Here is a 216,769-nt window from a genome sequence, read left to right as displayed (position 1 = left end):
CTTTCCTTTAGGAGTTCTGGGTGCCCGGGTGGCTCAGTGGGTTAAGCATCTGCCCTCGGCTCAGGTCGTGATCTCAGGGTCCTGGGATCGAGCCCTGCATTGGGCTCCCTGGGCTCCTGGCTCAGCAAAGAGTCTGCTTCTCCTTCTGCCCCTCCCCCAGGGTGTGCTCTCTTTCTTTCTCTTTCTCTCAAATAAATAAAATCTTTACTAGTCTTTCTCCTCCTTTTCCTTTTAGAAATAAAACCCCTCCCCTGGAGTTTTAGTGGAACACACGTCCATCTAGCTCAAGAGAACATGTTCCCGCCCTCCTTGAAGCTAGGTACTAGCTACGTGGTAAGTGCTCACAAATAACTGGGAGCACAAGTGATGAGGGGAAGTTTCCTTAGAAGGAAATCGCTTGCTCCCAATTTCCTCTTTCCCAGGCTGCAAAGTGGATATGATTCTTTGAGCCAATTTTGACCATGGAAGGAACATCATCCTTGATAATAAAAGAGCAACAAGGGTCCCTCCAACACCGTATGAAACAGAGCTCCCCGACTGCCCTGGGCTTCTCTGCTCCCTACGGGGGGGGCTCTGTGAGGAAGGACGCATTCTTACATATTTTGGGGCCTCTCTTAAAGCAGCTTCGACTGTTTCCTCACTTATACAAAAAAGTGGATTAAAGTATTAAGAAGTTAAGCTTCTTTACCTTCGTATGATCTTAAAAACAGCCTCTCCTTGCCCCTCTGGATTTTAACTTTAGCAACAAGTACAAAGAGCCTCACATTTAATGGGCTATAAGCATGGAAGACCTTGAAGCTCCATGTGACCTCATGATTTCAGTATGTTTCTCCTTTTTTCCAAAAATCAACCTACAGAATACAGTCCTCTGTACACTTTGGCTCTAAACAGAGGCCTTAAGTAATAGAAATGTAGGAGTGTCAAGCTGATAAATGAAAACTCAGATCAAAATATATCCGTTTACTGGGACGCCTGGCGGGCTCAGCGGTTGAGCGTCTGCCTTCCACTCAGGGTGTGATCCCAGGGTCCTGGGATCAAGTCTTGCACTGGGCTCCAGGCATGGAGCCTGCTTCTTCCTCTGCCTGCATCTCTACCTCTCTCTGTGTGTCTCTCATGAATAAATAAAATCTTTAAAAAAGACCAAAAAAGTGTATATATATATATATATATATATATATATATATCCATTTCCCTTTTCCCCAACCTATCACATGTATCTCTGTACTATTTTTATCTCTTCTCTGTAATTAATTAATCAGAGGTTATTGGATTAAGATAAAATGGCTAGAGTCGACTTCCTCTCCCACTATGTGACGCAAAGACGATGATGTTCTCGGGTTCCCATTCTCCAGTGACTGTGGCTTCCGAATGGCTCACGGTGTTGCTAAGACAACAGGGATGCTGCAACAGAAAGCTGGTGCTGAAGTCAAGGCACTGGAGCTGCCTGAAAGGATGTCATCGACAGTGTGTTCAAGGCCTTGTTCACAGTGAGACTTGTAACACTGAATTAGGAAAAAAAAAAAAAAAAAGGATTGTACTCCTCCAACATCCTTCCATAGGTGACTATGGCTCTCTCAATGGCTTGTCCTCTGAAATTTAGAAAGCAGTGGTATGTGAACCAAGAGTCAGGGGGTGATCATCCCACTAATACATCTCCTTCTTAGGACCCTGACCAAGTACTGTCTTTAAGTTCCAATTTGCCTTTATTCTAAGAAGCGTGTTTGAAGGACCATAGAAGAAAACAAAAAGAAGTTATACTGTCAGCTGCTCCTTCACTAAAAATGTACGTCTCACCTAAACAAAGGTTTGATTCTATCTGCTGAATACCTGGGTAGGTGTGATTTTTGAGTTTATCAACAGATGCAAGGGAGCATGGTCTCCTCAAGAAACAGGAAGCTCGGTGGCGGCAGTGATGTGCACTGGGCTGTATCCCCAGGTTTGTCTGAGCAAACCCAGCCACTGCAGCCATGTTCTTGTTTCCACACTGACAGCATCAAGGCAAGAACAAAGAAAATAAAAACAAACTACTTGAACTGATTTTGAATATTTTCTTCTGACCTAGAATAAAAAAGGAACACAAATGGCATTTAACTAAGCTGCAAGGCATCCTTCGTATCGTGTATATCCTACTGCGCAGAGATCAAATCCCTCAAACAGCACGGACGCGGGAGCAAAGGAGCAGAGTGCTCCCAGAGCGAGGACACACCTTGTTCAGAATCAGCTCCCTCTCTTAAGAAATAATCTGGTGAAAAGTAATGGGGAGGAAAAGGAAAGTGTTGGAGGATGTGTTTTCCCCAATCTTCAAGGATCCCTTCACAAAGAGAGAAACGACTAAAGGTTGAGTTAACAGGGCAGTTTGCATTTTTCAAGCAGGAGGTAAAAAGTGTTCTTTAATAATAGAGAGTAAGGATCCTATTGTGAGGTGAAGACCTGTGCAGGGGTCCTTAGCTCTAAGTGCAAGTTTAATCTAGCAGATTCAAATGAAACCCACCAGACCCCCTTTTCTAAATCTCTGGTGTTCTAAGCACAAAAAAAAAAGGAAATAGGAAAAAAAAAAAAACCACGGACCACTCTATTTTAATATTTTTAAGTAGCATAAATCATAATGGTTCGTATACTACACTGTACAATTATATACTGTTACTTTCCAAAGAAAATTAACGTCTTATAGGATTTTCTGAAATGGTTACTCCATTGGGTTAAGAGCTTGACCCTTTAGCCATCGCTACGACACATGGCACACAATCTAGGAGGATCCAAGCCTTCCAGTTGTGCCTGTTTCTGCTGCCATCGAGGCAGGAGCCTCTCGGAGACCTCTCACGGCCCCTTCCATCTCCTGTGCCAGGAAACAGGCTCTGTAGGTAGATGTGTGCCGATGAGCGCAGCTTCTGTGCTTTGCTTTCCACAAAACCACTCCCCTCTAAGAGAACTTGCGCTTCTTCATGGCTTCTGCTTTGACTGCCAGGCTCTTGGCGCAGATGGTCAGGAGCACAATGAGAACGCCCACCACAAATGTCACCAGGGGCCAGAGGAAGCAATGCAGGAGGACAATCTCATCATGCGTGCGGTGCAGGAGCACATCGTCTGGTCTGCAAGACAGTAGAGAACAGGAGAGAAAGAGTGGTCAGCTGCCTTGGCATCGCATAACTCTGCAACCTGCAGCCCGACTTGCTTTCTAGCCCAAAGGGAATAATCATTATGGAGAGTGAAAACCTCGCTCTGGCTATACATACTGTATTTTGAGGTTCAAATCCATTACAGAAAGTTCTGAGGTCTTGAATCAAGTAATGGTACAAACTGCATACTATTGATAACATAATTTACACGTTGTGAAATGTCAAAAGCGTAGCAATCATTTACGTTATTTTCTTCCATTTCAAGCTGTTTAGCATATTCCATTTTCTCACTCACCCTTTAATGTCTGCTGGTCAAAGTGGCATGTGGGTTGACATTCTCAAACCCAAACTAGACCTCGGCACTTAGGCAGGACACAAATGATCTCAATTTCACAAAAACAGTCAGCTAATGTCACTGTGTGAATTTAATCAGAGAGGTCTATGGCGTAGCCTTCAAGTTGACTCAGCTCCATTATGTGAAGGTTTTTATTAATGAACAGACAAGAGAATGGTTAGATTTCATTAACGAACAGACAAATGAATGGTTAGATTTCATGCATTTTTCCATGCTTCTTGTTGGGGGAAGAGGATAGAGATTAGCCCTCATGTTAAACCACTGACTGCTTTCTTGATAAATTTTGCAAAGTCTTAGCAATATATTTCTATCTTATCAATGCAGGGCTCTATTTTCAACTACAGCACTGGTCTCATCCTCAGGAAGTGAAGATGAGACGCGTTCCACAAGCCACGATCTCTCACCTCGGGCCATTAGGGAGAGAGCCTGGGAATTCAGCTTTCATACAAGAGGTTTACATTTTGCAAGATATTTCCACTTCACCCGCAGGAGGGTTTGTTCTGTTATACTAGAGCAGCAGCGCTTCCTCCAGGCAAGGAAGAAGATGATGTAGAATAATTAGTCTGATTGCCCTTGAGACCATCAGAGGCTGTAGAGTACAAGGGCCGGGCACTTAACAAAGAAATGCATTCTTGAGGAGCTCTCGCTAATCATCACTCTCATAATTCAAGACCCGTTCTTCCAGAAGACTGACAAAGAATGTTGGGTATTTCTCTTCTACCTGTAATGCAGTCATCATGCGGCACTAACAAAAACAGTTTTGAAGATTAGGTTTGAAATGACAAAATCCTTGCCTTTTTTTTGTGCAACACTCTAGATTTGGCACATAGAGATATTTATTGATCTTTTATTTCATCTTATTTCAGTTAAAATTCGTACTAAATTTTTAAGTAAAAAGTATTCAAGCTTGTAGACGTTACTCTTTTTCCTGAATTCCTGTAGCAACACATGGTCTTCAAGACTCGTGCTATCGTTCATTTGTGATATATATTAACGCACACATTGTTTTCTCCTGTAAGGCCCTTGACTTTGTCATTATTCTACACATAGATGTTGCTACACATGGATGTTGCTAAATAACCACTTGCTCTAGATGGCTGGAAATTTCTGCAGCGTGTTAACCCTGCAAAATTTCAAGGAACTTCAAGCCTTGAGTGTAAGAAAGTAGAGGCCTAGGTCCAAATATAGTCAGGACACAATACAGATGAAGTCATTTTCTTCAGTCTTTGAAATCCCAACCCCCAGCACTGCCTCAATTCTTTTCCCAGCTGTCAGCTGTCTCTACCCAAATGTGCAAAGTAAAAGCTGTCTTGGTTTCAGATCGCACATTTAGGTCTTTAATCCATTTGGAGTTTATTTTTGTGTATGGTGTAAGAAACTGGTCTGGTTTCATTCTTTTGCATATAGCTGTCCATGTTTCCCATTTATTGAAGAGACTGTGTTTTTCTCATTGTATGTTCCTGCCTCCTTTGTCAGACTAATTGACCATACGATTGCGGGCTTATCCCTAGACTCTCTATTCTCTTCCATTGACCTACATGTCTATTTTTATGCCAGTACCATGCTGTTTTGATTGAAATAGCTTTGGAATATAGTACATCTTGAAATCCGGAATTGTGATACTTCTAGCTTTATTCTGGATTTCTCAGGATTGCTACAACTACATCAAAATAAAAAGCTTTTGCAAAGTGAAGGAAGCCATCAACAAAACAACAAAAAAAGTACAAAATACTGAATAGGAGAATCTATTTGCAAATTATATTCAACAGAAGATTAACATCAAAAATATATAAAGAACTGATAGGGCCGCCTGGGTGACTCAGCAGTTGAGCATCTGCCTTCAGCACAGGGCATGATCCTGGAGTTCTGGGATCGAGTTCCGCATCGGATTCCCTGCATGGAGTCTGCTTCTCCTCCCTCTGCCTGTGTCTCTGCCTCTCTCTGAGTCTCTCATGAATAAATAAATAAAATCATAAAAAAAAATACCTTCTACAACTCAACACTTAAATAAATAAATAAGTAAATAACCTGATTAAACATCAGCATAAGTAAATAACCTGATTAAACATCACCTGAACAGACATTTTTCCAAAATAAGAAATACGCATGGCCAACAGACACCTGAAAAGATGCTCAACATCGCTCATCATCAGGGAAATGCAAATCAAAACCATGATGACACACCACTTTACACCTGTCACAATGGCTAAAATCAAAAAGACAACAATAACAAGTGTTGGCAAGGACGCGGAGGAGAAGGATCGCTCCCGCACTGCCGGTGGGAATGTAGACTGGTGCAGCCGCTGGAAAACGGTTATGGAGGTTCCTCAAAGAATTAAGAATAGGAATATCATATGATCCAATATGTGCATTTGCCCAACGAAAAAGAAAACACTTATTCAGAAAGATACGTAGACACTCTATTTACTGCAGCACTGTTTTCAGGAGCTAGGATATGGAAGCTGCCTACGTGCCCATCCACAGACAACTGGATACGGAAGATGCGGTACCCCCATATATACAACGTTATATGGCCATAGAAAAGGATGAGATCTCACCACCTGCAACGACATGGATGGACCCAGAGGGTGTAATGCCAAGTGAAATAAGTGAGACAAAGACAAATACTATCTGATTTCACTTACGTGTGGCATTTATACAACGAAACAAAAGCATGAACAGAAAGCAGAATCAGGCCTATAAGACTTTGTTGCTTGCCAGAGAGGAGGCGGGGGGAGATGAGCAAAATGGGTGATGGGGGGGGTGAGTGACACAGGCTTCCAGTTAGGGGGTGCACAGGCATGGGGAAAGCAGGCACGGCCTGGGGATCGCAGTCAGCAGCACTGCACGGGGGCTGTGTGGGGCAGACAAGAGCTACACTCGGGGTGGGCACAGCATCACGCGTAGAGTTTGAATCACTATGCCGTGCACGTCAACTCATGTAACAGTGTGTGCCAACTGTACTCAGAAAAAAAACAAACTATAGCGTAATTGATTTTTTTTTTAAGCAGTCTTGGGAAAGTCTTCCTCCGTCCCTTCCTTTCCCCTCTGCCCTCCTCCCCTTCTTTCTGAGACTGTTCTGCTTCCCCGGAATCTATCGGACGAAGATGTACTGGGCTCTTCCTGGAAAGGGCGAGGGTGCACGATAATGTGAATGTACGTAAAGCCCAGAACCGTACACACTTCCAAATGGTTAAGATGGTAAAAAAAAAAAAAAAAAAAAAAAAGAGTGGGGAGTGAAGAGGACTTGCATTTTGAACACTATTTTAATTAATTTGCATGTAATTTCCATAAGTGTCTTGCAGTTAATTTCCCAGTACAATGCTTCAGTGGGTGTCCTCTTTTGCGTTCCTTCCCCAGTCACTAGTGTTGGCACTGAATCCTTTCCCACGATGTCGTACAAGTGAGTCAGGAAAACAGCCATAGAGGATGGGGTTGGACCACTCTTACGCATTCTCTGAAACACGTCATTAAAAAGGAATTCAAGTAAAAAGGAGAGTGAAAATAACTGAAAAACCTGGACCCAGGTATGTGTGTTATTTAGAAACTTCTTGACATTCCACCTGCCGTAAGAGCCCTTGAGGCAAAATTTTCATATTTCAAACAATGAAACCTCATTCACCTGAGATAGCTTTGTTGACTTTGCAATAGCTTCGGAAGCATTCTTTGAGGGGGAGATACTATATAAAAATCTTCACATCTCTTTCAAAATAATTAGTGCCTGCTTCCAATTCACGCAGCTTTAAAATGCCCCCCCGTATCCTGCAATGGAAAGGAGGGGCGGTGGAGGAGGCTCCCTGGGCTCAAGGATGGTTTGGAGCTGAAGGCAACTGAGAGGAAACAGGTAATAGGAAAAGCTCTTTGGGGCCGGCCCAGCTCCGACAGGTAAGTGTCCGGTTCTTGCTCTCTGCTCACTCATCATCGCAGGTCCTGGGATCGAGCCCCAGTTGGGGCTCTGTATCAGCAGGGAGTCAGTCCGCTTGCCTCCCTCCTTCTCTGTGCCCTTGCCCTGCTCAATCTCTCTCTCTCTGTAGAATAAATAAATCAGAAAGAAAGAAAGAAAGAAAGAAAGAAAGAAAGAAAGAAAGAAAGAGAAGAAAGAAAGAAGAAAGAAAGAAAGAAAGAAAGAAAGAAAGAAAGAAAAAAACAAAGAAAAGAAAGAAAGAAAAAAGAAGAAAGAAAGAAAGAAAGAAAGAAAGAAAGAAAGAAAGAAAGAAAGAAAAGAAAAGAGAAAGGAGGGAAGAAGAAAGAAAGAAAGAAAGAAAGAAAAGAAAGAAAGAAAGAAAGAAAGAAAGAAAGAAAGAAAGAAAGAAAGAAAGAAAGAAAGAAAGAAAAGCTCTCTGCCCTCCTCCTATTCCCCTAAAAGCAGGACTAAACTTTTGAAAGGGGTCCCTCTTTGTCTCTCTTCCAGGAAGAACAAGTTAATCACTGGAGACCATTCTAGACCTTTATGGGCCCAGAGATGGCACCACGGTAAACTATCTAACAAACTGTCCTATCTAGTCCCCCCACTTCCGCTGGGCTCCCCCATACATTCACCTTCCTACAGCTTGCTGCCCTACAAACGCAAAGTCCTCTTCCTTTGCCTTGTCGCTCCTCTAGAAACAGATCTTAATGATCTTAATGATCTGAGATCTTAAAGATGTCTAGAAACATCTTTCTCTTAAAGATGCCAGCAAAGCCCGAGCTCTAACAGCCTCTTGGAGCGGCCTCCTGAGCATTCCCACGGGCACGCCAGGTGCCAGGTGCCAAGTGCCAGGTGCGCCGGTTAAGGAACATCTCCTGTTAATCTGGTTTCTGTCATCCTAATTTACAGAGCCCTGCCTGGGAATCTAAGAAGGGTAGAGGGAGTTTTTTCCTTCCCTGTAGGGAAAACGGATTGCTCTGCACTCTGCACAGTAATGCTGAAGTTCATTCAGTTAATAGGATTGACTGAGATTATCTCTAAATTGATCCTTGTGACACAGTTAAAGTCTGGTTCATTGGGGTCCCTGGGCGGCTCAGCTCGTTAAGCGTATGCCTTGGGCCCAGGTCATGACCCCCGGGGTCCTGGGAAGGAGCCTGTGTCTGACGCCCTGCTCAGCGGGGAGCCTGCTTCTCCCTCTCCCTCTGCGCCTCCCCCTGCTTGTGCATGCGCTCTCTCTCTCTGTCAAATAAATAAAATCCTTAAAAATACACAAAGTCTGGTTCATTCAAATCGGAACTTCAGTGTCTTAATTTAAAGCACTCTCCTACCCCAGTTTCCTCCAATTTTATCAGGCAGCTCTGGGTTTAGAATTCAGTTTTCCATAATTCTATAATGGTAGGACTGAAGGAGAACTTTAAGAAAAATTACTATTTTCAAAAAAAAATTACTATTTTCAGGGGGCTGGGTGTCTCAGTTGGTTAAGCATCCGACTCTTGATTTTCTGCTCAGGTCTTGATCTCAGGGTCCTGGGACTGAGCCCTGCATCGGGCTCCACATTAAGCATGGAGCCTGCTTAAGATTCTCTCTCCCTCTGCCCCTCTCACACCCCCTACAAAATTACTATTTTCAGTACTTGGCAAACTGGATAAATGGCCTGATGAGATCTGAATATGATGTGGTGTAATCAGGATAGTGATGAGAATGTAGGCAAGATTCAAAAAAGAGGGTGATTACTCTGTATCTGAGGACTTCAAAAAAGTAAGCAAGGGATTTATTTGGGGATGTGGAGAAATACTAATGGAAAACACTTTTAAATCCTGAGGGGGAGTGGTACAAGTATCATAAAACAAGGGAAAGCGCTTCAAGTACCCTTAGAAATACTTTCCTAAGGGCTGGACCTACCCTGAGTAGAGCCTTAGAAGTATATTGTAGGTATATTATTAAATAGTTAGCATTGATTACCTCCTTACTACCCTCCAGGTGCTCTAGTAGGGTGTTTGCTCTCGCTTGATGCTTAAAATAACCCCGTGATGGAAAAATGTCATTTTGCAAGCAAAGAAACTGAGGCAAGAAAAGATTCGTTTGCTCAAGATCACACAACATAAAATAATAACACGGTGACTCAAAACCCTGTCTGTATGACTTTTAAACCTGTACTATTTACCCATCAGCTGGCTTTTCTCAAATGTGAACCGCCTCTGGTGGTTTGTTGAAATGCAACTTCCCGAATTTCAGGTCCTGGTTGGCTGCCTCAGAATATAAGCTGTGGGATCCAGACATCTGCATTTTTGAGAAGCTCCTGGGTGATTCTAATACATAATCAAGTCTAGGAAGCACTGTGTAAAGCTCTAATAGTTGAAAAAAATTTGGAGTGAAACAAAGTGACTTAGCTGGCTATTTCTGAAACTGCCTCATTAAGTCTCACGTCCAGGTTACTTTCTTGGCCTCCACGTACTTTGGGTCAGAATGTACAGTAATGAAGGGTGTTCTGGGGTAAGATAGGAGGAGAGAAGGGGTGGCTGTGGGGAGCGATGGAGGTAGGGTAGGGGTAGGGGGTAGAAATGTTGCCCTGAGGCTAGATTTGGTCAGAGGGGGCCTTTAGTCTAATTGGCTAAAAGGCACCCCACACACAGGTCAGCAGTAGACCTCATTGTACCAGATTAAAAAAGATGAAGATTTGGTGTATATTATCCTAAATATAAAGAATACATTCCCTCTAAAAAAAGAATACATTCCCTTTGACTTTTTCTCACCAAATGAGATTCCTTCCATCTCTCAATAACTTGTTCTGTTGGTTGACGGGGAGGGAAAATGGTGGACTTCTCTTTTTAATGGGCTGGAAAATTTTCTTAACCGATTGAGCCACCCTGGCACCCCTTCGGCTGGAAAATTTTCTTAAACTTATCTCAACCACTTCATATAAAAATCTGAACTGAATGGTAAGTTACTGGTATCCCACAATGGTAACGGTACCAATGGAGAGATGATCTACTTCCAAATCCTTTCTCCAGGAGATCCTACAGGAAGTAGAAACAACCACCACCTCCACCTCCACTTCCACCTCCCCCTCTCCTTCTTTTTTTAAAGATTTATTGATTTTAGAGAGAAAGAAAACAAGTCGGGGAGGAGCAGAGGGAAAGGGACAAGCAGACTCCCCACTGTGTCGGGGGGCAGGACCTGGGGCTGGATCCCAGGACGCTGAGATCATGACCTGAGCCAAAATGAAGAGTTGGCTACTTAACCAAATGAGCCACCCAGACGCCCCCAGGCTGAGGTTTTAAACAGCTTTCCAGGCCATACCAATAATTACTCACATCTGGGAATTACTGACTTAAAGCTTTTAAATATCAAATGTATCAGTTTGGTTTTTTATAATAACTGAAAAGCCAATCATTCGAGACTGAACTCAATGACAAGCATTCTATGCTACTCGCTGAGTCTATTGTCACATTAGATTCCTGACACAGAAGTGACAAAATGATATTTTGTAATGAAAACCGAAGACCCAACATGTATGCATTCCCAGGTAATTTTGTCTACTTGGGGCTAGGTTTCAGACAGCCTTGGAAAGTTTTCTCTGAGGTCTCAAATAAATGGATCAACAGGTACTGAGTAGAAACGCCATGAGTTCAGAGGCGACTGTCATAGAGGGTTTTCAGGCAGGAATCACAGACCGCTGACTTCTAAACTAGAAAACCTTGATGTGGGTATCATTAACTATTTTTTTTTTAGCAAGAACTCTGTGCTCTGGGCTTTCTAGAAGGGGACTGAATTATGACTTGAACTGTTGATTGCTGATTTTTAAGAGATTTCAAAATGATTCTTTCCTACCAAGAGACGTTGAAGGTTGGCTGATAAAAAAACACTGGATTTGGTTTTGGCATAAAGCTGTCCTTATTGAGAGTAATTAGCCAATGTGTGTAGTTGCTGTTTGGAGTAATTTTTAAACCTTGGCAAGAGAAAAGTGTGCTTGTCTTTTTATATGACCACAGGAAGGCACTTGAACAGCTAGTCTGAAAGCTCTACCAAGTTATGTTATAAATTACAGTGGGAATACAGAAACCAGAACGTAGAGACCCTTTGCAGTCTTCTTTGTAATGATTTGTTCTATCACGAGCCCATTTTTGCCCACTCGGTTTCAGCAATGACGTTGGGATAAGGGCTTTTAAAAGCTTGAGAAGTACTATGTCGACATCATAGCTTTGCTCCACACATGGTTCCTATCTATGGATGAAAGACTGCGTAGAGATCTATAAATGTTATAAATATCCTTACACTTCCTCAACTACTTTCTCCAATAGGTGAACTCAAGAGTTGTGATATTTAATAATACAGAGTTAATCCTCAGGCTTGCCTGTTCTTCATGGAGGAAATTAAATCAGGCCGCAGACCTGCGGTTTCTAGGGAGAAAAATTTGCATTTGGCTTTGGCAAGAAATACAGCAAACCGGCAGGTGTGTTATTTTGGAGCAAAGGGTTGAATTAGTTATAAATTTATACGAGGTCCACCCTGATGGTGAGTCCTAAGTAGCTTTGCAAGTGGAGGGTGGGGTATCAGAACATGAACCTGGGTTTAAATGTGGGATTTGCAACTTGCTAACTGCATGATTTTAAGAAAAATACTTTATCCAGGCGCCCCTGGGTGTCTCAGTCATTTAAGTGTCTGCCTTCAGCCCAGGGCATGATCCTGGAGACCCAGGATTGAGTCCCATGTCGGGCTCCCTGAGAGGAGCCTGCTTCTCCCTCTGCCTGCGTCTCTGCCTCTCTGTGACTCTCGTGAATAAATACATAAAACCTTAAAAAAAAAAAAGTAAATAAAACCTTCAAAAAAGAAAAGAATACTTAATCCAAAGGAAAAAAAATAAGAAAAATATTTAATCCCTCCATGTCTTAATTTCTTCATCTGTAAAGCAGGAATAATAATATCTGCCTTACAGGGTAGTCTTGAGGAGTAAATGAGATCATGTATACGAGCGGTATGGGCAGCTGACTGCCTAATGGCAAGCATTTAATATTCAGTAAGAGGTGGTAATGATTATTACAAAATTGATTTACAAATCAGAAGAGGATTTTTAAAATGTTGGCAGTGACATATTTTTTGCAAATATCCTCTGCAAAGACTGGCTGAAGTCACAGGAAATTCCTTTGATCAAGTTATAATTTCTTTTTTCTTTTTTTTTAGATTCTATTTATTTTTTTTAGATTCTATTTATTTATTTGAGAGACAGGGAGCTCACATGAGGGAGAGAGAGCACAAGTGAGGAGGAGAGGCAGAGGGAGAGGGAGAAGCAGGCTCCCCTCTGAGCAGGGAGCCCGATGCGGGGCTCGATCCCAGGGCCCTAAGACCATGACCTGAGCGAGACGCAGACGCTGAGCTCACTGAGTCACCCAGGTAGGTGTCCCAAGAATGATCATTTCTTTGGGTACAGATGTCTTCATTCCCCCGGGGCCCTCTGTGCCCTCCGTCGTCAGCCTCCCAGTCCTCTCTAAAGGTCGGCCTAGGGTGGCAATGTTAAGAAACAACAGGTTTAACGAACAAATGATTCCTTTCGATTCTAATAGTGTATGGAGGGGGAAAAAATCAGTAATACTAATGTCTAGGAACACAAAGGGACGTTTCCCCCTCAGTTTAGCCCCCAAGCCATCATTTAACAACAGGAAATCACCCTGGTGGCCCACGCATGTTTTCTGAGAGGTTAATGCGGGGGTCTTGAAGGCAGAGGCCAGGGGAGACCCCTGTGTCCCTGAGCTCCTGGGACAACAGCTTCCTTTAAGGTGCCAGTCACACTGGGTGGTGATCATTTCCTATATATGACATTTTCCCAACCTGACTCAGAGAAGCCTGCAGTCAGGATCGCATTAGGGACAATCCCGGCCTGTGAGGCTCTCTCTGGGGTTCTCCGAAAGAGAGAGGGGGCCGTCGTCAAGACCCACGATCTAAGAAAATGCTTATGACTTTTTATCTTTAAAAAAAGAACCAAAAGCAAACCAATGAATCTTAGTATATGTGCTGCCGAAGTGAGCACGCAAAGCCATGGACCCATCTGAACCTGAGGCACCTGGTATCAAAAAGGTTTTATTAATTATAAATCCATGGCTGTTCTCCCACTGGGAAAAAATGGAAAGAGAATTTTTAAGCTGTCTAAGTATTCTTTGAGATTAGATCTAAGAAACAGCATTAGATTTTTAGATTTATATAAAATCCCTTTGCTCCTCCAGCAGCCTCTGCGAGCTGCTCCGGAGCCACCTGCGTGGAGGCCCAGGGGGCTGGAGAGCCCCACTCAGGCTGGCTGAGGTCACCGCAGAAGTGACAGGTTCTGTAAACTAGATGACAGTTTGGGTCTGGCAATTCCTGTGAGCTTTTCTTAAGAACAGTATTGCTGGGACACCTAGGTGGCTCAGGGCGTGACCCCGGGGTCCTGGGATCGAGTCCTGAATTGGACTCCCTACATGGAACCTGCTTCTCCCTCTGCCTGTGTCTCTGCCTCTCTCTCTCTCTGTGTCTCTCATGAATAAATAAATATAATCTTAAAAAAAAAAAAAAGTATTGCTGTTCTTCAGCGTAGTTTGGTCTGCGGTGTCTCTGAGTGACCAGAGAGGTCATTGATTCCACATGGGGCTACAAGTGGTTTCTGGCCAAGCTGCTGAAATCTGGGCTTTCAGGAAAAATACACTGCAGAAAAGAAGACATCTACATTCCTGTATTTGAGACAAAGATAATTCTCATACCAGCTCTCACCTTGTGGACCTACTTTGCAGTTTCAGTTTTATTTATTTATTTTTAAAGATTTTATTTACTTATTTGAGAGACAGAGAGAGCATGAGCAGGGAGGGGAGGGAGAAGCAGGCTCCCTACCGAGCAGGGAGCCCGATGTGGGGCTCAATCCCAGGACCCTGAGACCCTGACCTGAGCCAGAGGCAGTCGCCTGGCCATCTGAGCCACCCAGGTGGCCCTGTAGTTTCGATTTTAAAGTGAAAATTCAATACCATTTAATTAATTTATGTATTTATTTTACTAATACCTTTTTAAATCTGTGTGGGAAAGACAGGTTATTCAATAAATTGTGTTGGGACAATACTGATCATTTGGAGAAAAAAGAAACATTTGCTCCCCATCTTATTTGGCCCATAAAAAAAAAAAAAGAAATTTTAAAAAGAAACAGAAAATCCAGATACATCAAAAACTTAATTGTAAAAAAAACAAAGCATGACTGCGTAGAACACTAGAATTTTGAGAAATAACTTTGGAATAAGAAAATAAAAGTCTTTCTGATGGTTTTGTGAGGTTTGCTGTTTTGTTTTTTTGTATAAGTATGTCCAAATATTCTACTACTGGACTTACTTATACTAAGAAATTATTCAGTTTATCAGAAATTAAACTTTAACTGGTGTCTTATAGTTTCATTTGCTAAATTTGGCAAATTTCTGATTACCCTGATTTGTTTTTTTTTTTTTTTTTGAAGATTTATTTGTTTATTTTAGAGAGAAAGAGAGAGTGTCTGTGCGTGTGTGCTCAAGTAGGGGGACTGGCAGAGGGAGAGGAAGAGGTGACCCCAAGCAGACTCCCCACCGAGGGGGAAGCCCACTGCCGGGCTCCGTCCCACGACCCTGAGATCATGACCTGAGCCGAAATCAAGATTCAATCACTTAACAGGCTGAGCCATCCAGGCACTCCTGATTACCCTAATTTCCGAGTAAGACATAAAATGCAGAAATTATAAGGAAAAATGGGTGATCCAACTAGAGAAATGTAAACATTTCTGTAAGCCAAAAAAAAAAACCTCCACAAAGACCCATAGCTAATATTCATATGTAAAGATGCCTGATTTCATTCAGTAATGAAGAAAAGCAAATTAAAAAATGATACCATGTTTTACCTATCAAATTAGCAAAAATTAAAAGCTGATAATATTCATTTCTGGGGTGTGTGTGGAAACAAGAACTATAAAAGTTATGTTACCAAGTGTAACCTGGTATAACTTCTTGAATGGTTATTTATTAGTGTCTATTAAAATTTTGGATGTGTGTAACTCTTGACTAGGCAATTAAACATCTGTGAATGTACTCTTCAGATATATTCCCATTAAAAAAAAAAAAAGCAAATGGAATAGGCAGTTCTTTTCCCTGCAGGGTTAAAAAAATTTTTAAATAGGGAGCATAATTTAGGATATTTTCTTTCAGAATTTAAGAGTTTCCATTCACTATAGCAGTCATTTGTTCTACTCAAATATTCCACCTCTACCTCTTGTTTTCATTTTTCAGTTATCCTGCCAATTTATGTGGATGGATTACCATGAGAGCTGCTGGGAATATATTTATATGAAAACATTCTTCATCTGATAAATAACAGAAATCTGTTGCTCTCTAGTCTTTGAGTATAAGCCCCTATTGTGTTCTGACATTTTATTTTTTATTTATTTTTTTAAAGATATTTATTATTCATGAGAGACACACAGAGAGAGGCAGAGACACAGGCAGAGGGAGAAGCAGGCTCCTTGTGGAGAACCTGATGCGGGACTCAATCGCAGGACTCTGGGATCACGTGCTGAGCCAAAGGCAGATGCTCAACTACTGAGCCACCCAGGTGCCACTAGGTCTGACGTTGTATGCAAGTGTTGTCTTTATAATAGGAGTCTTCCAAGAAACCTTCACCAAACAACTGCAATGACCTCAAGGAGAGAGAAGAGCCACCTAAAGAACAGCACAAGGCTGGACTAAGAGTCCCTCAAGGAGGTATGTAAAAGGGTGGAAGGGAGGGCCCAAAACCATGGACAAGTAAACAACAGTGACATGAAGCCACAAGCACAAGGCCAGCAAGGCAAAATCAGAACAAGAGGAGGCTGGGGAAAAATGCTGCAGACAACGAAAACAGTGATAAAAGCTGCGTTTAAATGAAGAATCAGAACAAGAAAAAAAAAGACAGGCTCCATTCTTAGGATGAATGACATGGGTGTTAACAGAGAGAACCTAGAACTAATCAAATCTCACTTTTCTCATCTCCTCCATGAAGCAAAAATACTCATATATTTAAAATATTAATTAAAAGTTATTTTATAATATATAATAAATTTATTGTTATTAAAATAAATTATGAACCAAACCAGGACAGCTGAAAGCCAGAACAGCAAGGAGACCGTAAGAGATGACATTTCTGGGGCGCCTGGGTGACTCAGTTGGTGTAAGCCTCTGGCTGTTTTGGCTCCGATCATGACCTCAGGGTCGGGAGATGGAGCCCCACGTCGGGCTCCCCAATCAGGGAGAAGTCTGCTTGAGTCTCTCTCCTTCTCCCTCTGCCCCTCCTCCTGCTCACTCATGCTCGCTTTCTCTATCTCTATCTAAAAATTAATAAATAAATCTTTTTTAAAAAGAGAGAGATGGTGCTTCTAAGAGACTTCCTCTGCTGGCTACAGGAAAACCCCAGGCAAGAGTGTTCCTCCTTCCAAAACAGGAATGACTTTCCACCTTTCCTTTTCTTATTAAAGTGGAAAGAATATGGCTCTGTGAAATTTTCATCGCATCATCATTGCTTTCTCAGGACAATGAAGTCCCCAGAGGGAGACTCACGGGTCCAACACAGAGCTCTGGGTCCCCAGAGAGAACACTGGCTCTGGATTTCCATAAGACGGGGTGGGAGTTGTGACTCGCCAATGACTTTGGGCCTGTGACTTATCTCACCAAGCCTCAGCTTCCTCATTTGTAAAATGGGAAAGAAAACCCTTATTAGAAAGATCAAAGGGGAGTTTTTATGTAGAAAGCATTTTCCTATAAAACCATACACAACATGGATGGCCTCTGCGAGACAGTAAGGCACATCCATATTGGTCTCTGGCCCTGGTTTCTGACATAGGGCTCCTAAAACCCTTGAAAATCCCTAAGAGTTAAGAGCACTAGGAGCATCCTTAGTTCTAATGAGGAAACTCTAGGAAGGCACCTGGAGGGCCCCTGGATGGGGGTGGTCACCAGAAAGACCAAGCCATGATTGGAAGCTTGGATCTTAGCCCCACCACCCTCCTTCCACCTCCCACTTCTCTAGAGAGAGGCTGAAAACTGAATTAATAATCGGTCACGCCTATGTAAGAAAGCCTCCGTAAACATCCCAGGATCGCCGGGTTCAGTGAGCTAGTTTGGTGAACACATGCACACGAGGAGGGGGATGCACCCCAACTCCACAAGGACAGACGCTTCTGAGCTCAGGACCCTCCCACACCTCACCCTGTCTCTTTATCTGGCTGCTCCTTTATCATATCTTTAGGCAAACTAGTTGGTGTGTGTGTTTTTCTGGAGTTCTATGAGCCACTCTAGAAAATTAATCCAACCTGAGGAGAAAGTCATGGGGACTTCCAATCTGTAGCCTGGGGACCTGCTACTCGTACCTGGCATCTGATGTGGGGGCAGTCTTACGGGACTGAGCCCTTAACCTGTGGGATCTGACACTATCTACCCGTAGATGGTGTCTGAATTGAATTCCATTGCAGGACAGCAGGCTGGTATTGTGGAGAATCGTTTGGTGTAGGGGGAAAACCCCACGCATGCGGGGACGGGAAGGGTCCAAAGTTAAAGTGTTCTATGTGAGGGGTAAAGATGACCCTACATAGAGACCCAGTTGAGTTCTCTCACTACAGCTTCATTTCAGGTCCATATCCAAGCTTCCTAACCTTGGAAACCAGAATGTATTTGTCAACCCGCAAACATAACAACACACATAACAACACAGGACCAGATTTTTTGAAAACTTGTAGCATTTTTCAAAGTTCAGAGTTGAAGGAAAGCTCACAGCCTTACACGTAATAGTTACACTTAGACCCATCTATAAATCACTACAGGTGCGTTTTCCCTGCTGTGGTAACACATTTAGTGGCTTAAATCAATGCAAATTTCTTCCCTTACAGTCCTGGAGGTCGGAAGTCTGATTCACTGGGCTACAGTGAAGGTGCTTGGCAGGGCTGTTCCTTCTGAATGCTCTAGGAGAGAATCTGTTTCCTTGCCTCTTCCAGCTTCTAAATGTTTCCTACAGTCCTTGGTTCATGGCCCCTTCTTGACATCACTCCAACCTCTCACTTCCTTGGACACATCCATACTCCTCTGACCTCCTCCCTCTTCTAAAGAATCCTGTGGGGGCATCTGGTGACTCAGCGGTTGAGCATCTGCCTTTGTTTACTTACTCATGAGAGAGACACACACACAGAGGCAGAGACACAGGCAAAGGGAGAAGCAGGCATCATGCAGGGAGCCCGACGTGGGACTCGATCCCAGGTCTCCAGGATCAGGCCCTGGGCTAAGGCGGCGCTAAACCACTGAGCATCTGCCTTTGGCTCAGAGCGTAACCCCAGGTCCCAGGATCAAGCCCCACATCGGGCTCCCCGAAGGGAAACTGCTTCTCCCTCTGCCTGTGTCTCTGCCCCTCTCTCTGTGTCTGTCACGAATAAATAAATAAAATCATTTAAAAAAAAAAAAGAATCCTGCAATTACATTCAGGGTGTAATTTTCCATATCAAATTCCTTTACTTAATCACACCTGCAGAAGTCCTTTTTACCACATGTGGTACCATAAGGTGACACAAATCCGTGGGGATTAGGATGCACATATATCTGGAAGCTAGTATTTAGACAACTGCACTACTGTCAACTGCTAGCCTATATTATAAATAGTTCTTCACTAATGCATGTGTTCTACTCCTTGCCCTAATTAGTCCTTCAGAATTAAAGCATCAACCGAAGCATCCAAAACAAAGCATTAGATGATGATGTCTATTACCCTAACCTGAATTACAAGAAATCCGAAGAGGTACGAATTTGCGATTATTAAATAAATAAATAAATAAATAAATAAATAAATAAATAAATAAATAAATAAACAAACAAACAAATAAGCCAGCCAGCCAGCCAGCCACCGAGATCAAAAGCACAGCACAAGAAATATATAGTCAAGAGTATTCTAATAGCTCTGCATGGCAACAAAAGGCAACCGTGCTGACTGTGGTGAGCATTTCATGATGCATATAGTTGTCGAATCACTACATGGGACGCCTGTAACTAATATAATGGTACATGCCAACTACACTTCAATTAAAAACAATAAATATATGCTAAAAGATATTTACTTTTTTCATTATTTTCTCAATCTTTGCCCTTTTATTATGATAAAGGCATTTACAGACAAGACACACCTGCCTAAAGATATTAACACTTCTCTTCATCTACACCATTTTCCTTCCATTGTGCCTTTGCCTACTTAGAGCCCCACCACTTCCCTCACTACGGGCTTGTCCTAACCACGTCATCATGGAACTTCCCAATTTTAATACAATATTTCATGGAAATCCTCCCTAAGAAACTGACACCTTATTTTCTATCAGATTTCCTTTCTGTCTTAGTAGTACATCTTTGCTACATCCTTTTCAGTTTTATTCATTAGCAAGTGTCCAAAGATTCTCAGTTCTTCTTTACTTAGATCTTTCAGGAAACAATGTCACTAGCAATTCTCCATCTTGATTTTTTTTTTTTCTCCATCTTGATTTTAAAGACAATCCTATGCTACGTCGTAAGTGTGACCTTCCTAGACTTTTTCTCCATCAACTATCTTCAGATCTTTTGTTTAATTCTGAATTTTAAAACCGAGGTAGAATTTCCACATGTAGAAATAGAGATAACAAGCATATAGGTTGAAGAGATCTGTGTGTCATTTTAATACCATTGATTTCTGATCCTTTTACTTCTATTTAATAAAGTTTCACAGTTTCTATTCAATCCATTTTACTATTTAAAAACTCATGCTGTTTCATAACTTGTTTTTCTCACATTTGAAGATCAATAATGTATTATTAAATTAGATTTTAGCAAGAAGTGGGAAAATTTAAGTACGGGTAGGTCACTGTGTTCCCAAAGGAAGTCTTTCAGAGCCCATTTTGCATCTCAGCAACACCTATTCCGGGAGAAACATTCTCAGAAAATGGAAATGTTGATTTATGATATTAATGCTCAAAATACTCTTCAGTTTTTCAACTCCTTATTTAGAGGAACTGATTCTTAAACATCACTAATACACATTGTAACCTAGCATGTCTGAGAATACTGTGACACAGAAGGGACTTCCTAAACAAGCCAGGGCTGGAAGAGACTAGAAACAACAGCACTGATTGAACCAGGACATCCCATATTCCCCATCACTGCTCAAAACAAAACAACAGGGCCTCTTCTTCACTTTGGGACGCCAATACCCAAAGTAGAGAAGCTCTTCTTACAGAAAGCACACACTGAAAGGATAATCAGTGAGCAAAGTAATTATGTGCTTTTTTTCCCTCAAAATCCTCAAAAACAGGGTAGAGGCTCCCCTTTGAAATTAAATAAGATGATACCCAAGGGCTTAAAAAATTGAGCCAGTGTCTTCTATGTCCATCTAATATCATGATCCTGAGATCCTACTGCTCAAACTTACTCCACTGTCTGGGAGGAAGGAAGCCATGGGTTGCACTCAGCATTGCCACTGCACATGGGGAAAGACTTCGGAAAGATCAATCCAACAACCACATTTTCTATCATTTCCCTAAGCTAACTCATGTTCTCAGCCCTTGCTCCATGCACAGAGGACACTGAAAACTAGCAGAGGATATAATCACAGATCACACACTTGCAACGTGGGTGTGAGAAACCGTTTCCAGGGAGAAATGACAAACACACTGATGCACCCAAAATATGCATATGAGCAGGGATTCCATTGGGTGTTTGTAAGGTTGGCAAGAGCTTCACAATTTGGTTCTCAAGGAAATAAGGCGGGTAAGGAATCCCCCCTCCCCAAATGTCAACGTTGTCTTCTTACCATCTGAACAATACTGGACACAGTGTGTGCAGTTGAAATCTGGCATTTAAAAGGAGGTTGGGAAACATCTTCCCCATGATTTTTGACATAAAATCAAGATGGCAGGGGTTCCTTAACTGGTAAAACATCAGTAGGGACAGAGCAATGAGGGCTCATTCACCCACCCTTGACTCAATGCAAATACCCTCACAAAGAATGGTGGTCTCAGTGGGTCGGCCCAACTCCAGGAAGCCCGGATTTTTCTGCCAATGGTTCTCACACCTAGAAGAGCTGTGCTAAACTCAAAGAGCTCAGCAAATGTTAGTGTGATGAGAAGGGAATGAAAATCCAATGCCACAGACTTTCAGTTAAGCGACTCTGGGGGAAGTAGGGCGGGGGCTGGGCGGGTAGGAAGCAAGATCTTAGACTTCATAGGAATTCTTTCAAAGGCCCACATGTATTTGTTTGAAATCATAAATGCCATAGATGTATTTGCATAAAGTCATGTGTATCTGCTTGTATTTTCACAGATTGTGCCAACTATTTCCAGAAAATTTCTGAGAGAAAGTGATCATGTTTACTACTCTTTTTGTCATCACAAAATGTCTTCTCTCCCTCTGCTTAGTTATTTTAAAATCTCTCTCCAGTCCGTCCAAACCAGCCCTGGGCACATAACTACGGTCACTGGTGGGTTTTGCTCCTTCAGCTCACCTGCCCCCCCCACCCCGGCGGTTTATCCTGCTTGAGGAGACTTCTCTCCCACATGAAGGCCTGTCCCAGACCCAGCACCCGAGCAGAGGCCCCCGGCATCTGGTGAAGCCAAAACCAAGTAGTCTGAGCAGGGGCAGAGACATTGCATCTTCCCCAAACCTCGGAAAAGGATCCTGTGTCCCATTCCACAACTTACTCCCAGGAAATCATCTGTAATGTCTGATTCTGTGAAGTCCAATTCCCTGTAACTAGATCCTCAGTGAAGAAAAATTCGCCAGTCCCCGCAGCTGATTCCCTTTTCTACCTCTGGCATTGCATGGCTCCGTAATTTTGGCAGCTCTGAAGGAGGATCCAGAAAATGTATCCTGGGTGGTGGGGAAGGGGGGTCCCATGTCTCCTTAACTATTATACAAGTTCAAAGGAGACAGGGCTGCCTCCTGCTACAACATTTCATCCTAGAAGTTTCCCAATTGTTAGGAACTCATTTTATTAAAATGTGTTATATACCAAATCATTGTCTGGTTTTTTTTTTTTAGACAATTGGCAGAGTATATATACCTTGTTGCTGCAAGCAGGGAGATGGGACTAGGTCAGCACTTCTCCCAAGGCTGGCAATGGAGCCTTCGTCCGAACCCCTAACATGACTAGGAAGGAGTACACAAATCAGAACTTTACATTCATTTTTGTTATAATCTGTTAGGCAGTTCTCTCTCTTGGAAAAAGTGCACCGCACGTACACTGAACTACTTCCACAGAGTATATTAGTTACATTAATTGCAAAGCCCTCTTCCTGACAAACTGCTATTTGGAAAACAGAGGCTATATAGAGAAATACGTGTGAAAAAGCGGTGGCTTACGGTACCACAGAATTTTTATGACTTGAGCAATTAGGAAGATCCTAGGAGCCGACTGTAAAGTATCTCCCGGATGCATCAGTGACTTGATTTTACCCTGGTAACGGGTGATACTCAAAACTCAAGAAAAAATATGTAAACAGCCATCGGACTGTTGGACCAAATGTGAGAAACGGTTTGAAAACCACTAAAAATTATAGGCATGGGTATTCCCGGGGCAACCTGTTTTCTCTTCCTCCACGAGACTGTTGGGGGCCACTCCTTCAGCTGGGGTCTGGAAGTCATAATGGCTCAGAGCAAAGCTGAGTATGACCAAGACAGACAGGGACTGTAAGCAGGAAACAAATCCTCATTGTTAGGGCTACGGACCTCCAGGTTGTTGGCACAGCTTAGCCCAAGCTGACCTGAAAGCACAGATAAAGGCTGGCCACCCCCCCGCCTGGCTGGGTAGACGGTCACGATGTGCAAAATTAGTCCCCTCCTCATTGAAAGCACAAAGACACCCTACGAATGCCACTGAGCATCCTGAAAGACTTCCTCGGTGCCTAATGCTCTTCCCAGTGGTCATTCCACATTGCAGAACACCTACCCGTCCGTGGGCTCTCGGGCCAGCAGCAGCTCGAGGCAGGGACGGCCCACGGGACGCACTATGCACCCCACATGCTCTCTCAACACGTGGCCTTTGCTCATTGTCGAAATGCATTTCCAAATGCAGTGAACAAGGGCGCCAAGGGGGCTCCGCTGGTGGGGCATCTGCCTTTGGCTCGGTCATGGTCCCAGGGTCCTGGGATGAAGCCCAGCTTCGGGCTCCCTGCTCCACGGGGGGTCTGCTTCTCCCTCTCCCTCTGCCTGCCCCTCCCCTCATTGTGTCCTCTCTCTGTCAAATAAATAAGGAAAATCTTGGGATGCCTGGGGGGCTCAGCGGTTGAGCATCTGCCTTCAGCCCAGGGCGTGATCCCGGGGTCCCCAGATCGAGTCCCGCGTCGGGCTCCCCGTAGGGAGCCTGCTTCTCCCCCTGCCTGTGTCTCTGCCTCTCTCTGTGCCTCTTATGAATAAATAAAATCGTTAAAATCTTTTAAAAATGCAACGCACATCTGTACCAAGTAGAGGTAATGAAAGAGGAGTACTGAAGGGTGCCCGGGGAAGCAAGGAAGAGATGCCTTTTGAGCAGACATGAAAGTAGAACGCGAGTTTGGAATCCAAGCTTCTTGGGAAAGGACACAGCACGTAGGACACACGTCCTCTGGCCCCGCACCTCCTGTTACTGTGTCCCTGGCGGTACGTTTAGAGACTGTGCAGGAGCAGCGTCCCGGGTGGGGCTCAGTGCGGCCCCAGGGGCCGCCCGCCCCGACCTGGGCTGGGATCGCGGGGCGCTTGGGTCTGAGTCCTGTGCCTGCCACCCGGCAGCTGGGGGACCCCTGTGCCGCAGTCCCTCGGGGACAGAGGGAAGAGTAGACAAGCATCCCCGGAGGGCGCTGGGCGGGCTCAGGGGGGCCGGGGGCACAAGCGGCCGCGCAGCCAGGAGCAGCGAGCTGGGCCCGCAGGTGCAGCCCTCTGGGTCGGCCGGGCTGGGGTGCCTCCCGCTGGGCCGCCAGGCGTCGGTCTGGGCCCAGGCCCCCCGGGCTGTTATCAGTGAGCCAAGTGGGGCCGGCCAGCCGGGGGGGCCACAACCCCACTAGCACCTGCTGAGAAGAAGTGGCAGATGTGATGGGGGACGGGGGCAAGGTTCAGAATAGCCCGGGGAGAGTGGAAGCAGCAGGAAAAGCAGCCGTGGGCACCGAACAGGGAGGACCTGAGCCTCCTGCCCTTGACCAGGCCGCCGGCCTCCCCTCTGCTGAGTGCACGTGGGACCCACCAGCCCACTGGGCCCAATGAGAAGCCCATGGAGCTGGGGCCGCCGCCACCAGGCGCCCAGCGTGGGGTCTCGGGGGAGCGGCGGTGGCAGGAGCCCCTGCCCGCCTGATGCGACAGCCTGGGGCAGGGCTCCTGGGACACACGCGTGCCTGGCGCTCCTGACACTCCTGCGGTCACGCACCAGCACCGGGGCTTGTTCCCAGCCCTTTTCCGTTGCCCCCAAAGGAAGCCACTCCGTGTCCCCCTGCCCGGCCCCACCTGCCGTCCCTGCAGAGGCGCCCCTCTCCCACGTAGGTCACTGGCAGCTGGCAGCATTGGGCCAGGGTGGGCTGCCGCAGGGACAGGCGCCCCGGGTCACCGCATCGTTCCCGAGAACGCGGGAAGCTTCGCTCTGGGCGGGAGGGAACGGTTCGCTGTCTCCAGTCTGGGACACCCGGGGCCACGGCCCGAGATCACACAGCCGGTCCCCCAGACGGCTCTGGTTAGCACAGTGTTCCACTCTGTGCCTACAGTCACCGATGTGTCCTGTGTGATCACCGACTTCTGCACTGTTACCTACGTGTCCTGCGCTGTCACCTACATGTCCTACGTGGTCACCTAGTGTCCTGCATTGTCACCTACATGTCCTGCAAGGTCACCTATGTGTCCTGCACAGTCACCGACTTGTCCTGTGCTGTCACTTACATGTCCTGCACGGTCACTGACATGTCCTACAGTCACTGACTTGTCCTGAGCAGTCACTGACTTGTCCTGCGCTGTCACCTACATGTCCTGCGAGGTCACCTACGTGTCCTGCGCAGTCACCGACTTGTCCTGCACGGCTACCGACTTGTCCTGCAGTCACTGACTTGTCCTGTGTGGTCACCTACATGTCCTATGTGGTCACTTACTTGTCCTGCACAGTCACCTACTTGTCTCTCCCAATCCACCCCAACCAAAGCTTTGTTTGGTGGCTGCAGCCACGATCTTAAAGGAAAAGCAACCTAATAGCACCCAATTCTTAGCTTTTATTGCCACATGATAAAAGCTGTTACAAGACTAATCTGAATAACCAGAAGGAAGCAAGCCCTCAGGTTTATATCAGAAGCTAATGTGCAGCTGTTCGGAGGTCAGATCTTGAAAAACCACCACAGGGAACTCCACACATACTCCGTGGCACACGTGGAGAAGCCGCAGCGGTCACTACTCTTTTTTTTTTTTTTTTTTTTTTTAAATAAAAGTACACATTTTGAGACTACAGAGAGCTAGCAGTTCTGATGTAATCTCCCCTAATATGTAACCAGACACAAATGTGTATGTCAATTTGGGTAAGATTTGGGTAAGATTCCAGATTCACGGTTTTATTCTTTAAGACTCAAGATATATCACTGGATTCAACGTCTTAACAGAAGGTCAGTATGTTCTTTTAAAATTTTACTACAGAACCAGTCTTTTCTTTAGTGACACCTTATAAGAAATATTTTTCAGTCAATAGAAACCAAAAGTAAAAAGCTCTATTAGAAACTGCATTTCCTATCAAGCCTAATATCAACACTCAATAAAATTTTCCTATGGGGTTTGTTCAATACACCCATTCCTATCTTTATATACACATTTTTCCCCAAGAGGAAAATGTATCCCAAGGGGTCTGCTGGCAAAGACGAGGCTTTTTCTTTAGTCATTTGTCCTATAAAAAACCAGAGGAAAACTTAGAAACCAACAAAACAACTAAATTCATCATATGAATATATCAAAAGAAATCTGGTTTTAGGCCTTCGTGAGTCAAAATCAAATGCAAAGATACAGTGAAAGTCAACTACACCGACCGGTTGTTCTCTGCTGTATCAGTTGTAAATGTGCCGCAAAGGTAAGCACGTAAGCAGGTAAGTGGTGTCGATCTCACATAATGAGAAACCCAGGGCTCCGCAGGCCGGGGAGAGGGCAGCTGGTCAACGATGGTGCTGGGCGGCTGGCTCTTTCCATCTTTGTGCTCTACTCTTTTCAACGTAGGGATGGCCTTCCTCATGCGTGTCGCCTCAAAGCTGCCCAGTGGTTTCTGCGTTCCTGGCATTAAGCCACACCTCTCTGTGTTTCTCCCAGAACAGCGGGGTGGGAACAGGAGGCAGGGTGGTACTTGCACCAGGAAAGCAGCAGCTTTCCCAGAGGCCCCCTCACCCCTATTGATGTTGTCTCCAATACACTCACCCAGGACAGAAAGCTGCAATCATCCAGTTCTATCCTCTTCTTACCCTGCCCCGTCATGCATTATGCACGTCTATGAGTTGGTGGATTCCACTTCCTTACGTCTCATGTCCACTCCCTCCCTTCCTTCCTCCACTAATTCTGCCTCTGTCCAAGCTCCTTTCATCCCTTGTCTGGTCTGGTGCAAAAGTCTGTCCTCTGCACAGCCACCAGACTGGTCTTTCTAAAACACTGATGTGACTGTCAATCTTCCACCACACATAAAGTCTAAGACACTCAGCACGGCATAGGAGCACAAGTACTATATTATCTGGTTCAACCTCTTCAGGTTCATCGACACTTTCCCCTAAATGCACTTTCCAAGCCTATTAAGCTCCTTACATTCGCTCCTGTTGCCTGTGACACTACACATCTTAATGCTTTTGGACATGGTATCATTTCCCCTGAAATCCCTTTCTCTGGCCTTCATTTGTCTGGAAAAGTCCTACTCACTCTAAAATTCAACCCAAACGCTTCCTCTACATCTAAATCTTTATCTATCACTATCGTTATAGAACCTACCATAATGCAGTCAAATTATTTATTTATATAAATGTCTTTCACGCTAGTTAAAGAGTTCCTTGCACACAGAGACAAAGTCTTATCATCTTATGATCTTTGACCACCGCTCTCTGGTACGTCACAAGGGATTACCAAATGACTGTGAAATAACTGAAAGACTAAGTTACTGAAATGGTGGTAATTTCAGGGATGAAGTCTAGGACATAGAAAAAGGTAAAACCAAGACAGAAGAGTGATGAGCTATTCTGTAGCAGGAAGGCCTTTGTAGCCCCTAAAATGACAGAAGAGTGATGAGCTATTCTGTAGCAGGAAGGCCTTTGTAGCCCCTAAAATGACACCGTTTCTTTCTAGAAGAGAAAGTAAATATTCACATAAGTGAATTTTCCAAACAACTGAAGTTTAGCCTTTTAAGTTGAATAAAAAAATAACAAAAGTGCTAAAATGTTATTGGTAAGAAAATCCTTCCAAAAACGCATTACACATTCCCTTACCTTTTAAGGAGAGCACATTCAACCAAATTTAACCTTTTTGGATGACTCAGTGTCATCATTATGAAACTCAATTATTGTTGAGGTAAGAAGACTGTCTGCTCCCCCATTAAATGGCTCTAGACTGTTAACCACTTAGTTCTTTGTTAATTTTCTTTCTCTTTCACCATTTGGGTTTTATCTAGCATCCTACGCTGCTGTAATTGTACAAGTCTTCACAATCAGAGGATCACAAAACCATAAAATTCAAGGGCTTAAGGGAATCTTAGAAATCATTTAATCTATCAGTCTATCAAATTTTAGAGATAAGAATATTAAGCCCCAAGTGAGTGAGTGCTCCTTTTCTAATTGGTTGCTTTCAATCTTCTATTTTAATGGCTTTCAAACTGTGTTCTACAAAGCACTCTACTCAATTTCAGGTCAGGCCATAATGTTCATCTTCCTCTAAAATGCTAAGGGTAAATTAAATTTTAAAAGATTTACTATAGGACAAACATACTTTGAATGAACTTAAACATCAGGATGTGTCCAGAGAATCATTCTATTTAACAGTAGAATCTCTTCCCCTTAGCTATTCTGTGTTTGTGTTCTATTTTGCTTTACTCATTAATAAAACACTTATTGCTTATGTATATTCAACACCTCACTCAGCCTCATCAAGTGAAAAACCAGACTATTCACTCAATAGTTGTTTCCATCATCGTTAGAAATTCGCAGGACAAGGAAAGAAATATACACTTACTAAGTACTCACTGTTGTGCAGATAGGACCCATACCCCACCCCCACACAAAATAAAATGAATACTGCTATCCTCACTTCATAGAGGAGGAAACCAAGATCAAAAAGTTGCACAATTCCGGGTGCCTGGGTATTTCAGTCGGCTAAGTGTCTGCCTTCAGGTCAGGTCATGATCTCAGGGTCCTGGGATCAAGCCCTGCATCCTGCATCACATGACATCGGGCTCCCTGCTGAGCAGGGAGCCTGCTTCTTCCTCTCCCTCTGCCCCTCCCCACTGTTCTCATGTACTCTCCCTCAAATAAATAGAATCTTAAAAACAATTTTTTTTTAAAGTTGCCCATTTCACCCAAGGTCACGCAGTTAACAACTGGTAGAAGAGAAATAGACACTCAGGTGCCTGATGTTAGATGCTTCATCGCTGCCCTAATGGAATTAATAATCTATAAAGGGAGAAGGGTATATTTTCAACTGACTCTATAATTGTGTGAGAAAAGCCACCATAGCAGCGTGGAAACACACAGAAGGGGAAGTAATTATGTGCAAAAAGTTAAGAGAAGGTCACACGGTGACATTTGAGGAAAACCTAATTTATAGCAGTAAAAATAATGAACCAGACATTTTTAACAGGAAATACTATGGGGTAGGCCCATGGCATCTGCTCGGTAACCTCACAAGAACCTTGTTACTTCCCCCTTCTGCAAAGGAAACTGAGGCACAGGTGGGGTCAAAGTGACACACGCTAGAAAGGCGCTATTTCCAGGGCTCGTCCCATAAGCAGGGCCCCATAGAAGTGGAGAGAAGTGAAGGTGTCCCCAGATGAGAGAAGAGGACAGGGACCGAGGCACAGGCCGCAGGGTGCATGGGATACCAGGAGTTGTCGGGGGTCACCGGAACAGTCCAACAGCCCTGCAAAGAGACCTTCCCAGCAGGCCGTGTCACCACTGCAAAACCGACACAGCCATCCCCGGCGGAGGAGCCTAAGAGACACCTGCACAGGTGGCTGTCCGCTTTCCCCCGTGTCACCCTGGCCTCGGAGGCCTCACGCACAGCTCCCCTCCCCCGCCTTTGCGCTCCGACCCCCCCTCGCTTCAGAACCTGTACACCTGCTCTGTCTCGTTCTGAAGGTCGACGGCGCTAAGCCTTGGCCACCGCGTGGTCTCCGCCGGAGCGCCGGAGCTCCCAGGCCTGCGAGGCCACCTTCGGGCAGGGCCGCCACGGGGCCTTCTCCGCGGGGAGCCAGCCACCTCCCGGGGCGGCCTTCTGGATCCTTAGCCCCGCCGATGCCTGCAGCGTGGCGCCCCCTCGCCGCCGCCGCCAGTGTGCTTCCCCGTGACCTGCGCAAGGTCCGGGCTGGAGCCAGAGCCGGGGTGGAGCTGGACCTGGAGACGGAGCCGGGGCTGGGGCCGGGGCCGGGGCCGGGGCCGGAGCCGGAGCCAGAGCTGGAACCGGGTGTGGAGCTGGAGCTGGAGTCGGGGCCAGGGCTGGGGCTGGAGCTGGAGCTGGAGCCGAGGCTGGGGCTGGAGCCGCGGCTGGGGCTGGAACCACAGCTGGAGCCGGGGCTGGAGCCGGAGCCGGAGCCGGGGCTGGACGGCCTGGTCTTCACCCCCATGCACAACTAGAAGGCGGAAGAATGCACCCGCGGGCAGGAGCAAGGGCCCGGGCTGAAAGAGCAGCTAAGCTCCCTTCCACGACCCGATGGGAAACCGCGAGGGCCGGGGCCGGAGGAGGGGCCTCGTCGGCGGGGCGGGTGCGCACGCGCGCCTGCTTGGAGGCCCAGGTACCAGGAAGCGGTTAGGCACCGCACTCGGCTCTCCGTAGAAGGAAAAGTTCGAGAAGTAGACGCCGTCGCCCGTCCCAGCCCTCGGGTGCAGATGCAAGGGAGCAGCGAGCGGGCGGCTTCCGAGGACGCGCGTGCTCCCCGCGCGGGGAAGCCAGCCCCGTGGCGTCGGGCCCGGGCCTGCAGACACGTCTCCGGGCGCGCTCGGTGCGAGGCCGTGAGCAGGGCTGCGCAGGGGCAGGCCCGGGAAAGGCCGAGAGAAAACGTGTGCCGGCGGGGTGAAGGCGGTAAAACCGGGGTGCGGCGCAGATGCACACGCTGCAGGGAGACTGGGAGCCCCAACGCGCGGGGAGCGGGGAGCGGGGCGCTGAGAGGTTAGCGGGAAGGCGACGGACGCAAGCGGCCGCGCGGGTCCCTGGGCGCCTCGGCGGGAGCTCCCTCCCTGCGCGCGGGAAGCGGGGCGCGCCTGCGCACATGCTGCTCCTCGCCGGAGCCCCGCGGGGGAAGCGGGGCGCGCCTGCGCACACGGTGCTCCTCGCTGCAGCCCCCGGGGCGCGCCTGCGCACACAGGCTCTTTGCTGCAGCCCCGCGCGGCGCCGGGAGCCTCGGCCTCCGGTCCCTAAAACACGCCCGCCGCCTCTCCTGGCAAGTGCGGGCCTCCTGGTAAGCGTCGTCCCGATTTTCGGCGGCGGAGTGAAACCTGAAGGTCACTTTACGACGGAGTCAGGTACGGAGCGCGACTCCCGGCGCCCTAACTTCTGACCCGCCGGCGTCGTGCACCTCCCGGCCTGAGTGCTCTGCGCGGTGACAGGCCTGCGGGGGGCGGGGGACGCCTGGGGCAGGGGCGCCCTCCCCGCCGACCGACCGGGAGCACGGCCGCGCTTCCAGATGCTTCTAGACGCTTCTCGGCGCCCGGAGCGGGTCCTTCCGGAGGGGACTCGACGACCTTCAAGTTCATGCCCGCGGGAGGCGACTGTGTTAGGGGAGCCAGGGGAAGTGGGGGCGATGGCCACCCGTGGGGGGCGCCCCGGCCCACCCCCTGCCTGCCCCCAGTCTGCCCCCTAGTCTACCTCCGGGCTGCCCCCGGCCTGCCCCTTGCCTGCCCCGGGTCAGCCCCCCCTGCCTGCCCCCGGCCTGCCCCTTGCCTGCCACCTGCCTGCCCCCGGCCTGCCCCTTGCCTGCCCCCAGTCTGTCCCCCCTGCCTGCCCCTTGCCTGCCCCCAGTCTGTCCCCCCTGCCTGCCCCCCTGCCTGCCCCCGGCTGCAGGGCCCGCTCGCCCTCGTCCCAAACAAGGCCCCAGGGGTGGCTCAGCCGGTTCAGTGGCGGGCTCGAGTCAAACCGCCCTGATCTCGGGCCTGTTCCCTGCCACCAGGCTCCGCCCCCCCAGAAACAAGACCACGACTCCTCTATTTCCTCGCGGCCCATTTTCTTCAGGGTGCGTCCACGTGGCCTCGTTTCTTACCTGTGGGCGGCCAGGGAGCTGCTCCCTCCTTCGCCAGAGCTCATGTCCCCTGCGTCCGTCCATTCCCGCCTCCCTGGAGTCACCCTCACCCCACCAGACTCCTTTTCCAGACACAGTAAACCTGTTGAAACAGTCGCCTGCCCTTATTGAAGCTTTTACATCCGCCCGTGAGGCAACCAGAAAGTGCTTCCTAACCGGGTTGCTCTAAGTGCAGCGCCTACACTGCACAAAGTCGGCTGCTGACTTCCGATTGCCAAAACCAGTGACTCCTCAGTGGTCCCTGTCTGATTAGCCCTTTCTCCCCAAAGCACCGCCCTGCCAAGACACTGCTCCTTTGACCCCTTCGTCCAGCGTCCCCCTGCCTGCACCCTGGGTGTGGATGATCCCAAGACTCTGCCAACGTTGCCCCTCTGAGTCCCTGGTCTGTGCTCCCGCTCTGGCTCCCCTGGAGCCTGTGTCCAAGGGACTCCCACGCCGGCCTAGCACTGGCGCTGACCTCCCGCACTTGAACTGGAAGCCTGCATTTCTAGGGGCACCTGGGTGGCTCAGTTCGTTGGGCGCCTGACTCTTGATTTTGGCTCAGGTAGTGATTTCAGGGCCATGACACTGAGAGCCCGCATCAAGCTATATGCTCAGCAGGGAGTCTGCTTGGGATTCTTTCTCTGCCCCTCCTCCTACTTCTCCCTCTCTAAATAAGTAAAAAAAACAAAACAACAACAACAAAAAAAACTGCATTTCTAACACTTTTTAAGCATTTTCAGGGTATCTTGTGAGTCCCTCAAATTCAGCACGGTCACAACTGGGCTGTCCTTTCTCAACCCGGGCGAATGTGACCCTTTTCTGCTCCTTGGCACTTATATTGTCATTAAGTTCTGTTGATCGTAACTCTCACACATCTACTCCTCAGTGACCACTTCTACTTCTCCTGATCATCTGGGTCCCCCAAAAGCTTCATGAGGACCAGCAGACAATAGAAGGAGCTTCAGAAATCAGACTAACTGGATTCCAGGGGTTTTTTTTGTTTTTGCTGAATAGCTGTGTACATTATTTAACTTCTTTGAGATTCAGTTTCTTCCTATGTTAAATGGAGCTGGTACTTAAAACTACTCTAAGAAATTTGGTGACAAATATAAAAAAAGAAATTTGGTGAGCGAAACACAATGTTACTCACATAACACAATGTTACAACGGTTGGCAAATGGAAGCCACTCAAAATGTTTTTTTTTTTTTTCCACTCAGTACTCTCCTCACTTTCCCTCCCATCACTTAGCTAAAGCACTCTGCATTGTTCTCCTCCAAAACACATTCAGCACTCAAACTGGTTACTTTCTTTTTTTTTTTTTTTTAGATTTATTTAACTATTTGGGGGGGGGTAGGGGCAGATGGAGAGGGAGAAAGAATCCCAAGTAGGCTCCATGCTCAGTGCAGACCCCAATGTGGGACTGATCCTACCACCTTAAGATCATGACCCCAGCTGAAATCTAGAGCTGGATGCTCAACCAACTGAGCCACCCAGGTGCCCTAAACTGGTTACTTTCTAAATCAGAGATCCACTCAAATCAGTCTTTGGTTAAAAACAAAACTTGTCACATCACAAATTGACATTGCCTGTATGGCAGGCAATCTCCTTAATATGGCATTTGTTATCCTTTAGAAATCGAACCTCAAACAATCTCTCCATCTTACAAATTCACCACTCCTTATTTATATAACCCATACACCTGATGTACCTTACACTGCCAAGCCTCGGTTTCTTTATTGCAGCCATCTCGTCTTCAAGGTCTTCCCCCCTTTTACCTCTAGCTGATGAAGCTATATTTCTATTTGCACAAGCACCTGTTTCTCCCAATAAATTTTAATTTCTTGGAAGCAAAGAACTCTCCTTATTAATCCAGCACGTCATCCATTCATTCATTCACCAAACTTTTACTGACTAAGAAGCAGGCATTGTGCTAAGTCCCAGGGATACAAAGCCAAAGAAGAGAGGTCCCACACCATTAACTCCTACACAGTCTTTTGAGGATGGTGGGTGTACAAATTATTCCAGCACAGAGTGATAAGTGAGAGCATAAAGCGAAACAGTGGTTCTCAATCTAGTAGTATATTAGAACTTCTAAAGTCATTTTTAAAAAATGTTAATGCCTAGGTTCAACCATCAGATTCTAATTTAATTGGTCTGTGGTGCATTTATTTTTTAAAGCTCTTCTGGCACAGTTATGTGAAGTGAGGGTTGCAAACCTCTGGGATAGAGCTGTACAAAGAACATGGAAGATGTACTTTTGACTGTTCCGCAACATCTCGGCCCCTTCATTCCCATATACTCAGGCATGTACCCTTTCTCCATCCAACTTAGAAGATATTGCCTTATCCCCAACTCAGAGGTAAATTCTGATTATTCTTTCTCGTGACTGGTTTAGGTGTAGGCAAAAGAACTCATTCAAATCAGGGGAATCTAAGGGGAGGTCAGTTATGGGAAGTTGAGAAAAGGTTTCCTAGTTCCAAGAAAACCATACCAAGAAAGATAGTTTTTTCTTTTTAAAGAGATTTTATTTATTTATTTATCTATTTATTTACTTATTTGAGCGTGAGAGAGAAAGCACGAACGGGGGGTAGGGGACAAGGGAGAGGCAGCCTCCCTGCTGAGCAGGGAGCCTGACACAGGGCTCCATCCCAGGACCCTGAGATCATGGCCTGAGCTGAAGGCAGACGCTTAACCGACTTGAGCCATGTGTGTGGCTGTGACATCTGGAACTGCAGCAACTGTATTGTAACCCTGAGCAGATCGGAAGCAGAACTGAGCTCCAGAAAGGACCTGGCTTCTGGATGACACTGTTAGGTTACTGCATCAAACAACCCTAATGTTGGTTTACTTGTGCATTTCTTTATGTAATAATGAATTTCCTGACTCCTTATGATACTTTGAGTCAGTTTTCTGTTTACATGCAACAGGTGGCATCCTGATACACAACTAACCCAAACTTGGAAATCAAGGAAAACAGCCCAGAAAAGGGGAAATCTGTGAAGAGCCTTCATCAGGGCAGGCAGTCCAGAAGCAGGAGAAGCAAGTAAGCATGGATATAAACATAAAAGATCTTAATGGAACTACACATGGTTCAAAGTGGCTACTGCAAAGAGTATGAGCATAAAGAGGAGGCTGGAAAGGTGTCAGTCTGGGGCAAGAACTCGAGCCTTGTATGCTGCGGTAGGTTAAATATGGCCACAGAACCTGTGCAGCTTCTTCTAATAAGCAGAGTCGATTTTCACACCCTGTGAATCTGGCTGGTTTTCTGACTTGCTTTGACCAACAGAATGTATCAAAAATGATGTAAGTTCCAGAGCCAGGGCCTGGCTCTCTTGAAGTGCCACCCTGAGGCTACCATATTCTCAGGAAGGCAGTGCAGCCTACTGAAGGACGAGAGGCTGGTGGACAAGCATGTAGGCACTTTGGCCACACCAGTACTAGGTGCTGAGCATGAGAGGCCATCTTGGCCCACACAGCTATTCCAGCCATCATCTGACTGCATGTAGACTTCCCAGCCAACCCACAGAATTATAAATCATAAATCATTATTGTAGTAAGCCACCAGATTTGGGGTGGTTTTTTTTTTTTAATTTTTTAAATTTTTATTTATTTATGATAGTCACACAGAGAGAAAGAGAGAGAGGCAGAGACACAGGCAGAGGGAGAAGCAGGCTCCATGCACCGGGAGCCCGATGTGGGATTTGATCCCGGGTCTCCAGGATCACGCCCTGGGCCAAAGGCAGGCGCCAAACCGCTGCGCCACCCAGGGATCCCTGGGGTGGTTTGTTACGCAATAATAGGCACCTGATGGATAGGCCATGCCAAGGTGTTCAGATTTTACTCTGAAAACCATGAGGAGTAACCTGACTGAATTCATGTTTTAGAAAGATCGCCTTGGCAGCAGCTTGAACGATGGGCTTGGTGTGGGGGCAGGTTGGACGTAGGAGGACTGGTTGGAAGACTGTTGTGTTAATAGAGCTGAAAAATCACATCGATCTGAATTAAGACAAGGGAGAGAGGAGTAATCATGGAGGTAACATCAGCATGACGGCAAATATAAGTTACAGTGCATAAAGGAGAAATGTGAATTAGGAATTACAGTTCTTTGGGGGCGCCTGGGTGGCTCAGTGGTTGGGCATCTGCCTTTGGCCCAGGGCATAATCCCAGGGTCCTGGGATTGAGTCCTGCATTGGGCTCCCTGCGTGGAGCCTACCTCTCCCTCTGCCTGTGTCTCTGCCCCTCTCTCTGTGTCTCTCATGAATAAATAAATCTTTAAAAAATTTTTTAAAAAAGGAATTACAGTTCTTTGGATAAGGGAAGTGAGTAGATGGTCACTATGAGGGACTAGGGGAGGAAAAGAAGATTTAATGTAACTGGAACATCTAAGTGGAGAGTAGGGCAAGGGGCTGTGAACAGTCAATAGATGTTTAATGGATAAATGAGGATGATTAGTCAGGGCAGGTACTGCAGTTCTAGTCCGACAAGCCATGGATACGTGGCTTAACTGGAGTTCTTTCTACATCAAGGAAGTTTTAATGGTGGGAACTTGTGTTCTTGATACTTTGTCGGAACAGAGAGGAAAAGGAAAGGAAAGAATCGATGCAGTCTGAGATGCTCACAAAGCCACATGTTGTTCAGTTTACGCGCATTGATCCGTAACTGCCAGGGAACACATTAGCATCTAATGTTCCTAATGAAACATCTAACGAAAGTACTTTTTCGTCACGTATCCAGAGGGAAGAGCCACCATACAGTTCTCTGTTTTGGTCCTGCACGTTCTTCACTTGCCTCCCACCCTGTAGGGTAAGTGGCAGCCCTAACTCCACGCAAAGACAGTTGAGACTATGCTCATGTCAGATATTTTGTCAAGTGAGCACAATCTATGACTTATTTTGTAATAAACCTCCAAGGCTACAAACAACTTTCATATGCACATGTGAATACTGGCTTACCTTTGAAATTGATTAAAATAGCAAGTAAATGGCTGGGAACCAATCTCATCTTTCCAGTACTGTTGCCAATTCATGACATTTTCCAAGTTCTTCTGATTTTCTCTCTTACAGGGAGGAATATAGGAGCACTAGCAAAACAGAACACAGAAAATAAACCTATTATTCTACAGAATATTGAAATATAGTCTTTTTTTTCTTTTTTTTTTTTAGAGAGATGGCAGTGTGCACATAGTAAATCTAATTCTGACCTACTTAATCTTTTAAGTACATACAACCAAATTGAAATTTGGTTTATATTTCAATATATTTCAAATTTCCAATTTGGGAAAATTACAGATAACAGTCCAATAAAAATGCAGCAAAAAAATAACCTTTAGTTATTACAGTATGAGGATAGATTATAAGCAATTAGTTACAATCTAATAGCAAATTAAAAGCATAATATACTCTTTTTGTGGGCCTGCCAGTCAACAGAGGGAAGAGGAAGGAAGAAAGGAAGGAAGGAGAGAGAGGAAAGGAAAGGAAAGGAAAGGAAAAAGGAAAGGAAAAAGGAAAGGAAAAAGGAAAGGAAAAAGGAAAGGAAAAAGGAAAGGAAAAAGGAAAGGAAAGGAAAGGAAAGGAAAGGAAGAAAAGAGAAGAGCAAGCTAATTTTTATTCCCAGTTGCTATCTCCAGATCTCGATATTTTCCTCTTCTACCTTTACCAAATTAAGTACTCAACTCTCCTCAGATCCTGCTCTCAACCGCTGAAACCCAAGTTTTCTTTTCTTACATCCTCTTGGATACTAAAATCAGCAGAAAAGTTCCTCACGAGTACATAATCAATGTATTTTGCTAACCGATGCCTTTTCCTAGCTCTGCCTCTAACAAAGTAGTTCTCTCTGAAGGGACCCAATTACTCTGAGCAATACAGAATCAGCAGATTTGGGAAAATTATTCTTAACTCTGGATGTTAAAATTAAGTCTTAGCATTCTAATCCATTTTCTCTGATTCAGGTTTGGTTTTTTGATGTTTTTCTTTTTTTAAGATTTTATTTATTTATTTATTTATTTATTTATTTATTTATTTATTTATTTATTTTAAGATTTTATTTATTATTTATTTTTTTTTTTTTTTTAAGTAATCTCCTTACCCAACATGAGGCTCGAACTCATGACCCTAAGGTCAAGAGTCAGATGCCCCTCCAACTCAGGTTTTTATTACTGATGATGATCACAATAAATATGGTGCCGGTTTACTGTTACTGGATGTTTACAAGATGCCAGACATGGCAATAAAGGCTTAATGGGCTCTAACCATGTGCTTCTTACAACGACCCTAAAATGATCTCCCTTTTTTAGATGGGGAAACTGAGATTTCCATCAGCCCTATGACTGGGTGCTGGAGATTTTATCACATTTGACTCCCAGCTGTTGTACTAAAGTTTCCGATGGTAAGGAGTGTATATGTGGCGGGGGTGGGGTGGTGGTGGTAACCATTAGCTTCATTGTATAATTGGGTCTGTATTATTTTAGAGCAAGGTAAGTTGGCAACACCGTCCCACTGTTTTCCAGTCAAACACAAATGTTTTAGTGTGACATACAATCCTCTTCAGGCTCTGCCCTCTGCCTGGGACACAGTCGGTTGGAAGCACAAGGTCCCCAGATCTGTCTCATGCGATCACACCTCCTGGCTGGTCCCTGCTGCTCTCTGCTCTTTCACTGGCCTTTTTTCAAGACGTGGCTCTGTCTGGGGGTCTCCTCCTTCCTACTCCACAGTTGAGTCCGCCTTCCTTGGTCCTGCCACAGGCATCACACCACAAGCAGCCACAGCTGTAATCCCAGGGTCACCCCGGCTAGTCTGTTGTACGGCGGTCTCCTCAATTCACTGGCAAGCTGGAACAGGGCTCTTTTCTGTTTTATTTTTTTCTGCATCTTCACACTTAGGACACGATGCTTGGCAGTAGGGAAATTTCAAAAATGTTCGTAGAGTTAATAATAACAAACTTCTATACATTTTTTATTCAAGAGGGATGAAGCTATTGTCACAGTGGTTGGTATTTTTCTTAACACAAATATTTTAAATGTTAGTAAATTCGGTTATTCTCTATCATGTAACAAATTCACAACATCCAATGCGTATCTTATTTTAATGATGGGATCAGTGGATATTTACTCTTTGCACATATAGTTAATGTTCTATTAAGAACAGTATATATAAAGCCAAAAATTTCTGGGAAATCCTGAATTCTAAGATCTTCCAAAGCAACAGTTGGGTTTAGAAGCTATAGAGGCTGTGAGATATGGCTCCGGCCCTACTACTTGTTGGGTGTTTGGGGCTGGAGTAAATTACTTCCTTTTTCTGGATTTCATTTTTTCTAATCTGTAAACTCTCCAGAATAATTTCTAGCTCTACATTTCTATGATTCTCTTCTTGGAGGTACACCAAGAAGGGACCCAGCAGAAGGCAGGACTACAAACACTGCAGTATTTTTCCCAGAAGAGATGCTGCCCACTGGGGAAGTGGCTAGGCAGCCTGACTAACCCCCATTCCAGCCCCCAAAAGGCACAAGGGCCGTAGGTCCGTTCTTGGGGATCTGTAATTTGCATTAGCTTAGTGTTCATAGAGGACCCCTGACTTCTTTATTGTTTATGCCCTATAATGTGCTGGATGTTTCCTTCTATTAAAACATTTTTCTTTATTTACTGCTGTCAGTTTGTAAAATGAGAGGAGGGTACCACCTGATTGTGTTCTTTGAATGCTTCAAAATCCATCAGAGCCTTTTTTGCAATGGCTACACTCCACACACTCGACACAAGACATACACTACACATTTTAGGGAATAACAACAAGCAACCAAGTGGAATTGCAGCAGATTTTAAAATTTTGCAATTTAACTCAGTTTGAATTCTTTGCTATTTAGTGTTTTCCCCCCCACAGGGGGAAATGGGTTTAAAAGAAAGATCTCCCAACAAATGACAACTCCGGGATTTCGCTAGAAGAGGCACACCCACGTGTTTCTGAAAAGGTCAGATAAAAACTTTCACTGAGCAAATGGAGTTTGTATTAACATCTGTTGTGGTTTCACGTGGGAAAAAAGGAAATGTTCCTCACCTTTAGGATACTTCTGATGGGGAACAGAGGGCCGGCTGAGGACAAAGCACAGGGGATATCCCACAAAACACCCCCGCCCCGGGTGGGATCTGTGTGGCATTCCCCAGCAGGTTCCCAAGGTCTTGCTGCAGGGAAAACAACCTTTAACTTGATGATGGCCTCAGTGTCTCCTAGGTCCTCCTCCACATGTGAAAACCCGCTGAAACCTCCCTTCCCTTCCCTCCCCCAAGTCTGCAGGTGTGTACTCAGCCACCCTCCCAGGCCCCCGCTCTTCCTGCCCACGGGTCCTGCCCCTGTGCTTTCAGAAAAACCACCATCTTGCACCAAAGACGTCTCAAGAATTCCTTCTTGGTCATCAGCTCCGGACTCACCCCACCAAACCTCACCCATTGTCCAAAACTTCATCACTTTGAGGTAGTGTGGATGGATTTTTAGACGCAAAGTCTTTTTTTTAATATTAGGGAAACTAATTAAGGGAATATTTTTATATTATTTATATTAGGGAAAATAGCCTGTGATCAATATTCAGGTATTTTTTTTCCCAGGCCACATTCTTTCCAAGAGTATCCTGGATTACATAATGAGCTTGTGCTACTCTAGGAACTTTCATTTCACCGCTCCCATGCCTAGGAAGGAAATTCTTCTAAAGGCTAAATCTTGCTTTCTTAAAAAATCATTATTGTTCTTTTTCTTATATCTCGATTCTCCAATTAGTTCATCTCCAAAAGTTCTGAGAAGCCTAACTCGGATTCTCTCTAGAGTCCTTCTCAGTTCTGGCAGACCAGGGTGGACTGGTAAGCATTTTGAAATACTAGTTCACAGCAGTGTTCTGAAAAAAAAATTTTGGAAATTCAGACACAACTTTCCTCTTGAGGCTGTTCAAACCTGATGGGTTTCCAGGTACTATGACAGCTCCACCAGGATGGGGGCTCCACCAGGACCGGGGCTCCACCAGGATCGGGGCTCCACCAGGACCGGGGCTCCACCAGAATAGGGGCTCCCCCAGGATGGAAGCTCCTCCAGGATGGGGGTTCCACCAGGATCGTGTGCCCCGGGGTGGCAAGCACGACGACGTGGGCACCGTATGGGCAACACTACTGTCGTCATGGCTGACAGTTGTTGATTTCACATGAAGCGTCTCATTAATCCAAATCCCACTTAATCCCAGTAAGTAACTGGTATGGTCACCCATGTTTGACAGATGAGACCAAGCGGCAGAGATTTAAGAAGACTTTCCCTCCGTTACACATAGCAAGTGGAGAAGTTGGGGCTCCGACTGCAGCATGTTCTTATCCGTGGCCCCATGTCTCTATCTTTAGGGCTTCCCACTCTACCCTCTTGGGAGCTCCCGCTGGGGCGTGAGGGCAGTGCCCTGACTTTTGCCTCCCTCACTTCCAGGACCCAGGACCCGTGTGAGGATTCCTTGGGAATGGGATTGGAGCAGGCCTCTGGCCTGAGGGCTGAGGCGGCTGCTGGCGCTTCAGTTCCCCGCACACTCTCCCAAAAATGCACTGTAAGTCTGTCCCCTCCTGTCTTACTTTGGCTCCGGGGTTGAGTTTTGGTGCCATGGATGTAATTGCACTTAGGGGAATTATTAGACACGACGTCTTTGGTCAGAGGACAGTGAGTGCTCCCCTTGGAGAAACTTCATACAGTTCTGACCTTTTTTGGTCTTTCTTTGGCAAAAGCAGCATTTCCCAATTTCTAATATCATTATCACCCAAATAACCTTCGCTGTTGTCTGTAGCACTTGCTGCCTAAACTTGCACGAAATCACTTTCTGTAAAAAGCCAAGAGTAAGAGGACTGTGATAAAAATATATTTAATGCTTAATGCTTTTTTTTCTACACTTAGTAAAAAAAGATTTTTCTTGACTTTTGCATTCACGGACCACGTTGACAGAATTGAGTGGGCTAAGACTTCAGTGAGTTTTTTAAGGGAAGACATTATCATTTGATGTGGGATATTTGGTTATGTACTTATTATGACCTATTTTTCCATTAACTTATTTTAGGGTTTATCAAGATTTATAATAGCTTCTTTTCAGCCTATCACAGTGGATTTATATTTTAATAGTACCCTCTTGAGTGTGTTCTTTTGTGTCTTGAGGATTGCATTTCAATCATGTGGGCAGACTCCTTTACTGAGTCATTAAAAAAACAATTGCACAAAACACGTGGTCCATTGAAACATCAGGGAAGTGAGTTCTATGTTAGGCATTATCTAAGAAACAAGTGGAAAAACTGTTTTTTTTCCGCTAGTTTATGGACTTCACTTGGTTAAGGAGGATGGTATTGAAAGACATAATACTAGAATAGGTTTAGCTGATTAAATACTTTCCAAAGTAAACTTGGTTAGGAAATGAATTCTTGGGGTGCCTGGCCAGTTCAGTCCATAGAGCAAGAGACTCTCGATCTTGGGGTGGTAAGTTTGAGCCCCACACTGAGTGGAGAGATTACTTTAAAATAAAATAAAAAAAACCCAACAAAATGAATTATTAAAACATTATCAGTTGGAACATAGGTCTGTTTTTTTATACTATGATCCCTCATTTTCTGAAATCCTGTTATTTGTGTCAGCTATGATTCATAACTTTCATGACATTTTTGACAATATAAACGTATAATTATGAAATAAAAACCAACTGACCCATTTATAAACACCATAATGTTTTATATGCCTGAACTCCATTTTTTTTAAGGATTTTATATATGTATTCATGAGACACACAGAGGCAGACACACAGGCAGAGGGAGAAGCAGGCTTCCCATAGGGAGCCCAATGTGGGACTCGATCTCAGGACCCCAGGATCACGACCTGAGCCGAGGGCAGAGGCTCAACCACTGAACCACCCAGGCATCCCATGCCTCAACTCCATTAATGGTGTACACACCTTGTGAATGTAGGTTAACTTAACAAACACATATGAAATTATATGTCAGCTAAAAAATAAAAAATTCCAGGACAGGTGGTTCCAGAATGTGTACCCGCATCTGAAAGCCAAATGAAAATAATCTTGTGGAACAACTTGAAGTTCAAACAAATGGCTTGGAAAACATAAAAAGCAAGGCTAACTAAGAACAGGAGAAGCTAAAATAAGCTCTTCGGAGAGAACAGGCTGGGCAGCTACCGTGTGGTGCCCAGCCTAGACCTGTGTTCATCAAAGTCTGTTCCATGGACTTGGATGGATCACGCATCAAAAAGATCCACCCTCCTGAGAGTCTGATTCGGTAAGACCCAGAATCTGTTTTTAACAGCTCTCCCTTCCCTTGGAACGACAACTTTTTTCCAACTGACCAACTATGCAACAAACCATTCTTGACTGCTGAGTACTGGACAGAGTCCGAGGACAAAATATTACCCACCCTTTACTCGTATCTCCCCTCCCTTCCCAGGAGCATGCAGTGTGGTAGTAGTAGCTTATCGACAAAGTGCTTTGCAATTACAGAAGAGGAAGTGAGGATTTTGGCTTTGGGGGGGTAGGGGAGAGGCTTCACATCCGAGATGATTTTGATGTGCACCTTTTAGTTTGAACGGGAGTTTACTTCTCAGAGAATGGCTTGGGAAGGTGACATTCCAAGAAGAAGAAATGTGCAATGACTTTGTGTATAAATGTTCCATAAAGACTGAGTCATCTAATGTGCTTGGAGGATAGGGGGCAGGAGGGAGGGTGTGAAAAATGCCCAATTATCTGAACTACTACTTACTGAAGAACTGTTCCTCTCTCCTCAAATGCTTCAATGAGAAATTGCTCGCTACCTTCTGCAGAGTATTTCCACCCACCCACCAATGCTCTTTTAGTTAGAATTTATTGTCATGTGTTGACACTATTGGCATTCTCTAATTTAGTAATACTCATGTAGCTTCTGCATTCAAGCAGAAGCAGGTTGGTGATTCTATTAAAACTAAGAAAAGTTTCAAACAAACGACGTTCCACTTTCAAGACAAAACAGTTGACTTGGCTTTAAAGCCGGAAGATAAAAATACAGCATCTTTACTGAAAAGAGAGATCGAATCTAAATAGAAAAAGTCAAACCAAAGCAAGAAGTTTTAATCTGGAACAAAGCTCGATGGATATTTATGACAGTACATGGAAAAGCTGGTCCCATGGCATATCATGGTTCAATGTCTTTGAGGAGTTAGCCAGTTCTCATGACCACACAGAACACTAAAATCACTAAAATGAAAGTTTCTCAAGTGTTCGTGCATGCATTCAGAGGTGCCTCATCGATGGCACTATCTGTGTCCTGTATCGTATACCGTAAAGTACACAAATCTCAATGTGTGTGTGTATATTTAATATTACGACCATCATTTCTGCATGAAGGAGGCCAACAAGCTGTGTCCATGCTAAGTCCCCCAGGATCAGGATTGAGAGATGGTGGTGACAAATGCTGGATGTTCCCTAACTTGAGGCAGAATTTTCCCAAAGATGGCTGCACCAATACATTTAGAGTAGTAATGGGCACTGGTCCTGTCCTCCCCGGGGACGCTAAGTACGACTGTGCTCACAACGGTGGGGAGAGGGGGGCTCATGGCAGCAGGAGAAAATGGAGTTTGGGCCCAAGTTGGGATCACGATGGGCCCAGAGTCCCTGTGCCTGTTCCTACAGATCCTGAAGATCACATGCAATCCCCATACCTAACATTAGTGCCCAGGTCCTCCTTGGACCCCCCTACTCAGAGACAGGAGCTATTTGGGTGGGCGACTATTTGGGTGGGCGACCCACCCACTCTTTCCCCAAAGAGTAAGCCAATGGGCGAGCGCTGCTGCCCTAGGAAGCCCCAGGGATTACAGGAGTGGGGATTCCTGGTCTGTGCTCCTTTAGCTGCCTGTGTGGCTCCAGAAGGGGACAGGCAAGTCCTGGAGAAAAGCTGTACTGCTCAAGGAGTCTGGGCGGCCGATTCAGGGGGGGTCTATTGATGGAAGCCAAGAAGTTACCCCTGGGACCTATTCTAAGGTGACTCACCTGACAAATGCTATTCTCTCTGTCCTTGTGGATAAGGAGCATGAGAGCCAGCTGCCTTCACCTGGCTGGGGGGGGGGGGGGGGGGGGGATGTCCAGGGCTGTCTTACTCAGCACGACCTCTGCTCTGGCTGCTGTGCTCGACTCCGCAGGGACCTTGGCGACAGGCTGATTATTGCACCTGGACGCGCGGAGTACACAGTGCCCTAGATTCACTGGCAGAGCTCAGGTGAGCCAGTGAGTGGGAAACTCGGGGACGGCCACCTCGGGGGTGCTCCTGGGAGTCTAGTGGTCCACGGGATTTCTGAATAGCCCTTCCACAGTGAGAGGCAGACAGTGGGGCACCCGGGTGGCTCAGCGGTTGAGCGTCTGCCTTTGGCTCAGGTTGTGACCCCGGGGTCCCGGGATCGAGTCCCACATCAGCTCCTCACAGGGAGCCTGCTTCTCCCTCTGCCTGTGTCTCTGCCTCTGTGTGTGTCTCATGAATAAGTAAATAAAATCTTTTTAAAAAAGTCTAAACATGGAACATCAAGTTACCATGCTACCCACTGTACACTGGGCTTTTCAACCCCCTAACACAGAAGGGTGTCGTTTACAGGCCTGAAGCAGCTCATGCTGGGAAAGAAGTTTCTATTCTTTTTTTTTTTTTTAAGTTATTTATTTGAGAGACAGAGAAAGAGGACATCAGTGGGGAAGGGGCAGACGGAGAGAGCAAAACAGACTCCCGCTGAGGAGCGAGCCCATTGTGGGGCTCAGATCATGACCTGAGCTGAAGGCAGATGCCCAACCGACGGAGTCCCCCAGGTGCCCCATGAAGTGAGTTTTATAAGCAAATGACTCACACTCCCAGTGCACCTTCCTATACTATCACCTTTTCCAGCCTGTCTTATAAATGGTTGTTAATCCAGGCCTGTTTTTCTACTACTAGGATATACACACCCCCAGGAGTACTCTGCAGTGCGCTAGTGGGTGCTCAAAGCCCCTGACCAGTTTGGGTGGACTAAAAAAAAAAAAATCTGATCTCTGTGAGCGTAACTTTGAACAGAACTTCCGATTGTTGTCTCTCTTGCAAGGAGGGATGTTGAAGGTACAGACCTACAAGGACTTAAGGACACTGCCCAGCAAAATCACATTTTGATTGAAGGGATGAGACTGTGCTAGTTTCTCAGAAACAGAACTCTGACTAAAAGATAAAATGTCAAAGTTGTATTTCCCATGTGTCCTTTCTCAGGAAGCTACTTGAGGATGCGCTCCACCGAAACAGAGGTATAAACCAAGAAATAGGAAGGCACTGGGTCCAGGAAACAGAGTGCTCAACATGGAAGGGACACAGCAGAGCTAGGTGTAACCGTTCAGTTCGGAGCAGCAGCAGGCTGAAGGAATCCGGAAAGGCCATCCCAGGAGATTTCTTTAAATAGAGAAAAGTGGAGCTAACTGTGACCTGTTATGATTACCTATTTGAAAAACAGTGTACAAAGTGGCTTTATGCTTTGGTGGGGAAATTTTGGAAAAGAGAAAGGTGCAGAGGAAAGAAACTAGAACAGGGGATGACTATCAGCTCAAGGAAAATAAACAGCTACAGAAATGAGCAATAATTTATATAGTTAATGTTCAATGTTAGTTTAGCCAAAAATTATGATAGGACCATATTTAAAGGATGAAGGGCAGGAAAATGGGGTAGAATGGGATGGTGTAAGAAAGGTAAATCCTGGGGTGCCTGGGTGGCTCAGTCAGTTAAGTGTCTGCCTTGGGCTCAGGTTGTGATCCCAGGGTCCTGGGATCGAGCCCTGCACTGGGCTCTCTGCTCAGGGCGGGGAGTCTGCTTCTCCCTCCCCTCGGCACCTCCCCTCCGCTTGTATGCACCTCCTCTCTCTCTAATAAATAAAATTTTTAAAAAAATGTATTAAACCAAGCATAATAGATACACAAGGTAAAACCCCCAGGCAAACATGCTTAACAGTTGTACATTTTTCCAGATATTTTTTACATGTTATTTTGACATGAATGTGAGTACACGCTTCTCTGTCTTGCTCTTTTTCTTTCACTTTAACAATATATCTTGGTTCTCTCATACCTGCAAAGAGGGATCTCATTCTTTTTTCTTTTTTTTTAAATTATGTATTCATGAGAGACACAGAGAGGCAGAGACACAGGCAGAGGGAGAAGCAGGCTCCATGCAGGGAGCCCGAAGTGGGACTTGATCCTTGGGACTCCAGGATCACGCCCTGGGTGAAGGCAGGTGCCAAACCGCTGAGCCACCCAGGGATCCCACCATTCTTTTTTCAATTCTGCTATATGGACGTGTAAGAATTATTGACTTGTCCTCTACTGAAAAGCATTAAAGGGGTTTGCAGTGTTTTATGGTTCCAAAGGAGCAACAGACTTTCTTTTACAAGCATCTCTACATACATATTTGAGAACAGGAAAAATAAAAGTATGTATACATTCAAAAGTTATGACTTTTATGTTCCAAAGAGATTGTATTATCAACTGCACTTTTGCTAGTTTACAAGAGTCCCTACCCTCATATCATTAAAAGAAATTTTAAAAATAAATCTGGTATAATTAAATTTCATGACCGGTGAAATATGAGACTTCTTGTTTTAATTTTCATTTTTGAAGATTTTTATTTGAGAGAGACCACATGCACAAGAGAGCACAAGGTCAGGGAGGGGCAGAGTGCAACGCCCTTCCAACTGGATCCCGGGACCCCGGGATCAGGACCTGAGCCAAAGGCAGGTGCTTAGCTGACTCAGTCACCAGGTGCCCCCAATTTGCATTCTTAATTAGAGGTAATTTTTTTTCTATATTTAAAAAACTATATGTATTTCTTTTCTGCACCTGACTATCCATGACATCTCCCCATTTTGGTCATTTTCTTGCTGATGTTTAAGTCTTTAACATAGCAAAAAAAAAAAAAATTGTTTTCATAGAATCAACCTGGAAACATTATCAGTTGGAGTTTCTTGGAATACTAGTGAGACCACACATATCTTCCGTGTCTGCCTAGCTGTGATTCTTCACTGAGCTGCCTGCCTGTTCATGCCCTGGCCTTATGTATTTATCGAGAGTTCTCCAGAAAAACAGAACCAAGAGTATACAGGTGGACACGTAAGAGATTTATTATGAGGAACTGGCTCGCCCAAGGTTAACTGAGAAGTCCCACAACCTGCTGCTCACAAGACTGAGACCCAGGGAAGCGGGTGGTGTAATTCAGTTCAGGTTTGAGGGCCTTTGGTCACAGGAGCACCAATGTCACGTCCCAGCTCAAGCAGAGAGCAAGTCCGCCCTTTCCTTTTTTGTTCTACTTAAGACAGATCTAATCAACAGATTGGATCGGATGACGTCCACCTGCATTGGTGAGGATGGATCTTCTTTACTGAGACTAACGATTCAAATACCTTTTCCAGAAACACCCTGACCGGTGCACCTAGAAATTATATTTTACTGATCCTCTGGGCATTTGTTAGCCCAGTTAAGTTGGCACATAAAACTAATCATCAAGCCTAGTGTTCTACTGAAAAGATGGCCATTTATTGCTATATTGAGTTTTGAATCATTTCTTTACATATTTTTGCTCTTTACATATTGAGTTTTGAATCATTTCTCTACCATTGTGTAAATATTATTCCAAAGTTAACATTTTTCTTTAAATTTTAATGCTTTATGTCATTAAACAAATCAGTGCATTCCTTTATGGTTTCTACCCTTGGTGTCATGTTTAGAAAATTAAAACTAAAATTTTATTTTCCAAATAGAATTTGGGAATAAATTTAGTATTAAATTTAGTATTTTTAAATGTGTATTTTTCCAAATAATAGGGAAGTTTTAACATCATTACTGAGTAAGATATCTCTTTATGAGATATTCGAAATGTCAAAATTTGCAAAGCAAATCTTTCAACTTTTTTTTTCTGATAAAAGCTTTATTGAAACATAAATCACATACCATTTCATTCACTCACTTAAAATGTACACTTCAGGGGCGCCTGGTGGCTCAGTCGGTTAAGAATCTGCCTTCAGCTCAGGTCATGATCCCAGGGTCCTGGGATAGGGCCCCATGTCAGGCTTCCTGCTCAGTGAGGAGTCTGCTTCTCCCTCTCCCACTGCCCCTCTACCCTACTCATACTCTTTCTTGCTCACTCTCAAATAAATAAAATTTAAAAAAATAATAAAATGTGCAATTGAAAAAATGTAAAAAAATACAATGTACAATTCAATGTTTTCTTTGTAGATTCACAGAAGCATGCAATCACTGCCATAAAAGTTTTAGAGTATTTTTTATCACCCCAAGAAGACACCCTGTACATATATGAACACATTTTTATGTGCTTATTGTCTATTTGTCTACCTTCTTTGGAAAAATATCTATTCACATCTTTTGCCTATCTTTAAGTTGGCTTATCTTAAGCCTTTTTAATTGTGTTGAGTTGTAGAAGTTCTCCATTTATTCTGGAATTCAATCTTAATCAGATACATGATTTGCAAATATCTTTCCTCACTCCCTGGTTGTCTTTTCACTTTTTTGATGGTGTCCTCTGAAACGCAAGTTTTTCATTGTGTTTAAGGATAATCATCAATTTTTCCTTTGGTTGCTTGTGCTTTTCAAGTCAAGAAACTGTGCCTAATTCAAAGGCATTCACACTTATGTTTTTCTCTGAGAGCTTGATAGTTTAAGTTCTTACATTTAGGTTTCTGCTCCATTTTACATTAATTTTGGCATATGGTATGAGGTGGGAGTCCAACTTCGTGCTTTTGCAACAAACTGTTTCAGGACCATTGGTTAAAAAGACGGTTCTTTACCTGTTGAATGCTCTTGACAGAACTGCCAAAAACCAATCGCCCATAAATGAACTCATTTATTCTGGACTCTCAATTCTATTCCATAGATTGGTATGTGTATCTTTATGCCAGTACCACAGAGTTTTTATTATTGTAGCTTTCCAGTAAGTTTTAAAATTCTAAAGTGTGAGTCTTCCACCACAGTCCTCTTTTTTCAAGATCATTTGGCTATCCTTAATGTTTCTTAAATTTCCATATGAATTTTAGGATCATTTTCTGCAAACAAAAATCCAGCTGCGTTTTTGATGCAGACTATAATGGATCTGTAGACCAATTTGGGAAGTGTGCCATCTTTACGATATTAAGTTTCCCAATCCACAAACAACAGGCCTTCTTTAATTTCTCTTGAGAGTGTTTTGTAGTTTTCAGGGTACAAGTCTTTTAACTCTTTTGTTAAAAATACTCCTATGAAATATATTCCTAAGTGTTTTGTTATTTTGATAATGTTGTAAATAGAATTGTGTTTTTAATTTCATTTTTAGATTGTTCATTGTTAGTATATAAAAATATAATTGATTTTTGTATATTGACCTTGGATTCTGTAATCTTGCTTAATTTATTATGTCTAATAGATGGGTTTTTTGTTTGTTTTGCTTTTGGTAGATCTTTTAGGAGTTTCTTTATGCAAGATCATGGGACTTACATAGTTTTATCTCTTCTTTTCCAATTCAGCTGTCTTTTTATTTCTTGCCTAATTGTCCTGAGTAGAACTTCCACCATCAAACAGGAGTTGCAAGAGCAGACATCCTCATCTTATTTCTGATCTTAAGGGGGAAAGCTTTCAGCCTTTCACCATTAAATATATTAGCTACTCATAGTTGCTCTCTACCAGGTTGAGGAAGTTCTCTGTTATTCCTAGTTTATTGATTTTAAGACTAAGAGGATTTTGTGAAATGTTTTTTCTGCATAGATTGAGATAATGTGATTATCCTATATTTTATTAATATGGTGTATTACACTGATTGATTTTAGAACATTGAACCAACCTTGCATTCCTGGAATGAATCCTGCTTGATCGTGGTGTATAATCAAACTCTTCCAAACAATAGAAGAGGGGACCCTTCCCAAATAATTCTATCACCACAATACCAAAATCAGACAAGGACATAGGAAAACTACAGACCAATATATCTGAAAGTATAGATGCAAAAATCCTCAACAAAATGCTAGCAAACTAAATCTACATTAAAAAAATGATTATATACCATGACCAAGTTAAGAGAATGGGGAATGAGTATTAATGTGCATCAGATTCCTTTGGGAACTGATGACAAAATTCTGAAATTAGTAGCAATGCACAATTTTGTGACTATACCAAAAACTACCTATTAAAAGGGCAAATATCATTTTATGTGAATTACATGCCACTTTTTTTAAAGAAAGCTGCCTACCCTATCTTCTCTTTTCTCCTTTCCTACTGCCTGAAAGGCAGATAGCCTCAAGTCAGTAAAAAACATGTTAAGGGATGGTAGAGCATTAAGATGGTAGGAACCTGAGTCTTTGGATAACCTTCCACATCAGACTGGCACAGCCCCAGGGATCGGCTCCTACAGGCCTGACATTTACAGAGAAAAAAAAACAAACAAACTAGTACCTGCTTTGTTTAGGTCACTGTGATTAGGTTCCTGTTAAAGTATCCCATCTAGTATCTTAATTAATTCAACTAGGTTGTTTCTACTTTTCACTACTATACACAATTCTGCAATGAAATTCCTCATATATATATTTCCCTGGATGTGTGTCAGAAGGGTTTTTTTTTTTGTTTTTGTTTTTGTTTTTTTTTTTTACAGTAAATACCTTGAAGTTAAATTGTTGGGTTGTCAGGTATGCAAAGCTTTGGTTACACTTAATATGTTTTATTATTTTCCTAAGTAGTTGAACCAATTTTCTAGCAATGGGTAAGACTTACCATTTTCTTGAATTCACACAATACTTCATCATGTTAAGTCCTGCCAAACTGATGGGTGTGAAATGGTATTCCATTATTGGTGTCATTTGAATTTCCCTGAGATTAGTGGAATTGAGCATTTTTTCACATTTACTGATCATCAGAGTTTCCTTCATGAATTGCTTATACATATCCTTAGATCGTTTTCCCATTATGCCATCTACCACTCTCTTAATGATATAGACATTTTCATTTTTACTTATTGCTTATTACTTGTTTTGCCATTATTTTCTACTAGTATTTGGCTTATACTTCTATTTTGTTTACCATAATTTTAGTCATACAGAAATTGTTATTTTAATGTGCTCAAAAGTATCAATCTTTTCCTCTTATGATGTCCTTTCAGCCTCATTTCAGAAAATATTTCTTAAGTGTGTATGTCATAAAGTTATTTTCCCATGCTACTTCCTGAAAGTTTTATAGTTTTCATATTTAGTTTTTCTTTCATTTAGAACTGGTTTTTTATGAGTGTGAACTATGTGTCAAATTTTCTTTTTTTTAATGTAGAGCTTAATTTTTCATTCATATCCTGGCGAACTTCTGACATCTATGCCTTTCAGTAAAATTTCACAATTGCCAGTTAATTTCACCTGAGGATATAATCTCATATCCTCTTATAAAGAGGATATAATCTTTATTATTTTACTTCTTTAAAATTTGTTGAGGCTTACTTTTTTGACCTAGAGTATGATGTTTTTGTAAATGTTACATGAGCACTTAAAATAATGTGCACCTTGCTATAACTGGACCCACTATTCTAAATGTCAGTTGTGTCTGTTGTAAAACATGTTATTTAAATCTATTATATATGTATTGATATTACTTTCATCAGATTGTTTATTAGTCATAAACAGAGGTGTGTTAAAATCTCTATCATGGGGCAGCCCAGGTGGCTAAGCGGTTTAGCGCTGTCTTCAACCTAGGGCCTGATCCTGGAGATCCAGAATCAAGTCCCATGTCAGGCTCCCTGCATGGAGCCTGCTTCTTTCTCCCTCTGCCTGTGTCTCTGCCTCTCTCTTTCTCTCAGGAATAAATAAATAAAATCTTTAAAAAATATCTCTATCATGATAGGCTTATTGGCTTGTTTTATTTTTTTTTTTTAAGGATTTTGAGTCTATATTTTTAGGTATATCCTAATATTTAATAATTGAATTTTTTACAATTACAAAATGTCCCTTTTTATTTAGTAACAAATTTCTGCCTGAGAATCTATTGGATACAATGCAAATACTCCAGCTTTTCTTTTCTTTCTTTTTGGTTGATATTTATATGTATAGTCTCCCATCTTTTAACTTTTAACTGTTCTATGTCCTTATATTTTATGTCTAACTGTGAAAAGCATCATATATTTGAGTTTGTTTTTTTTCCCCAGTCTATAATCTGTCTTTTAAATAGAAGTTAGTCCACTTATATTTAATATAATTATTTATAAATTGGGGTTTAAATGTACTATCTTATTTTTTCCTTACCTTCTTTTGGATTATTTGCTTTATATCATTTCATTTTCCCCACCTATTTATATAATTTTTTACTGTATGAATTCTTGAGCTTCAGCATAGAACTACTAAGCCAGAAACTGGAGTGGAATTTCTGATTCAGTGAGTAATAATGACTTGGTATTTAAAGCTGTGGTCAGAACATTAAAAATCTACCTATATTACAGCTCTTTAGAAACAATTTAATCTGCAAACTACTTAACTCTTCCTGAGATTACTTATCATGAGCCATCTCTGAAATCAATTTGTTTATGAAGATTTCACTTATTTCTAGAATCCCCCAAAATTATGTATCGAAAACAGTAGTCAGAAACTTTTCACTTTTACCAAAAAGATTTATTATGTTACAGTATATTTTGGTTACATTTTGGGAACCCAGGACCTAGGATGAGAGTTGAGAATCTGAATTTCTAGCAAATTCACAGATGATACTGCTGCTATTGGTCCAGTGACAACACTTTGAGAAACCCCTGGTTTGCAGGAAAAAATGTACTAGATATAAGGAGATCAGCAAAAAGATATTGAAATAATGAAAGCAAATGATAATGCTCCTGACTAGGACACTGGCAGTGAAAATTTTTATAAGCATTAATAGCAGAGAATAATGATACCATTGAAAACAAGAGTCCAGAATAGAAGCAGGTTTTAAAGAGATAAAGATGAATTTTGTTGGTATTTTTACCCTTGAAATAGAGAAAACAGAAAGCTATTATAATCAAAATTGAGAACTTAGCTTTTACTAAGCAGTATTATTTTCCGGTTTTCTGTTCTTCAGAACCATTTTAAAATAAAGTTCTCCTGATAAAAACCATTAAGTACATGTATTTATTACAAAGGAAAAATTGGGTTAAACTTGTAAGATTTAAGTTTCTAGGATTTAATTTTCTCTAAATGAGATACAATATATGCTACTGTTATATAGTTAGGTTACAACTAGTAACTGGACACTGGATAAGGTTTCGGAGTCCATTTAGTCTGCTGTACCAATCAGATGAGTGATACAGGAGAATGAGATGAATGGATATTCCTTCACATATGCTTCAGTATATAGACAGGCACCTTCTAGTGACCCAATCTGCTAGATTCTGCTACAAAACAAAGCAAATGCATGAAATAACCGTATTTAAATTAGTTTATAAAAGTCACTAATTTATATGACACTGATTATTTTAAAATAAAAGGATATTACTACAACTCAAAAGTACAAATTTTTACACATTTTTGTGACCTAGAGTATATCTAAGTCACAGCATAAGGAAGAGTTAGAAACATATATAATATTAAAAACCATTCTGTTCAGCATTTTACTTGAATAATTATGGTAATTTTAATATAAATGTATATACTACTTATCTAGGAACTCAACTGAATATGAAACTCTGCTGGAGACTAAAAAAAATAAATAATTGAACCCAGGGTAAATAAAATACATCTTCATTCATTGATGAGTGCCAAAAAAAATTTAAATAAACAAAATGTGTCAACAACTTGTAGAAAGCTTTATAACTGAGGTAAGTTTGTGATAAAATAAATGCATTTTTCCCAAAATGTAACCAAAATATACTGTAACATAATAAATCTCTTTTGTAAAAGTGAAAAGTTTCTGACTAGTGTTTTAGATATATAATTTTGGGGGGTTCTAGAAATAACCGAAATCTTCATACACAATAAATTGATTTCAGAGATGGATCATGATAAGTAATCTCGGACAGGAGTCTAGTAGTCTGCAGATTAGACTGTTTGTAAAGAGCTGTAATATAGGTAGATTTTTAATGTTCTGGCCACAGCTTCAAATACCAAATCATTATTACTCACCTACTCAAAAACCTTCCTTGGCTCCCGTATCAGATTCCCTTTGTTGCTCTAACACAAACTTAATGGCTTCAACAACACAAATGTATTATCGTAAATTCTAACGGTCAGAATTCTCAAACGGGTTTCCCTGAACTAAAATCAAGACACCGGCGGGGACTGAACTCTCTTCTGGATTCTCTAAGGGAGAATCTATTTTCTTGTCTTTTCCCGCTTCCATGGAAAAGGAGGCTGCCTGCATTCCCTGGCTCATGGCCCCCTTCTGTATATACCGCTAGCAATGGCTGGTTGAGTCTGTCCCATGTGCATCACTCTGATCACCTCCTTCCACACTAAAGGATCCTTGTGATTACCCTTGGCCCGCGCCAGGATAATCTAACAGTTTTAATGTCAACTTATGAGCAACCTTAACTCCATCTGTAACTTTAATTCCCTGTTGCCATGGAACAAGTATTATACCATGCCATGTATTATACCAATTATGCCATGCCAAGTATTATACTTATATCTACGTATATAAGATATTCATAGGTTCTAGGGATTAGGATGTGAATATCTTGGTGGAGGGGGTGCATTATTCTTCCTATCAGGGTTTCCCAATATCACCAAACCCATGCAGGCTGTCAAGGACTTCAACATTATTGATCGCAATTTACTCTCCTGCCTTAGCCACGGGCTCCATTCTCCACATCGGATGTTCCAACCACATGGTCCATCTGATGATTCCACAGCCTGTACCTCATGCAGCTCTACAGCTTTGCTCCTGTCATCTTCTCTTCCTTGATGTTCTTTTCAGTCCTGTCTACTTTTCCTCCCAAGATGAAAATCCTATTCATTCTCAAAATTTCATGGCAAATGTTTCATTCTCCCATGAAGCTCTTCTCCTAATCTTCCCTCCCTAGATGTTCATATCATGGCCTTTGGACTTCCTTATAGGATTTATAGGCTTTTTGATAGTTATTTGTGTTCTTTGCTAGAGAATGATCTCATTGAGGGCAGAAACACATGGATTCATCCTCCCTTGTGTGTCTGCTAGACGGATCTAAGACTAAACCCTAGCTTTTCAATCACACCCCTCCAAAACTACTCTCCTCTAGTTTTCCCATCCAGGAAAAAAATCACCTCCCTTCACCTGGTTGTGCTCAACACAGACTGTGGGGACATCTTTGACCAGTCCATCGGTGACCTTCACCAGTGCTCCCTCCTGATCTAAGCTACCATCATGATTCCCCTTCCCCATGGGACACCTTGTTTTTTATCTTGCCCCCATATCTCTCCCCTTGCACGAGTGAGCATGGGCATACACCTGGACACACACAAACACATACAAGTTCTATTCCCAACTCAGCCGCCAGAGGGATTCATTTGCATTTTTTAGAAGTTTAAGTCTGATTATAATCCAGTCCTACTTAATGTCGGACAGCTTATCACCACCCGTAGAATGGAATCCAAAGCCCTCCTCCTGTTCTGTAAGGCCTAACCTCACCTCCCACTGTTTTCCACCTTGCTTGCTATCGTCCTGCCTTATTGTCATCCTCCCGTTAGCCTAGCAGCCACTTGCCCCAGGACCTGTGCACTCGCTGCTCCCTCAGCCTCCGAAACCCACATGATTGACTCTTTTATGTCCTTGATGCCTCTGCTTTAGGTCTCTGTACAGATGTCACTTGATCGACCAGCCTATGCAGAAGGGTAGCCCTTCATTTCTTTCCCCACGGTCTGCACTCTTAATGCTGCTTGACTTTTCTTTACACACCTATCACTACACGACATGACTTTATAAATCTACATCTTGTCTGTCGCCATCTACCAAAACATAAACCTCACGAGGGCAGAGACTTTATTTCGATCTCTATTCTAGCCTCGGAACCTGCAAGCACTCCTAGCACAAAGTAGGCATTTAACAAATATTCGTTAAATTATCTTGGCTGTCGTTCTGTTTCTCACCCTGTTCTTTGATCATAAGATTCGAAGATGTGCTCCCGTTTCTGGCTCTGTTCTTTGAACCCAGGTGCTAAGCAAGTATTGGCAGACTTGAGTTTTACCTACGTACCAAAACTTATTTCATAGTCACCAGAGGAAAAACCACAGCAAGCCAGGTTTATCTTTGAGAAACAAAGATAGTAGAGAAATCCTCACGAGCCAGCTTAGCCTTTTATTACTCAGTCTTCATTTGATGGGCCTCCCGAGAGCACAAAGTATATCACACTGAACATTTATTTCAGGGATGGAGTTCAGAAATTGACCCCAGCAGACCTCACTGCCTCTGCAGGAAGTGTGGCCGAAGGGGGGGGGGGGGGGGCGGGGCACGGGGGCTTAGGGCACCCTGGCTCCTAAGGATGGGGAGGTCCCAAGAAGGTGACGGGAAGCTACAAGGGCGCAGTTAGGGACATCCAGTTTGGGAGAAAACACTCAAAGTCTAAAGTCTTCCTTCTCTTCAATGAATTTCTCTCCCTTTCACAATACTGGTTTCTTAGAAACAGATTTTTTTCCCCTTTGTGTCTAGGTTTTTCAGACCAGAGAAAGAAATTTAAAAAAAAACCCTCGAAGCAAAAATAAAACATATAGCCTCTAATCACCCACTCTCTCTTGTTGCACATACAAGAGGTAGTTTTAAAAATTCATCTTTTCTTGGCCACCCAATGTATATATTGATGCAAAAAGCAAACGAACTGTGTAAGTTCATTCCGTTTATACTAAACCAATTTTAGATGATCGTTTCTACACGAACGTTAAATGATTCTCTTCCTTCAGAATTTCCTTGAGACCCTCCTTTTACACCAGCTCCCTGTACTCAGTAGCATCAGTAACATCTTTGAACCTGAGAACACAGGTATTAATCACAATGAATCCTTTTGGTTCTTATTTCACTTTTCTTGCACAGTAGGTTTTCTAAGCCAGTGGTTTTGGACTCCGTCTACACATTGGGGTCACTTGCAGAACTTTTTTAAAAAACCAACCACCTTCAGGACTCTCCCAAGACCAAGTCCAAATCTCTGAGGGTGGGACCCAAGCACCAGAATTTCTTTTCAAAGTTCCCCCAGTGAGTCTAATGGGCAGCCAGGGTTAAGAACCAAAGCTCTCAGCCCACACAACTAACTGCAGGCCCCTCAGGAATAATGCAGTGATGGGAAGAGCAGCCACAGGAGCTGGTCCCACATTGAGATTTCACTGTGGTTAAATCCCAGAGCAGGTCCCGTTTAACCAACTGACTTGAATACTACGTCATGGGACTGGATAGATACACCGATTACCCCTGACAATATGGACGGGATCCAAAACATAAAATACGCGGAACACTTAAAGGTATTTTAAAGAGAATATTAGTCAAAGGTCACATTGATTCACATCATTCTCTTTGGTAGTCTGTGGCTTAAGAAGTCTACATTTGCAATATTCTTTTCCCTTCCCCTCCCTTTTACTAAATCGAGGCAGCAAACTCAAGGGAGGGGTAGGAGCGGGGGGCGGGAGCCCCTGTTCTTTTCTCCCTAAGAAGTGAAATCCTAAGTGGGCTCTTACGGTAGTTGGCTGCAAAGAAGAAAAAGGCGGAAGGTGATTAGGATCTGCAGCATGGAAGGGAATCGGGGGACATTGGAATGGGCAGGGAACCTAGGCCTTCGATACGTGGGTAACGTGAGGCACAGAAAAGATGAAGGCAGCCAGGAGGCACGGGAAGGGGCGACGGGTGTTGCCTAAGACGAGAGGACGGTGCACACGGTCTGCTTCTGTCCTGGACTCTGGCACCGAGCTTCGGCTGTTGAATTTTTCCATCACTGATGGCTTACAAGAATTTCCAAATGGAGCATTTAATTGTCCAAAAGCAGAAAGGTGACTGCAAAAGAACAAACCTCTGTTCTCTAAAGGCTTTAATGTAATCACAATTTGCACTGACTGGCCGGCCTAAGGAAACCTTGACTAAATGGACCGGCATGGGGTTCATCACGGTTTTTTTTTTTTTTGGTAGCATAGTTATCTTTCTCCAATTCTGTCATTTCTTGAATACTTCCTAAAATGTCATTCTGTCTGGATACTTCTTCAAAACAATTGTTGCCAGGATCTGGACTGGCACTTGAAGAAAACAGACTATTTGCAACAAAAAGAGAAAGACAAAACTGTAGCATTACATAAAGCATCATGACTGCTTCCAAGGGAGGTAAAAATCTATATCCTAATGATCCCAATTTATGTTTTTTTGCCAGGTCCTTCAAAATTGCCTGGAAATTACAAAGCAGGCTTTTTGCAGTAAATCCTAACTTCTCTATGTCTTGATTAGATATTAGCCATTTACTGGTATTTGTGTACATAATTTATTATTAGGGCCTGAATCACTATCTTTTTTTTTTCTTTTAAAAGATTTTATTTATTTACGAGAGACACAGAGAGAGGCAGAGACAGAGGCAGGGGGAGAAGCAGGCTCCTCATGGGGAGCCCGACGCAGGACTTGATCCCGGGACCAGGATCACACCCTGGGCCCAGGCAGGTGCCCAACTGCTGATCCACCAGGCGGTCCCCGAATCACTATCCTATTAGCAGTGTTTCACCAGTTACAACGATGCGTCCTAAATGACGAAGTATCAGATGATTGCTGCATCTCTATTCCTGCTTGGCACTGTGCTTTATATTAATGGTTTAACCCTGAATCAAAGTGATGTCTCTAAGATTTCTTTAGAGATTCCTGGGTTTTATCACATTGACCTATGTTTGTTTTTGAGACAGGGCTTCTTCAAGACATTGAACGTCATGCCTTGACATTGAACATCATGCCTTATCTAAATCTGTATCTCTAGGTCTACTTCTTCGATATGATCTTCGTTTCTAAGTGAAATGAATCTACATTCACTGGCAGGAGCATTTTTTAAAGATTTTATTTATTTATTCATGAGAGACACACAGAGAGAGAGGCAGAGACACAGGCAGAGGGAGAAGCAGGCTCCCTGCAGGGAGCCGGACATGGGACTCGATCCAGGGTCTCCAGGATCACGCCCCGGGCTGCAGGCGGCATTAAACCGCTGCGCCACCAGGGCTGCCCCAAAAGCATCTTTTTAAAAGAGGAGTCTTTTTTTTTTTTTTTTTTTAAGGAATTCCTTGTTTTTTTAAATTTCCCAAATCCAAGAATTTACTGTTTGTTGAGGAAACGAGACCTGGAGTCTTCCTGCAGAGAAATGACGGGTCTGTTTTAAGTTCTCCTAAAATGCTAATAGAGAAATGTTTTCTTTTGTCCATTTAACAAAGTGTTGCTGTGCACACGAGACCCATTGCCTTTTGGATGGTTTTTCTGCTTGGTCGGCAGCGGGGCGCAAAGGGCGGGAACTTTAAAGGGGAAACACACCTTGACTCAATGGTTCAGCAACTACAACACAGCAAGAGAAGGGAAAGGGAGAAAGGAAGAAGGAAGAAGGAAGGAAAGGGAAAAGGAAAGGGAAAGGGAAGAAAGAAAAGAAAGAAAAAAGAGAGAGAGGGAGAGAGGAGCGAGGCCTTCCTGCAGAAGCAGCTCTACTAACGCAGCTCAAGTAGTTCACAGGCCGAGGACGCGGCTTTTTTTAAGTGTTTTTCTCCCCCGGGACCAGTTTCCTGCGTCTCCGTCCTCGGCTCTGCATCCCTGGAGTCCTAACCAGGTTTTTCCTTTTTTCTTTCCCTTTTTTTTTTTTTTCTTTTGAGAACGATAAAAAGTTGCCAGGGAAGGAATGTTCGGTACATCGCACGGAGGCTTTTCTATTTTCAGTAAGTTTCGCTGCTCTGCGCGCAGATGGCTCCCCGGTCCCCGGCACGCGCGGCGCCGCCCGGCCCCCCGCGCCCCCCGCGCCCGCTCGCAGCTCCCCGGCCGGCACCGCCCCCCGGACCCCGGCGCCCCGCGGAGTGTTCACGTGGGTCCCCCGGGTGGGGGCGCCGGGGGTCGGGGGGGCCGCGCGGGGCCACAACCGGCCCAGCTCCGGGTGCCACCCCGCCCCCCCCCCGGGACGTCCTGGGCCAGCTCCGGGTGAGCACAGTCCCCCTGCCCCAGCCGGGCTCCGGGTGGGCACAATCCCCCATGCCCCTGCCCCGGGTCAGCACAGCCCCCTCCCACCTGCCCCCTGCCCCTGCCCCGGCTCCGAGTGGGCACAGCCCCCCCAACCCCCATGCCCCTGCCCTGGGTGAGCACAGCCGCCCCACCTGTCCCCTGCCCCGGCACCGGGTGAGCACAGTCCCCCCAACCCCCATGCCCTGCCCCGGCTCCGGGTGGGCACGGCCCCCTCCCACCTCCCCCCTGCCCTGGCTCCCGGTGAGCACAGCCCCCCCACCTGCCCCCTGCCCCGGCTCCGAGTGGGCACAGCCCCCCCAACCCCCAGGCCCTGCCCCGGCTCCGGATGAGCACGGCCCCCTCCCACCTCCCCGCTGCCCCGGCTCCAGGTGGGCACAGCCCCCCTCCCCCCCGCCCCCCCCCCCCCCCCGGCCCGCGCTCCCCGGCGGGGCGCCCTACCTTGGGGTTGGCGAGCAGCTGGTGCTCGTCGCTGTGCAGCAGCGCCCTGGAGTGGGACTCGGAGTTGTTCACGTAGACCTGCACGCAGGGGTAGAGCGCGGTGCCCCTGCAGTCGGCGCCACAGGTGAAGGTGCACTCGAAGAGCTCGCCGAGCTGCTGCACCGACAGCACCGTGCAGTTGGCCGCCGTGGCCTGCAGGTCCTGCAGCGCGGGGCTGAGCCAGCAGAAGCCGAAGATGAAGAGCGACACGACGCCCGAGATGATGAGAAACAGGCCGAGCCGGATGCTCTTGTCCTCGGCTTCCGTGTACTCGTACGCCACCCGCAGCTTCGCCATCGCCCCCCGCGCCCCCGCCCCCCGCGCCCCGCGCCGAGCGCCGCCGCCCGCGCGGGAGGAGCCGCCGCCGCCGCCGCCGCCGCCGCCGCCGCCGCCGCGACAGCAGGCCCGTGGGCGGCGAGGGCGAGCCGAGAACAAAGGGGCCGCGGCCCGCGACGCCCCCGGCGCCAGCGCCCCCCGCCCCGCCCCCGCCCCCCGCCCGCCGGCCCCGCGCCGAGCGGCCGCCGCGTCAGCGCCGCCTGCGCCCTCGGGGAGCGCCGCCCGGGCGCCTCCCGCCTCCAGCGCCCCCTGCCAGCCGCCCCCGCGCGCTCCCCGCCCCCCCCGCCCCGCGCCGCCCGCTCCCCATCGCCCGCGCGCCGCGATCCGGGCAGCCGCCCCGAGGGCAGGCGCGCCGCTCGCCCGAGCCCGGGGCTCCCCGGCCCGCAGGCGGCTCCGCCCGCCCCCCGCTCCCCGCCCCGCGCCCCGCCCCGGTGCCCCGCCCGCCCCGTCCCGCCTCGCCGCGCCCCGGGTGGCCCCGCCCCGGTGCCCCGCCCCGCCCCGCCCCGCCCGGGGGCGTCTCCCGCACGAGGGGGGAGCGCGGAGGGCGGCGGCCGCGCCGCAGGTGCCCCAGAAGCCCGCGCGTCCCTGGAGGACGGAAAGTTGAAACCGAAAACCGGGCGGACGGCGTCGCGCCCCGGAGCGGCGGGAAGCTGGGACTCCCGGCGGGGACTGGCCGGGCGGGGGGGCACCTGGGGGGCGACGGGGGGCCGGCGGGGCCGGCGGGGTCGGCGAGGGGCACGCCCCCACGCCCCTCCGCGCCCTGCGAGCGCGGCCACGGTCGGCACGGGGTCCCGGCGCCCCCCCCCGGCCGCCCCCCCCCGGCGACCCCCCTCCCTCCCCCCCGCCGCGATGGGACGGACGCGGGCGGAGCGCAGCCCAGTGGGCGCTGCACGCGGCGCGGGGCGGGGCCGAGCGAGGGCGGCGGGAGCGGGCGGGAGCGGGCGGGAGCGGGTGGGAACTCCGGCTCGGCTGGCCCAGGGCCCGGACCGAAGGGAACCTGCGGAGAGCTCGCAGCCCCGCAGGGCCCCGCCCCGGCCCCCGACGGCAGCTGCCCCCCCCCGCGCCCCGCTCGCCCCGCTCCCCCACCCCGAGCCTCGTTCCCCTTCCCCACGGCCCATTCCCCCGCGCCCCGTTCCCCCATCCCCCGACGGCAGCACCCCGCCCCCCCGACGGCAGACCCCGCCCCTCCCCCGCGCCCCGTTCCCCCATCCCCCGACGGCAGCACCCCGCCCCCCCGACGGCAGACCCCGCCCCTCCCCCGCGCCCCGTTCCCCCATCCCCCGACTGCAGCACCCCGCCCCCCCCGACGGCAGACCCCGCCCCCCCCGCGCCCCGCTCCCTGACGGCGGCACCTCGCCCGCCTCGCGCCCTGTTACCCTCCCCGCGCCCCGCTCTCCCCGCGCCCCCCCCCCGCCCCCGCGCCCCCCCCCCGCACCTGCGGCGGGGCGACAGATGCGAGCTGCCCCGGGCCTCGACGGCAGCACCCGGCGCCCCGCGCGGCCTCCCCCTGCAGCCTGCTCCCCCCCTCCGCGCCCCCCCTCCCGCACCTGGGGCGGGGCGGCAGCGGCGAGCAGGCCCCGGGGGTGCGCCGGCCTCGCCCACCCCTTCCAGGCGCTCCCCCGACCCCCTCTGTGCTCACCTCCGGCCTCCCTGCTCTCCGTGACCTTTTTTTTTGTTGTTTTCCGAATTCTCTCTCTGCAAACCGCGCTCCCGCCGTGACCTCCAGGTGGAGCGCTCTGCGCTGTGGAGTCAGGATGCTCGCCCCGCGGAGGCAGACGGTGACCCGCTCTCGCCCCGGGCGTCCCAGCGGACGTGCCCTGAGGACCGTGCAGCCCGGATTTCCGAGGTTGCTTGACTGCCCGTGAGTACCTGCCGGCCGCAGCTCTGGTACCTTCCCGTGAGGCAGCCCCTTCCTTTATGGGGTAGTGGCAGTGTTTCCAAGCAAGAAGCAAAGCAACTTTAATTACACGAAGACCCGGTTTTTTCTTGGGGGGAAAAAAACAAAAACAAAATTAAGTTACAGGGCTTAGAAAACTTCCAAATCACGAAGGCGCTTTATATCTTAATATATAAATATTAAATGTTTAATATATTTTATTTTATTTTTTTTTTAAATTTTTATTTATTCATGATAGTCACAGAGAGAGCAAGAGAGAGGCAGAGACACAGGCAGAGGGAGAAGCAGGCTCCATGCACCGGGAGCCCGACGTGGGATTCGATCCCCGGTCTCCAGGATCGCGCCCCGGGCCAAAGGCAGGCGCTAAACCGCTGCGCCACCCAGGGATCCCTGTTTAATATATTTTAATTTTCAAGCTTTGAGACAGTCGATTTCCTTCCCTAAGCATTCTTTTTGCCCCCCCTTTCTGTTGGCATAAGGACGATTGTTCGTGATTACATTCCCTGAAAGGAAAAGGTAGTTTAATAGTTGAGGCGGCCTGATGCGGAATCAGGGATCCTTGGCCAGATTCTGTGTCCCGCTGGGGGTTGTGACCACCGCTCCGGCCCGTCTGAGCCCTGGGGCGGTGTGGGCAGGTAAGGAGATGCAGTTTTGCTCCCCTGGGCCCCCCCCCCCCCCCCCCCCCCCGCCCCGAGCAACTTAACCTGGAGGCAGGCCTCTGGGAGTGCTCAGGAACCAGGGGTGCGGCACCTAAAGATAATTTAATAAAGGTAATTAATTTTTCCACGGTTCCAGAGCTCCCAAGAGTTCGGTGAGTGCACCCTCTGCCTCAAAACTGCAGCAAGATGGTCTTCAAGTATCAGAAAATTCTGTATTAATTTATCCTCAGTTCTTAAGGGCTTTTAAATCCCATTTCCCCCCTGGGGCCCTGCATTTAGTAACTCTCCTTTCTTATAATTAAAGTAGTTGAAGACACTGTTGCCATCTAGCCTTCTTCTTTAAACATGTGCTTTTCGCCCTTATTTCCTATTTTGAAATTAGCTCTGCTTCTCTTCTGAACCCTTTCATGATCTCCATGTCTTTTTTTGATTGAGAGTCAAACCTATCCAAAGAATTCCCACATTAAATAAATTTCCGTTTTATCCCTAATGGAACACAGTGTTTGTTATTATAAATTTCATTTGCTCGAGGTGGAACTGCCGTGTCCCATTCCTAAGATTTAAGAAGCCCCTCAGTTTTCTGGAAAGAGTCACCGTGGACTCTTAGGTTAGTGATAGGAACTCCTGGAATCTCAGAGATGCTAACTAAGCTCCGAAGTCACTTAGCATCCTGTTTCCTGTGGAGGGCAGAGGCAGCACAGAAATAAAAGCTAGTTCTTTCTATGCATGCTTGCCACCAATTAAATTCAGATTTAAAAAATGGTTCTGATACGCAGAACCAGACCAACTTACTTGGTGTCCATCATCATCTGCAGCAACGTTTTCAGGAGAAACATCCTAGCCAAGCCTTGATGTTCTTTCTCTGAGAAAAATAAGACCTATCTGAGCAAGAATATTTAAAACCATTGTTATTTAGAATTCGGTCTCATGATCAGTATTCTTCAGGAAGCCCTGTGACCAGTGTTGAAGTTGCAATGTACAATTTCAAATGTATATATACTTTTATTAAAAGAATTATCCAAAAAGAGTTATCATAAGGAGAGCCTTGGTATCCTAGGAATAGAGAGGAATTTAGAACATGTTGGGAAAATGTTTATACGCTGTTTTAAAAATTGGTGTATTGTCAAGTTTTTCAACAACAAACTGCTACTGTACATTTGAATTAAGTCCATAGGAGAGAAAATTAATATTATATCATCACCTTTCCTCATTAAATTTCACCTTCCGGGCAGCCCGGGTGGCTCAGCGGTTTAGCGCCGCCTTCATGATCCTGGAGACTCGGGATCGAGTCCCACGTCGGGCTCCTGCTTCTCCCTCTGTCTGTGTCTCTGCCTCTCTCTGTCTCTCTCATGAATAAATAAATAAATCTTTAAAAATAAAATTCACTTTCTGACTAGGTTTTAGATGTTTGTAAACCAGAATAATTAGATAAGAATAAACATGAATGAAAGCATGAGTGACACAACAAAGAAAATATAGGAAATGTTATATTTTCATTCAGTTTACACCATTGACAGTTTTATTGTCATAGAAAACTGTTTCCACGTTTAGTCTTGACTTAAAATGTTTACAGTCGAACCAAATCATTTCCGGCTTGCTGATATCAGAAAACTTTCTTGCCATGCTTCATGGTGAATGTTACATAGTTGTCTCAGAATTTTAAATCCAAAAATATTTCCTGGGTAGCCACTTTGTTTTTCCATTTGTTTTCCCTGTCCATAAATTTTACCCAGTGTAGTGAGCATATAATTCTTACGGAGAACACTATTTCTATACTTGGATTAAAACACGAAGGGATCTTAAATATCACCTAATTCAACATTAAGCAGGAAAGGAAGCTCTCAAAGACTGCATTTTGTTTGGACTTGTAAAGAATGATTACTAAAGATATATTTTTAGGTTCAGATTTGTTTGCATGTAGCCTTTATATGTGCAGCTGAGAAAGGGAAGCAAAAACCACAATCACTTCATATTAGTAAATTCATAATATGGTAGTGGAAGTGTGGCTAGAGCTCCTAACTTCTTACCACCTGTTATCTTTCGTGTTAATAGAAGTGAACTTCTATGGGAGATCATATATACACATAGGCAGTTAAAAGGGAAATCAGCTTTGGTTTGGAAAGCAAGAAGGTGAAAGGTTTGGGTCCCCAAATTTAATACTAGATTATTTGACATAAATAATTGATGTTCTTACATTGCTTCCTCCTCCTCACGTGAAAGGGTTGGATTGGTTGGATTAGATTTTTTTTTTTTCCTTAAGATTCATTTATTTTAGAGAGAACTGGTGGGCGGGGAGGCAATGATGGAAGGGTCAGAGGGAGACAGTCCCAAGCCAACTGCACACTGAACATGGAGCCTGATGCGGGGCTCGATTTCACAACGCTGGGATCATGACCTAAGCAAAACCAAGAGTTGGATGCTTAACCGATTGTGCCACCCAGGCACCCCTGGACTAGAAGATTCTTGATTCTATGATTTTTATTCCAAATTGACTTGCTCCAAAATATGGAGAGTACTTCCAACCCCAGTGGCTGAGACAGTATTTGTCTTTAGAAAGATTGGCTGACATACTGAGCACCTGATGTGAACAAATGCCCTAATTTAATCTTCATCATGAAGATGAAGAGGGAACAAGAGATTAAGCAAAGCTACACACATATTGACGGTGCCAGATTTAAAGGCCCATTTTCTGCTATACGGTATCATCTCTAAGAAATGTCTGTATTTAGTAAAAAAAAAAAAAAAAAGAAGTGTAGGTCATACAACTGGATTTAAGATGTGCACACTTAACATTCAAGTAGAGTTAGGCTTGGTCAAAACCTCTACAGTTAAACCTGTGAAGGGGGACGTGGGTGTAGTGACTTAACCAGTTCCTCCAGTTTTATTCTGAATCAGTTGTGTGGAAAATAACTCTTTTTTAGATGCATAGCAAATGTAAGTAGTACGGTTTTAAATGGAAAAGATTAAGTGTAATATTTAAGTTTCAGATAAGCTTGTTAGAAATTCAGGCTTGAACAAAGTAGTTGTAAACACAGTGAACTGTTTTTTTGTTTTTTTAAAGATTTTACTTGTTTATTCAGGAGAGACACAGAGACACAGGCAGAGGGAGAAGCAGGCTCCCTGCGAGGAGCCTGATGTGGGAGCCGGTCCCAGGATCCCGGGGTCACCACCTGAGCCAAAGGCAGGTGCTCTACTGCTGAGCCCCCCAGGCGCCCCACAACTGGATGTTAAAACAAGTAATAGTTACCTTGTAGAAGAGCCTATCCTCCTCTTACTGCAGGAAATTGCCTAACATTTCTACTAGTTTTCTTGCCTTTGTTTGGACATTTCCAGCGATGAAGAAGTCATTCACTCCTAAGGCTGGCCAATTGGAATTTGGAGCTTTAAAACAATGCGGATAATGCTTTCTTGTAAATTGAACTCTGCCTTGCCATCCTGTCCATGTAAAGGTTTTTAATTTGCCCTGTGGTGTTACGTAGGATAAGGATAATCTGCTTTACAAAAAATTCCACTTCAGGGGCACCTGGCTGGCTCCTTCCGCCGAGCAGACAACTCTTGAGCTCAGTCCTGAATTCAGGCCCCACGTGGGGTAGAGCTTACTTAAAAGAACGAGGACAAAACAAGTGATTCCTCTTCAGCTGTGGAAGAGGACTCTCCTGTACCTTCATATGCTAATCTTCAATTTCTTCAGTATTCCCCTTTTGATAATGGCTTAGAAAGCTAAGGTCATATTCTTACCCCAAAATGTTAAAAAAAAAAAAAAATAATTCAAAGTTGGAAAGGATACCCAGTTTCAATATTTTCTAAAACAAGAGGCTACACCTTTTCCACGCTATCCAACCGACAAACACTTCTAGGATGATGGATCGTTATTCATTAATTAACAATGTCATTGCCAATGCCAGAGAGAAGCCAGAAAAATGATTTTGGCTCAACTAGAATTTGGATTCCAAATAGTGATGTGCAAGTCAACTAATACTCAAATATTAAATCATTTGGAGTGAAATGAAAAAAAAATTATATGGGACTTTAGATTAAAAAAGGAAATCTAGAAATAACTTTTTGAGCATAGTAACATATGGCTTGCATTTTAAAAACAGGTGTATTTTCATTCAACTTGTTTTATATTTGAAAGATATTAACCATTTGAATAAATTAAAACATTTAAAATAAAAAAATATGTCTGACTCTCTTAAGAGAGGAAATATTTAACAGCTCACATTTTAAGGCAGCCCAGTTTTGGGGTGCCTGACTGGCTCCGTCAGTAGAGCATGTAGCCCTTGATCTTGGGGTTGTGAGTTTGAGTCCCACATTGGGTGTAGGGATTACTTAAAAATAAAATTTTTAAAAATGAGACAGCCCAGTTTTCATGCAACTGCTACATATGATAATTAAAACTACATCTTAAAATAAATGTTCAGTATGTAACAGATTTAAAGGTAGCTTCCAAACATTCTGGCTGCCCCAAATCTTTATTTTTATACAAAAGATGAAACTATTTATGGCATTCCCACATGTAATTTCTTCTCATTGAGCTGTATCTTTTTGAAGAATAATCAGTGTTTACTCTTTAAAATATTTTTTTCCCATTATAAATGAGTATCAATAGGCCTGGCCCCAAGAAGAATCAAGCAGAATCAGCCATTTGCTGACATCATAGCACCCTTGAAATTTCGTACATTTCTTCCAAAATGTTTGGAGGAACCTCATGTATCACAACTAAAATTACTTTCAGTATATACTGGAAAATAGATTTGGCTTGGAAGAAAAACATCACTTCTTCAAAGTTTCAAAAATTATGTGGCCAAAATATTACTTAGGCAAATACAAACACAAATAACTGGAATATTACTTTTCAGGACAGGCTGATGAAAATTAGAGCTAATTCAGTGAAAAATTCTGGCTTCCTTACCGGATATTCTCTACTGTTGTTTGAAGGAACTACCACTTCTGGCATAAATAGGGCCGGTTTTATTTCACCTTCTCTAACAAAATGTCCTAACATATTTATAGTGTAGTAGATGCCTTGGAAATGAAAACTTCAATCACATGATGAATGAAAAATTAGTTTTGCTATATAGAAGTAGTCTTAGGGGCACCTCTCTGACTCGGTCTGTAGAGCATGTGATTCTTGGTCTTGGAGTTGTGAGTTCAAGCCCCATGTTGGGGGTAAAGATTATTTATACACAAATTTTTTTTTAAAGGTGGTCTTATTAGCTAAACTCTTTTAGCACATGTCATTTGGCGAGCATAAGATATGAGACTATGCAATTTGGGTCTTCAGCAGCAATAGGAAATTATTACAATGAAGAAGACTGAATTTTATGACCTTTTCAAGTCATTTAAGTGACTGGGGGAAAACTGTACGGCAAACACCTGGAAATGACAAGGTTTTAAACTGGATACTGAATTCTTACAATAAAGAAATAGATGATCAAATTTTTGTCAGGTCCTAGTATTTATACAACAGGATGACTGGACTAAAGAAAAAACTTTCAGTTGATGGACATAGAATTGATAATGCACAAAGCTGCCCTTGGCAGTTTTTATGCGCACAAACTGAAGTGGAAACCTAAGGTCTGGCAAAATGTCCCCAGGAAATAGCAGAGGCTTAAAACTTGCTTTTTTCATACTCAGGAAATGGATTTACTTTCCTTGTATTCTGCTTAAGTACTAACTGTAGTACTGTGGTCTCTGCACCGGGACATTGGACGATACGGGAAAAGGTAAATGAGTGCCCCCTGACACACAGGAGTGCATTATCCCAGTGTTAACTTAGTTGGATTTCACCTGAACTTTAAGATTTTATTCTAGTTAGTACTTGCACAGTAGGCAAAGTATAGGTTAAGTGTAAATTGTAGTTCACTAACTTCAGAAATGACCTGTATTTACTAGAGTACAATGTATTCCTGGCCTCTCTCTAGACAGGTCAGAAAATATGAGGCCTAAAATTGTTATTTTTTAACATGGTCCTCAGGTGATTCTTATGCACATTAAGAATTACCTAACTATAGGATTACCTTGGACTCTGGTGAGCTCCTGCAGCTGTCTCCATCCAAACTGAGATTTTTATACATCAAATTTAATGATGTTACACAAGGAATTCAATTACTCCTTAATCTATTTTTTGTGAGGACTACTGTAGCAGAAAACAGGAGATTGAACACTAATGCAATGTATAATTTCAGGCTAAACATTTACCTTGAAACTTAATAAAAACTGGTCTCTTCCCTCCTTTTAATGTCGCACTAGAATACATAAATCTGAATATACACAATTTACTATTTGTTGTGCTTTACTAAGTTTCATATTCTTACTCCTACTAAAGTAAAAAAACAAAGTTGAATAAAGTTGCCTTCTGTCATTCTTATTTAAACCTCTCCAAAGACACAGAGAGTAATTATAAGTAAGCCTTATCCATGACTCACAGAAGACCATATTCTAGGCTAGGTCAGCGCTTCTAAGTATTTAGGATTTAAGTACTCTAAGCATTTAATTTTTCAGCCCTGAGAACATCATCCTATTCCTTAACTTCAAACCAAAAAGGGTATCTACATCTTAAAGAGTTGAAGAGGCCTAGAAGGTATCAAATCCAACTTTCTACTCAAAAAGGCAGTCCTTTCAATAGCAATTGATAGTCATCCAGTTTCTGCTGGAACGTTTTTGTTGATGGAACCCTCACTCATGTAACAGCACTGTGGGACTGACTGCACCTTGATATACAGAACCAAAATGTGTCTCATCCAACTTCCACCTGCTGGCTTGATACTTGCCGGCCTTCCTATATTTGAAGACCGTGGTCATGTCTCCCTTTATTGGTCCATTAATCTTCTCTTCTCCGAGGTCTAGATCTCATCAACTATAAGATGTACATTCTTTCCATGCATGACATCTTTCAAACTGGTATGCATTTTCGTAATTCATGGTTTATCAGTTTAATCGAGCTGTTTTCTTCCTCAGTGGTACATGTAGGTTGTACCTAATGGCTGGCAGTTAGGTTTGCTAAAATACTCATTATCCCACTTGAACATTGTCAATTAACAGGAACATTCGAGGTAATCCAGTTCAACTCCTTACCTTATGCACTGTCCGGGTCCGTCTCTCCTTAGTTATGTTCTGAGGTTGAATCTAATGCATTAGAAAGCAACTCCTTTCAAATCTTAATTACCTCAGTTTTAAAACAGCACTGAAATCTTTTTCTGTTTGGTACTAGTTGTTCTTCAGACCCGCAAATGAATCTTTCACAACTCTCGATTTTGATACCCTAGACAGATACCGTATTTCTAGTTTATTCTCTTTTAATGCTAATCTTTCTGACTTCCGGGTTTGGGACGGCAGGGGTGGGGTGGGGTGGGGTGTGTATTTTAAATGTAATGTAAGATGAGGATACTAAAACCTACCTTATAATGCTATGCTAAAGACAGGACACAATGATGCATGTAAAACACTTGGTATAGCTTGGCAGCTAGCAGGCACGCTAAACCCTTTTCTTCTGCCTTCCCCAGTCAGGGCAGCTCTTGAAATACAGGAGACTTCCTACCTTGTTCTGAGCACTATACTTTTAATGTAGCAGAAAATTTTATCAGTATTTTGGGCAATAGTTACAATTTGCATTGATCTACATTATGAGCCACTCTTAAGACATGTTACATTCCACCATCCTTTATTCTTTTAGTAACCAAAGTGGTAAAGCAATGATCTGGACTCGGTGTATCCTATTTGATGCAACTCAACACACAAAATTACTGGGTTAGATTTACATCCCAATTTTGACGTGCCCCGTTTATTCGCTTCATCTCCTAGATCTGTCATGTATTCACGATATGATCCAATTCACTGCCCATGCTAATGGCAAATAAAGAGCTTTCTGATGTGCCGTTAGGACCTAGCTTTTAAAAAGACATTGAGATAAGAGTCTGGCTTTATCCACAGACTGTCTTAATGGAATCAATTAGCAGGTATTCCTAGGTCTTCTTTTTAGCTACACAAACTATGGTTAAGGGAACATTAAATATGGACATCCCTTTTCTGCCCGGGCACATTTAGGTTTTTAATAATCTGCAAAATTGATGCTCGTAAGCAAATTTGAAGTTAAATGTGCCCTTCTTTGCAGGTGCGCTCAGATGCTCTGTATTTTACAAGCACTGGGTGTAACAGAATGGAAGATCTGTTTTTTGAATGACGGATTCAGAGGAAGGATCAACTAGGGAAAGGGTAGAGTGGGAAAAAATTTGACAGTTTTGAAAGTTAATTGAAAATGCTTTAAAAAGAATTTTGAAAATGAAATTACAGCAAAAAAATTGTAAATTATTTCAAAGCCCAATGCTTTAATTTGTACATTTTATTTTCAAATTGAAATGTCAATTTATACCATTCAGTCAACATGTATTTATTAAGCACCTACGGTGTACCAAGTTCAGTGGCAAAAAGGAAAAGACCAGTTAAGTGGTTGGCTTTATATTATACTGTAAGAATTCAAATAAACTTCTCAGTTCTTAAAATTTTTTATATCTAAGGAAAACTTTGTGCAGTGAAAAAAAATCCCTGAAGATGGAGATTTATCATATAAATTATAGTATCACCACAAGAAGCATAGAATATATATTTGAAACTGGGTGAAAGGACTTTCTTTTGTAACTAAATAACTTTTTACTCCCAGAGCCAATTATAGTATAATCACAAAAATTACTTAACAACGTACACATCTATGTCACTAGTTATATAGGGAAAATTTAACAGAATTAAACTTAAGAGAGAAAATGTGAAATATTAGTTCAGGTCAACTTCTGTACATGTATAACCACAAGTTATAAAACCAAAGAATATAACAGTGTGTTATATTAAAGAGTTTAATATAGTACTTTAAAGATTTCAAATAGACTTTTAAAACTTGGATTTGAAGTCAAGAGCATGGTAATTTCGGATATTAACAAGTTATAAAAAACTGGTTTACATGCAAGAGTTTTCTCATTTTGATGATTCAGGGTAAAAAGAACTTAGAAACTGCAAGAGTGTGCACTTAAAACTTTCTAAGTGGCCATTAAACAAACAACTAGAGTCAAGACAACAAACCACCTCATAGGAACGCTCTTGGGTTTTTTTGAGTCATTCACAAAAGTACCAATCATGATCATGGTGACACTTTATACTGTTATGTTTGTATTCATAAAAATAAAGATCTCTTCCCTTTTCTTTTTAACTGTTTGATGGTTTTGTAGGAAAAGTTACACTTTACAAAGTCAATTATTGTGAAAAACTGTAATGCTTTTTTTTTTTTTTTTTTAAAGAAATCAATGTCTAGGATTTGATTCTGGTTTGTGTCAAATATGTGAGAAGGTTTTGTGCACAACAGTTATTAAAACTACAATTATATAAGTGCCATCTTTCTTATAGAGGAGATGCTTTGGTTTAAATCTGAAAGGTTAAAAAAATCCTGATATTTTTATGTCAGTTTCTCCATTATCTCAAAATACATAGAAAAAGGTAAATCTTAAAGTTATTTCATATTCCTGATACACAAACACAGCAATGTCATACATGTTTCATTTTCAAACATGATTTGGTAAATGTCAACAAACTTTCACTCTCCATAGAAAAATAGGTTAAAAATGAAAATTTAGAAAATCAAAACTCACTGCCTTTTTTACTATCTCTAGTGTTTGTAGCTTCAGTCTTTAGACATTTTTAAATACAGTATTTGCCATTAGATGAAAAAGTATCCATCAACTTGTAAATGTGAAATATCCAGGCCAGCAAACCGGAGGTAAAGTCTACCCTCATCCCTGTTTTTGGCTTACCTTAACTTGCGTATTACTTCTTAAAGATAAATCCCAAAGGTTTATCAAGTTTTGTCTCATAAATTTCTCACAAACGTATTTTGACTGGGTTCCATGAGTGTTCAGGAAGTTTTATTTCTAATGCAGCCATAATTATTAAAAATTAATTTCTCTTTTGACTCAGTTAATAACTAAAAATACATCTCCATTTTTAATCTACAAGTAAAATGATGTATGGTTCCATCAAACTACTTGTCAAAAGCTGAAAAAAAAGACTAAGTTTTAAATTGTATAATCACACCATTTCATTTAGATGCTTTGTAAAACTTGAAGGTCTTAGGGGGTCTATTTTTCATGTTGCAGAAATAATTTCACAATTTCAAATCAAAGTCAACACTGCAGTGAGGAGAGCTTTTCTACTTTATTACAAAGAGAAGAAGCCTTTATGTGGTCAGAAAATACAAGATTGATCTTTTTTTTTTCTCTTCCTATGAAACGCTGCTGTTCAAACAGCCAGAGTGAATTGTCTCAGTTCACTTCTTTAAGTCCCATCACATTCACTTGGGTATGGATGTCCTTGGCTGCTGAAAATCTGGCCCTTTAGTGCACAGGGCGACAAAGTCCCCTGACCAGCAGTTCCAGAATGTCCCATTTTCATATATTGCATCCATGCACACCTCCTAAAAATGAGGTACAGCAGGGCAAACATTTTCCAAAATAGATGTCATATATATAATATATACACATTCGTACATACATACCTTTATTCATGTGATGTCCAAAAATTTAAAAAAAATGTACACATTTATTACAAAATCGTAACAAAGACTGGACAGTGTTTTGCTCATTCTGGAAAGATGAAGCTCAGTAATAACACAACCCTGGAAACCATCCAGAGATTGTGGCAATATCTTTCTTCTAAACAGTCAGATATTCTTGCGTTAAGCTTGGCGAAACTGCCTTTCAAAAACAGAAGGGGAAGTAAAATGAAGGAAGCAGACCTTGCTCATCTTTCCAAATGAAATACGAGAAGGATCTTCACATAAAAATGCACAAACATTTGTTATTTTATTACCAATAGTGCTACAATGAACAATGCAAATTTTGCGGTCTAATTCTGTTGAGTCTTTTGTGGGTTTTCTTTTTTACATTTTAGAAACTAAATGGTAAACTTCTGTCAGTGTACTTGCTTGTCTTTACAGACCCAAGTCTGTCTGCTGGCAAAAAAAAGAAAATAAATGAAAAAAATTCAGACCCTGCTTGAACTAGAGAAAAACAAATTACAAATTTAGTTGTTGGGCAGCACATAATTAGTAAGGCAGGACCTCAAATGGTGACCCTTTGCATAAGCCAATTGCCAGATCCTCAAGGAATTAAAACCAGGGTGCCTGAGCCACATCAGTTCTGCAGTTATGTTGAGTATTGTGCTGAGACAGCCATACCCCAAGAAAAGGGAAGTCTTTTTTTTTTTTTTTTTTTTTTTTAGAAGGCTTGCTGAGCAGGGTTGTAGTTGAAGGTGGATGGCAGGTGAGGCCGTTCTTCTAATTTGTCGTATTCCAGATGAAACTCCTATAAAACCAAATTTAAGAATTTAGATGATTTCCTCTCCCTCTGATCTCAAATTTTTGTCAAAACATATTTTACTAGATGAACAAAATACCTACATGTAGGAGAATGAACACAAACACAGATGCACCAACTTCTTTCCCTCTAACTAAAATACAGCTTGAAGAAAAGTTATGTGCTGTAGCTTCTAGCTAATAAATGCAAAAATACAGATTTTCTGTGTAAAAGACTACTCATGAACATCTACTTTATAACCATTGAAACTAGGCACTTTTTTGCTCAAAAGTTAAAGTCTGAGCAGCAATTACTATATTGTTAATAAAAAGCACTGTAATAAAAATTACAGGATACTTAAAAGCCAACCTTCAATGACATAAAAAAATAAATTCCTTTTCCCCAAAATAGTTTTTCCAATTTGTAATTATTACACCTACTTTTTAAAAATAAAGCAAACATATAAGACTATGCTAACCTTATTAAATCTGGAGAATACAATGAACTCCCATATCTCCAGACTTCCCAATCTACAACACTGAAAAGATATAACTGCCACTCAAAATAGACAGATGTGCTGTTAAGCACATCTGAACACTATACAACTCATTTTAATTAAACTTTCAAAATACATGAACTTCATAAGAGTTTTAAAACTTAAGAACGGTGAAGTAATTTCTTCATGATGAAACTTAAGATCATGAGAGATGCAGAAGATAATTCTGCATTTTAAAGAAACAAAAAACTGGGACGCCTGGGGTGGCTCAGTGGTTGAGCGTCTGCCTTTGGCTCAGGGCATGACTCCGGGGGTCCCGGGATTGAGTCCCACATCAGGCTCCCTGCATGGAGCCTGCTTCTCCCTCTGCCTGGGTCTCTGCCTCTGTGTCTCTCATGCAGAAATAAATAAAATCTTAAAAAAAAAAAAAAAGGAAACAAAGAACATACCTTTGCAAATCCAAAAAGCAAGAGGTTCTAAAATCACTAATTCTATAATTTGAATTCAATTATAGTACAAACTAAATCAATCCCGTTTAAAAATTTATGAACCTCAATATATACTATGTATTTTAAAAAGCCAACCAGTAGTTAGCACTATGGGCTAACATACTTTGCCATGTCTATCTTGTTTCAAATGGATTCTAAAATGGATAGTCGTCACCCCCCACCCCCCAAAAATTAAAATGGATAGTCCCAGTATTAAAGTAAAATGAAAACTTAAGAAAAAAAAAAAAAAAAACTTAGGTCATAATGATTAAATTTTAAGATCTAAAACCAAGTCTTTAAAATTTAAGAATATTACAACTGAAAACCTAGTTAAGAGGTGCCCAAACTAGAGACACAGCTAATTTTATTCTAATCTTTCCGATGACTCTGTAAAATAAGTATCAATATCTTCATTTTGCACCTGAAGAAGTGAGGCTCCTAGGTAACCTGCTCAAATCATTCCGTAAATGGAAGATCAAGGATTAGGATGATCCTGACCTTTGTGGCACCAAAGCCCATGACTTTCTGGTGTTAACACATTATTTTTAATAGTTCTAGTGCAAGATCCAAATAAATTTACTTCATTACATCCCTTATGCAGAAATGTTCAAAAAATTTAGTTCTGACAAATGTTCTTAAATAAGGGACACTATAATGACCTTAATCTAAAAAGGTTTACTTTATAGGACAGAGTTAACTAAGGCACATGGGTTACGTGCTCATCATTAAAACTAACAAACTCTAGAATCACCATCACCCAGCTAATGCACTGTGTAGGCACCACTCTCTCTCTTCCTACCCCTAAGTTTTAAAAACAATTTATTGTCTGGCTTAAGAATATCAAAATGAAAAAAAAAAAAAGTATCAAAATGAGTGAAGAAAATATTGTTATATATTACTCTTTAGAAATTAAAATTGGCAATTTAGAAATCAAATATGTGTAGTTGCAGGGGGGAAATGTCTATTTGTAACTGTAACAAATCATAGGCCCCACTAGGTTACATAAATCCTGTTCAGTTATCCTGTCTGTATTATACATTGGTGAACTACACAGTATTATAGGAATTTAAACTAGAGTAATTTGACCAATGCACATATTTTTCACCCCTAGGAAGGTCAGTTTAAACCTAGGGAGCATAATAAATGTCTTAGTATAATTTAAAAGCTCATATATCACATTCAGAAATTAAGTTAAATTTTGTCTTCCTTTTTTTTTTCATCTTTGTTTTGGTTTTCTATGTGTTTTTATTCTTTTTAAAATATATGAATCTTAACAGTATATACTGGTATCTCTTTGTTCTCTAGCTTTTTGATTATTGGTAACACCTCTTGTACACTTTCGTTATATGTACACACACAACCTCTGTATCATCAGTAGGGACAAAAAGAGGTTTTGTAGACCATTACATACTGCCTAGAATAGTGCCATGCCCCTAGCAAGTGTGTAATTAATGGCTGATGAATTAATAAACACAAGCTTTTATCATTTGTTTTAGGAACAAAATATTACAGTTTAATGATTTAAAAAGGTGAAAAAGAGCTTTAGATACTTCTTTAAAACCACTCTTAAATCTGAGTTTTTCTATTAATCATATTAGGCTACACATTTTCAAAAGGTCACTATACGCAGAACTGAAATACATGTACTGGATTCAGATGATCAAATGAAATTTTTACAAAAACATTAATGTCATCACTGACTGAATGACAGAGAAATATACACTGGAGGAATATTTTCTCAAATTCTCAAAAATGCTGGCTTTCTCTTTAAGATTAATCCTCCAGGGATCCCTGGGTGGCGCAGTGGTTTAGCGCCTGCCTTTGGCCCAGGGCGCGATCCTGGAGACCCGGGATCGAATCCCACGTCAGGCTCCCGGTGCATGGAGCCTGCTTCTCCCTCTGCCTGTGTCTCTGCCTCTCTCTCTCTCTCTCTCTGTGACTATCATAAATAAATAAAAATTAAAAAAAAAAAAAAAGATTAATCCTCCAAATTTTAGGAAGTTGCCAACTATCTTATACTTACTAGAAATAATTTTTACTGCTTTGAAGAAAAGTACATATTATTGATTAAAGTATAAACACTAATGTGTATCTAATGGGGAAAAAAAATCACATTTCCATCCACCTGTGATATTATAAAAAATTCTGCTGAGTGAAGTAAGTCAGTCGGAGAAGGACAAACATTATATGTTCTCATTCATTTGGGGAATATAAATAATATTGAAAGGGAATATAAGGGAAGGGAGAAAAAATGTGTGGGAAATATCAGAAAGGGAGACAGAACGTAAAGACTGCTAACTCTGGGAAACGAACTAGGGGTGGTAGAAGGGGAGGAGGGCGGGGGGTGGGAGTGAATGGGTGACGGGCACTGGGGGTTATTCTGTATGTTAGTAAATTGAACACCAATAAAAAATAAATTAAAAAAAAATTCTAAGCATTAATAGAAATCCTATTCACTGCTGGATCCACAAGGTAAAGTCAGGCTGAAAGAATTCTTCAATTTTTAAGTCTTTAGTATGAGAAAGTTACTGATCATAGAGTAGCTTCCATCACCTGAAGATTCTGTGGATGAAATTATTTTAAAAATTCTACACTTAATTAAGAATACATGTACAACCTGAATGACCACTATTTTTAAATTAATGAGATACTGAGTAATTCTAGTTAAATTACATAGAGTAGACCACATAGCCTGCTGACAAGACTAAAAGGGAAGAATAAACAATGTCAAAACTTTTATGTACACATTACTGACATAAAAAGCACTTTAAATGAGGGCAGCCTGGGTGGCTCAGTGGTTTAGTGTGGCCTTCGGCCCAGAGCCTGCTTCTCCCTCTGCCTGTGTCTCCGCCTCTCTGTCTCTCATGAATAAATAAAATCTTAAAAAAAAAAAAAAAAAAAAACCACTATAAATGAATAATAGGGTAGATCCTAATTTTTAGGGGTAAAAAATACTTCCAATTTAAATCATTGAATTTCTAACAATTCTTAAATTCTCTGAAAATATTAAGTATTTGCAATACAGAAAAAACTCCTATAAGACACTGTGAAATGGAGACCTAATTACATTCTAGATCAGGTCAATACTTTTCAAAGACAAAATGATAACATCAAGCTATTACTTATAATACTAATTCAGACTGCACACTTCTTACAGTAAGTTGAAGTTACTTAATAATTCATGTTCTTTACCTGTGAGTAGTAAACCACACCCACTTTACAGGTAGAAACTCTGAGGTTAACTTGGGATATGGCCTTTTAAGGGATTATCTGTAGTTTGATAAACTCTGTTAATACATTATAAATTGAACTTAACTCCTAAACAATTTCTGAGAAAACACTGAAAACATCTTTAAAACAAACAAAAAAACCAGAAGCCATTGGGAAAAGTTTATTCTGTGAATACAACTTAAAAGTTTTAAGTTCATGAATCTGTATTTTAATATAACAAAGAAGTGAGCTCCGTATAATACTTAAACCAATAATCTTGTATGCTTTCATTGTTAGGAAATTATTTTGATGAAAAGTGTCAGTACCAGTGGCCAGCAATTACTTCAAGAGAGATTTCTTAAAGAAACAGTTTTATGGTATTTCTCAAATTTTATTTTCCAACTTCAGAGCTAAAAATTATAAAGGTAAAAGGTTAAGAAGACAAAAGTTCAACTGTACAGATCATCAGATAAATCTGGGTAAAATTACTTTATATACGCACACTACATATTTACACACATGTGCGCATACACACATGCTTTTCTTTAAAATGACATTTACTTGACTGGGGAATTCTTTTTGATGGAAAAGTAAAACAGGCCTATTAATGTTTAAGTTGCTTCTGAATATTTAATTTTGTGGGAAAACTTTTTTTCACATAGGAAGATCTGTCATATATATTGAACTAAAAGTTAACTAAAGTGATACATCAATCTACTCCAAACATCCATTCATTTTTGCATATAGAAGTATGGAATAACTTAAAGTGATATTGATCAAAAAGCTTCACAGAGAATGGAGAAAACGTCAGTTATTTACTAACGGACTCTTTTCCCCTCCAAAGATACATTTTTCTTTCCTGTATACTCAAATGACTGAGAAGTTCTCCAAGTATGGCTCTAAAGACGAGCTAAATCATTGGCATCACTTAGGAACTTGTAAGAAATGGAAATCCTCAGGTCCCATCATAGACTTATTAAATCATAAACAATAGAGGTATGACTCAGCAACCTATTTTTTTAATAAAGCTGACAGGTAATTCTGATGGAAGCTAAAGTTTGAGAACCACTGACCTGACCTAACAACAGTTATAATTTTTCCATCTTTGAAGAGTAATTAGCTGTAATAACAACAATAAAAACAGCAACAAACTACCACAACTACTCCCATGTATAAAATACCCGATATGTACAAAGCACTGTGCTCAGTGTGTGTGCACACGTGCAAATGTGTGTGTGGGTGTATAAAATCTCATTTAATCTTCATGACAATCTAGAAGCAAATATGATTTCAATTGAAAAGAGAAGGAAACAGGCATGGAAAAGAAACTTGCATATGGTCAAAACATAAACAGCCAAAACAGGAGTTAAATTCAAATCTATGATACAAGTTATTGCTTTCTACTACACTATACATCTTAACAGGTAACACACAATGTGTCTTGTGCTATTTGTAATGGAAGTAATTATTTCTACTTAAAAGGTGAGATCGTGGATCTACCTTTTGAAATCAAGATATGTGTATTAATTGTTAAAATAACTTGAATACAGTATTGTGGTATATGGACTTGGTTTCAGATGGACAGACATTTACCATTGACACCCAAAAATAGTAATAAAAAAAGATTTAACCTTTTGTATGTGCCTGGTCTGGTGTTTTTAGTTGGGCTCATGTTTTTCTATCTTTTTTCAAGTTTTCCATGAAATCTTGTGATATAAAACATCTTTGCGATAAAGATCTGGTAACCATTTCAGACTGTCTTGTTAAAAATTTTCCCATATTAATTTATTGAAGTTAATTCAAAAGATAAAAAAAAGAAGCCCAAGCCGACAGCTAAAGAATCATCCAATGAACTACGAAGAAATAGTTTTCTTCTATTTAAATTTATTGAGAACAAATAAAACTACCTCTTTAGTTTTTAATCCTAAGGATCCTCAATGGAAAAGGCATTCAGAGAAATCCTGGAGTAATGAAATGACAACACTTGTTACATTCTCTACTAGGTAGACTAAATGTATACATAAAATACTACATACAAATGTGAAATCTGTTACGACACTGATGAAAATTTCGCAGATGGGTCTTTGTTAGGTGTTTTTGTAAGGAAAAGTTGCAAACCAAAACATAAACAGCAACTTTTCCACAGCCCGCCTCCCTCCAATATTCAGCTTAGTAGTCATAGGAACAATCATGGTTACTACTTAGAATTTTCTTTCTTTATATCACTTGCAAATAAAAAGCATTTTTCTTGCAATGAGGCAAGTATTATAAAAAGCCTATTTATTATGTTTATATACCAGTTTTAGAAAAATCTCCTACTTGCTTAAAATAATATAAGAATACATGACGGGGATGGCAAGAGGGTGATCTTTATTTTACAACTGAACTGACATAAAAATATTTCAAATGTTACCAAAGCTTGTGAAAAATTACAGAATTTCTTACCAAGTTCAATCATTTTCCTAACTATGGGTGAATTGAGTTGTTTCCGTATACTCTCCTAGAGTTTAAATCAAGCCAAGGAAGTGAAGACAAAAAACTTATTAGCAGGTATCTGGCACATTATTGGGATGGATGTATTAGTAAATATAAACAGATAAAAGAGGATACTTCTTTTTAAAATCTAGATTTACACATTTACACATTTGCACATGGAAAAAAATATACCTTAGCTACTTTCCTCCAGTTAAGACAGTCAAAGAAGTAATATGTTCCCCTCTCATACGTATTGGTTTTCATTGTCGGCTCCATGCCTGGTGCCCTGGTAATCCATACTCGTTCTTCTTTGTGGTATCTCCAATCACGGTTAAAACTTCAATTTTTAAGAGAAAAAGACAATTAATTTTTCCTGTGGCTCACACCAAACATTTTCTACATTTTAAAAAAATTTTCTCAGAAAATAATTATACATAAAACATAAATATAGGTGCTTTTTACCCTGACTTTTATTGTTATTAAATACAATTCTAGTGAAATACAGGAAAATACTTTCTTAATTTGTCCAGAAATCACACTTGTTACTTAATACATACATCTTCATTTAACTGAAGAGACTTTTTTATGCAAACATAACGAGATATTAAAAGCTCTATAAGCAATGTGATAAAAACCTAGGCAGACCAAATAAAGATACATTGTGTTCCAGAAATTTCACTCCTTTCTCATTCTTAACATTCAATAGAAATTGAGATAATCTATTAAAACAAACAAAAACACCAACTATTTCTATTATTTTATAAGAACAAAATCAGTCTTTTTATCTATTTAAATTCATATAATTTTGTAACTATGTTGAAAATACAATATCCATTTTAAAAATTCTTAATGAATGTATTACTTTTAAGTTTTATTCAAATCTCATTGATCCTAAATTCTCAAAAGCCAAAGGATATCCATTAGAATTCATGCAAGAATCAACGAGGATTTATATCACTTGTAAATTGGGGAAATAACATCCAAAGGAAGTAAATGCACCAGAAAAAACATCTCTGGGAGCACAAACCTCCATGTAAACAAATACCTTCCTACTAACACAGTGAGGTAATTTTTAGGCATAAATAAGATATGAGACAGAACTGCCGGTATGGGATCGATGAATGACTAAATGAATTTATTTACTTATAAATAAATTAAAAAGAACAGGTAACAATTGCTATGTTACAAAAAAATGTAAGGGAAAACATGGGAGAAAACAAATTCTCAATAGAGAAATAAAAAACAGCTTATCATCAACACAGTGAATTTTACATAAAAGCATCTGATCCAAGTCCATCTATAGAAATGTTATTAGGAATATCATAAAATACTTAAATCTATAAAAAGTAGGTCTCTCATTCATAACATCATAAGTTTTCTTTTTGTAAGCTCTATGTCCACCCTGGGGCTTGCACTCATGACTCCAAGATCAAGAGTCACATGCTCTACCGACTAAGCTAGTCAGGTGCCCCATAACATCATAAATTTTTAAGAACAATTTACTTTACTATAAGCATGATTAATAAAATAGTCTATGGCAACAAAATATATTACCAATGGGACAAATGAGCAATGACAAAAATTTATTCTTAGAGCATCAGGTAAAAGCAGAAATGCTCAGGAATAAAACATATCCAATGGACCAACTTCTTAATGCTAATATTTAAGTTGGCCAAAAGGCTTCTGATAAGGGATGTGGACTTCATCAACACTTAAAAATACATAAGATGTATGCAGTGCCTTGCCCATATAATACTCTAAATAGATGTTCAATAAATGATGAAATTCACCATCATTAACATGTAATTCCACAAGAAGATGAGCCACAGTTATGAACCATATCTTATACTTAACATATTTATAAAAATTAGACTCACCAAATTCATGAGTCAATTCTGTCTTCTTACAAATTTAGGATTATTAAATCTGAAGTAATTCTTTTTATGTATACAGTGACCATTAACCATAATAGTATCAACTTTCAATCTAAATTAACTTTATTTTTCTGTTGTAAAAACAAACAACAAACTATTCCTTGATGGAAATATTTCTGCTTTAAGAATGAAAGATAAAAACTATCACCATCATTTAAAAGAAAAGCTTTCAGAATAAACAAGATCCACTGTAATACAAAAGTGTTTAAAAATACTTTGAACATACAGCTCTACTGCAGCTAAAAGTTGTAATACGTCTCCTCCATTCATGTAATAGAGATAGAAGAGCAGGTCTTCTCCATATCGGCCAAGTTTTATTGCAGCCAGCTGGAAAAGAGAAATCAATTATTCTGAAGTGTAAAATAAGTTTGACAATCCCAACACATTGCTACCACTGAAGTACAAGTAAAAAGATAAACAGAAACTCTTTTCTTTGTAGCAGGTAACTGTCATTACATGATTCTGCAGGTAGTTATGCTTTTAAGGAAGGGTTTTATCATTTAAATAACTGAGGTCATTTAACAATTATTTCTGGTACATCTATTTTATGTACTAATAGGATAAAAAGGTATATAAAAACTTCCAACCAAGACCAAATGTTGGTTTACTCGAGGTCTTACTAACACCCAACATGGTAGTAATAGTGGAACCAGTGCTCAGAGATGCAGGACTTATATTCAAGTTCCGGTTCCATTACTTACAAATATGACCATGTCCAAGTTATTTAAGGTCTCTGAACTTCCATATAAAATGCAGAAATGAGACCTGTAAGGTTGCTAAGAACGTAAATGAAATTGATAACATCTGTAGAGGAATGTACCTTACCTGATACATAGAAAACTTGTAAGAAATGTTATTGAATTTATAGCTGACAGGGATTCACAAACCAGTTGGTTATGTATTTTAGCAAATCAGAGACGGTAAGTACAAAAATCATAAAGAGCTAGCTCTTTATTTTGTTTAAATGGATGACTACAAGATGACTGCCTTACGTCCTTCCAAAAAGCAGAATCATTAACTGCCAACCAAACTACAGCACATTGAGTTTAACAGTCTTGAAGTCTTGTATTAGGATAAACCTTCATTTAAAAGCTCACCAAAATGAAAACACTTTTTTCTCTTTGCCTGATTCTGTATCTAAATGTTTATTTAACCATTTTACAATCTCAGAATATACTTTTTCTCTCCAGTCATATGATCCCCTTTTAAGCAGCAGTTCTGAGGGTGACAAATTCTCCTAAATCGGTTTTTCTTAAATTGCCCTAAGTAAGAAAAGGTTCTGGGACCTTCAGGTAATTGGAGCAAAAAAGCCCTACGGGGGAGATGGCAGAAAAATCACACAGTCCACAAAAGAAAAAATTAGTTCTATCTCATACTTCTTGTCTTCCATCTACTCAAGTATTAAAAGACATTGAGAAATAGCTCTTTACTTGCCTGTCCACAAAATCAACAACCATTTGACCACACAACTGGATGGTACAGACACAGAACACCATCACTTTAATATATATTTTATATGTAAAATACATTTCAGATTTATTCATAAACATATAATACATATTGTTACACATATTAATATACATATGTATAACATGTAATTTTAAATAAATTCTATCCTTCCACAAGGCCAAAATCTAGCGATACAATTTCTAACAGAAATGAACACTGAGTTCTTCCCTATAAACAAAAGTATTTAACATTTTCTTTTATAGAGTAAAAAATTTTTTAAATTGCAATTTGATAATAGTTACTTTAGAACTAGAATTTTAGGTAAGAAGCCAAATGTCATAGTTTTTAAATATATAGATCTCTTGAAAACGCTGTAATATTTGTAAAAAAAATTATTTTATTGATAAGGGTATGAAAGAAAATATCAGAAGGAAATTTACCAAATTTTCCAAAACTGTTTATTCCCATCAACCATGGTTATACCATTATTAATAATAACTCTAAGAAATATTTTACCAGTCCTACCATTGTTTTGTTTTTAAACCGTGTTTTTTAAATATAAACCAGGATCTTATCAAAATATTTAAGATAAACAAAAATAGAAATAAAATTGTTTTATACAATTGAATGGACACATGAAAGCCACCCCTGAGACCACTGCTAATTATTCCAAAAAATTTTATGCCATCTGAACTGAAAAACAGTGCCTGAAAAATAGATACATTCATGCTGACTGAGGAGAATAATAAACTACACTCACCTTATCCCTAATGTGAATGTTCGTTAAGTACTCTGATGGAACATGGAAGTCTGGATAATAAAATGAAAAAAGCCTTATTAACTGATTCTCAGTTAAAAACATATTTTTAAAAGGTCTGAACACAAAGAAATTTTCCTACCTATGTCTTGAGGTCGACAAGGTGAAGATGCCCAGGGTGATGCAAATTTGGGGTAGAGATTTCTGAATAAGAGAGAAAACAAAACAAAACAAAACAAAACAAAACAAAACCAAAACTCAAGTCTGAGTATAGAGAAAAAAAATTCCTATTTTTATTTCAGGAAATCAGGAAAAACAATGACTTTAGAAGTAAAATGAGCATCTTTTTCTAATTTCTTTTCACGTGTCTACTATGACTTACACAGGAAAAATGAAGCAAGGTTAACTAGGTGTATATATACACATATATTGTATATATCCTGTTATAAACTATATATATAAATGTATATATATTTACATATATATTTAACTTCAATGCAGAATGCTTTAAGTTCATTAATAACATGGCCCTAAGTAAAATTACTTTCCCATTTATATGGCCAGGAAAAAAAAGTCAGTAATTATTAAAAGCAAAAGTTCAAATTCACCAAATATTTACTAAGTGCCTATTATATGCCTGACACTGTTCTAGGTGCTTGGGATGCATCAGTGAACAAAACGAAGGTAACTGACAACATGTACCTTATTTTCTGATTGAAGATGATAGGTAAGAGAGAGGTAGATGAAATAATTTGCATAATAAATAACATTCTATGTTGGTGGAGGGGCAGGGACAGGAGATTAGCTGCATTAAATAAGGTAGTCAGGTTAGGTCTCATTTAGAAGATGAGATCTGAACAAAGATTTGAAAGATATGAGGGAGTTAGCCATACTAATTATCTGGCAAAAGACTATTGTAGGCAGGGGCAACTGTTAAGTAAGGCAGAGACAGGACGGACATGTCTGAAGTATAGCAGGAAGGCCAGAAGCTGGAACACAGTGAACTGAACAAAGGGAGAAGCTGTTGAGGTGGGGGTAGGAGATCATGCCTGTAGAGATGAACAGGCCCATAAAGATTTTAGGTTTTTTATCATAATGAAACCACAAACCCTCACTGAGCATTGAGCAGAGGATCAACCTATTCAAAAAGGACTGTCCTGACTCATAAATAAAGAAGAGACTGTGAGGGACACAGAGAGAACCAGGCACATCTGGTGATTGGCTAATGGAGTAACCCAGACAAGAGAGGACAGCAATTCAAACCAGCGTGGCAACCGTTAAAAGCAGTGAGACGTATGGAGCAATGCATTCACTATGTCAACCTGCTGACAGGTCAAGGAGGATAAGTTTCTACAAGTGACTACTGAATTTAATAACATTAAAACAGAGAAATTTTAGTGAAGTGGTGAGGCAAAATCCAACTGAAATGGATTTAACAGAGAATGGGAGAAGACAAATGGGAGATTCAAAGATGGCTTTTTTGTAGAGTTTTGCTCTTCAAGAAATAAGAATAAAGAAATAAGGGCAGTAACTCACAGAAGAAGTTAGATAAAGAGAAGGCATTCTTAACATAAAGGAAGTAATAGCACCATTTGTGTGTTGATGGAAATGATCCAACAAAAATATAAAAAACTGTTTGAGCCGTGCCCTTGAGTTTTCAAGAGACGTTTTATGTAGAAAGCATGGATCAACTATAAAGACAAGCTAAGGTGGGTGCAGATAGTGGTAGACAGATGTGGTGGCAGGACTAAGTTGACATTCTCTTCTGATTATTTTCATCCTTCTTAGTCAAGTAGAAATAAAAATGCAAGGTCTTAATTCTACACCTGAAACTAATATTACACTGTTATCTAACTGGAATTTAAATAAAAACTTTGGGGGTAGGAGGGAAAAAAAAGCAAGGTCTTCATTTGAGAGTAAGGAGGGGTGGTGGTGGAATTAGATGTTTGAAGAGATTCAGTGTGAGAGTTGCATAGGAGAACAAAAGAATGCCAGTACGAGTGGCGGAATTAAGGGCCACTTTTGAGGTTCCTGGCCATGAATGTAAAGTGAGACCAGGCAGTGAAGCTGGGTTTTTTTTTCTGTAGCCATGCTCAGTAGCCGAGGTAAAAAATGGAAGTCAGAGTATAACTTCGGTTGTAGTTTCTGCCATGCAATCATGACAAAGAGCAAGAGAGGGGCAAAGTAGCCAAGGGTATATATAACTAAGCAATTATGAGTGACCACAGAATTTAACTGGGTACAAAGGAAGTGAGTTCTGAGGGAAAGAGAAGGTTGTTGAGGAATAGTGAAAAGGCAGAAGAATCAAGGGACTGAAGATCCCAAGGAGTCAAATGATTATAGGAGCCAGAACAAGAGAAGGATGGAAAACAGGAAGTGGCAAGGGAGCATAGACAAAATTACAGTGAAACTGAAGTTACTGATTATGGCAAAGTCAAATGATGACTAAATCGGTGAGTAGCTAAGATATGGTGGAGGGTAAGATTTTTGGAGGTAAGAAACTCAAGGAGTTATGATTTCAGGATTTTGGAAGGATCATACATATATATGAAACTGCCAAAAAGAAATGATATTGTCAAGTGATAGTGATCCAGAAGCTAACGTGAGAGGGAATGACCGAAAGAGTCAAAATATAACAGCAATAATGAGTGACTGCAGGTGATACAATCTGACCACATGAAATTAAAAACTAGAAATCTGCAAGTAATTATTATATACAAATGTGGAAGAAAAGGGAAAAAGAAACTTACTCAGGAGAGTTCAGATTGAGGCCTAATGTTGTTAAGTCACTTCCTAACGCAAGATGTACCATTCCTGGGTCCGTCTCTGCTGCCCTGATAAACGTTAACAGGCCAATCATTCCAAATTGGTCCGTCACCATCCCTTGAGGAATGTTAGTAACCCGACCTGGATAAAAAGAGCACAGGAATTTTATCTTTAAGGAAAAAGCAAAGAAATGAATTCTATAATATCTTTGACATATTTTATAGAGTCCCACCATCAGGTAACACCTGGATCCCTTTTTTCTGCTGGTTATTATTTTGTGTTGTTGAACTTTTATCTCCAGGAAATTTGGGTCCATCTGTACTTGAAGTTGTCTTGCCAGATGTATTCAAATTCTAATATGAAAAAAATTAAATGTGACATTAAAATTTGTTAAGTGTAAAAAATTTCAAGTTCACATTAGTTACCTTTCTATTCATTCTTTATATTTAAATTGGTAGTAAATTATTACCTGTTTTTCAAGTTCTACATGAAATTTTATGTTTCCACAACTGTCCCATCGTTTATGAATAAATCCTGTATTTAAAATTTTTGAGTATTTAAAGGACAAGAAATATATGGAAAATATTCTTATTTATCTCTGATCTTCAGTCACAGAAAAAAAATCTCAGAACTTTCTGGCTCAAGTTTCACTCTTCAGTACTTTAATTTAGAAGAGAAAATAATATAGCATGTTGCCTATAATATCACCATAAAAACCTCCAGGATAAGTCAGAATATATAAACTTTTTAAATTCATATTTAATTCTTACCCAATAATCTTCTTTATCAATTATTTTAATATATACAAACTCCCATCACACAAAAAAAGCTATTTTCAGTGAAATGTGGAAGAAATAAACACATTTGTTAAGTCAGAAAGAAGAAGCTGAGTTGGCTGAATCAACACAGGAATAAAAATGTGTATAAAGATTCTTCAAGGAGAAAACTTACTCAAGAAAAACACAGCTCCTTAGAAGGCTATAATATCAAACTTCATGGGATCCAGCTGACAGGGACTACAATAAAAGTCTAAATTAACTCTGAGAAGTTCAACAGAAATTTGCAAACCTATATGAAATAGGAAAAAAATAGGCTATCTTCTAAGTTATAAAGGTTTTCCACATTCTTCAGAAGTTAGATTATTACAGATATTCAAGATAAACAATTTTGTAATAGTATTTAGTAAGTCCTTAATATGGTCTATAAAACTGTTAATACAAGAGAAATCTGAAGGGAAAAAAACTACATCACTCACATATGTAATTCTCAGTTACTTACAGATTTACTGTCATCATTACTTGATGTTGGATCTTTATAGCTGGAACCAGGTAATGCTGGAAAATCTTCATTGTGTATTGAGAAGTCCTGGGATTGCTCATTTGCTGGTTTTGTTACCATTCCAACTATGTAATGAAAATAATCCAGAGAATTGCAATTCATATTTATGATATTTTGCTACAAATTATAAAAGCTTAACTTTCCTTATGATAATGTACCAAAAGGATTTTTTTTATATTACACTATAAAAGCACACTTCAAAAAATTAGTATTCAGGACAACAATGAAGAACTAAACTTTTATATACTGATTAATAACTCAATATACAAAATAATACAAGGGAAGTAAGTGGTAATCCTAGAATTCTAAATCTAATGTCATATAGAGATGCTTAAAAACATAATTTGATATTGGTAATAGTTATTAAAATTTTTTTAAAGCTTGATTTAAATATTTGACTAGCTATTATAAACACCAGTTAATTGTCAAATACAAATGAACAAATAAATTTTAAAAGAACATGTCAGTATTCTACTTGAAAGTGACTTACAGAGTGAGCAAATTGCAATCAATTATAAAACAACTCCATATTATTTCAGATTTTCTTGGACTCCATGTAATAGATGTAAAACATGCAAGAACTGGGAAGTAATCCTCCCACTATACTTGGCATTAGTCAGGCCCTTATTGGAGAACAATATCCAGTTTGGGGCTCCACAATTCAAGAACGATATGGAGAAACTAGAGTTGGTCCAAGGAGAGCAACGGGAATGATTAAAGGGATGAAAAAATGGACCTATGAGGAAAGGTTAAAAACATTAGAGTCTGAACTGAGAATCAAGTAGCTAGGTACTCAACTTCCAGGGCAGTTCATTTTTTTGTTATTTTTGGAAGACTAATTTGGAAACCTTAGAATACTAACAATATAAAATTTCCCTTTTTCACATATTATTTGTATTCATATTCTGAAAGGCACAGAAATCCTTCTTGGATGAAAACAGGAAAAACAATACTCTTAGAAAAGTTATGAACTGATCCCTTTAAGTTCATTGTTTCTGCTACTGGTCTCTAGCAGATTCTTCCAAAAGGAAACAACTAAGGATATAAGAATATGGCTGCATTGTTGTTATGTTATTTTCATGTCTAAACCGTTACCACACATATTTCATGCCCCCTCTTTTCACTTAGTCAAATCTCTTATTAGAGACAGTGAGGAAGGGTTTTAATTGTGACCAAGAGTCTATATAAACTATCCATGAACAGCAGCAGTCTTCAACAGAAGGCACTTCCCCCCCATGGGACATTGGTCACTGTGTGGAGACACTTATAGTTGTCACAGTGATGGGGGGGGGGGGGGATATTATCGGTATCAAGTAGGCAGAAGCCAAGGATATTGCTAAACATTCTATAATGCACAGAACAGTCCTTTATTTACAAGGAATTATCTGACCCAAATGTCAGTAGTGTGGAGGTTGAGAAATTGGCTTAAAAAAAACTTCAATGTGTGGTCAGTCAGTATTAATCACTAAGAATGTAGAAGTGTATTATTTAAAACTCTGATGAATTAAGAAAAGGCAGACCACAAATGATCATGAAGGTGTACTAAGGCAGAAATGCCAGAAGAAAATAACCTCTGAATACCAATGAGGATTTCTTTTGGGGTTTCTGTACAAACTGTTTTTCCCATTTAACTTTGCTATCATGGCATTCTGGGAGGAAAACACACATTGCATATATCAGCTTTGACAAAACTATACTACTCTGATTAGAAAACATATATATGTGTGTGTGTTTGTGTGTGTGTGTGTGTGTGTGTGTGTGTGTGCGCGCAATGGAAAGTTTCCATTAGCCATCGTTAAAAAGCTTAATTACCATAAGGAGCTCTTCCAGCCAAGGGGTTTATTAATGGAGTTGGGTTACCACTTCCTTCCCTTCGGTTTCGGTCTGCTAATGCTGGAAAATCTGAAAGGTCCAATCCTGTCACGTTTTCACTTCCATCTAAATAATGAGAAAGAACATTAGTTATTGATTCTACAAATATTTTATTTAAAATAATCTCTATGCCCAATATGGGGCTTGAACTCATGACCCAGAGATTAAGACTATAAATTGATCTCTACTGACTTGAGCCAGCCAGGGACCCAGATTCTACAAACATTAAAGAGATTATTAAAGACCAACCATAATATAATTTGAAATGACAGTACCTTCTTCCTAAATAATGCACAGCACTGTACTAGGTATGTGTAGGTGTACAACGAACACTTGTGGACTAATTTCATGCAAAAGAATTTCATGAATAATGCAGCAAAGTAATATGTAGCTAGCATAATAAAAATCTCAAATCCTAGAGACTTAAGACAGACAAGGAGTAAGGTGGTACATTATTTCTCCTGTGAAGGATGGCACTCTGAAGTTACAGCTTGTTAGCTAACGAGAGAGTGTTGTGGCATAACTGCTCTTTTCATTATATCCAAAAGTAGAGGTAGAATCTGGATGCTTGAAGCTTTAGTTATACACAGGATGGTAACATTTGCCTCCTGCATATGACCAGAAGCATATCTGAAACAGGGCAGTGGAAGCAGAAACTCTAAGAACTTCTAATCTTGTGGCCTGTCTCATACACAAATGTGTGTGTGTGTGTGTGTGTGTGTGTGTGTGTGTGTGTGTCGGTGGTGGTGGTGGTGGTGGTGGTGGTTAGGGAGTATAAGTAGGGTGGTGTAGATAGGGTTCCCATGTCTGGCAAGTTGGGAAGCATGGGAGTATGATGCAAAGCCCAGTTTATGTTACCTATTACATAGTAGGCGCTCAATAAATATACACTGAATGAATAAAGTTAATTACTGTTCATTTATAAATGAGAAAAATCAGCTCGCTTCCATTTAAAAATTAAAATTTAATCCAACAGTTCTACTTTGCCTATTTTATTTTTTTAAAGATTTTATTTTTTATTAATAGCTACACCCAATGTAGGGCTCAAACCCACAACCCTAAGATCGAAGAGTCACATGCTCTACCAACTGAGCCAGCCAGGTGCCCCTCTACTTTGCCTATTTTAATCATCCCCTGGATTTCTTCTCAATTCTTATTATTCTATTATTCTTACAATCTTATATTCTTAATTTTTGAAGAATTTAATTTTCTATCTTAGTTTTGGCCTGCATTATAGCTTTTCTTTAATCTTTGTTTTATATAATGTGTTAATGTTTTACACCATTTCCAATTTATTTGGCCTTTTAGTTAATTTTTTATTTTTCTCCCAGTTCCATAATTCAAAGAATCTCAGAAACTATCTCAAGATTACTTTGGTGATAGTAAAACAATACACTCTTAACATTCAAAGTCAGATTACAATTTAAAATTATGAAGAGTGAAAGATAAAATTATGTCCACCATTTCTAAACCAACTATAATTTATGAATTTTTAATTTAAAGAAGATACTACTAATAAAAAGACAGCAGAAATTTATACGGCGTCTCAAGTTACGAAAGTAATCTTTCCTGAATTATTTACAGTTATAAATAAACTATAAACTCTGAATATATATCAACTTTTAATACACATCTTCAGGTCCTCTAAGATGGGATTTAAAATTGTCTTATCGGAGAATAGTTTTAACCTAAAAATTAGTTAATAACCTCCCAAATTATATTTTTAGGTAAAGACTTGGAAACAATTTTCCTAAAAATAGTTAAAATTTAGTTAAAACTCAATTTTAAAAATAATTTAAACATTTATGGAAGTGTATGAAAGCATAATTCAGAATATAAGATGGCACTGTCAGACACATTGTTACTTAATGGTCCATTTAACCAAAAAAAAAAAAAATTAACTTGCCAATTAAAAACTATGATACATAATTTGATTTCAGAGATAATATGAAAAAAGTGCATTTCAGACAATGGGAATATGGTACTTTATAGCATTTTAACATCTTGAACACAAAACTATAATTTTTAAATGCTAAAATTTGGAATTTTAAAGTCTAATTTGATTAATCTATGCTGCTAAACATGTAACACTTAAAAATTACAAGCTCATAGTCACAAATGACATTTCATTACTAAATCCTGTCTCCTGCTTCCACATATGCTCCATTTCACTGATCATTCTTTCCCTTCCATTTTCTTTAAAAAAAAAAAGTTCTCTCTGAACGATCACATTAATTTTTGCTCCCATGACCATACAACATCCTTTATTTTTTTTCTCTGGAAAGGGTCTGGAGGCAAAAGTGGAAGAGGGTGAAACCTGAAGCTGAAAAGAAACAAAGCTTCTTGTTCTCTTCTCTCTGAAGCAGTTGATAAAAGAAATAAGCCAACAGACTATAGGATTCAAAATCAGAATTTTATGTAATTAAAATTTACACATAAAACTGGATTAAAAAAATCCAAGGGTTAAATGCCACAATTAGTATTATTAAAATTATTAAGAAAAACTGTTAAATGCTCCAATATAATCATAAAAGTTTCTTCAATCTGGGTCTCTATAGCCAGAATGCTGTCCCGCTCAGCCTAATTTAGACTGTAGTAACAGGACTGAGGATAGGAAAAGCTCCTGAAGCAAAAGAGATTCTGAGGCATAAACACAGACTAAGTTAATGTTTAGGCCTTCTCCGGGTGTTAAGGAAACAGTCCTAAAGTTGTAACACTATCCTATTACCATGTCCAGTGAAAAAGTGTATTTAAATCTGTCAACTGTTCACTCACTGATTTAAACCCTATTCCTGTCAAATTCTCACTAAATTAAATTCTACCAGTTTAACAGAAAAATCTTATAATATTTTAAGACCAGTATGTTGAATTGCTTTATATTTCAAAGATCTATCATATTTTTATAGGGTACTACCTCCGAATAAGCTTACCTGTTCCATTAAAAATGTTACTTGATAAGGAGTTATTCATTCCAAATGCCTGATTCCTGTTCATTCCAAATCCAGACATACTGGGTACATAGAAAATAATTTTAGATATACAGTAAGAACACTAACTTTCAGGTGAAGAAAAACAAAAGTGTATACTTTTGATCTCCTCATATAACAACAGTATGTTTAAAAACAAATACTAATTTTATTTTTCTGAGTTTAACCTTTATTTAAAAACTCTCCTGAAGTCCTTCCATGAACTGAGAACCAAAATGTCTTAAACAGATGATTTTAAAAAACAAAAAGCAAAGAATTTACCCACAAGCCTTAAGGAAAACAGAGATTAAGGGTACTATTTTAGGTACTTGGAAAACCAACTTACTGGATACACTGGTGGAAGTAACTAATCTTAAAAACATGCAGTTTATGGCATAAATATTATTCCTGAATACCTGTTTTCCTTCCATTACTGATAAAGTATGCCATTAACACTTTCCATAAAAGATCTTATTTCATACAGTCTTCCTCATCTAGAATCTAAACTCCTCATGGACAGGGTCTGCATCATGGTCATTTCTGTATCCTCTGCCTTTAGTGTTCAGGAGGATACACAACAGGCACTCAATAAATGTTTTGTTTACCTGAATTACGTGGTGAATTTAGTGTTCTAAAAAACACGTCATTCTAATATAGTTTATCTTTCAGCTACTTAAAAGAAAAAGCAAATCTCTCCATAATACCCTCAATTCCAAATTAATGCAGCACAACTGGTACTTGGTAAATAATTACAAATGCCTCCCTTTTCTGCACAAGGCTAAACATGAGAGAACAGAAACAAGTTTGAACTTAAAGCAAGGCCAGAAGTAATTAAGAATGTCAAAAGAGCTGTTAATGCAAATTCTACAATGAAAGTATGCATCTTTAACATCAAATAATCTGATAAAAGACAGTGTATCAGTGTTATGAGTAGGGTTAAACTGTTTGAAGATGATGGGTTTTTTTTTTTTTTCTTTTTTTGGTCTAACTGTAAAATTAACCATGGCCAAACAATACTTTCACAAAATATGGAGCTGGTGAAACAATACTCTAGAGAAGAGTAGGAAAGCCATTAAAAATACTTGTTTAATAGCATGTTAGAATTGTTGGTATAAGTACCTTCATATATTGAAAAAACTGAGGGATGAAAACACTCTAACAAATACAATTTATCAATGGTAATAAACAAGAAAAAAATAGTAATAAACAGGGTTTTAGAGACCCATGTTTCATTGACAATTTACAGGCACTGTATTTTTAAAAAAAAAAACAATTAAAATGTGAAAAAATATGGAAAGGCAAAAATTTAAATATACATCAATGAACAATACTTTAAGAAAAGATGTGATAAAGCCCAAGAAGTACATGATTAGGAAGAGCTATCAAGTACTATGAATTCTGATAACCTTTTACAAATAATATTTATTTTTAAAATTAAGAGCAGTAAAATTATTAAGAGAAATATGCATAAATCTAAATAAAAGAACTAGAGCTTATAGGATGGAGATCAAACAGGAAATGTGCTAATAATCTATTTTTAATCCAGATTTTACAAGTAGTAGATAAAAGAAAGTGAATTAAATGGGTAAGATGATAGCAAATAGATCAAGATCCTTTTTCCTCATACAATTCCCCATTTAAAAAAAAAATTGGCGAACTTTAAACACTGTTTTTGTAAGATACAAAGCCTTTTAGTCACCACTCTCATTAAATTATATGAGCAGCTTAAAAATCCTAATAAAATGGACAAGTGGTCTTCATATTGTCATTATCACTTGCATAGTGAACAAATGGACAGTGCAAAAAGGAATGAAAAAGCACAAGAGCTCATCTTCTGATTTTAAATCCCAGATGTGATACTATTTTCAAGTATTGTAGATGTGGTCTTAAAAATTCTTTGGTCAGTAAGTCTCCAAAGCACAAAACTGAGTTTCAGTTGAAATGGTACTAAACCAAAGAGTGAAGCAAGGCAGTAATAGTCAAACATATTCCAAGTACTGTTCATTAGTCTGGCCAGCCTCTTTTAACAGAGGAAGGACCTTATCAACAAAAATTTGCCTAGTGGCAACTTAAGAACAATTTTCTGACAACAACAAAAACCGTTTATGTGCTTTCCAAAATCAAACTGGTTTTCAAAAGAACATGTCAAAATTTTAAGTTTGGGGAGGTTAAAGTTATAGAATTTAACAGAAAGAGAATCTTTGGTCATAAAAATATGATGAAACAAACTTATGAGACAGAAGACTCAAGAACAGAACGTTGCATATGAAAAGGCACATTTGAAAATACCCAGAAAGACAATTATACACAGTATCAATAAACATCTTACCTGTTCACAGTAAAAGGCTGTCGAGAAGGCTGCTGCTTTGGCATACATATTATGCTTGGCGAGCTTCTGTTGGGGCTACCTAACCCTGAACTGCTCATGCTATTTGTCCTGCTAGGAATTCCAATGCCCTGACCAACCTGGGAGTGGTTCATCATATTCCTAGGATTCATAGGCAAAATACCCCTGAAAAAGAAGTCCATTATACTAAATAAGCTCTCTACAATCACTCATTAAAATTCTCTGTAAATAATCAATTGGCCTAACCCCAGCACCTCAAATATACTTTCAAATTACACTGCTAATTTTCATTAATTTAATTCTTTTGTCTAGTCATTCTAGCTCTTTGAAAAATCAAACAAACCAACAAGAAATTGAGTACATTACAGCAGAACGAAGATAAGGTGGTATTTAAGATGAGAAAACCAATGGTGTGACCAGGATATAAAATAATCAAATGTGTTTCACACATTTATTTAAAGTAAGTTCATTCCAAATGTATGTCATTCTACCTTCTTCATACTAATATGCATCACCTATGTAATTTTGTTTTATTTTACTCACTAGAGCAATGGATGTGTGTTGAGGGAGCAATAATCATAATCACCTGAGGAATGATTTTAAATTGCACAACCTCTTTTGAGGAAGAGCTGGCTTCTGAAAAAGCTCCCCAGGTGGTGATTAATCCCTGATATCCACCCAGCTGACAACCAGTATGCTAGATGCACGATAAAAACATCTTACACTATTCTTATCAGTTTGCAATGAAATAAAATGAGCATAGGGTATTAACTTTCTTTTCCTCAGTGAAAGGCACTGAACCAGAAAAATGAAATAATTAGTTACCTTTTAAAAACTAATACGTTTGCTTACTCTACAAAGATACATTTTGAGAAATATTCTGGTCCATCAATAAATACCTGCTTGGAGATGGAGGCGTGTGAAGTGACATTGTTGGTACCCCTGTTGTTGGCGTGACGTGGCTCGGTAACTGAGCGCCTTGTGATAAGCTGCGATTTAACTGAGGGGTATTGTTGCTCATCCCCCTCATTGGAAGGCCTAGTGCACCTATTAAAAAAATTCAGAAGAAGGAAATTCATTGCCATCAGGAATGAAATTGTTATCCATCTTCTGGAGTGGCAATTTAAAACATTTTAAAATGACCTAACATAATATAATATGCAAATTTTTAATGGATATATTCAATTCACTTCAAATGGACAAATTTAACAAAAATGTTCTAATCTGAAATTTAGTATTATGAATGGATTTTTGCCTTCATATTTCTAACTTCTGTTCATATTTCTATTCTACGATAAACTATGTCTGCCAATGGTTTTAACAAATCAGATGATTTATGTTTCAATGAAAACACTTTATACAAATATGGCTTTAAGAAATTTGCAATCTTGTGTTTTTATGTTTTAAATCATAACTGAGGTACACATTTAACCCCACTTTGAAGTAGCTTTTTTATATGATCCTTTTAAATGCATTTAGAAATCTCTATTTATACACACATACTTCTAAACATTACAATTTTTACAAACCCAACATAAAGTGTAACTGTTAAAAAAAAAACTCAAGCTGATAAAACTGTAAGAGGCAAGAATTTAAAACATTTAAGTTTTCAAAGTACAATGACCTTCTATTTATCTAGTACTCCTAGGGCCAGATGCAAGAGGATGAATGTGTTCCAAAACAGGTATATTTTACAGACTACTGAAGTTTCACCATTCAGAAACAAGACATTTTAAAAAATTGGGATAAACTTATTTCAAAAATGTATGACATATTTCCTAACTTTTATTAATATGAAATATCCCCCTTCCATCCCTCAGAGTAAGGATGTCCAGTTGTCACCAGTTATCGTATCTGCCTATGGATGCCTCCATTTCCTGACCCACACTTTTTGGTGCTGTTTCTAGTCAGCTGTGAAATGGCCTACCAGACAACTAAAGCTATTCTGAACTGGAAGTTAAATAAAAGTGGTAAGACGGAGAGCTAATGAATACATAGATTACTTTAGTGCTAGGGATTTAAAGTGACTCTTTTCTTCCCTTTTTGTTCTAATTTCAGGAGCAAGAATTTCAAGGACCTGAGTATTTTGAAACTATGACCTCCAAAAACCTGGAGTGTATATATGTTCTGAATGTTTTACTTCAAGTACCTTTGGCATAACAATGTAATAACTAACCTAATGATAACAGTGGATCACAAAGATTCCACTGGAATCTGCCAGCCACAGAACTCAGCTATAGCCTAACTTTGCTTCTCAACTGAATGAAGCCAATAAATCCAACTCAATATAGTTACACTATTCTGTGTACTAGGTGTACTCTTTTCAGTCAGATTCCATGAGGACCAGAGGTTACTTCTACATTTCTTTACGTAACATGGAGGGAACTAAAGGGCCTACATTATATGTTGGTTTAGTTCACCATATTTATGTTTGATCCCTCCAAGTTTTATGACCGTATTATCACTGGCAGCAGATATTTTTTCTGAATCGGGACAAAATAAGGAAAAAGATGATTAAAAATTAGCCATATAAAATTTCTTCAGAAGAAATCAGTCTTTTACTTCTCTTAAGCCACTAGTTTTCTTGTAAGATGCTCCCACAGTGAACCATCAAAGTGATACTTTTCATATCTTGCATTCAACAAACATTTATTGAGTGCCTACTATGTGCCAAGTACTGCGCTAGCTGCTGGGGATACAGCAGTGAACAAGGTAGAAAAGGCTCCTACCCTCAGGGAGTTTACATCCTTCTCCCCAAATAATGCTGTCCTAAAGTCAGAGACAGCTGCAAATTAACCACAGGAATGTGTTTCACACAATTATTGACCACCAAGAAATACAGAATTTTAGAGCCAAAAGGGACCCTAAAGATCACCTAGTCCAATGTTCGCATTTTACAGATGAGGAATCTGAACCTCAGATGAGTTAACGGACTTCTCCAAGGTGATACAAAGAACCAAGACTAGAATTTAGATCTCTTAACTCCTAGTATTCTTCATAGCAGCCCTATGGGAGAAGCCCAATATAACACTAAGTGAACACCCCATGTGAGTGTTTACCAATTTGTAACACCTCTTATCTATTTTATGTTTTCTCGTGGTTTCTTTTTAAAAATATTTACTTCTCAAATATTTTCTAAACCTCCCTCTCAGTTTTTTCCCTGCATTTTCTTTTTCCCTCTTTCCTCTATACCTATGCAAGTTTTTTTTTTAATTTTACTTTTTCACTCTCTTATACCTTTATCACTATAAATAAACATACACTTAAAAAAATCTAGTACCTTTTGGCTGTTTTCTAATAATATGCCTTACAAAAGACTGAGATTCGTTTACTTCAATCCTTCATATACATAATATTCTATGCTGTATTATGAAAATTTATAACTTCAGAAATATCTTCAAGATTATCTGAACATTAGCAAAAAACTTGGAGATGGAAACAAGAATGTGTATGGTTTATTTAGACAATTAGGAATTGGCACATGAGTTAATTTGTAGGGCTGAGAATGGAGGAAGACAGTATGAAAAAAACTGAAAGATTAGTGTTTACTTTTATTTTTCCTTCAACACTCTTGATTTCACAAAACAGCTAATTCAAACAGTCTGAGTTGCATTTTGTTGAACTAGGTAGATATGAAAAAAAAGAAGAGAGGAATGTATTAATTGCAAATAGGATCATCAGGTTTTGAATACCTTAATAATCAACCTATTTCAAATTCAATTAAAAATTGAATTCTTTTAAAACATAAAGAATATTAAAAAATTAAAAAATAAAGAATATCACTGAATAGAAACATGAAGATTTTATTTTTAGGAAATAAAATACAATAATCATTAAATTTGAGTTACTTGAGTTAAATAATTGTAACGATATAATCAAAAAGAGAGAGAACTTTACTCTTTTAGTAATATATTTAGAAACAATCACAGAAAATCTTCAAAATACGATACCAAGAAGATGTGCAGGCCAAAAGAAAAAAATTCACTAAAAATTTTGGCATAAAATAACTACAACAGGTAAAAAGTATTATAAATGAGGAATAAATTTTAAAAAGTTAAGAAGCAGCTTAAAAAGTTATAGCTCTGAATCAAATTTTTCTTCCAATTTGACAAACTAGTTATATGAACATACTCCAAGTAGATTCCTACCTGGCAGGGCACCAAACAGAGAATGAACTGACCAATTTTCAGAAATTCAAAGGAATATGATCTAACAAATGTTTCCATGAATTATTCCCACTGCACAAACTGATTAATAGCACCACACCTCCCTTACATATCTTATGGCAAGATATGCCATCCTTTATTCAATCTTTTGCTAAAAACAAAATAACAATACAAATTATAGAGGAAAAAACTCCAATCACAGCAACCAAATCCTTGAATACTCACACTTAAATGAGTCTTTTGAAATCTTTCTTAAGGAAAAGGTGGAAAATCCCTAATTGATGCAAAAGAGCTTCAAGCGTCCTCCCTTCCAAAGCAACTAGCTTCTCCTAGGAACTAACTCACTGTTCTGCCCACACTGATGAAGAATAACCACCTTCGAACCTCCAACTTGTCCTCACATCTTCTTACCTCCAATCTGCCCTGCACTTAGCTGCTCAATCTTTTGTGTAATATTATTTTGTTAAGTATTTTCCTTCCTTAAAAATCAAAGGATCTGGGCAGCCCTGGTGGCTCAGCAGTTTAGCGCCACCTTCGGCCCAGGGCCTGATCCTGGAGACCCGGGATCGAGTCCCACGTAGGGTTCCCTGCATGGAGCCTGCTTCTCCCTCTGCCTGTGTCTCTGTCTCTGCCTCTCTCTCTCCCTCTCTCTCTCTCTCTCATGAATCAATAAATAAAATAAATCAAAGGATTTTAGAGAGAAGAGTCTCCAGAGATCATCCAACTAAGTTACAGATAAAGAACATTAGGAATTAAGTTACTTACCAAAAATCACAATGAAGAATAAAAATAATATAATTTCTTAACTCTTACACTCATCCTTTTTCAACCAATCACTTTCCACTTCTTACAGTAGTTGCAAACTTGTATCACCTATGGAACGTTAATGTCTACATTCCATGCCCAGAAATTGTCACTTGGTCTGAATCGAGGCAACGCATGGCCAGTGGGATTTGAAAGCTCCCTGGCTGTTTTTAGGAGTACAGTCAAGAGTACAGAACCACTGTCCTATGAAATCCAATCACCATTTAGTCTTTTAAAAATCTGTCAGGATTGTGCTTCTAATCTTTGTTTTTTTTAGCCCCCAACTTTATTGAGATAAAACTGACATGTAACTCTTCTATTCTTAATTAATATTCTACTCACTCCATTATAAACTCTTTTTACATACCACATATTTTACTTACAATCTTCCTTCTTTCCCTGGTCCTCTAAATCTGTCCCTGTTCTTTTATTCATATCCCCCTCTCCACCTAGAATACTTTTCCTTTCCTTCATCCTATAGAAATACAGAAGAGCATCTTTTTTTTCTTTTAAAGTCACGATCCAGGTGTTTACATGCAGTACATGTATAGTGTGCTTTGATGTATATGGGAGGGACTGCTAACTCAGACGTGAAAGCAAAATGGATTTGGAATCAGAAAATGTTTCCTGGAGAACAGTACATGAATTAAATAATGAAAGAGACCTAGTTCAGGTATTTGATGGTGGTGATGAGTTAGGAAGGTAAAAATATTCTAACAGTTTACGATGAGAAAACACCAAGATGTATGAAAATGACGACAAGTGATCTGCCTAGAGGAGGAGTGGGTTTGCTTTGGGGTATTAAGGATGTAGACAAGAAAGAAACACGGATGGATGGAGTTATTGGGCTGGAGTTAATGGGCTTCAACATCCTCAACTATGAAAAGCTGCTATTATGTTAGCACCAGCGGAGAGACAATGTTTGGCTGGATCTTTACAGCAACTGGCACTCTACCTATGGAACATCCATGTGAAGCTCCGAAGTGTACTTTGTACTCCTCTTCAACCTAAGTTTCCATTATAGATTCGTGGCACCCATTCCCCAAGTAATGCAGGTCTCAAACCTTAGAAATCCTGGGTCTCTCTCTTTCACATCCTATATCACCAAATCATATTAGTTCTGTCTCCAAAATATCCTAATCTGACCACTTCTAAACACCTCTACTCCTACTCCAAGTCATCCTATTTTTTTTTTTGCCTGGGCTACTGTAGCCATAGCCTTGTCTTTCATATCATTTGTCCCTCCCCACCCAGTCCATTTACTACAGAGCAAAGTGATCTTTTAAAAATAAAACTGTATCTTAAAATCCTTCCAATTAAACTTAGAATAAGTTGAAATTCTTTACCAAATCTTTACAAGACTCCATGATTTGACATCTGGTACTCCATCAACCTTCTACCTTTGTTCATTATACTAGCCCTCTCACTCATCCTTCAACACTAGGTTCTTTCTTACATTCTCATGAGTAAGCACTTGTGCATTTGCTGTTGTCTGTACCTAAAAAGCTCTCCCTCAGATCCTTCCAAAGATCTCCCTTTCTCAACCTCAGGTTTCCATTCAAATAGAACTTCCTCAGAGATAGCCTGTCTATTCCATGTAAAGTAGTAATCCCATCTACTCATTCTTTAATCTGACTTAATTTTTATAGTACTTACTAGAATTATATGATTTACTTAGTTAGCTGCATGATTATTCTTTCTCCTTGAAAATGTAAGCTCCATGAAAACAAGATCTCTGTTATCTGCCATTCTCTTAGCTCTTGGAATAATACTTCATTCATGGTAGAGGTAGCTAACTAAATACTACCAAAATGCTCTGGTCAGTAGACCCTTGAAATCTGTAGCTTTAACATTTGTTGTTTCTACTATGTGCTAATGGTCCTCTAGGGTCATGACATTCAGTAAGTAATAATGTAGCATTCAGGATTCAAAGAAACTTCTGTTCTCAACTCTTGTTATCATAACTACACTTACTAAGTAATGTAATCCTGGCTCTATTACTTAATCCCTTAAAACCTTGGCCATTAAGATAGGCACACTTCTCTCTCTTGGGGTAGATGTGACGATTCAATGAGTTGATTTATATAAAGTACTTAAAATAGCACCTGACACACAGTAAATACATAATAATTATCAGCTTCTCAGGGCTGGGTAGGGTGAATGTGAAACATGCTTATGCAGAAAGGATTAAAAAAAAAAAAAAAAAAGTCCAGATGGTCCTAAAGGTGATGGTGAAGACTATAGTCTAACACAGTAATAGTTTTCACCAGAGAAATCATTGTTTCCTGTGGGAAAACTGTATGCTATAGTTGTTCTTGGCCTTGGAAAGTGCTAAAGATCTTGAGATATATCCCACAGAATTATAAAGACTGTACTTCTTGCATGAAACCAATATAACAGCCTAATAAAAGGTTTCCCTTGCCTTCATAAACTAGACCACTTTCAAATGTACCCTATGCTGATGCTGAGTGCACTGTTCCCACTACTAGAACAACTTTACCCATAGTTTCTTCAAGGCCAATGACAAACATGACTTCATTTCTAAATCCCTTCTTGATCATTCTCCAAGATATGTGCTGATTCCCACCTCTGAAACATCCAGAAAACTCTGTACTTTTTCCTCTGCTCTGCAGTAAAATAACTTGTGTCCTTATCTACTACATTATACCTAAGGACCATATCTTGCACATCATGCATTCAATAAACATTTACTGAGTGCCTATCATGTACAAAATACTGAGGCTACAAAAGCAAATGAGGACATGCAAGAAATAAGCATGGCAAGGTCACAGAAGTATGTACACTGTAAGGTATGGCATAAAAGAGCCTCTTCTAACACACATCTGAGCTATGCAGCATAATGCCATTATGTGGTAGGTACTTAGTAGCTATTAAACTCAATGCCTAAAAAAAAAAAATCAAATAAACAAAACCCCAAAAAACAAAAACAACAAAACAAAACAAAACCTCAATTCCTCTCCTTTTGGAAACTTTTCTTTTCACTGTAGCTTACTGGGCTTTTCTCTCTAAACCCTAAGCTTGTCCATACCACTCAATATGATACCTTTTAATCCATGTATCAGCATTATAGGCTGTTATTTAACATTTTATATATAAATATCTTGACATGTGTTTCTTGAGAGCAAGAACTCCCATAGCATTCAGTATTAATTCAACTGTTAAATGTTCCTATAATTTCTTGAAACTATTAAAATATGTCATTCACCTAACCATAGTGATGCATGTCAGTAGCATCATTTCTGAATCACTCCACCTGTGCTCTGGTTCTCCACAAAACAAGTAGCCTTCACCTCTGTATTCTTAAAACAGGAGGCCAAAGGAATGTTGTTGAAAGCATGAGAAAATGCCACTGCTCTCAAGCCAGGAGTCCAGATCCCAGAAAGACAAGTTTCTTTCCCCAGCTAGATGCCCAGGTCCTCTGAGAATTCAGATACAAGAATGTACCATGGATTCATCCTGATAGCTTGTTAACCTATGTGCCTATAAGACAATAAATAGTAGAAGCACTCAGTAAATAGCAGTTTCCCTTTTCTCCAGTTCTCCAAGGTTCTAAACTGTGTTGGTAAGAAAGAAAAAGTCACTACAACTTTATTGCCACTAATTACAATGTACTGAATATCAAGGAGAGATTAATACCTGGTTCCCTGTTAATTCCAATCTAATAGATAGTTTCAGGGAGTTGAGGGGGTCTTTAAGCCTATAAAGTATACCTAAAATCTTATGCACACTTGCAAAGAAAACAAGTAGAGAACATCAAGCAACCTGAGTACAAGATTCCATTCAATGGCTTCTATAGTTATCATTTGGTACACCGCATTCACATGAATTCTTAGATGCAAAGTTAGATGTATCCTATCATATACTTGGATACATTCAGACTATATAGGAACCTGTGATCATACAAGTCCCCAGTCCAGCATCTTCTAGGTACCCTTATGTACTACACAATTACTTCCACCCAAATCTGGCAAAACATAAGTTTCAGCAGCCCTATATCCATTCAAAGATGAAGGTCCTCCCTTGTTTAATCTCAGTGAGATTACCCTCAGTTTTGGAGAGCACTCTTCCTTCTCAACCTCTAACTTCTGTAATCATCAAGAACATAAAACAGATGGTAGACCTCCATTTTAATGGTGCAAATTCCTGCTGAACTTTGCCAATCTGAATACAGAGATAATGGCACTATTCAATCCACTTGGGAAGCAAAAGAACAGCTGTAACAAGCCTACTGCACAATTACAATTTGTTGCCATAAGAATAACATCAACGAATCTATCCCACCTACCACTCCTATCTCTCCATTCTTTACTAAAATTAGCTCCTCAAATTTTATCATTCTGACTAATTTATACTACTAAAACCTGGACCTTCAAATCCCACAGGGCAGTTGGTGTTCTTTTGTCTGACAAGGTGTGTGTTCAGATTACTTATCACCTAACTGAGCGATCTGACCCTAAGGCTTATCCAACAGACTGGGTGGGAATCCAGCCTCTGTCTTTTTTACTAGCTTTAGCTTTTTAGACTGTACCCTAGAAAGGAATAACAGTACCCTGACTTAAGACATTTCCCAGTTCACACAAGGTTCAATTTTTTTGTAGACTAATACCTACAATGCCAATTAAAAGACTGAACCATGCATTGAAAACGCTGATTGACAATTGCTACAGGAATACAGCCATTTAATATACCAAATTCCAACAAGAAATATCTGTCGCATATGATTTCTTCTTAAACGGAATACCTTAAAATACTTTTTCTAATGAAAATAACTTTGCTCATTTATTAATCTTTGTAAATCCCTAATCATGAGCAAAATCATTTTATACAAATTAAGAAGCTAATAAATATCTGATACCAATAAAGTAAGTATATTTCAAACTTAACCCATTCCATATCTTAGCCCAATTACAATTTCATGTTTGCAGGTTAAAAAGTGACATCAGATTTTAGAAGTCCATAGAGCTGATTATATTGTAAAAACAACTGCCATTCTCCTTCGTAAAGTAACCTTACCTTCTCAAATATAATTTTTTCCTATTCTATATCTACTTTCTGCTGTGACAAGTTATGGGCTTTAAAAAGACAACAAAGTTCTTTGCAGTTACTCTACAGAAATAAGGGGTGGCTTAAAATAACTAGATATTTTCATGATAAGGGTTGCCAGAAAGGTGAAAGTAGTAGGTTTTATACTAAAACACAGGATAAATGAAGCAAACTAGTTAATAATATCCTCTCAACAATTAGAATGAACATTTGTAGATAAATAAGCAACACCTCTTTTATGCAATATAAAGCTTTTTAAAAATGTTTTCCACTTAACTAGAGGAAAACTGCTACTATGTACAAGCAATTAATAGTTTTATTTACTAATTCTATACTAACAAAATTGCATGCCACAGCAAAAATGGAAGGAAGAAAAAAGTATATTGAAACTACGTTTAACAAAATTAAGTTCCTTCCCCCAAAATAAATTTGAATAAAGTGGTCTGACAAACTATTCTGATACCTACCAAAACTCTGCTTTTTTATTATACTAATAGGAAAGGATTCTAAATCAAATAACTGATTTTTATTTGAAGCTGGTTAAGATACTCTATTGTCAGATTGTTTCATCCAGTGACTCTATTTCCTGTAATCTCTGATGGGAATTTATATCCCTTTTAACACCCTCCTCCCATTAACAGAGATGAGAGATCAGCAATCTCTGACATTAACAGAGATAATAAATAATAAAATCTTATTAATATTTAACAGTTTGAAAAAGTAACTGAAAAAATAGGAAGATTTTATAACTTAGTTTTATAAAAATTTTATGTGATAATAGCTGTTTATTGAGCGCTTACTATGTGCCAGGCACTGTGCTAAGCGCTATAAAAGCATTACCGTACTTAAAAGAAATAAAATCTTGTATGTAGAAAAAGCATTGAACTGTGAGTCAGAAACATATATTCTATATCCAGACTGAGCTACAGTAAAAGAAATATTTGCTAAACAAAGAGAACATTTCAGATTTTTAACTAATGGTCTTTCATTATAAAAAAGCTGAAAACCAAACAAAACAAGCCACTCAACTGACCAAACAAAAAAAGTTTTTTTTAACTTCCTCTAATTGAAAACATAGAGGATGTCTATTTTTTTTTAATTTGTTTAGCAAATTCTTCTTCAAAAACACTGTACTGCAAAGGAACATACAAAGGATGTAAAAAAATTTTCAATCTACCCTATATCCAAATAATAGTAAGCTCTGAATTAGAAAAGTTCTGAAACAATGAGGTTTTCCTATGTACGTGAAATAAGGAAAACCGAAAATTAAAAATCTTTCCTTTAATCCTAGAATTGACCCAGGAAGGCAGCAATTGGTTGTTCTTTATTTCAAAGTTATTTTTTTTCTTAAATAAAGGATCCCAGAATAAATACAAAACTCTTACTTTGTTGCCCGTATAAACTTGCCCCAAACTGAGACAGCTGACCTGATGTAGATGGTGATGCCAGCATCTAGAAACAAATTAATTATATTAGAGCATAAAGAAAGTACACAAAGCAATGCATTTACACTTTATGAATCTGTACAATATACAATATGTGACAATCAATCCACATTTCTCATTCTTCAAAAAAAACATAAAGCAAACATTTAATAATAAATTCCATGTTTAAGAAAATATCATAATTGGATAAAATAAAAATGTACAAATAAAACTAATTTCTGATTACAAGTATTTTTTTAAGTTACTCTAAATGAAACATAGCAGCATCACTTCACTTTAAAAGAGCAAATAATCTAGGTTAACAAGAACATGAAGACAGTATCTCAAAAAGTCAGCCTCTATAAATTTATAAGTGAAATTATTTGATTCTTAGATATTATATTAAGCTAAATTCTAAACTCAGTTTATTAAAAGTTGAAAATAAAATTACTGAAATAGAGAAGATTTATATTTTATAAGAATACTTCCTAACATTTATACATGCAAATAGTTTAATGCATAAAACGGGTAGAAAAATCTAACAAATATACAATCATAGAATAAATGGAGAGATGACATAATACCAAAAGACAAGTCAAAATTACTTACAAAATTATACAGACATGGTATATAATGTATACTGTTAGTGATGGGACTTTCATGGCACTTTAACAGTGCCTTTCAATTTATTGTATCAGCATCTTTTTTTCCTATTAGAATATAAATTTTTGAAGGCATGTTACATTCATGGAACATGTTACTTATATTCATTTTTTATTTCCTCATAGAAACTGGCACTGAATACAGAAAGTAGATACTTAAACTGAGTAAATAAAAACGTGTACATGCAAGTGTATGTTCAGGTACTATCTTATATTAAGCAACCACCAAAACAATTTAACTAAATAATATTTGGGCAATGTCAACAAAAGGATTATAATCAAGTAGACGAAGAAAATGAATTATGCACCTAGTTATACCTTAGCGCAAAATGTGATAAATGGTCTGAAGTATCACAAGAGGAAAAAAATTCTGAACAAGGGTAACAGGAATATTTTATAGAGCAATAACATATGATGAGAGATCTTCCAGGCTAAGAATATGCAGCAAGTGTTAAGTGTGACAAAAGTTAGTGACACAATTAGAATACAAACAAAATAAAAAACATTCGTGATTTCATTACAGGTATGAGTGAAAGAAGTTTAAGGCGTACACCCCTATGCACATGTGGACATACACAGAATGAGAAATTTAAGAGTGTGCTGGGGCCATTTGTAAATGGCAAATGACTATCAACTATGGCAATAATGAGAAAAAAAAATATTAAGCAAAAGAAGTGACCTGATCAAACTGTGTTAGGGAGATAATTCCAACAGCAAAAATGGATGGAAATGGTAAGATACTAAACCAGAACAGCAGAGGTGGGACTACAAAAGAGAGACCTTATGGAGGTAGAAGCAACTGTATTTCATGACCTGCTGAAATGGTTGAGGTTTAGAGAAAAGGAGGAAGAGTAAAGAATCACCAGACAGGGAACTATCAGAGGCCACTCTGATAGTGAAGAATGGTGCTGACATTGACTACATTAGGACAACCAGAAGGAGAAATATTTAAACAAGAAAGGTTTTATGATATACATTTCATGCTATATTTTCATGTCGAAATTCTGACTTGTTCTAATTATTCAAACATTCACAAGAATTTTTATACAAGAGTAGTTTTAAACTAATGATATAGATCACTCTTCTGAGGCAGGGCTGAGTAATACACTACTCTAAAACTATTAGTATTCAAATAGTAAAAAAAAAAAAAAAAAACTTTTAAATATCCCTTCTCAAATCCAGAGGGTACACAATCTAAACAATTAAATTGATAGAATACACATTTTATGCCTGATCAAGTTCTTCTGTTAGGTAAAACCATCATTACTATTACCATGTACCCAGAAATATTTTAAGAACTCAAAGGCTCATTTCCAAATTGCAAAGACAAGGTCAAAGAAAATGTGTAATACATTTGGTGACAGAAGGTAAAAGGCTTATAAACTTAAAATCATGATTTTCTGTTATCACTGTAAGTTACAAACGAAAGTAAAAGAGTAGTTTCCAAAAGCTTCAACTGTATGAGATTGGCAAATATGAATGCATGTCTTAGAGTGATCCACAATGTGAACATTTTAGAATGGACCACTTAAAATTTTACCTTTCCCAGAAATTTATGCTTACTGAATATGTAACTCCAAAGAACATTTTTAGTCCACTTTCTCACAAAGGTTGTACATGCACAAGGAGTTACAGTGTGCCAAGATATCAACCCTCTCAGCACTAGGAAGCTAAGAGAAGGAGGCACAACATGCAGCCATCCAGGGCATGGCTCCCTGGGCCAATTACTGGTGATCAAGAGCAGTATGGTGACCCATTTACCAGTGTGATATATTAAACACTCCATTTTCTCTGAATGTGAGAGTACGTGAAGAAGGTTAGTAAACAATACAGGAATATGAAAGTGATTTATTAAACTTGAGTTTATAGCCTTCAAAGCATCCATGTAAAATAAGCATTAATCAGCTATGCAAACAGATGTTAAAACAACTGCCTCAAAACATGTCAAAAATGCAAATATATAATTTTTTTTCAAATACATAATTTCTTATAAAAGCAGTCCTTAATAGTATGTATTTTTAAACTTTGATAGTATGCTTTATGAAATATGTCAGTGCTAAAAATGTTATTTAACACACAATGAAGGAATGTGAATGGGATATAAATGCTATTTATGAAGGCAAAGAAAATGCACAAGAAATGCACCATGGCACAGCAATAACTCCAATTAACCAGACAACAGAAAACTTACATATTTTTTAAATGCTGAAAGTAATAATATAAAGATAAATTTCTTAAAGAAATATAAAGCTTTAGATCAAGAGCGACATTATGGTAGGGCATACAACATAAGCCCAGCTTTGGAGTCAGGAAAAAAAACAACAAAAAAACAAAAAACTCTAGGTTTGAATCCTGGTTCTGCCACTTACCTATGGGGAGGGCCAGGCCTCTGTTTCTTTCCTGTAAGATGGAAATAACACTACCTACCTCACAGAGTTGAAGTGAAGATTAAATAAGATTAAGATATGGCACACAGTATGTGCTCTCTAAATGGTAGCAGCTGCTGCTTAATAATCTAATTTTCCTCCCAATGCAGGACTCCCTTTAACAGCAGTCTCAGAGGGTCCTTCAGTCTTAGGGGAACTTATTGAATAGTGCTCTACATTTATATTAATTTTTGTCTGAGAAGCTAAAGAAAGAGGTTCATCATCACAAACTCCAGGTAAACTAAGTAGAACTTGTGTTTGTAGATGGGGGAAATGGCAAAAAAGAATTAAATGTTACACAAGTGGTAAAACACTGAAACCAACAAGGTTACCATGTTCCCAGTCCCAAACCATCATTTCAATTAAACTCTTCCTCATTTCTCAGTCTAACAAACTGCAGACAAACAACAAAAATCAGGAAGCAACTAGAAGAAATAGTAATAGGATTCAAGTTATTTCAGTGACCCAACAACAAGCCCATTTATCTTTGGTTTATTATATAGAATGTTAAAAAAAAAATCAGTAAGTTAGAAACTGTATTTTTAAAAATTATTTCCACTGTTGCTAGATACAATTCTGAAATTCATAACCAAAAATAAAAAAAAAGTTTAAAAATTTGTTTCAAAAATATATATATTTGGGGCAGCCCCAGTAGCTTAGCAGTTTAGCGCTGCCATCAGCCCGGGTTGTGATCCTGGAGTCCCGGGATCGAGTCCCACATCAGGCTCCCTGCATGGAACCTGCTTCTCCCTCTGCCTGTGTCTCTGCCTCTCTGTGTGTACCTCTCATGAATAAATAAAATCTTAAAAAATATATATATATATTTGAAAACTTAACCAAATTCAGTTCCTGTCCTCAATCCATAACAACACAAAGGTGTTATTCTATGCTTCCTAATAGTGATCATTTCTCAATTATTCCCTCCAATTAATGTACCTTCAATCACAAAACATATTTTGGAAACATTAAAATCAGTTTAGTCAAGAAAATATTTTCTTGGGCAGCCTGGTGGCTCAGCGGTTTAGTGCCGCCTTCAGCCCAGGGCGTGATCCTGGAGACCCAGGATCGATTCCCACGTCAGGCTCCCTGTATGGAGCCTGCTTCTCTCTCTGCCTGTGTGTGTCTCTGTCTCTCTCTCCTCTCTGTGTATTCTCATGAATAAATAAATAAAATATTTTAAAATATATATATTTTCTTAATAACAAAGGACTTCAAAATGCAAGAAAGTTTGGTTAAATACAAATTCCCTGACCACAAAAGCAATTAAAAATTTGAACTAGTTTAAGTATCCTCTAAAAATCACAAGTTATAACTTTGACTATATCATATCTACCAACGGGAGGTGGGGGTAGAAAGCCACCCACAAAGGAAAACAAGTTCTAAACCTAGGACAGAATCTGAAAAACACTTTAAAATTAAACAGTATGGTTTATTTTTTTTAAAGATTTTATTTATTTATTCATTAAAGACACAGAGAGACAGAGACAGAGAAACAGAGAGAGGCAGAGACACAGGCAGAAGGAGAAGCAGGCTCCATGCAGGGAGCCCAACGTGGGACTTGATCCCGGGTCTCCAGGATCACACCCTGGGCTGAAGGTGGCGCTATACCACTGAGCCACTCGGGCTGCCCAACAGTATAGTTTAAAAAATTAAACCATGGAGTCACAATGAAACCTTAACAGACACAAAGAAAGACTACAAGACAATACTTTAAAAAAATCAAAAGAAGAAAGGAGAAAGAAGGGAGGGAACAGTCAGAAAAACAAAACAGTAAGTCATAGGACCTTGTAACTTATGCTTTAAAATGAGCAGTTTTTAAAAAGTTTAATACATGCTGGAATAGCCAAGTAATTAATTCCTTTCGGGCATTTAACATTCGAACTCAAAATGTATCAATGACCATCTTTATATTATACTGTCTAAATCTTAGGTTAGAGACAAATAGGAAGGCATATTACTGATTCAAGAAATGTTCACATTTTTAAATTTATTTAAATTTTATTTTTTTTTATTTTTAAAAAGATTTTATTTATTTATTCATGAGAGACCCAGAGAGAGAAGTAGAGACACAGGCAGAGGGAGAAGCAGGCTCCATGCAGGGAGCCTGACATGGGACTCGATCCTGGGACTCCAGGATCACGCATGCCCTGGGCCGAAGGCAGACGCTCAACCGCTGAGCCACCCAGGTGTCCCTAAAAGCCTTTTAATATTCATTTCTAAACTGTTTTTGAAAGTCTACATTAATTATAGTTCTCCAGCAATTATTTCAATGCTCCCTCAGACAGTGACTATTCTTCCATTTAAAAAGCACCACCTTACTATTACTAGTATGAGAGAAATAAAGTATCATTTTCTAACTATGAATTTTTATTGTCATTATTGAGATTAAACATTTTGTGATTCTTTTTGTACATATCACGATTTATCTTCTAAGTGTATCATTTTAACTCCCCTTTAGAAGTAGGCTTTTATCTTTAAAATACGGAGTTTGAATATTATGTGAATGTCAATGAATTTCAGAGGTCTTAGAACATTTCCTTCAAATGATTTGACATTTAATTCCAGTTTCTTTAGATACAGTCTGATTTACATTTAACTCTATCAGGTTATCACTGCCATAAGAATTTCCACATTTATACACATCCATATTTTCTATTTTTAAAGCTGATTTTTTTAGTTTTTCAGGTAAATAATCATATCATTTGCAAATAATTTTTTTTTTTCAGTATCAACTCCTTTCCCTCCCTTTAACAGACTCCCTGATAGCCTACTATCTTCTGTGATTATATACAGGTTCAAGAACATAGCAGTAAACTAGATTGGCAAAGTCCTTGCCCTTGTTAAGCCTAAATTCTGGTGGAGTAGAGAGAATAATAAACAATTGATGAATATATAACTTTTAGGTAAAGAGGTGCTATGATTGTGAAAATGCAAGAAAGAATTTAAAAGGATACAGTAGTATAGTATATACAAGGCTACTTAGGAAAAGAGAGAAGCCTTCTGGGGGAAGGTATTTTAGCATATACCTGGATAGAGAGAGAGAGAGAGAGAGAGAGAGAGAGAGAGAGGTATGAAGATCTGAAATACAAAACAAACAAACCGTGTCAAGGTCTTCAGGTAGAAAGGAATGTGAATGCAAGGAGCTGGAGACTCCGCCAAGTATGACTCCAAAATGTAGGTAATACTAATCACAACAATGACAACAATAATGGTAATAGAAGGTATCCTTATTTATAACATATTTTCATGAAATACTGGTTATTAATTGGCCTGAAAGAAATCGTAGCAGCCACAATTGTTGTAGGATAACAAAAGTACAGAAACTAGGCAAGAGTTCAGAATGGTTGTTGTCTCTCAAAATAAGGAAGTGGTCTACTCTTAACCAGTTTTAAGAGTTTTTTTAAAAGTAAGGAATAGGAAAAAACAAAAAAAGTAAGGAATAGGTGTCATACTTCATGTTTTTACAGCATATATTAAAACAAGGGGAAAAGATTTCCCACAAGTTTGTGCTTTTAAAATAATTATGCTTAAGAATCATGGAGTAGTGCACAGATATGACTAGAAAAATGTTAGCAATTAAAATACAAATATATTTAAAGACAGCAAAAACTCTAAGCTGAGTAAATTATATAATCCTCAAAGAGCTGTCTATTAATACCTTATATGAATGCTTTTAATTGTCTATAATGTCCCCCCAAAAGAATAATGATAAAAATGAAATCAAATCCACATCTGCCTGATTTAAGCTTATGAAAACACTGAAATAACATCTGTAGAATTTATTAAGCTAGTTTTATACTTCAAAATAGCAAATTCAGCATTTTTTAGGAAAATACATACATATATAGGAATCTCTTGAAATAAAATGCCTTGGAAAATAAGTAGTCCTAAAGAACTACTTAACAATTTAATTAGTACAGTCACATGAAAAACAGCTTCCCAAATACTTCTACAACCATGCATGTGATAGAGTTACATTTTATACTTTATGGATAGGGTAAATCAGGATGTTTTTTAATAAATGGCTTATGATTGACTCAATCACTGGCCAGTTTTTTTTTTTGAAAATTTTTTTTTAATTTTTTTATTTATTTATGATAGTCAGAGAGAGAGAGAGAGAGGCAGAGACACAGGCAAAGGGAGAAGCAAGCTCCATGTACCGGGAGCCCAATGTGGATTTCAATCCCGGGTCTCCAGGATCATGCCCTGGGCCAAAGGCAGGCGCCAAACCGCTGCGCCACCCAGGGATCCCTTACTGGCCAGTTTTTATCATAAATTATAATTTGAAATTATTTTGTTTCCAGAGAAAAAATTTACAAAATTATACCAGCCATTTGTTATGTTTAAAAGCTTTCTTGTCAATAGTTTTTATAATAAAATTGTTATTTGCAGATGATATACATTAACTATTAAAAAAAAACCCAAGACAATCAAATGGAATAATATTACTATTGTTCATATTAGTAGTAAAATTTACTTAATATTTACTTTCTGGTCTTCTAAAAGTTTTGCATACAGTTATTTATTCAATCCTTATACCTACCCATGAGTCATGTACTATTTTTATTTTATAGATGAAAAAGCTGAAACACACAGGGACTTAGTAACTTGCCCAAGGACAACTAGCTAGTAAGTCATGTGAGTGAGATATAAAATCAAATAGCAGAACCTACAGAACCTATGTTCCTGTTCCCAATTCAACAAAAACTAGTAAGTGTTTTCTTAGGTAGTTGGTTATAAAACAAACACAAACTATTCATTACATCAACAAAAAACAATCAGATAAATGTAACAAAAGTGGCAGCCATAAAACTCTACTTATTAAAAAAAGCATAAATAACAAAAGACAGACTTCTGATAATCAGCATAAATGTGCAATAGTCAAAAATATTTTTATAAAGAAGGATGTGAAAGACCTTACCTAAGATGTGAAAATTGTCTATAAAGCTACAGCAATGCAACTATGTTGTAGTTCTGCCATAGAATCAGTGTGAGAAACAGAACAAGAGTTTAGAAACAGGCCCAAGAATACATCAGACATTATATATATATATTAAGAAAAGATTTCAAATAGCCTTAAATGGGGCAGTCTGGGTGGCTCAGCGGTTTAGCGCCACCTTCAGCCCAGGGCGTGATCCTGGAGACCCGGGATCGAGTCCCACGTCGGGCTCCTTGCATGGAGCCTGCTTCTCCCTCTGCCTGCCTGCCTGTCTGTCTCTCATGAATAAATAAATAAAATCTTAAAAAAAAAAAATAGCCTTAAATGAATGGTGCAACTCAAGGGTGAACAAATTCCTCCCTATGTGAGAAATCTAGCACACTACTTGTATTTGTAGGGCACATGAACTAAGAATATTTACTTTAAAAAAAAAGTTTACTTTTTAAATGGTTATATAAATACTTACATAATTATCCTTTATTTAGCCTCTTGGCCCATAAAGCCTAAAATATTTATTACCTGGTCCTTTTTGGAAAAGTTTTCTAACCTGTGATCTAAAATATAACTGTTGTTGGGACAACTGGATATTAGACAACCTCACTAAGAGGGTAGGAGGAGTACAGGGGTAGAGATCCAGGCACTAATATTCACACCTTAGACCAAAATACATTTGGGGGGGGGGGGGGGAGTTTGAGTGAGGCGTGAAGAGAGAGAATCTTAAGCATGCTCCACACTCAACGCACGGCCCCAGGCAGGGCTCAATCTCACCACCCTGAGATCATGACCTAGGCCAAAATCAAGAGTCAGATGCTTAACTAACTGACTCAGCCACCCAAGTGCCTCAACCAAAATACATTTCTAAGGGACCTAAGTTATATCTGAAGAATGAAGCACAAAACGCTAAAAGAAAGTAGTTGGAAAAAGTCTAAAGTATGGTCTCAAAAACGGAAACCACAAAAATAAAAAGACTGATGAGTCAAATTCAATAAGAATGATAAATATTTTTATATTAAAAAAATCACTCATTAAACTGCAAGCAAAAACACTCGAAAAATATTTGTAACAAAGCACAAGAGACTATTTTTTGTTGTTATTGTTGTTGTAGAGTCCCTAGTGTATTATGAAAGGATTCTTCCAGTATTTACACAAGAGACTATTAATTTATGGGAAACGCTGACAAATAAACAAGATTTACCATCTCAATAGAAAAATAGAAAATGGCACCATGTGATCTCAGGACTCTGCATCAGGCTTCCTGCATGGAGCCTGCTTCTTCCTCTGCCTGTGTCTCTACCTCTCTCTCTCTCTGTGTCTCTCATGAATAAATAAGTGAAATGAAAGAAAAGAAAGAAGAAAAGAAAAGAAAGAAGAAAAGAAAAGAAAAGAAAAGAAAAGAAAAGAAAGAAAAGAAAAGAAAAAAGAAAAAAGAAAAAAAAAGAAAAGAGAGAGAAAGAGAGAAAGAGAGAAAAGAGAAGAGAGAAAAAAAGAAAGAAAGAAAGAAAGAAAGAAAGAAAGAAAGAAAGAAAGAAAGAAAGAAAGAAAGAAAGAAGAAAAGGAGTCAATCCCATTTACAATTGCACCCAAAAGCATAAGATACCTAGGAATAAACCTCACCAAAGAGGTAAAGGATCTATACCCTAAAAACTATAGAACAGTTCTGAAAGAAATTGAGGAAGACACAAAGAGATGGAAAAATATTCCATGCTCATGGATTGGCAGAATTAATATTGTGAAAATGTCAATGTTACCCAGGGCAATATACACGTTTAATGCAATCCCTTTCAAAATACCATGGACTTTCTTCAGAGAGTTAGAACAAATTATTTTAAGATTTGTGTGGAATCAGAAAAGACCCCGAATAGCCAGGGGAATTTTAAAAAAGAATACCATATCTGGAGGCATCACAATGCCAGATTTCAGGTTGTACTACAAAGCTGTGGTCATCAAGACAGTGTGGTACTGGCACAAAAACAGACACATAGATCAATGGAAGAGAATAGAGAACCCAGAAGTGGACCCTGAACTTTATGGTCAACTAATATTCGATAAAGGAGGAAAGACTATCCATTGGAAGAAAGTCTCTTCAGTAAATGGTGCTGGGAAAATTGGACAGCCACATGCAGAAGAATGAAACTAGACCACTCTCTTTCACCATACACAAAAATAAACTCAAAATGGATGAAAGATCTAAATGTGAGACAAGATTCCATCAAAATCCTAGAGGAGAACACAGAACACCCTTTTTGAACTTGGCCACAGTAACTTCTCGCAAAATACATCCACGAAGGCAAAAGAAACAAAAGCAAAAATGAACTATTGGGACTTCATCAAGATAAGAAGCTTTTGCACAGCAAAGGATACAGTCAACAAAACTAAAAGACAACCTACAGAATGGGAGAAGATATTTGCAAATGACATATCAGATAAAGGGCTAGTTTCCAAGATCTATAAAGAACTTCTTAAACTCAACACCAAAGAAACAAACAATCCAATCATGAAATGGGCAAAAGACATGAACAGAAATCTCACAGAGGAAGACATAGACATGGCCAACATGCACAACATGCAATTCACTTGCCATCAGGGAAATACAAATCAAAACCACAATGAGATACCACCTCACACCAGTGAGAATGGGGCAAATTAACAAGGCAGAAAACAACAAATGTTGGAGAGGATGCGGAGAAAAGGGAACCCTCTTACACTGTTGGTGGGAATGGGAACTGGTGCAGCCACTCTGGAAAACTGTGTGGAGGTTCCTCAAAGAGTTAAAAATAGACCTGCCCTATGACCCAGCAATTGCACTGTTGGGGATTTACCCCAAAGATACAGATGCAATGAAACGCCGGGACACCTGCACCCCGATGTTTACAGCAGCAATGGCCACAATAGCCAAACTGTGGAAGGAGCCTCGGTGTCCATCGAAAGATGAGTGGATAAAGAAGATGTGGTTTATGTATACAATGGAATATTACTCAGCTATTAGAAATGAGAAATACCCACCATTTGCTTCAACGTGGATGGAACTGGAGGGTATTATGCTGAGTGAAGTAAGTCAGTCGGAGAAGGACAAACATTATATGTTCTCATTCATGTGGGGAATATAAATAATAGTGAAAGGGAATAGAAGGGAAGGGAGAAGAAATGTGTGGGAAATACAGAAAGGGAGACAGAACGAAAAGACTGCTAACTCTGGGAAACGAACTAGGGGTGGTAGAAGGGGAGGAGGGCGGGGGGTGGGAGTGATTGGGTGACAGGCACTGGGGGTTATTCTGTATGTTGGTAAATTGAACACCAATAAAAAAAATATCAAAAAAAAATAAATAAACATTAAAATTATTAAAAAGAAAGAAAAAGAAAAAGAAAAAGAGAAAGAAAGAAAGAAAAGAAAGATAGAAAGAAAGAAAGAAAGAAAGAAAGAAAGAAAGAAAGAAAGAAAGAAAAGAAAAGAAAAGAAAAGAAAGAAAGAAAGAGAGGCACAAAAATAGGTAATCCACAAAAGAAGAAAAACAAATGACCAGCAACTGTATGGAAAAGATATGTAACTACATGACTGCATGTGTGTAAATTTAACAATGTCTTAAAGTATTTTTAAGGGGGGGTGGGGTACAAGGAAAAAGAATCTCAAGCAGGTTCCAGGTCCAGCACAGAGCCCCAAGCAGGGCTAGATCTCATGACCCCCAGATCATGATCTGAGCCAGAATCAAGAGTCGGGCACTTAACTCACTGACCACCCAGGAACCCCTGTTTTAGTGTATTTTAAAACAGTAAGTTTCTTTTGTATACTGCAAAGACTTAAAGGTAACAACTGATGAAAGTAAAAACGGGTATATTTTTACTTTCTAGTAAAAAATATGTCGGGCAGCCCGGATGGCTCAGCAGTTTAGCGCCTGCCTTTGGCCCTAGGAGTGATCTTGGAGACCCAAGATCAAGTCCCGCGTCGGGCTCCCTGCATGGAGCCTGCTTCTCCCTCTGCCTGTGTCTCTGCCCCTCTCTCTCTCTCTCTATCATAAATAAATAAAAATAAACCTTAAAAAAGGGGGGGGGGGGTTGTAAAGCAAATCACTGTTATTTTTGTGACAAAGCTAAACAGGAATGGTAACCAACATATGTAAGTGTATTTAATCATTTTGACTAAGAACCTCTGATATACAGTATTTCTACTCTCTAGAAGACAGACATCTTTGTCATTCTCTATACATACTTTATTCCAGATTTCAGTGTGAAGGCTTATCTTCCTAATCAGAATGAGTGCTTTTCATCAATAAGTAATATTCCATTACTATTTTTTCCACAAAACTTAACTTGCACTATAGAATCACAGTAACATACACATAGATAAGTTTTATAGTTTTTGCAAAAACTATATCCCAAATTCTTTAACTACAAGATCAATACACAAACATAGAAACTTAAGTAAAAACAAATTCAATTATAATCTATATCCAAGAGCATATAGATGGGCAATAAGGTAACAGAAATTAATTAGAGGACATTAGTCACCACATATTTGGAAAACTCCTAAGAACACAACTGATACATTGTTGCCAAAATAACAATTTTTCAATTAAAGGGGAGTAATACCACAATGGGGGGGGATCACCAGATTAAACCAATTTGTGAAATTCTAAGACATAGGAAGTGATTTACTAATGATCAACTTTAAAGAAAAATGAGAGCATTTGTTACATATCTTACAATTTTATAAATGCTTTAAATATCAGTAAGAATCTCATCAGGTTAATAACTAGAATAGATTGTTATAAAGAGGGAAATTTGGAGCAGCATAAAGGGTTGAAAGGAAAAAAATAATGGGTGGGTACAAAGTACAAAAATGCAACTGGTTTGACTACTACAATATATAGTGTATAATTTAAAGAGGCATATTAGAATTTGGAAATAACCATTAATTTATTTTAAAATATTTTATCAATTTACTAATTATGACTTAGCTATGTTAAATCCTTTCAATCCAAATGGGATTACTGAACTAGTCGCCTTCCAAAGCACTTAATTAATCCACATCTCTATATCACCTTCCATGTTTTGACCATAGTTCTTCAAAAATTTTTCTGTAGTAGCAACCCTATAGTTGAACAGAGGAGATGCTCTTACTAACTAAAGTTTAGGATTACAGCCTAAAGATTACACAACAAAGGTAAAATTGCACTGAATCTTCCTATTTTATCTTTAAATCTTGCAAATCTGCTTTCTACTCTATAGGCATATTTTAATATAAAAATACCAAGTTACTAAAAAAAATAATAAAAAAATAAAAAATAAATAAATAAAAATACCAAGTTACTTCACAAGTTAAAAAAAAAACAACTGATGATCGAGAAGTGATACGATGTTTACCTCTTGTCTTTGAGTTGTTCTTACAACAGTATTAACCACATCCCAACTTCAGAGTTATAGGACATTTTATCTCCCACTAATATGTAAGGGCATCATTTCTGTATCCCTAGGACCTAGCACTGCGCCTAAAACACAGTCCCTCAAACAAAGATGGTACTCTGCATTTCACATACTGCTTTTCAGGAGCCAGAAAGAAACAGACATACACTGCTGAGTAAACACAATATAACTGATTAACTTACATCTTTTTCTGACCGATGTGGAAACATAGAAGACTGGCTGTAGTACATGTTTTCGTCATGGTAGTCACTGTCGACCCCCTCTACAAACTTCTTTCTTGAAGCACCAAACATGCTGTTTGTCACCTAAACAAAAAGATTGCTTTTATCAAGAGTTATATTTTGGAAGATCCCAAGTTTTAACAAACTCCTATGTGGAAAACAGAAGATAAAAGAAGCAATGCTAAGATAAAGAAACAGATCAACTAAGGGAGGGATAATGGGGCATGTGAAAAAGTCATAAATCTAACTATAAGAATATAGTATTATATTTTTGTTTCCAGGCTCTAAAAAGCAAGAGGAGAAACTTAATAAAGCCTATTTAATATAATAATTCCACTTACTTTAAAAGAAATATCATTTATTCTTGAAATCTGCAACCTCAAATATAATTTTCCCATACAAAGATCTTTAAAAAATTAACTTCAGGTTTAATTATCCAAAATCTTAACACATATCTTCAGTATTAATATTTTGTCATCACTATGTCTAGTTTGTAAATGATCTGTTTTCCAGAGCATATCATCTTCACTCACAATCTAAGTTTATTGAGATGTATAGCACTTGAGTCAGCGAATAATGGCAAACCACAAACTTTATCTCTAGCCACAAGTACCCACTTCACATAACAGTGACGTTTCATTTACCATCCTGGTTTAACTTTACAGTTTCTGTTACATAACCTGCTTATTACTCTTTTGTTTTTTAAGTCTTTACCACATCCAATATTAGTAATTTTGAACTAACACCAATACAAATAATTACTAAATCTATGCTAATTATCTTTTTTTAAAAGGCAGTGTTAGAAAATGGTCACATTTCTTTATTTTTTTAGGTAATTTCTCCACCCAATGTGAGGCTTGAACTCATGACCCCAAAATCAAGAGTCGCATGCTCTACTGAGCCAGGCAGGCACCCTGTGCTAATTTTTTCTCCTTAGGATGACCTCTTTATAAGGTTTCCAAAACTATCAACTGACTAGGTTATTTCTGGTCAATGTGTCTTCCAACAATGGTACTTTGTAGTCTGAAGTAAACTGAAATGTCACGATGGAAGACATTTGTAAAGACTTGACTACATAGTGACTACATCTTTTCACAAAAATTGTGGGGAAAAACTCACATCATATTTGACATCTGTCTTGTACACTCATAGTGAATAAGGGTATTTTCTTCAATTATAAATAAGAAATGAACAACTTCTTTTACTTCACATTTCAAAATCAAACGTGTAGTTACTACTATTTATGGGTAGACTGTGTGAACCGATAAAGTTGCAGTCTTTAATGACCATATTTGACATACAAGTTTGTTGAAAGCACCAAACTATTTAATAATTGCTTTATATCTTATGATCCCCTGTTAAGTTTTTAAGAAACTCAAATATTTAGCCATGCTTCCTTTTGAGGTCTGAGAAAAAGGTATTTAGTTAAATATGAGCAACAGTCTGATGACAATTTAGTGACTGTTTTGGGGTTATTAATTTCCTTAGGTGTGAAATACAGAAAGTTATTTTTAAAGGGTTTATTATTTTGTTAGAATATACTTAAACTTCTTTAGTAGTAGACTCCCTGGTAAATCTCATAGAAGCTCTTCTGTAATTCTGAATGTAATTTCAGGGAGTAGAATCCCACATGCCTATCCATCAACCCCCTAAGTAGTCTTTAACAGGAAAAAGAAGTGTTTTTTAAGGAGTTTTATTACAGAAAAGTAACAGTGGAAAAAGCACTTTAGTCTGCAATTAAGAATCTTTACAGATGAGATTTTAAAAGTTTATTTTGCGAAAGTTAAGGATATATTTAATTCTCTTTAAAGGATCATTACTATTAAGTTCTAATTCTTAGAAAGGATAAACATGTGGAAATGGCATGATACCTAGAAAATTCAGTAAAATATCAGGAGACTACCAGGGTTACCTCTCATCAAATTATACACATATAAATCAACTCAAAGGATACAAAGTAAACTCTCCTTAACAATTTTTGTATGACATTTATCATCAAAACCATTATAGACTCCTAGAATTCCAAAATTGAAATTAACTGTATAGAATAAAAAACTTCATGTTAATATTGTGTAAAAGGTTTTACTGTTTGAAAGTAAACCATATGAAATCCCTCAAAGGAGAGCAGAAATGTTCCCCGTTCATTAGTATAATTTTCCCACACTCACTGTGTGTGTGTAAGAGAGAGAGAGAAGGGAGGCAAGAGAAAGAGAAAATACCAAAAAGCAGAATTTCATTTTTGTTTTGTGTATTTCAACACAGAAATTACATAATCAGTTCAAATATGAATTATTCTTACAGGACTTCAGCAAAAAAAGAAAGGTAAGAGTGTTAATACTTTGCTTGCTCTCCAAACGCAACACCAGTCCAGGAATAAGTACCAAAATGAAATAAAGAATTATCTGATCCTGGGCAGAGAGAGAGAGAGAAAAGGAAAGAACAGAACTACACAGTAAGTTTTTCATAAAAGCTAGTTTACTTAATTTTTAAGAGTCTGTGCTTTATTCCACACAGAATGAGGCACTGGGGTAGTAAAAGTATTTTAGAATAGCCATGAAAGATGAAACTAGGAATTTAACAACCAAGCAAAGAAGTAAGGGAACCAACTACACAAAGACCTATAGGAAGATTATTCAACAGACACAGAGAACAGCAAGATCCTCAGTGGTGTGACTCAAGCAGTAGGAACTTAGAAGTCAGTTACTGGTGGTCCCAAATCTTGCTGTGCCTTGCAGGCCCTGAGGGACTTTGAATTTTATTCCATGTGAGACAGAAGTCTAAAGGGCTTGGGGATAGTCTGAGTAACAATTTGGCACATGTATTTTTTAACAACTGCAGTTATTCTGTAAGGAATGGACAGAAAAGAAGAAGGGAAGCAGGCGGTGAGAAATAATAGTAAATTAGACCACCGAGGTAGTGGTAGAAATGGAGACACATAGTTAGAAAAAGGATATATTCTGAGAGAGACCAGACACTAATGGATGGATGGATGGATGATACTAAAGGCTAAGGTATTTACATTATTTCCTGGAAGAGAGTAAGTAGTAACCAAAGGAATCTAGAAATCAATTTTTATCCATTTCAAAGAGGATATGACAAGAATATATTGAAATTACTGGTAATTTTAGCCATATATATTAAAGTCAATTTGGTAAATGGAAATTTAAAAAATAAAATCATACTACATTTTACATCATATAAACCATTTGTGAGAATCTTTAGTATATACCAATTTGCCAGCATTTTTTCAAGCAAACATATCAAGGGCTTACATCTACTTTGTTAACCGACTACCTTCTCTCTGGACTTTCATATCAGATGCTATAACAAAGGAGAAGCAAAAAGAGAGATTTTACCAAGAAAGAATTTGATATGACATACGTATGTACCAAAAGCAGTTTCTTAAGCCTTTTTTGAACACAGATCTAAAAGATTTAATAAAGACATTTTATCTTTCCTTTGATTCCACAAACTCTAATCAGAAAGATAAATATATAGGTTAGCTCACACTAATCTTACCATCCTAAGCACCCCCGCCCCGAACCTCCTCCCACCACTCACCCTCCTTGCAAAAGAGTAGGTCTCAAAATGAAGTAGTACAGAGAGGGGAATAAAGTGACAGGCAGAGTGGAAGCACCAAGCTGGCCGGATTTTCCCAGTATACTTCTTCATAATTTAATTTAGCTATGAATTCCTAAGGTATGACACCCTCAACATTTAAATACAGTATTTCAAACATAAATTAAAAAATACAGTATTACAAACTCAAATACAGTAAATCAGAATCACAAAAAAAAAAAAAAGTATTTGTAAAACCGCATACTTAAGATAATCTAAACCAGTAACTTCAAAGACTAGTAAAGTGGCCAAATGTGGAATGGATGACAATTAAAGAACAGAAGAAATAAAAAGCAAGGCCTGGAGCTTTTTAAAAAGTTCAGGGAAACAAAACTAGGACATCTTATAAATGAAAAACTTGAAAATATACATCTGAAAAAACCACATAGGAAAGGGTGAAAAACAGACTCAGATCATACCCAAGGCAGGATGAGATTTAATCTTACACATATTTCCTTCAGCAAGGCCTCTGGAGAGGAACTTACTCTGAAATCATTTATTGTCTATAATGCTGGCAAATGTTGGCCCGGGCATGGAATCCTATTCCCAGGGACAGAAACACATCCATGGCAGAGTGGTCCTTTTCCTGACAGCAAACAAATGTAGGCTGATTTCAAAATCTATCTCCAGGATTAACTCAAGGTTCTAGCAGCAAATTTTAAGGTACCCTAGACATCTCTACCTAAGAAGTACAATAAACTAAATCAGTATTTAAAACTGATTTCCCAAGTTATTTTCTCTTGTTTTGTTCTGTACATCCAAAGTTCTCTTCTTTCTTCAAAGTGGCTTTCACATCTTTTTTTGCCATTCTTCCTATCATCATCTTAGTTTAAGCTCTAGATTAGTTTGGTTTAGCCTCCTGACTAGTCTGCTTTCACATTTCAACGAACATGCTGAAGGGATACTATATGAACTATGCCAAAGACTGTGGTACAGTGAGGCACCTGGCTGGTTCAGTCAGTTAAGTGTCTGCCTTCAGCTCAGGTCGTGGTCCCAGGGTGGAATCCCTCTAACCCCTCGACCTGCACTAGCTTATGCTCTTTCTCTCAAATAAAATCTTAAAAAAAAAAAACAGCTGTGGTAATGAATACAGAAGTAACAGCTCCGAGTCTTTTTTAAAAATTATTTTAAAGATTTTACTTATTTATTCATGAGAGACTCAGAAAGATGCAGAGACATAGACAAAGGGAGAAGCAGGCTCCCTCTGGGGAGCCCAATGTGGGATTTGATCCCAAGACCCCAGGATCACACCCTGAGTGGAAGGCAGTCGCTCAACCACTGGAGTCCTCAGCTCCAAGTACTGAACAAGTTAATAGTCTAGCTGGGAAACATACCTGTGAATAAACAATTACAATATGAAAATCTACACAGGTACTGAGAGCACAAATAAGGGAATATTTGTGTCTGAGGGAAACCGACTATACGATTTTATTATCAAAGAACTTATGTTTGACAAAGACTTAAGAAATTTTAAAAGCTGAAGTGTGGGGGGTGGGAGGTTGAAGCAAACTTTTCCCATAAGAGACAGCATGTACAAGTGCTCAGAAGTGAGAGAAAGCCCAAGAAACAAGACTTTCAATATAGCTAACACAAAAGATGTTTGGAAGGATGGTGATAGGTGGTAAGGAAAAGTAGGCTTGGTCTTCAATGCCAGGTTAAGAGGGCAAGAGTATAGGCAGGAAAACCAGGTACAAAAATCGAGGTGATGAACTAAGCCAGATTTCCCTTGACTAACAGTTTATTACGGCGCTATACTAATAACCACTACACTGACTCACTTTCATGTTCTCATCTCTTGTTAATTTCTCCTACCCAGAGGATACAGACCAAGAATCCTGAGATCCTGACCTTAACATAATTTTGTAGCAGTAATTCTCTCAAGACCCCAAACAAAACTTATGCCTCAGCTTAATTTGTTATTCACAGTTGTTCCTATTCATGTTAATCTCTGACAAAATGCCATCTTTAACTTTTATGATCTTCAACAATTAAAACTCAAGCTGACTAGACTAACTTTAAATATTCACTGAAATTATCCTTATCTTTCCTAGCATAAGCATCTCCAATATTCTCCAAACAGATCTTTATTAGCCCATTCTTATCCCCCTCAAATCTACTCTCCCACATTAACCAAACTGAATTTTTAAAATGAAAATTTAGGGACACCTGTGTGGCTCAGTGGTTGAGCGTCTGCTTTTGACTCAAGGTGTGATCCCAGGGTCCAGGATCGAATCCCACATCAGGCTCCCTGCAGGGAGCCTGCTTCTCCCTCTGCCTAAGCCTCGGCCTCTGTGTCTCTCATGAATGAATCAATGAATAAATGAATGAAATGAAAATTTAATTGTTGTAGCTCTATTGATCAAAATGCCTCAACAGATTCCTAAAACAATAATAAGGCTTATAAGGTCCTCTGTAAACTCTCTGACCTTAACTCTCTCCACAGGTACCCTTCCACAACTAAATTTGCCACACTACACAAGATTTTTTCCACCTCAGGGCCTTTGTATACGCTTATACCTCTATTTAGAATGTTCTTTCTTCCATTTGAAACTTTCACACTAAGTTAGGGCTCCTGATCTACAGTCATTGAAAATACTTTACCATAACTACAATCATACAATAATAAAAAAGAACTTTTATTGATCACTTACTATGTGCCAGGCAATATACTCTAAATGCTTTAAAATGTACTGCCTTATGCAATCCTCAAGTATTTACTTGTGTAGTCCTCATTTTTAGATGAGAAATGGAGAAGCTGGATAACATGCCCAAGGTCATACATCTGATGTGCCCAAGGTTCCATATCTGATAAGTGACAGAAATGGGATATGAATCCAGGCAATCTGCTGGAGTTCCCCTTTTTAACCACTATAATACAATGACTCTCACACATATAACTAATACTTTAAAGTGTGTATTCCCCCAAATTATAAGCTTCATGATGGGAATAGGAGTTAGGGGCAAAAAGAGCAGGGTGCTCATTTTGCAGTGAACATAGTAGCAGAGGATGTTAGAATCAAATATCTGTGCATGTCAAAAAGATCTCTTTAGCTGAAAAATGAGAATAAACTGACTAGAAGAGGTATGTAAAATAAAAGCCACTCACTACCAAACTACCCATTTTAGAGAAAGTTCCATTAATTTTAGAATAAAATTATGCTTACAAGAACATGATTACACCAATTAAAAAGTAATTAAAAAGTAAAAGTGTCCATATTCCAAATGAACTAATATTTTAAGCACTTTCTAAATACAGTGAAAAATAATACAATCCTTCAGGGAATCAGGATTATAAAATCTCTAAATTTCATTATAAACTACTGAAATAGACACTGCAGCACTGAATGTGTAGCATACATCTATTAAATCACTTCAAATAAGAACAAATCCCTAATGGCAACTTCCTGTGGGTTCTCTAATGTAGTCAGAAATTTTACTGTTAACATGCTGATATATGTGTCTCATTATAAAATCAACTATTTCACATTAAAGTATGAAGACTTTTCAATAGCCATTAATTTTTTTTTCATTTCTAGCAACAGAATTTGCTTGAACTTTGTAATATAAAGGAAAAATTTGCCAAATATAAGTCATTCAATGCCTTGGAGGAGAGAGGAAGAGACTGTTCCTTTCTTACAGTTTCCCTAAGGGAGTTTTTATTAATCCACTCTGCTGAATACAGAATTTGACTTCTTCCTTTTGTTTCCCTCCCAATTTCCCATTCACTATCAGTAAACACTTCACAAACATATACACACAAAATTATCTGTTGTCTACAAGGTAAGCAGAAACTGGTAAAAAAAAAAAATCAGTCAATTACCATTAATATTTACCAGCTTTATCAAGATGTAGTGAATCAATATTTGAAACCAATCATGAAAAGCCATAATATCTGAAGATAATCTGGTATTTCTTCACAAACATATACACACAAAATTATCTGTTGTCTACAACATAAGCAGAAACTGGTAAAAAAAAAAAACCAGTCAATTACCATTAATATTTACCAACTTTATCAAGATGTAGTGAATCAACATTTGAAACCAATCATGAAAAGCCATAATATCTGAAGATAATCTGGTATTTTTATTATCTATTACAGAGAAGAGTGACAGACCAAACCTCACTGAGATACTGCCCAAATTTTGTGAAACTAGAACATTCCTAAATCAAATATTATACATGACAACCTAGAAAATAGTGAGAACCCAGGGAATTCTTGTTTTAGGAGTATTTTTCAGTAACAGGATTCTGAGCTACCAATTCTGTTTCACAACTATTATAAATAATCCTTATTTTATTTCATTCCTGAAAAACACTAAAAAAAGAAATGGGCTTAAGTCAAGGACAAAAGGATACATACACTGGAAAAAAATTAAAATCTAGCTTCTCAAAAAACAAAGAACTCAACATCTGAGTATCTTTAAAAAAAAAAAAAAGAAAAGATCTTTCTCTACTCATGTAAGAAACATACCACTCATGAAGTCCTACTCGTTCTAGAATAATGAATAATTTATGAATCTGCTTAGGATAGATCTAAGAAAAAGTGAAAGTTTAAGTAAATTTTAAAGGTAGAATTTCTAAACTCATCAACTTGAGCCAACAGCATAGAAATACATAAAAACAATTCACTTGAGTTTCAGCAAATGTAGAATGCTCAATAAATGAACAGTAAAAACCTTAATGAATACTGAAAAGACAGTTTACAGGTAGATGCACAGGAAACATAGGACTCTAGCTATAGAAACATGATTCAGCAAAAAACTAGGGGGCTATGTGAACATATCCACAGTCATCATTTTGGACAGCAGGTAAATATTCTGGCACAGAGTCCTTTCCTGGGGTTACAGGGATATTTTGTAAAAGGTCTTATCCAAACAAAACAAAACAAAACAAAACAAAACAAAAAAACAAAACAAAACCTAGGTGGCATATATCCAAGAAAAAAACAGAGGGCAAGCAAAGAGTGAGAAAAGAACACATTATTCTTCCTAATCCAAAAACCATCTACTAAATTCTGGTGTCTGAAGCTGCTTTACTCAGATCATATTCCCCAAAACCATGTACACCATGTCTTAAAATACACCCCTAAAATTTACAAATTCTCTAAAGTGTGTTATTGAAAATCTATAAATGCCCCTATCAGTTTGACAAGTGAAAGGACATACAACAGTAGAAAACCTTTACATTTAAGATACAAAACAAATCCTGTAAGCATAAGGGAAACTTCTTAATGAGAAGAACTATCTTAAACCAATCTTAAAAACCTTAAGAGAGAGGATCAGTCTAATAAAGAAGGGAGGAAGGGAAATCCAAAAGAAACTGGATGTATGATCTGCTTTGCCAAGATACTATGCATTTCTACAAGGCTCCTAGTAAATTTAAAACAAAAACAACAAAACAAAACACACAACTCTAGAATTTAAGGGGAGAAAAGGAGGATAAATTGCTGAGGATTCCAGATTTTGAGGACCTAAAGTGCCAGTCAGCATCTCAGTCCCTTTAAGCATGACATACTTTCTCTGAAGAAAGTTTAGCAATCATAGGCCATATTAAGTCTACTTTTCCTGGATATAATTTTGAATGTCTTGTTACGTGCAAAACAATGTAGAAATCGCTTAATTAAGAATTATACAGGATCAATCTGGGAGAATGAAAGAAACAATATTTGAAGGCTTTCTGAAAAGCAAGAGCCTAAAAGAATAGTATTAGTAGTAAGCAAAGTAGTGCAGACCTAGGGTTACATTGCTACGAAATTATTTCCAATAAGTATACATTAAGGGAAAAAATATGTGATGTTAGATCATGATTTTCAGTACAATACAAAGAGAAAATGCCTGGAGTGTTAGAATTTCTCACACACACACACACACACACACACACAGGTGACCTTATTCATTCAAGAAATCTTTGAACTTTTGTAGCAGACATTCATTGCTCCTACACTCATTTTTGTTAATCTCAAACCCTACGATGGTAGAAATGTTCCACTTTTCCGGTCTAGACTTCAGAGAAAAAGATATTTGAAGTTTCTATTCCTGCAGATAATAAAAATGCAGCTACTTGCCTAAAATCTCAAGAAAGAAACAGCATGTATAAAAAGCTAGTGGAAGGGAACTAAAACTTGCCTCATTCTGAGACCAACTTACACGTAGCAAAATTTTAAGTCTATGAATTTCTACCTCCCCACTTTTTTCTTAACTTCCTTTCTGAAAACAAATTTTCTGGTCCTGCCATACACTGTGGAATATACGAAGTTTCTAAAAAAAAAAAAAAAAAATCTAATAACCTTTCTTTGTATTATCACATTAATGGTTTATTCAGTTTAAGTTTTTCTCTGTTTCACATCTAACTAACAAAAAAGTAATTTCTTAAGACACTAGACTCTTTTATTTAACAATTTCTGGTAATTTTATGAGAAAAATAATTTACAAAAGCATTTTATTTTTAAACTAATAAAATGATTCACTGATAAATGGCCCAACACCCACCCTCAAAATACTGATGACAGTACCATTTTTCCCCCAGACTTTCCCACCACATACTTACCTGTGCAACTTCTTTCAACATTTGCTACTCTGGGGATTGGAAAGCTCAGAGCTGGAGGCTGAAGTGAAGAAGGAAAGGTTGGAGGGTGAGCCATGACACCAGCCCCACACTAGGAGCTCCCCTGAGATACTACAGCAGGGTTGACACCATAGCTCTGAAGTTCAAACTCCAGCAAACGATAAGAAAGGAGTCCAACCAGAACATGATAAACGATGGGATTCTTCTGCTCTTTGAAAAATAAGGAAATCATGCTATAAAGATCTGAATGTCCAGTTTCAACATTATGACTCCCTGTTCACATCTTCATTATTCCCAACCCCAGAATCATCTCTCAGACTGACTGAAAGTATGAATCAAAAAAAGGACAGCGGGCAAAAGCTTTCTATAAACTTGAACACTTTTTTTCAGAAAATGAAAGGACAGGGCTTACCTGGCAATCATGAAATCATCTAAGATAGTATGTTAAAATACTTTGCCTATCCACTCCTTGTATACCTTGTCTTGTTCTCCTAAGCATTCAACATTAAATCTTAGACTCTCATGTATATTAACACCATCAACCAGCAGAATGACAGAGACTACATGGATGTATTTAAATTCCTAAAAATGGACCAATGAACTTTTTGAAAACCAGGGATAACTTCTGGTGTAAGTATATTCCTTGGGAGGAAATGATTTAGAACATTCCATCCTAAAACAAAATACACATTCTTTTCAAGTGCACATGGAACATTCTCCAGAATAGATCACACCTATTAGGCCACAAAACAAGTCTAATTAAAAAAAAGGAATTTTAAAAAAAGTGTTCCACTCTGATAAAAACAAATAAGGACCCTTCAATTAAAATAACTTGAAACAAACTAAATGATAAAGAGAAAAATGAAAAGATTTTTAAAGAAATCAATCTAAATATAGAACTTAAATGTGATTTATTTACTTTTATAAAAATGTGAATTTTTGTTTTATAATACTAAGTGAATTATTGATTCAGAGAAAGCTAGATTCCATTATGAATACTAAGGCTAATAAAAATAGATGTTTAAATTATTCAAAGATAACATCTATTCAATAACATATTACTGAAAGTGGCAAATATTTTGAAATTGTATTCTAAATATAGAAGAGTATCAGAAAAATTGTTACATGAAGTAGTTAAAAATGAAAAGTATTCCATCACCAAGGGAACACAGGATCTTTAAAATACTTCTAAACACCTCGCCATATAAATTAATGCAATAAACATTCAGTAGGCATCTACTATGTGCTAGATATCACATTTCAACTCTTACTTTATCCATTTGGTGCTCAGAAATAAAGGAACATTACAAATCAAAGGGAATAGAGGTGAAAACACATTTACAACAGCTTCCAAAGTATTATTTAAGTTACCTTTACTTCTAAATCTCCTACCATTTCCACTTCTCTTATCGTGTTCTTGCCACAGTACCCCCCACCCCCCACTCCAATCTCCAAGGCCTTTACATTTCTATTCTCCAGGAAGGCTTTTCCCCTACATATAGATCTATATGGTTTCTTACCCCACTCAATTTCAGGTACTGAGTCGTCTTCGTGAGGACTTCCTTATCTATTGAAAATTACACTACTTTTTCCCCCAACCCCTTAGGCACTCTCTATCTCCTTTCTTATTTTAATATTTTTTTCTCCACATTATCAACATGTAATTTATATTGTATTTTATTACTTTAATGCCTCCCTATGCTCTAAAATGTCCGAAATTTTTGTCCCGTGAGAACAGAAGTTTTTGTCTTTTTGTTCACTTGTCTTCTTAGGATCTGGAATACTGCCCTACAGAGTAGGCTCATAGCATGAATGTGCCCTCATCTTACTCCATGCATGCCATTACATGAGTGTTATTTGACACCAACTGATCAATGCATTGCTTACAGCACAGGGCAAAAATTTTATGACACACAATTATTTTTAAAGCTAATGGAATTATGTTGAAAATTAATGTTCTTTACATTTCTGAAACATATATGAATAAAACTGTTGTATGCCTTTTCCCACTGAAATTGACAACCACTTCCAAAATACCTAATAGACTGCCAGAAACCTTCAGTGGTTTGAGTGCCATACTATGAGAAGCACCAGAAAAGAACTGGGAGATTAAAAAAATTTCCATTTCCTTAATTTGTTTCTCAAGTTAGATTTCCTTTTTTAAAAAGTTGTTTTTAGAGTATTTCAGATTTATGGTTCAATATTATGAGACATGACTCCTTTGTATCAGAAAATCCCACTAGAAGAATTATACTACTTAGAGCCACTGGGTTGCACTGTAATCCATGGGAATATGCACTCTTTGGAGTTAGCCAAACAGTGCACTGCCTGAACAGTCTCATAAAGTGGGCCTGCTACAAATTAAGCACTAATAATTAAATACTCTTCAAAGTACTATGTGTGTGTATATATGTGTGTATGCATGTTACACAGGCACATATATATGTATGTATCCATATAAAAAGGCACATATATATATATGTATCCATATAAAAACTCAATCATAGCAAAACCTGTATAAGATGATTACTTTTACCTCAAATTGAGCACAGAAGGGTGGAATCTACAGACTCTAGACAGATCAAGGATGTTTCCCTATCACAGCTATCATGGAGAACATCCACACCTTGTGACTCCAGTAAGATCAAAGGTTTGTTCTCCAGAAAAAACCGAAGTATATAGGCTCTAAATCTTGGTACTTAGCCAAAGTGCAGGTGAAGGGTGCAGCATGGACCTGAAACCTGAAGGATGAAGACTTACATTTGTAACTGTAAAATCAATCCTCCTCTTTCTTCCCTTAACTTGCTTACAGAATGCTATGAATGAAAATGTAAGAACCACCTCTGTCATGCCTTTGAAACTATGTATCTTCTATGGAAAATTGAAACTGCTCAAGAGAAATGAATGTCACCCACAATCAAATGAGGTACCTCCCCAACAAAAAGACTAATTTAACTACATAGTAATAAGCTCTTTCTACAAACACTGTCCCCATGTTTTACAAATTTGTTATTTGTAAATAATTTTAGACTTACAGATTACTTGCAAAAATAGTATCAAGTTCCCATATGCCCCACTTCCCCCTAGTGGCAACATCTTAAAAGACCATAGTACAAGTACCAAAACTATAAACAACTTCATACAGATTTCACCAGTTTTTCCACTAATATATTTTTTCTATTCCAGGATCCACATTACATTTAGTTTTATGTTTCTTCAATCTTCTCCAACCTTGGACTTAACCAGTTTTTCCTTGCCTTTCACAAACAACACTGATGTCATTAGGAATACTAGTAAAATTATTACCTCAGTGGAGAAAAATGGCTACTGTTTTTACGGGTCTATTAGATTCTAGGAGATCTTGAGGAAGGGAATTCAAGGGAAATCATGCAACTGTTTAGGTTAAAGAGAATCATGAGTTATGATGACTACATGTATGAACTGTAAAATATTTACTGACCTATACTCTTTTATGTGTCTTTCCAAAATGACCTTAAGTGCTGAGAACAGGTCTAACGATATATTTGTGTATTACACACAACATAGTGTCTTACACAATAGAAAATATTCAAGCCTTAACTGAATATTGACACAGAAGCCTTTTCTCTTTATCAGAAATGGTTTCTCATCTATCTTCTCAACCAAAACATAATTTTTAAAAAATGAAATCTTATGATTTGTACTTCTAACCAAGATGTAGTAGTAAGAACAACCTGCCCTCCTGCCTAACCTGAAACTTTAAAAAAGGACAAAATACATTAAGAAATGGTTTTCAGACATAGGGCATAAGGCAGTTCAAGACAATAACCCCTAAAGAGAAGAAAAGAATTGATGTAAGCCCTACAACTGCCCTTGCTAATACACTAGAGGAGTTGCTGGGCTGCACTGCAGGGGGAGGGAGTCCTGGTGGAACTTAAAAATCTCCATGAATTGAGGAAGTATAGCTCAGAGTCTAGGTAGGCCAAGGGAGCTACAGTAAAAAGTCTAGAGCACCAGACAGAAGACAGCTGCAAAGAAAAAGAGTTATAGATATCTGAACAAGGTTCCTCTTGAGTCTTCAGCTAAGTACTGACCAACATATGCACAAAGCAAACTGCCAGAGGCTGGAAAGAGACAATGGAAACTCCAGGACTTACATGGGGCTGTTTCCACAAGTCAGCGTACTAAAATAAAATTCACATGGCACTGTGTAGAGTACTCAGAAGAGTACAGTCTCAGTAGTTTGGAAAAATTAGCCCTAGGCTAAAGGCTACTAGTGTTCCATGGAAAACAAAAATAAAAGAAAAAAAAGGGCTCAAGCAGCTTCTAAGTAACTAAATTTTGTCCCCAAGGAAGCTCAAGAATATTAACCAAAAAAACAAATATACAGGCCTGAAAAGGTAAAATTTCCCAGGACTGGCATCCAAACAAATGCGAATCAAATTCCCTTGGGAAAAATGTCCTTCCACCTAGTCTTCAACAAATTCCCAGAGTTCTAAGAAACATGAAACAATAACTTAACACACACACACCACAAGGAAACAAAGTACCATAAGGAGAACCAGCAAAAACAAAAGACATTAAAATGATCTGTACTAACTTCCAATTGCTCGATTTACCACACATTAAATTCAGGAATGTATAATCAAATAGAAGAGGATATGACAAAACACAGATCTAAAGAAAGGAATGAATAATGATAATATGTGAATAATAATGGGTAAATATGTGGGTAAAGAAGATAACAGACACAAGATTAACAAAGAGGATCTAGTGAAGAGAAACACAGGCAATACACCCATCAATTGGTCAATATGCATTTTGTTCAAGTTCGTAAACAAGTAAGTGATATCGTTCTAACCACACTCTAGCTACAGTGGAATTATGTGAGAAATCAGTAACAGAAAGATAACTAGAAAAATCTCATAGGTTTGAAAAATTAAAACAAATTTAAGATTAACAGACATTAAAATAAATCCTAGAAGTAAAAAAACAATAAAGATTAATGAATAAATATAAAATGAGTATAAAACATAATAAAGTAAAAATAACAGCTAAAAATTCCTAGTAAAACTACAAATTTCCAGCAAGACTGACAAATAAGGAGAAAAGAGTTATGATCACAACCTTAAAAATGAAAAAAGGTGTTATGTTCCAGAGGGGAAAAAAAATTTATTTATCCTGATAAAGTATATCTATCAAAAATACTACATCAGGGCAGCCCCGGTGGCGCAGCGGTTTAGCGCCGCCTGCAGCCCAGGGCGTGATCTGGAGACCCTGGATCGAGTCCCACATCAGGCTCTCTGCATGGAGCCTGCTTCTCCCTCTGCCTGTGTCTCTGCCTCTCTCTCTCTGCATCTCTATGAATAAATAAATAAAACCTTTAAAAAAAAAATACTGCATCAAATATATTTATGGGTGACAACTTAAATTTTAGGACAAGTGACAAGAGAAAGATTTCTATTATTAACACTTCTAGTCAACAATGTATGAGAAGTATTAATTCAGAAAAGAAACTCAAGTTGTAAAAATTATGAAAATATCAAAACTGTAATTTCCAGATATTTATATGAAAATCCCCAAAGAATCTACAGATAAATTATAATAAAGAGTTTAGCAACATTGAGACAATAATCAATTAAAAAAGTTAACAGTATCTCAACACAATAACACCTATAAAGTATAATTTTAAAAATACCATTTATCAAAAAAGCAACAAAACTGTGTACATAAGTCTAATCAAAGATTTGTGGGTTCAGTATTAAAAATACAACAAAACAAAAACAAAAACAAAAAAATACAACAAAACTTTACTGAAAGAAAATACAGAAGACCTGAATAAGAATTCAGGAGAGGAAGAATATCATAAACATATCAATTCTTCCCCAAGTAAAAATGAAGTCAATGAAATCCCGCTTATAAATTCAATGTTTTATAGGAAGACCAAGGTGAAAAGAAAGACAGACATCAAGATTTAGCACAAAGGTACGGTAATTAAAATTCAGTACTGGTGCAGGTGTAGGCAAACACATCAAAGTAACAGAATAGGAATTTAAAAAACAGGTCCATGAATATAAAAATAACGATTTAAAATAGAGTAGTCCTGTTACTTAGTTGAGGAAGGCAGAAAAATATCACTACTACATGATGCAAATTATCTATATGCCAAGGAAAGGGAATTGGACTCCTTACAGTATAAACAAAAATCAATTTCAGATAGATTGAATGTAAATATGAAAGTCAAAAAAATCTTTAAAAAGATAATAGGAGAATATCTTCATTTACTTGATTTCAATAGGGAAATATTTCACAAACCTCCATAAATTCTTTAAAAAAAATAAAACTTTGGCACCAAACATCAGGTCAATATAAACACTGTTGAGAGGACTCAAAACAAGTAAAAACACTCCTAAAAATATTCCTGAAAGACCTTTTGTGAATTTAATTTTCCTAAATTTTAAAAATATGGCTTGGTTCAAAAAACTGTTCTAACTTCATAAAGCTCCCTCTTGTTATCTTCATGTGATGTTTAAAAATACAATGACTTGTTTTCTAAGATTTTCTGGTTTTTGTTTTCTGAGACCTTATTTTATTTATTCATGAGAGATACAGAGAGAAACAGAGACACAGGCAAAGGAAGAAGCAGGTTCCCTGTGGGGAGCCCAATGTGGGACTGAATCCCAGAACCCTGGGATCACAACCCGAGCTGAAGGCAGATGCTCAAACCACTGAGCCACCCAAGCATCCATCCTCTATCATTTTTATTGGAGGTTCTCTTTCCTCATCTATGTTGTTGTCTCTCTCCTGTTCCATTGTGATTCCATTCCAGAAACTTCTCAGGAGGGTCCTGGAAGGGAGCACTGGTAGGCCAGTCTTGAGAGTTCACAGAGCAAGACTGCTGAAGTTACTTTAGAACACAAGTCCTCTACATGGATCTAATATAATATAGTAGGCAAAATCTCTCCCACTTTCAAATTGGACAATCACACTTAATCATTTTCAAGCTGGTTGTTCACTACTTTTGAGATACCTCTATTCTCAGGCCAGACACCTCAATACTTCTTTCTACTTTCTTATGCACTAAAAGTGATATATGTAGGTTCTTTTGGTTAGTTCTCATCTGTTTATATTTGAGGGTTCGTGGTGATATCTCACAACCAAGTTCTGTTACAAATGTTTTCATGGGTTTGGTTTTACTATCTAGTATATACTAGACAATAAGTAAATAGTAGTAAATTATATTTACTACCTATTTTGATGTGGAAATTCAGAAAGATTTAAAAAACTAAGCGCGGGCAGCCCGGGTAGCTCAGTGGTTTAGCGCCGCCTTCAGCCCAGGGTGTGATCCTGGAGACCTGGGATTGAGTCCCACATCCAGCTCCTTTGATGGAGCGTGCTTCTCCCTCTGCCTGTATCTCTGCCTCCCTCTCCGTCTCTCATGAATAAATAAATAAAATCTTAAAAAAAAAAAAAGATTAAAAAAATAAATAAAATAAATAAAATATAAAATAAAATAATATAAAATAAATAAAATAAAAACTAAGCTGCCACCATAGATGCAATCATTCCAGAATCTAAGAAAGGCCTAAGAATTCATTTTTTAAAAAAATTTTGCCAACTTCTATATTTTTTCTGATTCACAGAAATATCTGCACTAATGTTTTAACTTTCTGTTTAATGATTCTGTATTATGATTAAAGCAAACTACTTAAATGAAAATGAAAATACTTTTCTGAAAGGGAACATAGTACTTCATGTGTAAAACCTAAGGCCTACATTCTCAAAAGGAGTACCACAGTAAATACAGGAATGTTGTCAGGTATTTTAAATCTTGGGGAAACCCAGCAGTATCTGTCAGATTCCATGCTAACTACTACTATAAACGGCTCAGAACTAGTAACTGAACAGAGCTGTTGGTTCCCTCTTTTGGACTAGGGACACTGTGAAAAAGTTACCAAGACACCAGGGGTGCCATAAACCATGTATCTTGATGAGACTTGCTTTGTAGAAAGAAATCACGTCATCTGATGATTTCAGAAGATGAAGAAAAGAAGTACCAGAAAATATAATGCAATTAAAGAAAGGCTAACATTATTACTGTCCTGTAATAATGAGCCAACCAATGAGTACCTTGGGAATTCATTTAACTTTATGTTCTTGGTTGGCCAGAGAAGAAAAAAAAAAGAGAGAGAGAGAGAAGCCAAACATAACAAATAAATGTCAAAATCTATTAAGAAAATATTTAGGTCATGGAGTCTAAAGGACTTCTAATGTTGATAATGTGATCATGACATAAGCAGAAGCATCACATTCAAAAATGTAAGAGCAACCTCTTTGTGTAACTGTAAGTGAACTTAACAGTCATTCATTTTGAGGTTTTTTTTCTATCCCCTTGCTTCATCTCTGGCTACAGACAATAGGTTACAGCCATTTGTTTACAAGCGTTTCAAGAGAGAAAAAAGAATAAGCTGTGAGCCAGTTTATTGGTTTCAGACATGTTTTTCAACTAATTCCTTCCTCAGCTACCTCTTTACCTTAACCCAACAACAAACAGCAACAATGATGACACCTGACAACTCTTCAATAGCTAAGTACCCATTTTTTTAAATTTCTTGTTTATTTTACTAAGTGTTCTTTATATTATGTATCTTTAACATACATTAACCTATTACAAATTCTACAATGCTTTGATGTTGGTGCTGTTTTCAAACATACTAGAAGGTAACCAATAATTAATAGTTATAAGCTACTATGTTACACTATGATTCTTAGATAACACGTTGTAAGATGTATTGACAACAGAAAGACATACATTTTCAATGAAATGTAACTCCGAATAAGAAATATAGGCATTTCATTCCTTATCTACATTTTTATTGAAGTACAAAAGATAAAAATGTAATTTGTAAATAGTTTGTATAACTGCCTTGCAAACCGAATAGGAACCTATCTACTGATGATGCATCTGTATGTGTTAAAATAACTAGGCAACTTGTTTTTAAAATGCTTTATATTATGCAGAAATACTTGGGTGAATAATCAGATAGGTATTGAGTTTTTAGCACTATCTGGGAAATTGTTCTGGGGGGCTAGAAGTTTTGTCCCCCCCTCTTTGAAATAATGAAATATACAGTACCACTTTCCCCAAAATTACCACCTAACACATAAAGAAAGATGTACCTGTATGTATTGAAACACACACACATATAACAAAAGTATAAAAATAAAAAGCAAATACAAAATTCAAACTAGTGATTACTTGTGGGAAGGAGGCAGGGGAAGGGTGGCACATGCAAACTTCCCCATTAAGTACAATATGCAAGCTGCAGAAAAATGCATATTTGTTAAAAACGAAGACAACAAATTACATTTCCACCAAGTCATTAGAAAAGATCTGAAAAGATACAAACACTAAACAATTAAGGTAAACTTTCACATTCTGTTTTACATTTCTTATTTTTCAGAGTTTTTGCAATGCACCTCTATAACTTCCGAGATTTAAAAAAAAATTAATAAAAAGGAAATAAAGTATTTAACGACAGGGGGAGGGAGGAAATGGCAATACAATCACTGCCTTCCTTATGTGACATGTTGTATTTCACAAAGTTAATGTAGCATTTTAGATTGTAAAGTATTTATTTCTTCAGGAACATATGGACTGGGACGCAGTAGATCCAATTTATAGATAACACTGAACTTAAACAACATGATAAATGACCTCATGTAATAAAAGTCCCATTTGGAGTAACACGTAAAAATCTTGGAAATATCAGTAGTATGTTACTCAGCACACACTACAATTTCTTCCTTTCACTTATTTCCTTGTTTTATTGAATTTTACTGAAAAAACATGCATTAAACACCTATTATTTAACCAAAACCATGGTAGGTATTGGTAGTACCAAAACAAAAAAACATGGCTCCAATTTTCAAGAAGCTTGTAACATACCGTAGCACTGTCCAACACAATTTTCTGCAATGACAGAAAAGTTCTACATCTGCACTTATATGGTAGCCATTAATAGAATGTAGCTGTTAGGCATGTGAAATGTAGTTAATGCAACTGAGAAACTAAATTTTTCAATTTTAATTCAAATGATATTAAATTTAAGTAGCCACAATGACTAGTGCATACAATATTAATACAGGTCTACAGGAGGACAAGGACAAATAAACAGATAACTACCATGTATTATGGTCAACACTAAACTAGAAGTATTAAGGCTATGAGAGCAAGGAAAAGAAGCACTGAGCTCATCAGAGAATGGCTTCTAGGAGTACTGATACCTAATTCACATAAACAAAGTGAGGCATTACATGAAGAGGGACTACAAAAAATAAAGGCTTTAAAGTGTAAAAGTATATAGTAAGAAATTAAATAAGTTTTATATACCTAATTGGAAAAAAAATTCATACTAGGGAGTCAGAGGAGAGACACTGGATGGATAAAAGTATGTTGGGGTCAGAATGTGGAAATACAGCATAATGTCAGGAGCTTGGTTTTATTATAAAAGATAGGGAAAGCCACTGATGAGTTAAATTAGTAATTAACCCATGGTTAGATTTGCACATACTTACAGCTGAAGTAAATTAGTGTAAAGTAAAGGAAGAAAATACTAGCAAAAAAATACTAGTTATATTTCCCAGGAAAAAGCCTGACAATCCTTCCAAAAGAGAATGAGCAATGAATCATTTAAATAATTAAATTCTTACCTGACCTAATACAGCGGTCTAAACAAATAAACTCCTCTATTCAAACTCCAAAAACTTAACTGGGCTTAAATTTATAGAAAGAAATGAAATAAAGTAAATACCAGCATAAAAATGAATACTTCAACCAACACCCATTTAAAAGTCACTAGTGGAGATCCCTGGGTGGCTCAGCGGTTTAGCGCCTGCCTTTGGCCCAGGGCACGATCCTGGAGTCCCGGGATCGAGTCCTGTGTCTGGGTCCCAGCATGGAGCCTGCTTCTCCCTCTGCCTGTGTCTCTGCCTCTCTCTCTATGTCTATCATGAATAAATAAAAAATAAAATAAAGTAATATGACGATAAAAAAAATAAAAGTCACTAGTGTTTAGCACAAAGGTGAGGGAATGCATATTCTTAAACTAAGTTCCTATGGCTTTAATCAGGTCTTTTAGGAAATGAGAATTAAACTAGCCTAGTACTATATCAGGATGCTTATATATCACTATAAGACATCAAGTGCCCTTCAAAAACAAAAACCCTCAAAAAAATAAATTGAATGCAGGACACCTGGGTATCTCAGTGTTTGAGCGTCTACCTTCAGCTTGGGTTGTGATCCCAGGGTCCTGGGATCCAGTCCCGCCATCAACCTCCCCACTGGGAGCCTGCTTCTCCCTTGGCCTGTGTCTCTGCCTCTCTCTCTGTGCCTCTCATGAATAAATAAATAAAATCTTTAAAAATAAATAAAATAAGATAAAGTAAAATAGAGTGCAAACATCGGTAGAAAGAATCCTACTTCACCCATGAAAAACAACAAAATGCCTCAAAATGGAATTTTTAAAAATCCAAATCCTGTCATCTCAGCATACACAAACTTTTAGTGCAATCCATAAAAATAAACGTAATGTAATATTCCTTTGAATTTCCCATATGCTTTTAGTATATGTATCAACATCAGATGGGAAAATTTATTTTTATACATGTACTTTTTGGGAAAAGCTTCAAAAATAAATTAATTTTACAATGGAAATTTAAACAACTGTTTCCAAGAATAATTTCAACATGCACTAAGTGTCACTAAGTAAAAACAAAAGAGAAAAAGGGAAAAATATTTTCAGCCAGAAAAATGCTAACCAAGAATTTTTTCAGGTAAGTAAAGAACCCAGATTGTTTGTAAATAATGTAACTGGAACAACAGAGTCTTTTTAGAATACAATGAGTAGAAATTAGGGAATCTCTTCATGTGTATATATAATTTCATTTTATTACTTCCTCTTTTTTTTTCATTTTATTCTTTTCTTAAATTTTGGAATTCTGTATTAAGATGATTCTATGAAGTAAATTAACTATACCGTGTAATCATAAAAAAGTCCTATACTTAAACACTACAAACTTGATTATGAGCACCAAAAAAGCCACATAGTCTAGAATCTCAATATTCTTAAAATAATTTAGCAGAACCTATCAAAAGATACAACAGCCCACGGAGTGTGACCAATTAAAATCCTATGAGTCAAGGTAATTGGAAGTGGTTGTGAGGCAGGAGGAGCTACAGCAAGTAAGAAAATTAGCAAAGGCCATGTTGGGCTAGTCTCTGAGAACTCTGAATAGAAAAGGTAGAGAGAACTGATTTTGCAAAGCCACAGCTGTGGCTTATTAAAATCCTAACACTGGCAAGAAACTTTAGACATGAAGTGAAAGGAAGAATAATTTGACACTATTTTTATTAGGCACAGTGCCCAAACCAGAACTAAATCTTCTAATCAAAGGCTCTTTGCTATTAACACCATCAAGATCCATTCACAACTTTTCCCACTACTTATTTTTCCAATTTGAGGGAAGATAAGATTAACTGGGCTAAAATAAATAATTAGCAGAAAAATGGTTAGTGTCAAAGACTGCCTTCAACAGTCTAGAGGGAAGGAAACTGGTAGGTGAAAGGGTCTGAGAGAAGTTGAGTATGTATCAGTGCAGAAAACCTAAAGCTTATTCCTACTTGAGCTTTGAACCATTCTGTATTCTGAGCCACTGCATAATTTGGTAATAAGTTAATACACCAAATAAAAAAGGGAGATTTTCTTAGAAAAAATCGAATTTAAAAAATGTTTTTTAAATCACTATTTCATATCACTATCTTTAAAATTCACCTTCTTTTAAAACCTAAGATAGAAAGGAATATTATACTTCAATCATCCTTTCAGCATCCTTACATACTACATAGGGAATGGATATTATTAACCAACTAATTGGCAAAACAAGAAATCTAGCATTATAAGGATAGCAAGCTAATGAAAAATTCAATAGAATTTGAGTCTCTGAGCGCCCTGAGATTTGCATTTCTATTTCCTTTATATTTTAATCAATTTTATCTACACTTCTGTGTTGCTCTATTACCCTGAATATAGTCTAAGAGTTCAGGTTTAGTCTTCTAAGGATAATACATGTAAAAGTAATCAGCACTTTGTTTTATGGACTACTAGCTTGGAACCATTGTGTATCAGGTAATCTAAGTTTTGAAATAGACATAAAGCACTAAAAGTTATGTTTTGACATTAGAAGAATATACATTTATCACAAGCATGATTTATTTTGAAAAATGTTCCCAACTATTTCAACTGTCAAAGCCAACACACATATTTTAAACCATAAGCCAAATTTTTCAAACTTAAGTGTATCCAATCTGCTGGTGTCAGTTAAATATAACACATTAAACAGTTCAATGCAGCTATATGAACAATAGAGAAAAAGGAAAAAAAAAAAACTGATCTTACCTGGTAGTTTCTTTTCTCAGATAATGTATGTCCATCAGTCCTCACCATAGAGTCGTGTCCTTTCCTCACAGTACTGGAGGCAATCAAATAGAACTGTCACTCAAGGGTCGTGTCACAGGAAGGACCGCCCACCAGTTCTCCCTCTAGAGTGGAATTATCCAAAAGCCGTCAAAATTACTAACATGTAAATATATGAACAGTAACAAAAAATCCAATATGATACACAGAAAACAAACAAAAAGTACTTTTTTAATATCATAACTGATCCTTTTCTTAACCACCTAGGGAAAGTTTGAGTGGCAGATGCTTTATCTGAGAAACTGTTAAATATAAAAAAGTCTTCCCTCCCACTTCTCTCTCCAATTAAAACTGTCCGCCAGACCTCACACACAAGGAAGACACAGTGAATAAAAAACCTGACAAAAAAGTTCAGCCCTCAACTCACATATTTTTTCTTTTCAATATTCTATTAATCCTAGAAATATCCAATTAATTTAGATCCAGTCATGTAATTTCAAATCATTTTCCTCCAAATGCTCGTTTATACGACTGTTATTCATTCAGTTTATTCCTATGCCACAAGACTGGAATACATCATATATTGTCAGGATGATTAACAGATGTGAACTTAATTCAATTTTCTACTAAAATTTACTCCAAGGAAGAGTAGCAACACATGCCAACTTTCTGGATGCCTCTGTCCTTCAATCTGACAATTTTACACATACTCTAATAGATTTTTTTTTTACATTAAAGCAGAAAAATAATGGAGCTCATTTCTTAACCTGAACACATAAGTAAATCCAAAATGATGAGGCACTGTATATCTCAGGTACGAAAAGCAAAGCAAAACAAAACAAAACACTGAAGCAGAGGTAATAGTCCCTAGAGATGCTAATTCAAAAATATAAATTGAAAATGAAAGAAAAAATTCAAAAGTGCTATCTATAAAGAATTTGTAAATATAATCTTTTCAAGACCAATGTCTTCCATCCAAGTTTTACCCTAAGAAAGTAATAAGTATACCAATTAAATTAATATAATAATAGTTGCTAACCACTAAAAATCATAGAGCAATCATTTAACATCATAGGAAATTTACTTTGGGAGAGGATAATAAAAACCTCTAATTTAAATTCATAATAAGTATGAATCAGTTTTTTTTATTAAAACCAACACACACGCGCGCACACACACACACACACACAGATTACCTCTAAAAAGCAATCTAATAAGGATAGAAAACATTTTCAATGAAAATAAATCATTGAAAATATTACATTTAAGTTTTAAAAAGAATCCACATAATGAAAATCTGTATTTCATCTCTGGTTTTATGTTTGATCACAAAGTGAGTGAGTGCTATACTTTTACTTAATTTTGACCACCTTATGTTGTATGTTTGGCTGAAATACTTTAAGATACCTTGGCTCTAGGCCAAAATGTTAATTGTTCATTACCAATTTATATATACCACTAATATTATGTCTCTCTCAAAAATAATAGAGAAAGGATTTTTAAGCCATAAGTATATTTACTGCCATAAATGTAAGCTTTACCATCTGTCAAGGAAATAGGTTATCCATAAAACAAATTATCAAGTGAACTGATGTCCAAGAATAGGTAAGTGACACACATTCAACTCCAAATGAAATTTTCATGATTGTTACAAAATGATAGTGAAACTAAATTATGCATCCCCTAAAAAAACAATCATCTCACTTTAATGTTAGTGTTTTATAAAATTAGTAATTTAAAACAGCACTTGCCTTAACTATTAATCTACTCACAACAACTCTGAATTTAGTGGATAGTAATGTAAAACTTCAGTTTTTTTCTTACACGGTAAAAATGTTCCCTTATTAAATTAGTTATGTTTAAACTGAAGTGCATACATTACCTTCACATTATGCCAGTTTCATCAAAAGATGTTAGAAATCTAAAATCAGGCAAGGCAATTTTCAATGTAATTTAATGTATCTGAGCACAATCTAACGGTATAGATTATAAAAAACAATTAGGACTTTACATGCTAAAAAAAATAGCTTAATAAAAATAGAGGTTATTATTTAATCTTTAAACTTACCAGCTAAAAGAAAAAGTTTAACTTTGGAATACTATGAATTTTAGTACAATGGGAAAACTTGTTCTTGTTTCTTTTGTTTCTCCTTCTCAGGATAACTTCTAGTATTTCATGGCTCAGGGTTTCAGTCAACAGTCACTATATGCTCTAAGCAATATATGAATCAATATTCTATACTGATCAATAACTCAGACATCATCTCCTTTTGGTAAACAAAGGGAAAAAGGAATAAAGGCATTCAATTTTCTTCTAGGTAATCACAAAGAGCTAACATCTGTCACCATTATCTTGTATTTAATAAAAATATTCAGTAATAGATTGCGTTGATACTCATCGGGAATTAATGCACAACAAATCAAAGAGGATATAGGTATATATGTAAGAGTATGTGAAAAAAGGAACAGATATGGGAAAATATGCCCACTACCTGCCTACATTCATTGAAGCTGTACACATTGGTTTTCCTACAAAGTCCTAAATATTCAAAAGTCAGAAAAGACAAAATATATACAAAACTACAGTGAAATTTTCTATAAGGCAGGATACCTTTCAAGATGGAAAAAGAGAGACTGTATTTATCCTCCTGCCTTAAACAGCTAGAAAATTAGATAAAATATATAAAGCAATGACTTTCAGACAATGGACACATTTCAGAACACATATCATCATAAAAACACCAAATGAAGTAATAAGCCCCACTGTCTGTGGAAGCACGACACCAAAACACAGGGAGGGGAAAGGCAGTAACCAATCAAAGCCTAATGGTTTCGGGGAGTTAAAGGAAAAGAATCCAGAGTTAGGGGAGATAACAAGACAGCTAGAATTTGCAGGGTGAATGAAGAGAAGGAAGCTGTGAGAAAGAGCTTCAAAGATCTGAAGACAGATTGCCTTCAAGGTTTTAGCTGAGTAATTATCTGTATACGTATGTGAAAAAACTACTGAATTAAAAAAAAAAAAACTACTAAATCTAAAAAGCCTCTACAAGAACTCACGTTGCAGTCAACAGGAGTAGGACAGTTTTAACACAAGGAGTATTGAATAGAATTTAGAAGCTAATAAATGCATGAATAATAAAACCAAATAAGCTTTAGACTAAGGATGTTTTGGACTAGCACTAACAAAGTTAAAACCAGCCTCAAAAGATGAAACTACTTCCAACTGCCATAACCGTAACCCAGAACAAACCCCAACAATATTTAAAATAATACAACACACTCCCAGCATTAAGTAATATAAAATTACCAGTCATGCATAGAAGCAGGAAATATATCCCCAAACTAGGTGAAATATAAGTGAAGAGACCAGCAGTGATAACAAGTGATACAATTAGTAGACAAAGAGATTAAACCAGACACTGTAAATACATCCCATACTTCAAGAAGATAAAGAAAACTATGAATACAGTAAGAGAAATACAAGGGCATGGAAAACACAGAAGTTGGCAATGCAAAGGAATTTATGGTGACAGAAAACGTTTACATCTTGCTTGTGGTGGTTATAGGACTCTCTCTACACATTTTCTAAAATACGACCAGAATGAAAAAGACACAACCAAAAAAAGTGAGAGCTTGCAAAACTGGTGAAATCTAAGGTAGACTTGTAGCCTAATTATACTGTGTTAATTTCTGGTTTCAATAATGCACTATAGTTATAGAAGATGACACCATTGGAAGACAGGTGATGGTCGTATGGGATTTCTCTGTACTATTTTTGCACCTTCTTATATGTTAATAATTATTTGAAAGTTAAAAAGATTTTTTAAGAGGCTCAAACTGATCCTCCAGAAATAAAAATTCAGTATCTGTAATTAAACATGCACTGGGTAAGATTAACGGCAGTCTTTTCTAAACTTTAAAGTTTAATGAATTGGGACACCCGGGTGGCTCGGCTGTTGAGCATCTGCCTTCGGCTCAGGGTGCGATTCTGGGGTCCTGGGATTGAGTCCCACATTGGGCTGCCTGCGTGGAGCCTGCTTCTCCCTCTGCCTGTGTTGTGTGTCTGCCTCTCTCTCTCTCTCTCTCTCTCTCTCTCATGAATAAATAGAATCTTAAAAAAAAATAAAGTTTAATGAATTGAAACCACAGCTAGCAATCAAAAAAAAAAATCTAAAGTTAAACACAGTGAGAAAAAAAGGAACTGTGGGACAATGAAATGTTAGACAATATCAAGTTAGACAGTGAACTATTGGACAATATCAAGCAGCCCAACATTAATGTTAAGTAGTGTCCCAGAAAGAGTGAAAGAGAGGAAAGGATAGAAAACAAAGGCCGCATTTTTCCTACATCTGATGAAAGCTATACTCATAGATTCAAGAACTTCAACAACCTCCAAAAAGAACAAACCCCTCACGTTTTAAAAGTCAAGTTGCTGAGAAACAGTGGAAGAGAAATCGTAAAGCAGAGGGAAAGTACATACACAGAGAGAGAGAGAAAAAAGAAACACAAGGGAGTAACATGAGACTTCTCATTAGCACCAATGCAAAGCAGGGAAGAGTGGGTCAACATTTTTAACTACAGAAAGAAAAAAAAAAATCTATCAACTAAGAATTCTAAATCCAGCTAAAATACCCTTCAAAAATGAAGACAAATACAGCCACTTTGGAAGAGTTTGGCAGTTTCTTATAAAGTTAAACATAGACTTACCATGCAACCCAGCAACTGTGACCCTGGGTATTTTCCAAAGTGGACTAAAAACTTATTTTTATGTGAAAATCTGTTCATGAATGTTCTTACCAATGAAGACGTCCTTTCAATAGATGAATGGACAAAATGGTATATCTGTACAATAAAATTCCACTCAACAATAAAAAAGAACAAGCTATTAATTTAATTCATGTAACAAATCTAAATGTATTTGCTAAAGGAAAAAATACAAACCAAAAAGACTATAGTACATGTTTCCATTCATATGACATTCTGGAAAGGCAAAACTACAAGGACAGAAAATAGATCAGTGGTTTGTAGCGGATAAGAAAGGGGTGGGAGAAGTGAATGACTACAAAGGGGGGACACAGGGAAACTTTTAAAGAGATGGAACTATTCCATATAGCACTGAAGTAGTAGATACATGATGCTATGCATGTGTTAAAATTCACAGAACTTGACAACATAAAGAGTGAACTTGAATGTATGCAAATTTTTAAAATAAACTGGGAGGTTAGAAATGCAGACCTGAAAAAAAGACTAATAGTATTATAAATGTATGCTACGGCCACACTAAAGAGGGTATGGGAAATGTGCTGACCTAAGGAACTCTGGAAAATGATGCTTTGACTGCTAACTGTAAGAGAGAAAAAGAACATTCTACATAAATAATGTATTCTCTATTGGTAAAGTGATTCATCACAGAGCTATGGGTTAATAATTCTGAAACTGCTATGCATGAATACTGCAGATAAACATGAAGTAAAATAGACGGGTTGGTGCGAACCACGTTTCTCACTATTAGAATAAACTATGCAGTACTAGAGTCAGAAACATCTCTATCCTATGTTTGTTCTCAATTATAAAATATATTTTAAATACAGTAATTGTTCAGATTGTTACAGAATAGATCTTTTCACCGGTATGTTATAGGTCATATGAAAATAAATTAAAAGTTGATAAAAAGCCAGGTGATTAACAGGTATGTCAAATTTTTAAAACATAAACTTGATAAAAGGGTATTTAAAAGATTTTTTAACAATGTAAAACCTAATTTTTAAAAGACTCCAAATTTTACTGAAAATTTGCAACTACGTTGAATAAGTTTATCTCTAATCTTTTTAGCAGACTGGTAATAGAATTAAATGTCAGGAATGCACAGTAATCTCTGTAACACATCTGTATCACTAATGTCTACTCATATGCAAAAACTCTCAAACTCAAGACACTTTTAGAATAAATTATTAGATACACGAGTATAAATGCTAAAGGATAAACATTTTACATCTCCCTTTTCTGTGCTAGAAACCCTTAAAACAGTTAGTCATGCAATCTCTTAAAATATGACAAGAAGCAACTAACGGGGGAAATAAAAACCAAATCTTAGTATGAGAAAAAAAACAAGTAGGCTATTCATTCTGGGTATTTCCCTAAATCAGAGCCTAATAAAAATAAAGCATGTAATATCCAGAATAAATGATAGCTAAACCGCAATTTTTCTCTCAAAAAAATTTCTCAAAACAAGAAATCACTGATCATGAGTAAAATCCCTAGAATATATTTTATCAGAGAGTGAAAAGATATCAGCTTTATTCTCTGTGTTCTATTAAACTTAGGATATGAAATCATCCTATCCTGTTCTTAAATGGAACAAGAGCCAGAAAATCTGAATTCTAGTATTAGCTTAATCAATTTCTCCTCTCTGGCCTCAAGTACCTAAGGAGTTCAGGAATTGCACCTAAAACAACTCAACTTTTCAACTATCATGTGAATTTGGTCAGGTTAGGATGGTTAAACCAGTTGGACAGGCTTAGTTTGTCTGTTTGTTTGTTTATTTAAGGAGACATTATATTCCAGGTTGGCTATTAATTAAAACAGACTGATAGATGGGACCAATTTCACTGGAGTTCAATAAAAGCTGAAGTAAGTACATTTAGCCATTACCCTGAAAACCTTAGGGTTTTTCAAATTAAAGAACTATGTCAAGAAACTTCTTGTAAATAGGTAATTGTACATATAAAATGTTATGAACTTATTTTCTGAACTAATTTTTGGTTCAATTACATGGATAAATGTTTTTAATGTTCTGAGTTGATGACTTGTGGTACATAAAAGAAACAGGGGCAGATAAAACAGAAATAAGTAAAAAAAGAATTTCAGTTTCAGATCAAACTGAGCCTAGGAAAATCGCCACATTACCTAAAAATAGTTTTTCTGAATGTTTTAGTAATACAGGTTTCATGGGTCTATAATTATCACGTAAAATGAAAAGCTGCCTATATTTACAAAGAAAAACAAATAAAAGTGAATTAACACTACTCCCTTGAAATCAATCTACTTCCTGGTTGTCGTAATTTCATATTTTGTAAATCAATTTGGTATGTCTTCTATTTTCTGTAGTGGTAGCCTTCTAAATATTCTGTGTCGGTTTCTCACATATATGCCAAGGAGGATTCTGGCCACCTGATATGCAGAATTTATTACAAGTAGAAAATCAGTAAATCATCTAAAACACTCAGCATCTCAAGATAAGAATTTTCTACAAGATAAGAATTTTCTACTACCAAGTCCTAAAAGTCCCAAACAAAATAAAATACCATAAAGACAGTCCCATTAAATTTAAATGACTAAAGCTCCATAATTTTTTTTTGAATTTTTAAAATTTTAATACAGTTCAAATCAGCGGGCCAGGTTCATTTCAGCTCCTTCACTGCCAAACCTGGGGGCAGAGACTGCTTGAGTTTCTCTGCCTTCTCTTTGTGATGACCAAAGTATAAAGATATCGGCTACATTGAACTTTAAACTTCACATTATCCTTATTCTTCTTGATCTTGACAGACTGGGGTCCTTTCACCTGGCTATGAGCAAAATGTCCTTGATTTTCTCGATTTTGCGAGGCATGGCTATGGGGGGTACCAGGGCAAGGCCAGCACAGCAAGCGGCAAGAAGGGAGAAGAGAAAAGCAGTTCCATAATTTTTGAACCGCAAGCTTGGGAATCAAAACCTCCTAATTTATTTTAGGCTTAAATGAAATTTAAGTCCAAACTTAAGGCAATCAAGGGCCTTCTAATCTTCCTGCGACCTGAAAACTTACACACATTTGCACAAAAGTTGTTTAACCCCTGAGTGATTCAATTTCTTCACAGGAAGGTAAGATCTACCCAATCTAGCTCATGACTATGATCACGTAAGTTTGTAAACCAGCTTTATGATACATAAAACCTCATTGAAGTAACTGTTTGAATTACCTGACCAATCGTATGTGTAAATGGTCAAACTATTAGTACTTACTAATTTTCTGCTGGTGTAGAGCTTAAAAATTTTACAATTAATGTTTTAGAACTTTTCATTATAATTAGCTAAAAATCCACAAAGGTCTTGAGGGTTGAAGTAGCTTTTGCCAAAGCAGTCCCTCTAAAATAAGACCAAGTCATGGGACGCCTGGGTGGCACAGTGCATGAGCATCTATCTGCCTTTGGCTCAGGGCGTGACCCCAGAGTCCCGGGATCCCCTGGAGGAGTCTGCTTCTGCCTCTGCCTGTGTCTCTGCCTCTCTGTGTCTCTCATAAATAAATAAAATATTAAAAGAAAAAAAAAAAGACCAAGTTATATTAGCCTCACAACCTACTGTGGAACAGACACACTAGTTCTATTAAATTCAACAAAGAAACTTGCCGAAGTTATAATCTATAATTAAAACCCCTTAAAATACATAACGACTCCCTACTCTGCCTCGTAGAATGGCTGTAAGGTCATCAGCAATTAAAAATACCATATGTGAACCAGAAATCTAAAGGCTGCAACTCTACTATACTAAAAATTTTTATAGGTAATATACATTTCTTCTTAATAATTTATACAAGTTGTTGACTAGTGATAACGCGGTATCAAAAACTACCAGCTCATATCCACTGCTTAGACCTCCCTAATTCATAGGAACTGATGAGGCTTACTAAATTATCTCCAGCTTACTAAATTATCCTTACTAAAAAAAAAGGATAACTAAGTAATAAAGGGAAATCATGTGGCTTCTTATAAAAAGTTGCTCCTAAGGGGCGTCTGGGTGGCGCAGTCGGCTGAGCAGCCAGCTCGTGATTTTAGCTTAGTTCATGATCTCAGAGTCCTGGGATACAGCCCCACGCTGGGCTTCCCACTCAGCATGAAGACTCCTTGAGATTCTCTCTCCCTCTGCCCTCCGTCACTGAGCGCATGCACACGCTCTCTCTCTCTCTCTCTCTCTCTCTCTCTCTCTCTCAAATAAAACATTTTTTGAAAAAAGTTAAGGGGCACCTGGGTGGCTCAGTGGTTAAGCATCTTCCTTCAGCTCAGGGTGTGACCCTGGGATCCTGGGATTGAATCCCACATCAGGGTCCCCACAGGGAGCCTGCTTCTCCCTCTGCCTGCAACTTTGCCTCTTTCTCTCTGGGTGTCTCATGAATAGTAAATAAAATCTTTAATAAATAAATAAGTTTTAAAAAGTTGCTCTTGACATAAATCTAACAAACCTATTATATATATTTTTAACACTCAAAACATTCTTTTTCCAGTTTTCATAAAAGAAATAAAGCTTAAAAAAGAACAGAAACTAATTATAGCTGCCCATATAAAAAAAAATAATAGTGAACACTAACTACATAAACACTTATTTCCCAAACCCTTCAAAGTTTAGTTTTTATACAAAAGAGGCAAATTGTACACTATCTTTTTGTGTGATGGGCAAGGGAATGGCCAAAGGTGCTCTGCAGAGGCCTGATACATGACTGTCAAGGGCACTAACACAGAGGAAGAAAAGAAAAGTGAGTATATTATTGAGAACAGAAATAGGCTAAAAGATTTATACTGTCTTTTATCACAGGATACAAATAAAATCACCTGGGAATTTTTTTTTTTTAATCCTAATGTCTCCTCCTCCTTTGCCCCTACTTTCATTAATTGAGCAGGAATGTAACCTGGTCATTAGTGCTTTTGAAAGTGCTCCCGATGATTCTAATGTACAGCCAAGGTTACGGTTATCAGGGCTAAGAAGGTACAGAAAAGTGAAATTCAAGTTTTCATCTCAGCATTAAGTACTGAGCAAAAACAAAACACCATAAATTAAAGGTAGTGTAAGAGAATTATTCATTTCCTTTGCATGCCAACGTGCCCTTTCCTTGCCTCTGACAACTAATGGTAGGTCTTAAACATAAATTATTTTTTAAGATTTTATTTATTTATTCATTAGAGACACAGAGAGAGGCAGAGACACAGGCAGAGGGAGAAGCAGGCTCCCTGTGGGGAGCCCGATGTGGGGCTTGATCCCAGGACCCCAGGATCACGTCCTGAGCCAAAGGGAGATGGGAAAGCATTGAGCCATCCAGGTGCCCAAACATTAATCTTTACAATGTTTTATAAAGATGTCTTTGATTGAAATACACTCATTCTTAAGTTCCGGAGTGGCTAATACAAGATAGTAGATGCAAACGTTACAATAAAACTTCTTTGTTAGAAGAAATTTCTAACAGTCAGTACGGGTTTCCCTCACTATCTGAAAGATTGTATTATGCTATTTTGGTTTTACAAAAGACCTACATTAGTATCTGTTTTTTGCTAACTGAAAGAAATCCAAAGAGGATTTTCATTTGTAGGAAAAAGTAATTGTTTCCTTGCTTTATGTTGTTTCACTTAGGTTTAAGAATGCTCTACTTTCAGAAAGCAGGGGAAACCAGTACTTAGGTTTTATCTTTATTTATTTTTTTAGATTTTATTTGAGAGAGTGAGAACACAACTGGGGGGGGGGGGGGCGCAGAGGGACAAGCAGCACCATCACCAGCCCCACCACCACCCCCTACCACTGAGCAGGGTGCTGGAAGAGGGGCTCCATCCCAGGGCCTTGAGATCATGACCTGAGCCAGTCAGACACTTAACTGAGGCACACAGGCACCCCTTATCTTTAGGATTTAAAAATATGTCCACAATCTTAACATTCCTTCCCAGAAATGTAATATTACCTATCATTTGCCAAGTATTAGCACTGTGCACTAAATACCTTACCTGTGTAATTTCCTTCAATACTTAGAATGCTTACCATAAGGTAAATATTACTATTCCTTTTGTACAGATGAAAAAACAAACTAAGAATAAGGTCAAGCACTAGTAGTAAGTTAACTAGAAGTAACAAGCCCAGAATTTGAGTTCATGTCCAGATGACTTGAATCCATGTCTTAACCACTATGCTTTACTAATTCACATGTTTTTTCATGAACAATTATTTTTTGCATGAAACCATTTCAAGAAATGCTAGCAGTCAAATAATACATCTACTCAAAAATCTCACTCTTCTGCTACAATGAAGAAATCAGCAATGGTGAGAAAAGAAACAAATACTACTCAGCTGGAAATTTAAAGTTCAGCAAGAGCCTGATCAGAAAGTACCCACAATACCATTTCAGACAACTTCAGAAGCTAAGCAGGGGGAAAAAAAAAATCGCGAACAGCTCAACTGTTTTTGTTTAATGTTAAGGCCAGCAGATTATTCTGGTCAATGGAGGTCTTGGTGTCTGTCTCAGCCACAGAAATCAATAAATTCAATATATCTTTATCTTTACACAATTCTTTAGGAAAGAATTCATAAATTCCTTCAGAAATCCACTTTCCACATCTCTATTCGCCACCACCATAGTTCAAGTCACAATTATTTGTCTAACAGGTCTCAGTCTATTTCCTCTAATATAACCATCTACCAACCAATTTGGCCTAAGTATCTCCACATTTTGACATCTAGGAGTCAGATGAGATGGAACAAGCAAGGTAAATGGAAGAGCAGCAGTGAAGGAGATGAAAACCAAAGAGCGTATATAAACATGTTGAAAGTTGACCGAGGAAAGTGGTTCAAGGAAGAGTGTAATGAATCGTTTCAAACTCTGTTGATTAAAAAAATAATGAGTACCGGGGTAGCTCAGTTGGTTAAGCATCTGCCTTCAGCTCAGGTCGTGCGCGATCCCAGGCTTGGGAGCAAGCCTTCTGTTGGGCTCTCTGCTCAGCGGGGAGCCACCTTCTCTCCCTGCTTGTGCGTGCCCACACTCATTCTGTCAAATAAATAAACTTTTTAAATCTTGGGGAAAAAAAAAAAGTAGTTAATCTTTGGATAACAACATGAAAGTCAATGGAAAAATTATTCTGACAAGAATAATTTTGGTGGAATGGTAGAAATAAAAGCACTGACTGAATCAGGTTCATAAAAAGATAGAAAGAAAAAAATTGGTAACAAAATATAGACATCCTTTTGAAGGCAGTTTTGCCATAAAAGTGAGGAGGGAAATGGGAAATAGCTTAAGGAAAACGTGGAGGCCAGAGAATCCTTTCATAAGATAGGAAAACTTACAGTATCAAGAGTAAAGCTGATGACACAAATTAGAGGGAGAGGTATTACTAGAATGAGGAGTAAGTATGAAGGGAATTGTGTAAGAGATATTGGTCTCAGACAGGCAAAAAGACTTATGAGTACCATCAGAGTGAAGATAGTAAATGGGTACAGATTCAGGTATGTGGATAGAGCTTTCCCTGAGTACGAAATTTCTCATCTGATTGCTTGTTTTCCATTTTTTAAAATAAAATAAGAAGTAAGGTCATCAATTCGGAGTGAGGATATAAAAAGAAGTATTAGAAATTTGAGGAGGGAAAAAAAGGTATGAAACAGTGGTCTAAGAAAGTAAGAGAGTGAAGAAATCAGAGGAAACACTGCAGAGCAGAACTGCCAAGCAGCACCATGAGCCCACCGAAGTTGGTATTCATCGCTCCACACTTCTCCAGCCACATGCAACTGCAGGGAGTGCAGGCCAATGGTTGGCAGCGGTTGATTTAACGAAGCTAGTGAGTACAATGAAACATGAGAAAGGAAAGGAGATTAAGGGTATAGGCAAAATAGGAATCATAATGACAGATAAGAAAAGAAGTGAGGATGTTATCTTATCATTTGCCTAAATTCTAGCCATACTGACTTTCTTTTTTGACTCTCAAACACACCAAATCAGTTCTCATCTCAGGGCCTTTACTTCTGTTGCTCCTTTTCTTTCTTTTTTTAAAGATTTTATTTACTTATTCATGACAGGCAGAGAGTAAGAGGCAGACACACAGGCACAAAGAAGCAGGTTAGCCCGATATGGGACTCAATCCCGGGACTCCAGGATCACACCCTGGGCCAAAGGCAACTGCTCAACCGCTGAGCCACCCAGCTGTCCCCTGCTGCTCTTTTTCAATGATCTTCTCAACATTCGTATTTCTGCTTAACTATATCTTTCCTCAGAAAGGTCTTCCCTCTCTGAACATTCACTATCTGAATTTTGTTCTTATGTGTTTACTGTCTATATTTACCCCTTAGAATGTAAGGTCTTTAAACAGAAAAATCTTGTTTATTTTACTTACCATTTAAATACCTAAAATAGTGTCACATAACAGATACACTTTATTGAATGAGATAAAAATATACTAAATTCTTCATTAAATTTAATTTATGAAAACACTACTTTCCTAAAAAGAACTGCAGTAAAATTAGCATCTTGCCTGATAAGAACATCAGTAATCACAGGTTAATTTTAAAGTTGGCTGTTGCAGATTCCACTCAAAAACTACATACTTTTCAAATATAATGCACATTTATTCCCCTTGATATTTTCATACAACACTAGGCCTTTTCTTTGAGTTTAGGATTACTAATTAGGTTATCACATGATCTTTTCCTATAAACCACATCTATAATGCATGTCTTAAGATTTCCAGTTTTAATCTAGTTTAAAGTTGAACATGATCTTAGAGATATTTAAATAATAATCTTTCTGAATTTTTATAAATATTTTCCAGTTTTGTTTTTTTGTTTTGTTTTTTGTTTTTTTAGTAATTGTTTCACCATTTAGTTTGTTAAGGACATCAGTCACAAACACATTTTGCATATGAAAGATTTGATATATAACAGTCTTTGAGAGGAGGACAGCTTTAAAAAAAAAACCCTATAAAACTGAGAGGACATATGTTTCCAGGAGAGAAATTAATATTATCACTTTGAAAGATAATTCAGTATTAAAAGTTGAAAATCCTTGATACTACTAATAATCATACTCCTCTAACTTCCTTCCAAAAATAATTACTGAGTTCTACCACATTCCAGGTAGGAAACAAACGGTAATAGTAAAAAAAGAATTCAATGAGAAACACCTATGAGGGACACAAAACTAGTGAATTTCTGTAATAAAAACTCTATTTGTAAACATCCTGGGGTCAGAAGCCATGTTTCCAAATTATTGTCCATGGAATTATAATGCAATGAATAACAGAAAGTTACAAATGGCAATTAATATTCATGTCTTAATGATAACATTCCTTCACTCTTCACTAAAAAGTGTCCTTAACATGTATTAAACATAATTTAATGTTTACCTAACATAGTAAACAGTAACTTAAATGCCTTGATGGCCTGATTGGGGCAGGAGTACTTAACCTGGGTCTAAAATCCCCATTCTGTTGAGGAAATGCAGAGGGTGCGTGAGCTTGAATAAGAAAAAAAATCACATCTTTATTTTATTAACCTCTGATTGAAATTTAGTATTTCCTTAATTAAAAATGTAAGCAATAAGCTGTTACAGTATTAGTTATACCTGTGACTTTGTTACCACTAGAGACCACAGATACTTTTCTATTACTTTAGATGCTTCAAATCTCAAATTATCATTTATGCTCACTACTAGCTTAAAAATTGTACATCGCTGGACTTTGTTGATATGTGCATTACAAAATGCATTTGATGTTAAAAAAAATATTCTAATACATAAATACATTTCTCATAAGCATAAATACCAGGAGCATATTTAATTGAACTCTCTTGTTTCAGAGATAAAGAAATTGTGGCCTGGTGGGACTTAAATGCCTTCTTCAAGGTCACATACACAGCTATTTAGTGACAGAGCCAGAGAAAACATAATCTAGGTTTTCTGGTTCACAAACTAACGCTAAACCAACTTTGATGTGACTGGGTCATAAGAAAGCAAGACAGGGAAAAGACAACTCTGCAAATACATGTCAAAATTATTAGGAAAGAGATGAATTATACAGGAAGAAGAATGGTTTGAAAATGAAAATGATTCACTGAAGGATTAGAGTGCTTTAAGTTATATTCTAGGAGCTCCTGTCTGGCTCAGTCAGAAGAGTATGCAACTCTTGATTTTGGGATTATAAATTCAAACTCCGTATTGGGTGTAGAGATTACTTAAAAATAAAATCTTAAATAAAAAGAAAACCAAATTCCACAGCATGGCATGCCAACGCAAATGTTGAATAAACTGGTCAGAAAACAAATGGGTAAGGCTCTCTTTGCATATTGAAAGCATAGAAATATTCTGAATATCTGAATATCCTAAACATTATTAAAATAGATTGTCTTTCCCATTTTTCCTGAAACAGGACCTTCTCAGTCTGTTTTCCCACTTTATAGAGAGAAATGGGTAGAGTAAAAATTTTACTTCCTTCCAGATGTACAATAAGAATTACAACAATAAGCACAATATTGATATTTACTATCAAATAAAAGTCAGAATCACTGGCAAAGAAAGTAGGAACTATGGCAAATGAGGAAAATCTGTGAACCGCCTAAAGGTAGTTGCTACTGCTCAACTCTAGCTAAATACTAAAATACTGAACTGTCAGCCCAGAATTCCATCTAGAGCTGGAACAAAAGTATCCTTCAAAAATGAAAATGAAATAAATATATGTTCAGATTAAAGAAAACTAGATAATTCATCATAAGCAGACCTGATTTGAAGAAAGGAATTTTATTTGGACAAAGAGAAACAATGCCAAAATTTCATGAACAACAAGAATGGCAAGTATGTGGATATGTAGATAGACCAGGAGCTGGCAAATTTTTTCTGTAAGGGGCTAGCCAGAGCAAATATTTTAGGTTTTGCAGGCCAAATGGTCTCTATTCTGCACTGTAGAGCAAGAAAAACCATAGACAATACATAAACTAACAGGTGTGGCTGTATTCCAATAAAATTTACAGAAGCAGGTGGCAAGCTGAATTTGGCCTGCAGTAACAACTTGCCAATCTCTCCAACGGACTATGTTTTTCTTCTTATATTCTTTAAAATATGCGAGATAATTGAAGGCAAAATTTATATCATCATCTGAAGGGATATTTGAACCATGTGGATATAATGCAACAACTACAACACAAAGGAGGGTGACAAAAGGAAAGAATCTTATCACATGGTGACAAGATTTCCAAGTAGTAAGATATAAACTTTTAAGTACAGTGGGTAGCCTTTGTAGTTGCAATCAAGTTAAGAAGAGGTCATATTAGATTTGGGTGGGCCCAAATCTGATGACTGGTATTTTTACAAGGAAGGAGACACAGAGATGTACACAGAGCAAAAACGCCTAAGTGAAGATGAAGCAAAAATTGGAGTGATACACTTACAAGCCTAAGAATACCTACAGTTGGTGACAATCACCAGAAGCTAGCTACAAGAACAAGCAAGCAAAGGATTCTTCCCTAAACCTACCAACACGTGACCCTGCTGATGCCTCAATTTCAAACTTCTAACCTCCAAAATCAACACACAAATATGAATTACATCTACTGGGGGGAAAAAACTAAATTCACAGTTAAAATACTCCAGAACCAGGTAGTTTGACCAGTGACTTCTACCAAACATTTAAACAATACTAGTTCAAGACAAGATCTTTCAGAAAACAGAACATGAGGGATTACTTCCAAAGTCATTTTTATGAGGCTAACATTATATTGATACCAAAATCAAAGATAATTCAGGAAAAGAAAAGCCTTAAGAAACCTGAACATAGACACAAAAATCCCCAACAAAGTATTAGCAAATTTAACAAAATACCCAAATATTAATAAGCAATGAACAAGGGAAGCTTATTCTGAGAATATACTTGCTCTCCTTTCTTCCCTCCGTTTCCTTGACATGAAATCACATGAAGGAATAACAATATACCGTTGGGTTTGAAAAACATATGCCTACATGATGTGTAAAACACCAACAGCACAAAAAGGGTGAAGAGAAATTAAACCTACACAGAAATAAGATTTCTACATTTCACTGTAATTAAGTTAATGTAAGTGTGGCACAGTAAGATGCATATTGGTAAGCCCCAGTGAAACAACTAAGAAAATACAAAAGAACATAGTGAAACCACCATTAAAGGAATTAAAAGCTTACACTGGGGACGACACCTGACGCAAAAGAAAGTAAAGCAGAAATAAAAAAACCCACAGAAACATACAAGAAAAGAAAGCAAGATGGCAGCCTAGTCACACAACTTCAAAAACAATATTAAATACAAATAATTACACAATCCAACAAAAAGCATTGCCAAATTTCATTGTCAGATTGCAACAAATCAGAACAAAAAAAATCTACATGCTATCTACAGAAGACACACTTTACATTTAAAAATGCAAATAGGGGATCCCTGGGTGGCTCAGCGGTTTGGCGCCTGTCTTTGGCCCGGGGCGCGATCCTGGAGTCCCAAGATCGAGTCCCACGTCAGGCTCCTGGTATGGAGCCTGCTTCTCCCTCCTCCTTTGTCTCTGCCTCCCTCTCTCTCTATCATAAATAAATAAATAAATCTTTTAAAAAATGCAAATAAATTGAGGTGCACTTGGGTGACTCAATCTAAGCATCTGACTCTTGGGTTTGGCTCAAATCATGATCTCCCTATTGGGAGATCAAGCCCCATGTCAGACTCCCTGATCAGCAGGGAGTCTCCTTCCCCTCTGCTCCCCCCGTGTGTGTGCTCTCTCTCAAATAAATAAACCTTAAAAAAGATTAAACTAAAACATAAAAATGCAAATAAATTGCAAGTAAAAGGATGGGAATGATAAATCATGAAATTTTTCTACAGCTGATGTGAAAGAAATGGCTGCCTATGTTCTTCTAGGACTTTTGTGATTTCAGATCTCATATTAAGGCCTTTAATAAATTTTGAATTTATTTTTGTATATGGTACAAGAAAGTGTTCCAGTTTCTTTCTTTTACACATATCTATCACATATCTATCCAATTGCCCTAACACATTTGTTGAAGAAACTATCTTTTCCCCATTGCATATTCTTGCCTCTTTTGTTGTAGATCAATTGACTATGTAAGTGTGGGTTTAATTCTGGGCTTTTCTAGTCTGTTCCATTGATCTATGTGTCTATTTTGATTACTACACATGTAATGTGTATGTAAGTATGTCTTGAAATCCGGGATTATCATACCTCCAGCTTTGTTCTTCTTTCTCAAGACTGCTTTAGTTATATGGCTCTTTTGTGGTTCCATACAAATTTTAGATTTATTCTAGTTCTATGGAAAATGTTTACATTTTCATAGACTGTATTAAATCTACAGATTGTTTTGAGTAGTACAGACATTTTAACAATATCAATTCTTCCAATCCATGAGCATGAAATATCTTTCCATTTATTTGTGGCATCTTCAATTTTACTTTCATCAACATTTTTCTACTGTTCAGAATACAGGTCATTAAGACCTTTGGTTAAGTTTATTCAGAGACATTTCATTATTTCTGATGCAACTGTAAATGGGATTGTTTTACAATTTCTCTTTTTCCCAGATTTCCATATATTAATTTTGTGTCCTAAAACTTTACTGAAATCATTTATCAGTTTCTAGCAGTCTTCTGGTAGAGTTTTTAAGGTTTTCCATTTACAATATCATGTCATCTAGTTAACTTTTACTTCTTTCTTACTGATTTAGATGCCTTTTATCCCTTTTTCTTGTCTGACTGCTGTGGCTAGGACTTTTAGCACTATGTTGAATAAAAGTCGTGAGAGTGGACATCCTCATCTTTCACTTATTTCTCCTCCAATCTTTAGAATTTCCTTCCTTCTATTTGCTGTGGGCTTTATTCTTTTTCTAGCTCCCTTAAGGTATGAGATTGGGTTGTTAGAGATTTTTCTTGTTTCTTCAGAAAGGCCTGTATTACTATATTCTTCCCTCTTAGTACAGCTTTTGCTGCATCCCAAAGATTTTGGGCCATTTTGTTTTCATTTTCATTTGTCTCCATTTATTTTTTTATTTCCTTTTTGATTTTTTGGCTGACTTATTCATTCTTCAGTAACTTGTTAATTAGTCTCTATGTATTTTCATTCTTTCCAGCTTTTTCTTTTTCTTTTTTTTTTTTTTTCCCCAGCTTTTTCATGTGATTTATTTCTAGTTTCATACCATTCTGGATAGAAAAGATCCATATTATGATTTCAATCTTTTTTAACTCATGGACACTTGTTTTGTGGCCTAACATGATCTATTCTGGAGAATGTTCCCTATGTACTTGAATGTATATTCCACTGTTTCAGATGAAAGGTACTGAATATATGTTAGGTCCATCTGGTCTAAGATATCATTCAAAGCCAGTTTTCTTGTTGACTTTCTGTCTAGATGATCTATCCACTGATGTAAGTAGGGTGTTGAAGTCCCCTACTATTATTGCATTACTATTAATTTCTTCCTTTATGTCTCTTAATGCTTACTTTATGTATTTAAGTACTCCCATGTTGAGTACACAGATATTTATAATTGTTCTATCCTCCTGTTGGACCATCCCTTTTATCATTATGTAGTGTCCTTCTTTGTTTCTTATCATAGCCTTTGCTTTAAAGTCTATTTTGTCTGACATTAGTATTGCCACCCCAGCTTTCCTTCCACTTCCATTCACACAGTAAATGATTTTTCATCCCTTTACATTCAATCTGCCTGTTCCTTCAGGTCTGAACTGGGAGTCCCCTATAAGCAGCATATGGATGGGTCTTGCTTTTTTAATCTACTCAGTCACCCAATGTCTTTTGACTGGAACATTTAGTCCTTTTACATTTAAAGGAATTATTGATAGGTATTCATGGTCATTTCATTTGTTTTACAGTTACTTTGTAGCTCTTCTCTGTTCCTTTCTTCTTCTCTTGCTCTCTTTGTGATTAAAAACATTTTTCTAGATACCTCTCCTCAGGTAAGGAAAATAAAGGCAGAATTATACTACTGGGCCTACACCACAGTAAAAAACTTTCACATAGCAAAGGAAATCATCAACAAAACAAAAAGGCAACCCACCAAATGGGAGAAGATATTTGCAAATAATATATCTGATAAGGGAGTTAATACCTAAAATATGTAAGAAACTGTTCCAACTCAACACTATAAAACCACAAATAATCTAACTAAAAATTGGGCAGAGAACCTGAATAATCCTTTTTTCCAAAGACATACAATGGCCAACAGATACATGAAAAGATGCTCAAAATCACTAGTCAGAGAAATGCAAATCAAAATAACAACTGAGATCACTGTTTATCACCTCACACTTGTCATGATGGTTAAAATAAAAAACACAGTAACAAGTATTGGAGAGGGTGTGAAAAAGGAACTCTAATGCACTGTTGGTAGAAATCCAAGTGCAGCCACAGTGGAAAACAGTACGGACATTTCTCTAAAAGTTAAAAAATGTATTACCGTACGATTCAATAATTCCACTAGTATTTACCCAAAGAAAACAAAAACAGTAATTCAAAAGGATATATGCACCAATATATTTACTACAGCATTATTTACAATAGCCAAGATCTGAAAGTAACCCAAGTGTCCACCAAGAGATGAATGGCTAAAGACGTAAAGTATATACATACAACAGAATATTACTCAGCTATAAAAAAGAACATCTTGCCATTTGCAACAACATGATGGATCTAGAAAGTGCAATGCTAACTGAAATAAGTCCAAGGAAGACAAACACCATATGACTTCACTTGTGGAATTTAAGAAACAAATGAACAAAGAGAAAAAGAGACAACCCCAGACTCTTAAATACAGACAACAAACTGGTGGAAGAATGGATGAAATATATAAAGGGGATTAAGAGTACACTTAATGAGCACCAAATAATCTGTAATATGTAATCTGTAATAATATGTAATATGTAATCTGTAATATGAATATGTATTTGTGTCTTCAACAACTCCTTTTCTATCATTATAGACCAACAAAATTTGCAGGGCTTTAAGGGATTTTAAAAAGACTTCTAGTTCATTCTGTTACCACATTTGAGTCTGCACAAAAGGATTCTCTAAAAATGACTCTTCATTAAGCAATAACAGAAAAAACTTCTCTAGAATTCCCTAATTAAACAATCTAGACAACATGGTTACCATCAACAAATTCTTACTTCTATGTATCTAAAAGACGTATCTTCTTTAGTATTCCGTGAAAGAAAATATTAGTATTACATTTTACACCTCTAAAGTTACTTTAATGGTATTCATCAGGTGTTGCCCAAAATATGATGCAGAGTAAACAATTCCAAAACTCAGAGACATAACAAAAGTATTAGTTTCTTGCTTTGGTATCTGTGGGATGTTAGACTAATAACCTCAGCTAGGCTGGCATCAAGCTGTTAAGATGGACATGGGCTACTTCACTTGTCTCTCATTCTCTTCTAATCAGTGGTTTCCTAATGGTCTTCTGTTGGGGAAAAGCAAGAGTACAAAGAACAAGCCCACCTCCTCCATTGATGCACTTAAAGTCTATGCTCACTCTGTGGGTGAACTGTTTTTTGTTTTTAGTCTAAATAATAAGACTTTTTTTTGGAGTGAGAGAGCACACAAATAGACATGCACACACACACACATGCAGGAGCAGGTTGGTAGGAAGGACAGAGGGAGAAAAACAATCTTAAGCAAACTCCTCATTGAGCATGGAGCCTGACATGGGGCTCACACAAACCCTGATTATGATCTGAGCTGAAATCAAGAGTCAGACACTTAAACAACTGAGCCACCCAGGTGCCCCAAGATTTATTTTAAATGAAAAAATAAAAATAAATCCTATGTTCACCTGCAATCTAATAACATTCCTTTGGCCAAAGCAAATTTCATGTCCAAACCTAACATCAATGGAGCCAAAAAAATAAACTCTACCTCTCACTGTAAGAACCATACTCAAAAGGCAAAAGGTATGGAATGGAAGATAAGTGGAAAAATAATGTGATCAACCTACTCTTTCTCTTTTAAACAAAAGTAGCAATCCATAACCCTCTTGGGAAACTCAGAAGACCCCAAAGAATCTGATACATCTTCTGAATTTGAATGTTAGCTCTTCCAATGACTAGCTGGGAAAATTCTGGGAGAGTATTCATCCTTTTCAGGCCCAGATCCTGAATCTGTACAAGAGTAAGGAACTTCTTATGGCTGTTGGGATAACTAATTCATAGAGTACGTGTATAAAGCTGAGCATAACGTGATGCCCATAGTAAAATGTGCTCAGTAAACAGCTTTCAATACTAGGTCATTCAACATGTGTTAAGAAAAAATCTATTATGAAATAGCAATCACATGAATTCTGGAGTAGCTCTACTAATATCACACAAAATAGACTTAAAACACTTTGAGAGATAAACAGAAACATTTTTCCTATCATAAATGGGTCAATCATCAAGAAAATATAATTATAAACATAGGAGTCTAACAGAAACCCAAATAAATGAAGCAAAAACTGAAAGAACAGAAAGGAAGTAGTCAATTCAACAACAGTGGTTGGGAGACTTTAATATCCCACTTTCAATAATAGATGAAGCAAGATAACAAGCCAATAAGAGACTTGAATACTAATATAAAAACTAGATCTAACAAATACATCTGTAACACATAACAACAGCAAAATATATGTTCTTTTCAAGTACTAATGAAACATTCTCCAGGATAACCATATGCCAGATAGAAAACCTCAAGAGATTTTAAAAGACTGAAATTATGCATGTAAGACATGTCCTCCAACCAAAACGTAGTAACATTAGATATAATGACAAAATGAAATGGGAAATTTATAAACCTGTGGAAATTAAACAATACTTCTAAATAAACAGTGGTTATAGAACCACAAGGAAAGTTAGAAAATCTTTCAGGAAAAATGAAGACAAAAATAAGAGATACCAAATTCATGGAGTGCAGTGAAAGCAATTAAGGGGAAATTTATAGTTGTAAATATACAAAGAACTCTTACAACTCACTAATAAGAAGACAAACTAAAAATAGATATAGGTTCGGGATCTGGTAAGATATTTCTTCAAAGATATACATGTAACCATATACACTCAAAAATGTAAACGTCACTAATCATCAGGATAATGTAAATGAAAACCACAAAAGAGATCATACTCAGTAGGATGGCTATAATAAGAAAGATAAAACAGTAACAGTTGGCCAGGATCTAGAGAAATTGAAACTTTCATACTCTGCTGGTGGAGGTGTAAAATGGTAGGGCTGCCCTGGACAAGAGTGTGCAATTCAAGAGGTTAATACCACCATATGACCAAACAATTCCACTATGTATGTAACCCAAGGGAAAAGGATATATACAGCCACACAGAAACTTGTACAGTAAAGCTCTCAGCAACATATTCAAAATACCAGAGTAGAAACAACCCAAATGTCCATCAACTGATATATGCATAAATAAAATGTGGTATAATCACACATGGAATATTAATATTCTTCAGCAATAAAAGGAATAAAATACAGATAAATGCTTTCGCCTGTACAATCTTTGCAAATGTTATGCCAAGTCAAAGATGCCAGTCAACAAAGAGCATGTATTCCATTTACACAAAATGTTCAAGACAGGCAAATGTATACAGAAAGAAGGTAGATCTATGGTTGCTATAAGGCTGGATGAGGGTAGGGGTTGAAAGGAAATGAAGAGGGCCAACTAAAAAGTGTAAGATTTCTTTCTGGGTTGATAAAAATGTTCTAAAATTGATTGTGGTTAACAGTCTGAATATACTAAGAACCACTGAATTTCACATCTTAAATGGGTGAGTTAACGTATAGTATGTGAATTATAACTCAATAAAACTGTTCTACTAAGGAGTGTCAATCAATACTCTACCATATTAATAGGCAAAAGAACCAAATGATCATACCAACTGACAGAAAAATTATTTGGCAACATTCCTGCATCAAGAAAACTTTCTGTGAACCAAGAACAGAACAGAATTTCCTTAACCTGACAAACTTACATCTATCATTATACTTAATGGTGAAAAACTGAACTCTCATATTTTAAGACTGCAAATCAAGGATGACCCACGCAGTGTGACAATGCAAGAAACAGAAACAAAAAGCATAGATTGGGGATCCCTGGGTGGCGCAGCGGTTTAGTGCCTGCCTTTGGCCCTGGGCGTGATCCTGGAGACCCGGGATCGAATCCCACGTCGGGCTCCCGGTGCATGGAGCCTGCTTCTCCCTCTGCCTGTGTCTCTGCCCCTCTCTCTCTCTCTCTCTCTCTCTCTCTCTCTGTGTGACTATCACAAATAAATAAAATAAAATAAATTTTTTAAAAAGGCATTGATTGTAAAGACAAATAAGAAATCTTCCTTATTTGAAGATGATATGGATTGCCTGAGTAACATGCAGAACAATGTACAAAAAAAGTTCCTACTATGTGAGAACTGCAAGGTCATAAACAAAATCAACATATGAAAAAAAATTCTACTTCTATATTCTAGTAACAGCTAGTACAGCTCCAAATAATTCCTCTAAAATATGGTATTTAAGTATAAACATGAGATACCCTATTTATAATTCTGTAAAATTTGTGCTGGATCTGTATACTAAAAACAAGAACACTGACAAGTAAAATAAAAAACTAAATAAATGGGGAGATATATACACCATGTCCAAGAATTAGAAAACCCCAACTAAGAGATCAACTCTCCCCAAATTTGTTGATTAATACAATGCCAATCAAAATCCCAATAGGATTTTTTTTTTTTTAATGAGAAACATGCTCATTAATCATTAGGGAAATCCAAATTAAAACTAGTGAGATCAAACTCACTAGAACGTGGCTATATTCACAAAAACACAATAACAATTTTAAGAGAGAAGTGGAAAAATTAGATCCCTCATACCTTGTGGGGGGGAATGTAACAGGGAATTTAATCACTGCTCTAGGTGGATACTAGACAAGATACTAAGTAAAAACTAAGGCAGGCAAAGTACCAGCTCTCATGGAATTTTCATCTAGCTAGGAAATAATTAACACAAAATGATTTCTGATAGTGGTAAATGCTAAGCCAGACAGAGGGTAATACGACACTACAGTGAAGAATGGAAAAAGGTATAGTACCAGATAAAAGTAATGAGGCATGACCTTTCTGAGATTTCAACTGATATGTCAGTGGAAAGATGAACTGATAATTTGTTTTATATTTATATATAAATGGCTCCCATGTTCAACAAGGACTCAAAAATATTTCCCCCTATTTATGATTTTATTAGATAAAACGGCTTTTTTATCTTTATTAAACACATGTAACTACCAACAAGGCATTCTAATCTATAGAAGATGACTGCAGTTACCATTAATTGAAATATTTTTTATGAAAAGCCAAGGACAGTAATTTTAATTAGCCTGTTCAGTCTCAAAGTAAATTAAAATTTTTACTTAGGTTTGCATTTCTGAAATACTAAAAAGTAACAAATGCGCCCCTATCTTCAATGACCCTGTGGGTTCTAAAGCACTCAAGATTAAGAATCACAAGCCTAAATGAAAGTGTTTCCTGTCTATTTGAATGCCTAAAAACTGAATACTAGTGTTTAAGGATCTTAACATTTTTAGACCTTCAAAAGCACAATTTATTATCTAACCCACATTATCACTTACAATCTCATTTTAATATCCCCTTTGAAATTTTTCTACTAAGTTCTATCTTCTTTTTCTTCTACATTATACGTTCTCAGACTGTGTAATCCTGTCTTCTATTTTCATCTAATAATTTTTCCTACTGAACATGCTGTTGCTACAGCATGTTTGGTTTAGCCAGTTATCAGCAGGACAATAAATCAATTAGACTTAACCCATAAAATTAAAAAAAAATATATTAGCAAACAATAAATTTTTGTAGTGGAGAAAACTACCAAAAGATACCTTTCAAAATTTAGTGACCCTACTCTAATTTAAGTTTTTATTTAAGTAATCTAAAAAACATATTCTCTTCTGCTCCAAGGCCAAATAAAAATATTACTGCATTCAACAAATATACATTTATATAGTACTTAAATACCAACCAATAGGGGCACCTGGGTGGCTCAACGGTTGGTTGAGCGTCTGCCTTTGTCTCCGGTTCTGATCCTGGGGTCCTGGGATCAAATCCCACATTGAGCTCCCCACAGGGAGCCTGCTTCTCCCTCTGCCCGTCTCTGCCTATCTCTGTGTGTCTCTCATGAATGAATAAATAAAATCTTAAAAAAAAAAAAAAAAACAAGCAATAGCCTGCAGGACTAAAATAAAGCATGAATTTCAAAAGCCCACAAATACTGAGGCATGTCCTAGATACCTAGAGTAGGCATTAAATCAAAATCTACTAAATGAATGAATGATATGTAGAAAACAACTACTACTACAGAACCTGACTCAAATAAATGTTAGTTTCCTGGCTGTTTTCTCCCCATTAGCATTTTTATATTTGAAATAGTCATCTGCCAATAATGAAGAGTATTACTGCTGTTTATCTTTTATTTCACTAAACCTTTCAATCTATAAAAAACATTTACAAATTATCTTTAATTATAATTTTAATTAGCAGAAACCTGCAAAACTGTTATGACCTAAAAAGTAAACTAATCAAGACCTAAAAGTAATCCATTTCACTAGATGAAACTTCTAATAAGCATAAATGTGTTTCTTCAAACCACTAATGAATCCTAATAAAAAATATAAAACTGCAACTCAATGGGTAGGCACAATTTTCTTAGTAGATAAAGAGTAGACACTGAACACCACTGTGCAATACATCTGCTTTACTTAGAATAATACTTCAACAATGATAATTACCTTCCACTTAGAAAAGAGGAAATTAAGCTTCAGAAAAGCTACATAACTTGCCTGTAACATATGGGTGGCAATACAAGGATTCACACCAAGGTCATTTAGCTTTAAACCTTAAATATTTTTCACTATTAAATCATCCCTTTTCATAACATATACACATATTTAAATATAGCAGCATGTATATTTGCACAATCTAGAAGAGGTTTTAGCATCATGATAGAAATGCAGCAAAAGTATGGAGGGAGGGATATAACTGTGTGAAATATGCATTCATCCAACAAACATGTTTTTGGCACCTTTTAGAATAGCACAACAAAATACTAACCAAAAGAAATAAATGATTGATACATAAAACAACACTGATGAATTAAAAATGTCACAATGAGCAAAAGATGTCAGACACAAAGAATGCATATAATTCCAATTGTTCGAACCTCTAAAAAAAAAAAAAAAAAAAGAAGAAAAAAAAAAACCCTAATGTATCGTGACAGAAAACAAATTACAAATTGATGGTTGCCTGTGGCCACAAATGAGGACTGCCTAAACAGAAAACTTTGGATTAGATGAGAACATTTTTACTTGGATTGTGGTAATGGTTACACGGGTGTATGAATTTGTCAAAACTCACTGTTATAAGGGACACTTAAATGGGTGCCTTATGTTATATGTAAGTTTCCTTAATAAAGTCGACTTAAAAATAAGAATGGTAATAAAGCACTTAAACGGTACTCATTCCTATAGATGTCAAACTGAACATGGGTCCTGCCCTAAGAAAAACAACTGTAATAGGAGATATATGTATTTTTTAAAACTTCCTAAAATATTTAAGTAGCATATTAAATTGCTCAAAAAAAAACTTAATATAATAAATGTTTGGCAGACATCAGTGGTAATAATAGCAGCACTAGCATTTTTTTTAAAGATTTTACTTATTTATTCATGAGAGACAGAGAGAGAGGCAAAGACACAGGCAAGGGGAGAAGCAGGTTCCCTGCGGGGAGCCCGACGTGGGACTTGATCCCAGGACCCCAGGGTCAACCGCTGAGCCACCCAGTGCCCCAGCATTTTGTTCTTAATTGTCCTGTCTTCTTGCCACAAGACTAATTCAGCTATCTAAAGTTTCCTAAGTTGCAGTTTTTCTGTAAGAAAAATTTAAATCATACGTGAATTTTCAAATATTATACATATATATAATCTACTGATTGCATTACATCTTGCTTCCCAATCAAAGAGCTATAGCTCTATAGATATAAAGCTTTTTCGTAAGTAAACAAAGCATCCACTCATCATAATTCAGAGCCATGGATAAATTTGGAACTTCTGGAATTGTAAGAAAACTGTGCAGTGATTTTCAAACTATGGGCTCCAACAGCTGGACATGAAACCAATACAGTGTATTAAAACTAGCATATTTAAAAACAGGTTTTATACTATAATAGAAAGCATCTGAATATATTTTGCACTAAGGGAATTGTGAGCCTTTTCTCCCCCCAGTCACACAAACATCCACCCTGGGTCCACATTATAAATCCTGGCTTAAGAGGGGAAAAAAGTGAAAACCTCTACGAGTATGCCAGGGCAAGAATGACAATGTAATGAAACAGCCATAAACTCCGAAGCCAAAGACCTAAGTTCATATCTTAGTTCTGCCACTCATTAGCTATTATGACTTTGAAGAAGTTAACTACAAGCTCTCTACAGCACCTCTGTTTATTAACTGTAAATGGAAAGAATTCAACCAGTGGTGTAACAATTGTGCAGAGTATATATGAGAACATTTTACTCAGAGTTAAGGCCAAAGTCCTTTTGATGGCTTACCAAACCTTTCCTGACTTGCCTCTAGCCCCCTACCTTTTCTGCACCTGCCTACCATTCATTCTCCCCTTTTTCCATTGCACTCCAGCTACAAAGACTTCCTTGTAATTTTTCAATCATAAGACAACAAATCCTAAGACATCCGTTCTCAAGGCATTTGCTCTTGGTTGTTGTCCCTTCCTGGAACCTTTTTCTCCTGGATATGCGGAGGACTGCTTCTTCACCAAAGGCTCACTCAATCACCTTCTAGGAAGGACTTCCATGACCAAGTCAGTTTAAATCTGCATCCCATACATATTGCATACTCCCCTGGTCTCTTTTTCTCCATACCCCTACTACCATCTGTCATGCCCATCTTATTTTTTATTTTGCACACTGTATACTCTCTCAGAACAGTGCCCGGCACACAATGGGAGTCAAATATTTGCCAAGAGAATAAATGAGTAACATACAGAAACTATCAGAGTACTTAAATGTTACTTTGCCTAACCCCCACTACCAAACCACTTGTTCTTTTCAAATGCATATAGGATATCAATTGAAGTCCTCCAAACAACATAAACTTAAGAAGACAGTAAAAATACAACTTTATTTTTGCGTTTAGCATAACATCTTAGCTACATTTTTACTGTTATGGCAGATTAAATTGGGCAAAAATCCTCTTAAACTTTTGCATTATGAGTTTATCCAATTTAAACTACTTTTGTAGTCAATTTTGGTATAGAACCTCTATACGTTCACCTCACTTCATATTTGTGTGATATAGGATTTGCTTTTCACCTAGGATATATAAAATGATGCTTGAGAGAGGACCAGAGGCAAGATTAGAACACATTTTTTTACTCTTATTTTTATTCTTAGCGTTGAGAATGAAAGTATGAACAGAAAATATGTTAAACAAATTCTACAATAAAAAGATCCACTCTTTGAAAAAAAATACAAAGTTTTAGAATTCTAAATTTATACCTTCAAATTTTAGGACTATATATATATATACACACACACACACACACACGTTTATATATATGTATAAATGTTCAATTTATATATAAATATAAATATACATATATATATAACACCATACTGTGTCATTAATAATAAAGTGGAAAAGACAATTCATACAAGGCTGGTGGGAATGTAATTTGGCACAGCCCTGCTGTAGGAAAAAACGGAGACATTAAAAGCTTTGGAAAATAACATTTCAGACATTCAACAATTATTTGTCAGGCTCTGTATAAGGTTTCAAATACACATTAGTGAACAAAGCTGACAGAATCCTTTTTCTTGATCTAGCGGTAGAATGAGACACAAAATTGTTAAAATGTCTATATGATAAATGCTACCGGAAAAGGAGCATACTTATGAAAGGGCAGTGGGGAATGCGGTAGGCTGTGCTGACTGCTATATACAGACTGACTCACTCCTAACAAACTTAGGAAGTATCAATATTACACCTACTTACAGAAGACACTGAAGGCTGAAAATTTGGTTAAAAACATAGCAATTACTTAATAAGCATTGGAGCTACCTCCAATATTTTCAATTACACTTAGCTTTTTTTTTTTAAAGTACATGCCACACTGGGCATTAAGCCCAAAGCAGGGCTTGAACTCATGACCTTCAGATCAAGACCTGAGGTGAGCTCAAAAGTCTGACACTTAACCAACTCAGTCACCCAGGTGCCCCAGAAACATTTTCTAAAGAAATATTCAAATGTGCAAACAAGAATTCAGGTACAGAAATGTTAACAACAGTGCTATTTGTAAAAATTAAAAAATCAAAATAAAATTAGATGTTCAATAATAAGGAATTAAGTCAGTTATACTCTGGCCATTAGGAATGTTTTGGATAAATACTGAATGACACTGGAAAATGCTTATGATCTAAGTGTATTAGTTTTTAAAGATACAGGTTGCCAATCAGTAAGTATGGTCCAATTTCTCTATTACAAAAATGGGAACAGTTGCTGTCTCTGGATGTTCTCCCTTTCTTTTTACACTTTCCAGCATTTTCCACATTACCCTGTGTTGCTTTAGTAATCAAGGAGACATACAAGAGACCATAGTGTTTTACATACACACATGCGCACGCGCACACACACACACACACACTATAACATTTGCCCGGGTTAAGAGTTCCCTACTGTGCAAGACTGCCAAGTAATTTTTATTTTCTTCTTCTCATCTTTATTTTCCAGTTTTCTATAGTAAGTATTTGGTATTATTACTTTTTACCATAGGTTCCTAAGCATGACCTCATATTTGCTTCACCTAAAAATTTAAAGCTAGCAAATACTAGTATTATTTCCTCAGTATACTAACATGTATCTATATTCAAGAATCCAAACTTATAAAATAGGTAAGTTATAAAGAAATCATTTCAGTTACAAAAGTCTTGTTTAAAAAAGTTCAACTTCTCAATACATTGAGTAATTTTAGAAATCAAAAGAATTTAACTTTTTTTGTTCTAAGCCATGTCTTAAAATTTCAGCATACTATTTGCCCAAGGCTGGCATATATAATTAAAAATAAAAGCCCTGGGGACGCCTGGGTGGCTCAGCAGTTGAGCGTCTGCCTTCAGCTCACAGCGAGATCCCAGAGTGCCAGATCCAGGCCCATATCCAGGTCTTTGCATGGAGCCTGCTTCTCCTGTCTCCGCCTCTCTCTCTGCCTCCCATGAATAAGTGAATAAAATCTTTAAAAAATAAAAAAATAGGGATGCCTGGGTGGCTCAGTGGTTGAGCGTCTGCCTTCAGCTCGGGTCGTGGTCCCAGGGAGCCTGTGTCTCTGCCTCTCTCTGTGTGTCTCTCATGAGTAAATAAAGAAATCTTTTTTTTTTTTTAATGAAAAATAAAAATGAAAAATAAATAAAAGCCCTTTAACCATACAACTTAGAATTTAGACTATTCTGAAAAAATGAATTCTCTAGCTACTCCTAGTCAATTCCAATCTTATAAGGGTGACAGTTTCCCTTCAATGAACAACAATCATTTTCCAAATTTCATTAGTCTGTGATTCACTTTCCTTACTCTGCTACTGCAACTACTTAGTACTGCTTTCCTTATATGGTATTTAATGCTTCAAAGGACTCAGTACCCAAGAGATCTTACAGATTTAAGGGAGGAAAAAAACAGTAAAAGTATTCCTACACCTTACATAAACAAAGAACATACAATAGTTTCAAACTACCAGGCTGACACTCTCAATGCTCTAATTGTAAATTACAAATGAATTTCACTTGTAAGGAAAACAGGCATAATGTTAACAAAAATGTTTGACTAACCATAATAAAGAGAAAGCACACAAATAGAGTTACAAACAATAGGAATAACCCAAAGAACATTCGCCACCTTTCATCCTTAATGAAGAGAAAATGAAGATCAAGGTGGACTTCCTACCATATACATTTGTAGAAAGAATCAGGACTTCAGCCTGCAAAAACAGCCAAGTGTTAACTGCCCTACTGTGATGAACACACTCCACTCTCTCCCTCCTCCCAAAAGTCAAATAAGCCAGATACTTTATTATATGAAAATAAAGGGAAAACTACATGGACACAGCAGTACCACAAGGTAAAAATAAAATTCATGAATGAGTCACACAACTTAAAGCTGCTAGTTGCATTACAGCCATTAATAATCAGGAATCATTACCGTAACACTTTCACATTTAACCAAATGTTTTTGCTTTCATTATCTCAATTCTTATCAGAAACATTAAAAGATATAAATCACTAAAAAGCTGAGGCTCTTCAATACCAATTGATTTGCCCAAGCACATAGCTTATAAATTCATGGAACCTAGACTACAAACCCACTTTCTGAATCCAAATGTGGTAATCTTTCCAAAACAATTATTATCTCTAGGTCAAAGATGAGCATATACCCAAAGGTAAATAAATGACCTGACTTTCTCGACTTTCAAAAAATAAATTGTAACTTCTATGTTAATTATTCCCTCTAAATTTCCTCCAGTATTCTGGAATATTTACTCTGCATAAATTTATTGTCTGATGTTTTACATGATTCTAAGAAGATATTTTATTCATTTTAAGGCTATGGAAACTGAAGGAAAAAAAAGGAAACTTGCTATAGATAACTCGACATAACTCATATTGTAAGTGGCAGACACAAGTACGAGTCCTAAACTAAGGTTCTCTCCATCAGATTTACCCATTTATCGGGACGCCAGGGTGGCTCAGTGGTTGGGCGTCTGCTTGATCCCAGAGTAACAGGATTGAGTCCCACACTGGGCTCCCTGCAAGGAGTCTGCTTCTCCCTCTGCCTATGTCCCTGCCTCCCTCTGCATCTCTCATGAATAAATATATAAAACCTTGGAAAAAAAAAAAAAAAGATTTACCCATTTATCAAAGGAATTACTAAATGCCTATTTTATGCTATACACCATGGTAAGACCTTCAGATACAGTGATGTTAAGAAGTATTTATGTTACTCAAAATACTACACAAAACACTTAACACAATGTCATCTAAACAAAATTCCTGGTAGAAAAAAACATGTGTAGGCACTTAAGAACAAAATTGCATTCTCCTTGTTTACATTTACAAACTTGACACAAAAAGAGAGCATAAAGCACTCTGAAAAACTGTGGCTAATTCTCCTCCGCTTCAGAATCTGATCTTTAAGTAGCAATCCCACTACAAAAACAAAACAAAACCCCAGGAGGAGCTTTTATTCCTTACATCAAGTCTATTTATTCACATTTTTTCAAATGAGAAAACTAAAGTTCAGGGAGAATAAGTCAGAATGCTAATTAAAAGTGGTACAATGGTCACCCCCTTTCAGACTGGCTAGTAGTACCAGAGACTTCAAGGACATCATGTAGAACTATGGCACAATTTAACTCTCTTCAATAGGAGTTATTATCACTTCCATCTCATTCAGCCAAAAATTAACTAGACAGACAATTAGGTAACTTGGGCAGCTCCAGGACGTAATGGTAAATTCATTAACTTCTGCTATGAAAATCGGTATATAATGCATACTATCAAAGTACTAATTTGCTCAAATTGCTTTCCTAGAGAATCAATTCTATTTAAAAACATTCATTTGAGGGTGGGCTTTGTTGTGTTTTTGTTTTTTTTTTTTGCATTTTGGAATTAACAAATAATGCTAACAACCTTAAAATGAGTAGCTGTTACATGTAGTATTTTGAATAACATACACATACACATATATCTAAGCATTGTAAAATAGGCCTTGTAGTAATAACATTAATACAGATTTCTCCACCATTCAAAAGTAAAGCACTCCTATGAGACCTTTCAGTAAAGAGAATACCAATAATTTGGAAAAATTTTTTAGCATTCCCAGAGCACCCCCCCCCCCCATTTTTCTTAGGCTTTGCTTAGGACACTTCTTGCTAACAAATGCACAAAATAAATTAAGATAAAGCAGTTGCCCACAGACGCAGTTCAAAGCTACGGCAGCTTGATGCTGAGATGCTGAGTATAGCTCTCGGGGAAGGAGCGTGCCAAGGCCCCTCTTACTGCTCAGAACACATGCTGAGAGACTCACAATAAAACACTAAATGGTACTTTCATTTTCCACCTTTTCTCATAAAGCAAAAATCCTCTTCTTTCAGTTAGGGAAAACAGGCACTAATGTAGGTATTTCATAAAAGCAAAGGGACATAATATGAACTACTTTTTTTGAAAAGCAGGGGACACCTGTATAGGTATCATTTACCATAAATGATTCTACCACTAACTCAGATTTTGGGGGTTAATTTATCCAAGTAATGTTAAATCTCATCCCTGCAAATTATGTCAGTAACAATATTTACTGCCCTAAATGTATGTAACGAGACTCATCCTCTTAATGTAAAACTTCTAACTACTGGTATTGACTTCTATGCCTAACAAGTTTTCTGGAAGAAAGAAACTTAAGAGTTTCAGTCCTATCTTTTTTTTTTAAGATTTTATTTATTTATTCATGAGAGACACAGAGAGAAGCAGAGACACAGGCAGAGGGAGAAGCAGGCTCCCTGCAGGGAGCCCCACGTGGGACTCGAGCCGGGAACTCCAGGATCATACCTTGGGCCGCAGGCGGATGTGCTCAACCACTGTGCCACCCAGGCATCCCATCAGTCATATAATTCTTAATAAATAAAAATCCTGCCAGTATGAATAAGAATACTCAATTTTTATAAAGAAGAAAATATATTCCTTCAAGAATTTCACATCATCAAGGTCATAATTTTAATTATAATTTGACTGTGGAATCTAACCCTCCCCCCAAGCACAAATCTGATTATCACTAGCATTGCTAAAAAAGTGGTTAATTACTCATCATGTAAAAAAGTGTCCCATACTAAGGCAAGTTCATTCTTTCAACCAATTTCTCATTAGGTCCTCGAACTCCATTCTATAGCAGATTACTTTGCCATTTTCCAAGTCCTATATATCCCCCACGCTCATTTGCAATGCTGACCGTGCACCCTCCCCACCGAGTGAACACCAAATCACCCTTCAGAACCCAATTCGAGGACCTTCTCCTCCAAAACTCATTAACTCCTTCAAACTAAGGCTGCTCTACTCTAACATGTATCCACAGCATGCAGACAGTAAGTGAACTTCAAGCATGATGCAGTCGCACCCATGACAGTGCACAACAGCGTACGGAGCCGTACGAGGAAATGAGAGTAGACACGAAAATCATTACTAATTAATTTCTAAGAAAAATCTACTATGTACAGCTTTGCAAAGCCGAAAACTCTTAAAGCAATTGGTTATTGTATGCTAATACAAAGAAAATCTAAAATTTGCTCTCCTTTAGAATTTTCCACTAATACAGAAAGACTCCCAATTCCATCTGATCCAGAAAATATTAGCATGGCCTCTTAGTAAAAAAATAATTCCTCCCCCATAACTTTCTATAAGTTATTACAAATTATTGGGTCCACACAATATTTTCAACAGTTGAAAGACAAGAATTGTCTTAATCATCTTTTGCCCTCTAGAATTTACTCCTATTTATGCTGAAAGCACTAAGTAGCTGTTTATAAAATTTGTTATCACCAAATGTGCAAAACTTGACCCCATCTCAGGGTCCTTTGTTCTTTCTAAAGTCTGGGGAATCATTTACCCAGATTTTTGCATGGCTTCCTTTTTTTTCAGCTTCTGCTCAGAAGCTACCTTTAGAGAAAGGCCTTCCTTCATCACCCTACTTAAAATGCTGTCCTTCTGAGGCACCTGGATGGCTCAGGTCCTCTCGAAGTCCTGCATCGGGATCCCTGCTCAGGGGGAGCCTGCTTCTCCCTCTGCTCGTGCTCTTTCTCTCTCAAATAAATATATTTTTAATTTTTTTTTGGAGATTTTACTTATTTATTCACGAGAGACACAGAGAGAGAGGCAGAGACACAGGCAAAGGGAGAAGCAGGCTCCATGCAGGGAGCCCAATGCGGGACTTGATCCCGGAACTCCAGGATCATGCCCTAAGCCACAGCCAGAAGACACTCAACGCCTGAGCCATCCAGGTGTCCCTAAATAAAATCTTTATTATTTTTTTAAATAAAATCTTTAAGTAAATAAAATGCTTTCCTTCTTTCACCTCTAATCAGTTGTTATACCCTTATCCCTCTTTATTCTTCATCACAATTACTATCTGAAATGGTTTACTTGTTTATTTTCTGTCTCCCTCTCTCAGAAGTTAACTCCATTAAGTTAGAGACTTGTTTTGTTCACCGTCTTATATACCCAGCGCTGCAGCAAAGTCTAGAAGAGAATAAACACTCAAATCATTAAAGAATTTATGTGAAAATATTTATAATGCTAACATTGAATCACTTGAGCCTGAAATTTAAACTTACAACAATTTCTACACAGATGTTATGCAAAAACAAATTCTGGGACGCCTGGGTGGCTCAGTGATTGAGCATCTGCCTTTGGCTCAGGCCATAATCCCGGGGTGCCAGTGTCATCGAGTTACCCGCAGGGTCTCTACCTCTCTCTCTGTGTGTGTCTGATGAATAAATAAGTAAATAAAGTCCCTTGGGGGGGGGGGGGGCTGATTCTATGAATTCTGTATCTGGAAAGAGATGAAAACGTCTGGACTTCCTAAAACCACAGAATTTTAGGGTGGAAGTGAGAGATCAAGTCCACTGGTTTTCAAACTATGCTCAAGAGCAGGGGGAGGTCAGATTCTCCGAAGCACCGGACTACGACTGTTTTATACATACACATCTTTTTTAGGATCTGATACATACATACAGAATACAAAAATACGTTTTACATCAAATTTAACACTTTGGAACTGCTCTCTGCTGCCAGGTAAATAGTTTTGCCATGGACCTCAAAGGTTGGTTGGACAGGTCTACAAATACAGTCACAATTTCTCATAAGTGGGCATAGATTAGAAAGGTTATAGCTCTACTTTTTTTTTTCTAATCTAAGGCCAGACATGCTTACTCAAATTATAAAAACTATGCTGCTAAAGCACTATTTTGTGCACTAGCAAATCAAGGCGAAGCTTAAGGCATATGTGCTCAGCACATGATGTCCTTGCAAAATAACAATGTGATATAACATTAGTACCTATTCTTATTATAACAATATTATTTAAAGTTCTGGCATTTCTTGATAAATATGTTTGCAATATTTAAAAATGTGAACTGTTGTATTTTGCCAAAGTCAAGCTTGAAACAAAAAATTTCCTGCTACTTCCCTTTCAACTGTCAATATTAATCATCCTGAATCTGCAAGATGACAAGTTAAAAACAAAAACTTTCCACTTAAACCTACTTAATCTGGTAAATCAGGACAGAGTTAGCATTATCATAGCATTAAATTGAGAAATATATCAGATGCTGAGTCCAGTCTAAGAATAAAATGGTCTTTATGATTCCCAATTACTAACTTTAATAATAATCAGAACAGCTTGACTGTTCCATCTCTACATTAATGTTAAAACATAAGCTTATTTAAAAAGTAACCATCAAAATGACAACCATGTAAAATTGAGATAAAAGGAGCACCTGGCTGGCTCAATTGAAAGAGCACACAACTCTTGATCTTGAGAGGTCTGCAAGTTCAAACTCCATGTTGGATGCAAAGATTTTAAATTAACTAAAAATTGAGGTAACATATATGAAAGTACTCTGCAAGCTGCAAACCATTTTCTAAAATATTAAGTAGTGAAATTAAGCCAAAAGGAATCAGGTCCTTTGAATAGCATTAATTATTGACTATTGTTATGATATCTCTCTGAAAAACTCTTTTACAAACAGAAAATACAAAATCTGTATGAAGGATAAGCATAATTTACAATGTAAAAAGGAACACAAAAACACATTCCTGCCAAATATGACACAAAACCAAATGTTCCTCTCCCAAACACACTGTATTACATAATCAATCATTACATTTTGTCAAGATGCTGATACAAAATGGAGTTATGTTTCAACATCCAAATATATAAATGGGGGGAAAAATAGCATATCAATATGTTTAAAAAGCAGCAAGTCTACTCATTGTTACCTAGATTTCCAGGACACATAATTTTTTTCCCATGCTTATTTTATCATTCCTTAGCTGAGTAAAAAATTACTAAGAGTGACTCTCATCTACTTTCATATAAAAAGAGACATTTCAATTCAGTAAAAGCAGAGAAAGGATTGGTGTCCTGAAGACTGGATCATAATCTTTTAAAAAAAAACACCCTGTTTCTTTAGTTTTCAATCATTAAAAAGTCTCTGGTAAATTTAACATAAAAATAAGATTTCTAAAATCTTAAGTTAAATGTTAGCATCTCCACTAAATGCAATTAGTAATGTCATTTACTCTGATTTCTACCTCTCGAAAATGGACACAAAAAAACTGGTGTACAATCTCTTATTCAAACCCTTAAAGGGCCCATGTTTCTCAGAATTGGAATTTTTCAGGTTTTAAAAAGATAAAATAGGGTGTGTGTGTATGTGTGTGTGTGTGTATGTATATATATACACACACACATATATATATATCATTTATAACCTAAAAATTCCCAGAATGGCCTAGGCAGTGCCAAAAATCAAACATATTAATACTTCTGCTGCAGAATGTTGGAAAATTAAATAGACCAATAAAGACTATGGTTAGGTCACCAATTTGTTAGAATTAGCCACCATGCTTACAAAAAAAAAAAAATCGGTTTCAAAGTTTTTTAGGTTTTAGGTTACCAATTAACATACACTACCTAATTAACATACACTACCTAATTTACCTAATTCTCATATGGAGAATGGATATTTGAACTAGAGAACTCCTAGGCACTCAACCATTAGGAATAAAAAGATGAAAAAAAAATAACAATCTAACTTCAAAAGTGCAAATCTACTAGGAGCTCATGGTTAAGCAATGGCAAACATATATTACTGTATAAATAAAAATACAGATCTTCCTCAACTTATGATGAGGGTTACATCCTGATAAGCACACAGTAATTTGAAAACATCGTTATGCTGAAAATCATTTAATATACCCAACCTACTGAAGGTAACAGCTTAGCCTAGCCAAAGGTAAATGTGCTCAGAACACTTAAATTAGTCTACAGATGGACAAAACGCTACAAAGCCTCTTTCACAATAAACTATAGAAAACCTTGTGTAATTTATTATTGTTTTACTGAAAGTGAAAAACAGGACGGTTATATGGGGGGACAGAATGGTTTTAGGAGTACTGGTTGTTTACCCTTGTAATAGCAGGGCTGACTGGGAGCTGTGAGTGGCTGCCTCTGCCCAGTATCACGACAGAGTAGTGTAATAACATAACTGCTAGCCAAGGAAAAAAATAAAAATTTGAAATACAGTGTCTACAGAAGGAGTATCGCTTTTGCACGGTCATAACGTCAAAAAATCGTAAAATTAACCACCGTAAATCTGGGACTGTACAAAATAACTCCTTCAACCAGTAACCTTAGCCATACAAAATACAGCAAAAAATGGACTTAAACACTCCGCCGGAGGCACTTTATTACTAACACCCTTCCCTTTCCTACACTTACTCTACATACACTTCTCTAAGAAGCTGGTTACCTACCTTCCCGTAGGTAATTAAGATGCAAAGCTGTACGAAAAAAATCCAAGGAAGCAAAAGAATACGGGGTGCCCTTCTTCCCATCCCCTTTTCCAGTCTGTTGTTCAGGTCTATGGACTGGGAAACAGCACTCTGAAAGCACTGAGTCAAACGACGATCCGGCACCAGGTCAGTTCACTGCATATTTATTGATAACCTACTGAGTACTACGCACTATAAAAGGTACTAGAAATAAAGTAAACATAAAAAAACAAAGTCTTAGGTACTCTTAGGTAGGAAGGTACTTACAGTCCCCTGAAGGTTATGGTAGGTAGGGACGGATGGTAAATTACAATGCAGCATGACACAAAGAAGTTTGAAAACTAAAAGCAGTACAACAGAAGGATCTGGGGACTCAGGAAAGGTTTCATTTAAAAAGTGACACCACAGAAGAGTTTTGAAGAATAAGAAGTTTGCCAAACAGCAGAGAAGTGGTAGTAAAAGTACACCCACCCACACAAAAACATATGCATGAGCCACGTACACACACACCACACACACAAAAAGGAAAATTTTCACAGCAGCAAATATGTCCAAAACATCTAGCTATATCTAAACAGACTTAGATCCCAAGTAAGCAAATACAAAACATTAACATGTATCCAGAAAAGGGAAATTTTTTCTCCTACATAGCTTATATTTCCATGTTATATAAGCCATGAGTTGTTACCAAAAAACAAACACTACAAACCGTTTCATTACTTCATAATGTGATATGTCAAGTGATATGCCAAGAGATGTGCATCTCCATTTCAGAGAACAAAATGTTAGAAAAACATAATAGGAATTCTTTTTCCAGGTCATCCCTAAAGTATAGACAAAGTAAATAAATGAACAAGCCATATCAGCATGACCTATCAGAGAGAGGAGTTTTAAGAACTTAAATGATGCCAAACAGAAAAACTAAAGCAACAAGAAAAAATTTATATAGTATTTAAATTGAAGATGGAAAGGTCCAATGAACAAAACCAAGGTAAAGATTATAATTTTAAAAACTGAAAACCCTAATATTCATTTTATTTTTTTCAAAGGCAGACTTTCTATAACAGAAGTCAATTCTATAGCTCTTTCAAAATATCTAGTGAAAGTCACAATGAAATGCAACTCCTGTTTAAGTATCACAGTTAGAAATTATCCTTAGTGAGGCAGAATGAGCACCTGGATCATCACCCAGAATGATTCCTATCACAGCACTAGATCCCTTGTATCAGTATTGTATGCAATTATATTCAAAAATTACAGCGCAGGGGGATCCCTGGGTGGCGCAGCGGTTTGGCGCCTGCCTTTGGCCCAGGGCGCGATCCTGGAGACCCAGGATCGAGTCCCACGTCAGGCTCCCGGTGCATGGAGCCTGCTTCTCCCTCTGCCTGTGTCTCTGCCTCTCTCTCTCTCTCTGTGTGACTATCATAAATAAATAAAATTAAAAAAAAAAATTACAGCGCAACTCCGATTAACTCTGTCCATAAAACTACCCTACCTGATGACACCTTGGTTTCTTTTGCTTCTTTGTGTCACAAAATCCACCAGAGGTCTAGGTAACAAATAAATCTTATTTAGTAGTATCTTTTCCTAAGACTGTATCACTATTTGCATAAGTTGTCCTTACTGCCTATTCCAGTAAGTACACAGAAAGTTTGCTTTTAAATATGTAATAACAGAGCAAACTTGTAAGTTAAAAATTTTTTTAATTTTTATTTATTTATGATAGTCACACACAGAGAGAGAGAGAGAGAGAGAGAGAGAGGCAGAGACAGGCAGAGAGAGAAGCAGGCTCCATGCACCGGGAGCCCGACGTGGGATTCGATCCCAAGTCTCCAGGATCGCGCCCTGGGCCAAAGGCAGGCGCCAAACCGCTGCGCCACCCAGGGATCCCAAAATTTTCAACATAACTTGAAAATACTATTTATCAGTGACTTTAATGCAAAAAACAAACCTATTTTCCCTAGTCTATTAACGTCTACTCTACTTTCACATACATAGATGTGAAGCATGCCATTACTTTTCTATAACATCAAGAACTCTTGTGATGCAAATGTCACTAAATAGGGCAAAATTATTGCTTCCCACAGATTGTGAAAAATTCTCTAAAAGCTTTTAAGAAGTACCCTTTAATGCCATTATCTACCAAAGAAAAACTAAAACAACTGTTAGAAGTGCTCTAAGGAAATCTATTCATATAAATCTGAAGCACTTATTTACTTATGAACAAAAATATTTCAGATTATAACTGTTAAGTATCTCCTGAAAAATCAAAAAGTAAATTAAACATCCAAAGTTATTAAGTAAAAATATAGGTAATTAGTTCTCTTGGGGAGGAATATCATTCTGAGTTTTATTTTATCTTCAAGATCAAGTACTTCTCAAACGAGGGGGATATAAATACACTCTAGCATTTTGCCCTAATTTTTCCACCACATAAATTTACTTTAAAACGGAAGTATCATAGAAACTGAATTTTTTTTAAAGGCTGTATTTACTGCTTGGTTGAGCATACAGGCAATTCTCCTTCCCCAAGAGTATCAGATTAGGTTACAGATACCTCTATACAGTGTACCTAGAATAAAAGGGTTCTGCTTAGGACAGTTCATTTTTATTGATGTAACGTTAATTAGGATGCAAAAAAGTGTGAAAACTTCTCAATTCCTGTCTAAATTACAAAGTATGCACAGAAGTCACTGCAATTCACTGCCCTGGGGGGGGGGGGGGGCGGGAGACGGAGAGAGAAAAGCACCTTTTTAAAATTAGTTGAGAATCTTACAAAGTCAAGAAAGTGGAGCATTTTTTCCTTTTTTTCCTCTTTTACACATACATTGTTATTTTCCCTTTAGATTCAATATCACAGAAGAACTGCGATCTCAGAACAAACTACAGAGGAGTTCAACATACATACAGCTTACTAAAAGCTCTTGGCCCGTTAAGTAGTATTTCAATGAAAATACCTGAACGCAGGCAGACCTCTAAGCATTTCAATGTAGACATTTTAACCACTGCGGTCCACTGTGATTCTCGACTAACCCTTTAGATCCGGGGTAGGGCAATCTTACAAAACTGCGGAAGGTCACGTGCTCGCTGACGTCTGAGGAAGAAGTGCTGTCCAACAGACGAAGGGCTCCCCCCAACAGTTCAGCTTAGACCCTGAACGCACCTAGATACTCTGACATCTCTATCCAAACCCCCCCCCCATATGCTGTTTCCACTTACGTTATTTCATGAGGGGGACCCCGAAAGTCACTCCGGGCGACTCTGGAGCTCTAAATATCCCGCCTGCCACGCGTGGCAGGGAAGGCGTTCACTTCCGAACCCGAGACGCAGGGGCAGCCTCCCTCCCTCGGGAGCAGCGGACCTTTCTCACTCGGTACTTTCTACCACTCGGCCGAGAACGTTTACGGGGCTCCGAGCCGTGTGTACCTTTCCCAACCATCAGAAACGGCCCCGAAGACCAAATTATAAGGAAGGAATAAGCCAGAGTCTTGGAGCAGAAGTTCCACGAAGATGAAACAGAACGTGTTGCACGCGCCCCCCCCCCCTCCTTCCCTCCCGGGGGATGCGGGCGGGCGGGCGGGCGAAGGCCTCTCCCAGGGATTCAAAGGAAGTTGGTGTTTAGGTTCCTCCCGACAGGGTGGTACCCGTATGTAAGACCTCGGGCGGGGGTGGGGGGTGGGGGACGCCGGAGCCACCGGGGCCGCAGCGGATGCACATTCTGAAACCTTCCAAGTGCGCTTTTTTTTATTATTATCAAAAAACAAAAACAAAAACAAAAACACGGCGAGGGAATCCTCATTCCCTAAGAACGAACCGTGCAGACGACGGGCGGGACTGCAGCCTCCACGAACCACCAGTGTGTGTGTGTGGGGGGGGGGGGCTCTCTGAACCCCACTCGGTTTCCTCCGTGAAACTTTTAAGGCAGCCCCGAGACAGCACAAGGTGGGGGGACACGGGGGGGCGGCGGAAGTGGAAACGCGGGGACTAGCAACTTGGCCCAACACAGGCCGCCCCGGGACCATCCCATCGCTGCTGCTGCCGCCGCTCCCTGCAGCCGCCCCCTCGGTACCCCAGGGCCCGGGGGGAGGGGGCTCCTCGAGGCCCGTCAGCCAGCCCCGCGTCCGTCTCATTACACACACACACACGCACACGCACACGCACAAGTTGCAGGTGATGGGAGTGCACGGAGGGAGAGACGGCGGCAGCCTGCTCGGAAGCGGCCCGGGCCCCGCCGCCGCCCGTCCTTCCCCAGGAAGCAGCGCGGCGGCGGACGCTGCTCGGCGCCGGCGGGAGCCCGGAGGAGCGCAGCCCGGGGGAAGCCGCAGCTCCCGCCGGGAGGGCCCCGCGTCCAGGGCCGCCGCTGCAGCCGCCCGAGCACCGCGACGCTTTACGTCCCGTCCACCAGCCTCCCCACACACACCCCCTCCCTCCCCCCTCCCTCCTTCCCTCCCTCCGCCGCCGCCGCCGCCACCCCCCCTCCCCGCCCGCTCCGCTCTCCCTCTCTCGATTGGAGCCCAGACAAAAGCAACGGGAAGCGGCGGGCCGGGACGCTGCCCGCGGACCCCGGGCGCGCCCGGCCCGGCCCCGAGGCACTCCCCAGCCTTGAGGGGGCCCCGAATCCGCCGCCCCCGCCGCGCGCCCCGCTGCCAGACTTCCGAAAATTTGCCAAAAACTCACCGCATGAATTTTCTTGTCCCGCGGATCCAAGATGGCGACGTATCCACCGCGGAGGCTGCTGGGAGCAAGACCTTTACCCTCTGACCCCCGCCGTGACCCCCGCCGTTCCGGCTTCACTCGCGGCGGCGGCGGAAGGTGGGAGCGGCGATGGCCGGCGGGACGAGGGATGCGGGGGGCGGGTGGGCGGCTTCCCGCGCGTTCCGGGAGGGGTGGGGGGAGGCGCCGCGCTGCCTCGGCGCCTCCTGCGCCGCTCCCGAGCCCGTCCCCCCGCGTCCGCCGGCGGGAGGCGCGCAGCTTGTCGGCGGCCGTTACAGCCGGCGGGGCCTGGGCGGCCGGGGTCCGGCTGCGGTGCGCGGGGTCCGGGGCGGGGGCGGGGGGTGGCGTCGGCCCGCCCTCCCCGGGGCGCGGAGCGTGTCGGTGTCGGACACCACGCCCCTCCCACGTCGGCCCTGCTGCCGCTCCCGCACCCGTTCCCACTCCCGCACCCGTCCCACTTCTGCACCCGCTCCGGCTTCCGCACTCGCTCCCGTTCCCGCTCCGGCGCCCGTTCCCACTCCCGCACCCGTTCGTTCCCACTCCCACTCCGCACCCGTTCGTTCCCGCACCCGTTCCCACTCCCGCACCCGCTCCTGCACCCGCTTCCGCTCCCACTCCCGCACCCGCTCCCGTTCCCACTTCTGCACCCGCTTCCGCTCCCGTTCTCGCACCCACTCCCGCACCATTCCCGCTTCCGCTCCGCACCCGCTCCCGCTTTCGCACCGACTCCCGTTCCCGTACCCGCTCCCGCACCCACTCCCGTTCTCCTCCCCCCCTCGATCCCCGCAGCCTCCCGGGCCTGTGCGCGCACTCGCAGGGCCCGGCCACCGGTCCCCATCCCCGCCTGACAAGTGAGTCCCCCCTGGGCTGAAACCGTTGCTATTTGCTGCTCACCACCCTTCCTTTTTTTCTTTTTTCTTTTTTTTAAACTTAGGTGGACGGGAGTTTACTGGGGAGCAGGTTCTAAAAGCACTGAGCTTGCGCTCGCTGCGTCGGGCGGGAGAGCATCTCCCGCTGCTGCTGCACTGTCCGCACGTGACGCCGGAGCGACCCGCTGCGCGGTGCGCTTGCCGAGGCTTCGCTAGAAACTTCAGGAGGTGGGAGTCTCTGGTTTGTTTGTTTTTTTTGTTTGTTTTTTTGTTTTTCAGAAAAGCGATTGTCGCTCGAAATCACATTTCTGTTCTTCGAAATAATTTCTTGACTCCTTTGTGTATCCATAAATGATTTCCCTTTTTTTTTTTTGTCCCTGTCCAGCATTTTTCTTTCTTTTTTTTTCCCCCTCTTTTTAAAGATTTTATTTATTTATTCATGAGAGACACAGAGAGAGAAGCAGTGACACAGGCAGAGGGAGAAGCAGGCTCCATGCCAGGAGCCCGACAGACGTGGGACTCGATCCTGGGACTCCAGGATGACGCCCTGGACCAAAGGCAGGCGCTAAACCGCTGAGCCGCTGAGCCACCCAGGGATCCCCCTTGTCTGGCATTTTTGAACCTAAGTCGTTGCATGTGTTTTGGAATTGTGTAGTTTCATACAGTGAATTTTTTTGCTGTTTTGTTTTCTTATCACGACCATAAGCACTTCTTGTAAAGTCAAAGGCATCTGCAGCGAATAAAATTTCTCCTCCCCTTGTGTGTTTCTTATATACAGTCCCTTTTTACTTCCCCCCAAAAGTACCACCGTGTTCCAATTTAAGACCTATCATGGAAGGGCAGGCAGAGAGCATTCATCAGCCTCCCAACAGAGGGAAAAGCATGCAAAGGAAAGGAAAGGGGACCGTTACGTTTGTGGAATGCAAGGTATTTGGACACATCAGTAAATATGTGAACTGACTTAGACTCCAAAGGGTGCTGAGCTAGCCAGGAGAAAATGTTTTGCCTGATTATCCATTTCATTACACGTCATGCCTCACGTTTTTTTTAACTTCAGGAAAATTCAAGGAGATACAACGCCTCTGCATGTCCTTTCCTCCCTGTCCCCAACAGCTCCTTCCTGACTCTTCGGGGTTCTCTTCCACTCAGTAAGATGGTGTGTTAGAAGCCTGAACATGCCTCTGAGCACATGTAGTCCAGCTTTATCCAGTTGCCACCCTTCTCCCTGCATGTACCAGGCTCTTTCGGTATGTAGCAGGGACTGTCCGTCATCCCCTAGAATTTCTCCATTTTTTTTATTTTTTAAAGATTTTATTTATTTATTCATGAGACACATAGAGGCAGAGACACAGGCAGGGGGAGAAGCAGGCTCCATGCGTGGAGCCCGTGGCGGGACTCGATCCCAGGACCCCGGGGTCACGTCCTGGGCTGAAGGCGGCATTAAACCACTGAGCCACCTGGGCTACCCTCTATTTTTTTTTTTTTTTTTTTAATACTAATAGACACAGACACTTGGCCGTCGGAAATAAAGAGTATTTTCCAGGCTCTCTGTCGCCATGCGGTAGTTCTGGTCAATGAGATGAGCAGGTATGCCCTGTGGCACCCCTTCAAGACCATCCGTAGGGGACAGGCCTTCAGTCCTTTTTTTTTTTTTCCTCTTAATCCCTGCACCCTAGAATACGGATGTAATAGCCTGGAACTCTTACTGTCAATTTGGGGGAAACGTGATCCCGTTAAGCCCCTTACACAGCGTTGTACCAGCCCCATGCTCTTTATGTTCAGATTTTGATGTGAGGGGGGAAAAAGTAAACTTCTGTCTTACTAAAGCCACTGTTTAGGGTCTCTTGTTCTCAACTGAATTAAATCTTAACTGATACTCCATCTCCGGACCCTTGCCCTTGGTGTTTTGTTTCCAGCTGGGATAGACTTTATGTCCGTATGGCTAACTCATTCTCACTCTTCAGTTCTTAAATCATCTTGACAAGGCCTTCCCTGGCCACCATATTTAAAGTAGCTCCTTTCCCCCATTTATTCGGTTTTTCAATAGCCTTTGTAACTTATCATTATCTTTATTATTATCTGGTTCCTTTCATCCTAATAAAAATTTTAAGCTCCACAAGAGCAGGGACTACATTTGCTTTGCTCATTGGTTTATTCTCCACACATAGTAGACATTAGGTAAGTCATGTTGAATGAATGAGACAGTGAATAAATCATTGAATGAGTGAAGTAGATTCTTACCTAAGATTAAGTCAACTTTTTTTTTTTCTTTTTAAATGTCTTGAAAGATTTCCTTCACAGAATGTGTAAAATCCAAGCTAGGAAGCAGCTAGGAAAACTAGTGCTGAACTACTGGAAAATGCTAGCTTCCAACCCTAGATAATGAAGATGTATACCTTTATCTGGGAAATTGATAAGGCTATTACACGAAAAACAGCTTAATTGGTGAGGCACACTGGCAAATCAGAAGAGTATTCCATGTCATATCTGGAGCAGAAATTCCCACTAAGTAGTTGTCTTCATCTCCAATGTAGGTAAGAGGAGCGCCTGGGTAGCCTGGTTGGTTGGGCATCACGTTCATCTCAGGATTGTGAGATCAGGCCCTATGTTGGGATCCACGCTCAGTGGGGAGTCTGCTTGAATTTCTCTCCCTCTGCCCCTATTCCCACTCCACACGCTCTCTTCTCTCTAAAGTAAATAAATTTTAATAAAATGCTAAGTAAGAATCTTAAGCTTTGGTAATATAAAAGTTTAATAGTCTAACTTATGAGTGACATAACATGTTATACATTAATTTGGTTACAGGTGTTATTTTAACAAGTGATTATTTCTTGATAATACCCGCAAGCATTCAGAGAAACGGGGCTTCTTAAATGTCTGAGGATATAAATCTCCACACTTCTGGAGTGCAGTTTAACATATGTATCAGAAGCCTTGAGCATGAGCATTTGATCCTGCAATTCCTCTTATAGAAATGTATCATACGGAAATAAGAATATGTGTAACAATTCGATTGCTAGAGTGAGGATATTGGTTAAATAAATTAAGCTACGTGCATAGTATGGAACAGTATTCAGGCCTTAAAAATGATGTGAAGGAGGAGCACCTGGCTGGGTCAGTCAGGAGGCCAAATGACTGGGTGGTAAGTTTGAGCCCCACATTGGATGTAGAGATAACTTTAATAAATATAACTTTTTAAAAAATGATGTGGACGGAATTTTATTGATATGATCTATTCAGTGTGAAGAGAAAATTTAAAACGTACAGTTGACCCTTCAAATAACTCAGGGGATAGAACACCTAACCTCCTTTCTGTGCATGGTCAGAAGTTCCTATTAAGGAACTATTGACCAGAAGCCTTACTGATAATATAAAGTCAGTTAACATAAATTCTGTATGTTACATGCATTATGTACTGTACTATAATAAAGCAAGCTAGAGAAAAAATACTAAGGAAATCATAAGGAAAATACATTTACAGTATTATATTTGTTGAAAAAAATCTGTATAAGTGGACCCATGTAGTTCAGACTGGTGTTATTCCCAGGGTCAACTGTAATTCCAATTTTGTGAAAATTTGTAAGTCTCCCAAAGAGCTAACATGATATGCACAAAGCGTTAATTCAGCCTTGCTGAACTGTTTTTATTTACAACTATCTTTATCTCATCATTTCTATTTTAATGGTTTTTAAACTTTCATAGGATAAAAATATTGTATAATACTATTTAAAAGGCTACTTCTCTCTTTGTAGAAACAAGTGGATAATTTGGGGCAATAGTACCACATACTCAGTTGCCAAGACTGAAATCTTTTATCCTTTCTTCTTCCCTATGCCCCACAAATAATTACCAATCTTGTGTATTTTACCTTCTAATTAAGACATAGTAATAGCAGCAACAGATGTACCAAACACTTAAGATCCACTACATGCCAGGCACTATTGTAAGCATTTTACCTAGATTGATTCCTGAAATCCTTGCATCTACTCTCTGTGCTAGGAACTGCTAAAATCTGTAGTACAAACTAAATTCTCTGTTAGGTCAGAAATGAGGACTGGTATGTCAGGGATAATTTCACCCAGTGGCTGTTTAAATTCCATGTTGAATGACTGGATAGATGTGGATGAAAGGAAGGGATGTTTTCAGTGAGGGGAGTAATGTGAGCAAAGGCAGTTTGTATTTGCAGCTGCCATACAAAGTACCACAGACTGGGTGGCATAAACAACAAATTCATTTCATCATAGTCTGAGACAAACTTGTTTTCTTCCCAGTGCCTCTGTCCTTGGCTTGGCGACGGCTCTCTTCATGTTTACATAGTATTCTCCCTGTATGTGAGTTTGTTTCCAAATTTCCCCTTTTCATAAGAATACCAGTCATACTGGATTGGGGTATACTCCTATGACTTCATTTAACATTGATTACTTTTAAAAATTCCTATCTCCAAATACAATCACGTTCTGAGGTACTGGGGATTAGTACCTCATAAGTATGGGGGGAACACAATACAATTCAGGCCAGCTGAGAAGCAGAAATGAGCATGGGCCAGCAACTAGGAGCAGACTAAGATAAGCAGAAGGAAGCTAGTAAAATTTGTGTAGAATCAGGTGGCAGGTTTGGGAGTGTTTTAGAATGCAGAATGCAGAAATGTTGATAGATGGCCTTTAATAAGTCACTGCTAATCAGTCCATTCCTAAGGTTTAGTCAGTACCAAAGAAGGAAAAAAAATTAAAAGAGGCGCCTGGGTGTGATGCAGGTCATGATCTCAGGGTCCTAGGATTGTGGGATCAAGCCCCACATTGGGCTCCGTGCTCAGCACAGTCTGCCTAGGTTTCTCTCTCTGCCTCTCCCCACTGTGTGCTCAAGCAGGTTCTCTCCCTCAAATAAATAAATCTTGAAAAAAAAATAGAATCATTTGTAGCATATGTTTTATCATATCTTACCACCTAACATCTTACCACCTAACATCAGCATTCTCATCTTGCAAAGATAATTAAGTTGTTATGAATCAAAAAATATATATATCTATGAATCATCTCTAAATTAATGTGATGTAGGGACGCCTGGGTGGCTCAGTTGTTTAACTGCCTGTCTTTGGCTCAGGGTCCGGGGAGAGAGCCTGTTCACAGGAAACCTGCTTCTTTCTCCCCTTTTGCCTGCTGCTCCCCCCTGCTTGTACATTTTCTTTCTCTCTGTCAAAATCTTTTTTAAAAAGTAATAATCTGACCTAAGTTTTTAACCATTCAAATCTCTTTATACAATAGAAGTTTTGTCCCACACATCATGCAAAAGAATCAACAAAATACTTTTTAATTTGCTTACTCAACTACATCAACTGTTAAATATTTAAATACATGGTTAAGCTGTTGTTTTTTTTTAATAAAAATGCCAATTAACTCTATGTATGAGTTACAAAGTATCTTCCACTTAAAAAAGTAAAATAACTCCCCAGAAAGTTTCAAGATTCAATGAATATACAATAGTAAATCAATTTAAAACACATGTAATCAGCCAATACATTTTTTCTGGCAATGGAAAATTAACTGAAAGCTGTTTAAAAGAGAAAGGGATTAAATGCTGAAATCATAGTAGGAATGAAACTAATATATATATACACACACAATAGATTGATGAAAGAGTTCTATGTGCTTTTTAAATAGTAATGGATTTAGTGATAACCATTCAAATGCTGAATGTTAACCTGTTTTGTAACTGAGTAATTTAAAGTGAAAATACATTCAGTATAAAAGAAAATGAAGGTTATGAAGACAATGAGACAGTAAAGATTATAAAATATATAGATCTCAAGAAAACCTTGGTCCTGGAAGAAGCAATCTAAACCTGCTCCCATACTTCAACTGATTCCATCCTATTCAGTAATTCTTGCTCTCAGGAACTGTTTTATGTTTAACCTAAATTTTTTACACTGCTTTTTTGTTTTTGGATTTTACTCTTATTCCTGGAAACTGCCCACACTGCAAATTGTTCATGGATGAAATACAGAGTTTAACAGATTTTTTTTCTACAAAATTATGGTATAAACCTGCTTAGTTTTCTATTTGATTGCTAATAAATGTATACCACAGAGTTTGTTAAAGAAACCCATTAATAACTAAATGTGTAGCATGCTGCAAAGTACAAGAAGTAAACAAAAAATGAGCATATAAACCTGCATCTGGACCACCACAGTACTGAGTGCTGACAAAATTATAACACGGGAAAAAATTTTTAGAAAGTTGTGGTTTAGGGGCACCTGGCTAGCTCAGTCGGTGGAGCATGTAACATTTGACCTCCAGATTGTAAATTCAAGCCCCACACTGTATGTAGAGATTACTTAAAAAGTTACATTAAAAAAAATACACAGTTCAGAAAGGGTAAGTGGAAACCTTAACATGTTATTGTTTTGAACCATCCATCACACATTACAGTGCTTGAAAATAGCCACAAGTCTGGCACAAAAAAATTATTCACGTTCATTGTACATCAGTTTTTGAAATCAAAAGTAAGTAACTTGGTTAATAATTGAAAAACTTTTTTTTTTAAGATTTTATTTATTTATTCATGAGAGACACAGAGAGAGAGAAAGAGGCAGAGACACAGGCAGAGGGAGAAGCAGGCTCCATGCAGGGAGCCTCCCAAGTGGGACTCAATCCTAGGTCTCCAGGGTCAGGCCCTGGGCTGAAGGCAGCACTAAACTGCTGCGCGACTGTGGCTGCCCAACATTTTGTTTCATAAAGGAACTGTCGGTTACCCGGTTAAACATGAATAATTAATTCTCAAAAACTGCATTGGAACTTTTCTATGAGTACACATGATGCCTGTTACATGTTAAGATTTATTTATTTTAGAATGAGCAGGAGGGGCAGAGGGAGAGGGAGAGAGAATCTCAAGCAGGCTGTGTGATGAGCATGCCAGGCTTGAGATCACAACCTGAGCCAAAATCCAAGAGTCAGTCACTCAACCCACTGGGCTACCCAGGCACCCCCATAGCAGTTTCATTTAAAATGATTGTTCAGTAAGAGGAACAAATAGTTTACTAGTCAGGTTGCCTTAAGTTGCCAAGGCTTAGAGAAACTCAGCAACAGGTTACATATATTAGTGTTCAGCTCTGATGTCTTTCAAAAATAAAGCCTTTAGCTAGCCTTCCAATCTGTGATGAATGCAATAGAACTAATAAAAACTTATTGGATCAACTATGCATATTTTTAAAAATTTAAAAATAAGAGCATAAGATCTAAAAATCTAAAAAAAAAAAAGTAGAACATACTGTACTTGAAGCATCCCCCATTCCAAAAAGTCATTGTGAGGGGTACCTGGGTGGCCCAGTGGGTCTGACTCTTGGTTAAGTATCTGACTCTAGGTTTCTGCTCAGGTCATAGTCTCAGGGTCATGAGATAGAGACACCCACATGGGGCTCTGAGCTCAGTACAGAGTCAGCTTGTCTCCCTTCCTCCCTCTCTGCCCCTCCCTCGTGTGCTCATGCTGTCTCTCTCTCTCAAATAAATAAGTAAAATATTTAAAATGAGTCATTGTAATGATAAATGACCAGCATCTCTAATAATGCCATAATTGGGAGGAAGATATGTTCCATTGTATGTATTCTTTTTAAGATATTCTGTACAATTGAGGTTACTGTTTATAAAAACATTTCATATTAGAGAATCAAACTTAAGCATTTTATGAAATCTCATTATGAAGTCTATAGTGACACTATCTGAAATACAAAGTTTTTTTTATCTTCAACCTGTCACCTATACATTTCATGCAATATGTGATGCTTAAAAATACCAAAACAACCATGAAAATAAAGGAATTTGGACAGTCCCTTAGGATTTGTATAATAAGGACTTCTCCTATAATTGTGTTTCCAAAGTTTTGCATTATTTTCATGGCACTTTTTTTGAACTCTTCATAAGTTTTCTGTATCCTGTACAATTTTTACCAGATATAAACATAAAAGGATGCTTCTAATATAACCAGTTCTGAGAATAATAGAATAAATGCTTTCTCATATGAATATATTGTTCTGTTCTCACTTGGTATCCATTTATTATTCATTATTCAAATGTGATCAAATCTCAGTTATGTGCCACACATTGTGTTTTATTATCATGTAATTCTCGAAGAAACTATGTGATATAGGTATAATAGTATAACTTCCTCCATTTTCTTGTATGCCGCATGTGTGTAGCAGATCTTCTCCAATTTATATTTGTGACCATATTTTGCCCTTCAAATATCCTTATCCTTATCTTGAATTACTATTTATTACTCATCACCTTTGGAATGGATCACAGTAATGTTAAAACTGCTTAGTATTCTGACCCAAACAATAAAGACGTTATTACTCTCCAGTGCTTTTATGAATCACTATCATCTGTAAAAATAGGTAGGTAGGCTAAAAAGAAAAACCAAATAAGGTAACCAGTGGGAAGAATGTAAGAGTCTTAGAAACCAGAAAGTAGCTGCAACAAACCAATCAGGACAAGAAAACCTCAAACAGTAATTAGAGATAAAATAGGAGGTCAATATTAGCCTGGTAATAATTATAGCTACTACTTAATTCGGCATCTACTGAATTGCAAGTACCATAATTACATGATTTCTTTTTTTTTAAATTTTATTTATTTATGATAGTCACAGAGAGAGAGAGAGAGAGAGAGAGAGAGAGAGGCAGAGACACAGGCAGAGAGAGAAGCAGGCTCCATGCACCGGGAGCCTGACGTGGGATTCGATCCTGGGTCTCTAGGACCGCGCCCTGGGCCAAAGGCAGGCGCCAAACCGCTGCGCCACCCAGGGATCCCAATTACATGATTTCACTCAGATGCATAACATGATGTAGGTAGTATTCACATTGCACAGGTGAGGAAATGGAGGCTCAAAGAATGGTTGCCTTCAATTACACAGATTATTTTCACCTTCACAGCCTGTTCTCTCTTTTTTAAAAATGCAAGTAGTTTATAATATTGTGTATTTTATATATCTATGTATATGTACATATTTTGTGTGTACATATACATATACACACATTTGGGTGGGGGCAGTGAGGAAAGAGCCCAAATATTTCACAAGATTCTTTAAGTGCTCCTTAGTGAAAAAGTTTTACCAATCACTAAAATTCACTGTTGGGCAGGCACCTGGGTGGCTCAGTCAGTTGAGGCCTCCAGGTCTCCATTGCAGCTCAGGTATTGATCTCAGGGTTGTGAGTTCAAGTCCCACATTGGGCTCCATACTGAGTGTGGAGCTAAATAAATAAATAAATCCATTTCTAAATTAAAGTCGGACTTTAGGAAAAAAACCACCTCGCTGTGAGCTCAGTGCATTTATTATGAGGAAAGAAACTCTAAGACAGCTTGGCTGAATCAATCAAATGAATAAATATGGAGAACCTAGATAGGTAATTAAAATTCTGGTTCAACTAATAATTGTTGACTCCTATTAATGCACCAGCTATACAGATTATATAGCACTGTTTCTCAATCTTAAATAATGTAGGAACACCTTATAAGAATTTTTGTGAAAAAAAGAATTTTTGTGTATTCACAATATGATAAATTATTTTTATTATAAAGTTACTGAAATATGTGCTTTCTGAGCATAGAAAACTCAGTGTAAATCTGTGCTGATAACTCTTTTTTAACTATTAAACTAGAAATAGAAATTAAACTAAAATATTTGAAATTAATAACATTAATTTTAATGTAACAAAAAATACTGTTTTACTGAGCACAAATCATCATTTGAAGTCACTGGAAATTAATACAGCATACATTTATTTTAGAATACCTATAGCACTATGTGATAATTCAGTTTTCCCACCAGTTTTCTCTGTTACAATTTTTAAAATTATATATCTTTAAAGATTTTATTTATTTATTCATGAGAGACATAGAGAGAGAGGCAAAGACTAGGCAGAGGGAGAAGCAGGCCCCATGCAGAGAGCCTGATGTGGGACTCAATCCCAGGTCTCCAGGATCACACCCTGGGCCAAAGGCAGACACTCAACCACTGAGCCAACCAGGCGACCCTCTGTTACAATTTTTTTTTTTAAGATTTTATTTATTTATTTGACAGCACAAGTAGGCAGAGCGGCAGGCAGAGGGAGAGAGAGAAGCAGGCTCCCTGTGGATCAGGGAGCCTGTCACAAGGCTCGATCCCAGATCCTGGGACCATGACCCAAGCAGACGGCAGATGCTTAACTGAACCACCCAGGTGCCCCATTACATTTTTTTTTTTTTTTTAAGATCTTTGTTCCAGAACCAAGCAGTCTCAATATTTGACCTTTACCTGGCATGTATGCATCATTCATTTGTTTGTTTTTATTCTTTACTATAGCCCAGGGCAATTTAAGTTTTATAGCTTGGCTCTAACTCAGTTCTAAACACAAAAACCTGGCATTCAAATCAGGTGAAACTATGTATTTATATAATGGTCTTTCCTGTGATCCAAAGTACAGTTATATTTTTAAGTTATTTTTGAAATGAGACCTCAAAACTAAAGGTTTTTGATAAGAAATCACAAATATTCAAGAACATATTACTGAATCACCAGGGATTCGACAAGCAAAGGTTAAGAGCTTGGGGTTTTAGAATAGTTCAAAGTTGGAATTTTATCCAAATAAAACACATGCAAGCTGAGGTCCCTTGGGTAAGATGCTTAACCTCTCCAAGCCTCAGTTTTGTTACCTGAAAATTTTACATAGAAATATTACCATGCCTTTCAGGGTTGTTAAAATTTTTATGAGATGACCTTTGTAAATCTTAGTATAATGTAGAAAGAAGAAAACAATCACAAAATATAATGATATTTTTATATTAAATACCACATGTAAGCTAATAATCTTAAATAGAGAAACTAATTATTAAGGCAGCATCTGAAGGGGAAAATGCAAGAAAATGATAATGTGAACAACCATTTAAAAAAATGACAACAGACATAAATATGCTAGCTGGCTGTTACATGTTTTCTGTTGAGAAAAATAGGTAAGAAAATGAAACATATTCTTAAATTATTACATTTCATAGCATCAAGTAGTGATTATATTATACTTTGCTATTCTAAGAATAATTTTTTTGAATAGTGAGGATTTTTATAAAACAGCAAATTTTTCAGTGTCTGTGATGGCATCCCTTCTACAATTACTAACAGGATTTTAAAGGGCCTATGACTTCTTTTTTCTTTAAAGATGTTATTTATTTATGAGAGACACAGAGGGAAAGGCAGAGACACAGCAGAGAGAGAAGCAGGCTCTCTGCGGGGAGCCCGATGTGGGTCTCGATCCCAGGACCCCAGGATCATGACCTGAGCCAAAGGCAGACGCTCAACCACAGAGCCACTCAGGTGCCCCTACCACCCATGACTTTTTAAAGACAGTGTTTACAAGATGATAGTTACTAAATATTTACAGTAATTTTCAAATAACTTTGTATTTTTTTTAGTAACTTTGTATTTTTAATAAGGCCTGTCTGGTGGGGTGCCTGGCTGGCTCAGTTGGTAGAGCATGGGACTCTTGATTTCTGGGTTGTGAGTCTGCCCACATTGGGTGGAGAGATTACTTAAAAATAAAATAAATAAATGAATGAATGAATGAATAAATAAATAAATAAATACTGCTAGAATAGAGGGATACACTATATGAAATACACTTGTATTTCACCAGTGTAAGTAAGATTAGTTCCTATTAGCGTCTAGATTTTAATGGTTGCTCCATTTGCTATACCTTTGACTGGTGATGGTGCTGATCTGGGAAAAATATTACCTCCATACCTTCTCTTTTCCTTTTAATGAAACAGCCTACAATTAGGAAATCACTCTTCATAAGTGGACACAGAACAGTTAAATGGCAAAACCCAGAGAAACAGCCAATCATTCACTTACCAGTTCAGCAGCTACTACTGAGGAGATATTTGACAATGCAGCATTAAAAAGAAATCACGAGACTTCTAAATAGGAGGGAAGACCTTTTCTGGTAGCCTCATCCCGAAAGCCAGTTTTTCCTGCTAAAAGTCAAGGAATCTTTTTTCTTTCTTTTCTTTCTTTCTTTCTTTCTTTCTTTCTTTCTTTCTTTCTTTCTTTCTTTCTTTCTTTCTTTCTTTTCTTTCTTTTCTTTCTTTCTTCTTTCCTTTTCTCTTTCCTTCTTTCTTTCTTTCCTCCTTCCTCCTCCTTTTCCTCCACTATAGTAAGCAGAGGTAGGAGAAAGCCTCTATTTTGAATGAACAACAGACATACTTACTATATACTTTTTTAAGTTTGAAGAGCTTACATGGATCTGTGTAGTTCCTTGTGGACACAAAAATTAAAGGAAAAAGAAGAAAGGATCCAAACTAGGTTCCTCAGACTAGTTTCATGAGATACTGGTAAGTATTCTGTTGAAAAAAAGATTCCATGTAAATTAAGCATAGAGAATGCTGAGTTAAATCAAGTAAAAGAAGTTTCATCATTGCAGTGTTCACTGGAATTTTTAATATGCTAATACATGTGTCTCAAAGTGCCTTAGTTGATTTTAAGATCTAATGCCCCACAAAACTATGAACTGTCTTACTACATTTAAGAAAATACTTGAACAGGGGTGCCTGAGTGGCTCAGTCCACGGAGCTTCTGCCTTCAGCTTGGGTCATGATCCCCTAGGGTTCCCTTGCACACTGAGGAGCCTGCTTCTCTGCCTCTGCCCACGGCTCTGCCTGCTTGTGCTCTCTCTCTCTCTCATTTTCTGTCAAATATATAAATAAAATCTTAAAAAAGAAAATACTTGAACAGCTTGAGTTTGGGATTCCTGAAGACGGAGACTGAGGATTCTCCACCATCAACTTTGTTATAAGGAACTGACATGGAATGTGAATTGGATATCACAGTTGTTTTGAAAAGGACCAAATAAGAACTATTTCTCTTATCCACTGAAGTCTAAGGTTTACCAACATATTAAGCAAGGACTGGCTGACATTTAATGTCACAATACAATAATTATAGCTGAATATTTTTATAGACACATTTACAGCAATGTTCCACATTATAGATTAAAATAACTTAAAACAACCCACAGTCTTAACTGAGTAGTGTCACCACCACCACTACCACTCCTATCCACTTTTAGTCAAAAAAAAAAAAAAAAAGGGAGCGAGAGAGAGATAAAGGAGGGCTGTTGGAGAAAGCAGTGTTTATGGACAGGCTGTTCCCAATATGTAGTTGGAGTGAAGAGTGCCTGAAGAGAGGCCATTCCTAAAGATTGGATTTCTAAAACAAGGGGAGACAGATCTTTTCTCTGTTGGGACGTTTGCTTAGCCACAGGACCTGCTCATCTCCCAGAGTGCAGGAGGACAAAGAGGATTTGAATGATGATAGACTGAGAGAAGGGCACCAGAACAGCAGGGAGGTAGCCCTGTGCCCATCATTTAGTGTGGCGAGAATAATGAAGTTTCCTATGGGTAGCGCGAATCCCAGGAAAGGTAAGTGGGCTTGAGCCACTCTCATTATGAGGACTGACCGCAGCACGGGGGAACCACTGCAGCAAGAACGAAAGCCGTCCAGTAAGCTGGAACACAGCTTTCCGACACCATCACACAGATGTTATCAAATCCAGTCGATGAAGATTGCATTCTTAGGCAAGTAGGGAAACATTGCCCTTTCCTCTTTCAAGTAAGGAAGACTTTGTCCTTTTCTCTGCCCCTTCTCTTTGCCTTAAACAAGGGCACTAAGTCTGGAACAGGGAGGAAAAACAGGTGTCTGAGAGCCAGATATTCCCCCCCTCCCTCCAAGTCACTAGAGCTTTACCTGTCTTGAGGTTGGGGGGTAGGCGGAAGAGGGGAAGAAGAGGTTTGAACTGAGCTAAAGATTGAAGCTTTCAAGTTAACAAGACTGATTCTGGGGATCCCTGGGTGGCTCAGCAGGTTGCCTTCAGCCTAGGGCGTGATCCTGGAGACCTGGGATCGAGTCCCATGTTGGGCTCCCTGCATGGAGCCTGCTTCTCCCTCTGCCTGTATCTCTGCCTCTGTGTCTCTCATAAATAAATAAAATCTTTAAAAAAGAAAAAAACCAACAAGACTGATTCTTTAATCTTAGGTTGTTATGTTTTAATAAAGTGGCTAAAAAATCATAGAGTATATATGTAAGGTATCATTAAAGGAGCCACCCCTCTGAAGAAAAGGGAAGTTTTACCTGGTATTGCTGGGGATAGTTACTGAAAATACTAAGGACATTTCTTGTTTATTCTCTCAAGAGTTTGCAACATTTTAGTAAGGAAGACAAATACTTAAAAACACTTATGCCTGGGTCACCTGGGTGGCTCTGTCGGTGACGCATCTGCTTTCAGCTCGGGTCGTGATCCTGGGATCAAGCCTGGGCTCCCTGCTCAGTGATGTGTCTGCTTCTCTGTCTGCCCCCACACTGCTACTGTTCTCTCTCTCTCTCCCTCAAATAAAGAAATAAAATCTTTTTTAAAAAAAAAATTATACTTAAGTTGCATAAAAAGTGTGATTTCTGTAATTCTTCTGTGAACTTTATAAACTTCTGAAATTTAAAACATCCCTACAAATATTTTAGAAGTGTATCCACAACTGACAGTTTTGGTGAAGATTCTGGGGTCCAGACAAAGTAAGCAACACCCTTTACAAAATGTATTTTTTAAAGTCCTCCTTTTTACATTCGCCATCCATTACAAAGACAGGCAGCTATGTCATCCAGTCCTACTATTGTCACCCAGCCTAGATTTTAAACTGAAAAGTAGGGTTAAAAAACAAAGGGGTCTAAGCTACCTCTTTAATTTTTACACCTGTCTTCCTTAAGTTTTTAAGTCAAATGGAATTTCACAGAATTTTAGATCAGTGTGTTTACTTCAAATTCAATAAAATTAATATAGTTTCACTCAGAAAAGAGCAAAAAGTAAATCTAAGACTTTTATTTAATATGATTCAAGATGTAATCTTCCAAGTCAGGAGTGAACTTCATTGATATTTGTTGGAATAATATCTAGCATATACCTGTTCAAACCTTTTAACCATCTCACTCAATATGATATGAAAGCATATTTATTTATTGAAGAATTATTCTTTGTTTGTTTATTTGTGAGGGAAGAATACAATACAAATGACTGCTTAGCAACTTCAGATCTGGGGACAAACAATTGGATCATTCTCATATGAAGAACATGAGGGCATACAAATTCCCAGTGCATTCATGCTGACAAATGTTTACTATGTACCAGGCACTGATCCAAACACAGGGAAATAGAGCAGTAAGGAAGGCAGATAAGTTCCCTGTTTTCCTGGAGGAGATAGACAATAAACAAATATTTATCATAAGATTATGTGACGATAAGAATTATGAAGGAAATGAAATGAGATAGGGCTAGAGTGACAGCAGGGTAGTATGCTCTTTTAGATAAGGTGGTCAGTGAAGACTTCCCTAAGGAGGTAACATTTGAGCAAGCGATCCACAGAAAATGAGGTTGTACAAGTTCATTTCATAGACACATGATTTTGGTATCAGCTGTGTTAGCTATGAATTTAATATTCCCTAAAGACTCTCTCTATATATAGACACAGGTAGGTAGGTAGGTAGGTAGGTAGGTAGGTAGATAGATAGATACCTGTATATATAAAATCAACAGCCCCATCCAAGAAACACAGTTAACTTGTCTTTACAAAAAGAAGCACTTTGTTATGTATAGTCATATCTTCACAGAAACTGATTTTTTTTTTTATTGCTTCTGGTCTCATTCATGCCATTTTAATTCAACAGATCTTTATTGAGTGATTGCTGTGTTCAGGCTTTACCATAGGCATTTGCCACATGCCAGTAAATAGATAAAGATCCCTGACTATGTGGAGATTACATTCTAGCAGGAAAAGATAGACAATAAATAATAAACATAATAAATTACATACCATGTTAGAAAATGATTCATGCTACGCAAGAAAAAGTAGACCAGAGAAAGGGGGATTATAAATACAAGGAGAAAGAGAAGTTTCATTAGGAAATAGGCTAATCAGGGTGAGTCCCAAAGAGATTAGACCAGAGCACACACCTGAAGAGGTGCGTTAGCGTTAGCCAAACACCTGTCTGAGGGAACAGCTCTCATTGACATATACCTACAAGCACATACATATACATTTGTGCATTTGCTGTCAAGAAAGTTACTTTTTCTCAAGAATCTTTTTTTTTTTTTTTTTTTTTTTTTTTAGAGGGAGGAAGGAGGGTAATGGGAGAGGGACAGAGAAAAAAAAATTTTAAAGGCTTTATTTTTTCTTTCCCCCAGCTCTGAGATACTGACATATAACATCCTGTGAGTTTAAGGCATACAGCGTGTTGCTTTGAAACACTTGTATACTACAAGGTGATTACCATGCTAGTGTTAACTAACACCTTTATCACATCACAAAATTACCATCTCTCTTTTGTGGTGGGAACATTTAAGATCTATCAATTACCAACTTTCAAATATACAATACTGTATTATTAGCTCAGTATTATTATCACCCCAGTATACAATAGATCCCTAGAGCTTATTCATGTTATTTTTATTCAAATTTTTATTTAAATTCAATTAATATATAATGTACTATTAGAGGTAGAGGTCAGTGACTCATCAGTCTTATATAACACCCAGTGCTCATCACATCACATGCCCTTCTTAATGCCCATCACCCAGTTGCCCTCCTCCCCATCCCTCTCCCCTCCAGGAACTTTCGGTTTGTTTCCTATGATTAAGAAGAGTCTCTTATGGTTTATCTCCCTCTCTGATTTCATCTTGTTTTATTTTTTCCTGGAGAGAGAAAATCTTAAGCAGGCTCCATGCTCACCATGGAACCTGATGTGGGGCTTGATTTTAAGACCGAAATCAAGAATCAGATGCTTAACCCACTGAGCCACCCAGGCGTCCCTCAAGATTTATTATTAAAAATAGAGTGAATATGATATATCATCACTATATACCTACTTGAAGGTATAAATCTGTTATCCTTTATGTATTTAAATGATAGCCAAGATAGATAGATAGAGTTTTTATCATCTGAGATGAAGAACTACCATTTTATTTTTTAGTTTTGTTGAAGCATTATCACTTTTTTAAGATTTTTTTTTTTTTTTTTTACTTTTTAAAGATTTTATTAGTTTATTTGAGAGGGAGAGAGGACAAACAGTGGGGAGGAGCAGAGGGAGAGAGAGAGAAAGGGAGAAGGAGATACCCACTGAACAGAAAGCTTGATGTGGGGCTCAATCCCAGGACCTGAAGATCATGACCTGAGCCCAAGGCAGACACTTAACCAACTGAGCCACCCAGGCACCCCAAAGCATTACCATTTTAAAAAGCACTAAAAAATAGCATGATTAGAAATGTATATATTTTTATATACTGGCATGTGTAGGTCACATGGAAAATACACTATATCCTTTCTTTCTTGTTCATAGGTTTTGGTATTAGAAGTTATGTTAGAAATCCAAAATAATTTAATATAAGTTGGAAAACATAATAGATTACTTACTTCATGCTATAAATTGAATGCAGGCTTGACAAGCATCATGATTTGTTAGTATGAGTAGTTAGAAAAATAGACTCCTATGAGTTCATTCAATAAAATTAAAATAATTTAGATTCTTTCATCTTATTTTTGCTTCATTCCATCTGTTTTCCAGATATCACTAACTTTATTATAAATTTGCCTAAAGTCAACCCTCATCAATTTACAGGGATGTCTGTTCGGCAAAGTAAAATCTTTTCATCTTTATGTTCCTAAGACAAGACTTTTTATTTTTTTATTTATAATAGTCACAGAGAGAGAGAGAGAGAGGCAGAAACATAGGCAGAGACAGAAGCAGGCTCCATGCACCGGGAGCCCGACGTGGGATTCGATCCCGGGTCTCCAGGATGGTGCCCTGAGTCAAAGGCAGGCGCCAAACCACTGCGCCATCCGCTGCACCACCCAGGGATCCCAAGACATGACTTTTTAAAGAAATAACTAGTCAATTGCAACTAGCCATAGAGATATAGTATTTCTCTTCCATATTCAAATTGCTTTCTGTTTTCATTTTTTAAGGGAAAAATTACATCTCACCTCATTGGTTTGTATATGTGAATCAGTATTGAGTAAGAGGCAACTTTATGTAACTTTAATTTTTTTAAAGTAGGCTCCACATCCAATGTGAGGTTTGAACTCACAATCCTGAGGTTGTCACATGCTCTACCAACTGAGCCAGCTAGGTGCCCAACTTTTTCTAACTTTAGACACCATATTTTTCGCTGAAAGGTCACAGATGTTACATAAACATTTTATGTACTTCTTTCACTAACATGAAAATAATATGTTTGATTTTTCTGAAAAAATTTTAATTTTGTTTTCATAAAACTCCTTTTGATCCCAGTCTACAGTGTTCTCTTTCCTATTCTGAACTTCTTTTCTTTCTTTCTTTCTTCTTTCTTTCTTTCTTTCTTTCTTTCTTTCTTTCTTCTTCTTTCTTTCTTAAAAATTTTATTTATTTATTCATGAGAGACAGAGAGAGAGAGAGAGAAGCAGAGACATAGGCAGAGGGAGAAGGCTCTACACAGGGAGCCCAATGCGGGACTTGATCCCGGGTCTCCAGGATCACACCCTGGACTGAAAGCGACGCTAAACTGCTGAGCCACCCCGGCTGCCCCTTAACTTATTTTCTTAGCACTTATTTAACACTTACTTAGTAGATGCCGTCTTGTGTCTGTTGTACCTCCCAAAAACAGACTATACATTTTCCAAGGACAAAGATCCAGTGCTTATCTGTCAACATAATGATTTTTCACAAAGTAATTGTTTCACTAGCACTTTTTTGCTTGATTGATACAAGTATAACTTATATAGCTCAATGTTATACTATTGAAATATAGTGATTTTTAATAATATATATATTTAAAAATAATAATAATAATATATATTTGGTTTCCATCCCTATTCCTGGCAGAGTTCCTAAAACCCTTAGTGCTTCCTAAGTGATAAGAAAGATAAAGATTTCTTGTTATTGATAACAATCCCCTGTAAACCACATCTGAGTTTATGTTTATGAAACACCCCTAAAGACGGGGGCTGGTTGCCAGAGGAACCATGAATAGAACTTTGAGCACCACCCCCACCCCCAACCTCCAGGGAGAGGGGAGAGGCTGGGGTTTGACTCAATCACCAATGACCAATGATTTTTTTTTTTATGACCAACGATTTAATCAATTATGTCTACTGTAATGGATCCTCCACAAAAACTCAAAGGGATGGGGTTCAGAGGGCTTTCCAGTTGGTAAAGATATGGAAATACTGGGAGGGTGGTGCATGCCCCTTCTCCCATACCTTATTCTATGCATCTCTTCCATCTGGCTGTTTCTGAGTTGTATATCCTCTTATAATAAACCGGTAATCTATTAAGTAAACTGTTTTCCTAAGTTCTGTGAGCCACTCTAGCAAATTAATTGAACCCAAGTAAGGGATTGTGGGAACCTCCAATTTATAGTGAGCTGTTCAAAGCATAGATAACAATCTGGACTCGGGATTGGCATATAAAGTGGGGGCACTTTTGTGGGGCTGAGCCTTTAAACTGTGGAATCTGATGCTGTCCCCAGGTTGATATTGTCAGAATTAAATTGAATTGTAGGACACCTGCTGCTGTCCACAGAAAATGGCTTAGTGTGGGGGAAAAAACCCCACACATTTGGTGAGTAGAAGTATCAGAAGCAAAGTGTGTGTCGTGTGTGTGTAAGTATATGTGTATATATATGTGTGTGTGTACACTATAGTGTACAAAGTTATACTGTACTCTGAGTTTGAAAAGTACTCATATAGTGTGCCTCCCTTAGCTATGGAAGAAGTCAAACTTTCCACCATTCCTCCTTCCTGCATGGCATTTGAGGTTCTATTACCTGGAAAATTGTGTAGCAAAACTGGTAATCACCAGCTTTTAGATATAAAAAGTTGGTCATGAAGAGTATTAAGTTTAGCTCCAAAATGTTTTTGTTTTATACTGACACCAAGATGTTTTTCCTTTTTCTTTTTTTAAGTAATTTCAAGCCCAACATGGGGCTCAGTCAGATTCATGATCCTGAGATCAAGAATCACATGCTCTATGGACTAAGCCAGCCAGGCATCCTGTTTTTACTTTTATATCAATAGTCTGAAGATTCAAAAGATAAGCAAATGAAAGGACAGCATTCTAATTTTTTTTCTGCTCTAATCTGCATAAATGTTAAATATAGCAGTAGAAACACTCTGGCTATTAAAATATGAGCATTGTGTTTTAAAGGCAGATTGAGAACTCTGCTGTCTGGTAGACTTAATCTTTGAATAACTAAGATAACACATTCCCTGGTTCTACCGAACTACACATGCCCTCAGCTACTGATGCTAAACTAGATCATATGTCAGAATCAGTTATGTCCAAGATGTCCTTAGGAAAACAAATTAATCTTTGACTCCTACCTCTTCATCACTTTAGGTCCTCTTATCACTGATAAGTACTTTCTCTCCTGCAAGAGCACTCCAATTCCATGGGAGATCGGGGATGGGAGAAGATAAACCCCAATCTTGGAGAAATCAGGTACAACAGCAATTTATCAAGGCCTCAGGACCCAGCTACTTTAACTAGAAATAGTATAGGAAGTTGAAGAAGGATTAGCCAATTAACTCGATGCTGAATAATGGGATCCATAGGCCCAGTGCTCCTTCAGTTTTTCCTGACCAAGGATAACGCTGACCTACTAGCTTTGGGCAGAGCTGAAGGTTCACATGAAATTTTAAGTTTAGAACTGTGGGTAGTGGAGAGAGATTGAGCAGTCCGTACTGACTTCTAGTTTCCCAGAATTTTTTGCTGTCATATTTCTCCTCACTCTGCCTTTCTTCTACCTTTTCACATTCCCCATGGAAATTCACTTGTTCTATATATGATCTCCAAGTCAAACAATCCTTACTTTAAAAGGATATCAGGTAGTTAGTTAGTCTGATTAAACAACCAAACACAGAGGCCTGTACTACTGCACAGGTTGTGTGCCCATAAAACTGGTCCTCTGTATAAGTGCAAGATGCATAATGAAAATCCTAGATATCTACTGCAGCAGACACAACTTCTAATCTTGTCTTCGGCAAGAACTCTTAGAATATTTATGCTTATTAAGGTTTTATTTGGAAAGTTATTTGATGATGCAACTAAGAGTTGTCACTAGCATATTTTCTCATAGCCTATTTTCTCATGGTCCAAATTAAAACATATAGCTACATTAAAAATTCAGAAATCAATATTAGTTAAATCATAATTTTTTTTATTTTTCTAAATGACAGATATAAATTTAGGCTTTCTAAGAAGAAAAAAGTAATTTTTCAGATTCAATAAGAGGATGAAATTTTAATAAGTGGTCCTGGGTCTTATTTTCTATAAGTTAATGGTATCAGCTATAAACTATCATAGTTTCAGTAGAGTATTCTTTTGGCCTCATTAATAAAAAGTTAGGCTGTAGCAAAGGAACCCTAGTGTTATGTCAAATAACTGCTTCATTGGCCTGATTATGAATAATCACTAGACAAATAACTAGGGTGAAAAAACCACACTCATTTCACATTTGTCAGACAAGCTTATGACTGTAGAACCTAAAAAGTACAGTAGGTAAATCGCAATGTGCTTAATCAAGTTTTTTAAGTTTACATATTCCTATAATGTGGAAAGTGGAACTTGACCAAGAACCTTTCAACTTAATCTATTACAACACATTTAATAGCCCTTCTCTCCTTAAAAACTTTACAATAGTTAAGAAAACCAAACTAACTTGGTTTTTTTTTAGACTTCTGGTTTGGAGTTTTAGGTTGGCTAATCTGATTCGTAGATGACATTGATAAACATAAATTCTCATTGTGACAGTTCTTTGTAAAAAATAATAAATAAATAAATAAATAAATAAATAATGGCTATGTAACAACAGAACTTAAGTTTCAACCTTCCTAAACTGCTCTCTCGAATTTTACAACTTACTCTTGGCCTTTAGAAACTGGATCACTGAATGAAATGTCTTCTCATATTACCCTCTCTCTAGCAATCTACTACATGCCAGATGGAGATGCCTTAGTTAGCAAAACTCAGGCAGCAAAGCTGCTTCGTGGAATCAATTCTAGAGAGAGTGAGGCAGGCAATGGACAATAATACGTAAGCAAAATTTTGTTATGTTACATGTGGTTAAGTACTAGGAAGAAAGAGAAAGCAGACAAGGAATATAGGGAGTTCAGGGTAGGGGTGTTTATTTGGGGGGAGAGAAGGGTAGCAATAATAAATAGTACTCAAGGAAGTCCTCTCTGAAAAGTTGACTAAATGGAAACCTGGAGAAAGAAAGAATATGAGTCATTGACTATCTGGGGGAAAAGCATTCCAGGCAATAGAAAACTGCAAATGCCAGGTCCTGTGTATTCAAGGTCCAGCAAGAAGACCAGTAATACTGGAAAGGAGTGAGCAACTGGTGGTGCAGTAGGAGATAAACTAAGAGCAGTAATGAGGTGAGAGTAGACAGTGTTGTGGAGAAAGGTACAGGTTTTAATGACATAGTCCTTGTAAGTTATTTTGGTAGTTATGACTTACTCTAACTGAGATAACAAGCCCATTGGAGGATTTGGAGTGCGTGTGTGTGTGTGGAACGTGATTTATTTTGTTAAGATCTGACTGAGAGGGACCAGTTAGCAATGCCATAGCAATGGTCCAGATTAACAGAGATAATGCCTTGAGCCAGAGCAATGGTAGAGATGGCAATGAGAAATAGATTCTGAATGTAGAATAAAGTGGAATAAAGAGCTCCCAAACCTATTTAGTTTATCACTGATTAAACATTATTTTGTATAATCATTTGTGTTATGTGTTTTCATGGTAAAAGATGATCATTTCCCATTTAAACGTTTCCTATCACATAATAGTGTAGTTTGGATCTAGCATCGTTTAGCCATTGTATGGATAGAAAAATTTATCTAATCAGTCTTCTGTTGTTGATCATCTATGCATTTTCTCTATTGTAAATACCATGAAAATGAACATCCTCACTGTTCTATCTTTCAAATATTATTTGCAAATATAATAACCATGTAATTTAGGGATCCCTGACTCTTGAATTTAGGAATTACTCTGCGAAATGTGAACTAGAAAGGAGAAACTAGAAAAGCCAAACTATTTATAAACCAACAACTTAGGTTGATTTCTTTTCAAATAATCTGTACACCCAACATATTTTTATAAACAATCTCTATACCCACTCATGACCTCAAGATTGAGAGTCACATGCAAACCAGGCATGGAAAGAAGATTATCTACATCAGATGTGCATTTGGTAGAGCTTTAAATGTTAAAAAATATTTGAATATGAAATATTTATAAATTCCTGCTTAAGGTTGAATGAACATTCTGTATTTCAGAATTTGTTTTCTATTTCTGATAGACTTAGTTATTAGTAGGAACAGATGACCAATTATAAGAATTGTCACCATTTTAACATTCTACATGAACTGTAGCCAGGCTGGATTTTTGGCACCTGAGCATTCACATCCATCTGTTTACAGGGCACTATGCCCATTCGCAAGATTTATGCCAGTTTCAAAAAGTCATATGTAAATCAAGATAGACAATGTATACTCTTTGAGATATAAATCATCTATTATTTAATCTCTTTAAATTATGTTTTTAGAAAGACCTTTAGCCATTGTTAATTTAAGAGAACTTTCAATTAGGCATAAATAAGCAAAATTTTAACTTTATTAAGTAATAAATAGAATACCAAGTTTTTTCAACCTGAGAAAGTTGAAATTAGAAAAAGGTCCATGACAAGTCCTTTAAAAAAGTTTTGACTATACTATTTGAGGAAAAGAAACTAACATTTACTTGGTACCTGCTGTGTGCAAGGTGCTTTTATATAATTTATTTCTGTAATTTTCATAAGAATCTTATGAAGTAGGTATCATTATCCCTATATTGCAGATAAGAAACCAAAAGAAATGACTTACCTATATGATCACACATAGGAAATAATTAAAATAATTTCAAGCCCAGCTTAATCTGACTCCTAAACTCATGGTCTTTTAGCTACGCAACACTATGTAAGCGGTTGGGATTCAAACATCGAGGTGAATTTACAAATCTGTGATGTGGATTGAAAGGGGTTTTTACAAGGTAAATAAATAAATAAATAAATAAACTAACCAAATGATTGCTTTACTCTTAAAAGTCAACTAAACATATTCCAAAGTAAGTGTGAAGATATACATTAGCTCTCATTATCAAGAAGGCAATACCAAATACGAGTTAATTATTTTTACTGTATGAGAATATCCACTTACATGAAATAAGAGGAAAAAATCTGATAAGCTGTTTGCTTCCTTGTAGATCAGTGATTTTTACACACACACATAGCTATTTATTTTCCCCAAACAAAACTACATAAAATAAATGAGAATGCTTGAAGCAAGGGTGCAAGTGGGAGGTAGAAGCTGTTCCCTGTCCATTTTCCTCTCCCAGTATCGCTGTGACCTCTGAAGGAATGCTTATAAATCCCAGGACTCAGAATGTCATTTAAATCCCCCACGTTGTGGCTGGAACACTTGGTTGATCAGCTTACCTTTTCAGTATTCACCTGATTTATTTTGGCTATCTACCAATCACAGTAAAAATGTGACTTGAAATGGGTAAGAAAGTTCCTAGGGCAAAAACTAAGAACTTTTTATTTTATACTGAATTGTCTTTCCTTATTTCTCCCAATTGAAATCAACTAATTAATTTATCTCAAATGCTTGTGAATCTCAACTGAATGCCCAGGCACTATTTTGATTCCTACTTTCAGGAAGCTTAGATTCTAGTTGGTAGAGGCAGATAATAAAGAAGTGAAAAAAATAAAAATGTGCTATAAAAAAATAAGTGTTTTTAGCAAAGAATGTTTATTGTGTACTGGGCTATTTTATTTTTGTCTTATTAGTAAATGTTACTTGTATTAAGTTAAACTTGTTCCTCAAAAGTTCATGTCCACCCAGAATCTCAGAGTGTGATTTTATTGGAAATAGGGTCTTTGCAGATATGATTCATTAAGATGAAATCCTATTGGACTAGGGTGGGTCCTAATCCAATGATTTCTGTCTTTATGAAAAAGAAAATGGAGACACAGATAAATAGGGGAGAAAACCATAAAAAGGAGCTAGATTAGTGATGATCTGTAAGTCAAAGAACATCAAAAATTGCCAGCAACAACTAGAAGCTCCAAGAGACAATGAGTGATTCTTCCTTAGAGC

At 38.4% G+C, this 216,769-nt stretch overlaps 4 protein-coding genes, 1 long non-coding RNA gene and 1 pseudogene across 26 annotated transcripts; 3 read left to right on the top strand and 3 right to left on the bottom strand.

The window, feature by feature from the left end:
- Positions 1-2,561: 2,561 nt before the first annotated feature.
- On the bottom strand, positions 2,562-61,743 carry KCNMB4 (potassium calcium-activated channel subfamily M regulatory beta subunit 4). The gene is made up of 3 exons (XM_025476598.3): positions 61,383-61,743; positions 36,773-36,900; positions 2,562-3,089 (listed from the first exon to the last, which is right to left on the bottom strand). The coding sequence occupies exons 1-3, from the start codon at positions 61,716-61,718 to the stop codon at positions 2,921-2,923; spliced, it is 633 nt and encodes a 210-aa protein (XP_025332383.1). The 5' UTR covers positions 61,719-61,743; the 3' UTR covers positions 2,562-2,920.
- LOC112677858 (uncharacterized) lies at positions 30,888-54,624 on the top strand. Of its 17 annotated transcripts, XR_007413378.1 has the most exons (10): positions 30,888-31,064; positions 33,999-34,179; positions 34,748-34,863; positions 36,555-36,623; positions 38,113-38,204; positions 39,692-39,779; positions 40,096-40,279; positions 41,264-41,378; positions 44,984-45,060; positions 45,760-47,741. XR_007413378.1 is itself a non-coding variant. In XM_035721740.2 (4 exons), the coding sequence occupies exons 1-4, from the start codon at positions 39,855-39,857 to the stop codon at positions 45,815-45,817; spliced, it is 675 nt and encodes a 224-aa protein (XP_035577633.2). In that variant the 5' UTR covers positions 39,786-39,854; the 3' UTR covers positions 45,818-47,746. The 17 variants fall into 17 exon arrangements, 3 of the variants coding, with proteins under 3 accessions (XP_035577633.2, XP_035577631.2, XP_035577635.2); XR_007413381.1 differs by lacking the exon at positions 33,999-34,179 and having other exon boundaries at positions 30,895-31,064; positions 40,171-40,279; positions 45,760-47,739; XR_003147230.3 differs by lacking the exon at positions 33,999-34,179 and having other exon boundaries at positions 30,895-31,064; positions 45,760-47,737.
- Positions 57,291-64,634, top strand: LOC112677860 (uncharacterized). Its single transcript, XR_003147241.3, has 4 exons — positions 57,291-60,646; positions 63,484-63,618; positions 63,893-64,289; positions 64,450-64,634. It is a non-coding gene; the product is annotated as an uncharacterized LOC112677860 (long non-coding RNA).
- A 9,857-nt stretch (positions 64,635-74,491) lies between these two features.
- CNOT2 (CCR4-NOT transcription complex subunit 2) lies at positions 74,492-190,767 on the bottom strand. Of its 6 annotated transcripts, XM_035721737.2 has the most exons (17): positions 190,630-190,713; positions 146,493-146,565; positions 122,833-122,955; positions 109,167-109,233; positions 98,647-98,794; positions 97,730-97,912; positions 95,365-95,444; positions 92,375-92,500; positions 90,503-90,627; positions 89,457-89,577; positions 89,209-89,365; positions 86,601-86,662; positions 86,462-86,511; positions 84,479-84,579; positions 82,511-82,655; positions 81,751-81,804; positions 75,525-75,658 (listed from the first exon to the last, which is right to left on the bottom strand). In XM_035721737.2, exons 1-16 carry the CDS (start codon positions 190,632-190,634, stop codon positions 81,778-81,780), a joined length of 1,593 nt encoding a protein of 530 aa, XP_035577630.2. In that variant the 5' UTR covers positions 190,635-190,713; the 3' UTR covers positions 75,525-75,658; positions 81,751-81,777. The 6 variants fall into 6 exon arrangements, with proteins under 6 accessions (XP_025332388.3, XP_025332387.3, XP_025332389.3 ...); XM_025476603.3 differs by lacking the exon at positions 81,751-81,804 and having other exon boundaries at positions 74,492-75,658; positions 146,493-146,635; positions 190,630-190,767; XM_025476602.3 differs by lacking the exon at positions 81,751-81,804 and having other exon boundaries at positions 74,492-75,658.
- LOC125755895 (60S ribosomal protein L38-like) lies at positions 153,859-155,931 on the bottom strand (annotated as a pseudogene).
- A 9-nt stretch (positions 190,768-190,776) lies between the features above and the next one.
- LOC125755896 (serine/arginine repetitive matrix protein 2-like) lies at positions 190,777-192,305 on the top strand. Its single transcript, XM_049115162.1, has 2 exons — positions 190,777-191,762; positions 191,920-192,305. Exon 1 carries the CDS (start codon positions 190,777-190,779, stop codon positions 191,518-191,520), a length of 744 nt encoding a protein of 247 aa, XP_048971119.1. The 3' UTR covers positions 191,521-191,762; positions 191,920-192,305.
- Positions 192,306-216,769: the final 24,464 nt, after the last annotated feature.

Source organism: Canis lupus, chromosome 10 (assembly GCF_003254725.2).
Source record: "Canis lupus dingo isolate Sandy chromosome 10, ASM325472v2, whole genome shotgun sequence".
NCBI classification, from domain to species: domain Eukaryota; kingdom Metazoa; phylum Chordata; class Mammalia; order Carnivora; family Canidae; genus Canis; species Canis lupus.
The sequence above is the reverse complement of the archived record's forward strand: the minus strand, read 5'-3'. Positions and strand labels throughout refer to the sequence as shown.

What these genes read in the sequence shown, in the direction of transcription:
- LOC112677858 (XM_035721738.2), top strand. Translation starts at nt 39,855, where the DNA reads ATGTTCCTCACCTTTAGGATACTTCTGATGGGGAACAGAGGGCCGGCT. An exon ending in CAAAACTTCATCACTTTGAG is followed by an intron (nt 40,280 to 41,263) that starts GTAGTGTGGATG and finishes CCTCACTTCCAG; the next exon opens with GACCCAGGACCCGTGTGAGG. An exon ending in CACTCTCCCAAAAATGCACT is followed by an intron (nt 41,379 to 45,759) that starts GTAAGTCTGTCC and finishes TTCTACTACTAG; the next exon opens with GATATACACACCCCCAGGAG.
- KCNMB4 (XM_025476598.3), bottom strand. Translation starts at nt 61,718, where the DNA reads ATGGCGAAGCTGCGGGTGGCGTACGAGTACACGGAAGCCGAGGACAAG. An exon ending in AGCTGCTCGCCAACCCCAAG is followed by an intron (nt 36,901 to 61,382) that starts GTAGGGCGCCCC and finishes CTGTTTTGCTAG; the next exon opens with TGCTCCTATATTCCTCCCTG. An exon ending in TATTTTAATCAATTTCAAAG is followed by an intron (nt 3,090 to 36,772) that starts GTAAGCCAGTAT and finishes ACTGTCTTGCAG; the next exon opens with ACCAGACGATGTGCTCCTGC.
- CNOT2 (XM_025476602.3), bottom strand. An exon ending in CTCAATCTGAACTCTCCTGA is followed by an intron (nt 86,663 to 89,208) that starts GTAAGTTTCTTT and finishes TCTCTTATTCAG; the next exon opens with AAATCTCTACCCCAAATTTG. An exon ending in ACATTCACATTAGGGATAAG is followed by an intron (nt 84,580 to 86,461) that starts GTGAGTGTAGTT and finishes TCTCTTTTCCAG; the next exon opens with CTGGCTGCAATAAAACTTGG.
- LOC125755896 (XM_049115162.1), top strand. Translation starts at nt 190,777, where the DNA reads ATGGCCGGCGGGACGAGGGATGCGGGGGGCGGGTGGGCGGCTTCCCGC.